General features: G+C 43.4%; 2 protein-coding genes across 2 annotated transcripts in view; one reads left to right on the forward strand and one right to left on the reverse strand.

The window, feature by feature from the left end:
* Positions 1-50,482: 50,482 nt before the first annotated feature.
* Positions 50,483-192,898, reverse strand: LOC148830774 (Fc receptor-like protein 5). The gene is made up of 15 exons (XM_088919975.1): positions 192,842-192,898; positions 168,901-168,908; positions 168,422-168,705; positions 168,025-168,321; positions 165,296-165,523; positions 164,136-164,432; positions 163,509-163,806; positions 114,059-114,067; positions 57,266-57,549; positions 56,869-57,165; positions 54,140-54,367; positions 53,118-53,276; positions 52,486-52,608; positions 50,966-51,082; positions 50,483-50,568 (listed from the first exon to the last, which is right to left on the reverse strand). The coding sequence occupies exons 1-15, from the start codon at positions 192,896-192,898 to the stop codon at positions 50,483-50,485; spliced, it is 2,772 nt and encodes a 923-aa protein (XP_088776101.1).
* Positions 192,899-287,835: 94,937 nt separating this feature from the next.
* LOC148830775 (uncharacterized) overlaps positions 287,836-288,358 on the forward strand; it is a 3,508-nt gene continuing 2,985 nt past the window's right edge. The window contains exon 1 of the mRNA XM_088919976.1: positions 287,836-288,358. This exon is cut by the window's right edge and continues 390 nt beyond it. Coding sequence (XP_088776102.1) covers positions 287,836-288,358 — 523 coding nt within the window.

Raw genomic sequence — 288,358 nt, forward strand, 5'->3', positions numbered from 1 at the left:
GAGCTCCACCATACCACTGCTACTCACAAGGTCAGGTCACGAGGAGTGGTGAAACAGCCCTACACATACTATGTCAAGAGACATTGTACAGCGTGTACTATTGTGTTGTAGTACATGAATATAATTATATCGTTATTAATTTCTTTAGATACGCGATTCCATGTTATATTCCTTATTAATCAAATTCTAAAAGTATGCTTGTTTGCTCCGGTATCGAGCGTATTTGCAGAAAAGCTTAAAACTACCACTTTTTATACACACATTATTTCACATGTTAGTTAAAGACTTCGATGCTTAAAATGTTTAGGGAGAAATGGAATACTGGTGTGTATTTTTTCTTTAAAGTACCGAGACCAGCCATATACAGTTTACATACTGTAATACTGTATGTTTATGTTCCAAAATTAATATCGCTTATGGTCTTCACACGCATTATGCTCCTATTCTTTTTATGCTCAGCTACTAAGATTTCCCTTCAGTGGTAAAATTCCATATAAATATTCAATACTTAAACGGGCACAGTAAAGACATTAAATATACATATACATACTGTATACAGTACAGTTTGCATACAGTAATATGTTTATGTTCCTAAATCAATCTCTTTTATGAGCATGTGAAAGGCATGGTGAATCGGAGAATCTCAAAAATTACTGTACTTTGCATGATTGGAAACAAATGCGTGATTGGATCAACGAAATGCTGTGGTGTTACTTTTACAACGACGGTCAATGAAAAAAAGAATGTGGACCAGGGCAATACTTTGAGTTTACAGCTTGTCCAATTTCATTCATTATAACATGCGGTATCATGCGGTACTATGCGAGAATATACGGTATTAATATGGTAACTTGCGTTACACCGCGAGAAGCACACCGCAAAATAATGCGGTATCGCCCGCTTGTTTTGAATGGTTGCCTCTGTATATCCCTGCTAATGATGATGACCATGGTAACCTCACCCTCGCAATACACCGGCTGAAAGAACTTAAGAACAGGGTAAATCAAGAACAGGGCATTGGCAATGAGTTCCCCCTCTTTTCATGGTTAAAATCATTTTTTGGGTCATGGGGACTGTTTTTCTTAAAGCTATTCATGCCTGTTGTAGTGTTTTTGTTGTTGTGCTGTTGTCTGACTTGTATTATTCCTATGCTTCGATCTATGGTAGTGAAAATGTTTACGCATCAATATGCACTGCTCAGAACAGACTCCGAGGAGCCCTGGGACCCACCAGGTGTCACGAACAGTACTTTCCGGGCCCTATGCGGACGACGCGATCCAGAATAGTGAAGACACAAGGGGAAAAATGGTCATGCAGGAAAAGGGTCTGGAGACGGGGGGGCGTATCCATGCAGTGCAGGTGTCCAGGGGAAGTGAATCCAGGCGAACAATCCATATAGGAAATCCAAACGGGAAATCAGAAACAAGGGCTGAAGTCCATAGCCAGGTGATCCACCCGTCGGGGGGGGGTTGGAACAGGAACCGGGTCGGAACCGGCGAGGGGAACCAGGAACTAGGAACAGAAAGTTAAAAGCATAACGGAGCCAGACGCAGCAAGACCCCGGGCTCTCATGATGTGGAAATCAATGAGGAACCAGGAGTGCGGTCCGCGTCTGGCTTTTAAGGGGGAGCGGGATTAGGGACCAGGTGCAGACAATGGGGCAGAACAAGGAAGGGCTGGAGCGCCCTTAAGAGGAGGGGTTAGCGATCGTGACACCAGGTGACCCCTATGAGGACTCTGTGGTATGAACACATTTAAGGATAAAAAGGAGGGAATGTAATGGAAAGTTACTGAGAAAAAGTAACCTAAAAATGTTGTTTACATACAGAGCTGTGCTGCAGAAGCAGCTGGATACTTAGAACAAAGTGTGATAGCACCCAACTTGTCAAGGGCATGGGATGTTTTAATACTGTTCATCTCGGCTACTTGAAGAAGGGAGTATGAGAAACTATCTGAATAACTGCTCTTCTTTGCTTAAAGCAAAAACCTATAAGGAATGGAAAATGACTGCTTTGCCTGTCCTTGAAGTGTTGCATCAGCTTAAAAAAGATATAGAACAAGGGCTCTCCCTGCTTGCTTTTGAATCAGCTTTCACTTCTCTGCACAGACGGGTGATGGCTTTTCCCATATTGCAATATGAATAAAGACCTTACTGAGTGAATGAGAATACCTCTCCTGGCTCTTCTTCGATAAAATTCCACGACACATCTCAAAGAACAACTGAATCTCTACCAAGGGTGATTGTGTCCTTCCTCTTAATGTCTAAAAGAAAAGGTTAAAATTCATTGAAGCAAAATGCAACAACCCAAAATGTTGGGGAGGTCTTTTCCACAGTTATTTCATATGACAGTGCTTGGAGTAAAACTACATGACCATGGTGAAGAAGTAAAAACACTTTACCTTGTTCCTCCTGACTGATGTCCTTATGCGTGTTTTGCACAGTTGAGCGTTTTGTGTCTTGTCATCTGTGTAGGCAACAGCCCTCTTCCCTGGGATAGAACTAGATGATATTTAGACACGTTAATTTGACTTCTCCATTGCTCACATTGATGTGGATATGATTGTAATGCTCTGTTTTGTGGGCTTCCCAAGAAAACAATAAATCCCTTACTACTTGTTCAAAATGCAGTAGCACAGATCCTAACAAATACAAGAAAGAGAATATCACTCCTGTTTTGAAAAAACCTTCACTGGTCACCTGTATTATCTAGGATAAATTTGAAAGTTCTTTTACTTGTTTTTAAAGCTCTAAATGGCCTAGCGCCTATGTACCTTACTGAATGTCTGTCTTCATATGTTCGTATACGTAACCTGAGATCTGCACATACTGGCCTACTGCAAATACCACATGTGAAATACAGAAAGAGTGGAGAGGCTGCTTTTTGTTTTTATGCTTCAAAATTATGAAACTCACTACCACTTTTTATGAGGCAGTCAAGCTCGGTACATTGTTTTAAAAAACATTTGAAAATATATATATATTTTAATTTAGCTTTTAGTTAAAGTGGTTCTATGTTCTTTCTATTTATGTTTCTTTTTTTAGCCTCTTACTCCCAGTGACACATTTAGCCAATGTCCGCCTGTAATTTCCTCCCCTTAAACAATTTGTTATATCGCTGCAGCAGAACATAGCAGGAGCCTGATTCAGGTCTTAAATTGAAGCTAACCCCCTTGGCTTTGAGTGTGAACAGTCAAATGTCTTATGTTTCTTAATGTGTCTACTCAGCAGACGAACATATGACCCCCCCCCCCCCCCAAAAAAAAAAAAGCAGGAGAAAATGTTTTTTTGGTCTTCAGAGGTCAGATTTTTCAACCATATGTCAAAGGCCTGGGAATGATTTGAAAACCTTGTTCTAGGTGACTGCTAGCTTGGATAAAACTCTGGGACAAATTGATCAATTAGAAAAAATTCTACATCATGTTTTGTGAAGACTGGACCTGGAATGAAATTTCACGCCTATAATAAAAAAACATAAAAATATTGAAAATAATAAGAATAAAAACCATTGCAATTGCTATAAAAACCTTTAGACACTGCTAGAGAGCCTTTATCTGCTGTTATGCAATGAAAAAAAACCTCAGAGTTGCCTTCTGGTGTGAAAAAAAGGAGCACTGATAAGAAACTGATCAAAAAACTGATTGATTACCCCTTCTGAGTCAATGATTGACAGCTAAAAGGCAGGCGGGATATAGCCTGAGGCTTCTAGAGGAAGTCTTACCCCCTAAGGGCTCTGAATGGCTGAAAATACAATGAATGACGGCACTTTTTATCAATCAGATCGCTTTGTTTCTGGCGCTCTTGTTTTAGACATTTAGTACAAAGTCAATGACGTTCAATAGCCTCCAGGTCTGAGCTGCTGTGGATATATGTTATGCTTCAGAATAAGGTAAAAACATGGGTTATATATTTTTTTTTTGCTGGTTTTGATTGCGTTATCGATGCATATTGGAAGTTTGGAAGTGCATCATCAGATAAAAAGTGACTTTGTGATCGATTGTCTTTTAAACGTCTTTTAAACGTGTTATTTTTAACACGTTTTTTTTTAAAGCTCTGGTTGTTTTTTTTCGATTGATAACATGGTTTTGTTGGTAAAAAACGATGAAAAATGACGAAGGAATCAAAGGTAGATCTTGATTTCCACCGCGGACGTGCGTGACCGCACTGAGGAGAGCACACGTGTGGCCTTATGGACCTTCTCATGCAATTTCCAAAAGTGGTTTTGTGAAAAACAATTTTGACACTTTTTGATTAATAAACGGTTTTGTGTAAAGGTTTTGTGGTTTTGGTGATATAAAATAATGAAGTGAGATGGTACTTTTGAGGCAGGTTTTTCCAGAAAAGGGGAGACCGGCGTGGTCGTCGGTGACCACGATCCGGACTAAGAGGCTGATTAGTTCTTTTTTATTTTTCTTATATTACGAGTTTCCTCGTTTGTATTTATTTATTTAATTGACATTTCTGTTGCTTTACTGTGTTGCTGTGTTTTCCTTTACAACTGAAAGTATATCTCTTAATTTTAATATTTTCTTTTTACGCTTGGTTTGTAAAGCACTTGGAGCTGCTATTTGTATGAAAGGTGCTCTATAAATAAAGTTTTTTATTATTATTATTATATTTCTGCTGGGAGCCGCACTTCAAGTACCGCACCTTCTTCCACGTGCAGCCAGGTGTGTTGAGCCGTGGTTATATGATGTCATCTTTTATTTTATTATTTTATTTTTGTGAACTTCCCCCAAATTAGTTCCGTTTTTCTGTATGGAGGTGGCTGTGCGACAGCCCTTGGGGTGTGTTGGTGGCGGGGCGCCAGTGAAGGTGCCCCTGGGGTCACAGGCGGCTCGTTTCTCTGGGGAGCCCTCAGACGCGCTGTGGCCGCCAGGCGGGTGAGACGCCATCACTGTCTCTCTTCAGTGAGCTCCTGCCACTTGACTTGAATCCGTTTATTTTCTGTTTGAGCTGCTGACGAGTGCGGTGTGATGTAGTGGCGCGCTGTGCTGCCCTGATTGTCTCTTGCTGGAGGGGAGAGTCGGGGTGTCTGGTCTGAGGGCCTGTGGCGAGATGACCACGTGCCGGAGTGGAGCGAGTGTGGGGCGACACGTGCTCCTGCAGGTGAGCGTGCCAGCGGCATTTTTTATTTTATTTTTATTACAGATTCGTGTGGCGACATTATATATATTATTTCTGTAAATAGTACAGTTGTGTGCCAGATGAATCGCGGTGATGCAGGAAGGTGGTGTTTAATGCCTCACACGGTGTTGACCCACATGTTGTGTTTTGCTGAGCAGGAGAGAGAGAGAAATTCAGCGCGTGTGACGCCAACGGGTTTCTGATCTAGAGGCTCTGTCAGCCGCTGTGTTATAATTGTTTTCTTTCTTATTTAATATTGTAGGTGTGTCGATTTTATTAACCAAATGTTAACGTACAACACGGGAAAAGTTGCATTGTAGAGTAAGATAACGGATATCGGCTTGTATCGCGGAGAGGACGTATAATGTGCTGAAAGATGGGAAGAGAAAGGGGCGATTTCTGCACGCATTCTAATCATTGTGATTGATTTGATATTGATCTGATATGTGTGGTCATGTGAATGTACATAGATGGTGGGTATGATGTTAATAATATATGATATTATATAATTACACTTATATATGTAATCTATTACTTTTATATATCGTATATCATTCTTTATATTTTATATATGGTGTATCCTTCTAGATATTATTATTCTGTTTCCCTAAAGCATCGTAGCGCTAAGAACACCGTAAACTCGCTCTTAAGATCGATCGTTAATTGACGAGTGTTTCCCAAAACCCATCGTAACTGAAGTAGCACGTTAAATCCTTCGTCATCTACGTGCTCCCCGACCCGCTCGTTCATCACTAAGTGCTTCTTAAACTGGCCGCCTCCTGCCCACCCTGAGCGCCAGAGATCGCCAGACAGAGCACAGTCACTGCACGGCTTGGGAATCCTCTGGAAATAGAGGATACTACGAGTTTATATGAAGGATTTTGATATTTTGTTGTACTATGTAAGAGGAAATTCGAAAAAAGAATATTTATACAGTGATGAATTTATTAGTCATCTTGGGTATATTTCATATTTCTAAGTCAAATGTTTTAATAATACTCCCTCTTTTAGTACTTTTGAGGTGGGGTATAAATTGTATTTAAATTCCATAAAGAACGTGAAAAATGCCAAAGCAAGGAAAACATTGATATATGTAAAAATATAACTTGGTTACATAAATATTTACCTCATTACCGCTGGCAGTTAATTGTTTTTCGTTCTTTTTATGTTTTCTTTCTTTTATCTGTATTTTCTCCTCTACTTGTGTTTGTTTGGGAGCTGCCAGGGCACATGCCCAGAGAACCCCAATCTGTTAGAATACACTTAATTAAAAAGAAAGACTAAGTTTTGTACTTGACTAGATGATATTATTTTCTGGATGAAATGCAGCAATGCATTATTGAAGTGAAATCATTGGGCCTGACATGTATTTCTAATGTAGCGCCACGCAGGGCGCTTTAGCCATGCGCACGCAAGGCGGGCTGAGAACAGCACCTGGGGACTACCGGACTGTATAGCCGGACGGAGGCTGGGATACAGTCTCTTCCCTTCGTGTGTGTGTGTGTGTGTGTGTTAGTGTAGGTGCAGCGCTGGAACCCCTGTCCCTGTGTGTGTACCTTTCCCGATTCGAGTTAATAAATGTGTTGTTCAGCCCCATTCCCTGAGTCCAACGCCTGCTCCATTCCCTACCGAAACCCGTGGTCGATACAATATTTAAAGTTCCAATACCGTTTTATGTTCTGTTACGATTGTTGACGGTAAAGCTTAGACCTACTTGTTTTGAAATTTGATTATAGGTCCTGTATTTGTTGAGTGACACATGCCAAGCTTAGCAGTTAATTTTTCCATTGAGTTCCAATACACCCAATAACTATAAATAACAATTTTTTCTCATGAAACACTGTGATTCTTAACAATGGCAGCGCGCCAAAAAATATTGCTTTAAATCAAAGACGTTGTGCGGGACGCATACACTGTCCACGCAGTTAATCTTGGTTTTCTTTTACGGCATGTCAGTCATTTCTTTTCTTTTCTCTTAGAACCAATAAGGGTCTCATTTTGTGCCTATCTATACGCTTTCACTTAAATGGATGTCAAGTTGACTTCATATTCCTTTTCACAACTTTATTTCATCCCACTGAAAGACCAAAACCGACACCATATAATGAAAGAATTGTCAATCGATTGTTTTTCAATCGACTTGTGATGCTTTTTGCTGAGCGACTTCAGGGGCGGGGTTAACAAAAAAGTACTTTATACTCGCTCGTGAAATGACCGATTAAGAGGGGTTTGAGGAAACGCACGAAAAAGTAGCTCGTACGTTACATATGTACATCGTAAAGGTGCTCGTTAGTCTCTAAGATGAATCGTTTTCGGGAAACTCACCCCTGTTCTTTATCCTTCTGCTCCCACTATGTTTAGTACCACCATCTACTGTCTCTTCTACTGTAACAGTGTATTGTCATCATGCATATCTTGTATTATTTATTGTTGTTGGTTTTGTCATTCTGTAAAGAAGCCACCTTTCAAGGCGCTATATAAATTAATGTTTATTATTATTATTTACTTTTTTTAAAGTTGCACATTCTGACGCCATGAGATTTTTAGATTTTGAGATTCTCATAGTTTTGGCTTCTGCAACAAACAGTAACAATGTCCTTGAATGGTTCTGCAAAAGTTTAGCTGTATCTTTAAAGCCATCCTCATCTTTATCAGGTACAAAGAAAAGAAGGTAGGCCGGCTTCTGTTTGGAATGTTCTCTATTACATAGCTGAAATTGAAGCAGTCAGGCTGCAATAATAGTTTCAAACCTATGGCAGCTTAGCCTGCACCAAAGGACTCTTAATACAATATCACTTCATCGTTAAATCTGGCGAAGAGTCTAGTAGAGGTGGCCTCTTTTACCCCTGTTCCAAAAAATTGGAAAACTACCTTCAGAATACACTGACAATGACCATCTACTGTCTCCTCTGTGTATTGTCATCATGCATATCTTGTGTATTATTTATTGTTGTTGGTTTTGTCATTCTGTAAAGAAGCCACCTTTCAAGGCGCTATATCAAATCATGTTTGTTATTATTATTGACATTTTTCATCGTTAAATCTGGCGAAGAGTCTTAAGAGCATATCAAAGAACATGTTGCTCTTACCTTTCCATTCTAAGAAATGCCCTCAGCTCGGATTGCAGAGATTGACCTCTCTGTCTCAAATTCTGAGAAACGGACACGATTGAAAAATGACTATTTATTAAGATTCACATAACATCACCAGTCAACATTTGCCACTTGACATCAATAGAAACCATAGAGTACATGACATTTCCAATCAGTTTTCTTTCAAGGTACAATACCAATCACCTTGCCAGAAAAGTTATACTGCGGTAGATAAATATTACAAATGTCAGATACACGCAGAGTTGTTTGGATTACTATGAAAAGATTGGCAAAATATATTTCTGTTCATTATATTTCTGGGAATGACAGAGCTAAAGAGAAAAAAATGCTAACCTTTATCTCTGCAGACAGGATCGCAAGGGATTCCATTATACTGGGTTCCTATATAACAAATAATACATTATTCCAAAAACATGATATTTCTCTGTAAATTGGCAGCATGATTGTTTATCATTACAATTTTAGTTAGCTTTAATTTTGTAAACCCCAAGTAAACATAGTTTGTGCCTTTCTCCGAACTTTTTTGCATTTCAATTCAGTTGTTTGTAAGCTTATTTTACAGTTGCTGGGTTCCCGAAGTTCCTGAACTGTGCAGTATTTCTTTTGGGTTTGGTGCGAATCATATTCTAACGGTTGGGGGAAAAAAGCACAGGTACCATCCCACCATTAAACCCTGAAACTTACCTTAGCCGATTCTTCAACTAAACCAGTGAAATGGAAATCTAAGAAGTGAATTGATTCTTAAAATGTAGAGAGCTTTGCAAAAAATATATTGGTGCTTTTGGAAAATATATAACTGATATGTCAACAAAGTACACTGTTAAGGTTACTTTAGAAGACAATGTACCAAAACAATATATGCTGTCTGGGTCATTAGTTACCCGAAAGTAATTGATAAGCTTTGAAAACAAATCTAGTGGTGCTTCTTCTTTCGTTTTTATGATGTAATCTGTTTTGTCTTAGGGAAAGGGGAAGTGTTAGAAGGGACAAAGTGCTGAGCTTCCTCTTACAGCGCAACATCTAATAAAAACCCTGTACTGCTTGTAACAAATTGAGTCTCTGATGCACTTTGCAGAGTGACAACAGGGCTCCCAATATTGCAATATTGAAATAAAGACCTTACTCAGGTGAGAACTCTCTCTTGTGGCTTCCTTGATAGTTATATTTCCATGACACCAGACATGTTAACTAAATGTTACAGTATGTTTCAAAGTGTGTGTATTAACAAACACAACTGAGGTTCTGTTGTCTCCTTGGAGACACTTGGAACTGCTGGCAAAGGTTCCTTCAGTCCTATGAGAAATATTTAATAATTGAACTAAAGTGTGTTTCCGATACAGGAGCATATGTCTGTCAGGGCTGAAGGCTGGTGCCTATTGGAGAGGCCCTGCATGAGAACCCCTGGCTGCAGTTCCACATCCCCCTGAAAGTAAAGAGAGCCATAAGCACGGAGCTGAGGACACTGCTCCAGGACATGCTGGCTGTCGATCCTGACCAGCGACCAGAAGCCATCCAGCTGGAGGAGCAAGTCAGGCAAGCCATGGCATGAGAGAAAACATTTTTGTAGTGACTGATAGCAAGATGTCCGTGACCAAGGTCAATTCCTCTGAGTGATGTCTGATTTCATTTTTATATCCCGAAAGGCCACTGCCTTTGTGCTGTAGATTTCTGATTTATACGGGCATTTCTATTTACAACTTTTACTTTTCTGTGGGTCCAATGAAAATACATTTTTAAACTTATTCTTTGTTACAGTTTTCGAAAGTTTAAAGACATTCACTGAGTTGACGATAAAGGAAAAGTTTCATCTTTCACCTCTTCGAAGGTAGGCCGGTCAGAGGTATATGTGTCTACATGTCTTCATTCTCCACGTTTGTAACTATGGAGATTTTGTATTGTGTGCTTTTGCTCTGTTCTGCTTTATTGAAAGAAATCAGATGCTCTTCCTGAAGTCTGAATTTTTGGTGGGGGATTTAAAAATTTTTCAAATGTATTTGAACATTTTTAACTGTTTCAAAACACTTTAAGGTATAATACCATTCATCTTGCCAGAAAATATATACTCCAGTAGATTAAACGTAGAAATGTCAGATGCATGTAGAGTTTGTTTATACAGATGCAGCCATTCAGAGTTCGCGGTACAAACCCGTACCGCAGGCATCTACACGTGCGCCACCGCGCCCTACCTCGGTACGTGATTGGCTGGCCAAAATGACCGACAGGGGCACTCGTGGTGCGTTGGTCGGTCGTGGAAAGATCTAATCATTTAATGTATTTACTGTGCATGTTTTAATCCGCTTAGTATTGAATATTTATATGGAATTGTACCACTGTAGGGAAATTTTAGTAGCTGAGCATAAAAAGAATAGGAGCATAACGCATGTGAAGGTCATAAACGATATTAATTTTGGAACATAAACATATTATGTAAACTGTATATGGCTGGTCTCGGTACTTTAAAGAAAAATACACAGCAGTCTTCCATTTCTCCCTAAACATTTTAAGCATCAAAGTTTTCTAAAACGGTCCCCAAATATGCGATTGCTGTATAGAATGAATTTTAATTTGAAAAAAACTCTTTAACACGAAAATTAAGCTGTTTACGTTCCTCCGCCTGAGAATATAGTCCCTCGTTGCTACGCAACGCAGAAACACAGCCACAAGTAACTAGCAAAGAGAGGACATTAGCTAGCCAATATGATAAAGGAATAAATGACTTTTTTTGTTTATTTCTTTAGCACATTTATTTGAACATTTCCATCGATTGTACAAGCACTGAAAAACTGTCCAATCCCTAGTTCGTCAGGCATTTTCTTTTACCATAACAGACATAAAAACTCCCTTGCTTTTAACAGAGCGTTTCATAATTTCTAACAACGAAAATGATTTACACTGCGACACTTATCTTTCAAGGAGAGCTCCAAATATCACAAGGATCATCAAGAGTGCAACAGACAGCAGAAAAAGATAATGAGATACATGAGAATCCAAGGTTTTTTATCTACGCTAAGACGTAGTCTTAAAGATTTCTTTATCAAACAGTGAAGTCAAAATTCCGGGGTGTGCGTATATTAGAGAATATAGCACTTCTTCGAATGTGTGTCAGCCAATCAGATTTCAGGACCGGAATTATTGGTTTTATAATAGGGAATATAGTATGGAATCACGTATCTAAAGAAATGAATAATGATATTAATAAGGATCTAAATATCTAAAAATATGTCTCTATATAGCAGGTAGTATTACTGTATTCCACTTTCTTTGTAAACACGGAAAAACAGATTCACAACGCGAAGCTGTGTCACTCTTCTGGGTAAAAAAAAACAGTTTGAACACCCTGTTTTTAATAAGCTGCTGAGTAAAGAACAGGAATGTTCCTGCTGTCAGTCTTTACCGAAGATATCACTAATAGTATTAAAAATGAATGACCTTGGACAAGCTGTAAACTCAAAGTATTACCCCGGTCCACATGCTTTGTAATCGTCTTTGTAAACTAAAAGACTTTATTTTGTGACGATATAAAGTTTTCACGAAGCCTCCTCGGGTTGTGAGAACACGTGCTTTGTGTATACAGCACATTGTGAATGTTTTCCCAGCCTTCACTTTGTTGTTTTTATGCCATTTTCTGACCACGCACGCATATTCTTATGTCCATATCTTCGCAAGGGAATCAGTGCGAATTGTACTACTAATTAAATGACCGCGGGCACTTTCCACCCCCTCTACATTCTCTGAGTAGAATAGGCTAACCTTCTAATGAAAGACAGTCCACCCTCCCCCACGGACAGGAAAAGTGCCCGCAGGCAGGCAGTATGGTCAGTAACAGTGAACAGTTTTAACTGCACTGCATCCGAGAGAATACCAGAGCGCATTTGTTTTCCTCCCTGGCGGAAACGAGCTTCCATAAGAATCAGTATAGCTTCTGGGAAATACATTTTTCCTGCATTAAAGTTGAACTCGTTCAGAGCGCCGTACATTACAAACTCCAAGTGTTTCATTTTGAGCTGAAGACCCTCACACCTGAAGAAGGATTCACAGCCGAAACGTAGCAGGCTGATGCGGCTGACACTCCTCCATACACTCAAGTGAAAATTTAATAACGCCAATGTAAACATCGTATTTACAATTTGTTGCTAATAAAAATGTTAAGTTCTCTAAAGCTTTCTCAGTCGAGTATGATAATTTACCTAGGGAGCTGTATAAGCATGTGTAGGCAGCAAAAGATCAGCTAAAGTGGGAAGAAAACGCTTTCAGAGAAAATGTTTCAGGTTTCAAGAACACAGATCCCCAATGCAATTTCAACCAAACCTGTCCCCACACACCCTGTCCCCACTGCGATTAGAATATACACAAAGCACTGAAATCTTTCGAGTAGATGATCAGGTGTTTCGCAGACGTAGGCATAGTACGTAATTCAGGCTTTGTGAACTCACACCTGGGATTCGATTAATTAGGGTTATTTATTATTAGAGTTCATAAAGCCTGAATTCCGTCCCATGCCTACGTCTGCGAAACACCTTTGCCAGTTAATGCTACAGTACTTCACTTTCTCGGGCGTGATTTTTTGAGGCAAAAACCAGGCTAACAGGCTTGTTTTGTGATCTTCCTAAGATTGTTAAGCGCGGTGTCAAAATGTTTTTATATAAAAGGATTCATATGAAAGGCAGTGACGTCACCGTCCTGAGGCGTGTGTGGTAGATCTGTGATGTGGTTGAGTGTGAATTGTGGTGAGCCTCTGATTGGGGAAAAAAAGACCATGTTCAAAAATTCCTAAAAAGAGAATTAAAGTTTCACACAACAAGGCATGACTGTGAAAGGTCAATAGGCCTGCCTAGTGTGCACAACACGGTGCAGTGTGCTGGCAGCTGTGTGGTGTGACGCAATGGTAGCTTGGGATGGTGAGGTGCGCTAGCAGCTGTGTGACGCAGTGGTGGCCTGGTACGGTGAGGTGCGCTGGCAGCTGTGTGACGCAGTGGTGGCCTGGTACGGTGAGGTGCACTGGCAGCTGTGTGGTGTGACGCAGTGGTGGCCTGGCACGGTGAGGTGCGCTGGCAGCTGTGTGACGCAGTGGTGGCCTGGTACGGTGAGGTGCACTGGCAGCTGTGTGATGTGACGCAGTGGTGGCCTGGCACGGTGAGGTGCGCAGACAGCTGTGTGGTGTGACGCAGTGGTGGCCTGGCACGGTGAGGTGTGCTTGCAGCTGTGTGGTGTGACGCAGTGTTTGGTGGATACGGTGAGGTGCGCTGGCAGCTGTGTGACGCAGTGGTGGACTGACACGGTGAGGTGCGCTGGCAGCTGTGTGACTCAGTGGTGGCTTGGCACAGTGAGGTGCGCTGGCAGATATGTGATGCACTGGTGGCCGGGCACAGTGAGTTGCACTGGAAGCTGTGTGGTGTGACGCAGTGGTGGCCTGGGATGGTGAGGTGCACTGGCAGCTGTGTGACGCAGTGGTGCGTGGGCACGGTGAGGTGCGCTGGCAGCTATCTGATGCAGTGGTGGCCGGGCACGGTGAGGTGCGCTGGCAGCTGTGTGACGCAGTGGTGGCCGGGCACGGTGAGGTGCGCTGGCAGCTGTGTGACGCAGTGGTTGCCTGGCATGGTGAGGTGCGCTGGCAGCTGTGTGACGCACTGTTGTCTGGCACGGTGAGGTTCGCTGGCAGCTGTGTGACGCAGTGTTGGCCTGGCATGGTGAGGTGCGCTGACAGCTGTGTGACGCATTGGTGGCCTTCCATGGTGAGGTGCACTGGGAGCTGTGTGGTGTGACGCAGTGGTGGCCGGGCACGGTGAGGTGCGCTGGCAGCTGTGTGACGCAGTGGTGGCCTGGCATGGTGAGGTGCACTGGCAGCTGTGTGACGCATTGGTGGCCTGGCATGGTGAGGTGCACTGGGAGCTGTGTGGTGTGACGCAGTGGTGGCCGGGCACGGTGAGCTACGCTGGCAGCTGTGTGACGCAGTGGTTGCCTGGCACGGTGAGGTGCGCTAGCACCTGTGTGGTGTGACGCAGTGTTGGCCGGGCACGGTGAGCTGCGCTGGCAGCTCTGTGACGCAGTGGTTGCCTGGCACGGTGAGGTGCGCTGGCAGCTGTGTGACGCAGTGGTTGCCTGGCACAGTGAGGTGCGCTGGCAGCTGTGTGACGCACTGTTGTCTGCGATGGTGAGGTTCGCTGGCAGTTGTGTGGTGTGACGCAGTGGTGGCCTGGCATGGTGAGGTGCGCTGGCAGTTGTATGGTGTGACGCAGTGGTGGCCTGGCACGGTGAGGTGCGCTGGTAGCTGTGTGAAGCAGTGGTGGCCTGGCACGGTGAGGTGCGCTGGCAGCTGTGTGATGCAGTGGTGGCCTGGCACGGTGAGGTGTGCTGGCAGCTGTGTGACGCAGTGGTGGCCTGGCACCGTGAGGTGCGCTGGCAGTTGTGTGGTGTTACTCAGTGGTGGCCTGGCACGGTTAGGTGCACTGGCAGCTGTGTGATGCAGTGGTGGCCTGGCACGGTGAGGTGCGCTGGCAGCTGTGTAGTGTGACTCAGTGGTGGCTTGGCCCGGTGAGGTGCGCTGACAGCTGTGTGACGCAGTGGTGCGTGGGCACAGTGGGGTGCACTGGCAGCTGTGTGGTGTGACGTAGTGGTGGCCTGGCATGGTGAGGTGCGCTGGCAGCTGTGTGACGCATTGGTGGCCGGGCACGGTGAGGTGCACTGGGAGCTGTGTGATGCAGTGGTGGCCTGGCACGGTGAGGTGCGCTGGCAGCTATGTGGTGTGACGCAGTGGTGGACTGGCACCGTGAGTTGCGCTGGCAGCTGTGTGACGCAGTTGTGGCCTGGCACGGTGAGGTGCGCTGGCAGCTATGTGGTGTGATGCAGTGGTGGACTGGCACCGTGAGTTGCGCTGGCAGCTTTGTGACACAAAAGTGGCCGGGCACGGTGAGGTGCGCTAGCAGCTGTGTGGTGTGACGCAGTGGTGGCCGAGCACGGTGAGCTGCGCTGGCAGCTCTGTGACGCAGTGGTTGCCTGGCACGGTGAGGTGCGCTGGCAGCTGTGTGATGCAGTGGTTGCCTGGCACAGTGAGGTGCGCTGGCAGCTGTGTGACGCACTGTTGTCTGGCATGGTGAGGTTCGCTGGCAGTTGTGTGGTGTTACGCAGTGGTGGCCTGGCATGGTGAGGTGCGCTGGCAGCTGTGTGGTGTGACTCAGTGGTTGCCTGGCATGGTTAGGTGTACTGGCAGCTGTGTGACGCAGTGGTGGCCTGGCACGGTGAGGTGCGCTTACAGCTATGTGACACAGTGTTGGCCTGGCACGGTGAGGTGCGCTGGCAGTTGTGTGGTGTGACTCAGTGGTTGCCTGGCATGGTTAGGTGTACTGGCAGCTGTGTGACGCAGTGGTGGCCTGGCACGGTGAGGTGCACTGGCAGATGTGTGGTGTGACGCATTGGTGGCTTGGCACGGTGAGGTGCGCTGACAGCTGTGTGACGCAGTGGTTAGTGGGCACAGTGGGGTGCACTGGCAGCTGTGTGGTGTGACTAAGTGGTGGCCTGGCATGGTGAGGTGCGCTGGCAGTTGTGTGACTCAGTGGTGGCTTGGCACGGTGAGGTGCGCTGGCAGCTGTGTGGTGTGACGCAGTGGTGGACTGGCACGGTGAGTTGCGCTGGCAGCTGTGTGACGCAGTGGTGGCCTGGCACGGTGAGGTGCGCTAGCAGATGTGTGGTTTGATGCAGTGTTGGCCTTCCACGGTGAGGTGCACTGGCAGCTGTGTGACGCAGTGGTGGCCTGGCACGGTGAGGTGCGCTGGAAGCTGTATGACGAAGTGGTGGCCGGGGACAGTGAGTTGCACTGGAAGCTGTGTGGTGTGACGCAGTGGTGGCGTGGGATGGTGAGGTGCACTGGCAACTGTGTGACGCAGTGGTGCGTGGGCACGGTGAGGTGCGCTGGCAGCTATCTGATGCAGTGGAGGCCGGGTATGGTGAGGTGCACTGGCAGCTGTGTGGTGTGACGCAGTGGTGGACTGGCACGGTGAGGTGCACTGGCAGCTGTGTGGTGTGACGCAGTGGTGGACTGGCACGGTGAGTTGCGCTGGCAGCTGTGTGACGCAGTGGTGGCCTGGCACGGTGAGGTGCGCTAGCAGCTGTGTGGTGTGACGCAGTGTTCGCCTTGCACGGTGAGGTGCACTGGCAGCTGTGTGACGCAGTTGTGGCCTGGCACGGTGAGGTGTCCTGGTAGCTGTGTGACACAGTGGTGGCCTGGCACGGTGAGGTGCGCTGGAAGCTCTGTGACGCAGTGGTGGCCTGGCACAGTGACGTTCACTGGCAGGTGTTTGGTGTGACGCAGTGGTGGCCTGGTATGGTGAGTTGCGCTGGCAGCTGTGTGGCGCAGTGGTGGCCTGGCACGGTGAGGTGCAATCGCAGCTGTGTGACGCACTATTGTCTGGCATGGTGAGGTTCGCTGGCAGTTGTGTGGTGTTACGCAGTGGTGGCCTGACATGGTGAGGTGCTCTGGCAGCTGTGTGGTGCGACGCAGTGGTGGCCTGGCACGGTGAGGTGCGCTTGCAGCTGTGTGATGCAGTGGTGGACTGGCACGGTGAGGTGCACTGGCAGCTGTGTGGTGTGACGCAGTGGTGGACTGGCACGGTGAGGTGCACTGGCAGCTGTGTGACGCAGTGGTGGCGTGGTACGGTGAGGTGCGCTAGCAGCTGTGTGGTGAGACGCAGTGTTGGCCTTGCACGGTGAGGTGCACTGGCAGCTGTGTGACGCAGTGGTTGCCGGGCACGGTGAGGTGCGCTAGCAGCTGTGTGGTGTGACGCAGTGGTGGGTGGGCACAGTGAGGTGTGCTGGTAGCTGTGTGACGCAGTGATGGCCTGGCACGGTGAGGTGCGCTGGCAGCTGTATGGTGTGACGCAGTGGTGGCCAGTCACGGTGAGGTTCGCTGGCAGCTGTGTGACGCAGTGGTGGCCGGGCACGGTGAGGTGCACTGGCAGCTGTGTGACGCAGTGGTTCCCTGGCATGGTGAGGTGCACTGGCAGCTGTGTGACGCAGTTGTGGCCTGGCACGGTGAGGTGTCCTGGTAGCTGTGTGACACAGTGGTGGCCTGGCACGGTGAGGTGCGCTGGAAGCTCTGTGATGCAGTGGTGGCCTGGCACAGTGACGTTCACTGGGAGGTGTTTGGTGTGACGCAGTGGTGGCCTGGTATGGTGAGTTGCGCTGGCAGCTGTGTGGCGCAGTGGTGGCCTGGCACGGTGAGGTGCAATCGCAGCTGTGTGACGCACTGTTCTCTGGCATGGTGAGGTTCGCTGGCAGTTGTGTGGTGTTACGCAGTGGTGGACTGGCATGGTGAGGTGCTCTGACAGCTGTGTGGTGCGACGCAGTGGTGGCCTGGCACGTTGAGGTGCGCTTGCAGCTGTGTAGTGTGACTCAGTGGTGGCTTGGCCCGGTGAGGTGCGCTGACAGCTGTGTGACGCAGTGGCGCGTGGGCACAGTGGGGTGCACTGGCAGCTGTGTGGTGTGACGTAGTGGTGGCCTGGCATGGTGAGGTGCGCTGGCAGCTGTGTGACGCATTGGTGGCCGGGCACGGTGAGGTGCACTGGGAGCTGTGTGATGCAGTGGTGGCCTGGCACGGTGAGGTGCACTGGCAGCTATGTGGTGTGACGCAGTGGTGGACTGGCACCGTGAGTTGCGCTGGCAGCTGTGTGACGCAGTTGTGGCCTGGCACGGTGAGGTGCGCTGGCAGCTATGTGGTGTGATGCAGTGGTGGACTGGCACCGTGAGTTGCGCTGGCAGCTGTGTGACACAGTAGTGGCCGGGAACGGTGAGGTGCGCTAGCAGCTGTGTGGTGTGACGCAGTGGTGGCCTTCCACGGTGAGCTGCGCTGGCAGCTCTGTGACGCAGTGGTTGCCTGGCACGGTGAGGTGCGCTGGCAGCTGTGTGACGCAGTGGTTGCCTGGCACAGTGAGGTGCGCTGGCAGCTGTGTGACGCACTGTTGTCTGGCATGGTGAGGTTCGCTGGCAGTTGTGTGGTGTGACGCAGTGGTGGCCTGGCATGGTGAGGTGCGCTGGCAGCTGTGTGGTGTGACTCAGTGGTTGCCTGGCATGGTTAGGTGCACTGGCAGCTGTGTGACGCAGTGGTGGCCTGGCACGGTGAGGTGCGCTTACAGCTATGTGACACAGTGTTGGCCTGGCACAGTGAGGTGCGCTGGCAGTTGTGTGGTGTGACTCAGTGGTTGCCTGGCATGGTTAGGTGTACTGGCAGCTGTGTGACGCAGTGGTGGCCTGGCACGGTGAGGTGCACTGGCAGATGTGTGGTGTGACGCATTGGTGGCTTGGCACGGTGAGGTGCGCTGACAGCTGTGTGACGCAGTGGTTAGTGGGCACAGTGGGGTGCACTGGCAGCTGTGTGGTGTGACTAAGTGGTGGCCTGGCATGGTGAGGTGCGCTGGCAGCTGTGTGACGCATTGGTGGCCTGGCACGATGAGGTGCGCTGGCAGCTGTGTGACTCAGTGGTGCCTTGGCACGGTGAGGTGCGCTGGCAGCTGTGTGGTGTGACGCAGTGGTGGACTGGCACGGTGAGTTGCGCTGGCAGCTGTGTGACGCAGTGGTGGCCTGGCACGGTGAGGTGCGCTAGCAGCTGTGTGGTTTGACGCAGTGTTGGCTTTCCACGGTGAGGTGGACTGGCAGCTGTGTGACGCAGTGGTGGCCTGGCACGGTGAGGTGCGCTGGAAGCTGTATGACGAAGTGGTGGCCGGGGACAGTGAGTTGCACTGGAAGCTGTGTGGTGTGACGCAGTGGTGGCGTGGGATGGTGAGGTGCACTGGCAACTGTGTGACGCAGTGGTGCGTGGGCACGGTGAGGTGCGCTGGCAACTATCTGATGCAGTGGAGGCCGGGTATGGTGAGGTGCACTGGCAGCTGTGTGGTGTGACGCAGTGGTGGACTGGCACGGTGAGGTGCACTGGCAGCTGTGTGGTGTGACGCAGTGGTGGACTGGCACGGTGAGTTGCGCTGGCAGCTGTGTGACGCAGTGGTGGCCTGGCACGGTGAGGTGCGCTAGCAGCTGTGTGGTGTGACGCAGAGTTCGCCTTGCACGGTGTGGTGCACTGGCAGCTGTGTGACGCAGTTGTGGCCTGGCACGGTGAGGTGTCCTGGTAGCTGTGTGACACAGTGGTGGCCTGGCACGGTGAGGTGCGCTGGAAGCTCTGTGACGCAGTGGTGGCCTGGCACAGTGACGTTCACTGGCAGGTGTTTGGTGTGACGCAGTGGTGGCCTGGTATGGTGAGTTGCGCTGGCAGCTGTGTGGCGCAGTGGTGGCCTGGCACGGTGAGGTGCAATCGCAGCTGTGTGATGCACTATTGTCTGGCATGGTGAGGTTCGCTGGCAGTTCTGTGGTGTTACGCAGTGGTTGCCTGGCGTGGTTAGGTGCACTGGCAGCTGTGTGACGCAGTGGTGGCCTGGCACAGTGAGGTGCACTGGCAGATGTGTGGTGGGACGCATTGGTGGCTTGGCACGGTGAGGTGTGCTGACAGCTGTGTGACGCAGTGGTGAGTGGGCACAGTGGGGTGCAATGGCAGCTGTGTGGTGTGACTAAGTGGTGGCGTGGCATTGTGAGGTGCGCTGGCAGCTGTGTGACGCAGTGGTTGCCTGGCATGGTTAGGTGCACTGGCAGCTGTGTGACGCTTTGGTGGCTTGGCACGGTGAGGTGCGCTGACAGCTGTGTGACGCAGTGTTGAGTAGGCACAGTGGGGTGCACTGGCAGCTGTGTGATGTGACATAGTGGTGGCCTGGCATGGTGAGGTGCGCTGGCAGCTGTGTGACGCATTGGTGGCCTGGCACGGTGAGGTGCGCTGGCAGCTGTGTGACTCAGTGGTGGCTTGGCACGGTGAGGTGCGCTCGCAGATATGTGATGCACTGGTGGCCGGGCACAGTGAGTTGCACTGGAAGCTGAGTGGTGTGACGCTGTGGTGGCCTGGGATGGTGAGGTGCACTGGCAGCTGTGTGACGCAGTGGTGGCCGGGTACGGTGAGGTGCACTGGCAGCTGTGTGGTGTGACGCAGTGGTGGACTGGCACGGTGAGGTGCACTGGCAGCTGTGTGGTGTGACGCAGTGGAGGACTGGCACGGTGAGGTGCACTGGCAGATATGTGGTGTGACGCAGTGTTGGCCTGGCACGGTGAGGTGCACTGGCAGCTGTGTGACGCAGTGGTGCGTAGGCACGGTGAGGTGCGCTAGCAGCTGTGTGGTGTGACGCAGTGTTGGCCTGGCACGGTGAGGTGCACTGGCAGCTGTGTGATGCAGTGGTGCGTAGGCACGGTGAGGTGCGCTGGCAGCTATTTGATGCAGTGGTGGCCTGACACGGTGAGGTGCGCTGGCAGCTGTGTGACTCAGTGGTGGCTTGGCACGGTGAGGTGCGCTGGCAGTTGTGTGGTGTGACGCAATGGTGCGTAGGCACGGTGAGGGGCGCTGGCAGCTATCTGATGCAGTGGTGGCCGGGTACGGTGAGGTGCACTGGCAGCTGTGTGGTGTGACGCAGTGGTGGCCTGGCACGGTGAGGTGCACTGGCAGCTGTGTGGTGTGACGCAGTGGTGGACTGGCACGGTGAGGTGCACTGGCAGATATGTGGTGTGACGCAGTGTTGGCCTGGCACGGTGAGGTGCACTGGCAGCTGTGTGACGCAGTGGTGCGTAGGCACGGTGAGGTGCGCTAGCAGCTGTGTGGTGTGACGCAGTGTTGGCCTGGCACGGTGAGGTGCACTGGCAGCTGTGTGATGCAGTGGTGCGTAGGCACGGTGAGGTGCGCTGGCAGCTATTTGATGCAGTGGTGGCCTGACACGGTGAGGTGCGCTGGCAGCTGTGTGACTCAGTGGTGGCTTGGCACGGTGAGGTGCGCTGGCAGTTGTGTGGTGTGACGCAGTGGTGCGTAGGCACGGTGAGGGGCGCTAGCAGCTATCTGATGCAGTGGTGGCCGGGTACGGTGAGGTGCACTGGCAGCTGTGTGGTGTGACGCAGTGGTGGCCTGGCACGGTGAGGTGCGCTGGCAGCTGTGTGACGCAGTGGTGGCCTGGCACAGTGAGGTGCGCTGGTAGCTGTGTGGTGTGACGCAGTGGTGGCCTGGCACGGTGAGGTGCGCTGGCAGCTGTGTGGTGTGAAGCAGTGGTGGCTTAGCACGGTGAGGTGCGCTGGCAGCTGTGTGACGCAGTGGTGGCCTGGCACGGTGAGGTGCGCTAGCAGCTGTGTGGTGTGACGCAGTGGTGGCCTGGGATGAAGAGGTGTGCTGGCAGCTGTTTGACGCAGTGGTGGCCTGGCATGGTGAGGTGCGCTAGCAGCTGTGTGGTGTGACGCAGTGTTGGCCGGGCACGGTGAGCTGCGCTGGCAGCTCTGTGACGCAGTGGTGGCCTGGCACGCTGAGGTGCGCTGGCAGCTGTGTGACGCAGTGATGACCTGAAACGGTGAGGTGCGCTGGCAGCTGTATGGTGTGACGCAGTGGTGGCCAGGCACGGTGAGGTGCTCTGGCAGCTGTGTGACGCAGTGGTGGCCGGGCACGGTGAGGTGCGCTGGCAGCTGTGTGACGCAGTGGTTTCCTGGCATGGTGAGGTGCGCTGACAGCTGTGTGACACACTGTTGTCTGGCACGGTGAGGTTCGCTGGAAGCTGTGTGACGCAGTGTTGGCCTGGCATGGTGAGGTGCGCTGACAGCTGTGTGACGCAGTGGTGGGTGGGCACGGTGATGTGCGCTGGCAGCTGTGTGACGCAGTGGTGGCCTGGCACGGTGAGGTGCGCTGGCAGCTGTGTTGTGTGACGCAGTGGTGGCCTGGCATGGTGAGGTACACTGGCAGCTGTGTGACGCATTGGTGGCCTGGCATGGTGAGGTGCACTGGGAGCTGTGTGGTGTGACGCAGTGGTGGCCGGGCACGGTGAGCTACGCTGGCAGCTGTGTGACGCAGTGGTTGCCTGGCACGGTGAGGTGCGCTAGCAGCTGTGTGGTGTGACGCAGTGGTGGCCTGGGATGAAGAGGTGTGCTGGCAGCTGTTTGACGCAGTGGTGGCCTGGAACGGTGAGGTGCGCTAGCAGCTGTGTGGTGTGATGCAGTGTTGGCCGGGCACGGTGAGCTGCGCTGGCAGCTCTGTGATGCAGTGGTTGCCTGGCACGGTGAGGTGCGCTGGCAGCTGTGTGACGCAGTGGTTGCCTGGCACAGTGAGGTGCGCTGGCAGCTGTGTGGTGTGACTCAGTGGTGGCTTGGTATGGTGAGGTGCGCTGACAGCTTTATGACGCAGTGGTGTGTGGGCACAGTGGGGTGCACTGGCAGCTGTGTGGTGTGACGTAGTGGTGGCCTGGCATGGTGAGGTGCGCTGGCAGCTGTGTGACGCATTGGTGGCCGGGCACGGTGAGGTGCGCTGGTAGCTGTGTGATGCAGTGGTGGCCTGGCACAGTGAGGTGCGCTGGCAGCTGTGTGACGCACTGTTGTCTGGCATGGTGAGGTTCGCTGGCAGTTGTGTGGTGTGACGCAGTGGTGGCCTGGCATGGTGAGGGGCGCTGGCAGCTGTGTGGTGTGACGCAGTGGTGGCCTGGCACGGTGAGGTGCGCTGGCAGCTGTGTGGTGTGACGCAGTGGTGGCCTGGCACGGTGAGGTGCGCTTACAGCTATGTGACGCAGTGTTGGCCTGGCACGGTGAGGTGCGCTGGCAGTTGTGTGGTGTGACTCAGTGGTTGCCTGGCGTGGTTAGGTGCACTGGCAGCTGTGTGACGCAGTGGTGGCCTGGCACGGTGAGGTGCACTGGCAGATGTGTGGTGGGACGCATTGGTGGCTTGGCACGGTGAGGTGTGCTGACAGCTGTGTGACGCAGTGGTGAGTGGGCACAGTGGGGTGCAATGGCAGCTGTGTGGTGTGACTAAGTGGTGGCCTGGCATTGTGAGGTGCGCTGGCAGCTGTGTGACACATTGGTGGCCTGGCACGGTGAGGTGCGCTGGCAGCTGTGTGACTCAGTGGTGGCTTGGCACGGTGAGGTGCACTGGCAGATATGTGATGCACTGGTGGCCGGGCACAGTGAGTTGCACTGGCAGCTGTGTGGTATGACGCAGTGGTGGACTGGCACGGTGAGTTGCGCTGGCAGCTGTGTGACGCAGTGGTGGCCTGGCACGGTGAGGTGCGCTGGAAGCTGTGTGACGAAGTGGTGGCCGGGCACAGTGAGTTGCACTGGAAGCTGTGTGGTGTGACGCAGTGGTGGCCTGGGATGGTGAGGTGCACTGGCAGCTGTGTGACGCAGTGGTGCGTGGGCACGGTGAAGTGCACTGGCAGCTATCTGATGCAGTGGTGGCCGGGTACGGTGAGGTGCACTGGCAGCTATGTGGTGTGACGCAGTGTTGGCCGGGCACAGTGAGTTGCACTGGAAGCTGTGTGGTGTGACGCTGTGGTGGCCTGGGATGGTGAGGTGCACTGGCAGCTGTGTGACGCAGTGGTGGCCGGGTACGGTGAGGTGCACTGGCAGCTGTGTGGTGTGACGCAGTGGTGGACTGGCACGGTGAGGTGCACTGGCAGCTGTGTGGTGTGACGCAGTGGTGGACTGGCACGGTGAGGTGCACTGGCAGATATGTGGTGTGACGCAGTGTTGGCCTGGCACGGTGAGGTGCACTGGCAGCTGTGTGACGCAGTGGTGCGTACGCACGGTGAGGTGCGCTAGCAGCTGTGTGGTGTGACGCAGTGTTGGCCTGGCACGGTGAGGTGCACTGGCAGCTGTGTGATGCAGTGGTGCGTAGGCACGGTGAGGTGCGCTGGCAGCTATTTGATGCAGTGGTGGCCTGACACGGTGAGGTGCGCTGGCAGCTGTGTGACTCAGTGGTGGCTTGGCACGGTGAGGTGCGCTGGCAGTTGTGTGGTGTGACGCAGTGGTGCGTAGGCACGGTGAGGGGCGCTGGCAGCTATCTGATGCAGTGGTGGCCTGGTACGGTGAGGTGCACTGGCAGCTGTGTGGTGTGACGCAGTGGTGGCCTGGCACGGTGAGGTGCGCTGGCAGCTGTGTGACGCAGTGGTGGCCTGGCACAGTGAGGTGCGCTGGTAGCTGTGTGGTGTGAAGCAGTGGTGGCCTGGCACGGTGAGGTGCGCTGGCATCTGTGTGGTGTGAAGCAGTGGTGGCTTAGCACGGTGAGGTGCGCTGGCAGCTGTGTGACGCAGTGGTGGCCTGGCACGGTGAGGTGCGCTAGCAGCTGTGTGGTGTGACGCAGTGGTGGCCTGGGATGAAGAGGTGTGCTGGCAGCTGTTTGACGCAGTGGTGGCCTGGCATGGTGAGGTGCGCTAGCAGCTGTGTGGTGTGACGCAGTGTTGGCCGGGCACGGTGAGCTGCGCTGGCAGCTCTGTGACGCAGTGGTGGCCTGGCACGCTGAGGTGCGCTGGCAGCTGTGTGACGCAGTGATGACCTGAAACGGTGAGGTGCGCTGGCAGCTGTATGGTGTGACGCAGTGGTGGCCAGGCACGGTGAGGTGCTCTGGCAGCTGTGTGACGCAGTGGTGGCCGGGCACGGTGAGGTGCGCTGGCAGCTGTGTGACGCAGTGGTTGCCTGGCATGGTGAGGTGCGCTGGCAGCTGTGTGACGCACTGTTGTCTGGCACGGTGAGGTTCGCTGGAAGCTGTGTGACGCAGTGTTGGCCTGGCATGGTGAGGTGCGCTGACAGCTGTGTGACGCAGTGGTGGGTGGGCACGGTGATGTGCGCTGGCAGCTGTGTGACGCAGTGGTGGCCTGGCACGGTGAGGTGCGCTGGCAGCTGTGTTGTGTGACGCAGTGGTGGCCTGGCATGGTGAGGTACACTGGCAGCTGTGTGACGCATTGGTGGCCTGGCATGGTGAGGTGCACTGGGAGCTGTGTGGTGTGACGCAGTGGTGGCCGGGCACGGTGAGCTACGCTGGCAGCTGTGTGACGCAGTGGTTGCCTGGCACGGTGAGGTGCGCTAGCAGCTGTGTGGTGTGACGCAGTGGTGGCCTGGGATGAAGAGGTGTGCTGGCAGCTCTGTGATGCAGTGGTTGCCTGGCACGGTGAGGTGCGCTGGCAGCTGTGTGACGCAGTGGTTGCCTGGCACAGTGAGGTGCGCTGGCAGCTGTGTGGTGTGACTCAGTGGTGGCTTGGTATGGTGAGGTGCGCTGACAGCTTTATGACGCAGTGGTGTGTGGGCACAGTGGGGTGCACTGGCAGCTGTGTGGTGTGACGTAGTGGTGGCCTGGCATGGTGAGCACAGTGTCACACCACACAGTGAGGTGCGCTGGCAGCTGTGTGACGCACTGTTGTCTGGCATGGTGAGGTTCGCTGGCAGTTGTGTGGTGTGACGCAGTGGTGGCCTGGCATGGTGAGGGGCGCTGGCAGCTGTGTGGTGTGACGCAGTGGTGGCCTGGCACAGTGAGGTGCGCTGGCAGCTGTGTGGTGTGACGCAGTGGTGGCCTGGCACGGTGAGGTGCGCTTACAGCTATGTGACGCAGTGTTGGCCTGGCACGGTGAGGTGCGCTGGCAGTTGTGTGGTGTGACTCAGTGGTTGCCTGGCGTGGTTAGGTGCACTGGCAGCTGTGTGACGCAGTGGTGGCCTGGCACGGTGAGGTGCACTGGCAGATGCGTGGGCACAGTGGGGTGCACTGGCAGCTGTGTGGTCTGACGTAGTGGTGGCCTGGCATGGTGAGGTGCACTGGGAGCTGTGTGGTGTGACGCAGTGGTGGCCGGGCACGGTGAGCTACGCTGGCAGCTGTGTGACGCAGTGGTTGCCTGGCACGGTGAGGTGCGCTAGCAGCTGTGTGGTGTGACGCAGTGGTGGCCTGGGATGAAGAGGTGTGCTGGCAGCTGTTTGACGCAGTGGTGGCCTGGAACGGTGAGGTGCGCTAGCAGCTGTGTGGTGTGATGCAGTGTTGGCCGGGCACGGTGAGCTGCGCTGGCAGCTGTGTGGTGTGACGTAGTGGTGGCCTGGCATAGTGAGGTGCGCTGGCAGCTGTGTGGTGTGACGCAGTGGTGGCCTGGCACGGTGAGGTGCGCTTGCAGCTCTGTGACGCAGTGTTGGCCTGGCACGGTGAGGTTCGCTGGCAGTTTTGTGGTGTGAATCAGTGGTGGCCTGGCACGGTGAGGTGTGCTGGCAGCTGTGTGGTGTGACTCAGTGGTGGCTTGGTATGGTGAGGTGCGCTGACAGCTTTATGACGCAGTGGTGTGTGGGCACAGTGGGGTGCACTGGCAGCTGTGTGACGCAGTGGTGGCCGGGTACGGTGAGGTGCACTGGCAGCTGTGTGGTGTGACGCAGTGGTGGACTGGCACGGTGAGGTGCACTGGCAGCTGTGTGGTGTGACGCAGTGGTGGACTGGCACGGTGAGGTGCACTGGCAGATATGTGGTGTGACGCAGTGTTGGCCTGGCACGGTGAGGTGCACTGGCAGCTGTGTGAAGCAGTGGTGCGTAGGCACGGTGAGGTGCGCTGGCAGCTATTTGATGCAGTGGTGGCCTGACACGGTGAGGTGCGCTGGCAGCTGTGTGACTCAGTGGTGGCTTGGCACGGTGAGGTGCGCTGGCAGTTGTGTGGTGTGACGCAGTGGTGCGTAGGCACGGTGAGGGGCGCTGGCAGCTATCTGATGCAGTGGTGGCCGGGTACGGTGAGGTGCACTGGCAGCTGTGTGGTGTGACTCAGTGGTGGCCTGGCACGGTGAGGTGCGCTGGCAGCTGTGTGACGCAGTGGTGGCCTGGCACAGTGAGGTGCGCTGGTAGCTGTGTGGTGTGACGCAGTGGTGGACTGGCACGGTGAGGTGCGCTGGCAGCTGTGTGGTGTGAAGCAGTGGTGGCTTAGCACGGTGAGGTGCGCTGGCAGCTGTGTGACGCAGTGGTGGCCTGGCACAGTGAGGTGCGCTGGTAGCTGTGTGGTGTGACGCAGTGGTGGCCTGGAACGGTGAGGTGCGCTGGCAGCTGTGTGACGCAGTGTTGGGTGGACACAACAAGTGATTATATGACGATCTGTCAAAGTTCAATGAAATACAATATGCTGGACAGTATGCTTCTCAATGCGCTTTACAGGATAACAACAATAACAACAGCAATTTACAAGTTTTGGGAGGAAGAATATTATCAATATTAATAAACTTTGTTTTATATAGCGCCTTTAAAGGTGGCTTCTCAAAGCGTTTTACAGGATAACAACCGATGAAACAACAGTGGCTGGGGGTTGAAAATACCTGTGAAACCGGTTTGTTTGCAAACAATGTAGGCAAAGAGACTCAGATAGTAGCAATAGCAAAATAGCAATATTATGGACACTCAGTTGACTTTTTAAAAAAAAAACGTTTTGTTGACAGCTTGACAAGTTCATCAGTGAAAAGACCACTTGCATTTTTCCTCCCCCCTACATTCTCAGAGCAGAATAGAATTTAATTTTAGCACAATTTATTACAGTGCTAAATTTAATATTATTTATTACTAATAGTTTATGCTAACACCTAACTTTCTTAACGCGAGAAGTACTACTGTAAGTACCTACTGTACTGTACTTAAGTACTACCATAAGTAGTACTGCTGTAAGCAAAAAAAAGGAGGAGTGGTGAAACAGCCCTACACATACAGTATCAGTATCAACAGACATTGTATCAGTATCAGTTCTTGCTTTGTGCTGGGTTTAGCAGTTTTCTGAACATAGTCTTTCAGCGAATGCCATACCATCTCTATTGGATTTAAATCTGGGGATTCGGCTGGAGTTTTCACGCAGTTCACTCCTTCTGCTATAAGCCTCGCCCTTGCTGCTGTGTGTTTCGGATCATTGTCTTGAAAGAGACGGTGCCTTGATCCAAAGTGCTCCGTGATATATGGGTCGGGATGCTGTGTGACCACGACTTCCTCGAAGAATGCACGATCCATAATTCCTTCGAAATAAATTATTTTTCAAGCAATGTAATGCAAGATGCTTTCTAACGTTGGGCAATGTGTTTTTTCTCGAAATTTTATTTCGAGAGACTGGATAAGTAATTCAAGTGTTTTTTAACTTCCTGAAAAACAAGTAATAATTTAACAATACATGTAAATGTTTTATGATATATTGCTGTTGTGAATGTCTGTGGAGTGTATCTTATTAGCTTGTCCTGACTGGTGGAGCTCATCCAGCTGTGTCTGGATATCTTGGTCAAATATTTGGCTAGTGTGTATTGTCTGTTTAGGGTTCTGTAGCATTCCACACGGTTGGGCAGCTTGTTCCCCCCTCCCGCCCCTCTCTGTGTACAGTAGAGCCTGCTGTCCTGGCTGGTGGAGCTCATCCAGCTGTGTAAAGCCAACATTAAAGCCAATACTTTAATATTGTTTTCTGTATGTTTATCAATAGTGGGTACTGGCCTAATTCGGCCCTGCACCCGTTGTTAGGTGTTTTTCTCTGCACACGGAGGATGTTTCTACAGATCTCCATGTGCAAAGTTTCTGTGGGGTGTTTGTCCCATTGAGTGTACTCCTGGTCTGTGAGGGGACCCCACACTTCACTGCCGTATAGGGCAATAGGTTGGACTACACTTTCAAATATTTGGAGCCAGATTCTTGTTGGTGGATTGATGTTGAAGAGCCTTCTTCTTATTGCGTAGAAAGCCCTGAGTGCCTTCTCCCTCAGTGCCTTCACTGCCAGGTCAAAACTTCCAGATGGGCTGATGGTACAGTATATGTGATACAGTATGTGATATGCCGAGATATGTGTAGCTGGACTAGTGCTCCAATGTGTTGTTGTTAAGTGTGAATTTGTACCTGTTTCCCTGAGGTCTGGCTGTTTTCTGGAAAACCATAACTCTGGTCTTGTCCAGATTGGCTGTCATCGCCCAGGTCTGACAGTGCTGCTCCAGCAGTGCCGGGTTCTGCTGCTGCGCCTGTTCTGTGGGCAACAGCAGGACCAGGTCATCTGCATAGAGCAGGAACTTGATTTCTGTGTCATGTAGTGTGAGATCAGGAGCCGCAGAGTGTTCCAACATTCCTCCTAATTCGTTGATATAGATATTAAACTGTGTTGGGCTCAGGCTGCAGGTCTGCAGGCCTGGGCTCAAGCTGCAGCCCTGTCTCACCCCACGGCCCCACGGCCAGTGGTGGTGATGTAATTAATAAATCTTTAATAACCAGCGAAATCCAGGAAACACTCAATGTCCTCTTTGAACTTTGGAAGGGCAACACAGAAAGCCTTAAAACCTGTTAAGTTCCCTAAAGCTTTCTCAGTCAGGTATGTTGTGAATGTTGTGTGAAAGGTCTTGGTCTCCATACCGTACTATAGTCGCTGTAGTGCAGGCTTGCAGTTTTTTTTTTGTGATGGGAGCTCACCCAATCCCTTGGTGTATCTATGCTATATTCTCATGTTCGGTTAGAATGTGTTCATTGTCTTCCAATGAAAGACAGGTTCCTTTCACCGAAGTCGGGAGGGGCGGGAGGGGGGAACAAGCTGCCAGCCGTGTGGTTGAAGCTGATACCCTGGATTCTCTCCAGACACAGCTGTATGAGCTCCACCAGCCTATTTACACCAGAACTATTTACTTGGAAAACGGGCGATCTCCCCAGACTGTCCACCCGTTTCACTGTTACCTGGATACCTCTTTATTTAGAAGTCACTCTCCCCCCTGCCTGACTTCTTTTAATCCTTCTGTGCCCGGATTGCAGCGGTTAAGAAAAAAAGAGAAATTTCACCAGAGCCTCTTCTCTTCTTGTGTCTAATTTTTAGTTTAGAAGGGTTCAAGCAGGATTTTAGATGACGGCGGCGACCTTAATCAAGCCCAAATCCTAATTGAACCCATTCAGAGCCTACATTACATTTTAGCGTTTCATTCTGAGCAGAAGACCCTCACACCTGAAGAAGGCTTGCGTTTTCTCTCTTCTCTTTTAAGCGTGTGTACAATGCTGTAATACAATTTAAAATAATTAAAAGTTTAAACAGTATAAACTAAACTCCATTAATATAAGTATCGAGTGGTATTAAATAAACACAGCTTTTTAGTATAGATTACACTTTTCTAAAATGTATTTAAAAAATAAAAACGATTACAATCTAATCTTTCCACGTTTGATCCCAAAATCACAAGAAAAATAAATCTAAACGGGGAGAAAGCTATGCTGAAAGTTTATTAAGATACTTAGAAGACAAAGATAACAATTTACGTTACATTTGTCTGATTGTGATTAAAAAAATACATATAATTAAACACGCGTTTGCGATTTAAATCAAAACGCGATTTAAATCAATATAAATGTTTATATTGTAACGCATACTGTACAGCCTCCATTTCTCTATAAAAATTTAAAAGATCGTTTGCGCAGCCTAAGAGGGGGGGTCTACTCTCAGTGACAGCTTACAATCCTCCATACACTCAAGTGAAAAATTAATAATGCCAATGTAAATGTATTTACAATTTGTTGATAATAGAAATGTAAAGTTCTCTAAATCTTTGTGATAGTTTACCCAGGCAGCAAAAGATCAGCTACACTGGGAAGATGCGACACCGAAGATATGATTAATAACCTTTTAAATCTGAAGGGAGATCTAAAGTGATCCCCCCCCCCCCACACACACGATAGAAGCAGGAAGCAGAAGCAGGGACCGTTGTCAGAAGTAAAGAAGGTGACTATTCATTGTAATAAAAAATGACTTAAATTCGAACATGTTGTGATATTTAGAAATATAAAAAGTCAATGAATTGTCCATAATATTGCTATTTTATTTTTTTAAAGAAATGTTTGTTAAAAGAAAAGTCGTGGCAGCGGCTGGATTTGAACACCCAACCTGTGGTTCAGAAGTCAGGCACATAGACCACAGTATCACCCGCTAGGTCACATGAGGAGTGGTGAAACAGCCCTACACATACAGTATCAACAGACATTGTACAGCGTGTACTATTGTGTTGCAGTATATGAATATAATTATATCGTTATTAATTTCTTTAGATACACGATTCCATATTATATTCACAGAAAAGCTTAAAACTCCCACTTTTTATACCCGCTATTTCACGTTAGTTAAAGACTTGGATGCTTAAAATGTTTAGGGAGAAATGGATTTGCACAAAACCCAAAAGAAATACAGTTCAGGACTTTCATGAATCTAGTTAAAACAACTTTAAAGTGAGCTGACCAATAACTACAGTAAATTGAGTTTTTAAAAAAGTAAAACCACTATACCGAAACTGAAGTAAGTTAAGAAAAAGGTACACCGCGTTTTTCTTTTAAAAAAAATTAAAGGTAACGAAAAATATATTGATAAAGATGGATGTTGCCAATTTACAGGGAAATATAATACCTTTAGCACAATGTATCATGTTTTTATAGGAACCCAATATCACGGAATCACTTCCTGCATGTGATCCTTCCTGCATTCTCAGAAATATAATAAAAGAAAATATATTTTTTACCTCTACATACAGATGCAGCCATTCAAAGTGCGCGGCACAAACACGTACCGCGCGCATTTGGCTACGTCATCGCGCGTCATACCGCGGTACGTGATTGGTTGACCGACAGGGGCACTCGTGGTGCATTGGTCGGTCGTAGAAAGATTTAAATGTCTTTACTGTGCCCGTTTTAGTATTGAATATTTATATGGAATTTTACCACTGAAGAGAAATCTTAGTAGCTGAGCATAAAAAGAATAGGAGCGTAATGCGTGTGAAGGCCATAAACGATATTAATTTTGGAACATAAACATACAGTATTACAGTATATGGCTGGTCTTGGTACTTTAAAGAAAAAATACACACCAGTATTCCATTTCTCCCTAAACATTTTAAGCATCGAAGTCTTTAACTAAAGAGATACCGGAGTCAACAATCATACTTTTAGAATTTGATTAATAGGGAATATAATATGGAATCGCGTATCTAAAGAATTTAATAACGATATGATTATATTCGTGTACTGCGACAGGGCTGTGTAGGGCTGTTTCGCCTCCCTCTTTATGCGACTTCCCCTGTAGCCTACTGGTCTACATGCCCGATTACCACCTCCCAGGTTGTGTGTTCAACTCCAGCTGGTGCTGGACTTTTCTTTTAACAAACATTTCTTCGAAAAAATAGAACAGCGATATTATGGACAATCAATTGACTTTTAGATTTCAAAATATCACAACATGATCGATTCTAAGTCATTTTTGATAACAATGAATAGTCACCTTCTTCCCTTCTGACAACGGTCCCTGCTTCTGCTTCCTGCTTCTATTGTGTGTGTGTGTGTGTAATAGAGTAAATTTTTATAGAGAAATGGAGGCTGGACAGTATGCGATACAATATAAACATTTATATTGATTTAAATCGTGTTTTGATTTAAATCGCAAACGCGTGTTTAATTATATGTGTTTTTTTAATCATAATCAGGCTAATGCAACATAAATTGATACAGTATCTCTGTCTTATTTTTAGTAAATAAAGTGCATTTTTGCACACTATATGTGCAAACGTTTTATGATATGTCGCTGTTGTGAATGTCTGTGGACATGTGCTGGCTGGACAGGAGGCTCCACTGTACACAGAGAGCTTAGAAGACAAAGATATCAATTTAATTTAGTCAAAAATTTATATATCACCTTTAAAAGTGGAATCTCAAAGCAAAGTAAATACCCAACACTGATTGAACCCATCTGCCATGCTAATAAAACACCTTGAATTGAATTGAATTGAATTGAGGGAAAGAGGGGGGGAGGGCGCGCGGCAAATAAGATACACTCCACAGGCATCCACAACAGCAACATATGAAACGTTTGCACATATAGTTAAGTTATTACTTGGTTTTCAAAGTCGGGAGACATTAGAGGCTTGCCACACCCGGACTGTTAAACCAACGCATTAGCACGTCAAAGCCCATTGAAGACCCGGGAGCAATAATTGTTTTGTCCCATGATTTACTGATCTGCATTAATTATGGAAATCGAGTTCCTGCTCTGTGCAGACGACCTGGTCCCGCTGTCGCCCACAACGTTTTAAACGAATAAGTAATTAGATTGCTCATAAACCTAATCACTTGCTTTTTCTTTTTATTTAGGCTCAGATTTCAACTATAGATCGTATTATTAATAACCATAATAACAACCAACCAACAAAAACAACCATATAAACATAATACCAACCAAAAACATAGATAACAACCACAATACAAAATCAAATATATCAAACCATTATACTCTCGCAAATTCCTCCAATTATCATAATCCCGCCCCTTATGCAAAACCAAACCCTCCTCCCATCCCAGTTTATCCTCTTTATCATAAACAAAATCCACCTCAATTTTCAACATAAAGCATTACTGCTTACTGGGTTTTTGAGGGGGGGGGGGGAGGTGTCTTTCGCTGGAAATCTCGCCTTCTTCTACTTTACGAGTACAACCCCCTCTCTGCAGGAGTGCTGGCTGTGACGAATTAAACCGGTTTCACAGGTATTTTCAAAGTAGGAAGTACAGTGTTAACTGGTAGCTGGGCTCCTCAATTAAATCGCTTTAACATGCTAATGCGTTGGTGTAACAGTCCGGGAGTGGCAAGCTTCTAATGTCAACTCGACTCGATTGGAAGACAATGAACGTATTTTAGCCCTAAATGAATTAATAGCAAACATGGTTTACATAAAATACATTTTTCCAAGAAAGTTTATAATAATGCGATCTATAGTTGAAATCTGAGCCTAAATATAAAGGAAAAGCATTTTCAGAGAGCAATCACGCTGTGTTTTTGTAGAAAAAGCGATTAGGTTTATGAGCAATCTAATTACCTATTCGCCTAAAACGCTATATAAAATAAAGTTTATTTAGAGATGAATGATCAGTGTCGCAGTTTAAATAATTTTCGTAGGAGGGCTTGGACAGATTCCAAGTGCATTTTTGCAATTTACGTTGTAATACAGTTTAGAATACAGTTAGTCTAAGCTTTATCAGCTTTATTTATGGGTTGCAATTTAGAAAAAGTCAAAAACCGCACTCAAAATGCAATTTAGAGCTTTCTGGCAAGGGGAGACACCCAAATTATAATGTAACATGCCACTGTTTGTGCATGAACAAAGTTATACTGCAATTTTCCTTAGATACGCAATTAAAAAAAATAAATTTTTTGAATCCCCGGCGGAACACACTCCATAAGAATCAGCGCTTTTATACAGTATATCGCCTTTAAACACATATATTTAAACACGCGTTTACGATTTAAATCAAAACGCGATTCAAATCAATATAAATGTTTATTTTGTAACGCATAGGTGACTATTCATTGTTATTAAAAAGACTTAAATTCGATCATGTTGTGATATTTAGAAATATAAATTTGTTTGGTGCGAGTGAGGTTTTATTTAATCTCTGACCAAGGGAAACATTTCATTTTTTCAAAGAAATGTTTGTTAAAATATAAAGCCATACAGTAGTTCCATGGGATTCAATCACAGACCATGTGACATGGGAGTCAGGAAACTAACACACAGCACCACCAGATTTGATAACGCTATAAAAATGCTATAAAATAATGTGACTAGGCACAGAACAAGTTTACAGCACAGTACAATAATAAATGCTGACCATGACTTTAGAAGCATAAATTACCTTACACTCAATTTAAACACAAGCTGTCTTTAGCCCTCTAAGCTGGTTCATACAGAAATGTAGAGATCCAGGCTCAGAACGCACAGCTTCATTAGCGAATACATATGCAGGACAACTAGAGAAGACGTTTTACAGAGGATGGATTTTTAGAAACATCCCATCAGTGACATCACTGAGGTCAACTCCTACTGTAGGTAACTGTCGTGTGGATAGTTTCACAAGAATCAGACAAAGGTTTAAGCATTGCTTGTTCTAGATAAAACTGCAAAAAAAAACAACAACCCATAATGTACTTCTTTGCGGCTCTGTTTGCCCAAATCATATATTCACAACGTGAAATTAGAAAATAATATTACGTAACCAAAATCCGCAATATGGAAACAGAACCTGTGTAATTGTTGACAGATGATTTTCTCGTAACATTTTTACAAGACAAACTACAACATTTAAAAAATGACTTGTATGTACTTGATATCTCTAATCAATCCACGGCGATATAGTTAAAGCAGTCCCCGCACAAAACGAAACTAAAACGCCCTGGGCATACCGTTTCGCGCTTCTTATCAGTTGCTCAAAAGTAATTTGACCGTATGAAATGCATAATATAAACCTAGAAACATATACAGTACGTGAGCAGTATTTACGTAGTATCAGTGTCAAGACATACCTCTCAAATACTGTAAATCAAGTTGAAAATATCTCAAGACCGATTCTGGTCATAATGAAACCATGTTTCGTGTATGTTTTCTTTAAAGTACCGAGACCAGCCATATACTGTATGTTTATGTTCCAAAATTAATATCGTTTATGGCCTTCACACGCGTTGCAGTATGCTCCTATTCTTTTTATGCTCAGGCACTAAGATTTCCCTTCAGTGGTAAAATTCCATATAAATATTCAATACTTAAACGGGCACAGTTAAGACATTAAATATACATATACATACTGTATACAGTACAGTTTGCATACGGTAATATGTTTATGTTCCCTTAATCAATCTCTTTTATGAGCATGTGAAAGGAATGGTGAATCGATTCTCAAAAATTACTGTACTTTGCATGATTGGAAACAAATGCGTGATTGCGAAATGCTGTGGTGTTACTTTTACAAAGACGGTCAATGAAAAAAATAATGTGGACCAGGGCAATACTTTGAGTTTACAGCTTGTAAAAGGTCATTTATTATTAATACTATTAGTAATCTCTTTGTTAAAGACTTTGATGGCTACAGCTCAAACATGAGAGGTTGAGCTTTATTAGCTCCACCTTGCGGAAATTCCGGATACTATTATTTTGCTAGCGGTATTTACCGGTAACTCGCGGTAGACTGCGTACAGCGTACCGGAAAATAATGCGGTATCGCCCGCGCATTTTGAATGGCTGCATCTGTACCCCCTTGAACTTTGTTCAGTTTGTTGCGCCAGTGCCTGAGTTTCATGCACTTAAATGAGGACTTCTTTCTCACACCACATATTTTATGATTTTAATGGGAAAAAATGAAACCTTACAATTGTATACATTTTCACCCACGTGTTCATATTTGGTAGAAGCCCTTTTCACAGCAATTTCAGCTGTGAGTCTGTTGGTATAGGGCTCCACCACCTCTGCACCCCCAAGAATTGACAATATTTGAGAATTTGAGAAGCCTGTCTGGTTTAGCTGAAGAATCAGCTAAGGTAAGTTTCAGCGTTTCATTTGGCTGTGTATACCTTTTACTTTTTAACTTTTTTTTTGAACATACTAAACTTAATTGTTATCATACTCTTTTTCAAATACCTATTAGAATATGATTTGCACAAAACCCAAAAGAAATACAGTTCAGGACTTTCATGAATCTAGTTAAAGCAATTTTAAAGTGAGCTGACCAATAACTACTGTAAATCTATAGAACAAAAACAAACAGTGAAACTAAAACACAGATCTCTTAGCTTCCTATTGCATGAAGCAGATGACTGAATGACCAAGCCTAACTAGTAGCCAGAACCCCAGTTAACCCTCCGTAACACAAAGTTTAACTACACGACAGGAACTCTTTCGCACTGAGTGAAAATCATAAATGGATCCATAACTTTACATCATTTTACTATGTTGTGCCAATACCTGCATTTACATTTAGAACTAATGATGTCATAGAACACGTACCAGCATCACAGGAGTTCCAAGTGTCTCCAAGGAGACAACAGAACCTCAGTTGTGTTTAATATACACACTTTGAAACATACTGTAAAACTTAGTTAACATGTCTGGTTTCGTTGAAGAATCGGCTAAGGTAAGTTTCAGGGTTTAATGGTGCGATGGTACCTGTGCTTTTTTCCCCCAACCGTTAGAATATGATTCGCACCAAACCCAAAAGAAATACTGCACAGTTCAGGAACTTCATGAATCTAGCAACTGTAAAATAAGCTTACAAACAACTGAATTGAAATGCAAAAAAGTTCAGAGAAAGGCACAAACTATGTTTACTTGGGGTTTACAAAATTAAAGCTAACTCAAATTGTAATGATAAACATTCATGCTGCCAATTTACAGAGAAATATCTTGTTTTTGGAATAATGTATTATTTGTTATATAGGAACCCAGTATAATGGAATCCCTTGCGATCCTGTCTGCAGAGATAAAGGTTAGCATTTTTTTCTCTTTTGCTCTGTCATTCCCAGAAATATAATGAACAGAAATATATTTTGCCAATCTTTTCATAGTAATCCAAACAACTCTGCGTGTATCTGACATTTGTAATATTTATCTACCGCAGTATAACTTTTCTGGCAAGGTGATTGGTATTGTACCTTGAAAGAAAACTGATTGGAAATGTCATGTACTCTATGGTTTCTATTGATGTCAAGGGGCAAATGTTGACTGGGGATGTTATGTGAATCTTAAGAAATGGTCATTTTTCAATCGTGTCTATGTTTCTCAGAATTTGAGACAGAGAGGTCAATCTCTGCAATCCGAGCTGAGGGCATTTCTTGGAATGGAAAGGTAAGAGCAACGTGTTCTTTGATATTCTCTTAAGACTCTTCGCCAGATTTAACGATGAAAAATGTCAATAATAATAACAAACATTATTTGATATAGCGCCTTGAAAGGTGGCTTCTTTACAGAATGACAAAACCAACAACAATAAATAATACACAAGATATGCATGATGACAATACACAGAGGAGACAGTAGATGGTCATTGTCAGTGTATTCTGAAGGTAGTTTTCCAATTTTTTGGAACAGGTGTAAAAGAGGCCACCTCTACTAGAATCTTTGTCCTAACCAAAAGTGTAACAAAGTATAATAATAATAATAATAATAATAATAATAAACTTTATTTATAGAGCACCTTTCATACAAATAGTGCTTTGGTGCTTTACAAACCAAGCGAAAAAAGAAAATATTAAAATTAAGAGATATACTTTCAGTTGTAAAGGAAAACACAGCAATACAGTAAAGCAACAAAAATGTCAATTAAATAAATACTTAAAAATTAGGAAAGTCGTAATAAAATAAGAACAATTCAAGAGAACTAAAAAAGAAACCGAAATAGAAAGAACCACTTTAACTAAAAGCAAAATTAAAAAAATATACTTTCAAATGTTTTTTAAAACAATGTACCGAGCTTGACTGCCTCATAAAAAGTGGTAGTGAGTTTCATCATTTAGAAGCATAAAAACAAAAAGCAGCCTCTCCACTCTTTCTGTATTTCACATGTGGTATTTGCAGTAGGCCAGTATGTGCAGATCTCAGCTCACGTATAGGAAGATATGAAGACAGACATTCAGTAAGGTACAGACGTGCTAGGTCGTTTAAAGCTTTAAAAACAAGTAAGCGAACTTTCAGATTGATCCTAGATAATACAGGTGACCAGTGAAGGTTTTTCAAAACAGGATTGATATTCTCTTTCTTGTATTTGTTAGGATCTGTGCTACTGCATTTTGAACAAGTAGTAAGGGATTTATTGTTTTCTTGGGAAGCCCACAAAACAGAGCATTAGAATCATATCCACATCAATGTGAGCAATGGAGAAGTCAAATTAACGTGTCTAAATATCATCTAGTTCTATCCCAGGGAAGAGGGCTGTTGCCTACACAGATGACAAGACACAAAACGCTCAACTGTGCAAAACACGCATAAGGACATCAGTCAGGAGGAACAAGGTAAAGTGTTTTTACTTCTTCACCATGGTCATGTACTTTCACTCCAAGCACTGTCATATGAAATAACTGTGGAAACCACCTCCCCAACATTTTGGGTTGTTGCATTTTGCTTCAATGAATTTTAACCTTTTCTTTTAGACATTAAGAGGAAGGACACATTCACCCTTGGTAGAGATTCAGTTGTTCTTTGAGATGTCAAGGTGAGAATTAACCACTTCAGGTATAAGTCAATCCACATGACTGAAAAAGGGGCAATGAACAGGATATGGGGCTTCTTCTAGTTGTAAAGTATAATCATCATCATTAAATAATCTAAGACTACTGAAGTATAAGCTGTGTCCCTGACTGAATAATTAGCAAACTCATCTTTGTAGAGTGCAGCTACTGTGTTTTCAGTGGCTTTTCCTTAAAACAACTGTATTTCCACATTCTGAATATGGAGTGAGATAATGTAGAGAATGTTGGACTTGTAATAACTAATTGAAGAATAATAATAAAAATAATAATAATAATAATAATAATAAAAATCAATTAAAGTGCTTAAAAGTATCAACAAATGCCTTCAAAGTACTTGACATGTACTTTGCTTTCGAAAGTGAAATATAATTCATGCTTACGTAAGATTTCTCTTGACTTCTCAGGAGTCTACTAACTCCAAGGACAAGTAACATCACAAACCATTATTTAAGTGCTGATGTTGGAGCTGCAATACTACTACCAATTCAAAAAATGATACAGGTAACACTGCTTTCAGATTTCTAAGAATTGCTCAAATAGTATGTTTACAGATCATTCAGTCTCATAAAGAAAATAAGTTGAGAATATGACAAGTTCCTACCATCTCAAACACTGCCAATCTAGAAGAAAAAGGAAGTACTTGAACGCCTACTGTAATCAAACTCAAACCAGAACATATCAGTGACAATGAAATGTAGTCATAATATTTCCTCTACCCATTCAAGTCCCAAAAAGGACCGAGGAACTTACCGGAGGCGATCCCTGGATTTCAAACAGAGCACAATGTAGCCAATGTAGGGGAGAAGATCACAGAGAGCTCTTCTCAGATTGCTCAGAGTCAGCCCCAGGACCCTGTCCTGACTGAAGGAGACAAAGTGGTCAAACAGGTAGGTAGAAATGAGCAAGGAACAGAGGGTATGGTTATTCTTGCATTGTTTTGTTCGTCTGTCAAAGAAAAGAGTGATTCTGAGTTTTGTCAATGTTCATCTTTATTTTAGGAGAAGAAGAAACGGTGGTATCACACTTTGCTCAAGTGTATGATACCATGTGTGTACAGCAGACATCACCAAAGGAACAGGAGACACCTGAGTAGAGAACAAGAATATGAAAAGACTGATGGAAAAAAAGCACCAGGAGAAATCCATTGAATATGCACAATCTCGTACAGTATTTCAATGAAAAGTTTCACTGTTGTTTTTAGCGTGGTCGTATTGTATACATTTAAAACAATGTGTCTTGTTTAATGCACAATTTCATTTCCTTTAGTAAAAAGTGTTGTTTACTGTAGTCCTAGCATGAATGCAATTGTTAGAAAAAACTTGAATGTAAACCTGAATGTTTCATACAATATGGGTTTTTGTTAACCCACACACCTAAGTGAAATGTTTGATTACGTTTACAAGACATAACACATACTTCAGTTGAGTGTGAAAGGGAACAACAGAGAAAGTCACAAACAAAACATTTTTGAAGGACTTTAGAAATGAAAAAAAATAAAGAATTTTTCAACAAGATGTCTTTCTATAGCGAGTTTCATTTGAGATAGTCTTTTCTTAGAAGTGCAAGAGTGGTATTCCCTACAACTTATTCCCCAATTTTATCATTCTCAGAAATTAGGAGACAGAAACCACACCTACTGTAATATTAGACCTTGTAACAAGGGAACTAGGTTTCAGTGGCTTAAAAGGTGCATAAAGAGGCTCATGTATAATGACCTCTAGTGTCCCACAGGTTTCCCAAATCATTTCTTCAAGTATGGAAAAAGAGGAAATAAAGTGTCTACAGAAAGCGTATACCCCCTTGAACTTTGTTCAGTTTGTTGCGCCAGTGCCTGAGTTTCATGCACTTAAATGAGGACTTCTTTCTCACACCACATATTTTATGATTTTAATAGGAAAAAATGAAACCTTTGAATTGTATACATTTTCACCCACGTGTTCATATTTGATAGAAGCCCTTTTCACAGCAATTTCAGCTGTGAGTCTGTTGGTATAGGGCTCCACCACCTCTGCACCCCCAAGAATTGACAATATTTGAGAATTTGAGAAGCCTGTCTGGTTTAGCTGAAGAATCAGCTGAGGTAAGTTTCAGCGTTTCATTTGGCTGTGTATATGTTTTACTTTTTAAATGTGAATATACTAAACCTAATTGATATACTCTTTTTCAAATACCTATTAGAATGTGATTTGCACAAAACCCAAAAGAAATACAGTTCAGAACTTTCATGAATCTAGTTAAAACAACTTTAAAGTGAGCTGACCAATAACTACAGTAAATTGAGTTTTTAAAAAAGTAAAACCACTATACAGAAACTGAAGTAAGTTAAGAAAGAGGTACACTGCGTTTTTCTTTTCAAAAAAATTAAAGGTAACGAAAAATATATTGATAAAGAAGGATGTTGCCAATTTACAGGGAAATATAATACCTTTAGCACAATGTATCATGTTTTTATAGGAACCGAATATCATGGAATCACTTCCTACATGTGATCCTTCCTGCTTTCTCAGAAAGATAAGAACTTGCGGGTGGTACTGTGGTCTACGTGCCCAACTTCTGAACCACAGGTTGGGTGTTCAAATCCAGCTGGCGCCATGACTTTTCTTCTAACAAACATTTCTTTAAAAAAATAAAATAGCAATATTATGGACAATTCATTGACTTTTTATATTTCTAAATATCACAACATGTTCGAATTTAAGTCATTTTTTATTACAATGAATAGTCACCTTCTTTACTTCTGACAACGGTCCCTGCTTCTGCTTCCTGCTTCTATCGTGTGGGGGGGGGGGGATCCCTTTAGATCTCCCTTCAGATTTAAAAGGTTATTAATCATATCTTCGGTGTCGCATCTTCCCAGTGTAGCTGATCTTTTGCTGCCTGGGTAAACTATCACAAAGCTTTAGAGAACTTTAAATTTCTATTATCAACAAATTGTAAATACGACGTTTACATTGGCATTATTAATTTTTCACTTGAGTGTATGGAGGATTGTCAGCTGTCACTGAGAGTAGACCCCCCCTCTTAGGCTGCGCAAACGATCTTTTAAATTTTTATAGAGAAATGGAGGCTGTACAGTATGCGTTACAATATAAACATTTATATTGATTTAAATCGCGTTTTGATTTAAATCGCAAACGCGTGTTTAATTATATGTATTTTTTTATTCACAATCAGACAAATGTAACGTAAATTGTTATCTTTGTCTTCTAAGTATCTTAATAAACTTTCAGCATAGCTTTCTCCCCGTTTAGATTTATTTTTCTTGTGATTTTGGGATCAAACGTGGAAAGATTAGATTGTAATCGTTTTTATTTTTTAAATACATTTTAGAAAAGTGTAATCTATACTAAAAAGCTGTGTTTATTTAATACCACTCGATACTTATATTAATGGAGTTTAGTTTATACTGTTTAAACTTTTAATTATTTTAAATTGTATTACAGCATTGTACACATGCTTAAAAGAGAAGAGAGAAAACGCAAGCCTTCTTCAGGTGTGAGGGTCTTCTGCTCAGAATGAAACGCTAAAATGTAATGTAGGCTCTGAATGGGTTCAATTAGGATTTGGGCTTGATTAAGGTCGCTGCCTTTCATCTAAAATCCTGCTTGAATTCTTCTAAACTAAAAATTAGACACAAGAAGAGAAGAGGCTCTGGTGAAATTTCTCTTTTTTTCTTGGAAAAACATGTTAACCGCTGCAATCCGGGCACAGAAGGATTAAAAGAAGTCAGACAGGCAAGGGGGAGAGTGAGTTCTAAATAATGAGGTATCCAGGTAACAGTGAAACGGGTGGACAGTCTGGGGAGATCGCCCGTTTTCCAAGTAAATAGTTCTGGTGTAAATAGGCTGGTGGAGCTCATACAGCTGTGTCTGCAGAGAATCCAGGGTATCAGCTTCAACCACATGGCTGGGCAGCTTGTTCCCCCCTCCCGCCCCTCCCGACTCCAGTGAAAGGAACCTGTCTTTCATTGGAAGACAATGAACACATTCTAACCGTACATGAGAATATAGCATAGATACACCAAGGGATTGGGTGAGCTCCCATCACAAAAAAAAAACTGCGAGCCTGCACTACAGCGACCATAGTACGGTATGGAGACCAAGACCTTTCACACAACATTCACAACATACCTGACTGAGAAAGCTTTAGGGAACTTAACAAGTTTTAAGGCTTTCTGTGTTGCCCTTCCAAAGTTCAAAGAGGACATTGAGTGTTTCCTGGATTTCGCTGGTTATTAAAGATTTATTAATTACATCACCACCACTGGCCGTGGGGCCGTGGGGTGAGACAGGGCTGCAGCTTGAGCCCAGGCCTGCAGACCTGCAGCCTGAGCCCAACACAGTTTAATATCTATATCAACAAATTAGCAGGGATGTTGGAACACTCTGCGGCTCCTGGTCTCACACTACACGACACAGAAATCAAGTTCCTGCTCTATGCAGATGACCTGGTCCTGCTGTTGCCCACAGAACAGGGGCAGCAGCAGAACCTGGCACTGCTGGAGCAGCACTGTCAGACCTGGGCGCTGACAGCCAATCTGGACAAGACCAGAGTTATGGTTTTCCAGAAAGAAGCCAGACCTCAGGGAAACAGGTACAAATTCACACTTAACAACAACACATTGGAGCACTAGTCCAGCTACACATATCTCGGCATATCACATACTGTATCACATATACTGTACCATCAGCCCATCTGGAAGTTTTGACCTGGCAGTGAAGACACTGAGGGAGAAGGCACTCGGGGCTTTCTACGCAATAAGAAGAAGGCTCTTCAACATCAATCCACCAACAAGAATCTAGCTCCAAATATTTGAAAGTGTAGTCCAACCCATTGCCCTATACGGCAGTGAAGTGTGGGGTCCCCTCACAGACCAGGAGTACACTCAATGGGACAAACACCCCACAGAAACTCTGCACATGGAGATCTGTAGAAACATCCTCCGTGTGCAGAGAAAAACACCTAACAATGGCTGCAGGGCCGAATTAGGCCAGTACCCACTATTGATAAACATACAGAAAACAATATTAAAGTATTGGCTTTAATGTTGGCTTCAATATTAGCCAGACACAGCTGGATGAGCTCCACCAGCCAGGACAGCAGGCTCTACTGTACACAGAGAGGGGCGTGAGGGGGGAACAAGCTGCCCAGCCGTGTGGAATGCTACAGAACCCTAAACAGACAATACACACTAGCCAAATATTTGACCAAGATATCCAGACACAGCTGGAGGAGCTCCACCAGCCAGGACAGGAGGCTCTACTGTACACAGAGAGGGGCGGGAGGGGGGAACAAGCTGCCCAGCCGTGTGGAATGTTACAGAACCCTAAACAGACAATACACACTAGCCAAATATTTGACCAAGATATCCAGACACAGCTGGATGAGCTCCACCAGTCAGGACAAGCTAATAAGATACACTCCACAGACATTCACAACAGCAATATATCATAAAACATTTACATGAATTGTTAAATTATTACTTGTTTTTTAGGAAGTTAAAAAACACTTGAATTACTTATCCAGTCTCTCGAAATAAAATTTTGAGAAAAAACACATTGCCCAACTTTAGAAAGCATCTTGCATTACATTGCTTGAAAAATAATTTATTTAGAAGGAATTATGGATCGTGCATTCTTCGAGGAAGTCGTGGTCACACAGCATGCCGACCCATATATCACGGAGCACTTTGGATCAAGGCACCGTCTCTTTCAAGACAACGATCCGAAACACACAGCAGCAAGGGCGAGGCTTATAGCAGAAGGAGTGAACTGGGTGAAAACTTCAGCCGAATCCCCAGATTTAAATCCAATAGAGATGGTATGGCATTCGCTGAAAGACTATGTTCAGAAAACTGCTAAACCCAGCACAAAGCAAGAACTGATACTGATACAATGTCTGTTGATACTGATACTGTATGTGTAGGGCTGTTTCACCACTCCACCTTTTTTTTGCTTACAGCAGTACTACTTACGGTAGTACTTAAGTACAGTACAGTAGGTGCTTACAGTAGTAATTCTCGCGTTAAGAAAGTTAGGTGTTAGCATAAACTATTAGTAATAAATAATATTAAATTTAGCACTGTAATGAATTGTGCTAAAATTAAATTCTATTCTGCTCTGAGAATGTAGGGGGGAGGAAAAATGCAAGTGGTCTTTTCACTGATGAACTTGTCAAGCTGTCAACAAAACGTTTTTTTTTTAAAAAGTCAACTGTGTCCATAATATTGCTATTTTGCTATTGCTACTATCTGAGCCTACATTTTTTGCAAACAATCCGGTTTAACAGGTATTTTCAACCCCCAGCCACTGTTGTTTCATCAGTTGTTACCCTGTAAAACGCTTTGAGAAGCCACCTTTAAAGGCGCTATATAAAATAAAGTTTATTATTATTATTAATATTGATAATATTCTTCCTCCCAAAACTTGTAAATTGCTGTTGTTATTGTTGTTGTTATCCTGTAAAGCGCTTTGAGAAGCATACTGTCCAGCATATTGTATTTCATTGAACTTTGACAGATCGTCATATAATCATTTGTTGCCAGAATATCCCCCCCTGCATCACACAGCTGCCAGCGCACCTCACCGTGTCCACCCAACACTGCGTCACACAGCTGCCAGCGCACCTCACTGTGCCAGGCCACCACTGCATCACACAGCTGCCAGCGCACCTCACCGTACCAGGCCACCACTGCGTCACACAGCTGCAAGCGCACCTCACCGTGCCAGGCCACCACTGCGTCACACCACACAGCTACTAACGCACCTCACTGTGCCAGGCCACCACTGCGTCACACAGCTGCCAGCGCACCTCACCGTGCCAGGCCACCACTGCTTCACAAAACACAGCTACCAGCGCACCTCACCGTGCCAGGCCATCACTGTGACACACAACACAGCTGCCAGTGCACCTCACCGTGTCAGCCGACCACTGCGTCACACAGCTGCCAGCGCACCTCACCGTGCCCACCCACCACTGCGTCACACAGCTACCAGCGCACCTCACCATCCCAGGCCACCACTGCGTCACACCACACAGCTGCCAGTGCACCTCACCGTGCCAGGCCACCACTGCGTCACACAGCTGCCAGCGCACCTCACCGTGCCAGGCCACCACTGCGTCACACCACACAGCTGCAAGTGCACCTCACCGTGCCAGGCCACCACTGCGTCACACAGCTGCCAGCGCACCTCACCGTGCCCACCCACCACTGCGTCACGCAGCTGCCAGCGCACCTCACCGTGCCAGGCCACCACTGCGTTACACCACACAGCTGCCAGCGCAGCTCACCGTGCCAGACCACCACTGTTTCACACCACACAGCTGCTAGCGCACCTCACTATGCCAGGCCACCACTGCATCAAACAGCTGCCAGCGCACCTTACCGTGTCCACCCAACACTACGTCACACAGCTGCCAGCGCAGCTCACCGTGCCAGGCCACCACTGCGTCACACAGCTGCCAGCGCACCTCACCATTGCAGGCCACCACTGCGTCACACAGCTGCCAGCGCACCTCACCGTGCCAGGCCACCACTGCGTCACACCACACAGCTGCCAGCGCAGCTCACCGTACCAGGCCACCACTGCGTCACACCACACAACTACCAGAGCACCTAACCGTGCCCGGCCACCACTGAGTCACACCACACAGTTGCCAGTGCACCTCACCGTGCCAGGCCACCACTGCATCACACAGCTGCCAGCGCACCTCACCGTAACAGGCCACCACTGCGTCACACAGCTGCTAATGCACCTCACCATGCCAGGCCACCACTGCGTCGCACATGGCAGGCCACCACTGCGTCACACCACACAGCTGCAAGCGTACCTCACCGTGCCAGGCCACCACTGCGTCACACCACACAGCTGCAAGCGTACCTCACCGTGCCAGGCCACCACTGCGTCACACAGCTGCCAGCGCACCTCACCATGCCCACCCACCACTGCGTCACACAGCTGCAAGCGCACCTCACTGTGCCAGGCCACCACTGTGTCACACAGATGCCAGCGCACCTCACCGTGCCCACCCACCACTGCGTCACACATGCCAGGCCACCACTGCGTCACACCACACAGCTGCAAGCGTACCTCACCGTGCCAGGCCACCACTGCGTCACACAGCTGCCAGCGCACCTCACCGTGCCCACCCACCACTGCGTCACACATGCCAGGCCACCACTGCGTCACACCACACAGCTGCCAGCGCAGCTCACCGTGCCAGGCCACCACTGCGTCACACAGCTGCCAGCGCACCTCACCGTGCCCACCCACCACTGCGTCACACATGCCAGACCACCACTGCGTCACACCACACAGCTGCCAGCGCAGCTCACCGTGCCAGGCCACCACTGCGTCACACCACACAGCTGCTAGCGCACCTCACCGTGCCAGGCCACCACTGCGTCACAGCACACAGCTGCCAGCGCTACTCACTGTGCCAGGCCACCACTGCATCACTCAGCTGCCAGCGCACCTCACCGTACCAGGCCACCACTGTGTCACACAGCTGCCAGCGAACCTCACCGTGCCAGGCCACCACTGCGTCACAGCACACAGCTACCAGCGCACCTCACTGTGCCAGGCCACCACTGCTTCACAGCTGCCAGCGCACCTCACCGTGCCAGGCTACCACTGCGTCACACCAGACAGCTGCCAGTGCACCTCACCGTGCCAGGCCACCACTGCTTCACACAGCTGGTTATTAATCATATCTTCGGTGTCGCATCTTACCAGTGCAGCTGATCTTTTGCTGCCTGGGTGGGTCAAGTATCACAAAGCTTTAGAGAACCTAACATTTCTATTATCAACAAATTGTAAATTTGTAATAGATTAAATTTTTATAGAGAAATGGAGGCTGGACAGTATGCATTACAATATAAACATTTATATTGATTTAAATCGCGTTTTGATTTAAATCGCAAACGCGTGTTTAATTATATGTGTTTTTTTTAATCATAATCAGACAAATGCAACATAAATTGATACAGTATCTTTGTCTTCTAAGTATCTTAATAAACTTTCAGCATAGCTTTCTCCCCGTTTAGATTTATTTTTCTTGGGATTTTGGGATCAAACGTGGAAGGATTAGATTGTAATCGTTTTTATTTTTCAAATACGTTTTAGAAAAGTGTAATCTATACCTGCCCAGACTGTACGCCCGCTTCACTGTGGGAAAGCCGCGCTGGTCGGCGGCCTTCCTAAACTCCGCCCTGACCACTTTCACTCCTGTCCTGCTCTTCCCCGCGTCACTTTCACTCCTGTCCTGCTCTTCCTCTTCCATGCTCATAAATCTCTTTTATGAGCATGTGAAAGGCATGGTGAATCGATTCTCAAAAATTACTGTACTTTGCATGATTGGAAACAAATGTGTGATTGCGAAATGCTGTGGTGTTACTTTTACAAAGACGGTCAATGAAAAAAATAATGTGGACCAGGGCAATACTTTGAGTTTACAGCTTGTCCAAGGTCATTCATTATTAATACTATTAGTAATATCTTCGTTAAAGACTTTGATGGCGACAGCTCAAACATGAGAGGTTGAGCTTTATTAGCTCCACCTTGCGGAAATTCCGGATACTATTATTTTTCTTGCGGTATTATAGGAGAATTTACGGTAACTAGCGGTATTTACCGGTAACTCGCGGTAGACTGCGTAAAGCGCACCGCAAAATACCCACTGGGGCACCCCCGAATAATATATAACAACTTTGGAGATTTAAAACGGTATTTCGGTTTAGCGAAGGTGAAAGTTTACCCACCCAGACGTTTGTACTTTCCAGTTCTTCCAACCAAAATTGACAAAAAACTGTTTTTCACACTGTGTCGTACGTGTGCTGAAACAAAACAGACCACTCCCTGCGAGCACAGTGATGAAGATCGCGCCTTGACTGGTGTCTGGTGCACCCCTGAATTACAGATGGCCTTAGATCTGGGGTATAGAGTGTGTAAAATTTACGAAATTTGGCATTTCGAAAAGGCCTCACATGATGTTTTTTCCGACTACATCAAACTGCATCTGAAAGGGAAACAGGAAGCTTCGGGGTTTCCAGAGTGGTGTACAGATGTCGCGAAACAACAAAGATATATCAGCGAATATTATAAAAAAGAGGGTGTCCGGCTGGACCCCGGCAACATTAAAAAGAATCCGGCCAAAAGACAGCTTTCAAAAATTGCCTTGAACAGTTTGTGGGGGAAGTATGGGCAAAGAGACAATTTACCACAGACCACCATTGTGAGAAACCCCGATGAATTGTTCAGGTACTTATTTATGCCATATCATGAGGTGTCAGCCTGCGAGTTTATCGATGAAAACACAGCCTGTGTTACGTGGAAACACACTAAACACCACTATACAGGCCATTCAAACACTAACATTTTCATCGCTAGCTTTACAACCGCCTATGCCCGCTTGGAGTTATACAATCTGCAAAATACTTTGCAAGGCCGCTGTCTGTACCACGACACAGATTCTGTTATCTTTGTGAGCCGGGAGGGTGAGTGGAATCCGGGGCTGGGTGACTATTTGGGTGAGCTGACCAGCGAAATCGCTGCTGGACAACACATCACCGAGTTTGTGTCAACAGGACCCAAGTCGTACGGGTACAAGCTGTCTGGCGGGAAAGCCTGTTTAAAGGTGAAAGGCATTACGCTCAATGTGAACAATTGTGAAAAAGTTAACTTTGAGAGTCTGCGGGACTTGGTTTTTGACTATGGCGTTAACCCTTATGCAGAGTGCCGGGAATTTAAACACATTTCTATTCAACAGCCGATGATCATGCGTGTTAAAAAGGATTGGCGCATTGAGACCCGGACCTTAAAGAAAACCCAGAAGGTGGTGTACGACAAGTGGGTGCTGCAAGAAAATTTGTCATTGTTGCCCTATGGATATTAACACGATGGATCATCACGCTACTTTATATAAATGACAAACTATTTGTTTAAAGATTGATAAAAAAAAAGCATGTGCTATAGCTTTGAAGCTATAGGCTTTGAAATAAAAAAAGATACTTTAAAAAATTAGAAATGGTTTAATTTCAATTAAAAATGACAGCTTTCTACTCAAACCATTTTTAAAAGACATACAGTATTACACATCAATAGGAGGCCATGATTGGTAAGGGCCAATGGGAACTTTGGCCAGGATGCCGGGGTATATTAACTCATATTAACTTAACATTAATATTAACTCTGTCATTTAGTTTAATAGTGGTGATGATTTCAGTGGGTAAAACCAGTGTGACAGAGAATAGAAATCCTATGAGTAAAATTTACAGTTACACTTTACACAGTAATAAGCAAACCTAAAATCTAAATATGAGTGCTAAATAATAAAGCCTTTGTCTAGTGGAAAATGTGAAACATGCACTATTATTTAATTCCATTGAGTGCTGAGGGGTTTCAGGATTTCAGCCATTGCTGTTGTGGGTTTGAAGCACTGGAGACATTCAACTTGTCCAAATCAAAGCTGTCTTCATATATTGCACCTTTAAAATAACAAAAAAAAGTCAGTCACATGCAAAAATAGGTTTAAGCACTTAGCACACAATGCAGCCTTTATGAAAGTCATGCATTATTGAAATCAGTTTGATTAAGATCTACCAGTGAGCAATCTTAACTGTTAGATACATTTTTGCTGTAAATAATCTAATGAATGACATTCTAGAGAAATTATAAAACTAAAAGGGACTATGTGAAAATAGTTTTTATAATGATAAATAGTAAATAGTCTGGAATTGTTTTACTTAAATTCATGGCAGTTATCACAATGATAGTGCTTACTACAGTAGGTCACTTTGATCTCACTCGGTCAAAGCATCATATCACCCAGCTTGTCTTCTACCAGTAAAATGAATGTCGTAACCATGGTCTAGCACATCTTACCATTCCTCACAGCCTGCTTCACTCTTCTCCAGAACACATCACTCACAATGACAGACAAGAAGATGAACACTCCCACACTCATACAGATCCTGATCAGGTTTTCCACAGCAGAAGAAACTGAGACACAAGAACCAAACACTGGGGTCAGAGAGTTGTAGCTGGTATTTATCCTGATCATCTACAGGTTACTTTGTTACCTGAATTCTGTTAACAGTCTCAGTTATTAAGTAAGATTAAAATTCAAAAGAACATCTCCAAAAACAATTTTATTATTTTATTAGGTGAATAATTTTGAGTTTACTGACAGTTTCTTCTTGTTTTAATGTAACATGTACATGTATGCAGTATTTTATGAAGAACATTTGTATGCAATATGAGTCTTTTAAAAGCATTTAAAAATGTACCATTTACAGTTGCAGCTACTCAGAACACGTATTAACGATCATTGCTGCATCAGAGATATTAAATATGACGTGGCATACTTACAGTAGCTATGTTGTTTTGGCACTTGTGGTGCATTAGATGCTAGTGAAATGATTGTTTTATTTACTCTGTTTTCTTACTGTACATCTTTAAAATCACCTTCTTCATAAACATTTTCTGCATCAAAGTCTTTAACTTGATCACTTACTATTATTATTTTGGAAAAGTTTTGAAGTGCTCGTTGTAACTATAAAAAGTTTATATACTTCATAAAAAGCTATAATGTTTTAAACTTTTCTATGAATACTTGCTGTCATAATTGTAAAAAAGTTGTAGTACATTTTGAAATCCACTTACTAGGGAATTGAACATCATTAACAAATATTAATTCAAGGATCTAAATATAATATTTATATAATTTATATACAGTACCTGGAAGTGGTACCGTATTCCACTATCTGGAAACATATGCATCAATTCTTTTGACTCGTCATTTTGACGTGTTCTTTTTAACTACATTTTGCTATTGTTACTGTTGTAATGGACAATAAAACACACATAAACCACTGAAACAAAAATGAACAAATGAGACTGGGCTGGGACTCCCTACAGAGTGAGAACTGCAAAAAAGTGTAGATTAAAGGAGCTATATTCACAAGCCTGCTAGTTTACAATGTAATAGGGCCGCTTCACTTCCTGGATGTTCTATTGCCTCGTTCTGAATCACAGAAAAGGATGGCAATATGTCACTGCGCATACCTGGCAATTTCTGGAGGATTTACAAGTTACTGTAAACATTTTACTTTTATTGTGGTGTTAAATGCATTCATCAATGCTGATTCTTTCTAACCCCGAAATATAAAAATAGCACTGCAGTTCCTCTTTAAAGGTGTGATTATCTTTAACCACCGATTAATAAAATAACACTGCTTAAGGTGACTTTCATTTTAGAACCCTACCTGACATGTGCAATACCAAAGAATTGCTGTAGTCAGAATAATAGACCACTCTTCCCCTTCTAGCTCGACACCAATACTCTCCACGGTGGGACAGAGCAGCAGAGCTGATGATGTAACTAGACCCATTAGTCCTGGTACTGTCAGTGTCAGTGTTGGCCAGGGTTGCTCCCTGTGTGTCTTTATACCAGAGATACTTCCAACCAACAGAATCTCCCCCAACTTCACAGTTCAGGGTGACTCTGTCTCCTGTGTATATCTGTCCTCTTGTGGGGAACACAGTCAGAACAGGCTTTGGCCATATTCCTTACAGAAGAGAAATGAATAAGATCAGACTTTGTACAATCAATACCTATATGCAAAAACAAATTCACATCTTCTAGCATAATCCTCTGAGGTACTTTATTGCACTTCTACAGGAATATTATTATTGTATATTCAAAGTGTCAAAGTGTGATTAATCATTTTTTTAAATTGAAACCCTATATTTGTGTCTCACTAGGTTAAAATAATCCATAACAACAGTTAAATTGTAGTTTTATTGAACACTGTAATTAGATGCAAGATCCATTATATAGATCATATCTTCAGTATATACTGTACTGTTTAATTTTCAGGACAAATGAAATACTTACCGGATACCTTCAGTATAACAGGATTGCTGACATTAGAATCATATAGTTTATTATGGGCATTTTCTCCTCTGCAGGTATATTCTCCATTACGTAACTGAGCAGCAGAGAGGATTGTGTATGTGTTTAAATTTCTGCTACTGGAGTTAACTTTCTCTGCTGGAAGCTCCTGTCCATCCTTGTACCATTTATAGTTCCACCAAGCAGAGTCCATCTCAATCTCACACCTCAGAGTCACACTTTCTGTGGTGAATATCTCTGTCCATCCAGACTCCAAGGTCAGTACAGCCTGTGGTTGAGCTGCAGAATAGACAAGTTTGAATAGGGGGTAGAATTAATAATATGAGGTATGCAAATAGTATGAATCTAAGAATTAATATGGGGGAAAAATAAATAAAGCAGTTGTGTGCTAAAATTATGTTTACTAAAAAAGATACTAAAATGATCAATCATTTTACTATTTCAATCTCTTACCTATGAGTTCTAATTTCAGAGAATCACTGCGATCAGTGTAATAGAACACACTTCCCCTTCTAGCTCGACACCAGTACTCTCCACTGTGGGACACAGCAGCAGAGCTAATTGTGTAACTGGACCCATCAGTCCTACTGCTGTCAGTGTTGAGTAGGGCTTCTCCCTGTGTGTCTTTATACCAGAGATACTTCCAACCAACAGATCCACCCCCAACTCCACAGCTCAGGGTGACTCTGTCTCCTGTGTATATCTGTCGTCTTGTGGGGAACACAGTCAGAACAGGCTTTGGCCATTTTCCTGATGGAAGAGTGTTGAAGATGTTCAGGCCTTGTCAGTACCACCAAAAACCTATGTGCAAAATCAATTTCACAGCTTGTGGCATAAGCCTCTGAGATCCTAAATTGTACATCTACTACATAATTATTGCATGAATGCAGGAATATTATTACATTCTAAGTAGGGGTGATCGAATTGATAACTAATACTTGTGTCTGGGTCTCAAATAGTTAAAAATTGGCCTTTATTTATAACATTTAATCACATTTTTTCTAAAGTAACAATCAATTATTTGAATAATCTCCGCAGTATCAATATATATGTTTGATTTTCAAAAGAATACAAATACTTACCAGATACCTTCAGTTTAACAGGATTGCTGATGTTAGAATAAAATAGTTTATTATGGTCACTTTCCCCTCTGCAGGTATATTCTCCATTATGTAACTGAGCAGCAGATAGGATTGTGTATGTGTCTCCATTTCTCCTACTGGAGTCTACTGGAAGTTCCTGTCCATTTTTGTACCATTTATAACTCCACTCAGCAGAGCCCATCTCAATCTCACACCTCAGAGTCACACTTTCTGTAGTGAATATCTCTGCCCATCCAGACTCCAGGGTTAGTGCTGCCTGTGGTCGAGCTGCACATAAACCAAGATTGAACAGAGGGTAGAAAAGACCATGAAAATAAGAGATATAATTTATAATTGAACAAATTATATTTAATTCAGTTTCTTACCTATTATTTCTATTTGCAGAGAATCACTGCGATCAGTATAATAGACCACACTTCCCCTTCTAGCTCGACACCAATACTCTCCACTGTGGGACAGAGCAGCAGACCTGATGGTGTAACTAGACCCATCAGTCCTGCTACTGTCAGTGTTGAGCAGGGCTGCTTCCTGTATGTCTTTAGTGTTTTAACATTTAGAAGAGAAATTGAGTTTTAAACAAAAGATGAAAGTCAAAAGTCCACTCTGAAAACAATCTATTTGCCCAAGTTGTCATTAACACTTTCCTGCTGACTCCAGTTATTCATGCTGCTCTAATGTAAAGTTACTGTGCCCCTATGGTCATCTTGCACCCAGTCCTCTATCTATTTGTTGTATCTATCATCGATTCTTTATTTATTTCTCTTGCTGTCCTCTAAGCTTGCTGTCTCTTTCTCTCAAAGTGCTCACTGCTCATTTCTCATTTCACTGCTAGTGAGATAGAAGATTGCAATAATAATAAACCTGATATCATAGATTAGATTGGATGTACAGTAGACTCATCTGCAAAAGATAGTGAAGGAGTATGGAGTCAGTTTATGTGAGTTTGAAGAACCAACTATTCAATGTCAAGCCAACTAAATATGTTTAGTCACAACATTTGTTCTTTTTCTTTTGCTGAAAAAATAGAAGTCTGGTCCTTCTCTTATCTCCAATTTAATGAATCTCAAATCTTCATGAATTTCAGGGGCTGTTCTCTGTCCCTTCCTCTTTCTCTTCTCCACTTGCTCCCTTGCTTGGTCCTTTGCTACTACCACAGCTGCACTGGTCTGTGTTACCTCAAATGTACAGCTAAAGGTTAACTTTCATCTCTATCACATTTCTTATTATCTCTTTTCATTGTCTTTCCTGGCAACTGATATTCACTTAACCTCCTCCGTGAGCCAAACACAGTGTCCATCTGCCTCCATTTTCAGCTATCTCTTCCCCAGGTGCCCATACTACAGTGTAGCCCAGAAAGTGGTGATAACCAGTTCCCTTTCCTTCTTTCCACCCTGCAAGTGTTTGTGCCTGACTTTCTCCCCTTCCTCAGTCCCTTGCAGACTATGTGTCAAAATGTCTGGTGTTGCTTGCTATCAGCACAGTCCTACTGTCCTACTGTATGTCAACCTACTCCTGAAATTCTAATTATAAATTTTATTTATAAAACTCAATTTCAGCATGGTCACTGTCTTCTGCAACTACTGTATGATTCTGTGAATGAAAACGTGAATTATGGTTTTCATTTGATACCCTTCTTCCCCCTGGCTCAAACAGTGTTCTCCAGAATAGCTGTCCAAAATTATCTCTCTCTACTCAGTTTAGAAATACTACTGAAACGTCCCTTGAACCATCATTTCCCTATTATGTGTTTGCTTTGATAACCTTCATTCAAATTTATCTATAGTTTTCTGAACTTAAGAATTTTGCAATTCAAGACAATTCAAGCCATGCCTCTGCTCTGTGTTAATGAGTTTGAATGAACTACTGAAAAGGTGATTGGACTGAAAAAAAGCAATCATGGTTAATCCAATTTGAAATTCCACAGGACATAGATCTCTTTTAACTTTTCATTTTGTATTTTTGTGTATTTAAGACAGGACGAAGATTTTATGTTGCATGTGAATTCTGTGTGAAGATTTGTCACATCACAAACAGCATATTAAAGCCTAAGAAATTCTTCATAGAAGAATAGGAAGTATTATTCCTGGTCTTTGCGGTTTGTAAAAAAAAAGGCAGGATAAAGGGAGGAATAAAGGAAATTGAGAAGAAACTTGATTTAATGTTTAAATCTGTGGAGGGTACAGATAAGGCAGCCTTGTGAACTCCTATAGTCTCAGTAGCAAAACATGGATATACAGTAGTGTCACACTTGGAAACTGAAATGGAATTTATTTAAGATGAGGAATAGGAAACAAATTTTACTGAAACAGTTGTGGATGCCAAGAGCAAGCTTCCCATTCAGGTGGTTGATGCCCAATATCTGATCCCCCTGAACATTGTTTTATGTTCATTTTCCACAACTTCCTTCCACTACTAGGGCAGAAAGATGTTTTCTTTATTACAATTTTATATGTTCTTTAAGGTAGAACTGCATTGTTTTGATTACATTTGAAGGTGGAGTGAATTGTAAATGCATCAGCATGATGTAAGACCTCCAGGTGTATGCGGACATGGTAATTGTTATGTAATATTTTTTTACTTGAATTATCCATTGTAATTTACATATACAACAGATAAAATTGAAGGTATCAATCATTTTTTTCTTTGCTTTTGTTTTTTTTTCATATATAAATTTATGGACAGCTCAAATACTAAAGCACTGACAGATGTTAAACTTAACATAGTTATTTCATCAGATGGTACATTAAGTACTCATGTAAGTTACTAACCTGAAACACTCAAAATAAGAAAACCAGGATGTGTTTGAAATATTGGTTTGTTTCCCCGTTCAGCTTGACACCAGTACTGTCCACTATCAGACACTGTTGCAGGACTGAGGGTGTAATTTTTCTGATCTTCAGCACTGGATCTAAAGAGCCTCTCTAGTCTTCCCTTGGTGATTCTAGCCCAGGAATATCTCCAGCCACCTGATGCCCCCTTCACCACACAGCTGAGGGTGACTCTCTCTCCTGAGAAAACCACTGAATCCGGGGGGTCTATGGTCACTACAGCAGGTGTCTGGCCCTCTGAAACAGATCAGAAATGTATAATTTGCTAAACATACACCATGCACCTCTTACACAAATGATTAAGTAAAACATTTAAACAGATATGAAAATAACTAACCAATTACTGTCAGCGTGAGAAAGTCACTGTCACTCTGATCAGTTCCTCTCTCAGCTTGACACCAATATTGTCCACTGTCAGACACTGACACAGCTGTTAGGATGTACTGGGAACCATATTTTCCACTGGAGCTCCTGAGTGTCACTATTCTCCCCTGCTTCTCTAGGGCCCAGTAATATTTCCAGCCACCAGATCCTCTAACCTCACAGTTGAGGGTGACTGTCTCTCCTACAAACACCTCTGTCCATGGAGGGTCTGCAGTTACCACAGCTTGAGGCCTGGACCTTGGAATACAGACAGTGGTTAGGGTGAAGCAACAGACTGGTGTTCAAACTTGAAGAGTGCCTAGTAACCAACTTGTTGTTTCACAACCAACTGTTGTAATTTCACAAATTCATACTTTTGTTATGATGAATTAATAATCCATCAATTAACTTACAGAATGCTACATTTTCCTGGTAAGATTTGAGGAAACTCACAGTCTATCCTGGAAGCATAGACCACAAGGCAGTACCACACCATAAATGGGTTGCCAGTGGCATACATACAGTAAAGTGAAAATGTAAGGAAACTCCCATAAGATTTATGGTTTAACATATTAAGACCAGTTCTACTACTAGACAAAAACTAACCTCATTTGATAAATAGCACACAAAACGTCTATTGTGTCATTATTTATAAAAAACATCAGCCTGCATTCAATATCTTTGTATGAAAAGTAAGTGCATCATAAATTCTACCATCTTATCATCTTAAATAGGTAGGTAGATAGAATCAGGAGCACCAAAACATGAACAAATGATACGTTGATCATCAAGAAGTGATCCCACCTGTGTATAAAATCAGAAACTTTGGAAATTTGGTCTTAAGCGTTCGGTTTTGTGGTAACACATCATGCCCTGATCAAAATAAATCTATGACAGTCTTAGAGAAAGAATTGGTGCTGCTTATCAGTCTGGGAAGGGTTACAAAACCAGTAAAAACCAGTTTCATAGTCCATCATTCCATGGTAAGAAAGATAATCTACAAATGGAGAAAATTCAAGATTGTGCCCAACTTACCCAGGAATGGCTGTCCTACCAAATTATCTCCAAGATCTGAGCATAAGATGTTCCTAGAATTCTTCAAGAACCCCAATGTTGCATTCAGGGTTCTCTTGCTATGATAAATGTCAGTCCACCAGCAGGAAAAAAATGAATAAGAATGACTTTCATGGAAGGATAGCCAGGAGGAAACCCCTGCTTTCAAAGAAAAATATACACTTAAAGTACTTTTGCAAAAGTTTTAGGATAATTTTGGTTTCGGATGTCTTTCTGCAATAGGATTTCTGAACCCCCTCTTTGAGAATGCAGACGGAAATTATCCTGAATTCACAACAGTATTCCACTTTCTTCATAAGCATTTTATGCAGCAAAGTTTTTAACTTAGTCACTTACAATGGTTATTTTGGAAAAGTTCTGACATGCTCGTTATGACTATCTTAAGGTTATATACTTTATAAAAAGTTATAATGTTTTAACCTTTTCTATGAATATTTGCTGTCATTATTGCAGTAAAAACTGTTACTAAAAGTCGTCAAGTACTGTTGCAATTTACTGTTACATTTTCTGATTGTTACAGTAAATTGATGCCAGTTTTTTATTTGTGTCTGGTTTTACACATTTGACATAAAAATATAGAAAGCACAGAGTATCAAAACACCTAGAAATCAAAGACAATACAAAACTCTGGCTTAACAGTATGTGGCTAAAATATATTGTATGTCTCTCTTCCTTGTTATTTAATGATTGCTGTAGGATGATTCCTGAATGCCATAGCTGTACATTGCAAATTGTTCTGCTGCTGAGCTTTTCTCTTACTTGTCTGCTGGCAGGAGAAGAATAGTCCTTTCAGAACTGAAAGAAGAAAAAAGAATATAGTGAGAGTGTGTATGTCTGTGTGTGCCCTGCAATTGCTTGATGTCCCATTCAAGGTGTATCCTGCATTGTGCCCATTGCTTGTCCAGTTCCCTTTCAACCCTGAATTAGAATTGGTTAGAAAATGGATGGGGACCACCACCATCAATGTGCAGCATAGTGCACCAGTACATTCACCACACACCAGCTATCTGTTTGGAGGGGAGGAGCACAGAGTAATGAAGCCAATTCATAGATGGAGATTAATAGGAGGCCATGACTGGTAAAGACCAGTGGGAAATGTGGCCAGGATACCCCTACTCTTTTCGAGAAACGCCTTGGGATTTTCAATGACCACAGAGAGTCAGGACCTCAGTTGTATGTTTCATCTGAAGGACAGCACCTTTTTATAGTATAGTGTCCCAATCACTATATTGGGGCATTAGGACCCACGCAGACCGCAGGGTGGGTGCCCCCTGCTGGCCTCACAAACACCTCTTCCAGCAGCAACCCAGTTTTTCCCAGGAGGTCTCCCATCCAGGTATTGACCCGGCTCACACCTGCTTACCTTTAATGTGTTGCCAGTTGTGAGTTGCAGGGTGATATGGCTGCTGGCTGCAATCATCAATGGGCTAACCACTTTACTATAGCTTGTGCCATATCTTTCACTGACTTCAAGTGTCATTTTTTTTTCAGCTGACGAGAACCAGGTGGCCATAGTACACAGTATATTCTATTTAAATTTTCCCTCACAATCATAATTGTTTCTCAGTAGAAACGGCAAATTATAGCATATTAAATTTAAAATGTTTAAGTCACTGCAGATAATATTAAAGAGGAAGACCAGAGAGTTAATTTAATATTTATATTAAAAATCAATATATTTTAGGGAAATTTCCATACACTGAGATTTTTTAATTTACTGTATATCCTTATTAGTCTGATATAGAGACAAATTTATTTTGTGTAACTTGTCCAGCTGAGTTAATGGCATCTGAAGGAGTGGCACGAAAAGAGTTTATCAATGAAGCCAGCTTTTGTTAGCACTTTGTAAATGTGTAGACCCACTTGCCAATTTTCACCAATGCACAGGGGACTGGATAAGATGGTTGATTGGGATAAGGAAAATGAATTATAGGAATAAATAAAATAAATAAAGACTTGTAAGGGTTAATAGTGGAATCAAGCTTGAAGTAATAAAAAATAATGCTTTGACCTATTCTATTTTGCTTCTTTTGAGGTAGAAAGTGATTTTATTGTGAGAACCAATGGAAAAATCCAATAAGGGATGAAAATGATGGTGGAAGGGTTGGCTGGCGCCAGTGAATTCTACCCAGAGAAAACAATCCAAAGAAGGCCACAAAAAATAATGCTTTGAGGGTCAAGGTGACAACAGGAGACGAGATGTCATTTTGGAGTAGGGAATTAAAACAGGATTTAAAGATTTCACCTTTAATTGGAAGGTGATTAGATGTTAGTGAAAATAATCAAAAGTAAGACAATCTTAGTGGGTCAGACATGGGAAAGGAAATATGGAAGTTACAGTAAAAGTCTTGAAATTAATAATTATTAATTAGTTTCTATTGAGAAGAAAACAAATGTTGCTTACAAACTGAGCTGTATAACATACACAATATCAATATGAATCACACAATTAGCGAATAACTACTAAATGAGCTTTATGGCCCACTTGGCCTCCACATCTTTGTAACTATTCTTATTATTTTATATTTAGATGAGAATCATTTTCCGTGTTTTGGTATTTATTCAATAATGATAGAAATTTATAGTCAGGCACACTAAGAAACTCAATAAACACATTTTGCTTCTTTGTTATTTCAAAATGACTTTTAAAGAAATAAAATGACTTTACATAGACCTTTTAGAGTATATGAACAGGAAGGAACAGTAAATTTGCCCAGAGAGGTATGTTGGTCCGCATAGACATTTTACTTTCCTTTGATTACCGCATTTTAAGGACTTCAATAATATTAAACATAAGTTACAGTAATAATATTAATAAAACAGCGGAAAACAACATGAGTATTTCGACTGAAACATTTATAATAAAATAAAAATAGTGTTAATAAAATTCTATTTGGGAGATAAAACATCTGGAGTACTTACATATTGCCATGAAGATTTCATACCGTTGCATTGTGTTTTTCAAGATCTACAGGAGTGACCACTGAAATTCAGAGAAGCTCACCTGCATTTCCTTAGATGACAGCTGAAGACTTCATTTAAGCTAAACAAAAAAAGTGCTGACGACACTATTGTGGGTTATGTGTGAAGTTCGTGCAACATATAACCACTCTTACAAGGCACTACACACTGCAATTCAAACTCTGATGTAGAAAGATGCAGACAGGTGATAATATTGTTCATTTTCTGAGCTCTGTAGGATTACATGAAGTCACAGTGTAGTTTGGCTACACTAATTGATTTCCTACGGGAAAGGCCATTTCCAGACAACATACATTATAGTGCATTTTTTCTGTAATGCTCTACACCCGTACATTTACAATCAGTACTTTTGTGAGGGTATGTACCCCCATGATGGTTGAGGGGGACAGTCTCACCGAAAAAAATTGCCTCTTTGTCCTACTGGAGGAAACCTCCCAAAAATTGTATTTTCAAATATTATAATAGAAATTGTGATTTCAATGAAAAATTGGAAAATTTGAGGAAATAAATATACAACACAAGAAACACCTGATTTTGGGTTTTCCTTTTGTTTAAAAAATAATCAAAAAAATTAACAGAAAAACATGATATCAAGTACAGTATGTTCCCAATGGCAATTCACAAATCAAGATTTACAGTTCATCGTCTTCAGTGTTTTACCTTTTGGTCTACAAGGAATTTGAAACAAGTACAGTATATGTACAACTGTTGTTTCCTCTCAAATTATTATATTTAGGATTTTACAGTAAATTCCTTATTCTCCTGTGTGGAAGATACCACTTAGTTTGGCATAGTGGGGCTGTAGTGCTATTGTAACAACCTGTAAAGTTTCATATGAATAATGTAAATACTTAACATTCACTATAAATCACAATGTGTCTGAGTGTCTTGAAAATAGACATGTTGAACACTCCAGGTATGCGATGAAATTTTCAGAATACATTGTGACATTGTTGGGGTGGCTACCTAAAAAGAAACTGCAGCAAGAAGTGTGCAAGATCTAGTAAAATATATATATATATATCTTGGCCATGCCTTGAACAGGGAGACGCCTTGTTTTATTTTTATGTAAAATCTTCAAGGGCATGTACTAATTCATCACAAAATTTAGACCATCTTTCTCAGTTACCATCCGTCACCAGTTACCAGTTACCGTCAGCATGCATAGGCTGCAAAGGAACAAGTAATAGGTTTATTCCATGCTGAAAAGAGAAGAAAGAAAACACAACGCTTTGGCCTTGGAGCCTTCTTCAGGTGTGTGAACCTGAAGAAAGCTCCACGGCCGAAATGTTGTGTTTTCTTTCCTCTCTTTTCAGCATGTTTAGTATACCTGTATACTGTATTGTGATGCCATACAGGACAGCACACACTAGGGGTACTGATTCAGGCAGGTTCATGTCAACAGATGCACCCTGTCAGGGATCCATACACCACCCTGAGTATGATATGGCTCCTCGTCATATTCTTTATATGCTTCTGTCCAAATTACCATGACTGCCTCTGAGGTCATTCTGCTCATCCACTGCCAATGTCCTAAGCCCTTAATTTGCAGACTCAGAGCACCAGCATGTGTTCATCCACCTTGCCCTCTTTTGGTCAAGCCCATTTGGCTGTAACCATTTTCCTACATTTTTTACCTTACAAATGGTCCAATATAGCAACAACCAAATCTGATACCATTCTGGAGCCTCCTGCTCCTCTATCTGTAACTCTCTCTCTTAGGACACTGTTCCTCGGTATTACTCTCACACAAAAAAAAGTTACTGGCTCAGTTGTATTTCGTCAGTCCTCCCTTTGACTTTGTGTTGGCCTACAGTACATCTGCTAGTCCTCAACCAGTGCCAGCAGGTAGCATGTCATACAATACATATGTCATACATTACATACTAATACATTACTTGCAACTATTGGTACATTGGTATTCTGCTAGTTTGCTTCTCACACATCTAATAGCTGTTGACACCTCAACCGCTCAACACAAATCTGTGTCCTTTAGGAGTTGCTAGCACATCTCCCTTGTGCTCGACCAATGCTGCCTTCACCACAACACTGTGTACTGTACATATTCTACACTGCAACCAGAGACCAGCAACTAGATAGCTGCTCCACCACTCTGGACTTCAAGTATAAACCTAGGTCCCTCAGGGCATTCTCATGCTCTTTGGACCTCACATGTTGCCAGAAAGCCACAGATTAGATAGACCCTCTTCCTATATCTTTCCATACAGAGCTGGGCTCCCATCGGACATACACCAGCTCTCTGGTCTTAACTCACTTACCCACACAGAGTCTCTCTACTCACTTTTAATCAGCGCACCATGCTTTCATTCACTTTGGCATGACAGAAAGATGAGTGGCCCTGTAGTCGTCAGACAGCTCAATCTGTGCAAGCACTGTTTTTAAAGTTTAAAACAGTTTAAAGTTTTAAGTTTAGAACTCTATAACTAAAATCCCATTGTTATACTGTAGGGTCCGAACTCCGTGGTACTGTAGGTGTAAGGGGTACAGTAGATAGATAACGTCTGAGTTATGGTATGGTAATGCCGAATTTCCAGTTCTTTCATTTGCTGCAGTACAGCATGAGACTGGAAGCTTTCAGTCAGGAATGAAGGGAGGAACAGTTGGTAAGTCACATTTTATGTTTAAATAAACAGAGATAACGAAGCGACTAAGACTATCCAGACTCTCCTCTTCTTTATTACAGTTACTGCAATCCCTTGTTTGTATTCACACACAGGCACTGGCATGTGTATGGCATGCTAAGGTATTCACTATTTTAAGAGATGTGTATGCTATTGAGCATGAACCAGAGAATATGTACACCATACTGCCCTCTTTAGCCACAATGGATCTCCACAGTACACAGTGATAGGAGCTTCATATTGTTTTCTCTGACAATAACATTCCACATATAGTACCTACCAGATTATACATACCCCCCCCCCCAAAAAAAAAGGAATTAAAACAACATATAGAAGATTGGGCTACAGATTGGATAATGTGCCTTTTTTTTTAAAAGTCTAACAATGTTAAACCGTAATCATAATATCACTGTACAGAGAAAAAATAACATTTGTCATAAATGTATCCTACAAAACAAATGTTACATTTATTCACATCTCTTTTATTCATCAGTATTTATTTTAATAAAATGTTTTAAAAAAACAAATGTACAATAACTGTTCTTTGGAAATACAATGGAATCCCCCCAAATGATATAGAGGACTCAAGGTTTACTGTTTCCTGCAATCTGCAATACACAGTGACATCTGGATATTGTCACGCCCGACATCCCTCCCTAGAGGACGCTCCACTGCTCCCATTATTGTCCGTGTGATTAAGCTCTCCAGGTGTACCCTTTTAGCATTATTATTTAAAGATCGGCACCTCCAGTCCTCGGGGCTCATCATTAGGGTAAGATGTCGCGAGGCCTGCCTAGCACCAGGAAACCCTACGTCCGTCTCCTGAGGGCATAGGCCTCATCCCCGACACCTCCCGCTTCCTGAGCCCGGGGTCTGGAGGATCTCGCCCCGTCACCCTTGGACCCCCATGTTTTGTTTGTCCATGTGCTCCCCCCTCCCGGGGATTTTAACTTTGTCGCGTCCCAGGATGGATTCCTTGTTGATGGACTCTCGGACTGTGCTTTGACCTGCCCTTGGACCCGTTTGGATTTGGATGCCATTTTGTCTTCCCCGTTCACTGTCTCACGGATTGTCACTATTATTTTGTGCACTATTAAACCCCTGTGTGTTCCCTTTTACCACGCCTCCTGTTTTCTCCAGCTCTTACCGCATCGCATAGGGTCTTCTACAAGATCTGACACGGATTTCAGTCCGTGTTCGTGACAGATATACTTGCATATATCCATACAGTATCTGTAGTTTCGTTGAAAATGTTTCTTCAAAGTCTTTTGAATACGATACACAAATAGATCACTCTCAAACTTGCCAAACATAATTTCAATGACAAGTTTAAAAATATGTCATGGTTAGATTAATTGAAATTTTAAATTTCCAGACTTGGTCGTTGGGCTTATGTTTGGCATAAAAATGATTAAACTCATGTTGAGAAAACAGTCATGCCCACTGTGTAATATTGTCTCAATTATATTTAAAATTGTTTTGCAAAATAGATGCACATTTTTAATTCTAAAAGATAACATATTGCCAAGACATCTGGTTCTTTCTACCAAAAAGCTCTAACTTGGCCAAGAACGGACACTCCAGCTTGATAATTATCCAAAATATATGCCCAAATCGTCGAAGAATGTTTAGCTGTACACAAAATAATTGCTATTGACACTGCCATCATTATCTGGAGAGCTCAGTCCAATTGAACATTTTTTATTCTCACACAAAATAACTTGATAGAAACCAAATGGTGTGAAAGAGTAATTCTATATAGAAGAAAGGTAGTACATTTCTCTTCTGAAGTACAGTACCAGGTCCTCATAACACACTTCAAAAAGAGTCTATTCAAAGTAATGCCAGAGGAGTTATAGACTACTAACTACTGTATATTAGTGTGGATAAATGTGATCCTCATGTTTTATGGACTTTAATTATTTATGTTAAATATTACTTTGTTCTGTGCAATGCTTTTAAGATTTCTATATCTTATTATTTTTAAGAAAGTATTATTTGTTTTCGCAATTTCTTATTTTGCAAACTCAGAAATACATTTATATGGGATTTTTGTCAGTGATCTATGATGTCCTACGCACTATGTGATATTTGCTTTGTCATCTTTGCCACAATGTTTCATCTGTTACAGTTTGAATAACCCATAATGAAAAGAAGGATTTTTGTTATTATTTAAGATTTTCATTAAAAGTTATTTAATGTTAGCTAGCATTGGGTTATTTGTAAAGTAAAAACTTGTGTAGTCTCAGAATTTACTTGAGCAGAGTTTACTGAATCAAGACTGCTGGCACCACAGTCTTTATTACATTTGGAGATTTGGTATGCTCAGGACTCACAAGCCATCTTATTTAGAGGGAAGTCAATAACACCTAAAGACAGGGAAAAAAGCTGCTCAACAAAAATATTTCTATGTAGTTGTGAGCACAGTGTTGAGAGTTCTAAGAGCCTTTTCTGTTAGCATTCTAATTTACCAGCAGACTGTAGGCTGAAAACCATTCTCATTTGATAACATCACAGTTACTGTAAGCTTCTGCATGTCTATATTTGCCTTTAAAACCAGAATAGAAGAGCATCAGTCAAACCCAAGGGTCACCACTTTTGTGGTTTCATTTGGTACTGTATACATTCTTTAGTCCCAGAATTGTTTGATAAACTGCAAACCTGAAAGCTGTCTGTTAGGGTTTGTAATCAAAATTGAGCCAAGATCTTTTCAGGGAAACAATAATGCATTTAGTCTTGAAAGGGTGCTCTGAGCAACAAAGTCAAAGAACCTTCACAAAGTATTGGAGTGCAAAGTATTCTTGTATTTGTGATCATAAGATTATGAAAGAGAAGGTTAAAGACGATTATGAAAGACAAGTACAGTATACAGTGATACATTTTATTTTGGGGTAATTATATTCATACATTTAGTACAGTATATACTTTGTTATTTGGTTATATCTCCCTTTAAAAAACTCAATTTACAATGTTAATGTTCAGACTTCTTAATACATTAAAACAACGTTCATGCTTGTGTGAAAATGTCTTCAATTTACACTAAGTTTAAAAACATTGATGAGTAAAACTCATAGAAGCTCACTCTCATCTTCTCAGGAAAAAGTCTATCTCATACCTCATCTGAAGGTTTCTGAGAGGTTCTTACGGCAGGATCAGTACTGTCATTATAGATATAATAAAATGTGAAATTTAGACACAATTATTTTGCTGTTGGTACTCTGTTTTTGTAAAGAAGCAAATATCTTGGCATATCCAAAATATTTTAAAAATACCTCAATTAAATGTATGAAGAAATCATCTGGAAAGTATAATACCAGTGTCATACAGTATATCTTTTTTAAGGGCATATACTGTATATTCTTGTTATTGTCCTGTCAGACTGGCTGCAGGTTTATTCCTGGCTGTGCCTGCCAGCAAATGCTTATTAGTAATATAAATAGTATTTTGTAAATCAGAATGAAAGATAAAAAGTATTAAATACAGAAAAGAAGCACTCGGATCATGCTGGTCCTAATGGGTTGGCTGGCTCAGCAGCCCCCAGGGCATGAAAACACCCTGACTCACTGATAGTTGCTCGAGAGGTGCTGCCTCATGACTGGGAGCTGGATCCTCAGGGGTAGATAAGGAAGAGGAAGACTTCCATGATTTACTGAGAGTCACTTGAGAGGTGCTGACTCATAACTGGCCTCGGACCTCTGAATACAAAGGAGGAGGTAGACCCCTAACTTGCTGAAAGTTGCTTTTTAAGGCACTGCCTCGTGACTGGGCACAAATCCCTCAAGGGGGAAAAAGAAAGAACCCCATGAAAGAAAGTACCCCTTGACCGGAGGAATAATTCTCAGAGCAGCTGCCCCAGGGGTGGAGAATGAAGAGAAAGAATTGAATTGACTCTTGAGAAAGAAGTGAAGTCCCCAGACACACCAAGAACCACTTTGGGAGCTGCTGTCTTGTGTACCTTACCCTTAGGGAACCGAGAGGAGGAGAATTAGTAGGTTAGAACTGCTTAGAACAGTGTGAGAACCTCTCCAGGAGGGGTCAAGGTGGTGCTGCTGACCTGAGATTGGAGAAGTGAGATTAACTTCAGAGGGAACCTGGATGCAAAAGCAATATGAAAGAAAGAGTAGGAGGAGGGAGGTGAAGGGAACCCACAACTTTAGACATGAGTGTTATAGTTGATAGCATATGAGGAAAGATGTGAAAACGGGTTTAAATTAAATCCTTTTCTGTATGAGGTTTAGACTTCTAAACAACAAGCTGGAATTTATGGCAGGAAAGGGGGTTAACTGATAAGGATTCCAGATGCAAGCTAGGAGCCCGCTGGGGATGTAATCTTAAACTGACCATTTGGCCAGGGTCTCTTAACTGGCCAAATACCATGACCCCTCTTTACCATAATAACAAGTGACGTCAGAAGCGGAAAGAAAATACTATATAAACTAAAAGTTTGTACCGGCACATTGAACAATATTTCGGTTTTGTTGTTTCTTGCGGGAAACAAGACTTTGGCTTTATTGTTCCTTGCATGCAATAAACTCATCTGTTTAGCTTCATCTCGGGATCCAGAACCTTATTTTTTCTGTTACAACAATTCAAAAATTGAATAATAGAGGAAGAGGAGCGCCCCCCAGCTTATCACCCCAAACCTTTTCCTGTCAATTTTCATTGTAATGCGACAGGGCATTGGGTGGGGTAACAATGACATTTCAATAGGCTGGATTTAGAAAACTAAGTACACAATCAGGCCCTTTAATGAGGAAACCTCTATTTATTTAGCAGTAGCATTTTAGCCTGCACCAAACCATGTATTGCATTTAAATGCAATATTAGCACATTTAAAATGTAATAAGTATTAAACTCAATGTTATCTTGTTTAAAAGCACTATTACCTTGTTCTAATGCATTTTTTTTTCTTCATGGCAGGCTTCCATAGATTAATCTAAGCAGCATCTCTTCATGCTCTTTGAGAGAGCTAGAGAATCCAGACAGGACTGAACTCACATATTCTCCCAACACTCAATAACCAACGGAAATCTGTAAATCTTTAGAATACAAAGTATTATTGTCTTTCATGCTTCCCCTTTGTCCATCAGATTTCCCATTATTTTAATAATCAACCATTCCCACCTATTGTTTCTTTTATTTTCCTAACAGACAAGAAAGATTTCACAGTATAAACATCACTGGACAAAATTAAGTTCTTCTTGCTCCAATGCAGCCTGTAAATGGAAGTACTGTAGTTTTCAGCTGTAGCCTGTTGATCTAAATCTTCACATCAAGCTAGAATCTGAATATTTTTTTTCTTTCAAACATTCTAATGGGTAATAGGTTAGAAAATGTTTGGTGTGCAAAAAGAAAAAATAGAAATTATAGATTGATCACATTCTCTACCATATACTGTAGGAATATTAACATCTTCACATTCATCATGTTTATATTAATGTTTTAATTCTCCATATTTCTGCTCATGTGTAAGTTAGTGGTTTAGGTTGTTCTGTGAGAAACAGAATGAAGATTAAGTGGGTAACTGTACACCTGAAACTGTCCTATGTCCTAAATTTGGTTCTGCTTTTTCAGCCCTGAGCGGCTTGACCAGTACATGTACGTCACTAACTGCAGACTGGTGTTACAGTGTATTCTTAGTGTCTGAGCTAAATTGATTTTGTAATTAGTTCTTCTGTGTAATTTCTTTATGTACATTGTAATTTAAGTCACACCTCTAATAAAGCAAATTGCATATATCTCAACTGTATCTTTATTTTCCAAAAAAGTTACCACCTTACAGTAAACTCACAACTGACCAGGATGTAGGCATGTACAATATCAAATCTGTGTTTTTGCTTATAAATGATCAAATTCATTTTCTTTAGCAGTAATTAATCAAGATGTTGAAATGTGTATTTGAGAGTGCACACACTGTACTGAAAAAATCAGCCAAAAAAGTCAATGAACTAAATAAATTCATCAACTGAAAAAACTTCTCATTTACAGCCAACATTATTAGTAGGATCACAGCACTGTAGCAGAAAATACTGTAAATAATGCATTCAGAGTCTTGACAGGGTGCTCTGAGCAACAATGTCAAAACACCTTCACAAAGTATTGGAGTGCAAAGTATACTTGTATTTGTGATCATGAGATTATGAAAGAGAAGGTAAAATAAGATGAAAGACAAGTACAGTATACAGTGATACATTTTATTTGGGGGTAATAATATTCATACATTTAGCATATACTTTGTTATTTGGTTATATCTCCCTTTAAAAAACTCCATTTACAAATGTTAATGTTCAGACTTCTTAATACATTAAATCAACTTTCATGCTTGTGTGAAAATGTCTTCAATTTACACTAAGTTTAAAGACATTGATGAGTAAAACTCATAGAAGCTCACTCTCATCTTCTCAGGAAAAAGTCAATAGACTTCAGCAGGGTCCGCTTGTCGGCACGCCCGTCTCTATTTGGTGGTTTGAACCAAATCTTTGAGCTGACATTGCCATTAAATGTGACCGAGAATACTCCAACCGGCGCGTCGCTCCGCCTGCCGTCGGGGGGAGGAGAACAAAGTAATGTAGCCAATTCATAGAGGGGGATTATTAGGAGGCATGGGAAATTTGGCCAGGACGCCGGGGTTACACCCCTACTCTTTTCAAGAAACACCCAGGGATTTTTAATGACCACAGAGAGTCAGAACCTCAGTTTTACGTCTCATCCGAAAGACGGCGCTTGTTTACAGTATAGTGTCCCCGTCACTCTACTGGGGCATTAGGACCCACATGGACCGCAGGGTGAGTGCCCCCTGCTGGCCTCACTAACACCTCTTCCAGCAGCAACCTTAGTTTTTCTCAGGAGGTCTCCCATACAGGTACTGACCAGGCTCACACCTGCTGAGCTTCAGTGGGTTGCCAATTGTAAGTTGCAGGGAGACATGGCTGCTGGCGCATGAAAGCATGATACCAATCCGGCTTTGAAAATAATCACTGGTCTCATGGCAACAGGGTTACAGGTCCTCACAGTGTATGCGTTTGTGATGTCATTGAATCCAATTATCACAGCTAGTAGAGCCTCAAAACATCACAGTCTTACCAATGAGTTGTAACGATTGTCACTCCTCCTCTTAAGGGCACTCCAGCCCTTCCTCGTTCTGTCCCATTACCCACACCTGTTCTTTATTCCAGCCCCTCTTCTGTTCCACCTTATAAGCCAGATGCAGACGTCATCCGGGGCTTCTCATTGATTTCCGCATCGTGAGAGCCCGGGTCCTGCTGGGTCTGGCTCCGTTATGTTTTTAACCTTCAGTTCCTGATTCCCCTCCCTTTGCCGGTCCCGACCCGGTTCATGGTTTTAACCCCCGAATGGATTGCCTGGTTAAGGACTCTTGCTTTTGTGTTGGATTCCCCGTTTGGACTTTACATGGGTTGTTTGCATCGGCCACACCTCCCCGGACCACCAGCACTCCCCGGACACGCCCCCTGTCTCCAGACCCTTTTCCTGCATGACCATTTTTCCCCTTGTGTCTTCACAATTCTGGATCGTGTCGTCCGCATAGAGCCCGGAAAGAACCGGATCGTGACATGAGTCCTGCAGTGGTGATTAGACTCAAGCAACCTTGCTTTAAGTGTCTCCTTGGGACAAGTTCTCTAGTGGGAAGTTCTGATTACAGAAGCTCCCACCAGAGGTTTATAGGAGGAGAATCAGCAGAAATTTGTAACGCACAGTTCTTTCCGGACCCTATGCGGACGACACAGTCCGACGGAGTGGGGGAACACTAGGGAAAAGTCATGCAGGAAAACGGGGCTGAAGACAAGGGGGCGTGTCCAAGGTGCGCTGGTGCACGGGGAAGGCGTGGCGTGGCCGAGGCGAACAATCCCAAAGAGTAATCCATAGAGTATCCAAAACATGAAGGTAAGTCCAAAACCAGGAGATCCATCAGAGGAAGGAATTAAAAACCACGAAGACCGGGTCGGAACCGGCGGACGGGGAACAGGAACGGGAACCGAGGTTAAAACCTTAACGGGACCAGGCGCCTCCTGGTCCCTGACTCGCACGATATGGAAATCAGATGCAGAGCCCGGATGAGCGTCAGCGCCTGGCTTTTAAGGTGGGCTGGGAATAGGGAACAGGTGCAGAGAATAAAGTCTTAGTGAAAGGGCTGGAGCACCCTTAAGGAGGGGGGACTATAGTCGTGACAGTACGCCCCTCCTTTTCAGGGCGGCTCCGAAGCCCTAAGAAAAAAAAAGGGGAGAAAAAAAAAAACTGATGGAATCCAGGCTGCCAGGGTGCCGTCCGCGGGGTCCAGGTGTTGGCTCTGCATTCTGTAACGCACAGTTCTTTCCGGACCCTATGCGGACGACACAGTCCGACGGAGTGGGGGAACACTAGGGAAAAGTCATGCAGGAAAACGGGGCTGAAGACAAGGGGGCGTGTCCAAGGTGCGCTGGTGCACGGGGAAGGCGTGGCGTGGCCGAGGCGAACAATCCCAAAGAGTAATCCATAGAGTATCCAAAACATGAAGGTAAGTCCAAAACCAGGAGATCCATCAGAGGAAGGAATTAAAAACCACGAAGACCGGGTCGGAACCGGCGGACGGGGAACAGGAACGGGAACCGAGGTTAAAACCTTAACGGGACCAGGCGCCTCCTGGTCCCTGACTCGCACGATATGGAAATCAGATGCAGAGCCCGGATGAGCGTCAGCGCCTGGCTTTTAAGGTGGGCTGGGAATAGGGAACAGGTGCAGAGAATAAAGTCTTAGTGAAAGGGCTGGAGCACCCTTAAGGAGGGGGGACTATAGTCGTGACAAAATTGGGTTCATCCATGGTTTTCAATACATCTTGAAACTACCAGTGGTGACACCCATACTCTGCCACTGCACTCTCCTGTGCTGAAGTACCTGTAGAACCATATACAGTATTTCATCCTCATGTTCAGACGATCTGTGAAAGCAATACAAAAGACAAATAGAATTTTATGATATATACTGTAGATATTATAATATAATTCAATTCAAGGGATGTTATGTTAAAAGTTTACTTTACACATTTAAAACACTATGCAGTTATGAGAAAAATGTTATGAATTGATTAACATTAATTGCTCCTAAAAAGTGTGATCTGGTCTTATCTACAGAAATAACAATAGATAAACACAGTCTGATTGAACAAATAACACACACAATTGTACTTTTTCATATCTGAATTTGTATATACTGTTTTAACATTCACTGTCTATGCAGGGAAACATTCGTGAACCTTCATATTTAGTATCAGCTGGAATCTCCTTTAGCAGCAATGACCTCGACCAAACATTTCCAGTAGCTGCTGATCAGTCCTTCACATTGGTCTGTTGGTATTTTGGCCAATTCATCTTTACAGAACTGTATCAGTTCATTTATATTTTGGGGATGTGTTACATGAACGGCTTGCTTCAGATCATGCCACAGAATTTTAATTGCGTTAATGTCAGGGCTCTGTCTTTCACTTCCAAAATGTGATATTTCCTCTGTTTAAGCCATTCTATTGTAGATTTACTCCTGGTTTTAGGATCTGTCATGCTGCATGACCTACCTTCTTCAGCTTAAGATCAATGACGGATACCTTGACATTCTCCTGTGCAATTTGGAATTCATTGTTCAATGATTTGATTGCAAGCCATCCAGCCCAGAGATGGAAAAGCAGCCCCAAACCATGATGCTCCCTCCAACACGCTTTACGTTTGAGATGAGGTTTTCCTGTTGGTATAGTGTTTTGTTTCCTCCATACATAATGTTGTGTATTTATGCCAAAATGTTCCACTTTTGTTTCGTCTGTCCACAGAACATTGTTCCCAGTAGAACATCTGGTGGTCTTTGGCAAACTTGAGACGGACCACAATATTTTTTTTCTGATAGCAGTGTTTTCCTCCATGGTATCCACCCATGAAGTTATCTTATCTTTTCTTATTCTGGACTCATGAACATTACCCAGTGCAAGAAATACCTACAGATCCTTAGGTCTGAACCTTAGGTTACCCTAGGGTCCTTTGTCACCTCCTTGAGCACTGTATAGCTCACCCTTGCAATGATTTCTGTTTTTGACCACTCCTTGGGAGCTTAGCAATGGTGCTGATTTTGTGGATTGATGGGAATGTGTTTCTAACCCTTTCCAGGATTATAAGTATCAACTCTTATTTTGTGGTCCTCTGAAACCTCTTTCGATCAGGGCATGATTCACTGGCAAATCTGTATTGTAAAGAGAGACTCTGTTGCTAATCACACTTGATAGGTTATTTAATGGTCAGGGCACCTCAAGCACCCACCTGAATGTCATCTAATTGATTAGTTGTCTAAGACTCCAATTATCCCCTTTAATAGAGGTAATTATCTTAAAGGTTCACATACTACACTTTTTCCAGTATAAACAGCAAATATAAACAATGTGTTCAATATAGACAAGAAAAAAAACAAATGTTCATGTGTTATTTGTTTAATCAGATAATGTAATTAATAATGTTTAACTATTATGACAGAGATGAAGATCATATCACACTTAAGCAGCAATTAATGCAAGAATACAGATGATTCCAAAGGGTTCACAAACTTTTTCTTACAACTGTACATGATTTTGAATTAGAATATAATTGTGGTCAACAGGTTACAAGAAAGTTGATTCTGTTCTGTAATCAGTTTATATATGTGCAACTAGACACAGTACATTTCTGAGCTCAAGACATTGAGGGGGCAAATTACAGTATAAAAGTATTCATTATCCACAAAGGAATTGATGAAGTCTTCAGAATTAACCGGGGACCCAATAATACAAATGGAAACTATATGGGACTTCTTTTAAAAACGAGAACAGTAGGCACTTCAAAAAGGTTTGGGGAGTATAGAACATGGTGCCCAGTCATGTTGTTTAAAACAGACACCTGTGGTTTTCATCAAGAAATAAAACAATCTAGTTGGCATGAATGGTCCATTCTTGTTTTTAACTGTTCTTGTGCTCATACTGTACATAACTCTATACAGGTTTTGACCTTTATATTGGTCCTCTTAGATTTTATTTTATTTTTATTTATTTAATTTCTTCATGGTTGCAGGTCCTCCTAAATCTGTGCTGACTCTGGAGCTTGGATGGATGGAGGTATTTATCACGGAAAGTGTGACTATGAGGTGTGACATTCAATTGGGCTCTAAGTGGATCTATGAATGGTACAGAGATGGAGAGGAGCTTCTTGTAGACAGAGCCAGTTCCAACAGCATCAATGGAAACAGATACACAATCCTGTCTACTGCTCAGTCAGACAGGGGGAACTATGCCTGCAGAGGTCATCGCAGCAGAAAATCAGTTTACTCTGCAACTAGCAATGCTGTTACACTGCAGTTGACTTGTAAGTGTTTTTTTTTAACTTTGCTTCATTTTATCAGTGATTCAGTTCACCTCAAGAAAGGGAGTGAATTCTCATTTTCTTCATTTTGTTTTCTATGACATTCTCCAGATTCAAAAGTTTCTTCATGTTTTTCCATTAAATAAAAAATGAAGCGATGATTTATTTCTCCAACAAAAACAGTTCAGAGAATGCATTTCTATACCTCAGTGTTCCCCTATTTTTAACCTGAAATAAATTGAAAGACCATAACATCTTTCTCAATTTTGTTCTTATAAAAACATAATGATCAATAATAGAAGGGTTGACATTGGTTACTTTGAATCAATTGCAATGAACTTGTGGATTTATTACAGAGCTGTGTGCTATGTAGAACGCTAACTAGTACTGTACAATTTTGGGATCATGTCTAGAATCATGCTCGATTGCAATGAAAAAAAAACTGCAGGATAAAATTCTTCAGTTGATTGTATTCTAGTACGGTACTAAAGATTAACCATTTTTGTTGTTCTACCATGCAGGAATTGCAGGTTACTCTGATCAGCAGCAAACTGCCTTTTGCTGTTATACAGTACCTATGTATACTTTTTCTTAACATTTTTTTGTTTGTTTTGTCATGTGTTGTATGTTGCACCGCTTGCTGCTTAATTGCCCTCCTGGGGTGAATAAAGTTTATATCGGATCCGATTGAAACAGTATATTTGAATTTTAACTGATTTTTACAATAGATGTCCAAAAGTTGTATTATATAGAATTTTAAGAAGCGTAAAATAATTATGATGTAACAATACCATTTCAGTATTAAGCTGCCACTATATTTGGAACTTCTCGTGTGTTCAGCTTTTCTGCCTAGAAAGGTGCTGATTTGTTTTTCAATTTCAACAGTTTGAAAGTTTGAAGATTGAATTTCAGTAGTTTGTTGCAATTAGAAATTACCTAGCTTACTAGTTTGTGATAGGTCCAAAATATCCTGCTTTAAGTTGTTTTAATGTTCTTTTGTAGTATTTTTGGTTAGGAGGGAAAAGAATACTGTGCTGTGAAAAAAAAAGCTTTTGAAATTAATAAGTTAAAATCAAATTTTTCCTTTTCAATTCCATGCAAGTTATGCAGCTGTGGAAAGCAAATGGAGACAGTTGTTTCTTCTTCAGATATTTACAAAAAGACATACATAAATTGTTTGAAAACACCCCCAAAAGATTGTGCACAGCTAAATATTTATATTTCCTCATAAAATGTGTTATTGTATGAATGGGCTGACATAGCCTTGTTATATACTGTGTGGGCTTTTACTTTTTACTTTTACTTTGCTAATTTAGGAGATAATCACCTGTAATATAAAATAAAACAATTATTTTCACTTTTGTTTGAGAGACACCTACTGTACAGTATATTTACACATTTATTGCTTGAGGCCAACTACGTGGTGGTCTTTAGTAGCAGACCCATAATCATACCCTGCTAGTAAACATTTATAGGTAATTTCATGTGCAGAATCTTTCTTATCATCTCATACTATTATGTAGTGAGAATGTATTTATTAGAACATGACTTAGTATTAATTCATCTTTTTTCCCATTGATTGAAGTGTATCCATGAATAACTTCTTTGCCTTCTCATTGGCGCTAATTGATTTAATGAGGCACATACTGTATAGGAGCTCTAAATCTTATGTCTGCCTCCATGTTCATTAAATATATTTTCCCTAGAACTATACTAAATCTGCATTTTAAGTTTAAAAGTCAAATCTCAATTTAAGTTGAAATGTCAAGGTATTAAATAAAATTTCAGCATTATAAGTTTAACATTTTATTCAGTTTTAATGCATATTTTTAGAGCCCTTCCATTGAGAAATGAGAACCTAATTATAAAAAATAATAATTCCTTATACTTTTGTATAATTTTGAAATTTGGCCAGGATGTCAGGGTAACACCCCTACTCTTTTCAAAAAATACCCTGGGACTTTTAATAACCACGGAGAGTCAGGACCCCATCACCATACTGGGTCATTAGGATCCACACAGACTGCAGGGTGAGCACCCCCTACTAGCCCTGCTGACACCTCTTTCAGCAACAATTTTAGCTTTTCCAGGAGGTCTCCCATCCAGGTGCTAGCCAGGCTCACACCTGCTGAGCTTCACTGGGTTGTCAGTTGTGAGTTTGTAAGACAATATAACAGCTGGCAACTAAGATAACCTAAAATGAAAAGTTACAGTACCTGAGCATGGAACTGTTATAGGATGTTTTACCATTATATAAATCCCATGTGTACTTGTCTTGTCTAAAATCTATACTCACTCTTACACAGCTTTTCTAACCCTTCAATATTCACAGCTATACCTAAACCTGTGCTAAGCCTTGAGACTGCATGGACAGAATTCTACACTGGAGAAATAATTTTTCTAAAATGTTGTATTAACTCTACTGAGTGGACCTATGACTGGTACAGAGATGGACAGAAGCTTGCTGTAGACAAATCTGATTTCAACAGCAATAAAGGAAACAGATACACAATCCCTTTTGCATCTCAATCAAATAAGGGGAGCTATACCTGTAGAGGTCAACACAATAGACGTTCACTTCATTCTGAAACCAGCAATGCTGTTACACTGGAGGTATCTGGTAAGTATTTTCTGATACAAATTCATGTTAGCTGTGATCCTGACCTCAATAATTTAAAGTCTCAGCATCCTCAGTCATCTTTTGAAACATTTTATTTCAGAGTATATTTGAAAGAACTTTCCTTTTCCTTGCTTCAGTTTTATATTTCTGTCAGAGATGGATAATGTTAACAATATAGCACATGGTAACAAAAGTCTTCCTGGGCTAAGTAAAATCCCCTGTTCTGTCAAGAAATCTGTTTCTAATTCCTAAGGCAGTGGTTCCCAGCCCTGATTCTGGTGACCCACAGACCTGTTGGTTTCTGTTCCAGCTGAGCATTCAGTTACACAATTAAACCCTTCACAGACTTATTGATAAGATTGATGTTGAAGCTTTAACCATTGTATTTTCAAAGTGAAATAAAATACCAAATGAGTGACTAGAAACCAATATTGCAATAATCCTTAGCAATGTCTTAGGTCAATTAAGGCTTCAATGATCTAATTCAGGTGGAATAAAAACAGCAAGTGTGTGGACCACCAAGACAAGGATTGGGAACCCCTGACCTAAAGACTTTTTTTCCTTCTGTGCTATTTCCTAAATTTCTTTTTGCAACATTTAGGTTGTTGGAAGCTAATTACCTACTTGTACCTCAATAGGTAAGCACAAATCATATCTCTTGAAATCTGTTTAGCAAGGTTGTCTTGCAGGTTTGAGCTAAAACCTACACCTGCAGACTGTCTTTGGACTATTTATGTATTCTGTGATTGACCTAGACTCACACTATGCATTGAATTTACCAAATTGAACAATGGTAATCTGGTCAAACATTTCTTTTCCATTCTGCTGAGCAAGGATGTATCCTTGATACTGCTTTTTGACTTGATTCCACTCGCAAATGTTGGAGATTCACCAACTACAGGAGCTTCCATTTACAACAGCTTAGAAAAAGACTGTTTTCTAGCACCTTTGAATGACATTAGAGACATGGAAGTCTCTAGCTAATCTAGTAAATCTTAGGAACATAAGACTAAAAATGTTCTCTGATCTGCACACGATTGCAGAACTCTCCCACATATATTATCTGCACTCTTTCTTACATGAATTCTCCTAAACTGCCTACATAAATCTGAGCTGTTGATTTTAATCAACTTTTTGGACATTAGGAATTCAGCACTATTAACTAAAATGGTTATAGGTTTTATTCAAAATGGGTGTAAAACATGTTAAAATCATTTGCCAACTGTTGCCCTATCTATACCATTTTAACACAGGTACCATATTACCATAACCTTTACCTGAGAGATATAGTGTGCTGCAGTATTGGCCATGGATTTAATACCCTGCCACGCCATCCCTGTTTCACCCATTGTCACAGTATTCTCTATATTTTTATCTGTACTGATCCTTAGCTTTCCTGATCTGATCTTCTTTTTCACCTCTTTTTGCACAGCACTCATGAGCTCTATGAAACCTTAAGAAAAAAGTTTCATTTTAAGTAGTTGTTCGAAATTTTTGGTTAGAGAGAGAGACTGTTCTTTATTACCCCCTGAGGGGCACGTTGTTTTACAGCAGCAGTGTAGGTGTACAGATGGACAGAAAAACCTACAGGAAAACCAATATACACACTGTACATATTTCCATAGAAGGTCAAGTGTTAAATAATGACATGGCTACAGGTATGAATGAGAACGTAAATTTGTTGGTTTTGGAGGTGGGGAGTTGGTATCTGCGTTCTGATAGGAGTTAGAACTGGAAATTATTAAACAAGGGGTGTGAAGGATCATCACAAATGGATTTTGCTTTATGCAAAACATGTGAATGATAGATGGAGGAGAGGGCTGGAAGATCAGCACCAATGACCTTCTGACATACTTTCACAAGGCTTTCCAGTTTGTTCTTGCTTCTCAGATTCAGGTTGTCAAACCAGCAGATCAGGGTAGAAGTTAGAACAGATTCAAGCAAGGACTGATAGAACAAAATCAACAATGAATCATTGAACTTAAAATACTTAAGCTTCCTTAAGAAAAACAGACGCTGTTGACCTTTTCTGGGGATCAGGTCAGTATTTGCTTCGAAATTAAGCTTGGAGTCCAGAACAGTCCAGAAGTACTTACATTGTTCTACTAGCTCCACCAAAACTCCCCCGATGCAGGTTAGGATGGGAGTGTGGGTGTTTTTCCTGAAGTCAGTTATCATGTCTTTGGTCTTAGCTTGAGGAAGTTTTGTTCATACCAGGTGGCAAACTCATTAATGATTGGTCTGTGGGACAACTCATTTGCTTGTAACAGGCTAACAATGACAGAGTTGTCTGCAAGTTTGATTATGTTTCTTGAGTGGTGATAGCTCTAGCAAGCGTTTGTCTATAGCACAAAGAGTAAGGGAGATAATACACATATTTGGGGGGATCCAATAGAGGAATGCTTTTTGTTGGATAAAACATGAGTGTCTCTCACCCTCTGAGTTCTGTCTGATAGGAAATCAGTAATCCCGCTGACAAGATTGAAGACCAAAGTTTGATAATAGCTTATTTGCCGGTAGGTGAGGCTGTTTACAATTAAATGCCGAGGAGAAATTCACAAACAGCAGTCTAGCATGGGTCTTGTTTCCATCAAGGTGTTGGAGGACAAGATTGAGAAGGCATGCTGTAGCATCTTCTACCTTCTACCCCCCTACCTGCCCTGTAAGTGAATTGTAATCTAGCTAAAGTAAAATCTAGCTGATCCTTTACTTTGGCTACAATCTCATTTTTCACAATCTGATCAAAACTTTTCATAACCAGAGAGGTCAGGACTACTGGTTTGTAATCATTGAGTGAACTGGGAGATTTTGTTTTGTTACCAGTTTCTCATCCGGCCCCTTTAAGAAGATCTTTCCAAAATACCTGACCATTCACCTGTCTCATTTATTCCTCACATTCTCTGCCTTTCTCTGTTTTAGGAAGTCTTAGTCATTATCCTTTTGCTCAGTATTTTTGGCATTTCTCTCCAAGTACTCAGCTCTTATCCTCGTTTTGTCTCGTTTCCCCTGGCTTTCAGATTGCTGTTCACCTTGGACCTTGATTCTTGGATTTAGGTTTTCGGCTTGCTGTTTTGATTTTTTTTGCTTTATTGGTATACGGGCTCTTCGACTTTCTGTCTCCCTGGTTTATGACTTTGTTTCGTATTTTGGTACATACTCTGGTGTTTTGAACTTTTGGACTGGTTTCTGGTTTACGGCATTAGAACACGGTTTCACTACTCTGCCCAGAATCCTTCAGGATCTACCTGGCTATGCTAACAGATTTGACTTTAGGTAGTGAAACAACAACTGATTCTTTCCACACTTTAGGAACCATTTGTTGGGTTAATGACATTTGGAAAATAAAAGAAAAGATGCCACACAGCTGTCTAACACATCTTTTCAATACTCTTCCCCCAACCGAATCAGGACCCGGAATCTTCCTCTCCTTAATCTGACTGAACCATTTACAGACCTTAGACTCATCAATTCTAAATGGGCAATCAGAGATCCTAACTCTGAATGCACTAATTTCATCCGAAAAATACTATTTTTCAAACCAAAGACAAAATTATTTCAGATCACTGGCAATGTCGGCGTCTGATTTACCAGATGTATTAATACTGCTGCTTCCATTCTTGTGCATTCCCACCAAAGACCTAATACCCTCCAATGCAGAGCATGAGATACCCCGGCACATTGCTTCCTCCACTTTATCCTTATGCCTACGTTTAGCCTTCTTAACCTCTCTTTTGTGTTTCCTTAAACATAACAGCATCACTTTGATGGAAAATATTTTTTTTTCAGATCAAGAGCTGACTTGAGAGACTTGGTCACCCAGGGCTTATTCTTAGGATATACGTTGCAAGATTTCAGAGGTATAACAGTATTTTCACAAAAAAAGAAACATAACTGGTGATTACATCTGTCAGTTCATCGAGATCAGTGTCCCAGTTTGTGCACTCGTAGCAATCCTGCAGTCGCTGTATGGAGTCCTCGGTCTAGACCGGCACCACTCTTCGTTCGGTTTTACCTCTCTTCACGGCCGTTTTATAGATCGGAATCGAATGCACAGCGTTGTGATCCGATGATCCCGATGGTGTTTTGACATCGAATTTGTAAGCTCCTTTAACTAATCTGTAACACAGGTCCAATACCCTATTATGCCTTGTAGGGCAGGTAACATATTGATGGAAATTGGTAAGTGATTTCTGCAGGGAGCAGTGGTTGAAATCTCCCATGATGAAATTAGGAGCGTCGGGGAAGTTGTTTTGAAAGTGTTGAACAGTCCGTGCAATTCGCTCTGCTGCCCTGATTGCATTGGCTGAAAGATTGGCCTAAGATGTACTGTGTTGTGATTGAAGTTGCCCAGTGGAGGTCTTGCAAGGGATGAGTAGGCATTTGGAATTGTCATACAGCAAAATCAATAATTTTGTTCATCCATGTTAAGCAGATCACATATTGATTATATCTACAAAGTCTGTGTTTAAGTGTGCAAATGTTAAAAGTTCCCAAAATAAATGTAGTAGCATTGGGGGATGCAGCATCCAGCATCCAGTTTCTGGACAGCATCAAAAATGGCTTCATATGGTATTCCCACATTAGTTTGATGATGTATTTAAACAAACGTTGTTAAAATTCATATTCTGTGTAAAACTGCAAATCTCTTGAGGAAATTTGGCAATTTAAAATATTTGAGGATAGAAACAGATTACACTTTCACATTAAGAGGAATTCAGTACTATATTTCAATCTAATGCTGCCATCATACAGCACATTCCAGCCATTAATAATGAGAGCCAGGTAGTCCACAGAAAACAGTAACAGCAAAGTAATTACCTTAATGAGTTTCATCATATCTTCATCCTGATCATCCTGCACCTGTAGATCCTTCATCGTACAAGCATCAGACAATCAAAAGTTGTAATAATCAAAAGATATGAAAAAAGTAATGAAACAAACCAACATGGATAGAAATGCACCATCAGTCACTACAGAGCTAATTTTATGGACAGATGTACTGGGTGTATTACCTCCTACATGGTGTGTCAGCAGTCATCATGCTGGGGCACTCTTTTTGGAGTTCATGCTGTCACTACAGAGCTAATTTTATGGACAGATGTACTGGGTGTATTACCTCCTACATGGTGTGTCAGCAGTCATCATGCTGGCCAAGATGCAAGAATGTTATCTACAGGTGCTCTTAGAAAAGCAATCTAGTTTTCCTTTGAGATCACTTTTGTCCAAACACACATTTGTTATAAACACATGATTGCAACTCATATTCTAATTCTGATATATTTGTCTGCTAGAAATACTGCCAAAGCCCAATATATTACAAGATCCTCCCAGTGAGCTGATATACACAGAAGATACAGTCACCCTGGGATGTGGATTTGGAGGACATTCTACTGGCTGGAAGTATCTCTGGCATAAAGACACACAGGCATTATCTGACACTCACAGTGTGAGCACTGATGGGTCCTGTTACAAAATCAGCTCTGCTGCTCTGTCCGACAGTGGAGAGTACAGGTGTCGAGCTTTAAGGGGAAAAGTGGAGTTTTACTCTCTGCACAGTGACCCTCTGAAATTAGAAATCAGAGGTAAGATGTACAATTCATAATATATGATTTTACCAATGTCTTTATTTGTTTGTTTGTTTTGTAAATACAACACCACAACTCATGCTTTTTAATGACATTTTCTACCAATCTATTCAATATTTTATGCAGCCCGAGCAAAAGCGGCACTCACCTTGGAGTCGGGATGGACAGAGATATTCATGACAGAAAGAGTGACTCTGAGGTGTGAGATTCAGGGGGACTCTACTGAGTGGATCTATACATGGTACAGAAATGGACAAGAGTTACCTAGAAACAAGACTGCGTCCAGTAGGGGAAATGAAGACACATACACAATCCTCTCTGCTGAGCAGTCCCACAGTAGGGAATATATCTGTAAAGTAAAAAGTAATAAGAATTCCTTTTTTTTCAACAATAGCAATTCTGTCACACTGAAGGTGTCTGGTAAGTATTCTGTAATTTAACTTAATTTAACTTTGACCTTTTTACTATCAACAAAGGTGATGGTGAGCTTTTCAGACTTTTCAGCTTTTCAGCACTTGCTTAACTTTCTCTAATCTCGATATTGTAACGAACAGTTCTTTCCAGACCCTATGCGGACGACACAATCCGTGAAGGAGTGAGAACACACAGGGAAAAAAGGCACGCAGGAAGCAGGGATGAAAACGGGGGGGCGTGTCCATGAAGTGCTGGTGGTCGGGGGAGGTGTGGCCGAGGCAAACGATCCAAAACTGAGTCCAATGCAAAATCCAGGAAAAGTCAAAGGTCCAAAACCGGGAAGTCCATCCAAGACTGATGGTTAAAAACGGGAACTGGGTCAGAACCGGCAGGGGGAAACTTAAAACCATAACGGAGCCAGGCGATTAAAGGTCCCGGGCTCACACGATATGGGAATCAGTGCAGAGCCCTGAACTGAGTGGGTGTCTGGCTTTTAAGGGAGACAGAGGCTGGAACAAGGGGCAGGTGCACAAAATCAAGTCCGAAGTGAAAGAGCCGGAGCGCCCTTAAGGAGGAGGGACTACAGTCGTGACAGATATTTGTATGGGGACATGAGAATATACAAAAGATAATAAAAGATAGGATATCAATCAGCCTCATCTTACATTTTTTTTTTATCAGAGTCCAAGCTAAGTGTTAGAAACTTTTTGTATTTTATTTAATGAAACTTTGATTTCCTTTATAAAGAATCTTCAGGTTGAAGACATTTTTTTCATGTTAGTAGCATATTCTTTTTTAGAATAGATAGATAGGGTCTTATTCCACTTAGAGAGGAAGAGAGATTTAGCTCTGGGTTGTATTTTGTGTGAGTTAGAATGTAGTTACTGTATATTTCTTTTGTTGGCCTATTTGTCATACGGTAGGATTTCTGAGAACTGAGTTAGCAGTCTGGGTTTTTCTGGTTGTCAGGAGGTTGGCCTGTGAAATGCCTTGTTTGTAAATAGGGTAACTTGCACGATGTGCAGTGTTATTTTAGTCACCAGTTTTTGTAAGGATACCATATGTTTTCAATCTATCCAGGCTTTGGAAAAAGATGTTCAAGTAGGTAGCTGCATCAGCATGTGTAGGCTGCAAAGGAACAGGTAAAGGTTTATTCCGTGCTGAAAGGAAAATAAATGAGACAAAACATTTTTGCTGTGGAGCCATCTTCATTGTGTGTCTCTTTGCCTTTCAGCATGGACTAAACCTTTACCTGTGCCTATGGAAAAAGTCAATGCAATAAGTAGAAATAGCTGTCATTCAGAAAAGAATACAGTTTAGGGACTGTTTTAGACAAGTAGGGTTCTTAGCTGTTCTGTTTTTTTCTGCCAATAAATTGAAGATAACAAAGCCTCTTGTCAATTAGTTATAAATTCACAACAGAAGCCACATTCTCCGGATCCATTTTGAGCCCAGAGGAAAAGGTGTGTCCTACTACTTCTCTCTGATGAAATTCACGCTTCTAGATGGTTATCAAGAAGCTGAAGGAGGAAGAGTCGGACACGATGGATGTGTTCAAGAAGACCATGAGAGAAAATGAGAAAGTCATCGAGATAGATCACTAGGAATTTGTCCCACATCTGTAGATGCTGCTCCTATTAAGTGAAAGAGTTGAAATATCTGTACCAAAGGATGTTAGATGAATAACCTATTTCCTTATGTATCACTGGACAAATACCATTAGGTATTGGTTTTTAGCTCCATTATCTACATACAGAACCTCAGTGTCAATTATGTTAAAATTTGTTATACCACTAAAACATATTCTATAGCATAGGCATGTTATTGACATTTTCTATTATAAAAACCTGTGTGAAATATTTATTTAGCATGTTTACTTTATCATTTTCCATTTTCAATCCTCTCTCATCTTTTTTAAAATATTTATTCTGCCTTTACAGTTATTTTGTTGTTGTGGCACTGGAATATAATAATTTGACACGATATTCTTTTGTCTCCTTAAGGTCTATTGTTATATCTTGTATCACCTCTACCTTAAATCAGTACACTTCTATCTCTGTATTTTAGGGCCTTGAACATTCTGTAAAGCACATTTATTTTTGTATTTTACTCCTATAATCTCCATTGAAATTTGAAACATTTAGGTCATAGACATTAATGTGGGTAGATGTGAAGACATGGAGTTCATTGTTGAATATAACTTGGATTTTATTATTTTAAGGATAAATTAGCAGATACTGTAGTTGCTCCTGTGAAGGATACTTAAACTGGAATTAATAACATTGTTTCAGAGTTAATGGAGACATGTCACCTGATTTACCTTATTTTTTTCAGAAAAAAAGCCAAAGCCAATCCTGACCCAGGACCCCCCTATTAGAAAGATATACACAGGAGACAGAGTTGCACTCAGCTGTGGGTTTCTGGAAAATTCTACTGGATGGGAGTACCTCTGGTACAAAGAACCAGTTCAGAACAACACTGAGAGCAACAGGACTGTTGGCTCTAATTACACCATTGATTCTGCTGTTGTATCTAACAGTGGAGAGTACAGGTGTCAAGCCAGAAGGGGGACTGTGCCCTTTCATTCTCAAAGAAGTGACACTCTTACATTAAATATAACAGGTATTCTACTAAATTACATCTTTTAAATCTTGAGTTCAGCTCAGTAAAGCAGCATATAAAGAATTTCATTATACATTATTCCTTTTTAACTTAGATATTTTTTCTGTTTTTGCATTTGTCATGTTTTTATAGTTGAGGCTCGACCTCAGGCTGTCATCACCCTGGAGACTGCATGGACAAAGATTTTCATTACAAACAATATAGTGCTGAGGTGTGAGGTTCAGGCCAGCTCTATTGAGTGGAACTACACATGGTACAGAGATGGAAGTATGAGTGATCTGAGCAGTAGAAATGGAGACAGATACACAGTTATATCTGACAATGAATTGTACAAAAGTGCCTATACTTGCAGAGGAGAAAGGATCACAGAGCCTTTTTACTCTGTTACCAGTGATTCGTTTGTACCACAAGACATCCGTGAGTTACATCAGTCTTATTCAGTTCATTTTCAGTTGTAATTTTTATTTTATAACAACTTTCTAAATAATGTCCATGAGAAATGCAAGAATGTTTACAGAATATTATAGAAGAAGCAAATCAATAGCACTGGTGTTTTTAGACACATTATAACAATAAAACGTACTGTAAGCACAACCTATGCAGCATGGTGGGTAGCTGTTACAAAAGGCTCTGCAGTTCGTGTCGGGTGTTATATTAGACCCTATGCGAATCGGTAAGAGCTAAAGGAGACAGGAGGCAGAGTACGGGAAGGGGTACACAGGGGTTTATTGATGCAGTAAAGTAACAGTGATAGTTTGTGAGACAGTGAACAGGGAATCAAAGAGAGGCATCCATATCCGAGCAGGTCCAAGGCAGGTCAGGGCACAGTCCATGAGTCCATTAACAGTAGATCCATCCTGGGATGCAACAAGGTTAAAATCCCCGGGAAGGGGGAAAACACGAACACACGAAAAACATGGAGATCCTGGGATGAGGGGGCGAGGTCCTCCAGACCCCAGGCTCAGAAAATGGTTGCACACGTTGCCAGATTTATGAAGTGTGCATGCTATTGTTGTCTCATGCACAGTTTCTCCCATCTCTGTCATGGAGGACTGTAACTCCTTTAGAGTTGTCGTAGGCCTCTTGGTGGCCTCCATTACTACGGCTCTTCTTGTCTGGACACTCAGTTTTGGAGGACAACCAATTCTGGGCAGATTCACAGTTGTTCCATGTTTTCTGACTTTTTTAATGATGGACTTCACTGCACTTCAGGGTATATTCAGTGCCTTGGAAATGTTCTTATATCTTGTACTGACTGGTATTTTTCAATTGTCTCATATCTGCTTGGAATGTTCCTTGGTCTTCATGGTGTAGTGTTTCCTTGTAAATGCACTAACTAAGTGGGGAAGCTCCCAAACACATGTGTATTTATTCTGAAATCATATGAAACACCTTAACTGCACACAGGTGGACTCCAGTCAAGTAACTATGTGACTTGGAGGAGATTTTCTGTTTTTTATTTTCAATTAATTTAGTAAAATGTTTGGATTTGTTTTCACTTTGACATTATAGAGTACTTTGTGTTGATGAGTGGCAAACATTTTCAGTTAAATACATCAGGGTTCCATGCTGTAACAATAAAATGTGAAAATGTCCAAGGGGGGTGAATATTTTTGCAAGGCACTGTAATTCTAATGTACATGATGGGACAGACAAAAGGGGAATTCCTTGAGTATTGATCTGAAAGTTCATCTGAAGGTTGGACTATGATTAGCCACATACTGTAGGTGTATGACTGGAAAATGTACAGGGCCTTGCAAACATATTCACCTACTTCCAAATGACATTTTATTGAATTACAAATGATACTGTATATAGACATTTTTGTAAATAGAAAATTTCACAATGTGAAAAATCACAAAGAAAACACAAAAAATAAAACAACAATCAACATACTTTTTCACCCTTTAGAGTCAGTATTTGGTGGAAATACTTTAGAACAGTAATTAGTCTATGTCAACTTCTCACACCAGGATGGAGCAATTGTCAAACCGTTCATTTTTAACTTGGTTGAGGATGGTAAATAATTATTATTTCTTCTCTGTTCCCGCAGTACACAAGTGGATATGTGTCTTGGGCATTTCTGGTTTTCTAATTCTGCTTATCCTCCTCATAATCGTCGTTGTGCTTTGCAGGAGATCTCGGAAACCGGGTGAGAATGTCTTTGGGATATTCACATAGTCGTATCAAATTCAGGATATTTTTCAATCAGATTCAAGTCAGCACCTTTACTGGTCCAATCAAATACATTTTACTTCTTCTTGTTAGTTAATCCAGAGTAGCCTTGATTTAGATTATTGTCCTGCTGAAAGATAAATTCCTGAATTAGTTTCGTTTTTTTGAGAACTGAAACAGAGTTTTCTCTAAGATTTGCCTGTATGTTGCTCCATTCAATACATGCTTGGTCTCCATGTTGTTTTTTTTGTTTCGTGCGGTGCTCCTCTTCTTATTTCGGTGCCAGAATGAGATGACCTTGTGGTACTTTAGCGGCACAATATGAGATTTGGAACCATGATGAAAAGTTGTGAGGGAATCGTGTAATTAGTAACCCCCAGCGATTCCTGGTTGTATAATTTGACACCCTCTAGGACAGAAAAGGCAGGGAGATTAAGCAACTGCAGTCGTTAAATTTGACATGCTCTCCAACTAGAAGTTGTGTCAAGTCATATAGTGTGACGCCGGTTTAAAACTGTAACAGTCTCAATGTTAATCTGCAAGAAAAATATAAATAATAATGGAAGCTTTACATTTACATTTAAAAATACCAACCATTCCTTACTCTTATCAGTAACAATTTAAATTTTAAATTAAAAATAAATAAACCAATTTTGATTCTGCAATTAAGTCTATGTATTTTGAACAAGCCCAGTAGTCTTACTTTCCAGGAGCTGTTGGAACCTTGACATTGACAATTATGAAATGAGTAGAACATCCAATAGCAGACAAAAGTATGATCTCCACGAAATTCCTCACATTCTTTTTCATGAAGGCGGAGGCTTTATGTTTTGGTAATTACCATATGGCTACACAAATCTGTCACATAAATTTAGAAACACAGTCCCATAAGTGTAAAATGCTTGAATCAGACTGTTTTTACAAATAATACATATGGTTTAATTTAAAACAGCGATTACTTAGCAATGCATTCCAAAATCAGAGTAAGTCAATAAACAAAGCATGGTAAGGTAAGCATGGTATTGGTAAACAAAACAAGACAAGCAAGAATGTATCTTGATTTTTCATACATTTCGGGTGAAGATTTCAGGATAACAGAAAGCACATTGTGAAATCTGATGCAACATCTTCATTGAAATGAAACTTGTAATAAGGGCGCGATAGTTGTGAGGAGACTTTACATGGCTGAAGAGTCTAGAGATACAGTATATAAAAGAGTTAATCAAGACATAAGGACATAAATCATTGTCATAAGGATAATGGATGAATTAGGCAAATGTGGGTATTTCGGTTAAGTACACATATTTGCATGAGTAAGTCAACGAACAGAGCACAACATTCTGCTGGAGTTGAAGTTCATTAGTCAGCTTTCTTAAATAAATGTTGAACAAGACACAAGGAGATCCGTTACCATCAGAGATCTGTTGATATAACAAGAGATAGGGACATCTGGTTAAGAACGCACTGTAAGAGAGAGAATAGACAGAATGCTCACATCACTACTAGCTGCCAGGAGTGTCAATCACATTTTAATTTCTTTAGATTGCAGTAGCAGAAGGTACCTGGAGAGCAGTCTGTAACAGTAATGGCAGGCTGGAAAAAAGGGACGAGTAAAGGTTTGGGTAGCTATAGTGGTTGAGTTCAGATCTGACTCATGGGGAAAAAGAAGGCTCTCAGGTTGATGCTGTCCTACAGCCACTACGTTAGGTGCGTTCATTGTCATCAGTGAGAAGAATAAAATACAGTAGTATCAGACCCAGCTGTTGCTGTTTGCAGATGTTGGAAAGGTAATGGTAAGGTAAGAGCATTCAGGCCAATCGAATCAACAAAGTAGTGGTTACACTGCTACTACAGAGGGATGGAAACAGGGTTCTCTCACCCCAAAATGGAACATGCTTTTTCCAGTTTACTTCATGGTATTCTCAATTTAAAACCTGAAGGAGTTTGTACTCATCAGGGCAAAGGAACTCAGGGTGTTGAGATAGAGAGACAGTTTTCCATCAAATACTACACAGTATATGCAGGAGATAGCTGCTTATGATCCAACGAGGAAGTCACCCATCTCATGAGGTTCAGGCAGGGGATAAGTCCTTGGGTTCCCCAAGAGGGTAAAATGGGAGAACTCCCTTTATGTGTTAAATAAGTAGAACTAATGCTCTAGTTTCAGCAGGGAGTTGAGATAGTGGTAGGATCGACGGACACCAAGAAAGTACAAGTAAGAGAGCTTGATACAGGAATCAGTGACAATTCAGGGATCTTAAAGAGTAAATGCTCAGGTACAGCAAGTGGGGTTAATAAGAAATCGTCACAGCTGTATTAGTTACAACACTCAATATCCTAACCTCAGGAGGTAGCTGAGAATTTTCTCCTGAAGGGAAAAACGTACATCAAATAGTCCCAGAGCAGATTATGTGTAATAAGAGTGCTAGATTCTCTGTCTATAGGAGACAAAAAAGTTATAGTTGAAATAAAAAGCACAGAAGGACTATGGAAAGCTCAAGATGTCACTGAGGGGTGGGTGTCTGGGCCTGGAGTAAGCATGATCTGGAAAAAGAGTAGTCATCTCCTCAGAGACAGGTACAACGGGTCCATAGAAAGAAACCCAGCTGCATCTCAGCAAAATTCACAGAACTGATGCAAAGCTGGCAGTTACTGACCAGGCGTTGATGAAAAGTCTGTTGTCATGATAATGAGGCTGTTGATGAGCAGCTGCAAATCTACAAGCTAAAATAATTTTTTATTTGCCAGGGATTTGGCAAAATTCTTTGCTCTGCAAACCTGATCCTGGAGATATCATCTGTTTCAAGAGATCGGGAATTCCTTAAATGTTTTGGTGAATTAAACAATTAATCTGTTCAATAAAACCAATTTGAGGGGTTAAAGCCACATATTGTTATCCCAGATCGCCTCTACATTATTTAATTGCTAATTGATAGATTATTTAATTGATTTGATAGATAAGGGTTCTTCAGGATCAGGGTTGTAGAACCCTGCTATAGATGGATTTCTTTCTTCTTGTACTGCAGGGAAAGGGATAGAGTGCATAGCATTAAGGATACATTAAAGAAATTTACATCTGAGTAACACTTCAGTGCATATGGAAATAATTTACTGTCATAATGTGAGAAAAGGCAAATAATGTTTAAGAGTACTTGAATACTTGTCATTAAAATGGGATCTAGTGAAGACTCGCTGCCTGCTATTCTCTATTTAAAGTGAGATTCACTGTCAGTGGGAGATAAACGCCAAAAAAGGAGATACCCATTAATTTGTCTTTCTTTTTACCAGGTAAGTTAGCTGAGTCTGATGGATTTTATGAAAGCATTGACCCTCTCACTGAAAGCCACAGTAAGTCTAAACATTCTGCTGTTGTTTGTAAACCAAAGTATGCAAAATCACATCCCTAGATATTTTATGTCTTTGTGTGGAAAAATTTATGATTTTCAAAAAGTCGTATTGTGTGAATTTATTACAGGGTTTATCTATGCTTCCATGTGTTTCAGTTATAGTAATTAAAGTGTAAATAGTTGGTTAGTGATTCACTAGTATGAAACCTCTTTGAAAATTGCGTAGTATGTAACATTGGTATACTGTAATTTCCAGTATCACAGTTCTAATTGTTGTGAGAATTCTGCTACAAAATCCTAATACTCCTCACTTATATATGTATACTGTATATATGTAATTATATTCAATATTTTGCCAATACAATAACACACAGTATATCTTCAATAATATATACACTGTATCCAGTAAACATCTCACAAAGTAATACCATTTGAAATGCATTAAATGATTTTTTCATAGGTTGGCTTTTATATCTACTGTACCTACAGTATGTTCTTCTGCTTCCCCCTTGTGTGAAACTCCCCTGTGTTTTCAGGTATAAGTAATTCAGGACTGACTAATAAAGTAGTTTTTTACGCTGTTACCAATTTGAAGCTAAAAAATCAGGGTAAGTATTTGTTGGTATCTTTCTCTCTTTTCATGCCTGAAATGTTTGATTATCATAGTATAATAACCATTGCATTCATCCTACACTCTGCTTTTATTATTTTCTTATTAACTTTTTAATTTTTGTCCCCTTATACATAATTTACAGTCAATAGTATGTGCTAAGCCTGAGTAATATAAAAGTCAAAAGGACCTGTGAATAGAAATCAAAGATGAAGTGCAGTCTGCAAGCGCAGATTAACTTCTCATCAATATGTGAAGTGTGAACAAGTGCAAAGGCACTTCTATATATTGAGATTTTGATACCATCATGTACGGTACAGCCTCCTAGCCCTACAGTATAGTACATCTCTTATTCATACAGTATACTGTATCTGATTATGTCTTCATGTTCTATGTTTTGAGTATAATGCTATATTTTTTTAAAATTATATGCAGAAGTTTGCTAGGAAATTCCCACATATTATCAAAAGTTCGTCATTAACAAGGTACAGTTGTACTAAAAAAGCCATACTTTGTTTCAAATAGTTAGATTCCAGAAGTATTATCAGATATGAAGCAAAGACACCCTCAGTTTTTATGTGCGACTGGTATCACTATAAACTAAAGCGTTATTCATTGGTTTATATGATGGAGCTCTTACATATTCAGTATATTTCTTACAACGCAATACAATTTAAAAACAATTTAGATTATTTTTTTCATGTGCTGTGTCTCTACCTGTGTCTTCCTGCCCCCCTCCTTGTGTGTAACATCTCTGTGTATTCAGGTCCTCAAAATTCAAGAGTGACTAATCAAGCTGATTTTGAACAATTACCAATCTGAACCTTAAAAAATAATCAAGGTAAGTATATTTTATTATCTGTTTTTTCATGACTGAAATGTTTCATTACCATTGTTTATTTTTTTCCTTACATTCATCCTACTAGCTCTTTTATTCTTAAGCCTAACTCTTTAAGTACAGCCACAGCCAACAAGGTGTGCTAACCCTGAGTAATATAAAAGTCAAAAAGACTGTGTTGCTGGTGACCTGTACTGGCAATAGAAATCAAATATGAAATGCAGTCTGAAAGTACAGGTGATCCTAAAAGAAAGGAACTGAATCACCTTATGCCTGAAGGAAGATCTTTACACTCAGTTTAGATGCCCTTATGTACTGTATAGCTTCCTAGCCCTATCTCTCTTATATACATGTTCTTGCATGCATATAGAGCTATTAAATTAGATTACTTTCTCAAGCTGTTGTGCAATATTTTACTCTTTTGTAACCAACCCAACTCATTTATAAAACCAATGTCCTGTTTTGACCTACAGTATATGTATGGTAAATTATTACATTTATTTTGTTTTATTTAGGTCATTTCCCAAATAAACATTTACTTATATTAACTTAAGAAAGACTTAGAAAGGTGTAACACAAAATACAATTATACAATACAAATCCTCTTAAGCGTTATCTTAACACATAGCTTGAACAGCCATATTGACTCGACCCTATTTTCCACCAAAAATACTTTACAAATGATAGCAAAACAATGTTAACGAGTATCAGATTTGTATTAAATATTAAACAAAAAGTCAGCAGAGGTGCAGACCAGGGAGATGTCTAAAATCCCTGATTACCTAGAAAACCCAGGATTCAGTATTGTTTCCTCTGCATAGATCCAGACTGTCTTGAGTTTTGGCTTGTTCGACGTATTTTCCTCCTTGTCCTGATTCCTTCACTAGTTAGCTTATTCCTGTTTTTTTCTCTTTTCTCTTATAGCATCTTGTATTTTCCTTGTTTTTTTTGTTCCCTGCTCCTGGTGTTTTGTTTTATTCTCCTTGAATTACTTACAGTACCTGGTTTTGGACTTCAGCCTGTTTCAAGATTTCAGTTGCAGATTGTGTTTTATAGTTGTCTTTTGAATTTCTTCAAACTATTGGAATCTGCACAGGGCCCACTCCTTGTTATTCTGAGCTGTCTAGATGGCCATTATACTTGGGCAGCCTTAGCAGCATATATGGACACGCCCTTATACCTTTTTTGGAGATTGTTTTTCTGCACACTCATTCTACTACACTCTACACATATTCTCCTCTGAGAGTGCTGAAGTCTTCAGAGCCCTTGACAAGGTAACTTGTAATGTGGCACACACATGTTGAAACCTTTGGGAGCCTTGCTCACAGACTCAAGGACCCAGATTCTCCAATTCGCCCATATCCTTGTCCTCTCCCAAGAGATCATTACTAGGTCCCTCATCTAGTCTAGTCCTTCATTTGCAGTTTCAATGAGCTTCACCTTTAACTCCCGCTCATTCCTTCTGGGGAGTAGCAGTGGAAAGCACTTGACTCAGTCTCAGTCAATTTCATTTGTCCGGACCCACTTTACAGCCTTCATTACCTTACCGAAGGGCCAACATGGAAGTGACTGAGGTTGCAACTCTTTCAGGGCCTTCCCTGTACCTCGATAACTCTCCTAGTCTAAGGCTCCTGATCCTGCTCTTGCTCTCAGATGATTCAGCTCTCAATGTTGGAGCCTCCTGCTCCCTTTCTATAACAGCTACTAGTTTCCATTACCACTGATCTACTCTCAGACTTCCAGGACCACCTCCAGCTGCTGACATCTACTCTCGATGCCACCAGGCTTGGACACTCACACTCTACTCACAATTGAGTCTTCAGCATCATACTGGTACACTCAAGACTCTCTTTGACACTAAGTCTCCAGCATCTCTCTCTCATGCCGAGACTCTATACACACTCTGCTACCTCTCCCATGCCTCTCTGTTGTGTCTCATGTCATACACACTTCTGATGTATCTTCTCCTGTGCCCAGCCCCCACTGCTAACTTACACTATTGGGAGCTTCCCTCACTGTTTTCTCACTCTCATACTATAAGAGCTTCTCTCACTTCATCACAGAGTCTCCCAGTCAGCTGTAAAAGAGGTTAGTAGCTAGATAAGCCCTTTCCGTTACTCTACACTACAATGTCCTCCAGAGTAAGGTCTTTTCTATTGCACTCTACTCTCTGTCTTCTCTCACTAACACAACAACTGACACAACTCTCACAAATATACACTTACTCTCACACAGCTGACTGATTGGCCAGACCTGTTCTTCCTCTCAAACAGGCTGTCATCTCTTTAAATCTGTTGATCTTACTCTCTGGACAATTCCCTCTAGAAGTGTCTTGTAACCACCCCTTCAAGGGTCCCCTATATGGCTCTTCTCCCTTTACCAAACCATACAGTGCTTCTTTACAATCTCCTCCAAGATTGCTGCCCTTATTCTGCCCCCTAACCAGGGTATACAGCTCCAGCTGACAGATATTTGCAATAGCAGCATCGCACACTTGCTTCTAACTGGCAGATAAGTAGTGAACGGTTCAGCTCACTTACTACTGAGCTTCAGGACATGGGAGACCTGATATTGTGTCTGCTCTCACCTGCAGCTACTGTAGCTCAGGAGTGATGTCCTGGCGTGGTCTCCCCTGAGGAAACTACTCCACCTTCGCTCTGTCACAACTGTACAGTACCTCATTATTATCCCAACTCAGCTCAGCTGTGCTTACCTAAGTAATCACCTAGGTACCTAGGCGTCCCCTTCTCAATGAGGGCTCCACCCCCTAAAAAGGTCACACCTGGATGGGATTAGTTTAGTGTGTCAGTTCTCTACTTTGGTATATATTATTTTAACTTCACATTCCTGATATTAATGTTAATCATTCAGTCAACCTGTTGCATTTTTAGTTTTTGTATTTTAGTTATTCTAAGAATTTTTATACTCCTTTTCTTCCCAAACAGAAAGTGCTATACTGTGACTTAATAATGGAAAACAGTGATTTTAACAATGGCAATCATCCCACTGAATAAGATGCACTTCAGCAAAGGAATAACCTTAATTTCATGTAAAATATAACCAGTGTAGTGTTTGTTTCATTTACAAGTAATATTGTGTGTAAATTGACCTAAATAAATGAAGGTAACTTTGATTATACACCTCTATGTTAATAGACAATGGAATTCCAGTAACCTACTCAAAATAAAGTGATAAAATTTCACTTTAGTTGAATTGTAAAAAGGGCAAATTATAAGACTAATTAAAACATCATTAATGGCATTAATGGCATACTGTAAAAGCTTGTCTAAATCACTCAAAGAGATATGCAACCAAATACTGACGTTTTGGCTAAGTATGCTAGGTAAATGTGTTGCGGTACTTACAGTAACTTTGAATCATTGAGTTGAACTCCAAGCATGCATGGAATCACCCAAAAATGACAAATATTGCACTTATTTGCATTACTACAAATACAAAATTGCTTGACTGAAAAAATAAGTTTTGACATGCTGTTTCTAAATGACTATTTGCACGGCACGTGACCTTCTTGTTTTGCTTAGTACAGTATATAATGAGTACATAAGAAAATAAAAAACAGGATACAGTGTCTATATAAATAATATTGTTAATGACAATATGAAACCTGTGTAATTAAGAATAGAGATTCAACTTTTGTTGTGACAAATGCATTGCAGAATTGCCAGATTTCTTGACTGTTCAATTGTATTGAAATACTGTAGGATTACTTAAAATAATAGACTATCTTTTGATAGTCTTTTGAAGCTAAGAATACTTTACACAAAAAGGTGAAGCCTGGGATACCTCTGATGTATACTTGGAGGATTTTTAAATTGTTCTTATTGGAAAAAATACAACTAGAATTCATTAAGCAACCTGGACAAATGTGCTTTATATTTGGAAAATCTGTTTTTTTCAAAATTCTCTTGACCTGTTGATCTCATACAGTACCTGTTATTGCATTAACTTACCTTTTATGCTTATGTTATAAGACCTTAATAAAAATTGAAATCAATAAACTTTTTCCATGATTATTTCTCCTTGTTTCAAAATAAAACATCACTGTCTAAAATATTTTTTATTAAAAAAATAGTAATCAGGTGGGTGGCATAGTGGTTAATGTTGCTGCCCTGGCTTCAGTTGCTGGGGTGGGGTCTGTACCGAATTTATGTTCTCCCTTTGTTCGCATGGGTTTCCTTCAGGTGCTCCAATTTCCTCCCACAGTCTAAACATTTACTGGTAACTTCTGGGAAGATTGTCCCTGACATGGACTGGTGTCCCTGCCTTGCACACATTGTGTTTGCTGGGATAGACTCCTGCTCCTTCATGATCTTGTATTCAGTAAAGTGGTTAGAAAATGGATGGATAGATTGTAAGGAAGTTAGTATTTATGTAAATGGATTATTAAGTTATGAACTGACAACAGCAGCTGCAAAAAGCTGTTTCACCCTCATAGATAGATCACTTTATTGACCATGTACAATTTCTTGTATTAGGAATTTGTCTTTTCACATACCCCAACTTGCTCACCATGAGACACACAGACAGGGAGAGAGGCTTGGGGGCAGAGCATAGGGTCAGCCATTTATGTGGCACCCCTGGAGCAGCTGGGGTTAAAGGCCTTGCTCAGGGGCCCAATGGAGTAAGATTCCTCTGCCAGCCACGGGATACAAAACGGCAGCCTTCCAGCCACAGGTGCAGATCCTTAGCCACAGAGCCACCACACCACCTGCCTTTTAAGAGCATAGCCTTTTAAGAGCTATAGTTAGAGCCATATAGTTTAAAATAGCTATGGTCTGAGCCATTAAACAGGCTTATATATAGTTACATATTGGATGAACATCCCTTCTTCCTTATCTACATGTCTTCACAGTGTCAGGACAAGCCTTGCATGAGAGCTTTCTAGAGGCCCAAAGCTTCTCTGAGGCTCAGTTCAGAATTTGTGCTTATGTGTTCTCCTCTGCGTTACTCCTCTCAACATTTCTCTCAAGCTACATTGCATCTTCCTGAAGATTACTGCTTTCAGTAACTATAAAGTTATGTATTTTATGTTCGTTTCTATTACTCACTCTTACCCCAGTGTCCTGGTCAAATTTCCCATAGGCTTTGCCAATCATGGCCTCCCAATAAACCCTAATAATCTGTTCTCCTCCCCACTTGATAGCTGGTGTGTGGTGAGTGTTGTGGCACACGATGGCTTCTGTTGCATCATCCAGGTGGATGCTGCACTTTGGTGGTGGTGATGGAGGGGAGTCCCTATTACCTGTAAAGCACTTTGAGAGGAGTTTCCAGAAAAGTGCTACAGTATATAAATGTAAGGATTTTTATTATTATTGTGTTGACCATACAATAATACTAGCAGCTTAGTCCTCTGTGTAAAGCTCTAGGAATGCAAAAAGACACATAAGAAACAGGTCCTGAGTCTTTAAAACAACCTAGTGCCTTAAAAGTCCATGCTTTTACTTTTAATGATAAATGGCAGCCACCGGAATTTATATATAGACACAGAAACCATTACATCTGTAAGATGATCCTAGCTGCAGGACATGATCAGTCATCCAAACAATGACCAACCAAAGAGGAACCTACTGAGTGGAGTAGGAAACAATCAATCACCAGCCTTGATTACTGCAATTTAAAAGTTTTAAAAGGCCATTACATTACTCTCCTTCTCTGCTATATCATTCAATAATACTCTTCATGGTTTGCTATGCATCTTTTGGGATTGTGTTAATATATTTTATATTTGTATAATTTTAATCTATGTGCAGCAGACTGCTTGTTATCCTGTCCAATTAATTCCCAATATCCATAACACACTCTTGCAATTTGCTATTACAATTTGTAATTAAATCAATGCATTATACCACTACAATAGTAAATAAAGTACCATGTAAGACCTTTGACAATAAAGGTTTTCAATCATTTCAAATCATTTCAAATCATTTCAAATTCTAAACAACCCTGACAGCTAAAGCAATACTAAAAACAAATTTCTACCAAAACATATATAGCCTTTTCATTCTTCCTTAAATTAATTATATAGACTGCATATAAATAAAATGTACCGATAAGGTGACCAAATGTGTTTATTGCTCAATTATAACACCCCACTATTTCTAAATCTTAGCAGTTGTAGGAGCTCAGGTGGAATTAGGCACAACCTTTCCTTGTTTACAACACTGTTGTAAATGAAGGCTTACAACAGGAAGGTTTATTTTAAACCTAAAGGTCCTGACTTTATTTTAATGAAAAAAACAAAATTATAAAATCAATTATATTTGAAAGGGTGGCTGCTACTAGCCCCCAACCTTCTACCACCTTCTATACTGTGCTTCTGAAACAACTTTATAGACATGTACCAACTGTAAGACAAAAATGTACAGTCCATATTTCAAGCACTGGTGACATACTGTATGTACACACATGTACTGCATATTTACAAAACAAGTCACAACTGCTACTAAGTTTATTTGTATTTAATCTGGGGTTTTTCTCTTCCCTGAGCTTAAAATGAGCTAATGAAGAATGCCATCACATGATCAGGGAATTAAAGACCTCTACAGTCTCGTGCACTCATGGTACAAGGAACACTGAATGTCTGCCATGTCTAACTTACTTACTAGCAGTTGGTAAGACCCTAATACAAAATTATATACTCTGCCCTAATTCAGTATATTCTATACTGTATTCCATACTAATCATCTGTCCTAATACAAAATTATATATTCTGCCCTAATACAGTATATTCTATATTCTATATTCTATATATTCTATATTCTATACTGTATTCTATACTAATCATCGGCCCTAATACAAAATTCTATACTGTCCTAATGTGGACTGGTCAGCAGCTTTGTGGAGTGGTGTGGGGAGAACCACGTGCAATTGAATGTGGCAAAGACGAAGGAGCTGGTGATAGATTTCAGGAGGAAGAGGGTCCAACCTTCTCCTGTCTACATCCATGAGAGTGGCGTGGAGATGGTGGACTCGTACAAGTACCTGGGAGTGCACATCGATGATAGACTGGAATGGTCTAAGAACACAGAGGTCATCTACAAGAAGGGTCAGAACCGACTTTACTTCTTGAGGAGGCTCAGGCCCTTCAATGTGTGTAGTAAGATCCTCCATACAGTGTGTTCTATCAGTCGGTTGTGGCGAGCGCCATTTTCTACACAGTGGTGTGCTGGCACTCTGGGATTAGAGCAGGGAATGCTAACAGGCTGAACAAGCTCTGTCATTAGGTCTGACCTCGATCCCCTGGTGGTAGTGGCTGAGAGGAGAATGGTGTCAAAATTAATGGCCATCATGGACAACGTCTCCCATCCCCTCTATGACATGCTTGTGAGACTGAAGAGCACATTCAGCAATAGGCTGATCCAACCACGGTGTGACAGGGAGCGCTACAGATGGTCATTCTTGCCTTCTACCATAAGACTGTACAACTCATCCATTGTATGTCTGGGCAGGGGCAACATTGACATAACTGTTTTTTGTGCAATATATGCTAGGCTCTACTGTACACAGAGAGGGGCGGGAGTGGGAGCTGCCCAGCCGTGGGGTTGAAGCTGATACCCTGGATCCTCTCCAGACACAGCTGTATGAGCTCCACGAGTCAGGACAGGAGGAACTACTGTACACAGAGAGGGGCAGGAGGGGGGAACAAGCTGCCCAGCCATGTGGTTGAAGCTGATACCCTGGATTCTCCCCAGACACAGCTGTATGAGCTCCACCATACCACTGCTACTCACAAGGTCAGGTCACGAGGAGTGGTGAAACAGCCCTACACATACTATGTCAAGAGACATTGTACAGCGTGTACTATTGTGTTGTAGTACATGAATATAATTATATCGTTATTAATTTCTTTAGATACGCGATTCCATGTTATATTCCTTATTAATCAAATTCTAAAAGTATGCTTGTTTGCTCCGGTATCGAGCGTATTTGCAGAAAAGCTTAAAACTACCACTTTTTATACACACATTATTTCACATGTTAGTTAAAGACTTCGATGCTTAAAATGTTTAGGGAGAAATGGAATACTGGTGTGTATTTTTTCTTTAAAGTACCGAGACCAGCCATATACAGTTTACATACTGTAATACTGTATGTTTATGTTCCAAAATTAATATCGCTTATGGTCTTCACACGCATTATGCTCCTATTCTTTTTATGCTCAGCTACTAAGATTTCCCTTCAGTGGTAAAATTCCATATAAATATTCAATACTTAAACGGGCACAGTAAAGACATTAAATATACATATACATACTGTATACAGTACAGTTTGCATACAGTAATATGTTTATGTTCCTAAATCAATCTCTTTTATGAGCATGTGAAAGGCATGGTGAATCGGAGAATCTCAAAAATTACTGTACTTTGCATGATTGGAAACAAATGCGTGATTGGATCAACGAAATGCTGTGGTGTTACTTTTACAACGACGGTCAATGAAAAAAAGAATGTGGACCAGGGCAATACTTTGAGTTTACAGCTTGTCCAATTTCATTCATTATAACATGCGGTATCATGCGGTACTATGCGAGAATATACGGTATTAATATGGTAACTTGCGTTACACCGCGAGAAGCACACCGCAAAATAATGCGGTATCGCCCGCTTGTTTTGAATGGTTGCCTCTGTATATCCCTGCTAATGATGATGACCATGGTAACCTCACCCTCGCAATACACCGGCTGAAAGAACTTAAGAACAGGGTAAATCAAGAACAGGGCATTGGCAATGAGTTCCCCCTCTTTTCATGGTTAAAATCATTTTTTGGGTCATGGGGACTGTTTTTCTTAAAGCTATTCATGCCTGTTGTAGTGTTTTTGTTGTTGTGCTGTTGTCTGACTTGTATTATTCCTATGCTTCGATCTATGGTAGTGAAAATGTTTACGCATCAATATGCACTGCTCAGAACAGACTCCGAGGAGCCCTGGGACCCACCAGGTGTCACGAACAGTACTTTCCGGGCCCTATGCGGACGACGCGATCCAGAATAGTGAAGACACAAGGGGAAAAATGGTCATGCAGGAAAAGGGTCTGGAGACGGGGGGGCGTATCCATGCAGTGCAGGTGTCCAGGGGAAGTGAATCCAGGCGAACAATCCATATAGGAAATCCAAACGGGAAATCAGAAACAAGGGCTGAAGTCCATAGCCAGGTGATCCACCCGTCGGGGGGGGGTTGGAACAGGAACCGGGTCGGAACCGGCGAGGGGAACCAGGAACTAGGAACAGAAAGTTAAAAGCATAACGGAGCCAGACGCAGCAAGACCCCGGGCTCTCATGATGTGGAAATCAATGAGGAACCAGGAGTGCGGTCCGCGTCTGGCTTTTAAGGGGGAGCGGGATTAGGGACCAGGTGCAGACAATGGGGCAGAACAAGGAAGGGCTGGAGCGCCCTTAAGAGGAGGGGTTAGCGATCGTGACACCAGGTGACCCCTATGAGGACTCTGTGGTATGAACACATTTAAGGATAAAAAGGAGGGAATGTAATGGAAAGTTACTGAGAAAAAGTAACCTAAAAATGTTGTTTACATACAGAGCTGTGCTGCAGAAGCAGCTGGATACTTAGAACAAAGTGTGATAGCACCCAACTTGTCAAGGGCATGGGATGTTTTAATACTGTTCATCTCGGCTACTTGAAGAAGGGAGTATGAGAAACTATCTGAATAACTGCTCTTCTTTGCTTAAAGCAAAAACCTATAAGGAATGGAAAATGACTGCTTTGCCTGTCCTTGAAGTGTTGCATCAGCTTAAAAAAGATATAGAACAAGGGCTCTCCCTGCTTGCTTTTGAATCAGCTTTCACTTCTCTGCACAGACGGGTGATGGCTTTTCCCATATTGCAATATGAATAAAGACCTTACTGAGTGAATGAGAATACCTCTCCTGGCTCTTCTTCGATAAAATTCCACGACACATCTCAAAGAACAACTGAATCTCTACCAAGGGTGATTGTGTCCTTCCTCTTAATGTCTAAAAGAAAAGGTTAAAATTCATTGAAGCAAAATGCAACAACCCAAAATGTTGGGGAGGTCTTTTCCACAGTTATTTCATATGACAGTGCTTGGAGTAAAACTACATGACCATGGTGAAGAAGTAAAAACACTTTACCTTGTTCCTCCTGACTGATGTCCTTATGCGTGTTTTGCACAGTTGAGCGTTTTGTGTCTTGTCATCTGTGTAGGCAACAGCCCTCTTCCCTGGGATAGAACTAGATGATATTTAGACACGTTAATTTGACTTCTCCATTGCTCACATTGATGTGGATATGATTGTAATGCTCTGTTTTGTGGGCTTCCCAAGAAAACAATAAATCCCTTACTACTTGTTCAAAATGCAGTAGCACAGATCCTAACAAATACAAGAAAGAGAATATCACTCCTGTTTTGAAAAAACCTTCACTGGTCACCTGTATTATCTAGGATAAATTTGAAAGTTCTTTTACTTGTTTTTAAAGCTCTAAATGGCCTAGCGCCTATGTACCTTACTGAATGTCTGTCTTCATATGTTCGTATACGTAACCTGAGATCTGCACATACTGGCCTACTGCAAATACCACATGTGAAATACAGAAAGAGTGGAGAGGCTGCTTTTTGTTTTTATGCTTCAAAATTATGAAACTCACTACCACTTTTTATGAGGCAGTCAAGCTCGGTACATTGTTTTAAAAAACATTTGAAAATATATATATATTTTAATTTAGCTTTTAGTTAAAGTGGTTCTATGTTCTTTCTATTTATGTTTCTTTTTTTAGCCTCTTACTCCCAGTGACACATTTAGCCAATGTCCGCCTGTAATTTCCTCCCCTTAAACAATTTGTTATATCGCTGCAGCAGAACATAGCAGGAGCCTGATTCAGGTCTTAAATTGAAGCTAACCCCCTTGGCTTTGAGTGTGAACAGTCAAATGTCTTATGTTTCTTAATGTGTCTACTCAGCAGACGAACATATGACCCCCCCCCCCCCCCCAAAAAAAAAAAGCAGGAGAAAATGTTTTTTTGGTCTTCAGAGGTCAGATTTTTCAACCATATGTCAAAGGCCTGGGAATGATTTGAAAACCTTGTTCTAGGTGACTGCTAGCTTGGATAAAACTCTGGGACAAATTGATCAATTAGAAAAAATTCTACATCATGTTTTGTGAAGACTGGACCTGGAATGAAATTTCACGCCTATAATAAAAAAACATAAAAATATTGAAAATAATAAGAATAAAAACCATTGCAATTGCTATAAAAACCTTTAGACACTGCTAGAGAGCCTTTATCTGCTGTTATGCAATGAAAAAAAACCTCAGAGTTGCCTTCTGGTGTGAAAAAAAGGAGCACTGATAAGAAACTGATCAAAAAACTGATTGATTACCCCTTCTGAGTCAATGATTGACAGCTAAAAGGCAGGCGGGATATAGCCTGAGGCTTCTAGAGGAAGTCTTACCCCCTAAGGGCTCTGAATGGCTGAAAATACAATGAATGACGGCACTTTTTATCAATCAGATCGCTTTGTTTCTGGCGCTCTTGTTTTAGACATTTAGTACAAAGTCAATGACGTTCAATAGCCTCCAGGTCTGAGCTGCTGTGGATATATGTTATGCTTCAGAATAAGGTAAAAACATGGGTTATATATTTTTTTTTTGCTGGTTTTGATTGCGTTATCGATGCATATTGGAAGTTTGGAAGTGCATCATCAGATAAAAAGTGACTTTGTGATCGATTGTCTTTTAAACGTCTTTTAAACGTGTTATTTTTAACACGTTTTTTTTTAAAGCTCTGGTTGTTTTTTTTCGATTGATAACATGGTTTTGTTGGTAAAAAACGATGAAAAATGACGAAGGAATCAAAGGTAGATCTTGATTTCCACCGCGGACGTGCGTGACCGCACTGAGGAGAGCACACGTGTGGCCTTATGGACCTTCTCATGCAATTTCCAAAAGTGGTTTTGTGAAAAACAATTTTGACACTTTTTGATTAATAAACGGTTTTGTGTAAAGGTTTTGTGGTTTTGGTGATATAAAATAATGAAGTGAGATGGTACTTTTGAGGCAGGTTTTTCCAGAAAAGGGGAGACCGGCGTGGTCGTCGGTGACCACGATCCGGACTAAGAGGCTGATTAGTTCTTTTTTATTTTTCTTATATTACGAGTTTCCTCGTTTGTATTTATTTATTTAATTGACATTTCTGTTGCTTTACTGTGTTGCTGTGTTTTCCTTTACAACTGAAAGTATATCTCTTAATTTTAATATTTTCTTTTTACGCTTGGTTTGTAAAGCACTTGGAGCTGCTATTTGTATGAAAGGTGCTCTATAAATAAAGTTTTTTATTATTATTATTATATTTCTGCTGGGAGCCGCACTTCAAGTACCGCACCTTCTTCCACGTGCAGCCAGGTGTGTTGAGCCGTGGTTATATGATGTCATCTTTTATTTTATTATTTTATTTTTGTGAACTTCCCCCAAATTAGTTCCGTTTTTCTGTATGGAGGTGGCTGTGCGACAGCCCTTGGGGTGTGTTGGTGGCGGGGCGCCAGTGAAGGTGCCCCTGGGGTCACAGGCGGCTCGTTTCTCTGGGGAGCCCTCAGACGCGCTGTGGCCGCCAGGCGGGTGAGACGCCATCACTGTCTCTCTTCAGTGAGCTCCTGCCACTTGACTTGAATCCGTTTATTTTCTGTTTGAGCTGCTGACGAGTGCGGTGTGATGTAGTGGCGCGCTGTGCTGCCCTGATTGTCTCTTGCTGGAGGGGAGAGTCGGGGTGTCTGGTCTGAGGGCCTGTGGCGAGATGACCACGTGCCGGAGTGGAGCGAGTGTGGGGCGACACGTGCTCCTGCAGGTGAGCGTGCCAGCGGCATTTTTTATTTTATTTTTATTACAGATTCGTGTGGCGACATTATATATATTATTTCTGTAAATAGTACAGTTGTGTGCCAGATGAATCGCGGTGATGCAGGAAGGTGGTGTTTAATGCCTCACACGGTGTTGACCCACATGTTGTGTTTTGCTGAGCAGGAGAGAGAGAGAAATTCAGCGCGTGTGACGCCAACGGGTTTCTGATCTAGAGGCTCTGTCAGCCGCTGTGTTATAATTGTTTTCTTTCTTATTTAATATTGTAGGTGTGTCGATTTTATTAACCAAATGTTAACGTACAACACGGGAAAAGTTGCATTGTAGAGTAAGATAACGGATATCGGCTTGTATCGCGGAGAGGACGTATAATGTGCTGAAAGATGGGAAGAGAAAGGGGCGATTTCTGCACGCATTCTAATCATTGTGATTGATTTGATATTGATCTGATATGTGTGGTCATGTGAATGTACATAGATGGTGGGTATGATGTTAATAATATATGATATTATATAATTACACTTATATATGTAATCTATTACTTTTATATATCGTATATCATTCTTTATATTTTATATATGGTGTATCCTTCTAGATATTATTATTCTGTTTCCCTAAAGCATCGTAGCGCTAAGAACACCGTAAACTCGCTCTTAAGATCGATCGTTAATTGACGAGTGTTTCCCAAAACCCATCGTAACTGAAGTAGCACGTTAAATCCTTCGTCATCTACGTGCTCCCCGACCCGCTCGTTCATCACTAAGTGCTTCTTAAACTGGCCGCCTCCTGCCCACCCTGAGCGCCAGAGATCGCCAGACAGAGCACAGTCACTGCACGGCTTGGGAATCCTCTGGAAATAGAGGATACTACGAGTTTATATGAAGGATTTTGATATTTTGTTGTACTATGTAAGAGGAAATTCGAAAAAAGAATATTTATACAGTGATGAATTTATTAGTCATCTTGGGTATATTTCATATTTCTAAGTCAAATGTTTTAATAATACTCCCTCTTTTAGTACTTTTGAGGTGGGGTATAAATTGTATTTAAATTCCATAAAGAACGTGAAAAATGCCAAAGCAAGGAAAACATTGATATATGTAAAAATATAACTTGGTTACATAAATATTTACCTCATTACCGCTGGCAGTTAATTGTTTTTCGTTCTTTTTATGTTTTCTTTCTTTTATCTGTATTTTCTCCTCTACTTGTGTTTGTTTGGGAGCTGCCAGGGCACATGCCCAGAGAACCCCAATCTGTTAGAATACACTTAATTAAAAAGAAAGACTAAGTTTTGTACTTGACTAGATGATATTATTTTCTGGATGAAATGCAGCAATGCATTATTGAAGTGAAATCATTGGGCCTGACATGTATTTCTAATGTAGCGCCACGCAGGGCGCTTTAGCCATGCGCACGCAAGGCGGGCTGAGAACAGCACCTGGGGACTACCGGACTGTATAGCCGGACGGAGGCTGGGATACAGTCTCTTCCCTTCGTGTGTGTGTGTGTGTGTGTGTTAGTGTAGGTGCAGCGCTGGAACCCCTGTCCCTGTGTGTGTACCTTTCCCGATTCGAGTTAATAAATGTGTTGTTCAGCCCCATTCCCTGAGTCCAACGCCTGCTCCATTCCCTACCGAAACCCGTGGTCGATACAATATTTAAAGTTCCAATACCGTTTTATGTTCTGTTACGATTGTTGACGGTAAAGCTTAGACCTACTTGTTTTGAAATTTGATTATAGGTCCTGTATTTGTTGAGTGACACATGCCAAGCTTAGCAGTTAATTTTTCCATTGAGTTCCAATACACCCAATAACTATAAATAACAATTTTTTCTCATGAAACACTGTGATTCTTAACAATGGCAGCGCGCCAAAAAATATTGCTTTAAATCAAAGACGTTGTGCGGGACGCATACACTGTCCACGCAGTTAATCTTGGTTTTCTTTTACGGCATGTCAGTCATTTCTTTTCTTTTCTCTTAGAACCAATAAGGGTCTCATTTTGTGCCTATCTATACGCTTTCACTTAAATGGATGTCAAGTTGACTTCATATTCCTTTTCACAACTTTATTTCATCCCACTGAAAGACCAAAACCGACACCATATAATGAAAGAATTGTCAATCGATTGTTTTTCAATCGACTTGTGATGCTTTTTGCTGAGCGACTTCAGGGGCGGGGTTAACAAAAAAGTACTTTATACTCGCTCGTGAAATGACCGATTAAGAGGGGTTTGAGGAAACGCACGAAAAAGTAGCTCGTACGTTACATATGTACATCGTAAAGGTGCTCGTTAGTCTCTAAGATGAATCGTTTTCGGGAAACTCACCCCTGTTCTTTATCCTTCTGCTCCCACTATGTTTAGTACCACCATCTACTGTCTCTTCTACTGTAACAGTGTATTGTCATCATGCATATCTTGTATTATTTATTGTTGTTGGTTTTGTCATTCTGTAAAGAAGCCACCTTTCAAGGCGCTATATAAATTAATGTTTATTATTATTATTTACTTTTTTTAAAGTTGCACATTCTGACGCCATGAGATTTTTAGATTTTGAGATTCTCATAGTTTTGGCTTCTGCAACAAACAGTAACAATGTCCTTGAATGGTTCTGCAAAAGTTTAGCTGTATCTTTAAAGCCATCCTCATCTTTATCAGGTACAAAGAAAAGAAGGTAGGCCGGCTTCTGTTTGGAATGTTCTCTATTACATAGCTGAAATTGAAGCAGTCAGGCTGCAATAATAGTTTCAAACCTATGGCAGCTTAGCCTGCACCAAAGGACTCTTAATACAATATCACTTCATCGTTAAATCTGGCGAAGAGTCTAGTAGAGGTGGCCTCTTTTACCCCTGTTCCAAAAAATTGGAAAACTACCTTCAGAATACACTGACAATGACCATCTACTGTCTCCTCTGTGTATTGTCATCATGCATATCTTGTGTATTATTTATTGTTGTTGGTTTTGTCATTCTGTAAAGAAGCCACCTTTCAAGGCGCTATATCAAATCATGTTTGTTATTATTATTGACATTTTTCATCGTTAAATCTGGCGAAGAGTCTTAAGAGCATATCAAAGAACATGTTGCTCTTACCTTTCCATTCTAAGAAATGCCCTCAGCTCGGATTGCAGAGATTGACCTCTCTGTCTCAAATTCTGAGAAACGGACACGATTGAAAAATGACTATTTATTAAGATTCACATAACATCACCAGTCAACATTTGCCACTTGACATCAATAGAAACCATAGAGTACATGACATTTCCAATCAGTTTTCTTTCAAGGTACAATACCAATCACCTTGCCAGAAAAGTTATACTGCGGTAGATAAATATTACAAATGTCAGATACACGCAGAGTTGTTTGGATTACTATGAAAAGATTGGCAAAATATATTTCTGTTCATTATATTTCTGGGAATGACAGAGCTAAAGAGAAAAAAATGCTAACCTTTATCTCTGCAGACAGGATCGCAAGGGATTCCATTATACTGGGTTCCTATATAACAAATAATACATTATTCCAAAAACATGATATTTCTCTGTAAATTGGCAGCATGATTGTTTATCATTACAATTTTAGTTAGCTTTAATTTTGTAAACCCCAAGTAAACATAGTTTGTGCCTTTCTCCGAACTTTTTTGCATTTCAATTCAGTTGTTTGTAAGCTTATTTTACAGTTGCTGGGTTCCCGAAGTTCCTGAACTGTGCAGTATTTCTTTTGGGTTTGGTGCGAATCATATTCTAACGGTTGGGGGAAAAAAGCACAGGTACCATCCCACCATTAAACCCTGAAACTTACCTTAGCCGATTCTTCAACTAAACCAGTGAAATGGAAATCTAAGAAGTGAATTGATTCTTAAAATGTAGAGAGCTTTGCAAAAAATATATTGGTGCTTTTGGAAAATATATAACTGATATGTCAACAAAGTACACTGTTAAGGTTACTTTAGAAGACAATGTACCAAAACAATATATGCTGTCTGGGTCATTAGTTACCCGAAAGTAATTGATAAGCTTTGAAAACAAATCTAGTGGTGCTTCTTCTTTCGTTTTTATGATGTAATCTGTTTTGTCTTAGGGAAAGGGGAAGTGTTAGAAGGGACAAAGTGCTGAGCTTCCTCTTACAGCGCAACATCTAATAAAAACCCTGTACTGCTTGTAACAAATTGAGTCTCTGATGCACTTTGCAGAGTGACAACAGGGCTCCCAATATTGCAATATTGAAATAAAGACCTTACTCAGGTGAGAACTCTCTCTTGTGGCTTCCTTGATAGTTATATTTCCATGACACCAGACATGTTAACTAAATGTTACAGTATGTTTCAAAGTGTGTGTATTAACAAACACAACTGAGGTTCTGTTGTCTCCTTGGAGACACTTGGAACTGCTGGCAAAGGTTCCTTCAGTCCTATGAGAAATATTTAATAATTGAACTAAAGTGTGTTTCCGATACAGGAGCATATGTCTGTCAGGGCTGAAGGCTGGTGCCTATTGGAGAGGCCCTGCATGAGAACCCCTGGCTGCAGTTCCACATCCCCCTGAAAGTAAAGAGAGCCATAAGCACGGAGCTGAGGACACTGCTCCAGGACATGCTGGCTGTCGATCCTGACCAGCGACCAGAAGCCATCCAGCTGGAGGAGCAAGTCAGGCAAGCCATGGCATGAGAGAAAACATTTTTGTAGTGACTGATAGCAAGATGTCCGTGACCAAGGTCAATTCCTCTGAGTGATGTCTGATTTCATTTTTATATCCCGAAAGGCCACTGCCTTTGTGCTGTAGATTTCTGATTTATACGGGCATTTCTATTTACAACTTTTACTTTTCTGTGGGTCCAATGAAAATACATTTTTAAACTTATTCTTTGTTACAGTTTTCGAAAGTTTAAAGACATTCACTGAGTTGACGATAAAGGAAAAGTTTCATCTTTCACCTCTTCGAAGGTAGGCCGGTCAGAGGTATATGTGTCTACATGTCTTCATTCTCCACGTTTGTAACTATGGAGATTTTGTATTGTGTGCTTTTGCTCTGTTCTGCTTTATTGAAAGAAATCAGATGCTCTTCCTGAAGTCTGAATTTTTGGTGGGGGATTTAAAAATTTTTCAAATGTATTTGAACATTTTTAACTGTTTCAAAACACTTTAAGGTATAATACCATTCATCTTGCCAGAAAATATATACTCCAGTAGATTAAACGTAGAAATGTCAGATGCATGTAGAGTTTGTTTATACAGATGCAGCCATTCAGAGTTCGCGGTACAAACCCGTACCGCAGGCATCTACACGTGCGCCACCGCGCCCTACCTCGGTACGTGATTGGCTGGCCAAAATGACCGACAGGGGCACTCGTGGTGCGTTGGTCGGTCGTGGAAAGATCTAATCATTTAATGTATTTACTGTGCATGTTTTAATCCGCTTAGTATTGAATATTTATATGGAATTGTACCACTGTAGGGAAATTTTAGTAGCTGAGCATAAAAAGAATAGGAGCATAACGCATGTGAAGGTCATAAACGATATTAATTTTGGAACATAAACATATTATGTAAACTGTATATGGCTGGTCTCGGTACTTTAAAGAAAAATACACAGCAGTCTTCCATTTCTCCCTAAACATTTTAAGCATCAAAGTTTTCTAAAACGGTCCCCAAATATGCGATTGCTGTATAGAATGAATTTTAATTTGAAAAAAACTCTTTAACACGAAAATTAAGCTGTTTACGTTCCTCCGCCTGAGAATATAGTCCCTCGTTGCTACGCAACGCAGAAACACAGCCACAAGTAACTAGCAAAGAGAGGACATTAGCTAGCCAATATGATAAAGGAATAAATGACTTTTTTTGTTTATTTCTTTAGCACATTTATTTGAACATTTCCATCGATTGTACAAGCACTGAAAAACTGTCCAATCCCTAGTTCGTCAGGCATTTTCTTTTACCATAACAGACATAAAAACTCCCTTGCTTTTAACAGAGCGTTTCATAATTTCTAACAACGAAAATGATTTACACTGCGACACTTATCTTTCAAGGAGAGCTCCAAATATCACAAGGATCATCAAGAGTGCAACAGACAGCAGAAAAAGATAATGAGATACATGAGAATCCAAGGTTTTTTATCTACGCTAAGACGTAGTCTTAAAGATTTCTTTATCAAACAGTGAAGTCAAAATTCCGGGGTGTGCGTATATTAGAGAATATAGCACTTCTTCGAATGTGTGTCAGCCAATCAGATTTCAGGACCGGAATTATTGGTTTTATAATAGGGAATATAGTATGGAATCACGTATCTAAAGAAATGAATAATGATATTAATAAGGATCTAAATATCTAAAAATATGTCTCTATATAGCAGGTAGTATTACTGTATTCCACTTTCTTTGTAAACACGGAAAAACAGATTCACAACGCGAAGCTGTGTCACTCTTCTGGGTAAAAAAAAACAGTTTGAACACCCTGTTTTTAATAAGCTGCTGAGTAAAGAACAGGAATGTTCCTGCTGTCAGTCTTTACCGAAGATATCACTAATAGTATTAAAAATGAATGACCTTGGACAAGCTGTAAACTCAAAGTATTACCCCGGTCCACATGCTTTGTAATCGTCTTTGTAAACTAAAAGACTTTATTTTGTGACGATATAAAGTTTTCACGAAGCCTCCTCGGGTTGTGAGAACACGTGCTTTGTGTATACAGCACATTGTGAATGTTTTCCCAGCCTTCACTTTGTTGTTTTTATGCCATTTTCTGACCACGCACGCATATTCTTATGTCCATATCTTCGCAAGGGAATCAGTGCGAATTGTACTACTAATTAAATGACCGCGGGCACTTTCCACCCCCTCTACATTCTCTGAGTAGAATAGGCTAACCTTCTAATGAAAGACAGTCCACCCTCCCCCACGGACAGGAAAAGTGCCCGCAGGCAGGCAGTATGGTCAGTAACAGTGAACAGTTTTAACTGCACTGCATCCGAGAGAATACCAGAGCGCATTTGTTTTCCTCCCTGGCGGAAACGAGCTTCCATAAGAATCAGTATAGCTTCTGGGAAATACATTTTTCCTGCATTAAAGTTGAACTCGTTCAGAGCGCCGTACATTACAAACTCCAAGTGTTTCATTTTGAGCTGAAGACCCTCACACCTGAAGAAGGATTCACAGCCGAAACGTAGCAGGCTGATGCGGCTGACACTCCTCCATACACTCAAGTGAAAATTTAATAACGCCAATGTAAACATCGTATTTACAATTTGTTGCTAATAAAAATGTTAAGTTCTCTAAAGCTTTCTCAGTCGAGTATGATAATTTACCTAGGGAGCTGTATAAGCATGTGTAGGCAGCAAAAGATCAGCTAAAGTGGGAAGAAAACGCTTTCAGAGAAAATGTTTCAGGTTTCAAGAACACAGATCCCCAATGCAATTTCAACCAAACCTGTCCCCACACACCCTGTCCCCACTGCGATTAGAATATACACAAAGCACTGAAATCTTTCGAGTAGATGATCAGGTGTTTCGCAGACGTAGGCATAGTACGTAATTCAGGCTTTGTGAACTCACACCTGGGATTCGATTAATTAGGGTTATTTATTATTAGAGTTCATAAAGCCTGAATTCCGTCCCATGCCTACGTCTGCGAAACACCTTTGCCAGTTAATGCTACAGTACTTCACTTTCTCGGGCGTGATTTTTTGAGGCAAAAACCAGGCTAACAGGCTTGTTTTGTGATCTTCCTAAGATTGTTAAGCGCGGTGTCAAAATGTTTTTATATAAAAGGATTCATATGAAAGGCAGTGACGTCACCGTCCTGAGGCGTGTGTGGTAGATCTGTGATGTGGTTGAGTGTGAATTGTGGTGAGCCTCTGATTGGGGAAAAAAAGACCATGTTCAAAAATTCCTAAAAAGAGAATTAAAGTTTCACACAACAAGGCATGACTGTGAAAGGTCAATAGGCCTGCCTAGTGTGCACAACACGGTGCAGTGTGCTGGCAGCTGTGTGGTGTGACGCAATGGTAGCTTGGGATGGTGAGGTGCGCTAGCAGCTGTGTGACGCAGTGGTGGCCTGGTACGGTGAGGTGCGCTGGCAGCTGTGTGACGCAGTGGTGGCCTGGTACGGTGAGGTGCACTGGCAGCTGTGTGGTGTGACGCAGTGGTGGCCTGGCACGGTGAGGTGCGCTGGCAGCTGTGTGACGCAGTGGTGGCCTGGTACGGTGAGGTGCACTGGCAGCTGTGTGATGTGACGCAGTGGTGGCCTGGCACGGTGAGGTGCGCAGACAGCTGTGTGGTGTGACGCAGTGGTGGCCTGGCACGGTGAGGTGTGCTTGCAGCTGTGTGGTGTGACGCAGTGTTTGGTGGATACGGTGAGGTGCGCTGGCAGCTGTGTGACGCAGTGGTGGACTGACACGGTGAGGTGCGCTGGCAGCTGTGTGACTCAGTGGTGGCTTGGCACAGTGAGGTGCGCTGGCAGATATGTGATGCACTGGTGGCCGGGCACAGTGAGTTGCACTGGAAGCTGTGTGGTGTGACGCAGTGGTGGCCTGGGATGGTGAGGTGCACTGGCAGCTGTGTGACGCAGTGGTGCGTGGGCACGGTGAGGTGCGCTGGCAGCTATCTGATGCAGTGGTGGCCGGGCACGGTGAGGTGCGCTGGCAGCTGTGTGACGCAGTGGTGGCCGGGCACGGTGAGGTGCGCTGGCAGCTGTGTGACGCAGTGGTTGCCTGGCATGGTGAGGTGCGCTGGCAGCTGTGTGACGCACTGTTGTCTGGCACGGTGAGGTTCGCTGGCAGCTGTGTGACGCAGTGTTGGCCTGGCATGGTGAGGTGCGCTGACAGCTGTGTGACGCATTGGTGGCCTTCCATGGTAAGGTGCACTGGGAGCTGTGTGGTGTGACGCAGTGGTGGCCGGGCACGGTGAGGTGCGCTGGCAGCTGTGTGACGCAGTGGTGGCCTGGCATGGTGAGGTGCACTGGCAGCTGTGTGACGCATTGGTGGCCTGGCATGGTGAGGTGCACTGGGAGCTGTGTGGTGTGACGCAGTGGTGGCCGGGCACGGTGAGCTACGCTGGCAGCTGTGTGACGCAGTGGTTGCCTGGCACGGTGAGGTGCGCTAGCACCTGTGTGGTGTGACGCAGTGTTGGCCGGGCACGGTGAGCTGCGCTGGCAGCTCTGTGACGCAGTGGTTGCCTGGCACGGTGAGGTGCGCTGGCAGCTGTGTGACGCAGTGGTTGCCTGGCACAGTGAGGTGCGCTGGCAGCTGTGTGACGCACTGTTGTCTGCGATGGTGAGGTTCGCTGGCAGTTGTGTGGTGTGACGCAGTGGTGGCCTGGCATGGTGAGGTGCGCTGGCAGTTGTATGGTGTGACGCAGTGGTGGCCTGGCACGGTGAGGTGCGCTGGTAGCTGTGTGAAGCAGTGGTGGCCTGGCACGGTGAGGTGCGCTGGCAGCTGTGTGATGCAGTGGTGGCCTGGCACGGTGAGGTGTGCTGGCAGCTGTGTGACGCAGTGGTGGCCTGGCACCGTGAGGTGCGCTGGCAGTTGTGTGGTGTTACTCAGTGGTGGCCTGGCACGGTTAGGTGCACTGGCAGCTGTGTGATGCAGTGGTGGCCTGGCACGGTGAGGTGCGCTGGCAGCTGTGTGGTGTGACTCAGTGGTTGCCTGGCATGGTGAGGTGCGCTGGCAGCTGTGTGGTGTGACTCAGTGGTTGCCTGGCATGGTTAGGTGTACTGGCAGCTGTGTGACGCAGTGGTGGCCTGGCACGGTGAGGTGCGCTTACAGCTATGTGACACAGTGTTGGCCTGGCACGGTGAGGTGCGCTGGCAGTTGTGTGGTGTGACTCAGTGGTTGCCTGGCATGGTTAGGTGTACTGGCAGCTGTGTGACGCAGTGGTGGCCTGGCACGGTGAGGTGCACTGGCAGATGTGTGGTGTGACGCATTGGTGGCTTGGCACGGTGAGGTGCGCTGACAGCTGTGTGACGCAGTGGTTAGTGGGCACAGTGGGGTGCACTGGCAGCTGTGTGGTGTGACTAAGTGGTGGCCTGGCATGGTGAGGTGCGCTGGCAGTTGTGTGACTCAGTGGTGGCTTGGCACGGTGAGGTGCGCTGGCAGCTGTGTGGTGTGACGCAGTGGTGGACTGGCACGGTGAGTTGCGCTGGCAGCTGTGTGACGCAGTGGTGGCCTGGCACGGTGAGGTGCGCTAGCAGATGTGTGGTTTGATGCAGTGTTGGCCTTCCACGGTGAGGTGCACTGGCAGCTGTGTGACGCAGTGGTGGCCTGGCACGGTGAGGTGCGCTGGAAGCTGTATGACGAAGTGGTGGCCGGGGACAGTGAGTTGCACTGGAAGCTGTGTGGTGTGACGCAGTGGTGGCGTGGGATGGTGAGGTGCACTGGCAACTGTGTGACGCAGTGGTGCGTGGGCACGGTGAGGTGCGCTGGCAGCTATCTGATGCAGTGGAGGCCGGGTATGGTGAGGTGCACTGGCAGCTGTGTGGTGTGACGCAGTGGTGGACTGGCACGGTGAGGTGCACTGGCAGCTGTGTGGTGTGACGCAGTGGTGGACTGGCACGGTGAGTTGCGCTGGCAGCTGTGTGACGCAGTGGTGGCCTGGCACGGTGAGGTGCGCTAGCAGCTGTGTGGTGTGACGCAGTGTTCGCCTTGCACGGTGAGGTGCACTGGCAGCTGTGTGACGCAGTTGTGGCCTGGCACGGTGAGGTGTCCTGGTAGCTGTGTGACACAGTGGTGGCCTGGCACGGTGAGGTGCGCTGGAAGCTCTGTGACGCAGTGGTGGCCTGGCACAGTGACGTTCACTGGCAGGTGTTTGGTGTGACGCAGTGGTGGCCTGGTATGGTGAGTTGCGCTGGCAGCTGTGTGGCGCAGTGGTGGCCTGGCACGGTGAGGTGCAATCGCAGCTGTGTGACGCACTATTGTCTGGCATGGTGAGGTTCGCTGGCAGTTGTGTGGTGTTACGCAGTGGTGGCCTGACATGGTGAGGTGCTCTGGCAGCTGTGTGGTGCGACGCAGTGGTGGCCTGGCACGGTGAGGTGCGCTTGCAGCTGTGTGATGCAGTGGTGGACTGGCACGGTGAGGTGCACTGGCAGCTGTGTGGTGTGACGCAGTGGTGGACTGGCACGGTGAGGTGCACTGGCAGCTGTGTGACGCAGTGGTGGCGTGGTACGGTGAGGTGCGCTAGCAGCTGTGTGGTGAGACGCAGTGTTGGCCTTGCACGGTGAGGTGCACTGGCAGCTGTGTGACGCAGTGGTTGCCGGGCACGGTGAGGTGCGCTAGCAGCTGTGTGGTGTGACGCAGTGGTGGGTGGGCACAGTGAGGTGTGCTGGTAGCTGTGTGACGCAGTGATGGCCTGGCACGGTGAGGTGCGCTGGCAGCTGTATGGTGTGACGCAGTGGTGGCCAGTCACGGTGAGGTTCGCTGGCAGCTGTGTGACGCAGTGGTGGCCGGGCACGGTGAGGTGCACTGGCAGCTGTGTGACGCAGTGGTTCCCTGGCATGGTGAGGTGCACTGGCAGCTGTGTGACGCAGTTGTGGCCTGGCACGGTGAGGTGTCCTGGTAGCTGTGTGACACAGTGGTGGCCTGGCACGGTGAGGTGCGCTGGAAGCTCTGTGATGCAGTGGTGGCCTGGCACAGTGACGTTCACTGGCAGGTGTTTGGTGTGACGCAGTGGTGGCCTGGTATGGTGAGTTGCGCTGGCAGCTGTGTGGCGCAGTGGTGGCCTGGCACGGTGAGGTGCAATCGCAGCTGTGTGACGCACTGTTGTCTGGCATGGTGAGGTTCGCTGGCAGTTGTGTGGTGTTACGCAGTGGTGGACTGGCATGGTGAGGTGCTCTGGCAGCTGTGTGGTGCGACGCAGTGGTGGCCTGGCACGTTGAGGTGCGCTTGCAGCTGTGTAGTGTGACTCAGTGGTGGCTTGGCCCGGTGAGGTGCGCTGACAGCTGTGTGACGCAGTGGCGCGTGGGCACAGTGGGGTGCACTGGCAGCTGTGTGGTGTGACGTAGTGGTGGCCTGGCATGGTGAGGTGCGCTGGCAGCTGTGTGACGCATTGGTGGCCGGGCACGGTGAGGTGCACTGGGAGCTGTGTGATGCAGTGGTGGCCTGGCACGGTGAGGTGCACTGGCAGCTATGTGGTGTGACGCAGTGGTGGACTGGCACCGTGAGTTGCGCTGGCAGCTGTGTGACGCAGTTGTGGCCTGGCACGGTGAGGTGCGCTGGCAGCTATGTGGTGTGATGCAGTGGTGGACTGGCACCGTGAGTTGCGCTGGCAGCTGTGTGACACAGTAGTGGCCGGGAACGGTGAGGTGCGCTAGCAGCTGTGTGGTGTGACGCAGTGGTGGCCTTCCACGGTGAGCTGCGCTGGCAGCTCTGTGACGCAGTGGTTGCCTGGCACGGTGAGGTGCGCTGGCAGCTGTGTGACGCAGTGGTTGCCTGGCACAGTGAGGTGCGCTGGCAGCTGTGTGACGCACTGTTGTCTGGCATGGTGAGGTTCGCTGGCAGTTGTGTGGTGTGACGCAGTGGTGGCCTGGCATGGTGAGGTGCGCTGGCAGCTGTGTGGTGTGACTCAGTGGTTGCCTGGCATGGTTAGGTGCACTGGCAGCTGTGTGACGCAGTGGTGGCCTGGCACGGTGAGGTGCGCTTACAGCTATGTGACACAGTGTTGGCCTGGCACAGTGAGGTGCGCTGGCAGTTGTGTGGTGTGACTCAGTGGTTGCCTGGCATGGTTAGGTGTACTGGCAGCTGTGTGACGCAGTGGTGGCCTGGCACGGTGAGGTGCACTGGCAGATGTGTGGTGTGACGCATTGGTGGCTTGGCACGGTGAGGTGCGCTGACAGCTGTGTGACGCAGTGGTTAGTGGGCACAGTGGGGTGCACTGGCAGCTGTGTGGTGTGACTAAGTGGTGGCCTGGCATGGTGAGGTGCGCTGGCAGCTGTGTGACGCATTGGTGGCCTGGCACGATGAGGTGCGCTGGCAGCTGTGTGACTCAGTGGTGCCTTGGCACGGTGAGGTGCGCTGGCAGCTGTGTGGTGTGACGCAGTGGTGGACTGGCACGGTGAGTTGCGCTGGCAGCTGTGTGACGCAGTGGTGGCCTGGCACGGTGAGGTGCGCTAGCAGCTGTGTGGTTTGACGCAGTGTTGGCTTTCCACGGTGAGGTGGACTGGCAGCTGTGTGACGCAGTGGTGGCCTGGCACGGTGAGGTGCGCTGGAAGCTGTATGACGAAGTGGTGGCCGGGGACAGTGAGTTGCACTGGAAGCTGTGTGGTGTGACGCAGTGGTGGCGTGGGATGGTGAGGTGCACTGGCAACTGTGTGACGCAGTGGTGCGTGGGCACGGTGAGGTGCGCTGGCAGCTATCTGATGCAGTGGAGGCCGGGTATGGTGAGGTGAACTGGCAGCTGTGTGGTGTGACGCAGTGGTGGACTGGCACGGTGAGGTGCACTGGCAGCTGTGTGGTGTGACGCAGTGGTGGACTGGCACGGTGAGTTGCGCTGGCAGCTGTGTGACGCAGTGGTGGCCTGGCACGGTGAGGTGCGCTAGCAGCTGTGTGGTGTGACGCAGAGTTCGCCTTGCACGGTGTGGTGCACTGGCAGCTGTGTGACGCAGTTGTGGCCTGGCACGGTGAGGTGTCCTGGTAGCTGTGTGACACAGTGGTGGCCTGGCACGGTGAGGTGCGCTGGAAGCTCTGTGACGCAGTGGTGGCCTGGCACAGTGACGTTCACTGGCAGGTGTTTGGTGTGACGCAGTGGTGGCCTGGTATGGTGAGTTGCGCTGGCAGCTGTGTGGCGCAGTGGTGGCCTGGCACGGTGAGGTGCAATCGCAGCTGTGTGATGCACTATTGTCTGGCATGGTGAGGTTCGCTGGCAGTTCTGTGGTGTTACGCAGTGGTTGCCTGGCGTGGTTAGGTGCACTGGCAGCTGTGTGACGCAGTGGTGGCCTGGCACGGTGAGGTGCACTGGCAGATGTGTGGTGGGACGCATTGGTGGCTTGGCACGGTGAGGTGTGCTGACAGCTGTGTGACGCAGTGGTGAGTGGGCACAGTGGGGTGCAATGGCAGCTGTGTGGTGTGACTAAGTGGTGGCGTGGCATTGTGAGGTGCGCTGGCAGCTGTGTGACGCAGTGGTTGCCTGGCATGGTTAGGTGCACTGGCAGCTGTGTGACGCTTTGGTGGCTTGGCACGGTGAGGTGCGCTGACAGCTGTGTGACGCAGTGTTGAGTAGGCACAGTGGGGTGCACTGGCAGCTGTGTGATGTGACATAGTGGTGGCCTGGCATGGTGAGGTGCGCTGGCAGCTGTGTGACGCATTGGTGGCCTGGCACGGTGAGGTGCGCTGGCAGCTGTGTGACTCAGTGGTGGCTTGGCACGGTGAGGTGCGCTCGCAGATATGTGATGCACTGGTGGCCGGGCACAGTGAGTTGCACTGGAAGCTGAGTGGTGTGACGCTGTGGTGGCCTGGGATGGTGAGGTGCACTGGCAGCTGTGTGACGCAGTGGTGGCCGGGTACGGTGAGGTGCACTGGCAGCTGTGTGGTGTGACGCAGTGGTGGACTGGCACGGTGAGGTGCACTGGCAGCTGTGTGGTGTGACGCAGTGGAGGACTGGCACGGTGAGGTGCACTGGCAGATATGTGGTGTGACGCAGTGTTGGCCTGGCACGGTGAGGTGCACTGGCAGCTGTGTGACGCAGTGGTGCGTAGGCACGGTGAGGTGCGCTAGCAGCTGTGTGGTGTGACGCAGTGTTGGCCTGGCACGGTGAGGTGCACTGGCAGCTGTGTGATGCAGTGGTGCGTAGGCACGGTGAGGTGCGCTGGCAGCTATTTGATGCAGTGGTGGCCTGACACGGTGAGGTGCGCTGGCAGCTGTGTGACTCAGTGGTGGCTTGGCACGGTGAGGTGCGCTGGCAGTTGTGTGGTGTGACGCAATGGTGCGTAGGCACGGTGAGGGGCGCTGGCAGCTATCTGATGCAGTGGTGGCCGGGTACGGTGAGGTGCACTGGCAGCTGTGTGGTGTGACGCAGTGGTGGCCTGGCACGGTGAGGTGCACTGGCAGCTGTGTGGTGTGACGCAGTGGTGGACTGGCACGGTGAGGTGCACTGGCAGATATGTGGTGTGACGCAGTGTTGGCCTGGCACGGTGAGGTGCACTGGCAGCTGTGTGACGCAGTGGTGCGTAGGCACGGTGAGGTGCGCTAGCAGCTGTGTGGTGTGACGCAGTGTTGGCCTGGCACGGTGAGGTGCACTGGCAGCTGTGTGATGCAGTGGTGCGTAGGCACGGTGAGGTGCGCTGGCAGCTATTTGATGCAGTGGTGGCCTGACACGGTGAGGTGCGCTGGCAGCTGTGTGACTCAGTGGTGGCTTGGCACGGTGAGGTGCGCTGGCAGTTGTGTGGTGTGACGCAGTGGTGCGTAGGCACGGTGAGGGGCGCTAGCAGCTATCTGATGCAGTGGTGGCCGGGTACGGTGAGGTGCACTGGCAGCTGTGTGGTGTGACGCAGTGGTGGCCTGGCACGGTGAGGTGCGCTGGCAGCTGTGTGACGCAGTGGTGGCCTGGCACAGTGAGGTGCGCTGGTAGCTGTGTGGTGTGACGCAGTGGTGGCCTGGCACGGTGAGGTGCGCTGGCAGCTGTGTGGTGTGAAGCAGTGGTGGCTTAGCACGGTGAGGTGCGCTGGCAGCTGTGTGACGCAGTGGTGGCCTGGCACGGTGAGGTGCGCTAGCAGCTGTGTGGTGTGACGCAGTGGTGGCCTGGGATGAAGAGGTGTGCTGGCAGCTGTTTGACGCAGTGGTGGCCTGGCATGGTGAGGTGCGCTAGCAGCTGTGTGGTGTGACGCAGTGTTGGCCGGGCACGGTGAGCTGCGCTGGCAGCTCTGTGACGCAGTGGTGGCCTGGCACGCTGAGGTGCGCTGGCAGCTGTGTGACGCAGTGATGACCTGAAACGGTGAGGTGCGCTGGCAGCTGTATGGTGTGACGCAGTGGTGGCCAGGCACGGTGAGGTGCTCTGGCAGCTGTGTGACGCAGTGGTGGCCGGGCACGGTGAGGTGCGCTGGCAGCTGTGTGACGCAGTGGTTTCCTGGCATGGTGAGGTGCGCTGACAGCTGTGTGACACACTGTTGTCTGGCACGGTGAGGTTCGCTGGAAGCTGTGTGACGCAGTGTTGGCCTGGCATGGTGAGGTGCGCTGACAGCTGTGTGACGCAGTGGTGGGTGGGCACGGTGATGTGCGCTGGCAGCTGTGTGACGCAGTGGTGGCCTGGCACGGTGAGGTGCGCTGGCAGCTGTGTTGTGTGACGCAGTGGTGGCCTGGCATGGTGAGGTACACTGGCAGCTGTGTGACGCATTGGTGGCCTGGCATGGTGAGGTGCACTGGGAGCTGTGTGGTGTGACGCAGTGGTGGCCGGGCACGGTGAGCTACGCTGGCAGCTGTGTGACGCAGTGGTTGCCTGGCACGGTGAGGTGCGCTAGCAGCTGTGTGGTGTGACGCAGTGGTGGCCTGGGATGAAGAGGTGTGCTGGCAGCTGTTTGACGCAGTGGTGGCCTGGAACGGTGAGGTGCGCTAGCAGCTGTGTGGTGTGATGCAGTGTTGGCCGGGCACGGTGAGCTGCGCTGGCAGCTCTGTGATGCAGTGGTTGCCTGGCACGGTGAGGTGCGCTGGCAGCTGTGTGACGCAGTGGTTGCCTGGCACAGTGAGGTGCGCTGGCAGCTGTGTGGTGTGACTCAGTGGTGGCTTGGTATGGTGAGGTGCGCTGACAGCTTTATGACGCAGTGGTGTGTGGGCACAGTGGGGTGCACTGGCAGCTGTGTGGTGTGACGTAGTGGTGGCCTGGCATGGTGAGGTGCGCTGGCAGCTGTGTGACGCATTGGTGGCCGGGCACGGTGAGGTGCGCTGGTAGCTGTGTGATGCAGTGGTGGCCTGGCACAGTGAGGTGCGCTGGCAGCTGTGTGACGCACTGTTGTCTGGCATGGTGAGGTTCGCTGGCAGTTGTGTGGTGTGACGCAGTGGTGGCCTGGCATGGTGAGGTGCGCTGGCAGTTGTGTGGTGTGACTCAGTGGTTGCCTGGCATGGTTAGGTGTACTGGCAGCTGTGTGACGCAGTGGTGGCCTGGCACGGTGAGGTGCACTGGCAGATGTGTGGTGTGACGCATTGGTGGCTTGGCACGGTGAGGTGCGCTGACAGCTGTGTGACGCAGTGGTTAGTGGGCACAGTGGGGTGCACTGGCAGCTGTGTGGTGTGACTAAGTGGTGGCCTGGCATGGTGAGGTGCGCTGGCAGCTGTGTGACGCATTGGTGGCCTGGCACGATGAGGTGCGCTGGCAGCTGTGTGACTCAGTGGTGCCTTGGCACGGTGAGGTGCGCTGGCAGCTGTGTGGTGTGACGCAGTGGTGGACTGGCACGGTGAGTTGCGCTGGCAGCTGTGTGACGCAGTGGTGGCCTGGCACGGTGAGGTGCGCTAGCAGCTGTGTGGTTTGACGCAGTGTTGGCTTTCCACGGTGAGGTGGACTGGCAGCTGTGTGACGCAGTGGTGGCCTGGCACGGTGAGGTGCGCTGGAAGCTGTATGACGAAGTGGTGGCCGGGGACAGTGAGTTGCACTGGAAGCTGTGTGGTGTGACGCAGTGGTGGCGTGGGATGGTGAGGTGCACTGGCAACTGTGTGACGCAGTGGTGCGTGGGCACGGTGAGGTGCGCTGGCAGCTATCTGATGCAGTGGAGGCCGGGTATGGTGAGGTGCACTGGCAGCTGTGTGGTGTGACGCAGTGGTGGACTGGCACGGTGAGGTGCACTGGCAGCTGTGTGGTGTGACGCAGTGGTGGACTGGCACGGTGAGTTGCGCTGGCAGCTGTGTGACGCAGTGGTGGCCTGGCACGGTGAGGTGCGCTAGCAGCTGTGTGGTGTGACGCAGAGTTCGCCTTGCACGGTGTGGTGCACTGGCAGCTGTGTGACGCAGTTGTGGCCTGGCACGGTGAGGTGTCCTGGTAGCTGTGTGACACAGTGGTGGCCTGGCACGGTGAGGTGCGCTGGAAGCTCTGTGACGCAGTGGTGGCCTGGCACAGTGACGTTCACTGGCAGGTGTTTGGTGTGACGCAGTGGTGGCCTGGTATGGTGAGTTGCGCTGGCAGCTGTGTGGCGCAGTGGTGGCCTGGCACGGTGAGGTGCAATCGCAGCTGTGTGATGCACTATTGTCTGGCATGGTGAGGTTCGCTGGCAGTTCTGTGGTGTTACGCAGTGGTTGCCTGGCGTGGTTAGGTGCACTGGCAGCTGTGTGACGCAGTGGTGGCCTGGCACGGTGAGGTGCACTGGCAGATGTGTGGTGGGACGCATTGGTGGCTTGGCACGGTGAGGTGTGCTGACAGCTGTGTGACGCAGTGGTGAGTGGGCACAGTGGGGTGCAATGGCAGCTGTGTGGTGTGACTAAGTGGTGGCGTGGCATTGTGAGGTGCGCTGGCAGCTGTGTGACGCAGTGGTTGCCTGGCATGGTTAGGTGCACTGGCAGCTGTGTGACGCTTTGGTGGCTTGGCACGGTGAGGTGCGCTGACAGCTGTGTGACGCAGTGTTGAGTAGGCACAGTGGGGTGCACTGGCAGCTGTGTGATGTGACATAGTGGTGGCCTGGCATGGTGAGGTGCGCTGGCAGCTGTGTGACGCATTGGTGGCCTGGCACGGTGAGGTGCGCTGGCAGCTGTGTGACTCAGTGGTGGCTTGGCACGGTGAGGTGCGCTCGCAGATATGTGATGCACTGGTGGCCGGGCACAGTGAGTTGCACTGGAAGCTGAGTGGTGTGACGCTGTGGTGGCCTGGGATGGTGAGGTGCACTGGCAGCTGTGTGACGCAGTGGTGGCCGGGTACGGTGAGGTGCACTGGCAGCTGTGTGGTGTGACGCAGTGGTGGACTGGCACGGTGAGGTGCACTGGCAGCTGTGTGGTGTGACGCAGTGGAGGACTGGCACGGTGAGGTGCACTGGCAGATATGTGGTGTGACGCAGTGTTGGCCTGGCACGGTGAGGTGCACTGGCAGCTGTGTGACGCAGTGGTGCGTAGGCACGGTGAGGTGCGCTAGCAGCTGTGTGGTGTGACGCAGTGTTGGCCTGGCACGGTGAGGTGCACTGGCAGCTGTGTGATGCAGTGGTGCGTAGGCACGGTGAGGTGCGCTGGCAGCTATTTGATGCAGTGGTGGCCTGACACGGTGAGGTGCGCTGGCAGCTGTGTGACTCAGTGGTGGCTTGGCACGGTGAGGTGCGCTGGCAGTTGTGTGGTGTGACGCAATGGTGCGTAGGCACGGTGAGGGGCGCTGGCAGCTATCTGATGCAGTGGTGGCCGGGTACGGTGAGGTGCACTGGCAGCTGTGTGGTGTGACGCAGTGGTGGCCTGGCACGGTGAGGTGCACTGGCAGCTGTGTGGTGTGACGCAGTGGTGGACTGGCACGGTGAGGTGCACTGGCAGATATGTGGTGTGACGCAGTGTTGGCCTGGCACGGTGAGGTGCACTGGCAGCTGTGTGACGCAGTGGTGCGTAGGCACGGTGAGGTGCGCTAGCAGCTGTGTGGTGTGACGCAGTGTTGGCCTGGCACGGTGAGGTGCACTGGCAGCTGTGTGATGCAGTGGTGCGTAGGCACGGTGAGGTGCGCTGGCAGCTATTTGATGCAGTGGTGGCCTGACACGGTGAGGTGCGCTGGCAGCTGTGTGACTCAGTGGTGGCTTGGCACGGTGAGGTGCGCTGGCAGTTGTGTGGTGTGACGCAGTGGTGCGTAGGCACGGTGAGGGGCGCTAGCAGCTATCTGATGCAGTGGTGGCCGGGTACGGTGAGGTGCACTGGCAGCTGTGTGGTGTGACGCAGTGGTGGCCTGGCACGGTGAGGTGCGCTGGCAGCTGTGTGACGCAGTGGTGGCCTGGCACAGTGAGGTGCGCTGGTAGCTGTGTGGTGTGACGCAGTGGTGGCCTGGCACGGTGAGGTGCGCTGGCAGCTGTGTGGTGTGAAGCAGTGGTGGCTTAGCACGGTGAGGTGCGCTGGCAGCTGTGTGACGCAGTGGTGGCCTGGCACGGTGAGGTGCGCTAGCAGCTGTGTGGTGTGACGCAGTGGTGGCCTGGGATGAAGAGGTGTGCTGGCAGCTGTTTGACGCAGTGGTGGCCTGGCATGGTGAGGTGCGCTAGCAGCTGTGTGGTGTGACGCAGTGTTGGCCGGGCACGGTGAGCTGCGCTGGCAGCTCTGTGACGCAGTGGTGGCCTGGCACGCTGAGGTGCGCTGGCAGCTGTGTGACGCAGTGATGACCTGAAACGGTGAGGTGCGCTGGCAGCTGTATGGTGTGACGCAGTGGTGGCCAGGCACGGTGAGGTGCTCTGGCAGCTGTGTGACGCAGTGGTGGCCGGGCACGGTGAGGTGCGCTGGCAGCTGTGTGACGCAGTGGTTTCCTGGCATGGTGAGGTGCGCTGACAGCTGTGTGACACACTGTTGTCTGGCACGGTGAGGTTCGCTGGAAGCTGTGTGACGCAGTGTTGGCCTGGCATGGTGAGGTGCGCTGACAGCTGTGTGACGCAGTGGTGGGTGGGCACGGTGATGTGCGCTGGCAGCTGTGTGACGCAGTGGTGGCCTGGCACGGTGAGGTGCGCTGGCAGCTGTGTTGTGTGACGCAGTGGTGGCCTGGCATGGTGAGGTACACTGGCAGCTGTGTGACGCATTGGTGGCCTGGCATGGTGAGGTGCACTGGGAGCTGTGTGGTGTGACGCAGTGGTGGCCGGGCACGGTGAGCTACGCTGGCAGCTGTGTGACGCAGTGGTTGCCTGGCACGGTGAGGTGCGCTAGCAGCTGTGTGGTGTGACGCAGTGGTGGCCTGGGATGAAGAGGTGTGCTGGCAGCTGTTTGACGCAGTGGTGGCCTGGAACGGTGAGGTGCGCTAGCAGCTGTGTGGTGTGATGCAGTGTTGGCCGGGCACGGTGAGCTGCGCTGGCAGCTCTGTGATGCAGTGGTTGCCTGGCACGGTGAGGTGCGCTGGCAGCTGTGTGACGCAGTGGTTGCCTGGCACAGTGAGGTGCGCTGGCAGCTGTGTGGTGTGACTCAGTGGTGGCTTGGTATGGTGAGGTGCGCTGACAGCTTTATGACGCAGTGGTGTGTGGGCACAGTGGGGTGCACTGGCAGCTGTGTGGTGTGACGTAGTGGTGGCCTGGCATGGTGAGGTGCGCTGGCAGCTGTGTGACGCATTGGTGGCCGGGCACGGTGAGGTGCGCTGGTAGCTGTGTGATGCAGTGGTGGCCTGGCACAGTGAGGTGCGCTGGCAGCTGTGTGACGCACTGTTGTCTGGCATGGTGAGGTTCGCTGGCAGTTGTGTGGTGTGACGCAGTGGTGGCCTGGCATGGTGAGGGGCGCTGGCAGCTGTGTGGTGTGACGCAGTGGTGGCCTGGCACGGTGAGGTGCGCTGGCAGCTGTGTGGTGTGACGCAGTGGTGGCCTGGCACGGTGAGGTGCGCTTACAGCTATGTGACGCAGTGTTGGCCTGGCACGGTGAGGTGCGCTGGCAGTTGTGTGGTGTGACTCAGTGGTTGCCTGGCGTGGTTAGGTGCACTGGCAGCTGTGTGACGCAGTGGTGGCCTGGCACGGTGAGGTGCACTGGCAGATGTGTGGTGGGACGCATTGGTGGCTTGGCACGGTGAGGTGTGCTGACAGCTGTGTGACGCAGTGGTGAGTGGGCACAGTGGGGTGCAATGGCAGCTGTGTGGTGTGACTAAGTGGTGGCCTGGCATTGTGAGGTGCGCTGGCAGCTGTGTGACGCATTGGTGGCCTGGCACGGTGAGGTGCGCTGGCAGCTGTGTGACTCAGTGGTGGCTTGGCACGGTGAGGTGCACTGGCAGATATGTGATGCACTGGTGGCCGGGCACAGTGAGTTGCACTGGCAGCTGTGTGGTATGACGCAGTGGTGGACTGGCACGGTGAGTTGCGCTGGCAGCTGTGTGACGCAGTGGTGGCCTGGCACGGTGAGGTGCGCTGGAAGCTGTGTGACGAAGTGGTGGCCGGGCACAGTGAGTTGCACTGGAAGCTGTGTGGTGTGACGCAGTGGTGGCCTGGGATGGTGAGGTGCACTGGCAGCTGTGTGACGCAGTGGTGCGTGGGCACGGTGAAGTGCACTGGCAGCTATCTGATGCAGTGGTGGCCGGGTACGGTGAGGTGCACTGGCAGCTATGTGGTGTGACGCAGTGTTGGCCGGGCACAGTGAGTTGCACTGGAAGCTGTGTGGTGTGACGCTGTGGTGGCCTGGGATGGTGAGGTGCACTGGCAGCTGTGTGACGCAGTGGTGGCCGGGTACGGTGAGGTGCACTGGCAGCTGTGTGGTGTGACGCAGTGGTGGACTGGCACGGTGAGGTGCACTGGCAGCTGTGTGGTGTGACGCAGTGGTGGACTGGCACGGTGAGGTGCACTGGCAGATATGTGGTGTGACGCAGTGTTGGCCTGGCACGGTGAGGTGCACTGGCAGCTGTGTGACGCAGTGGTGCGTACGCACGGTGAGGTGCGCTAGCAGCTGTGTGGTGTGACGCAGTGTTGGCCTGGCACGGTGAGGTGCACTGGCAGCTGTGTGATGCAGTGGTGCGTAGGCACGGTGAGGTGCGCTGGCAGCTATTTGATGCAGTGGTGGCCTGACACGGTGAGGTGCGCTGGCAGCTGTGTGACTCAGTGGTGGCTTGGCACGGTGAGGTGCGCTGGCAGTTGTGTGGTGTGACGCAGTGGTGCGTAGGCACGGTGAGGGGCGCTGGCAGCTATCTGATGCAGTGGTGGCCTGGTACGGTGAGGTGCACTGGCAGCTGTGTGGTGTGACGCAGTGGTGGCCTGGCACGGTGAGGTGCGCTGGCAGCTGTGTGACGCAGTGGTGGCCTGGCACAGTGAGGTGCGCTGGTAGCTGTGTGGTGTGAAGCAGTGGTGGCCTGGCACGGTGAGGTGCGCTGGCATCTGTGTGGTGTGAAGCAGTGGTGGCTTAGCACGGTGAGGTGCGCTGGCAGCTGTGTGACGCAGTGGTGGCCTGGCACGGTGAGGTGCGCTAGCAGCTGTGTGGTGTGACGCAGTGGTGGCCTGGGATGAAGAGGTGTGCTGGCAGCTGTTTGACGCAGTGGTGGCCTGGCATGGTGAGGTGCGCTAGCAGCTGTGTGGTGTGACGCAGTGTTGGCCGGGCACGGTGAGCTGCGCTGGCAGCTCTGTGACGCAGTGGTGGCCTGGCACGCTGAGGTGCGCTGGCAGCTGTGTGACGCAGTGATGACCTGAAACGGTGAGGTGCGCTGGCAGCTGTATGGTGTGACGCAGTGGTGGCCAGGCACGGTGAGGTGCTCTGGCAGCTGTGTGACGCAGTGGTGGCCGGGCACGGTGAGGTGCGCTGGCAGCTGTGTGACGCAGTGGTTGCCTGGCATGGTGAGGTGCGCTGGCAGCTGTGTGACGCACTGTTGTCTGGCACGGTGAGGTTCGCTGGAAGCTGTGTGACGCAGTGTTGGCCTGGCATGGTGAGGTGCGCTGACAGCTGTGTGACGCAGTGGTGGGTGGGCACGGTGATGTGCGCTGGCAGCTGTGTGACGCAGTGGTGGCCTGGCACGGTGAGGTGCGCTGGCAGCTGTGTTGTGTGACGCAGTGGTGGCCTGGCATGGTGAGGTACACTGGCAGCTGTGTGACGCATTGGTGGCCTGGCATGGTGAGGTGCACTGGGAGCTGTGTGGTGTGACGCAGTGGTGGCCGGGCACGGTGAGCTACGCTGGCAGCTGTGTGACGCAGTGGTTGCCTGGCACGGTGAGGTGCGCTAGCAGCTGTGTGGTGTGACGCAGTGGTGGCCTGGGATGAAGAGGTGTGCTGGCAGCTCTGTGATGCAGTGGTTGCCTGGCACGGTGAGGTGCGCTGGCAGCTGTGTGACGCAGTGGTTGCCTGGCACAGTGAGGTGCGCTGGCAGCTGTGTGGTGTGACTCAGTGGTGGCTTGGTATGGTGAGGTGCGCTGACAGCTTTATGACGCAGTGGTGTGTGGGCACAGTGGGGTGCACTGGCAGCTGTGTGGTGTGACGTAGTGGTGGCCTGGCATGGTGAGCACAGTGTCACACCACACAGTGAGGTGCGCTGGCAGCTGTGTGACGCACTGTTGTCTGGCATGGTGAGGTTCGCTGGCAGTTGTGTGGTGTGACGCAGTGGTGGCCTGGCATGGTGAGGGGCGCTGGCAGCTGTGTGGTGTGACGCAGTGGTGGCCTGGCACAGTGAGGTGCGCTGGCAGCTGTGTGGTGTGACGCAGTGGTGGCCTGGCACGGTGAGGTGCGCTTACAGCTATGTGACGCAGTGTTGGCCTGGCACGGTGAGGTGCGCTGGCAGTTGTGTGGTGTGACTCAGTGGTTGCCTGGCGTGGTTAGGTGCACTGGCAGCTGTGTGACGCAGTGGTGGCCTGGCACGGTGAGGTGCACTGGCAGATGCGTGGGCACAGTGGGGTGCACTGGCAGCTGTGTGGTCTGACGTAGTGGTGGCCTGGCATGGTGAGGTGCACTGGGAGCTGTGTGGTGTGACGCAGTGGTGGCCGGGCACGGTGAGCTACGCTGGCAGCTGTGTGACGCAGTGGTTGCCTGGCACGGTGAGGTGCGCTAGCAGCTGTGTGGTGTGACGCAGTGGTGGCCTGGGATGAAGAGGTGTGCTGGCAGCTGTTTGACGCAGTGGTGGCCTGGAACGGTGAGGTGCGCTAGCAGCTGTGTGGTGTGATGCAGTGTTGGCCGGGCACGGTGAGCTGCGCTGGCAGCTGTGTGGTGTGACGTAGTGGTGGCCTGGCATAGTGAGGTGCGCTGGCAGCTGTGTGGTGTGACGCAGTGGTGGCTTAGCACGGTGAGGTGCGCTGGCAGCTGTGTGACGCAGTGGTGGCCTGGCACGGTGAGGTGCGCTAGCAGCTGTGTGGTGTGACGCAGTGGTGGCCTGGGATGAAGAGGTGTGCTGGCAGCTGTTTGACGCAGTGGTGGCCTGGCATGGTGAGGTGCGCTAGCAGCTGTGTGGTGTGACGCAGTGTTGGCCGGGCACGGTGAGCTGCGCTGGCAGCTCTGTGACGCAGTGGTGGCCTGGCACGCTGAGGTGCGCTGGCAGCTGTGTGACGCAGTGATGACCTGAAACGGTGAGGTGCGCTGGCAGCTGTATGGTGTGACGCAGTGGTGGCCAGGCACGGTGAGGTGCTCTGGCAGCTGTGTGACGCAGTGGTGGCCGGGCACGGTGAGGTGCGCTGGCAGCTGTGTGACGCAGTGGTTTCCTGGCATGGTGAGGTGCGCTGACAGCTGTGTGACACACTGTTGTCTGGCACGGTGAGGTTCGCTGGAAGCTGTGTGACGCAGTGTTGGCCTGGCATGGTGAGGTGCGCTGACAGCTGTGTGACGCAGTGGTGGGTGGGCACGGTGATGTGCGCTGGCAGCTGTGTGACGCAGTGGTGGCCTGGCACGGTGAGGTGCGCTGGCAGCTGTGTTGTGTGACGCAGTGGTGGCCTGGCATGGTGAGGTACACTGGCAGCTGTGTGACGCATTGGTGGCCTGGCATGGTGAGGTGCACTGGGAGCTGTGTGGTGTGACGCAGTGGTGGCCGGGCACGGTGAGCTACGCTGGCAGCTGTGTGACGCAGTGGTTGCCTGGCACGGTGAGGTGCGCTAGCAGCTGTGTGGTGTGACGCAGTGGTGGCCTGGGATGAAGAGGTGTGCTGGCAGCTGTTTGACGCAGTGGTGGCCTGGAACGGTGAGGTGCGCTAGCAGCTGTGTGGTGTGATGCAGTGTTGGCCGGGCACGGTGAGCTGCGCTGGCAGCTCTGTGATGCAGTGGTTGCCTGGCACGGTGAGGTGCGCTGGCAGCTGTGTGACGCAGTGGTTGCCTGGCACAGTGAGGTGCGCTGGCAGCTGTGTGGTGTGACTCAGTGGTGGCTTGGTATGGTGAGGTGCGCTGACAGCTTTATGACGCAGTGGTGTGTGGGCACAGTGGGGTGCACTGGCAGCTGTGTGGTGTGACGTAGTGGTGGCCTGGCATGGTGAGGTGCGCTGGCAGCTGTGTGACGCATTGGTGGCCGGGCACGGTGAGGTGCGCTGGTAGCTGTGTGATGCAGTGGTGGCCTGGCACAGTGAGGTGCGCTGGCAGCTGTGTGACGCACTGTTGTCTGGCATGGTGAGGTTCGCTGGCAGTTGTGTGGTGTGACGCAGTGGTGGCCTGGCATGGTGAGGGGCGCTGGCAGCTGTGTGGTGTGACGCAGTGGTGGCCTGGCACGGTGAGGTGCGCTGGCAGCTGTGTGGTGTGACGCAGTGGTGGCCTGGCACGGTGAGGTGCGCTTACAGCTATGTGACGCAGTGTTGGCCTGGCACGGTGAGGTGCGCTGGCAGTTGTGTGGTGTGACTCAGTGGTTGCCTGGCGTGGTTAGGTGCACTGGCAGCTGTGTGACGCAGTGGTGGCCTGGCACGGTGAGGTGCACTGGCAGATGTGTGGTGGGACGCATTGGTGGCTTGGCACGGTGAGGTGTGCTGACAGCTGTGTGACGCAGTGGTGAGTGGGCACAGTGGGGTGCAATGGCAGCTGTGTGGTGTGACTAAGTGGTGGCCTGGCATTGTGAGGTGCGCTGGCAGCTGTGTGACGCATTGGTGGCCTGGCACGGTGAGGTGCGCTGGCAGCTGTGTGACTCAGTGGTGGCTTGGCACGGTGAGGTGCACTGGCAGATATGTGATGCACTGGTGGCCGGGCACAGTGAGTTGCACTGGCAGCTGTGTGGTATGACGCAGTGGTGGACTGGCACGGTGAGTTGCGCTGGCAGCTGTGTGACGCAGTGGTGGCCTGGCACGGTGAGGTGCGCTGGAAGCTGTGTGACGAAGTGGTGGCCGGGCACAGTGAGTTGCACTGGAAGCTGTGTGGTGTGACGCAGTGGTGGCCTGGGATGGTGAGGTGCACTGGCAGCTGTGTGACGCAGTGGTGCGTGGGCACGGTGAAGTGCACTGGCAGCTATCTGATGCAGTGGTGGCCGGGTACGGTGAGGTGCACTGGCAGCTATGTGGTGTGACGCAGTGTTGGCCGGGCACAGTGAGTTGCACTGGAAGCTGTGTGGTGTGACGCTGTGGTGGCCTGGGATGGTGAGGTGCACTGGCAGCTGTGTGACGCAGTGGTGGCCGGGTACGGTGAGGTGCACTGGCAGCTGTGTGGTGTGACGCAGTGGTGGACTGGCACGGTGAGGTGCACTGGCAGCTGTGTGGTGTGACGCAGTGGTGGACTGGCACGGTGAGGTGCACTGGCAGATATGTGGTGTGACGCAGTGTTGGCCTGGCACGGTGAGGTGCACTGGCAGCTGTGTGACGCAGTGGTGCGTACGCACGGTGAGGTGCGCTAGCAGCTGTGTGGTGTGACGCAGTGTTGGCCTGGCACGGTGAGGTGCACTGGCAGCTGTGTGATGCAGTGGTGCGTAGGCACGGTGAGGTGCGCTGGCAGCTATTTGATGCAGTGGTGGCCTGACACGGTGAGGTGCGCTGGCAGCTGTGTGACTCAGTGGTGGCTTGGCACGGTGAGGTGCGCTGGCAGTTGTGTGGTGTGACGCAGTGGTGCGTAGGCACGGTGAGGGGCGCTGGCAGCTATCTGATGCAGTGGTGGCCTGGTACGGTGAGGTGCACTGGCAGCTGTGTGGTGTGACGCAGTGGTGGCCTGGCACGGTGAGGTGCGCTGGCAGCTGTGTGACGCAGTGGTGGCCTGGCACAGTGAGGTGCGCTGGTAGCTGTGTGGTGTGAAGCAGTGGTGGCCTGGCACGGTGAGGTGCGCTGGCATCTGTGTGGTGTGAAGCAGTGGTGGCTTAGCACGGTGAGGTGCGCTGGCAGCTGTGTGACGCAGTGGTGGCCTGGCACGGTGAGGTGCGCTAGCAGCTGTGTGGTGTGACGCAGTGGTGGCCTGGGATGAAGAGGTGTGCTGGCAGCTGTTTGACGCAGTGGTGGCCTGGCATGGTGAGGTGCGCTAGCAGCTGTGTGGTGTGACGCAGTGTTGGCCGGGCACGGTGAGCTGCGCTGGCAGCTCTGTGACGCAGTGGTGGCCTGGCACGCTGAGGTGCGCTGGCAGCTGTGTGACGCAGTGATGACCTGAAACGGTGAGGTGCGCTGGCAGCTGTATGGTGTGACGCAGTGGTGGCCAGGCACGGTGAGGTGCTCTGGCAGCTGTGTGACGCAGTGGTGGCCGGGCACGGTGAGGTGCGCTGGCAGCTGTGTGACGCAGTGGTTGCCTGGCATGGTGAGGTGCGCTGGCAGCTGTGTGACGCACTGTTGTCTGGCACGGTGAGGTTCGCTGGAAGCTGTGTGACGCAGTGTTGGCCTGGCATGGTGAGGTGCGCTGACAGCTGTGTGACGCAGTGGTGGGTGGGCACGGTGATGTGCGCTGGCAGCTGTGTGACGCAGTGGTGGCCTGGCACGGTGAGGTGCGCTGGCAGCTGTGTTGTGTGACGCAGTGGTGGCCTGGCATGGTGAGGTACACTGGCAGCTGTGTGACGCATTGGTGGCCTGGCATGGTGAGGTGCACTGGGAGCTGTGTGGTGTGACGCAGTGGTGGCCGGGCACGGTGAGCTACGCTGGCAGCTGTGTGACGCAGTGGTTGCCTGGCACGGTGAGGTGCGCTAGCAGCTGTGTGGTGTGACGCAGTGGTGGCCTGGGATGAAGAGGTGTGCTGGCAGCTCTGTGATGCAGTGGTTGCCTGGCACGGTGAGGTGCGCTGGCAGCTGTGTGACGCAGTGGTTGCCTGGCACAGTGAGGTGCGCTGGCAGCTGTGTGGTGTGACTCAGTGGTGGCTTGGTATGGTGAGGTGCGCTGACAGCTTTATGACGCAGTGGTGTGTGGGCACAGTGGGGTGCACTGGCAGCTGTGTGGTGTGACGTAGTGGTGGCCTGGCATGGTGAGCACAGTGTCACACCACACAGTGAGGTGCGCTGGCAGCTGTGTGACGCACTGTTGTCTGGCATGGTGAGGTTCGCTGGCAGTTGTGTGGTGTGACGCAGTGGTGGCCTGGCATGGTGAGGGGCGCTGGCAGCTGTGTGGTGTGACGCAGTGGTGGCCTGGCACAGTGAGGTGCGCTGGCAGCTGTGTGGTGTGACGCAGTGGTGGCCTGGCACGGTGAGGTGCGCTTACAGCTATGTGACGCAGTGTTGGCCTGGCACGGTGAGGTGCGCTGGCAGTTGTGTGGTGTGACTCAGTGGTTGCCTGGCGTGGTTAGGTGCACTGGCAGCTGTGTGACGCAGTGGTGGCCTGGCACGGTGAGGTGCACTGGCAGATGCGTGGGCACAGTGGGGTGCACTGGCAGCTGTGTGGTCTGACGTAGTGGTGGCCTGGCATGGTGAGGTGCACTGGGAGCTGTGTGGTGTGACGCAGTGGTGGCCGGGCACGGTGAGCTACGCTGGCAGCTGTGTGACGCAGTGGTTGCCTGGCACGGTGAGGTGCGCTAGCAGCTGTGTGGTGTGACGCAGTGGTGGCCTGGGATGAAGAGGTGTGCTGGCAGCTGTTTGACGCAGTGGTGGCCTGGAACGGTGAGGTGCGCTAGCAGCTGTGTGGTGTGATGCAGTGTTGGCCGGGCACGGTGAGCTGCGCTGGCAGCTGTGTGGTGTGACGTAGTGGTGGCCTGGCATAGTGAGGTGCGCTGGCAGCTGTGTGGTGTGACGCAGTGGTGGCCTGGCACGGTGAGGTGCGCTTGCAGCTCTGTGACGCAGTGTTGGCCTGGCACGGTGAGGTGCGCTGGCAGTTTTGTGGTGTGAATCAGTGGTGGCCTGGCACGGTGAGGTGTGCTGGCAGCTGTGTGGTGTGACTCAGTGGTGGCTTGGTATGGTGAGGTGCGCTGACAGCTTTATGACGCAGTGGTGTGTGGGCACAGTGGGGTGCACTGGCAGCTGTGTGGTGTGACGTAGTGGTGGCCTGGCATGGTGAGGTGCGCTGGCAGCTGTGTGACGCATTGGGGGCCGGGCACGGTGAGGTGCGCTGGTAGCTGTGTGATGCAGTGGTGGCTTGGCACAGTGAGGTGCGCTGGCAGCTGTGTGACGCACTGTTATCTGGCATGGTGAGGTTCGCTGGCAGTTGTGTGGTGTGACGCAGTGGTGGCCTGGCATGGTGAGGGGCGCTGGCAGCTGTGTGGTGTGACGCATTGGTGGCCGGGCACGGTGAGGTGCGCTGGTAGCTGTGTGATGCAGTGGTGGCCTGGCACGGTGAGGTGCGCTTACAGCTATGTGACGCAGTGTTGGCCTGGCACGGTGAGGTGCGCTGGCAGTTGTGTGGTGTGACTCAGTGGTTGCCTGGCGTGGTTAGGTGCACTGGCAGCTGTGTGACGCAGTCGTGGCCTGGCACGGTGAGGTGCACTGGCAGATGTGTGGTGGAACGCATTGGTGGCTTGGCACGGTGAGGTGTGCTGACAGCTGTGTGACGCAGTGGTGAGTGGGCACAGTGGGGTGCAATGGCAGCTGTGTGGTGTGACTAAGTGGTGGCCTGGCATTGTGAGGTGCGCTGGCAGCTGTGTGACGCATTGGTGGCCTGGCACGGTGAGGTGCGCTGGCAGCTGTGTGACTCAGTGGTGGCTTGGCACGGTGAGGTGCACTGGCAGATATGTGATGCACTGGTGGCCGGGCACAGTGAGTTGCACTGGCAGCTGTGTGGTATGACGCAGTGGTGGACTGGCACGGTGAGTTGCGCTGGGAGCTGTGTGACGCAGTGGTGGCCTGGCACGGTGAGGTGCGCTGGAAGCTGTGTGACGAAGTGGTGGCCGGGCACAGTGAGTTGCACTGGAAGCTGTGTGGTGTGACGCAGTGGTGGCCTGGGATGGTGAGGTGCACTGGCAGCTGTGTGACGCAGTGGTGCGTGGGCACGGTGAGGTGCACTGGCAGCTATCTGATGCAGTGGTGGCCGGGTACGGTGAGGTGCACTGGCAGCTGTGTGGTGTGACGCAGTGTTGGCCTGGCACGGTGAGGTGCGCTGGCAGTTTTGTGGTGTGACTCAGTGGTTGCCTGGCATGGTTAGGTGCACTGGCAGCTGTGTGACGCTTTGGTGGCTTGGCACGGTGAGGTGCGCTGACAGCTGTGTGACGCAGTGTTGAGTGGGCACAGTGGGGTGCACTGGCAGCTGTGTGGTGTGACATAGTGGTGGCCTGGCATGGTGAGGTGCGCTGGCAGCTGTGTGACGCATTGGTGGCCTGGCACGGTGAGGTGCGCTGGCAGCTGTGTGACTCAGTGGTGGCTTGGCACGGTGAGGTGCGCTCGCAGATATGTGATGCACTGGTGGCCGGGCACAGTGAGTTGCACTGGAAGCTGTGTGGTGTGACGCTGTGGTGGCCTGGGATGGTGAGGTGCACTGGCAGCTGTGTGACGCAGTGGTGGCCGGGTACGGTGAGGTGCACTGGCAGCTGTGTGGTGTGACGCAGTGGTGGACTGGCACGGTGAGGTGCACTGGCAGCTGTGTGGTGTGACGCAGTGGTGGACTGGCACGGTGAGGTGCACTGGCAGATATGTGGTGTGACGCAGTGTTGGCCTGGCACGGTGAGGTGCACTGGCAGCTGTGTGAAGCAGTGGTGCGTAGGCACGGTGAGGTGCGCTGGCAGCTATTTGATGCAGTGGTGGCCTGACACGGTGAGGTGCGCTGGCAGCTGTGTGACTCAGTGGTGGCTTGGCACGGTGAGGTGCGCTGGCAGTTGTGTGGTGTGACGCAGTGGTGCGTAGGCACGGTGAGGGGCGCTGGCAGCTATCTGATGCAGTGGTGGCCGGGTACGGTGAGGTGCACTGGCAGCTGTGTGGTGTGACTCAGTGGTGGCCTGGCACGGTGAGGTGCGCTGGCAGCTGTGTGACGCAGTGGTGGCCTGGCACAGTGAGGTGCGCTGGTAGCTGTGTGGTGTGACGCAGTGGTGGACTGGCACGGTGAGGTGCGCTGGCAGCTGTGTGGTGTGAAGCAGTGGTGGCTTAGCACGGTGAGGTGCGCTGGCAGCTGTGTGACGCAGTGGTGGCCTGGCACAGTGAGGTGCGCTGGTAGCTGTGTGGTGTGACGCAGTGGTGGCCTGGAACGGTGAGGTGCGCTGGCAGCTGTGTGACGCAGTGTTGGGTGGACACAACAAGTGATTATATGACGATCTGTCAAAGTTCAATGAAATACAATATGCTGGACAGTATGCTTCTCAATGCGCTTTACAGGATAACAACAATAACAACAGCAATTTACAAGTTTTGGGAGGAAGAATATTATCAATATTAATAAACTTTGTTTTATATAGCGCCTTTAAAGGTGGCTTCTCAAAGCGTTTTACAGGATAACAACCGATGAAACAACAGTGGCTGGGGGTTGAAAATACCTGTGAAACCGGTTTGTTTGCAAACAATGTAGGCAAAGAGACTCAGATAGTAGCAATAGCAAAATAGCAATATTATGGACACTCAGTTGACTTTTTAAAAAAAAAACGTTTTGTTGACAGCTTGACAAGTTCATCAGTGAAAAGACCACTTGCATTTTTCCTCCCCCCTACATTCTCAGAGCAGAATAGAATTTAATTTTAGCACAATTTATTACAGTGCTAAATTTAATATTATTTATTACTAATAGTTTATGCTAACACCTAACTTTCTTAACGCGAGAAGTACTACTGTAAGTACCTACTGTACTGTACTTAAGTACTACCGTAAGTAGTACTGCTGTAAGCAAAAAAAAGGAGGAGTGGTGAAACAGCCCTACACATACAGTATCAGTATCAACAGACATTGTATCAGTATCAGTTCTTGCTTTGTGCTGGGTTTAGCAGTTTTCTGAACATAGTCTTTCAGCGAATGCCATACCATCTCTATTGGATTTAAATCTGGGGATTCGGCTGGAGTTTTCACGCAGTTCACTCCTTCTGCTATAAGCCTCGCCCTTGCTGCTGTGTGTTTCGGATCATTGTCTTGAAAGAGACGGTGCCTTGATCCAAAGTGCTCCGTGATATATGGGTCGGGATGCTGTGTGACCACGACTTCCTCGAAGAATGCACGATCCATAATTCCTTCGAAATAAATTATTTTTCAAGCAATGTAATGCAAGATGCTTTCTAACGTTGGGCAATGTGTTTTTTCTCGAAATTTTATTTCGAGAGACTGGATAAGTAATTCAAGTGTTTTTTAACTTCCTGAAAAACAAGTAATAATTTAACAATACATGTAAATGTTTTATGATATATTGCTGTTGTGAATGTCTGTGGAGTGTATCTTATTAGCTTGTCCTGACTGGTGGAGCTCATCCAGCTGTGTCTGGATATCTTGGTCAAATATTTGGCTAGTGTGTATTGTCTGTTTAGGGTTCTGTAGCATTCCACACGGTTGGGCAGCTTGTTCCCCCCTCCCGCCCCTCTCTGTGTACAGTAGAGCCTGCTGTCCTGGCTGGTGGAGCTCATCCAGCTGTGTAAAGCCAACATTAAAGCCAATACTTTAATATTGTTTTCTGTATGTTTATCAATAGTGGGTACTGGCCTAATTCGGCCCTGCACCCGTTGTTAGGTGTTTTTCTCTGCACACGGAGGATGTTTCTACAGATCTCCATGTGCAAAGTTTCTGTGGGGTGTTTGTCCCATTGAGTGTACTCCTGGTCTGTGAGGGGACCCCACACTTCACTGCCGTATAGGGCAATAGGTTGGACTACACTTTCAAATATTTGGAGCCAGATTCTTGTTGGTGGATTGATGTTGAAGAGCCTTCTTCTTATTGCGTAGAAAGCCCTGAGTGCCTTCTCCCTCAGTGCCTTCACTGCCAGGTCAAAACTTCCAGATGGGCTGATGGTACAGTATATGTGATACAGTATGTGATATGCCGAGATATGTGTAGCTGGACTAGTGCTCCAATGTGTTGTTGTTAAGTGTGAATTTGTACCTGTTTCCCTGAGGTCTGGCTGTTTTCTGGAAAACCATAACTCTGGTCTTGTCCAGATTGGCTGTCATCGCCCAGGTCTGACAGTGCTGCTCCAGCAGTGCCGGGTTCTGCTGCTGCGCCTGTTCTGTGGGCAACAGCAGGACCAGGTCATCTGCATAGAGCAGGAACTTGATTTCTGTGTCATGTAGTGTGAGATCAGGAGCCGCAGAGTGTTCCAACATTCCTCCTAATTCGTTGATATAGATATTAAACTGTGTTGGGCTCAGGCTGCAGGTCTGCAGGCCTGGGCTCAAGCTGCAGCCCTGTCTCACCCCACGGCCCCACGGCCAGTGGTGGTGATGTAATTAATAAATCTTTAATAACCAGCGAAATCCAGGAAACACTCAATGTCCTCTTTGAACTTTGGAAGGGCAACACAGAAAGCCTTAAAACCTGTTAAGTTCCCTAAAGCTTTCTCAGTCAGGTATGTTGTGAATGTTGTGTGAAAGGTCTTGGTCTCCATACCGTACTATAGTCGCTGTAGTGCAGGCTTGCAGTTTTTTTTTTGTGATGGGAGCTCACCCAATCCCTTGGTGTATCTATGCTATATTCTCATGTTCGGTTAGAATGTGTTCATTGTCTTCCAATGAAAGACAGGTTCCTTTCACCGAAGTCGGGAGGGGCGGGAGGGGGGAACAAGCTGCCAGCCGTGTGGTTGAAGCTGATACCCTGGATTCTCTCCAGACACAGCTGTATGAGCTCCACCAGCCTATTTACACCAGAACTATTTACTTGGAAAACGGGCGATCTCCCCAGACTGTCCACCCGTTTCACTGTTACCTGGATACCTCTTTATTTAGAAGTCACTCTCCCCCCTGCCTGACTTCTTTTAATCCTTCTGTGCCCGGATTGCAGCGGTTAAGAAAAAAAGAGAAATTTCACCAGAGCCTCTTCTCTTCTTGTGTCTAATTTTTAGTTTAGAAGGGTTCAAGCAGGATTTTAGATGACGGCGGCGACCTTAATCAAGCCCAAATCCTAATTGAACCCATTCAGAGCCTACATTACATTTTAGCGTTTCATTCTGAGCAGAAGACCCTCACACCTGAAGAAGGCTTGCGTTTTCTCTCTTCTCTTTTAAGCGTGTGTACAATGCTGTAATACAATTTAAAATAATTAAAAGTTTAAACAGTATAAACTAAACTCCATTAATATAAGTATCGAGTGGTATTAAATAAACACAGCTTTTTAGTATAGATTACACTTTTCTAAAATGTATTTAAAAAATAAAAACGATTACAATCTAATCTTTCCACGTTTGATCCCAAAATCACAAGAAAAATAAATCTAAACGGGGAGAAAGCTATGCTGAAAGTTTATTAAGATACTTAGAAGACAAAGATAACAATTTACGTTACATTTGTCTGATTGTGATTAAAAAAATACATATAATTAAACACGCGTTTGCGATTTAAATCAAAACGCGATTTAAATCAATATAAATGTTTATATTGTAACGCATACTGTACAGCCTCCATTTCTCTATAAAAATTTAAAAGATCGTTTGCGCAGCCTAAGAGGGGGGGTCTACTCTCAGTGACAGCTTACAATCCTCCATACACTCAAGTGAAAAATTAATAATGCCAATGTAAATGTATTTACAATTTGTTGATAATAGAAATGTAAAGTTCTCTAAATCTTTGTGATAGTTTACCCAGGCAGCAAAAGATCAGCTACACTGGGAAGATGCGACACCGAAGATATGATTAATAACCTTTTAAATCTGAAGGGAGATCTAAAGTGATCCCCCCCCCCCCACACACACGATAGAAGCAGGAAGCAGAAGCAGGGACCGTTGTCAGAAGTAAAGAAGGTGACTATTCATTGTAATAAAAAATGACTTAAATTTGAACATGTTGTGATATTTAGAAATATAAAAAGTCAATGAATTGTCCATAATATTGCTATTTTATTTTTTTAAAGAAATGTTTGTTAAAAGAAAAGTCGTGGCAGCGGCTGGATTTGAACACCCAACCTGTGGTTCAGAAGTCAGGCACATAGACCACAGTATCACCCGCTAGGTCACATGAGGAGTGGTGAAACAGCCCTACACATACAGTATCAACAGACATTGTACAGCGTGTACTATTGTGTTGCAGTATATGAATATAATTATATCGTTATTAATTTCTTTAGATACACGATTCCATATTATATTCACAGAAAAGCTTAAAACTCCCACTTTTTATACCCGCTATTTCACGTTAGTTAAAGACTTGGATGCTTAAAATGTTTAGGGAGAAATGGATTTGCACAAAACCCAAAAGAAATACAGTTCAGGACTTTCATGAATCTAGTTAAAACAACTTTAAAGTGAGCTGACCAATAACTACAGTAAATTGAGTTTTTAAAAAAGTAAAACCACTATACCGAAACTGAAGTAAGTTAAGAAAAAGGTACACCGCGTTTTTCTTTTAAAAAAAATTAAAGGTAACGAAAAATATATTGATAAAGATGGATGTTGCCAATTTACAGGGAAATATAATACCTTTAGCACAATGTATCATGTTTTTATAGGAACCCAATATCACGGAATCACTTCCTGCATGTGATCCTTCCTGCATTCTCAGAAATATAATAAAAGAAAATATATTTTTTACCTCTACATACAGATGCAGCCATTCAAAGTGCGCGGCACAAACACGTACCGCGCGCATTTGGCTACGTCATCGCGCGTCATACCGCGGTACGTGATTGGTTGACCGACAGGGGCACTCGTGGTGCATTGGTCGGTCGTAGAAAGATTTAAATGTCTTTACTGTGCCCGTTTTAGTATTGAATATTTATATGGAATTTTACCACTGAAGAGAAATCTTAGTAGCTGAGCATAAAAAGAATAGGAGCGTAACGCGTGTGAAGGCCATAAACGATATTAATTTTGGAACATAAACATACAGTATTACAGTATATGGCTGGTCTTGGTACTTTAAAGAAAAAATACACACCAGTATTCCATTTCTCCCTAAACATTTTAAGCATCGAAGTCTTTAACTAAAGAGATACCGGAGTCAACAATCATACTTTTAGAATTTGATTAATAGGGAATATAATATGGAATCGCGTATCTAAAGAATTTAATAACGATATGATTATATTCGTGTACTGCGACAGGGCTGTGTAGGGCTGTTTCGCCTCCCTCTTTATGCGACTTCCCCTGTAGCCTACTGGTCTACATGCCCGATTACCACCTCCCAGGTTGTGTGTTCAACTCCAGCTGGTGCTGGACTTTTCTTTTAACAAACATTTCTTCGAAAAAATAGAACAGCGATATTATGGACAATCAATTGACTTTTAGATTTCAAAATATCACAACATGATCGATTCTAAGTCATTTTTGATAACAATGAATAGTCACCTTCTTCCCTTCTGACAACGGTCCCTGCTTCTGCTTCCTGCTTCTATTGTGTGTGTGTGTGTGTGTAATAGAGTAAATTTTTATAGAGAAATGGAGGCTGGACAGTATGCGATACAATATAAACATTTATATTGATTTAAATCGTGTTTTGATTTAAATCGCAAACGCGTGTTTAATTATATGTGTTTTTTTAATCATAATCAGGCTAATGCAACATAAATTGATACAGTATCTCTGTCTTATTTTTAGTAAATAAAGTGCATTTTTGCACACTATATGTGCAAACGTTTTATGATATGTCGCTGTTGTGAATGTCTGTGGACATGTGCTGGCTGGACAGGAGGCTCCACTGTACACAGAGAGCTTAGAAGACAAAGATATCAATTTAATTTAGTCAAAAATTTATATATCACCTTTAAAAGTGGAATCTCAAAGCAAAGTAAATACCCAACACTGATTGAACCCATCTGCCATGCTAATAAAACACCTTGAATTGAATTGAATTGAATTGAGGGAAAGAGGGGGGGAGGGCGCGCGGCAAATAAGATACACTCCACAGGCATCCACAACAGCAACATATGAAACGTTTGCACATATAGTTAAGTTATTACTTGGTTTTCAAAGTCGGGAGACATTAGAGGCTTGCCACACCCGGACTGTTAAACCAACGCATTAGCACGTCAAAGCCCATTGAAGACCCGGGAGCAATAATTGTTTTGTCCCATGATTTACTGATCTGCATTAATTATGGAAATCGAGTTCCTGCTCTGTGCAGACGACCTGGTCCCGCTGTCGCCCACAACGTTTTAAACGAATAAGTAATTAGATTGCTCATAAACCTAATCACTTGCTTTTTCTTTTTATTTAGGCTCAGATTTCAACTATAGATCGTATTATTAATAACCATAATAACAACCAACCAACAAAAACAACCATATAAACATAATACCAACCAAAAACATAGATAACAACCACAATACAAAATCAAATATATCAAACCATTATACTCTCGCAAATTCCTCCAATTATCATAATCCCGCCCCTTATGCAAAACCAAACCCTCCTCCCATCCCAGTTTATCCTCTTTATCATAAACAAAATCCACCTCAATTTTCAACATAAAGCATTACTGCTTACTGGGTTTTTGAGGGGGGGGGGGGAGGTGTCTTTCGCTGGAAATCTCGCCTTCTTCTACTTTACGAGTACAACCCCCTCTCTGCAGGAGTGCTGGCTGTGACGAATTAAACCGGTTTCACAGGTATTTTCAAAGTAGGAAGTACAGTGTTAACTGGTAGCTGGGCTCCTCAATTAAATCGCTTTAACATGCTAATGCGTTGGTGTAACAGTCCGGGAGTGGCAAGCTTCTAATGTCAACTCGACTCGATTGGAAGACAATGAACGTATTTTAGCCCTAAATGAATTAATAGCAAACATGGTTTACATAAAATACATTTTTCCAAGAAAGTTTATAATAATGCGATCTATAGTTGAAATCTGAGCCTAAATATAAAGGAAAAGCATTTTCAGAGAGCAATCACGCTGTGTTTTTGTAGAAAAAGCGATTAGGTTTATGAGCAATCTAATTACCTATTCGCCTAAAACGCTATATAAAATAAAGTTTATTTAGAGATGAATGATCAGTGTCGCAGTTTAAATAATTTTCGTAGGAGGGCTTGGACAGATTCCAAGTGCATTTTTGCAATTTACGTTGTAATACAGTTTAGAATACAGTTAGTCTAAGCTTTATCAGCTTTATTTATGGGTTGCAATTTAGAAAAAGTCAAAAACCGCACTCAAAATGCAATTTAGAGCTTTCTGGCAAGGGGAGACACCCAAATTATAATGTAACATGCCACTGTTTGTGCATGAACAAAGTTATACTGCAATTTTCCTTAGATACGCGATTAAAAAAAATAAATTTTTTGAATCCCCGGCGGAACACACTCCATAAGAATCAGCGCTTTTATACAGTATATCGCCTTTAAACACATATATTTAAACACGCGTTTACGATTTAAATCAAAACGCGATTCAAATCAATATAAATGTTTATTTTGTAACGCATAGGTGACTATTCATTGTTATTAAAAAGACTTAAATTCGATCATGTTGTGATATTTAGAAATATAAATTTGTTTGGTGCGAGTGAGGTTTTATTTAATCTCTGACCAAGGGAAACATTTCATTTTTTCAAAGAAATGTTTGTTAAAATATAAAGCCATACAGTAGTTCCATGGGATTCAATCACAGACCATGTGACATGGGAGTCAGGAAACTAACACACAGCACCACCAGATTTGATAACGCTATAAAAATGCTATAAAATAATGTGACTAGGCACAGAACAAGTTTACAGCACAGTACAATAATAAATGCTGACCATGACTTTAGAAGCATAAATTACCTTACACTCAATTTAAACACAAGCTGTCTTTAGCCCTCTAAGCTGGTTCATACAGAAATGTAGAGATCCAGGCTCAGAACGCACAGCTTCATTAGCGAATACATATGCAGGACAACTAGAGAAGACGTTTTACAGAGGATGGATTTTTAGAAACATCCCATCAGTGACATCACTGAGGTCAACTCCTACTGTAGGTAACTGTCGTGTGGATAGTTTCACAAGAATCAGACAAAGGTTTAAGCATTGCTTGTTCTAGATAAAACTGCAAAAAAAAACAACAACCCATAATGTACTTCTTTGCGGCTCTGTTTGCCCAAATCATATATTCACAACGTGAAATTAGAAAATAATATTACGTAACCAAAATCCGCAATATGGAAACAGAACCTGTGTAATTGTTGACAGATGATTTTCTCGTAACATTTTTACAAGACAAACTACAACATTTAAAAAATGACTTGTATGTACTTGATATCTCTAATCAATCCACGGCGATATAGTTAAAGCAGTCCCCGCACAAAACGAAACTAAAACGCCCTGGGCATACCGTTTCGCGCTTCTTATCAGTTGCTCAAAAGTAATTTGACCGTATGAAATGCATAATATAAACCTAGAAACATATACAGTACGTGAGCAGTATTTACGTAGTATCAGTGTCAAGACATACCTCTCAAATACTGTAAATCAAGTTGAAAATATCTCAAGACCGATTCTGGTCATAATGAAACCATGTTTCGTGTATGTTTTCTTTAAAGTACCGAGACCAGCCATATACTGTATGTTTATGTTCCAAAATTAATATCGTTTATGGCCTTCACACGCGTTGCAGTATGCTCCTATTCTTTTTATGCTCAGGCACTAAGATTTCCCTTCAGTGGTAAAATTCCATATAAATATTCAATACTTAAACGGGCACAGTTAAGACATTAAATATACATATACATACTGTATACAGTACAGTTTGCATACGGTAATATGTTTATGTTCCCTTAATCAATCTCTTTTATGAGCATGTGAAAGGAATGGTGAATCGATTCTCAAAAATTACTGTACTTTGCATGATTGGAAACAAATGCGTGATTGCGAAATGCTGTGGTGTTACTTTTACAAAGACGGTCAATGAAAAAAATAATGTGGACCAGGGCAATACTTTGAGTTTACAGCTTGTAAAAGGTCATTTATTATTAATACTATTAGTAATCTCTTTGTTAAAGACTTTGATGGCTACAGCTCAAACATGAGAGGTTGAGCTTTATTAGCTCCACCTTGCGGAAATTCCGGATACTATTATTTTGCTAGCGGTATTTACCGGTAACTCGCGGTAGACTGCGTACAGCGTACCGGAAAATAATGCGGTATCGCCCGCGCATTTTGAATGGCTGCATCTGTACCCCCTTGAACTTTGTTCAGTTTGTTGCGCCAGTGCCTGAGTTTCATGCACTTAAATGAGGACTTCTTTCTCACACCACATATTTTATGATTTTAATGGGAAAAAATGAAACCTTACAATTGTATACATTTTCACCCACGTGTTCATATTTGGTAGAAGCCCTTTTCACAGCAATTTCAGCTGTGAGTCTGTTGGTATAGGGCTCCACCACCTCTGCACCCCCAAGAATTGACAATATTTGAGAATTTGAGAAGCCTGTCTGGTTTAGCTGAAGAATCAGCTAAGGTAAGTTTCAGCGTTTCATTTGGCTGTGTATACCTTTTACTTTTTAACTTTTTTTTTGAACATACTAAACTTAATTGTTATCATACTCTTTTTCAAATACCTATTAGAATATGATTTGCACAAAACCCAAAAGAAATACAGTTCAGGACTTTCATGAATCTAGTTAAAGCAATTTTAAAGTGAGCTGACCAATAACTACTGTAAATCTATAGAACAAAAACAAACAGTGAAACTAAAACACAGATCTCTTAGCTTCCTATTGCATGAAGCAGATGACTGAATGACCAAGCCTAACTAGTAGCCAGAACCCCAGTTAACCCTCCGTAACACAAAGTTTAACTACACGACAGGAACTCTTTCGCACTGAGTGAAAATCATAAATGGATCCATAACTTTACATCATTTTACTATGTTGTGCCAATACCTGCATTTACATTTAGAACTAATGATGTCATAGAACACGTACCAGCATCACAGGAGTTCCAAGTGTCTCCAAGGAGACAACAGAACCTCAGTTGTGTTTAATATACACACTTTGAAACATACTGTAAAACTTAGTTAACATGTCTGGTTTCGTTGAAGAATCGGCTAAGGTAAGTTTCAGGGTTTAATGGTGCGATGGTACCTGTGCTTTTTTCCCCCAACCGTTAGAATATGATTCGCACCAAACCCAAAAGAAATACTGCACAGTTCAGGAACTTCATGAATCTAGCAACTGTAAAATAAGCTTACAAACAACTGAATTGAAATGCAAAAAAGTTCAGAGAAAGGCACAAACTATGTTTACTTGGGGTTTACAAAATTAAAGCTAACTCAAATTGTAATGATAAACATTCATGCTGCCAATTTACAGAGAAATATCTTGTTTTTGGAATAATGTATTATTTGTTATATAGGAACCCAGTATAATGGAATCCCTTGCGATCCTGTCTGCAGAGATAAAGGTTAGCATTTTTTTCTCTTTTGCTCTGTCATTCCCAGAAATATAATGAACAGAAATATATTTTGCCAATCTTTTCATAGTAATCCAAACAACTCTGCGTGTATCTGACATTTGTAATATTTATCTACCGCAGTATAACTTTTCTGGCAAGGTGATTGGTATTGTACCTTGAAAGAAAACTGATTGGAAATGTCATGTACTCTATGGTTTCTATTGATGTCAAGGGGCAAATGTTGACTGGGGATGTTATGTGAATCTTAAGAAATGGTCATTTTTCAATCGTGTCTATGTTTCTCAGAATTTGAGACAGAGAGGTCAATCTCTGCAATCCGAGCTGAGGGCATTTCTTGGAATGGAAAGGTAAGAGCAACGTGTTCTTTGATATTCTCTTAAGACTCTTCGCCAGATTTAACGATGAAAAATGTCAATAATAATAACAAACATTATTTGATATAGCGCCTTGAAAGGTGGCTTCTTTACAGAATGACAAAACCAACAACAATAAATAATACACAAGATATGCATGATGACAATACACAGAGGAGACAGTAGATGGTCATTGTCAGTGTATTCTGAAGGTAGTTTTCCAATTTTTTGGAACAGGTGTAAAAGAGGCCACCTCTACTAGAATCTTTGTCCTAACCAAAAGTGTAACAAAGTATAATAATAATAATAATAATAATAATAATAAACTTTATTTATAGAGCACCTTTCATACAAATAGTGCTTTGGTGCTTTACAAACCAAGCGAAAAAAGAAAATATTAAAATTAAGAGATATACTTTCAGTTGTAAAGGAAAACACAGCAATACAGTAAAGCAACAAAAATGTCAATTAAATAAATACTTAAAAATTAGGAAAGTCGTAATAAAATAAGAACAATTCAAGAGAACTAAAAAAGAAACCGAAATAGAAAGAACCACTTTAACTAAAAGCAAAATTAAAAAAATATACTTTCAAATGTTTTTTAAAACAATGTACCGAGCTTGACTGCCTCATAAAAAGTGGTAGTGAGTTTCATCATTTAGAAGCATAAAAACAAAAAGCAGCCTCTCCACTCTTTCTGTATTTCACATGTGGTATTTGCAGTAGGCCAGTATGTGCAGATCTCAGCTCACGTATAGGAAGATATGAAGACAGACATTCAGTAAGGTACAGACGTGCTAGGTCGTTTAAAGCTTTAAAAACAAGTAAGCGAACTTTCAGATTGATCCTAGATAATACAGGTGACCAGTGAAGGTTTTTCAAAACAGGATTGATATTCTCTTTCTTGTATTTGTTAGGATCTGTGCTACTGCATTTTGAACAAGTAGTAAGGGATTTATTGTTTTCTTGGGAAGCCCACAAAACAGAGCATTAGAATCATATCCACATCAATGTGAGCAATGGAGAAGTCAAATTAACGTGTCTAAATATCATCTAGTTCTATCCCAGGGAAGAGGGCTGTTGCCTACACAGATGACAAGACACAAAACGCTCAACTGTGCAAAACACGCATAAGGACATCAGTCAGGAGGAACAAGGTAAAGTGTTTTTACTTCTTCACCATGGTCATGTACTTTCACTCCAAGCACTGTCATATGAAATAACTGTGGAAACCACCTCCCCAACATTTTGGGTTGTTGCATTTTGCTTCAATGAATTTTAACCTTTTCTTTTAGACATTAAGAGGAAGGACACATTCACCCTTGGTAGAGATTCAGTTGTTCTTTGAGATGTCAAGGTGAGAATTAACCACTTCAGGTATAAGTCAATCCACATGACTGAAAAAGGGGCAATGAACAGGATATGGGGCTTCTTCTAGTTGTAAAGTATAATCATCATCATTAAATAATCTAAGACTACTGAAGTATAAGCTGTGTCCCTGACTGAATAATTAGCAAACTCATCTTTGTAGAGTGCAGCTACTGTGTTTTCAGTGGCTTTTCCTTAAAACAACTGTATTTCCACATTCTGAATATGGAGTGAGATAATGTAGAGAATGTTGGACTTGTAATAACTAATTGAAGAATAATAATAAAAATAATAATAATAATAATAATAATAAAAATCAATTAAAGTGCTTAAAAGTATCAACAAATGCCTTCAAAGTACTTGACATGTACTTTGCTTTCGAAAGTGAAATATAATTCATGCTTACGTAAGATTTCTCTTGACTTCTCAGGAGTCTACTAACTCCAAGGACAAGTAACATCACAAACCATTATTTAAGTGCTGATGTTGGAGCTGCAATACTACTACCAATTCAAAAAATGATACAGGTAACACTGCTTTCAGATTTCTAAGAATTGCTCAAATAGTATGTTTACAGATCATTCAGTCTCATAAAGAAAATAAGTTGAGAATATGACAAGTTCCTACCATCTCAAACACTGCCAATCTAGAAGAAAAAGGAAGTACTTGAACGCCTACTGTAATCAAACTCAAACCAGAACATATCAGTGACAATGAAATGTAGTCATAATATTTCCTCTACCCATTCAAGTCCCAAAAAGGACCGAGGAACTTACCGGAGGCGATCCCTGGATTTCAAACAGAGCACAATGTAGCCAATGTAGGGGAGAAGATCACAGAGAGCTCTTCTCAGATTGCTCAGAGTCAGCCCCAGGACCCTGTCCTGACTGAAGGAGACAAAGTGGTCAAACAGGTAGGTAGAAATGAGCAAGGAACAGAGGGTATGGTTATTCTTGCATTGTTTTGTTCGTCTGTCAAAGAAAAGAGTGATTCTGAGTTTTGTCAATGTTCATCTTTATTTTAGGAGAAGAAGAAACGGTGGTATCACACTTTGCTCAAGTGTATGATACCATGTGTGTACAGCAGACATCACCAAAGGAACAGGAGACACCTGAGTAGAGAACAAGAATATGAAAAGACTGATGGAAAAAAAGCACCAGGAGAAATCCATTGAATATGCACAATCTCGTACAGTATTTCAATGAAAAGTTTCACTGTTGTTTTTAGCGTGGTCGTATTGTATACATTTAAAACAATGTGTCTTGTTTAATGCACAATTTCATTTCCTTTAGTAAAAAGTGTTGTTTACTGTAGTCCTAGCATGAATGCAATTGTTAGAAAAAACTTGAATGTAAACCTGAATGTTTCATACAATATGGGTTTTTGTTAACCCACACACCTAAGTGAAATGTTTGATTACGTTTACAAGACATAACACATAGTTCAGTTGAGTGTGAAAGGGAACAACAGAGAAAGTCACAAACAAAACATTTTTGAAGGACTTTAGAAATGAAAAAAAATAAAGAATTTTTCAACAAGATGTCTTTCTATAGCGAGTTTCATTTGAGATAGTCTTTTCTTAGAAGTGCAAGAGTGGTATTCCCTACAACTTATTCCCCAATTTTATCATTCTCAGAAATTAGGAGACAGAAACCACACCTACTGTAATATTAGACCTTGTAACAAGGGAACTAGGTTTCAGTGGCTTAAAAGGTGCATAAAGAGGCTCATGTATAATGACCTCTAGTGTCCCACAGGTTTCCCAAATCATTTCTTCAAGTATGGAAAAAGAGGAAATAAAGTGTCTACAGAAAGCGTATACCCCCTTGAACTTTGTTCAGTTTGTTGCGCCAGTGCCTGAGTTTCATGCACTTAAATGAGGACTTCTTTCTCACACCACATATTTTATGATTTTAATAGGAAAAAATGAAACCTTTGAATTGTATACATTTTCACCCACGTGTTCATATTTGATAGAAGCCCTTTTCACAGCAATTTCAGCTGTGAGTCTGTTGGTATAGGGCTCCACCACCTCTGCACCCCCAAGAATTGACAATATTTGAGAATTTGAGAAGCCTGTCTGGTTTAGCTGAAGAATCAGCTGAGGTAAGTTTCAGCGTTTCATTTGGCTGTGTATATGTTTTACTTTTTAAATGTGAATATACTAAACCTAATTGATATACTCTTTTTCAAATACCTATTAGAATGTGATTTGCACAAAACCCAAAAGAAATACAGTTCAGAACTTTCATGAATCTAGTTAAAACAACTTTAAAGTGAGCTGACCAATAACTACAGTAAATTGAGTTTTTAAAAAAGTAAAACCACTATACAGAAACTGAAGTAAGTTAAGAAAGAGGTACACTGCGTTTTTCTTTTCAAAAAAATTAAAGGTAACGAAAAATATATTGATAAAGAAGGATGTTGCCAATTTACAGGGAAATATAATACCTTTAGCACAATGTATCATGTTTTTATAGGAACCGAATATCATGGAATCACTTCCTACATGTGATCCTTCCTGCTTTCTCAGAAAGATAAGAACTTGCGGGTGGTACTGTGGTCTACGTGCCCAACTTCTGAACCACAGGTTGGGTGTTCAAATCCAGCTGGCGCCATGACTTTTCTTCTAACAAACATTTCTTTAAAAAAATAAAATAGCAATATTATGGACAATTCATTGACTTTTTATATTTCTAAATATCACAACATGTTCGAATTTAAGTCATTTTTTATTACAATGAATAGTCACCTTCTTTACTTCTGACAACGGTCCCTGCTTCTGCTTCCTGCTTCTATCGTGTGGGGGGGGGGGATCCCTTTAGATCTCCCTTCAGATTTAAAAGGTTATTAATCATATCTTCGGTGTCGCATCTTCCCAGTGTAGCTGATCTTTTGCTGCCTGGGTAAACTATCACAAAGCTTTAGAGAACTTTAAATTTCTATTATCAACAAATTGTAAATACGACGTTTACATTGGCATTATTAATTTTTCACTTGAGTGTATGGAGGATTGTCAGCTGTCACTGAGAGTAGACCCCCCCTCTTAGGCTGCGCAAACGATCTTTTAAATTTTTATAGAGAAATGGAGGCTGTACAGTATGCGTTACAATATAAACATTTATATTGATTTAAATCGCGTTTTGATTTAAATCGCAAACGCGTGTTTAATTATATGTATTTTTTTATTCACAATCAGACAAATGTAACGTAAATTGTTATCTTTGTCTTCTAAGTATCTTAATAAACTTTCAGCATAGCTTTCTCCCCGTTTAGATTTATTTTTCTTGTGATTTTGGGATCAAACGTGGAAAGATTAGATTGTAATCGTTTTTATTTTTTAAATACATTTTAGAAAAGTGTAATCTATACTAAAAAGCTGTGTTTATTTAATACCACTCGATACTTATATTAATGGAGTTTAGTTTATACTGTTTAAACTTTTAATTATTTTAAATTGTATTACAGCATTGTACACATGCTTAAAAGAGAAGAGAGAAAACGCAAGCCTTCTTCAGGTGTGAGGGTCTTCTGCTCAGAATGAAACGCTAAAATGTAATGTAGGCTCTGAATGGGTTCAATTAGGATTTGGGCTTGATTAAGGTCGCTGCCTTTCATCTAAAATCCTGCTTGAATTCTTCTAAACTAAAAATTAGACACAAGAAGAGAAGAGGCTCTGGTGAAATTTCTCTTTTTTTCTTGGAAAAACATGTTAACCGCTGCAATCCGGGCACAGAAGGATTAAAAGAAGTCAGACAGGCAAGGGGGAGAGTGAGTTCTAAATAATGAGGTATCCAGGTAACAGTGAAACGGGTGGACAGTCTGGGGAGATCGCCCGTTTTCCAAGTAAATAGTTCTGGTGTAAATAGGCTGGTGGAGCTCATACAGCTGTGTCTGCAGAGAATCCAGGGTATCAGCTTCAACCACATGGCTGGGCAGCTTGTTCCCCCCTCCCGCCCCTCCCGACTCCGGTGAAAGGAACCTGTCTTTCATTGGAAGACAATGAACACATTCTAACCGTACATGAGAATATAGCATAGATACACCAAGGGATTGGGTGAGCTCCCATCACAAAAAAAAAACTGCGAGCCTGCACTACAGCGACCATAGTACGGTATGGAGACCAAGACCTTTCACACAACATTCACAACATACCTGACTGAGAAAGCTTTAGGGAACTTAACAAGTTTTAAGGCTTTCTGTGTTGCCCTTCCAAAGTTCAAAGAGGACATTGAGTGTTTCCTGGATTTCGCTGGTTATTAAAGATTTATTAATTACATCACCACCACTGGCCGTGGGGCCGTGGGGTGAGACAGGGCTGCAGCTTGAGCCCAGGCCTGCAGACCTGCAGCCTGAGCCCAACACAGTTTAATATCTATATCAACAAATTAGCAGGAATGTTGGAACACTCTGCGGCTCCTGGTCTCACACTACACGACACAGAAATCAAGTTCCTGCTCTATGCAGATGACCTGGTCCTGCTGTTGCCCACAGAACAGGGGCAGCAGCAGAACCTGGCACTGCTGGAGCAGCACTGTCAGACCTGGGCGCTGACAGCCAATCTGGACAAGACCAGAGTTATGGTTTTCCAGAAAGAAGCCAGACCTCAGGGAAACAGGTACAAATTCACACTTAACAACAACACATTGGAGCACTAGTCCAGCTACACATATCTCGGCATATCACATACTGTATCACATATACTGTACCATCAGCCCATCTGGAAGTTTTGACCTGGCAGTGAAGACACTGAGGGAGAAGGCACTCGGGGCTTTCTACGCAATAAGAAGAAGGCTCTTCAACATCAATCCACCAACAAGAATCTAGCTCCAAATATTTGAAAGTGTAGTCCAACCCATTGCCCTATACGGCAGTGAAGTGTGGGGTCCCCTCACAGACCAGGAGTACACTCAATGGGACAAACACCCCACAGAAACTCTGCACATGGAGATCTGTAGAAACATCCTCCGTGTGCAGAGAAAAACACCTAACAATGGCTGCAGGGCCGAATTAGGCCAGTACCCACTATTGATAAACATACAGAAAACAATATTAAAGTATTGGCTTTAATGTTGGCTTCAATATTAGCCAGACACAGCTGGATGAGCTCCACCAGCCAGGACAGCAGGCTCTACTGTACACAGAGAGGGGCGTGAGGGGGGAACAAGCTGCCCAGCCGTGTGGAATGCTACAGAACCCTAAACAGACAATACACACTAGCCAAATATTTGACCAAGATATCCAGACACAGCTGGAGGAGCTCCACCAGCCAGGACAGGAGGCTCTACTGTACACAGAGAGGGGCGGGAGGGGGGAACAAGCTGCCCAGCCGTGTGGAATGTTACAGAACCCTAAACAGACAATACACACTAGCCAAATATTTGACCAAGATATCCAGACACAGCTGGATGAGCTCCACCAGTCAGGACAAGCTAATAAGATACACTCCACAGACATTCACAACAGCAATATATCATAAAACATTTACATGAATTGTTAAATTATTACTTGTTTTTTAGGAAGTTAAAAAACACTTGAATTACTTATCCAGTCTCTCGAAATAAAATTTTGAGAAAAAACACATTGCCCAACTTTAGAAAGCATCTTGCATTACATTGCTTGAAAAATAATTTATTTAGAAGGAATTATGGATCGTGCATTCTTCGAGGAAGTCGTGGTCACACAGCATGCCGACCCATATATCACGGAGCACTTTGGATCAAGGCACCGTCTCTTTCAAGACAACGATCCGAAACACACAGCAGCAAGGGCGAGGCTTATAGCAGAAGGAGTGAACTGGGTGAAAACTTCAGCCGAATCCCCAGATTTAAATCCAATAGAGATGGTATGGCATTCGCTGAAAGACTATGTTCAGAAAACTGCTAAACCCAGCACAAAGCAAGAACTGATACTGATACAATGTCTGTTGATACTGATACTGTATGTGTAGGGCTGTTTCACCACTCCACCTTTTTTTTGCTTACAGCAGTACTACTTACGGTAGTACTTAAGTACAGTACAGTAGGTGCTTACAGTAGTAATTCTCGCGTTAAGAAAGTTAGGTGTTAGCATAAACTATTAGTAATAAATAATATTAAATTTAGCACTGTAATGAATTGTGCTAAAATTAAATTCTATTCTGCTCTGAGAATGTAGGGGGGAGGAAAAATGCAAGTGGTCTTTTCACTGATGAACTTGTCAAGCTGTCAACAAAACGTTTTTTTTTAAAAAGTCAACTGTGTCCATAATATTGCTATTTTGCTATTGCTACTATCTGAGCCTACATTTTTTGCAAACAATCCGGTTTAACAGGTATTTTCAACCCCCAGCCACTGTTGTTTCATCAGTTGTTACCCTGTAAAACGCTTTGAGAAGCCACCTTTAAAGGCGCTATATAAAATAAAGTTTATTATTATTATTAATATTGATAATATTCTTCCTCCCAAAACTTGTAAATTGCTGTTGTTATTGTTGTTGTTATCCTGTAAAGCGCTTTGAGAAGCATACTGTCCAGCATATTGTATTTCATTGAACTTTGACAGATCGTCATATAATCATTTGTTGCCAGAATATCCCCCCCTGCATCACACAGCTGCCAGCGCACCTCACCGTGTCCACCCAACACTGCGTCACACAGCTGCCAGCGCACCTCACTGTGCCAGGCCACCACTGCATCACACAGCTGCCAGCGCACCTCACCGTACCAGGCCACCACTGCGTCACACAGCTGCAAGCGCACCTCACCGTGCCAGGCCACCACTGCGTCACACCACACAGCTACTAACGCACCTCACTGTGCCAGGCCACCACTGCGTCACACAGCTGCCAGCGCACCTCACCGTGCCAGGCCACCACTGCTTCACAAAACACAGCTACCAGCGCACCTCACCGTGCCAGGCCATCACTGTGACACACAACACAGCTGCCAGTGCACCTCACCGTGTCAGCCGACCACTGCGTCACACAGCTGCCAGCGCACCTCACCGTGCCCACCCACCACTGCGTCACACAGCTACCAGCGCACCTCACCATCCCAGGCCACCACTGCGTCACACCACACAGCTGCCAGTGCACCTCACCGTGCCAGGCCACCACTGCGTCACACAGCTGCCAGCGCACCTCACCGTGCCAGGCCACCACTGCGTCACACCACACAGCTGCAAGTGCACCTCACCGTGCCAGGCCACCACTGCGTCACACAGCTGCCAGCGCACCTCACCGTGCCCACCCACCACTGCGTCACGCAGCTGCCAGCGCACCTCACCGTGCCAGGCCACCACTGCGTTACACCACACAGCTGCCAGCGCAGCTCACCGTGCCAGACCACCACTGTTTCACACCACACAGCTGCTAGCGCACCTCACTATGCCAGGCCACCACTGCATCAAACAGCTGCCAGCGCACCTTACCGTGTCCACCCAACACTACGTCACACAGCTGCCAGCGCAGCTCACCGTGCCAGGCCACCACTGCGTCACACAGCTGCCAGCGCACCTCACCATTGCAGGCCACCACTGCGTCACACAGCTGCCAGCGCACCTCACCGTGCCAGGCCACCACTGCGTCACACCACACAGCTGCCAGCGCAGCTCACCGTACCAGGCCACCACTGCGTCACACCACACAACTACCAGAGCACCTAACCGTGCCCGGCCACCACTGAGTCACACCACACAGTTGCCAGTGCACCTCACCGTGCCAGGCCACCACTGCATCACACAGCTGCCAGCGCACCTCACCGTAACAGGCCACCACTGCGTCACACAGCTGCTAATGCACCTCACCATGCCAGGCCACCACTGCGTCGCACATGGCAGGCCACCACTGCGTCACACCACACAGCTGCAAGCGTACCTCACCGTGCCAGGCCACCACTGCGTCACACCACACAGCTGCAAGCGTACCTCACCGTGCCAGGCCACCACTGCGTCACACAGCTGCCAGCGCACCTCACCATGCCCACCCACCACTGCGTCACACAGCTGCAAGCGCACCTCACTGTGCCAGGCCACCACTGTGTCACACAGATGCCAGCGCACCTCACCGTGCCCACCCACCACTGCGTCACACATGCCAGGCCACCACTGCGTCACACCACACAGCTGCAAGCGTACCTCACCGTGCCAGGCCACCACTGCGTCACACAGCTGCCAGCGCACCTCACCGTGCCCACCCACCACTGCGTCACACATGCCAGACCACCACTGCGTCACACCACACAGCTGCCAGCGCAGCTCACCGTGCCAGGCCACCACTGCGTCACACCACACAGCTGCTAGCGCACCTCACCGTGCCAGGCCACCACTGCGTCACAGCACACAGCTGCCAGCGCTACTCACTGTGCCAGGCCACCACTGCATCACTCAGCTGCCAGCGCACCTCACCGTACCAGGCCACCACTGTGTCACACAGCTGCCAGCGAACCTCACCGTGCCAGGCCACCACTGCGTCACAGCACACAGCTACCAGCGCACCTCACTGTGCCAGGCCACCACTGCTTCACAGCTGCCAGCGCACCTCACCGTGCCAGGCTACCACTGCGTCACACCAGACAGCTGCCAGTGCACCTCACCGTGCCAGGCCACCACTGCTTCACACAGCTGGTTATTAATCATATCTTCGGTGTCGCATCTTACCAGTGCAGCTGATCTTTTGCTGCCTGGGTGGGTCAAGTATCACAAAGCTTTAGAGAACCTAACATTTCTATTATCAACAAATTGTAAATTTGTAATAGATTAAATTTTTATAGAGAAATGGAGGCTGGACAGTATGCATTACAATATAAACATTTATATTGATTTAAATCGCGTTTTGATTTAAATCGCAAACGCGTGTTTAATTATATGTGTTTTTTTTAATCATAATCAGACAAATGCAACATAAATTGATACAGTATCTTTGTCTTCTAAGTATCTTAATAAACTTTCAGCATAGCTTTCTCCCCGTTTAGATTTATTTTTCTTGGGATTTTGGGATCAAACGTGGAAGGATTAGATTGTAATCGTTTTTATTTTTCAAATACGTTTTAGAAAAGTGTAATCTATACCTGCCCAGACTGTACGCCCGCTTCACTGTGGGAAAGCCGCGCTGGTCGGCGGCCTTCCTAAACTCCGCCCTGACCACTTTCACTCCTGTCCTGCTCTTCCCCGCGTCACTTTCACTCCTGTCCTGCTCTTCCTCTTCCATGCTCATAAATCTCTTTTATGAGCATGTGAAAGGCATGGTGAATCGATTCTCAAAAATTACTGTACTTTGCATGATTGGAAACAAATGTGTGATTGCGAAATGCTGTGGTGTTACTTTTACAAAGACGGTCAATGAAAAAAATAATGTGGACCAGGGCAATACTTTGAGTTTACAGCTTGTCCAAGGTCATTCATTATTAATACTATTAGTAATATCTTCGTTAAAGACTTTGATGGCGACAGCTCAAACATGAGAGGTTGAGCTTTATTAGCTCCACCTTGCGGAAATTCCGGATACTATTATTTTTCTTGCGGTATTATAGGAGAATTTACGGTAACTAGCGGTATTTACCGGTAACTCGCGGTAGACTGCGTAAAGCGCACCGCAAAATACCCACTGGGGCACCCCCGAATAATATATAACAACTTTGGAGATTTAAAACGGTATTTCGGTTTAGCGAAGGTGAAAGTTTACCCACCCAGACGTTTGTACTTTCCAGTTCTTCCAACCAAAATTGACAAAAAACTGTTTTTCACACTGTGTCGTACGTGTGCTGAAACAAAACAGACCACTCCCTGCGAGCACAGTGATGAAGATCGCGCCTTGACTGGTGTCTGGTGCACCCCTGAATTACAGATGGCCTTAGATCTGGGGTATAGAGTGTGTAAAATTTACGAAATTTGGCATTTCGAAAAGGCCTCACATGATGTTTTTTCCGACTACATCAAACTGCATCTGAAAGGGAAACAGGAAGCTTCGGGGTTTCCAGAGTGGTGTACAGATGTCGCGAAACAACAAAGATATATCAGCGAATATTATAAAAAAGAGGGTGTCCGGCTGGACCCCGGCAACATTAAAAAGAATCCGGCCAAAAGACAGCTTTCAAAAATTGCCTTGAACAGTTTGTGGGGGAAGTATGGGCAAAGAGACAATTTACCACAGACCACCATTGTGAGAAACCCCGATGAATTGTTCAGGTACTTATTTATGCCATATCATGAGGTGTCAGCCTGCGAGTTTATCGATGAAAACACAGCCTGTGTTACGTGGAAACACACTAAACACCACTATACAGGCCATTCAAACACTAACATTTTCATCGCTAGCTTTACAACCGCCTATGCCCGCTTGGAGTTATACAATCTGCAAAATACTTTGCAAGGCCGCTGTCTGTACCACGACACAGATTCTGTTATCTTTGTGAGCCGGGAGGGTGAGTGGAATCCGGGGCTGGGTGACTATTTGGGTGAGCTGACCAGCGAAATCGCTGCTGGACAACACATCACCGAGTTTGTGTCAACAGGACCCAAGTCGTACGGGTACAAGCTGTCTGGCGGGAAAGCCTGTTTAAAGGTGAAAGGCATTACGCTCAATGTGAACAATTGTGAAAAAGTTAACTTTGAGAGTCTGCGGGACTTGGTTTTTGACTATGGCGTTAACCCTTATGCAGAGTGCCGGGAATTTAAACACATTTCTATTCAACAGCCGATGATCATGCGTGTTAAAAAGGATTGGCGCATTGAGACCCGGACCTTAAAGAAAACCCAGAAGGTGGTGTACGACAAGTGGGTGCTGCAAGAAAATTTGTCATTGTTGCCCTATGGATATTAACACGATGGATCATCACGCTACTTTATATAAATGACAAACTATTTGTTTAAAGATTGATAAAAAAAAAGCATGTGCTATAGCTTTGAAGCTATAGGCTTTGAAATAAAAAAAGATACTTTAAAAAATTAGAAATGGTTTAATTTCAATTAAAAATGACAGCTTTCTACTCAAACCATTTTTAAAAGACATACAGTATTACACATCAATAGGAGGCCATGATTGGTAAGGGCCAATGGGAACTTTGGCCAGGATGCCGGGGTATATTAACTCATATTAACTTAACATTAATATTAACTCTGTCATTTAGTTTAATAGTGGTGATGATTTCAGTGGGTAAAACCAGTGTGACAGAGAATAGAAATCCTATGAGTAAAATTTACAGTTACACTTTACACAGTAATAAGCAAACCTAAAATCTAAATATGAGTGCTAAATAATAAAGCCTTTGTCTAGTGGAAAATGTGAAACATGCACTATTATTTAATTCCATTGAGTGCTGAGGGGTTTCAGGATTTCAGCCATTGCTGTTGTGGGTTTGAAGCACTGGAGACATTCAACTTGTCCAAATCAAAGCTGTCTTCATATATTGCACCTTTAAAATAACAAAAAAAAGTCAGTCACATGCAAAAATAGGTTTAAGCACTTAGCACACAATGCAGCCTTTATGAAAGTCATGCATTATTGAAATCAGTTTGATTAAGATCTACCAGTGAGCAATCTTAACTGTTAGATACATTTTTGCTGTAAATAATCTAATGAATGACATTCTAGAGAAATTATAAAACTAAAAGGGACTATGTGAAAATAGTTTTTATAATGATAAATAGTAAATAGTCTGGAATTGTTTTACTTAAATTCATGGCAGTTATCACAATGATAGTGCTTACTACAGTAGGTCACTTTGATCTCACTCGGTCAAAGCATCATATCACCCAGCTTGTCTTCTACCAGTAAAATGAATGTCGTAACCATGGTCTAGCACATCTTACCATTCCTCACAGCCTGCTTCACTCTTCTCCAGAACACATCACTCACAATGACAGACAAGAAGATGAACACTCCCACACTCATACAGATCCTGATCAGGTTTTCCACAGCAGAAGAAACTGAGACACAAGAACCAAACACTGGGGTCAGAGAGTTGTAGCTGGTATTTATCCTGATCATCTACAGGTTACTTTGTTACCTGAATTCTGTTAACAGTCTCAGTTATTAAGTAAGATTAAAATTCAAAAGAACATCTCCAAAAACAATTTTATTATTTTATTAGGTGAATAATTTTGAGTTTACTGACAGTTTCTTCTTGTTTTAATGTAACATGTACATGTATGCAGTATTTTATGAAGAACATTTGTATGCAATATGAGTCTTTTAAAAGCATTTAAAAATGTACCATTTACAGTTGCAGCTACTCAGAACACGTATTAACGATCATTGCTGCATCAGAGATATTAAATATGACGTGGCATACTTACAGTAGCTATGTTGTTTTGGCACTTGTGGTGCATTAGATGCTAGTGAAATGATTGTTTTATTTACTCTGTTTTCTTACTGTACATCTTTAAAATCACCTTCTTCATAAACATTTTCTGCATCAAAGTCTTTAACTTGATCACTTACTATTATTATTTTGGAAAAGTTTTGAAGTGCTCGTTGTAACTATAAAAAGTTTATATACTTCATAAAAAGCTATAATGTTTTAAACTTTTCTATGAATACTTGCTGTCATAATTGTAAAAAAGTTGTAGTACATTTTGAAATCCACTTACTAGGGAATTGAACATCATTAACAAATATTAATTCAAGGATCTAAATATAATATTTATATAATTTATATACAGTACCTGGAAGTGGTACCGTATTCCACTATCTGGAAACATATGCATCAATTCTTTTGACTCGTCATTTTGACGTGTTCTTTTTAACTACATTTTGCTATTGTTACTGTTGTAATGGACAATAAAACACACATAAACCACTGAAACAAAAATGAACAAATGAGACTGGGCTGGGACTCCCTACAGAGTGAGAACTGCAAAAAAGTGTAGATTAAAGGAGCTATATTCACAAGCCTGCTAGTTTACAATGTAATAGGGCCGCTTCACTTCCTGGATGTTCTATTGCCTCGTTCTGAATCACAGAAAAGGATGGCAATATGTCACTGCGCATACCTGGCAATTTCTGGAGGATTTACAAGTTACTGTAAACATTTTACTTTTATTGTGGTGTTAAATGCATTCATCAATGCTGATTCTTTCTAACCCCGAAATATAAAAATAGCACTGCAGTTCCTCTTTAAAGGTGTGATTATCTTTAACCACCGATTAATAAAATAACACTGCTTAAGGTGACTTTCATTTTAGAACCCTACCTGACATGTGCAATACCAAAGAATTGCTGTAGTCAGAATAATAGACCACTCTTCCCCTTCTAGCTCGACACCAATACTCTCCACGGTGGGACAGAGCAGCAGAGCTGATGATGTAACTAGACCCATTAGTCCTGGTACTGTCAGTGTCAGTGTTGGCCAGGGTTGCTCCCTGTGTGTCTTTATACCAGAGATACTTCCAACCAACAGAATCTCCCCCAACTTCACAGTTCAGGGTGACTCTGTCTCCTGTGTATATCTGTCCTCTTGTGGGGAACACAGTCAGAACAGGCTTTGGCCATATTCCTTACAGAAGAGAAATGAATAAGATCAGACTTTGTACAATCAATACCTATATGCAAAAACAAATTCACATCTTCTAGCATAATCCTCTGAGGTACTTTATTGCACTTCTACAGGAATATTATTATTGTATATTCAAAGTGTCAAAGTGTGATTAATCATTTTTTTAAATTGAAACCCTATATTTGTGTCTCACTAGGTTAAAATAATCCATAACAACAGTTAAATTGTAGTTTTATTGAACACTGTAATTAGATGCAAGATCCATTATATAGATCATATCTTCAGTATATACTGTACTGTTTAATTTTCAGGACAAATGAAATACTTACCGGATACCTTCAGTATAACAGGATTGCTGACATTAGAATCATATAGTTTATTATGGGCATTTTCTCCTCTGCAGGTATATTCTCCATTACGTAACTGAGCAGCAGAGAGGATTGTGTATGTGTTTAAATTTCTGCTACTGGAGTTAACTTTCTCTGCTGGAAGCTCCTGTCCATCCTTGTACCATTTATAGTTCCACCAAGCAGAGTCCATCTCAATCTCACACCTCAGAGTCACACTTTCTGTGGTGAATATCTCTGTCCATCCAGACTCCAAGGTCAGTACAGCCTGTGGTTGAGCTGCAGAATAGACAAGTTTGAATAGGGGGTAGAATTAATAATATGAGGTATGCAAATAGTATGAATCTAAGAATTAATATGGGGGAAAAATAAATAAAGCAGTTGTGTGCTAAAATTATGTTTACTAAAAAAGATACTAAAATGATCAATCATTTTACTATTTCAATCTCTTACCTATGAGTTCTAATTTCAGAGAATCACTGCGATCAGTGTAATAGAACACACTTCCCCTTCTAGCTCGACACCAGTACTCTCCACTGTGGGACACAGCAGCAGAGCTAATTGTGTAACTGGACCCATCAGTCCTACTGCTGTCAGTGTTGAGTAGGGCTTCTCCCTGTGTGTCTTTATACCAGAGATACTTCCAACCAACAGATCCACCCCCAACTCCACAGCTCAGGGTGACTCTGTCTCCTGTGCATATCTGTCGTCTTGTGGGGAACACAGTCAGAACAGGCTTTGGCCATTTTCCTGATGGAAGAGTGTTGAAGATGTTCAGGCCTTGTCAGTACCACCAAAAACCTATGTGCAAAATCAATTTCACAGCTTGTGGCATAAGCCTCTGAGATCCTAAATTGTACATCTACTACATAATTATTGCATGAATGCAGGAATATTATTACATTCTAAGTAGGGGTGATCGAATTGATAACTAATACTTGTGTCTGGGTCTCAAATAGTTAAAAATTGGCCTTTATTTATAACATTTAATCACATTTTTTCTAAAGTAACAATCAATTATTTGAATAATCTCCGCAGTATCAATATATATGTTTGATTTTCAAAAGAATACAAATACTTACCAGATACCTTCAGTTTAACAGGATTGCTGATGTTAGAATAAAATAGTTTATTATGGTCACTTTCCCCTCTGCAGGTATATTCTCCATTATGTAACTGAGCAGCAGATAGGATTGTGTATGTGTCTCCATTTCTCCTACTGGAGTCTACTGGAAGTTCCTGTCCATTTTTGTACCATTTATAACTCCACTCAGCAGAGCCCATCTCAATCTCACACCTCAGAGTCACACTTTCTGTAGTGAATATCTCTGCCCATCCAGACTCCAGGGTTAGTGCTGCCTGTGGTCGAGCTGCACATAAACCAAGATTGAACAGAGGGTAGAAAAGACCATGAAAATAAGAGATATAATTTATAATTGAACAAATTATATTTAATTCAGTTTCTTACCTATTATTTCTATTTGCAGAGAATCACTGCGATCAGTATAATAGACCACACTTCCCCTTCTAGCTCGACACCAATACTCTCCACTGTGGGACAGAGCAGCAGACCTGATGGTGTAACTAGACCCATCAGTCCTGCTACTGTCAGTGTTGAGCAGGGCTGCTTCCTGTATGTCTTTAGTGTTTTAACATTTAGAAGAGAAATTGAGTTTTAAACAAAAGATGAAAGTCAAAAGTCCACTCTGAAAACAATCTATTTGCCCAAGTTGTCATTAACACTTTCCTGCTGACTCCAGTTATTCATGCTGCTCTAATGTAAAGTTACTGTGCCCCTATGGTCATCTTGCACCCAGTCCTCTATCTATTTGTTGTATCTATCATCGATTCTTTATTTATTTCTCTTGCTGTCCTCTAAGCTTGCTGTCTCTTTCTCTCAAAGTGCTCACTGCTCATTTCTCATTTCACTGCTAGTGAGATAGAAGATTGCAATAATAATAAACCTGATATCATAGATTAGATTGGATGTACAGTAGACTCATCTGCAAAAGATAGTGAAGGAGTATGGAGTCAGTTTATGTGAGTTTGAAGAACCAACTATTCAATGTCAAGCCAACTAAATATGTTTAGTCACAACATTTGTTCTTTTTCTTTTGCTGAAAAAATAGAAGTCTGGTCCTTCTCTTATCTCCAATTTAATGAATCTCAAATCTTCATGAATTTCAGGGGCTGTTCTCTGTCCCTTCCTCTTTCTCTTCTCCACTTGCTCCCTTGCTTGGTCCTTTGCTACTACCACAGCTGCACTGGTCTGTGTTACCTCAAATGTACAGCTAAAGGTTAACTTTCATCTCTATCACATTTCTTATTATCTCTTTTCATTGTCTTTCCTGGCAACTGATATTCACTTAACCTCCTCCGTGAGCCAAACACAGTGTCCATCTGCCTCCATTTTCAGCTATCTCTTCCCCAGGTGCCCATACTACAGTGTAGCCCAGAAAGTGGTGATAACCAGTTCCCTTTCCTTCTTTCCACCCTGCAAGTGTTTGTGCCTGACTTTCTCCCCTTCCTCAGTCCCTTGCAGACTATGTGTCAAAATGTCTGGTGTTGCTTGCTATCAGCACAGTCCTACTGTCCTACTGTATGTCAACCTACTCCTGAAATTCTAATTATAAATTTTATTTATAAAACTCAATTTCAGCATGGTCACTGTCTTCTGCAACTACTGTATGATTCTGTGAATGAAAACGTGAATTATGGTTTTCATTTGATACCCTTCTTCCCCCTGGCTCAAACAGTGTTCTCCAGAATAGCTGTCCAAAATTATCTCTCTCTACTCAGTTTAGAAATACTACTGAAACGTCCCTTGAACCATCATTTCCCTATTATGTGTTTGCTTTGATAACCTTCATTCAAATTTATCTATAGTTTTCTGAACTTAAGAATTTTGCAATTCAAGACAATTCAAGCCATGCCTCTGCTCTGTGTTAATGAGTTTGAATGAACTACTGAAAAGGTGATTGGACTGAAAAAAAGCAATCATGGTTAATCCAATTTGAAATTCCACAGGACATAGATCTCTTTTAACTTTTCATTTTGTATTTTTGTGTATTTAAGACAGGACGAAGATTTTATGTTGCATGTGAATTCTGTGTGAAGATTTGTCACATCACAAACAGCATATTAAAGCCTAAGAAATTCTTCATAGAAGAATAGGAAGTATTATTCCTGGTCTTTGCGGTTTGTAAAAAAAAAGGCAGGATAAAGGGAGGAATAAAGGAAATTGAGAAGAAACTTGATTTAATGTTTAAATCTGTGGAGGGTACAGATAAGGCAGCCTTGTGAACTCCTATAGTCTCAGTAGCAAAACATGGATATACAGTAGTGTCACACTTGGAAACTGAAATGGAATTTATTTAAGATGAGGAATAGGAAACAAATTTTACTGAAACAGTTGTGGATGCCAAGAGCAAGCTTCCCATTCAGGTGGTTGATGCCCAATATCTGATCCCCCTGAACATTGTTTTATGTTCATTTTCCACAACTTCCTTCCACTACTAGGGCAGAAAGATGTTTTCTTTATTACAATTTTATATGTTCTTTAAGGTAGAACTGCATTGTTTTGATTACATTTGAAGGTGGAGTGAATTGTAAATGCATCAGCATGATGTAAGACCTCCAGGTGTATGCGGACATGGTAATTGTTATGTAATATTTTTTTACTTGAATTATCCATTGTAATTTACATATACAACAGATAAAATTGAAGGTATCAATCATTTTTTTCTTTGCTTTTGTTTTTTTTTCATATATAAATTTATGGACAGCTCAAATACTAAAGCACTGACAGATGTTAAACTTAACATAGTTATTTCATCAGATGGTACATTAAGTACTCATGTAAGTTACTAACCTGAAACACTCAAAATAAGAAAACCAGGATGTGTTTGAAATATTGGTTTGTTTCCCCGTTCAGCTTGACACCAGTACTGTCCACTATCAGACACTGTTGCAGGACTGAGGGTGTAATTTTTCTGATCTTCAGCACTGGATCTAAAGAGCCTCTCTAGTCTTCCCTTGGTGATTCTAGCCCAGGAATATCTCCAGCCACCTGATGCCCCCTTCACCACACAGCTGAGGGTGACTCTCTCTCCTGAGAAAACCACTGAATCCGGGGGGTCTATGGTCACTACAGCAGGTGTCTGGCCCTCTGAAACAGATCAGAAATGTATAATTTGCTAAACATACACCATGCACCTCTTACACAAATGATTAAGTAAAACATTTAAACAGATATGAAAATAACTAACCAATTACTGTCAGCGTGAGAAAGTCACTGTCACTCTGATCAGTTCCTCTCTCAGCTTGACACCAATATTGTCCACTGTCAGACACTGACACAGCTGTTAGGATGTACTGGGAACCATATTTTCCACTGGAGCTCCTGAGTGTCACTATTCTCCCCTGCTTCTCTAGGGCCCAGTAATATTTCCAGCCACCAGATCCTCTAACCTCACAGTTGAGGGTGACTGTCTCTCCTACAAACACCTCTGTCCATGGAGGGTCTGCAGTTACCACAGCTTGAGGCCTGGACCTTGGAATACAGACAGTGGTTAGGGTGAAGCAACAGACTGGTGTTCAAACTTGAAGAGTGCCTAGTAACCAACTTGTTGTTTCACAACCAACTGTTGTAATTTCACAAATTCATACTTTTGTTATGATGAATTAATAATCCATCAATTAACTTACAGAATGCTACATTTTCCTGGTAAGATTTGAGGAAACTCACAGTCTATCCTGGAAGCATAGACCACAAGGCAGTACCACACCATAAATGGGTTGCCAGTGGCATACATACAGTAAAGTGAAAATGTAAGGAAACTCCCATAAGATTTATGGTTTAACATATTAAGACCAGTTCTACTACTAGACAAAAACTAACCTCATTTGATAAATAGCACACAAAACGTCTATTGTGTCATTATTTATAAAAAACATCAGCCTGCATTCAATATCTTTGTATGAAAAGTAAGTGCATCATAAATTCTACCATCTTATCATCTTAAATAGGTAGGTAGATAGAATCAGGAGCACCAAAACATGAACAAATGATACGTTGATCATCAAGAAGTGATCCCACCTGTGTATAAAATCAGAAACTTTGGAAATTTGGTCTTAAGCGTTCGGTTTTGTGGTAACACATCATGCCCTGATCAAAATAAATCTATGACAGTCTTAGAGAAAGAATTGGTGCTGCTTATCAGTCTGGGAAGGGTTACAAAACCAGTAAAAACCAGTTTCATAGTCCATCATTCCATGGTAAGAAAGATAATCTACAAATGGAGAAAATTCAAGATTGTGCCCAACTTACCCAGGAATGGCTGTCCTACCAAATTATCTCCAAGATCTGAGCATAAGATGTTCCTAGAATTCTTCAAGAACCCCAATGTTGCATTCAGGGTTCTCTTGCTATGATAAATGTCAGTCCACCAGCAGGAAAAAAATGAATAAGAATGACTTTCATGGAAGGATAGCCAGGAGGAAACCCCTGCTTTCAAAGAAAAATATACACTTAAAGTACTTTTGCAAAAGTTTTAGGATAATTTTGGTTTCGGATGTCTTTCTGCAATAGGATTTCTGAACCCCCTCTTTGAGAATGCAGACGGAAATTATCCTGAATTCACAACAGTATTCCACTTTCTTCATAAGCATTTTATGCAGCAAAGTTTTTAACTTAGTCACTTACAATGGTTATTTTGGAAAAGTTCTGACATGCTCGTTATGACTATCTTAAGGTTATATACTTTATAAAAAGTTATAATGTTTTAACCTTTTCTATGAATATTTGCTGTCATTATTGCAGTAAAAACTGTTACTAAAAGTCGTCAAGTACTGTTGCAATTTACTGTTACATTTTCTGATTGTTACAGTAAATTGATGCCAGTTTTTTATTTGTGTCTGGTTTTACACATTTGACATAAAAATATAGAAAGCACAGAGTATCAAAACACCTAGAAATCAAAGACAATACAAAACTCTGGCTTAACAGTATGTGGCTAAAATATATTGTATGTCTCTCTTCCTTGTTATTTAATGATTGCTGTAGGATGATTCCTGAATGCCATAGCTGTACATTGCAAATTGTTCTGCTGCTGAGCTTTTCTCTTACTTGTCTGCTGGCAGGAGAAGAATAGTCCTTTCAGAACTGAAAGAAGAAAAAAGAATATAGTGAGAGTGTGTATGTCTGTGTGTGCCCTGCAATTGCTTGATGTCCCATTCAAGGTGTATCCTGCATTGTGCCCATTGCTTGTCCAGTTCCCTTTCAACCCTGAATTAGAATTGGTTAGAAAATGGATGGGGACCACCACCATCAATGTGCAGCATAGTGCACCAGTACATTCACCACACACCAGCTATCTGTTTGGAGGGGAGGAGCACAGAGTAATGAAGCCAATTCATAGATGGAGATTAATAGGAGGCCATGACTGGTAAAGACCAGTGGGAAATGTGGCCAGGATACCCCTACTCTTTTCGAGAAACGCCTTGGGATTTTCAATGACCACAGAGAGTCAGGACCTCAGTTGTATGTTTCATCTGAAGGACAGCACCTTTTTATAGTATAGTGTCCCAATCACTATATTGGGGCATTAGGACCCACGCAGACCGCAGGGTGGGTGCCCCCTGCTGGCCTCACAAACACCTCTTCCAGCAGCAACCCAGTTTTTCCCAGGAGGTCTCCCATCCAGGTATTGACCCGGCTCACACCTGCTTACCTTTAATGTGTTGCCAGTTGTGAGTTGCAGGGTGATATGGCTGCTGGCTGCAATCATCAATGGGTTAACCACTTTACTATAGCTTGTGCCATATCTTTCACTGACTTCAAGTGTCATTTTTTTTTCAGCTGACGAGAACCAGGTGGCCATAGTACACAGTATATTCTATTTAAATTTTCCCTCACAATCATAATTGTTTCTCAGTAGAAACGGCAAATTATAGCATATTAAATTTAAAATGTTTAAGTCACTGCAGATAATATTAAAGAGGAAGACCAGAGAGTTAATTTAATATTTATATTAAAAATCAATATATTTTAGGGAAATTTCCATACACTGAGATTTTTTAATTTACTGTATATCCTTATTAGTCTGATATAGAGACAAATTTATTTTGTGTAACTTGTCCAGCTGAGTTAATGGCATCTGAAGGAGTGGCACGAAAAGAGTTTATCAATGAAGCCAGCTTTTGTTAGCACTTTGTAAATGTGTAGACCCACTTGCCAATTTTCACCAATGCACAGGGGACTGGATAAGATGGTTGATTGGGATAAGGAAAATGAATTATAGGAATAAATAAAATAAATAAAGACTTGTAAGGGTTAATAGTGGAATCAAGCTTGAAGTAATAAAAAATAATGCTTTGACCTATTCTATTTTGCTTCTTTTGAGGTAGAAAGTGATTTTATTGTGAGAACCAATGGAAAAATCCAATAAGGGATGAAAATGATGGTGGAAGGGTTGGCTGGCGCCAGTGAATTCTACCCAGAGAAAACAATCCAAAGAAGGCCACAAAAAATAATGCTTTGAGGGTCAAGGTGACAACAGGAGACGAGATGTCATTTTGGAGTAGGGAATTAAAACAGGATTTAAAGATTTCACCTTTAATTGGAAGGTGATTAGATGTTAGTGAAAATAATCAAAAGTAAGACAATCTTAGTGGGTCAGACATGGGAAAGGAAATATGGAAGTTACAGTAAAAGTCTTGAAATTAATAATTATTAATTAGTTTCTATTGAGAAGAAAACAAATGTTGCTTACAAACTGAGCTGTATAACATACACAATATCAATATGAATCACACAATTAGCGAATAACTACTAAATGAGCTTTATGGCCCACTTGGCCTCCACATCTTTGTAACTATTCTTATTATTTTATATTTAGATGAGAATCATTTTCCGTGTTTTGGTATTTATTCAATAATGATAGAAATTTATAGTCAGGCACACTAAGAAACTCAATAAACACATTTTGCTTCTTTGTTATTTCAAAATGACTTTTAAAGAAATAAAATGACTTTACATAGACCTTTTAGAGTATATGAACAGGAAGGAACAGTAAATTTGCCCAGAGAGGTATGTTGGTCCGCATAGACATTTTACTTTCCTTTGATTACCGCATTTTAAGGACTTCAATAATATTAAACATAAGTTACAGTAATAATATTAATAAAACAGCGGAAAACAACATGAGTATTTCGACTGAAACATTTATAATAAAATAAAAATAGTGTTAATAAAATTCTATTTGGGAGATAAAACATCTGGAGTACTTACATATTGCCATGAAGATTTCATACCGTTGCATTGTGTTTTTCAAGATCTACAGGAGTGACCACTGAAATTCAGAGAAGCTCACCTGCATTTCCTTAGATGACAGCTGAAGACTTCATTTAAGCTAAACAAAAAAAGTGCTGACGACACTATTGTGGGTTATGTGTGAAGTTCGTGCAACATATAACCACTCTTACAAGGCACTACACACTGCAATTCAAACTCTGATGTAGAAAGATGCAGACAGGTGATAATATTGTTCATTTTCTGAGCTCTGTAGGATTACATGAAGTCACAGTGTAGTTTGGCTACACTAATTGATTTCCTACGGGAAAGGCCATTTCCAGACAACATACATTATAGTGCATTTTTTCTGTAATGCTCTACACCCGTACATTTACAATCAGTACTTTTGTGAGGGTATGTACCCCCATGATGGTTGAGGGGGACAGTCTCACCGAAAAAAATTGCCTCTTTGTCCTACTGGAGGAAACCTCCCAAAAATTGTATTTTCAAATATTATAATAGAAATTGTGATTTCAATGAAAAATTGGAAAATTTGAGGAAATAAATATACAACACAAGAAACACCTGATTTTGGGTTTTCCTTTTGTTTAAAAAATAATCAAAAAAATTAACAGAAAAACATGATATCAAGTACAGTATGTTCCCAATGGCAATTCACAAATCAAGATTTACAGTTCATCGTCTTCAGTGTTTTACCTTTTGGTCTACAAGGAATTTGAAACAAGTACAGTATATGTACAACTGTTGTTTCCTCTCAAATTATTATATTTAGGATTTTACAGTAAATTCCTTATTCTCCTGTGTGGAAGATACCACTTAGTTTGGCATAGTGGGGCTGTAGTGCTATTGTAACAACCTGTAAAGTTTCATATGAATAATGTAAATACTTAACATTCACTATAAATCACAATGTGTCTGAGTGTCTTGAAAATAGACATGTTGAACACTCCAGGTATGCGATGAAATTTTCAGAATACATTGTGACATTGTTGGGGTGGCTACCTAAAAAGAAACTGCAGCAAGAAGTGTGCAAGATCTAGTAAAATATATATATATATCTTGGCCATGCCTTGAACAGGGAGACGCCTTGTTTTATTTTTATGTAAAATCTTCAAGGGCATGTACTAATTCATCACAAAATTTAGACCATCTTTCTCAGTTACCATCCGTCACCAGTTACCAGTTACCGTCAGCATGCATAGGCTGCAAAGGAACAAGTAATAGGTTTATTCCATGCTGAAAAGAGAAGAAAGAAAACACAACGCTTTGGCCTTGGAGCCTTCTTCAGGTGTGTGAACCTGAAGAAAGCTCCACGGCCGAAATGTTGTGTTTTCTTTCCTCTCTTTTCAGCATGTTTAGTATACCTGTATACTGTATTGTGATGCCATACAGGACAGCACACACTAGGGGTACTGATTCAGGCAGGTTCATGTCAACAGATGCACCCTGTCAGGGATCCATACACCACCCTGAGTATGATATGGCTCCTCATCATATTCTTTATATGCTTCTGTCCAAATTACCATGACTGCCTCTGAGGTCATTCTGCTCATCCACTGCCAATGTCCTAAGCCCTTAATTTGCAGACTCAGAGCACCAGCATGTGTTCATCCACCTTGCCCTCTTTTGGTCAAGCCCATTTGGCTGTAACCATTTTCCTACATTTTTTACCTTACAAATGGTCCAATATAGCAACAACCAAATCTGATACCATTCTGGAGCCTCCTGCTCCTCTATCTGTAACTCTCTCTCTTAGGACACTGTTCCTCGGTATTACTCTCACACAAAAAAAAGTTACTGGCTCAGTTGTATTTCGTCAGTCCTCCCTTTGACTTTGTGTTGGCCTACAGTACATCTGCTAGTCCTCAACCAGTGCCAGCAGGTAGCATGTCATACAATACATATGTCATACATTACATACTAATACATTACTTGCAACTATTGGTACATTGGTATTCTGCTAGTTTGCTTCTCACACATCTAATAGCTGTTGACACCTCAACCGCTCAACACAAATCTGTGTCCTTTAGGAGTTGCTAGCACATCTCCCTTGTGCTCGACCAATGCTGCCTTCACCACAACACTGTGTACTGTACATATTCTACACTGCAACCAGAGACCAGCAACTAGATAGCTGCTCCACCACTCTGGACTTCAAGTATAAACCTAGGTCCCTCAGGGCATTCTCATGCTCTTTGGACCTCACATGTTGCCAGAAAGCCACAGATTAGATAGACCCTCTTCCTATATCTTTCCATACAGAGCTGGGCTCCCATCGGACATACACCAGCTCTCTGGTCTTAACTCACTTACCCACACAGAGTCTCTCTACTCACTTTTAATCAGCGCACCATGCTTTCATTCACTTTGGCATGACAGAAAGATGAGTGGCCCTGTAGTCGTCAGACAGCTCAATCTGTGCAAGCACTGTTTTTAAAGTTTAAAACAGTTTAAAGTTTTAAGTTTAGAACTCTATAACTAAAATCCCATTGTTATACTGTAGGGTCCGAACTCCGTGGTACTGTAGGTGTAAGGGGTACAGTAGATAGATAACGTCTGAGTTATGGTATGGTAATGCCGAATTTCCAGTTCTTTCATTTGCTGCAGTACAGCATGAGACTGGAAGCTTTCAGTCAGGAATGAAGGGAGGAACAGTTGGTAAGTCACATTTTATGTTTAAATAAACAGAGATAACGAAGCGACTAAGACTATCCAGACTCTCCTCTTCTTTATTACAGTTACTGCAATCCCTTGTTTGTATTCACACACAGGCACTGGCATGTGTATGGCATGCTAAGGTATTCACTATTTTAAGAGATGTGTATGCTATTGAGCATGAACCAGAGAATATGTACACCATACTGCCCTCTTTAGCCACAATGGATCTCCACAGTACACAGTGATAGGAGCTTCATATTGTTTTCTCTGACAATAACATTCCACATATAGTACCTACCAGATTATACATACCCCCCCCCCCAAAAAAAAAGGAATTAAAACAACATATAGAAGATTGGGCTACAGATTGGATAATGTGCCTTTTTTTTTAAAAGTCTAACAATGTTAAACCGTAATCATAATATCACTGTACAGAGAAAAAATAACATTTGTCATAAATGTATCCTACAAAACAAATGTTACATTTATTCACATCTCTTTTATTCATCAGTATTTATTTTAATAAAATGTTTTAAAAAAACAAATGTACAATAACTGTTCTTTGGAAATACAATGGAATCCCCCCAAATGATATAGAGGACTCAAGGTTTACTGTTTCCTGCAATCTGCAATACACAGTGACATCTGGATATTGTCACGCCCGACATCCCTCCCTAGAGGACGCTCCACTGCTCCCATTATTGTCCGTGTGATTAAGCTCTCCAGGTGTACCCTTTTAGCATTATTATTTAAAGATCGGCACCTCCAGTCCTCGGGGCTCATCATTAGGGTAAGATGTCGCGAGGCCTGCCTAGCACCAGGAAACCCTACGTCCGTCTCCTGAGGGCATAGGCCTCATCCCCGACACCTCCCGCTTCCTGAGCCCGGGGTCTGGAGGATCTCGCCCCGTCACCCTTGGACCCCCATGTTTTGTTTGTCCATGTGCTCCCCCCTCCCGGGGATTTTAACTTTGTCGCGTCCCAGGATGGATTCCTTGTTGATGGACTCTCGGACTGTGCTTTGACCTGCCCTTGGACCCGTTTGGATTTGGATGCCATTTTGTCTTCCCCGTTCACTGTCTCACGGATTGTCACTATTATTTTGTGCACTATTAAACCCCTGTGTGTTCCCTTTTACCACGCCTCCTGTTTTCTCCAGCTCTTACCGCATCGCATAGGGTCTTCTACAAGATCTGACACGGATTTCAGTCCGTGTTCGTGACAGATATACTTGCATATATCCATACAGTATCTGTAGTTTCGTTGAAAATGTTTCTTCAAAGTCTTTTGAATACGATACACAAATAGATCACTCTCAAACTTGCCAAACATAATTTCAATGACAAGTTTAAAAATATGTCATGGTTAGATTAATTGAAATTTTAAATTTCCAGACTTGGTCGTTGGGCTTATGTTTGGCATAAAAATGATTAAACTCATGTTGAGAAAACAGTCATGCCCACTGTGTAATATTGTCTCAATTATATTTAAAATTGTTTTGCAAAATAGATGCACATTTTTAATTCTAAAAGATAACATATTGCCAAGACATCTGGTTCTTTCTACCAAAAAGCTCTAACTTGGCCAAGAACGGACACTCCAGCTTGATAATTATCCAAAATATATGCCCAAATCGTCGAAGAATGTTTAGCTGTACACAAAATAATTGCTATTGACACTGCCATCATTATCTGGAGAGCTCAGTCCAATTGAACATTTTTTATTCTCACACAAAATAACTTGATAGAAACCAAATGGTGTGAAAGAGTAATTCTATATAGAAGAAAGGTAGTACATTTCTCTTCTGAAGTACAGTACCAGGTCCTCATAACACACTTCAAAAAGAGTCTATTCAAAGTAATGCCAGAGGAGTTATAGACTACTAACTACTGTATATTAGTGTGGATAAATGTGATCCTCATGTTTTATGGACTTTAATTATTTATGTTAAATATTACTTTGTTCTGTGCAATGCTTTTAAGATTTCTATATCTTATTATTTTTAAGAAAGTATTATTTGTTTTCGCAATTTCTTATTTTGCAAACTCAGAAATACATTTATATGGGATTTTTGTCAGTGATCTATGATGTCCTACGCACTATGTGATATTTGCTTTGTCATCTTTGCCACAATGTTTCATCTGTTACAGTTTGAATAACCCATAATGAAAAGAAGGATTTTTGTTATTATTTAAGATTTTCATTAAAAGTTATTTAATGTTAGCTAGCATTGGGTTATTTGTAAAGTAAAAACTTGTGTAGTCTCAGAATTTACTTGAGCAGAGTTTACTGAATCAAGACTGCTGGCACCACAGTCTTTATTACATTTGGAGATTTGGTATGCTCAGGACTCACAAGCCATCTTATTTAGAGGGAAGTCAATAACACCTAAAGACAGGGAAAAAAGCTGCTCAACAAAAATATTTCTATGTAGTTGTGAGCACAGTGTTGAGAGTTCTAAGAGCCTTTTCTGTTAGCATTCTAATTTACCAGCAGACTGTAGGCTGAAAACCATTCTCATTTGATAACATCACAGTTACTGTAAGCTTCTGCATGTCTATATTTGCCTTTAAAACCAGAATAGAAGAGCATCAGTCAAACCCAAGGGTCACCACTTTTGTGGTTTCATTTGGTACTGTATACATTCTTTAGTCCCAGAATTGTTTGATAAACTGCAAACCTGAAAGCTGTCTGTTAGGGTTTGTAATCAAAATTGAGCCAAGATCTTTTCAGGGAAACAATAATGCATTTAGTCTTGAAAGGGTGCTCTGAGCAACAAAGTCAAAGAACCTTCACAAAGTATTGGAGTGCAAAGTATTCTTGTATTTGTGATCATAAGATTATGAAAGAGAAGGTTAAAGACGATTATGAAAGACAAGTACAGTATACAGTGATACATTTTATTTTGGGGTAATTATATTCATACATTTAGTACAGTATATACTTTGTTATTTGGTTATATCTCCCTTTAAAAAACTCAATTTACAATGTTAATGTTCAGACTTCTTAATACATTAAAACAACGTTCATGCTTGTGTGAAAATGTCTTCAATTTACACTAAGTTTAAAAACATTGATGAGTAAAACTCATAGAAGCTCACTCTCATCTTCTCAGGAAAAAGTCTATCTCATACCTCATCTGAAGGTTTCTGAGAGGTTCTTACGGCAGGATCAGTACTGTCATTATAGATATAATAAAATGTGAAATTTAGACACAATTATTTTGCTGTTGGTACTCTGTTTTTGTAAAGAAGCAAATATCTTGGCATATCCAAAATATTTTAAAAATACCTCAATTAAATGTATGAAGAAATCATCTGGAAAGTATAATACCAGTGTCATACAGTATATCTTTTTTAAGGGCATATACTGTATATTCTTGTTATTGTCCTGTCAGACTGGCTGCAGGTTTATTCCTGGCTGTGCCTGCCAGCAAATGCTTATTAGTAATATAAATAGTATTTTGTAAATCAGAATGAAAGATAAAAAGTATTAAATACAGAAAAGAAGCACTCGGATCATGCTGGTCCTAATGGGTTGGCTGGCTCAGCAGCCCCCAGGGCATGAAAACACCCTGACTCACTGATAGTTGCTTGAGAGGTGCTGCCTCATGACTGGGAGCTGGATCCTCAGGGGTAGATAAGGAAGAGGAAGACTTCCATGATTTACTGAGAGTCACTTGAGAGGTGCTGACTCATAACTGGCCTCGGACCTCTGAATACAAAGGAGGAGGTAGACCCCTAACTTGCTGAAAGTTGCTTTTTAAGGCACTGCCTCGTGACTGGGCACAAATCCCTCAAGGGGGAAAAAGAAAGAACCCCATGAAAGAAAGTACCCCTTGACCGGAGGAATAATTCTCAGAGCAGCTGCCCCAGGGGTGGAGAATGAAGAGAAAGAATTGAATTGACTCTTGAGAAAGAAGTGAAGTCCCCAGACACACCAAGAACCACTTTGGGAGCTGCTGTCTTGTGTACCTTACCCTTAGGGAACCGAGAGGAGGAGAATTAGTAGGTTAGAACTGCTTAGAACAGTGTGAGAACCTCTCCAGGAGGGGTCAAGGTGGTGCTGCTGACCTGAGATTGGAGAAGTGAGATTAACTTCAGAGGGAACCTGGATGCAAAAGCAATATGAAAGAAAGAGTAGGAGGAGGGAGGTGAAGGGAACCCACAACTTTAGACATGAGTGTTATAGTTGATAGCATATGAGGAAAGATGTGAAAACGGGTTTAAATTAAATCCTTTTCTGTATGAGGTTTAGACTTCTAAACAACAAGCTGGAATTTATGGCAGGAAAGGGGGTTAACTGATAAGGATTCCAGATGCAAGCTAGGAGCCCGCTGGGGATGTAATCTTAAACTGACCATTTGGCCAGGGTCTCTTAACTGGCCAAATACCATGACCCCTCTTTACCATAATAACAAGTGACGTCAGAAGCGGAAAGAAAATACTATATAAACTAAAAGTTTGTACCGGCACATTGAACAATATTTCGGTTTTGTTGTTTCTTGCGGGAAACAAGACTTTGGCTTTATTGTTCCTTGCATGCAATAAACTCATCTGTTTAGCTTCATCTCGGGATCCAGAACCTTATTTTTTCTGTTACAACAATTCAAAAATTGAATAATAGAGGAAGAGGAGCGCCCCCCAGCTTATCACCCCAAACCTTTTCCTGTCAATTTTCATTGTAATGCGACAGGGCATTGGGTGGGGTAACAATGACATTTCAATAGGCTGGATTTAGAAAACTAAGTACACAATCAGGCCCTTTAATGAGGAAACCTCTATTTATTTAGCAGTAGCATTTTAGCCTGCACCAAACCATGTATTGCATTTAAATGCAATATTAGCACATTTAAAATGTAATAAGTATTAAACTCAATGTTATCTTGTTTAAAAGCACTATTACCTTGTTCTAATGCATTTTTTTTTCTTCATGGCAGGCTTCCATAGATTAATCTAAGCAGCATCTCTTCATGCTCTTTGAGAGAGCTAGAGAATCCAGACAGGACTGAACTCACATATTCTCCCAACACTCAATAACCAACGGAAATCTGTAAATCTTTAGAATACAAAGTATTATTGTCTTTCATGCTTCCCCTTTGTCCATCAGATTTCCCATTATTTTAATAATCAACCATTCCCACCTATTGTTTCTTTTATTTTCCTAACAGACAAGAAAGATTTCACAGTATAAACATCACTGGACAAAATTAAGTTCTTCTTGCTCCAATGCAGCCTGTAAATGGAAGTACTGTAGTTTTCAGCTGTAGCCTGTTGATCTAAATCTTCACATCAAGCTAGAATCTGAATATTTTTTTTCTTTCAAACATTCTAATGGGTAATAGGTTAGAAAATGTTTGGTGTGCAAAAAGAAAAAATAGAAATTATAGATTGATCACATTCTCTACCATATACTGTAGGAATATTAACATCTTCACATTCATCATGTTTATATTAATGTTTTAATTCTCCATATTTCTGCTCATGTGTAAGTTAGTGGTTTAGGTTGTTCTGTGAGAAACAGAATGAAGATTAAGTGGGTAACTGTACACCTGAAACTGTCCTATGTCCTAAATTTGGTTCTGCTTTTTCAGCCCTGAGCGGCTTGACCAGTACATGTACGTCACTAACTGCAGACTGGTGTTACAGTGTATTCTTAGTGTCTGAGCTAAATTGATTTTGTAATTAGTTCTTCTGTGTAATTTCTTTATGTACATTGTAATTTAAGTCACACCTCTAATAAAGCAAATTGCATATATCTCAACTGTATCTTTATTTTCCAAAAAAGTTACCACCTTACAGTAAACTCACAACTGACCAGGATGTAGGCATGTACAATATCAAATCTGTGTTTTTGCTTATAAATGATCAAATTCATTTTCTTTAGCAGTAATTAATCAAGATGTTGAAATGTGTATTTGAGAGTGCACACACTGTACTGAAAAAATCAGCCAAAAAAGTCAATGAACTAAATAAATTCATCAACTGAAAAAACTTCTCATTTACAGCCAACATTATTAGTAGGATCACAGCACTGTAGCAGAAAATACTGTAAATAATGCATTCAGAGTCTTGACAGGGTGCTCTGAGCAACAATGTCAAAACACCTTCACAAAGTATTGGAGTGCAAAGTATACTTGTATTTGTGATCATGAGATTATGAAAGAGAAGGTAAAATAAGATGAAAGACAAGTACAGTATACAGTGATACATTTTATTTGGGGGTAATAATATTCATACATTTAGCATATACTTTGTTATTTGGTTATATCTCCCTTTAAAAAACTCCATTTACAAATGTTAATATTCAGACTTCTTAATACATTAAATCAACTTTCATGCTTGTGTGAAAATGTCTTCAATTTACACTAAGTTTAAAGACATTGATGAGTAAAACTCATAGAAGCTCACTCTCATCTTCTCAGGAAAAAGTCAATAGACTTCAGCAGGGTCCGCTTGTCGGCACGCCCGTCTCTATTTGGTGGTTTGAACCAAATCTTTGAGCTGACATTGCCATTAAATGTGACCGAGAATACTCCAACCGGCGCGTCGCTCCGCCTGCCGTCGGGGGGAGGAGAACAAAGTAATGTAGCCAATTCATAGAGGGGGATTATTAGGAGGCATGGGAAATTTGGCCAGGACGCCGGGGTTACACCCCTACTCTTTTCAAGAAACACCCAGGGATTTTTAATGACCACAGAGAGTCAGAACCTCAGTTTTACGTCTCATCCGAAAGACGGCGCTTGTTTACAGTATAGTGTCCCCGTCACTCTACTGGGGCATTAGGACCCACATGGACCGCAGGGTGAGTGCCCCCTGCTGGCCTCACTAACACCTCTTCCAGCAGCAACCTTAGTTTTTCTCAGGAGGTCTCCCATACAGGTACTGACCAGGCTCACACCTGCTGAGCTTCAGTGGGTTGCCAATTGTAAGTTGCAGGGAGACATGGCTGCTGGCGCATGAAAGCATGATACCAATCCGGCTTTGAAAATAATCACTGGTCTCATGGCAACAGGGTTACAGGTCCTCACAGTGTATGCGTTTGTGATGTCATTGAATCCAATTATCACAGCTAGTAGAGCCTCAAAACATCACAGTCTTACCAATGAGTTGTAACGATTGTCACTCCTCCTCTTAAGGGCACTCCAGCCCTTCCTCGTTCTGTCCCATTACCCACACCTGTTCTTTATTCCAGCCCCTCTTCTGTTCCACCTTATAAGCCAGATGCAGACGTCATCCGGGGCTTCTCATTGATTTCCGCATCGTGAGAGCCCGGGTCCTGCTGGGTCTGGCTCCGTTATGTTTTTAACCTTCAGTTCCTGATTCCCCTCCCTTTGCCGGTCCCGACCCGGTTCATGGTTTTAACCCCCGAATGGATTGCCTGGTTAAGGACTCTTGCTTTTGTGTTGGATTCCCCGTTTGGACTTTACATGGGTTGTTTGCATCGGCCACACCTCCCCGGACCACCAGCACTCCCCGGACACGCCCCCTGTCTCCAGACCCTTTTCCTGCATGACCATTTTTCCCCTTGTGTCTTCACAATTCTGGATCGTGTCGTCCGCATAGAGCCCGGAAAGAACCGGATCGTGACATGAGTCCTGCAGTGGTGATTAGACTCAAGCAACCTTGCTTTAAGTGTCTCCTTGGGACAAGTTCTCTAGTGGGAAGTTCTGATTACAGAAGCTCCCACCAGAGGTTTATAGGAGGAGAATCAGCAGAAATTGGGTTCATCCATGGTTTTCAATACATCTTGAAACTACCAGTGGTGACACCCATACTCTGCCACTGCACTCTCCTGTGCTGAAGTACCTGTAGAACCATATACAGTATTTCATCCTCATGTTCAGACGATCTGTGAAAGCAATACAAAAGACAAATAGAATTTTATGATATATACTGTAGATATTATAATATAATTCAATTCAAGGGATGTTATGTTAAAAGTTTACTTTACACATTTAAAACACTATGCAGTTATGAGAAAAATGTTATGAATTGATTAACATTAATTGCTCCTAAAAAGTGTGATCTGGTCTTATCTACAGAAATAACAATAGATAAACACAGTCTGATTGAACAAATAACACACACAATTGTACTTTTTCATATCTGAATTTGTATATACTGTTTTAACATTCACTGTCTATGCAGGGAAACATTCGTGAACCTTCATATTTAGTATCAGCTGGAATCTCCTTTAGCAGCAATGACCTCGACCAAACATTTCCAGTAGCTGCTGATCAGTCCTTCACATTGGTCTGTTGGTATTTTGGCCAATTCATCTTTACAGAACTGTATCAGTTCATTTATATTTTGGGGATGTGTTACATGAACGGCTTGCTTCAGATCATGCCACAGAATTTTAATTGCGTTAATGTCAGGGCTCTGTCTTTCACTTCCAAAATGTGATATTTCCTCTGTTTAAGCCATTCTATTGTAGATTTACTCCTGGTTTTAGGATCTGTCATGCTGCATGACCTACCTTCTTCAGCTTAAGATCAATGACGGATACCTTGACATTCTCCTGTGCAATTTGGAATTCATTGTTCAATGATTTGATTGCAAGCCATCCAGCCCAGAGATGGAAAAGCAGCCCCAAACCATGATGCTCCCTCCAACACGCTTTACGTTTGAGATGAGGTTTTCCTGTTGGTATAGTGTTTTGTTTCCTCCATACATAATGTTGTGTATTTATGCCAAAATGTTCCACTTTTGTTTCGTCTGTCCACAGAACATTGTTCCCAGTAGAACATCTGGTGGTCTTTGGCAAACTTGAGACGGACCACAATATTTTTTTTCTGATAGCAGTGTTTTCCTCCATGGTATCCACCCATGAAGTTATCTTATCTTTTCTTATTCTGGACTCATGAACATTACCCAGTGCAAGAAATACCTACAGATCCTTAGGTCTGAACCTTAGGTTACCCTAGGGTCCTTTGTCACCTCCTTGAGCACTGTATAGCTCACCCTTGCAATGATTTCTGTTTTTGACCACTCCTTGGGAGCTTAGCAATGGTGCTGATTTTGTGGATTGATGGGAATGTGTTTCTAACCCTTTCCAGGATTATAAGTATCAACTCTTATTTTGTGGTCCTCTGAAACCTCTTTCGATCAGGGCATGATTCACTGGCAAATCTGTATTGTAAAGAGAGACTCTGTTGCTAATCACACTTGATAGGTTATTTAATGGTCAGGGCACCTCAAGCACCCACCTGAATGTCATCTAATTGATTAGTTGTCTAAGACTCCAATTATCCCCTTTAATAGAGGTAATTATCTTAAAGGTTCACATACTACACTTTTTCCAGTATAAACAGCAAATATAAACAATGTGTTCAATATAGACAAGAAAAAAAACAAATGTTCATGTGTTATTTGTTTAATCAGATAATGTAATTAATAATGTTTAACTATTATGACAGAGATGAAGATCATATCACACTTAAGCAGCAATTAATGCAAGAATACAGATGATTCCAAAGGGTTCACAAACTTTTTCTTACAACTGTACATGATTTTGAATTAGAATATAATTGTGGTCAACAGGTTACAAGAAAGTTGATTCTGTTCTGTAATCAGTTTATATATGTGCAACTAGACACAGTACATTTCTGAGCTCAAGACATTGAGGGGGCAAATTACAGTATAAAAGTATTCATTATCCACAAAGGAATTGATGAAGTCTTCAGAATTAACCGGGGACCCAATAATACAAATGGAAACTATATGGGACTTCTTTTAAAAACGAGAACAGTAGGCACTTCAAAAAGGTTTGGGGAGTATAGAACATGGTGCCCAGTCATGTTGTTTAAAACAGACACCTGTGGTTTTCATCAAGAAATAAAACAATCTAGTTGGCATGAATGGTCCATTCTTGTTTTTAACTGTTCTTGTGCTCATACTGTACATAACTCTATACAGGTTTTGACCTTTATATTGGTCCTCTTAGATTTTATTTTATTTTTATTTATTTAATTTCTTCATGGTTGCAGGTCCTCCTAAATCTGTGCTGACTCTGGAGCTTGGATGGATGGAGGTATTTATCACGGAAAGTGTGACTATGAGGTGTGACATTCAATTGGGCTCTAAGTGGATCTATGAATGGTACAGAGATGGAGAGGAGCTTCTTGTAGACAGAGCCAGTTCCAACAGCATCAATGGAAACAGATACACAATCCTGTCTACTGCTCAGTCAGACAGGGGGAACTATGCCTGCAGAGGTCATCGCAGCAGAAAATCAGTTTACTCTGCAACTAGCAATGCTGTTACACTGCAGTTGACTTGTAAGTGTTTTTTTTTAACTTTGCTTCATTTTATCAGTGATTCAGTTCACCTCAAGAAAGGGAGTGAATTCTCATTTTCTTCATTTTGTTTTCTATGACATTCTCCAGATTCAAAAGTTTCTTCATGTTTTTCCATTAAATAAAAAATGAAGCGATGATTTATTTCTCCAACAAAAACAGTTCAGAGAATGCATTTCTATACCTCAGTGTTCCCCTATTTTTAACCTGAAATAAATTGAAAGACCATAACATCTTTCTCAATTTTGTTCTTATAAAAACATAATGATCAATAATAGAAGGGTTGACATTGGTTACTTTGAATCAATTGCAATGAACTTGTGGATTTATTACAGAGCTGTGTGCTATGTAGAACGCTAACTAGTACTGTACAATTTTGGGATCATGTCTAGAATCATGCTCGATTGCAATGAAAAAAAAACTGCAGGATAAAATTCTTCAGTTGATTGTATTCTAGTACGGTACTAAAGATTAACCATTTTTGTTGTTCTACCATGCAGGAATTGCAGGTTACTCTGATCAGCAGCAAACTGCCTTTTGCTGTTATACAGTACCTATGTATACTTTTTCTTAACATTTTTTTGTTTGTTTTGTCATGTGTTGTATGTTGCACCGCTTGCTGCTTAATTGCCCTCCTGGGGTGAATAAAGTTTATATCGGATCCGATTGAAACAGTATATTTGAATTTTAACTGATTTTTACAATAGATGTCCAAAAGTTGTATTATATAGAATTTTAAGAAGCGTAAAATAATTATGATGTAACAATACCATTTCAGTATTAAGCTGCCACTATATTTGGAACTTCTCGTGTGTTCAGTTTTTCTGCCTAGAAAGGTGCTGATTTGTTTTTCAATTTCAACAGTTTGAAAGTTTGAAGATTGAATTTCAGTAGTTTGTTGCAATTAGAAATTACCTAGCTTACTAGTTTGTGATAGGTCCAAAATATCCTGCTTTAAGTTGTTTTAATGTTCTTTTGTAGTATTTTTGGTTAGGAGGGAAAAGAATACTGTGCTGTGAAAAAAAAAGCTTTTGAAATTAATAAGTTAAAATCAAATTTTTCCTTTTCAATTCCATGCAAGTTATGCAGCTGTGGAAAGCAAATGGAGACAGTTGTTTCTTCTTCAGATATTTACAAAAAGACATACATAAATTGTTTGAAAACACCCCCAAAAGATTGTGCACAGCTAAATATTTATATTTCCTCATAAAATGTGTTATTGTATGAATGGGCTGACATAGCCTTGTTATATACTGTGTGGGCTTTTACTTTTTACTTTTACTTTGCTAATTTAGGAGATAATCACCTGTAATATAAAATAAAACAATTATTTTCACTTTTGTTTGAGAGACACCTACTGTACAGTATATTTACACATTTATTGCTTGAGGCCAACTACGTGGTGGTCTTTAGTAGCAGACCCATAATCATACCCTGCTAGTAAACATTTATAGGTAATTTCATGTGCAGAATCTTTCTTATCATCTCATACTATTATGTAGTGAGAATGTATTTATTAGAACATGACTTAGTATTAATTCATCTTTTTTCCCATTGATTGAAGTGTATCCATGAATAACTTCTTTGCCTTCTCATTGGCGCTAATTGATTTAATGAGGCACATACTGTATAGGAGCTCTAAATCTTATGTCTGCCTCCATGTTCATTAAATATATTTTCCCTAGAACTATACTAAATCTGCATTTTAAGTTTAAAAGTCAAATCTCAATTTAAGTTGAAATGTCAAGGTATTAAATAAAATTTCAGCATTATAAGTTTAACATTTTATTCAGTTTTAATGCATATTTTTAGAGCCCTTCCATTGAGAAATGAGAACCTAATTATAAAAAATAATAATTCCTTATACTTTTGTATAATTTTGAAATTTGGCCAGGATGTCAGGGTAACACCCCTACTCTTTTCAAAAAATACCCTGGGACTTTTAATAACCACGGAGAGTCAGGACCCCATCACCATACTGGGTCATTAGGATCCACACAGACTGCAGGGTGAGCACCCCCTACTAGCCCTGCTGACACCTCTTTCAGCAACAATTTTAGCTTTTCCAGGAGGTCTCCCATCCAGGTGCTAGCCAGGCTCACACCTGCTGAGCTTCACTGGGTTGTCAGTTGTGAGTTTGTAAGACAATATAACAGCTGGCAACTAAGATAACCTAAAATGAAAAGTTACAGTACCTGAGCATGGAACTGTTATAGGATGTTTTACCATTATATAAATCCCATGTGTACTTGTCTTGTCTAAAATCTATACTCACTCTTACACAGCTTTTCTAACCCTTCAATATTCACAGCTATACCTAAACCTGTGCTAAGCCTTGAGACTGCATGGACAGAATTCTACACTGGAGAAATAATTTTTCTAAAATGTTGTATTAACTCTACTGAGTGGACCTATGACTGGTACAGAGATGGACAGAAGCTTGCTGTAGACAAATCTGATTTCAACAGCAATAAAGGAAACAGATACACAATCCCTTTTGCATCTCAATCAAATAAGGGGAGCTATACCTGTAGAGGTCAACACAATAGACGTTCACTTCATTCTGAAACCAGCAATGCTGTTACACTGGAGGTATCTGGTAAGTATTTTCTGATACAAATTCATGTTAGCTGTGATCCTGACCTCAATAATTTAAAGTCTCAGCATCCTCAGTCATCTTTTGAAACATTTTATTTCAGAGTATATTTGAAAGAACTTTCCTTTTCCTTGCTTCAGTTTTATATTTCTGTCAGAGATGGATAATGTTAACAATATAGCACATGGTAACAAAAGTCTTCCTGGGCTAAGTAAAATCCCCTGTTCTGTCAAGAAATCTGTTTCTAATTCCTAAGGCAGTGGTTCCCAGCCCTGATTCTGGTGACCCACAGACCTGTTGGTTTCTGTTCCAGCTGAGCATTCAGTTACACAATTAAACCCTTCACAGACTTATTGATAAGATTGATGTTGAAGCTTTAACCATTGTATTTTCAAAGTGAAATAAAATACCAAATGAGTGACTAGAAACCAATATTGCAATAATCCTTAGCAATGTCTTAGGTCAATTAAGGCTTCAATGATCTAATTCAGGTGGAATAAAAACAGCAAGTGTGTGGACCACCAAGACAAGGATTGGGAACCCCTGACCTAAAGACTTTTTTTCCTTCTGTGCTATTTCCTAAATTTCTTTTTGCAACATTTAGGTTGTTGGAAGCTAATTACCTACTTGTACCTCAATAGGTAAGCACAAATCATATCTCTTGAAATCTGTTTAGCAAGGTTGTCTTGCAGGTTTGAGCTAAAACCTACACCTGCAGACTGTCTTTGGACTATTTATGTATTCTGTGATTGACCTAGACTCACACTATGCATTGAATTTACCAAATTGAACAATGGTAATCTGGTCAAACATTTCTTTTCCATTCTGCTGAGCAAGGATGTATCCTTGATACTGCTTTTTGACTTGATTCCACTCGCAAATGTTGGAGATTCACCAACTACAGGAGCTTCCATTTACAACAGCTTAGAAAAAGACTGTTTTCTAGCACCTTTGAATGACATTAGAGACATGGAAGTCTCTAGCTAATCTAGTAAATCTTAGGAACATAAGACTAAAAATGTTCTCTGATCTGCACACGATTGCAGAACTCTCCCACATATATTATCTGCACTCTTTCTTACATGAATTCTCCTAAACTGCCTACATAAATCTGAGCTGTTGATTTTAATCAACTTTTTGGACATTAGGAATTCAGCACTATTAACTAAAATGGTTATAGGTTTTATTCAAAATGGGTGTAAAACATGTTAAAATCATTTGCCAACTGTTGCCCTATCTATACCATTTTAACACAGGTACCATATTACCATAACCTTTACCTGAGAGATATAGTGTGCTGCAGTATTGGCCATGGATTTAATACCCTGCCACGCCATCCCTGTTTCACCCATTGTCACAGTATTCTCTATATTTTTATCTGTACTGATCCTTAGCTTTCCTGATCTGATCTTCTTTTTCACCTCTTTTTGCACAGCACTCATGAGCTCTATGAAACCTTAAGAAAAAAGTTTCATTTTAAGTAGTTGTTCGAAATTTTTGGTTAGAGAGAGAGACTGTTCTTTATTACCCCCTGAGGGGCACGTTGTTTTACAGCAGCAGTGTAGGTGTACAGATGGACAGAAAAACCTACAGGAAAACCAATATACACACTGTACATATTTCCATAGAAGGTCAAGTGTTAAATAATGACATGGCTACAGGTATGAATGAGAACGTAAATTTGTTGGTTTTGGAGGTGGGGAGTTGGTATCTGCGTTCTGATAGGAGTTAGAACTGGAAATTATTAAACAAGGGGTGTGAAGGATCATCACAAATGGATTTTGCTTTATGCAAAACATGTGAATGATAGATGGAGGAGAGGGCTGGAAGATCAGCACCAATGACCTTCTGACATACTTTCACAAGGCTTTCCAGTTTGTTCTTGCTTCTCAGATTCAGGTTGTCAAACCAGCAGATCAGGGTAGAAGTTAGAACAGATTCAAGCAAGGACTGATAGAACAAAATCAACAATGAATCATTGAACTTAAAATACTTAAGCTTCCTTAAGAAAAACAGACGCTGTTGACCTTTTCTGGGGATCAGGTCAGTATTTGCTTCGAAATTAAGCTTGGAGTCCAGAACAGTCCAGAAGTACTTACATTGTTCTACTAGCTCCACCAAAACTCCCCCGATGCAGGTTAGGATGGGAGTGTGGGTGTTTTTCCTGAAGTCAGTTATCATGTCTTTGGTCTTAGCTTGAGGAAGTTTTGTTCATACCAGGTGGCAAACTCATTAATGATTGGTCTGTGGGACAACTCATTTGCTTGTAACAGGCTAACAATGACAGAGTTGTCTGCAAGTTTGATTATGTTTCTTGAGTGGTGATAGCTCTAGCAAGCGTTTGTCTATAGCACAAAGAGTAAGGGAGATAATACACATATTTGGGGGGATCCAATAGAGGAATGCTTTTTGTTGGATAAAACATGAGTGTCTCTCACCCTCTGAGTTCTGTCTGATAGGAAATCAGTAATCCCGCTGACAAGATTGAAGACCAAAGTTTGATAATAGCTTATTTGCCGGTAGGTGAGGCTGTTTACAATTAAATGCCGAGGAGAAATTCACAAACAGCAGTCTAGCATGGGTCTTGTTTCCATCAAGGTGTTGGAGGACAAGATTGAGAAGGCATGCTGTAGCATCTTCTACCTTCTACCCCCCTACCTGCCCTGTAAGTGAATTGTAATCTAGCTAAAGTAAAATCTAGCTGATCCTTTACTTTGGCTACAATCTCATTTTTCACAATCTGATCAAAACTTTTCATAACCAGAGAGGTCAGGACTACTGGTTTGTAATCATTGAGTGAACTGGGAGATTTTGTTTTGTTACCAGTTTCTCATCCGGCCCCTTTAAGAAGATCTTTCCAAAATACCTGACCATTCACCTGTCTCATTTATTCCTCACATTCTCTGCCTTTCTCTGTTTTAGGAAGTCTTAGTCATTATCCTTTTGCTCAGTATTTTTGGCATTTCTCTCCAAGTACTCAGCTCTTATCCTCGTTTTGTCTCGTTTCCCCTGGCTTTCAGATTGCTGTTCACCTTGGACCTTGATTCTTGGATTTAGGTTTTCGGCTTGCTGTTTTGATTTTTTTTGCTTTATTGGTATACGGGCTCTTCGACTTTCTGTCTCCCTGGTTTATGACTTTGTTTCGTATTTTGGTACATACTCTGGTGTTTTGAACTTTTGGACTGGTTTCTGGTTTACGGCATTAGAACACGGTTTCACTACTCTGCCCAGAATCCTTCAGGATCTACCTGGCTATGCTAACAGATTTGACTTTAGGTAGTGAAACAACAACTGATTCTTTCCACACTTTAGGAACCATTTGTTGGGTTAATGACATTTGGAAAATAAAAGAAAAGATGCCACACAGCTGTCTAACACATCTTTTCAATACTCTTCCCCCAACCGAATCAGGACCCGGAATCTTCCTCTCCTTAATCTGACTGAACCATTTACAGACCTTAGACTCATCAATTCTAAATGGGCAATCAGAGATCCTAACTCTGAATGCACTAATTTCATCCGAAAAATACTATTTTTCAAACCAAAGACAAAATTATTTCAGATCACTGGCAATGTCGGCGTCTGATTTACCAGATGTATTAATACTGCTGCTTCCATTCTTGTGCATTCCCACCAAAGACCTAATACCCTCCAATGCAGAGCATGAGATACCCCGGCACATTGCTTCCTCCACTTTATCCTTATGCCTACGTTTAGCCTTCTTAACCTCTCTTTTGTGTTTCCTTAAACATAACAGCATCACTTTGATGGAAAATATTTTTTTTTCAGATCAAGAGCTGACTTGAGAGACTTGGTCACCCAGGGCTTATTCTTAGGATATACGTTGCAAGATTTCAGAGGTATAACAGTATTTTCACAAAAAAAGAAACATAACTGGTGATTACATCTGTCAGTTCATCGAGATCAGTGTCCCAGTTTGTGCACTCGTAGCAATCCTGCAGTCGCTGTATGGAGTCCTCGGTCTAGACCGGCACCACTCTTCGTTCGGTTTTACCTCTCTTCACGGCCGTTTTATAGATCGGAATCGAATGCACAGCGTTGTGATCCGATGATCCCGATGGTGTTTTGACATCGAATTTGTAAGCTCCTTTAACTAATCTGTAACACAGGTCCAATACCCTATTATGCCTTGTAGGGCAGGTAACATATTGATGGAAATTGGTAAGTGATTTCTGCAGGGAGCAGTGGTTGAAATCTCCCATGATGAAATTAGGAGCGTCGGGGAAGTTGTTTTGAAAGTGTTGAACAGTCCGTGCAATTCGCTCTGCTGCCCTGATTGCATTGGCTGAAAGATTGGCCTAAGATGTACTGTGTTGTGATTGAAGTTGCCCAGTGGAGGTCTTGCAAGGGATGAGTAGGCATTTGGAATTGTCATACAGCAAAATCAATAATTTTGTTCATCCATGTTAAGCAGATCACATATTGATTATATCTACAAAGTCTGTGTTTAAGTGTGCAAATGTTAAAAGTTCCCAAAATAAATGTAGTAGCATTGGGGGATGCAGCATCCAGCATCCAGTTTCTGGACAGCATCAAAAATGGCTTCATATGGTATTCCCACATTAGTTTGATGATGTATTTAAACAAACGTTGTTAAAATTCATATTCTGTGTAAAACTGCAAATCTCTTGAGGAAATTTGGCAATTTAAAATATTTGAGGATAGAAACAGATTACACTTTCACATTAAGAGGAATTCAGTACTATATTTCAATCTAATGCTGCCATCATACAGCACATTCCAGCCATTAATAATGAGAGCCAGGTAGTCCACAGAAAACAGTAACAGCAAAGTAATTACCTTAATGAGTTTCATCATATCTTCATCCTGATCATCCTGCACCTGTAGATCCTTCATCGTACAAGCATCAGACAATCAAAAGTTGTAATAATCAAAAGATATGAAAAAAGTAATGAAACAAACCAACATGGATAGAAATGCACCATCAGTCACTACAGAGCTAATTTTATGGACAGATGTACTGGGTGTATTACCTCCTACATGGTGTGTCAGCAGTCATCATGCTGGGGCACTCTTTTTGGAGTTCATGCTGTCACTACAGAGCTAATTTTATGGACAGATGTACTGGGTGTATTACCTCCTACATGGTGTGTCAGCAGTCATCATGCTGGCCAAGATGCAAGAATGTTATCTACAGGTGCTCTTAGAAAAGCAATCTAGTTTTCCTTTGAGATCACTTTTGTCCAAACACACATTTGTTATAAACACATGATTGCAACTCATATTCTAATTCTGATATATTTGTCTGCTAGAAATACTGCCAAAGCCCAATATATTACAAGATCCTCCCAGTGAGCTGATATACACAGAAGATACAGTCACCCTGGGATGTGGATTTGGAGGACATTCTACTGGCTGGAAGTATCTCTGGCATAAAGACACACAGGCATTATCTGACACTCACAGTGTGAGCACTGATGGGTCCTGTTACAAAATCAGCTCTGCTGCTCTGTCCGACAGTGGAGAGTACAGGTGTCGAGCTTTAAGGGGAAAAGTGGAGTTTTACTCTCTGCACAGTGACCCTCTGAAATTAGAAATCAGAGGTAAGATGTACAATTCATAATATATGATTTTACCAATGTCTTTATTTGTTTGTTTGTTTTGTAAATACAACACCACAACTCATGCTTTTTAATGACATTTTCTACCAATCTATTCAATATTTTATGCAGCCCGAGCAAAAGCGGCACTCACCTTGGAGTCGGGATGGACAGAGATATTCATGACAGAAAGAGTGACTCTGAGGTGTGAGATTCAGGGGGACTCTACTGAGTGGATCTATACATGGTACAGAAATGGACAAGAGTTACCTAGAAACAAGACTGCGTCCAGTAGGGGAAATGAAGACACATACACAATCCTCTCTGCTGAGCAGTCCCACAGTAGGGAATATATCTGTAAAGTAAAAAGTAATAAGAATTCCTTTTTTTTCAACAATAGCAATTCTGTCACACTGAAGGTGTCTGGTAAGTATTCTGTAATTTAACTTAATTTAACTTTGACCTTTTTACTATCAACAAAGGTGATGGTGAGCTTTTCAGACTTTTCAGCTTTTCAGCACTTGCTTAACTTTCTCTAATCTCGATATTGTAACGAACAGTTCTTTCCAGACCCTATGCGGACGACACAATCCGTGAAGGAGTGAGAACACACAGGGAAAAAAGGCACGCAGGAAGCAGGGATGAAAACGGGGGGGCGTGTCCATGAAGTGCTGGTGGTCGGGGGAGGTGTGGCCGAGGCAAACGATCCAAAACTGAGTCCAATGCAAAATCCAGGAAAAGTCAAAGGTCCAAAACCGGGAAGTCCATCCAAGACTGATGGTTAAAAACGGGAACTGGGTCAGAACCGGCAGGGGGAAACTTAAAACCATAACGGAGCCAGGCGATTAAAGGTCCCGGGCTCACACGATATGGGAATCAGTGCAGAGCCCTGAACTGAGTGGGTGTCTGGCTTTTAAGGGAGACAGAGGCTGGAACAAGGGGCAGGTGCACAAAATCAAGTCCGAAGTGAAAGAGCCGGAGCGCCCTTAAGGAGGAGGGACTACAGTCGTGACAGATATTTGTATGGGGACATGAGAATATACAAAAGATAATAAAAGATAGGATATCAATCAGCCTCATCTTACATTTTTTTTTTATCAGAGTCCAAGCTAAGTGTTAGAAACTTTTTGTATTTTATTTAATGAAACTTTGATTTCCTTTATAAAGAATCTTCAGGTTGAAGACATTTTTTTCATGTTAGTAGCATATTCTTTTTTAGAATAGATAGATAGGGTCTTATTCCACTTAGAGAGGAAGAGAGATTTAGCTCTGGGTTGTATTTTGTGTGAGTTAGAATGTAGTTACTGTATATTTCTTTTGTTGGCCTATTTGTCATACGGTAGGATTTCTGAGAACTGAGTTAGCAGTCTGGGTTTTTCTGGTTGTCAGGAGGTTGGCCTGTGAAATGCCTTGTTTGTAAATAGGGTAACTTGCACGATGTGCAGTGTTATTTTAGTCACCAGTTTTTGTAAGGATACCATATGTTTTCAATCTATCCAGGCTTTGGAAAAAGATGTTCAAGTAGGTAGCTGCATCAGCATGTGTAGGCTGCAAAGGAACAGGTAAAGGTTTATTCCGTGCTGAAAGGAAAATAAATGAGACAAAACATTTTTGCTGTGGAGCCATCTTCATTGTGTGTCTCTTTGCCTTTCAGCATGGACTAAACCTTTACCTGTGCCTATGGAAAAAGTCAATGCAATAAGTAGAAATAGCTGTCATTCAGAAAAGAATACAGTTTAGGGACTGTTTTAGACAAGTAGGGTTCTTAGCTGTTCTGTTTTTTTCTGCCAATAAATTGAAGATAACAAAGCCTCTTGTCAATTAGTTATAAATTCACAACAGAAGCCACATTCTCCGGATCCATTTTGAGCCCAGAGGAAAAGGTGTGTCCTACTACTTCTCTCTGATGAAATTCACGCTTCTAGATGGTTATCAAGAAGCTGAAGGAGGAAGAGTCGGACACGATGGATGTGTTCAAGAAGACCATGAGAGAAAATGAGAAAGTCATCGAGATAGATCACTAGGAATTTGTCCCACATCTGTAGATGCTGCTCCTATTAAGTGAAAGAGTTGAAATATCTGTACCAAAGGATGTTAGATGAATAACCTATTTCCTTATGTATCACTGGACAAATACCATTAGGTATTGGTTTTTAGCTCCATTATCTACATACAGAACCTCAGTGTCAATTATGTTAAAATTTGTTATACCACTAAAACATATTCTATAGCATAGGCATGTTATTGACATTTTCTATTATAAAAACCTGTGTGAAATATTTATTTAGCATGTTTACTTTATCATTTTCCATTTTCAATCCTCTCTCATCTTTTTTAAAATATTTATTCTGCCTTTACAGTTATTTTGTTGTTGTGGCACTGGAATATAATAATTTGACACGATATTCTTTTGTCTCCTTAAGGTCTATTGTTATATCTTGTATCACCTCTACCTTAAATCAGTACACTTCTATCTCTGTATTTTAGGGCCTTGAACATTCTGTAAAGCACATTTATTTTTGTATTTTACTCCTATAATCTCCATTGAAATTTGAAACATTTAGGTCATAGACATTAATGTGGGTAGATGTGAAGACATGGAGTTCATTGTTGAATATAACTTGGATTTTATTATTTTAAGGATAAATTAGCAGATACTGTAGTTGCTCCTGTGAAGGATACTTAAACTGGAATTAATAACATTGTTTCAGAGTTAATGGAGACATGTCACCTGATTTACCTTATTTTTTTCAGAAAAAAAGCCAAAGCCAATCCTGACCCAGGACCCCCCTATTAGAAAGATATACACAGGAGACAGAGTTGCACTCAGCTGTGGGTTTCTGGAAAATTCTACTGGATGGGAGTACCTCTGGTACAAAGAACCAGTTCAGAACAACACTGAGAGCAACAGGACTGTTGGCTCTAATTACACCATTGATTCTGCTGTTGTATCTAACAGTGGAGAGTACAGGTGTCAAGCCAGAAGGGGGACTGTGCCCTTTCATTCTCAAAGAAGTGACACTCTTACATTAAATATAACAGGTATTCTACTAAATTACATCTTTTAAATCTTGAGTTCAGCTCAGTAAAGCAGCATATAAAGAATTTCATTATACATTATTCCTTTTTAACTTAGATATTTTTTCTGTTTTTGCATTTGTCATGTTTTTATAGTTGAGGCTCGACCTCAGGCTGTCATCACCCTGGAGACTGCATGGACAAAGATTTTCATTACAAACAATATAGTGCTGAGGTGTGAGGTTCAGGCCAGCTCTATTGAGTGGAACTACACATGGTACAGAGATGGAAGTATGAGTGATCTGAGCAGTAGAAATGGAGACAGATACACAGTTATATCTGACAATGAATTGTACAAAAGTGCCTATACTTGCAGAGGAGAAAGGATCACAGAGCCTTTTTACTCTGTTACCAGTGATTCGTTTGTACCACAAGACATCCGTGAGTTACATCAGTCTTATTCAGTTCATTTTCAGTTGTAATTTTTATTTTATAACAACTTTCTAAATAATGTCCATGAGAAATGCAAGAATGTTTACAGAATATTATAGAAGAAGCAAATCAATAGCACTGGTGTTTTTAGACACATTATAACAATAAAACGTACTGTAAGCACAACCTATGCAGCATGGTGGGTAGCTGTTACAAAAGGCTCTGCAGTTCGTGTCGGGTGTTATATTAGACCCTATGCGAATCGGTAAGAGCTAAAGGAGACAGGAGGCAGAGTACGGGAAGGGGTACACAGGGGTTTATTGATGCAGTAAAGTAACAGTGATAGTTTGTGAGACAGTGAACAGGGAATCAAAGAGAGGCATCCATATCCGAGCAGGTCCAAGGCAGGTCAGGGCACAGTCCATGAGTCCATTAACAGTAGATCCATCCTGGGATGCAACAAGGTTAAAATCCCCGGGAAGGGGGAAAACACGAACACACGAAAAACATGGAGATCCTGGGATGAGGGGGCGAGGTCCTCCAGACCCCAGGCTCAGAAAATGGTTGCACACGTTGCCAGATTTATGAAGTGTGCATGCTATTGTTGTCTCATGCACAGTTTCTCCCATCTCTGTCATGGAGGACTGTAACTCCTTTAGAGTTGTCGTAGGCCTCTTGGTGGCCTCCATTACTACGGCTCTTCTTGTCTGGACACTCAGTTTTGGAGGACAACCAATTCTGGGCAGATTCACAGTTGTTCCATGTTTTCTGACTTTTTTAATGATGGACTTCACTGCACTTCAGGGTATATTCAGTGCCTTGGAAATGTTCTTATATCTTGTACTGACTGGTATTTTTCAATTGTCTCATATCTGCTTGGAATGTTCCTTGGTCTTCATGGTGTAGTGTTTCCTTGTAAATGCACTAACTAAGTGGGGAAGCTCCCAAACACATGTGTATTTATTCTGAAATCATATGAAACACCTTAACTGCACACAGGTGGACTCCAGTCAAGTAACTATGTGACTTGGAGGAGATTTTCTGTTTTTTATTTTCAATTAATTTAGTAAAATGTTTGGATTTGTTTTCACTTTGACATTATAGAGTACTTTGTGTTGATGAGTGGCAAACATTTTCAGTTAAATACATCAGGGTTCCATGCTGTAACAATAAAATGTGAAAATGTCCAAGGGGGGTGAATATTTTTGCAAGGCACTGTAATTCTAATGTACATGATGGGACAGACAAAAGGGGAATTCCTTGAGTATTGATCTGAAAGTTCATCTGAAGGTTGGACTATGATTAGCCACATACTGTAGGTGTATGACTGGAAAATGTACAGGGCCTTGCAAACATATTCACCTACTTCCAAATGACATTTTATTGAATTACAAATGATACTGTATATAGACATTTTTGTAAATAGAAAATTTCACAATGTGAAAAATCACAAAGAAAACACAAAAAATAAAACAACAATCAACATACTTTTTCACCCTTTAGAGTCAGTATTTGGTGGAAATACTTTAGAACAGTAATTAGTCTATGTCAACTTCTCACACCAGGATGGAGCAATTGTCAAACCGTTCATTTTTAACTTGGTTGAGGATGGTAAATAATTATTATTTCTTCTCTGTTCCCGCAGTACACAAGTGGATATGTGTCTTGGGCATTTCTGGTTTTCTAATTCTGCTTATCCTCCTCATAATCGTCGTTGTGCTTTGCAGGAGATCTCGGAAACCGGGTGAGAATGTCTTTGGGATATTCACATAGTCGTATCAAATTCAGGATATTTTTCAATCAGATTCAAGTCAGCACCTTTACTGGTCCAATCAAATACATTTTACTTCTTCTTGTTAGTTAATCCAGAGTAGCCTTGATTTAGATTATTGTCCTGCTGAAAGATAAATTCCTGAATTAGTTTCGTTTTTTTGAGAACTGAAACAGAGTTTTCTCTAAGATTTGCCTGTATGTTGCTCCATTCAATACATGCTTGGTCTCCATGTTGTTTTTTTTGTTTCGTGCGGTGCTCCTCTTCTTATTTCGGTGCCAGAATGAGATGACCTTGTGGTACTTTAGCGGCACAATATGAGATTTGGAACCATGATGAAAAGTTGTGAGGGAATCGTGTAATTAGTAACCCCCAGCGATTCCTGGTTGTATAATTTGACACCCTCTAGGACAGAAAAGGCAGGGAGATTAAGCAACTGCAGTCGTTAAATTTGACATGCTCTCCAACTAGAAGTTGTGTCAAGTCATATAGTGTGACGCCGGTTTAAAACTGTAACAGTCTCAATGTTAATCTGCAAGAAAAATATAAATAATAATGGAAGCTTTACATTTACATTTAAAAATACCAACCATTCCTTACTCTTATCAGTAACAATTTAAATTTTAAATTAAAAATAAATAAACCAATTTTGATTCTGCAATTAAGTCTATGTATTTTGAACAAGCCCAGTAGTCTTACTTTCCAGGAGCTGTTGGAACCTTGACATTGACAATTATGAAATGAGTAGAACATCCAATAGCAGACAAAAGTATGATCTCCACGAAATTCCTCACATTCTTTTTCATGAAGGCGGAGGCTTTATGTTTTGGTAATTACCATATGGCTACACAAATCTGTCACATAAATTTAGAAACACAGTCCCATAAGTGTAAAATGCTTGAATCAGACTGTTTTTACAAATAATACATATGGTTTAATTTAAAACAGCGATTACTTAGCAATGCATTCCAAAATCAGAGTAAGTCAATAAACAAAGCATGGTAAGGTAAGCATGGTATTGGTAAACAAAACAAGACAAGCAAGAATGTATCTTGATTTTTCATACATTTCGGGTGAAGATTTCAGGATAACAGAAAGCACATTGTGAAATCTGATGCAACATCTTCATTGAAATGAAACTTGTAATAAGGGCGCGATAGTTGTGAGGAGACTTTACATGGCTGAAGAGTCTAGAGATACAGTATATAAAAGAGTTAATCAAGACATAAGGACATAAATCATTGTCATAAGGATAATGGATGAATTAGGCAAATGTGGGTATTTCGGTTAAGTACACATATTTGCATGAGTAAGTCAACGAACAGAGCACAACATTCTGCTGGAGTTGAAGTTCATTAGTCAGCTTTCTTAAATAAATGTTGAACAAGACACAAGGAGATCCGTTACCATCAGAGATCTGTTGATATAACAAGAGATAGGGACATCTGGTTAAGAACGCACTGTAAGAGAGAGAATAGACAGAATGCTCACATCACTACTAGCTGCCAGGAGTGTCAATCACATTTTAATTTCTTTAGATTGCAGTAGCAGAAGGTACCTGGAGAGCAGTCTGTAACAGTAATGGCAGGCTGGAAAAAAGGGACGAGTAAAGGTTTGGGTAGCTATAGTGGTTGAGTTCAGATCTGACTCATGGGGAAAAAGAAGGCTCTCAGGTTGATGCTGTCCTACAGCCACTACGTTAGGTGCGTTCATTGTCATCAGTGAGAAGAATAAAATACAGTAGTATCAGACCCAGCTGTTGCTGTTTGCAGATGTTGGAAAGGTAATGGTAAGGTAAGAGCATTCAGGCCAATCGAATCAACAAAGTAGTGGTTACACTGCTACTACAGAGGGATGGAAACAGGGTTCTCTCACCCCAAAATGGAACATGCTTTTTCCAGTTTACTTCATGGTATTCTCAATTTAAAACCTGAAGGAGTTTGTACTCATCAGGGCAAAGGAACTCAGGGTGTTGAGATAGAGAGACAGTTTTCCATCAAATACTACACAGTATATGCAGGAGATAGCTGCTTATGATCCAACGAGGAAGTCACCCATCTCATGAGGTTCAGGCAGGGGATAAGTCCTTGGGTTCCCCAAGAGGGTAAAATGGGAGAACTCCCTTTATGTGTTAAATAAGTAGAACTAATGCTCTAGTTTCAGCAGGGAGTTGAGATAGTGGTAGGATCGACGGACACCAAGAAAGTACAAGTAAGAGAGCTTGATACAGGAATCAGTGACAATTCAGGGATCTTAAAGAGTAAATGCTCAGGTACAGCAAGTGGGGTTAATAAGAAATCGTCACAGCTGTATTAGTTACAACACTCAATATCCTAACCTCAGGAGGTAGCTGAGAATTTTCTCCTGAAGGGAAAAACGTACATCAAATAGTCCCAGAGCAGATTATGTGTAATAAGAGTGCTAGATTCTCTGTCTATAGGAGACAAAAAAGTTATAGTTGAAATAAAAAGCACAGAAGGACTATGGAAAGCTCAAGATGTCACTGAGGGGTGGGTGTCTGGGCCTGGAGTAAGCATGATCTGGAAAAAGAGTAGTCATCTCCTCAGAGACAGGTACAACGGGTCCATAGAAAGAAACCCAGCTGCATCTCAGCAAAATTCACAGAACTGATGCAAAGCTGGCAGTTACTGACCAGGCGTTGATGAAAAGTCTGTTGTCATGATAATGAGGCTGTTGATGAGCAGCTGCAAATCTACAAGCTAAAATAATTTTTTATTTGCCAGGGATTTGGCAAAATTCTTTGCTCTGCAAACCTGATCCTGGAGATATCATCTGTTTCAAGAGATCGGGAATTCCTTAAATGTTTTGGTGAATTAAACAATTAATCTGTTCAATAAAACCAATTTGAGGGGTTAAAGCCACATATTGTTATCCCAGATCGCCTCTACATTATTTAATTGCTAATTGATAGATTATTTAATTGATTTGATAGATAAGGGTTCTTCAGGATCAGGGTTGTAGAACCCTGCTATAGATGGATTTCTTTCTTCTTGTACTGCAGGGAAAGGGATAGAGTGCATAGCATTAAGGATACATTAAAGAAATTTACATCTGAGTAACACTTCAGTGCATATGGAAATAATTTACTGTCATAATGTGAGAAAAGGCAAATAATGTTTAAGAGTACTTGAATACTTGTCATTAAAATGGGATCTAGTGAAGACTCGCTGCCTGCTATTCTCTATTTAAAGTGAGATTCACTGTCAGTGGGAGATAAACGCCAAAAAAGGAGATACCCATTAATTTGTCTTTCTTTTTACCAGGTAAGTTAGCTGAGTCTGATGGATTTTATGAAAGCATTGACCCTCTCACTGAAAGCCACAGTAAGTCTAAACATTCTGCTGTTGTTTGTAAACCAAAGTATGCAAAATCACATCCCTAGATATTTTATGTCTTTGTGTGGAAAAATTTATGATTTTCAAAAAGTCGTATTGTGTGAATTTATTACAGGGTTTATCTATGCTTCCATGTGTTTCAGTTATAGTAATTAAAGTGTAAATAGTTGGTTAGTGATTCACTAGTATGAAACCTCTTTGAAAATTGCGTAGTATGTAACATTGGTATACTGTAATTTCCAGTATCACAGTTCTAATTGTTGTGAGAATTCTGCTACAAAATCCTAATACTCCTCACTTATATATGTATACTGTATATATGTAATTATATTCAATATTTTGCCAATACAATAACACACAGTATATCTTCAATAATATATACACTGTATCCAGTAAACATCTCACAAAGTAATACCATTTGAAATGCATTAAATGATTTTTTCATAGGTTGGCTTTTATATCTACTGTACCTACAGTATGTTCTTCTGCTTCCCCCTTGTGTGAAACTCCCCTGTGTTTTCAGGTATAAGTAATTCAGGACTGACTAATAAAGTAGTTTTTTACGCTGTTACCAATTTGAAGCTAAAAAATCAGGGTAAGTATTTGTTGGTATCTTTCTCTCTTTTCATGCCTGAAATGTTTGATTATCATAGTATAATAACCATTGCATTCATCCTACACTCTGCTTTTATTATTTTCTTATTAACTTTTTAATTTTTGTCCCCTTATACATAATTTACAGTCAATAGTATGTGCTAAGCCTGAGTAATATAAAAGTCAAAAGGACCTGTGAATAGAAATCAAAGATGAAGTGCAGTCTGCAAGCGCAGATTAACTTCTCATCAATATGTGAAGTGTGAACAAGTGCAAAGGCACTTCTATATATTGAGATTTTGATACCATCATGTACGGTACAGCCTCCTAGCCCTACAGTATAGTACATCTCTTATTCATACAGTATACTGTATCTGATTATGTCTTCATGTTCTATGTTTTGAGTATAATGCTATATTTTTTTAAAATTATATGCAGAAGTTTGCTAGGAAATTCCCACATATTATCAAAAGTTCGTCATTAACAAGGTACAGTTGTACTAAAAAAGCCATACTTTGTTTCAAATAGTTAGATTCCAGAAGTATTATCAGATATGAAGCAAAGACACCCTCAGTTTTTATGTGCGACTGGTATCACTATAAACTAAAGCGTTATTCATTGGTTTATATGATGGAGCTCTTACATATTCAGTATATTTCTTACAACGCAATACAATTTAAAAACAATTTAGATTATTTTTTTCATGTGCTGTGTCTCTACCTGTGTCTTCCTGCCCCCCTCCTTGTGTGTAACATCTCTGTGTATTCAGGTCCTCAAAATTCAAGAGTGACTAATCAAGCTGATTTTGAACAATTACCAATCTGAACCTTAAAAAATAATCAAGGTAAGTATATTTTATTATCTGTTTTTTCATGACTGAAATGTTTCATTACCATTGTTTATTTTTTTCCTTACATTCATCCTACTAGCTCTTTTATTCTTAAGCCTAACTCTTTAAGTACAGCCACAGCCAACAAGGTGTGCTAACCCTGAGTAATATAAAAGTCAAAAAGACTGTGTTGCTGGTGACCTGTACTGGCAATAGAAATCAAATATGAAATGCAGTCTGAAAGTACAGGTGATCCTAAAAGAAAGGAACTGAATCACCTTATGCCTGAAGGAAGATCTTTACACTCAGTTTAGATGCCCTTATGTACTGTATAGCTTCCTAGCCCTATCTCTCTTATATACATGTTCTTGCATGCATATAGAGCTATTAAATTAGATTACTTTCTCAAGCTGTTGTGCAATATTTTACTCTTTTGTAACCAACCCAACTCATTTATAAAACCAATGTCCTGTTTTGACCTACAGTATATGTATGGTAAATTATTACATTTATTTTGTTTTATTTAGGTCATTTCCCAAATAAACATTTACTTATATTAACTTAAGAAAGACTTAGAAAGGTGTAACACAAAATACAATTATACAATACAAATCCTCTTAAGCGTTATCTTAACACATAGCTTGAACAGCCATATTGACTCGACCCTATTTTCCACCAAAAATACTTTACAAATGATAGCAAAACAATGTTAACGAGTATCAGATTTGTATTAAATATTAAACAAAAAGTCAGCAGAGGTGCAGACCAGGGAGATGTCTAAAATCCCTGATTACCTAGAAAACCCAGGATTCAGTATTGTTTCCTCTGCATAGATCCAGACTGTCTTGAGTTTTGGCTTGTTCGACGTATTTTCCTCCTTGTCCTGATTCCTTCACTAGTTAGCTTATTCCTGTTTTTTTCTCTTTTCTCTTATAGCATCTTGTATTTTCCTTGTTTTTTTTGTTCCCTGCTCCTGGTGTTTTGTTTTATTCTCCTTGAATTACTTACAGTACCTGGTTTTGGACTTCAGCCTGTTTCAAGATTTCAGTTGCAGATTGTGTTTTATAGTTGTCTTTTGAATTTCTTCAAACTATTGGAATCTGCACAGGGCCCACTCCTTGTTATTCTGAGCTGTCTAGATGGCCATTATACTTGGGCAGCCTTAGCAGCATATATGGACACGCCCTTATACCTTTTTTGGAGATTGTTTTTCTGCACACTCATTCTACTACACTCTACACATATTCTCCTCTGAGAGTGCTGAAGTCTTCAGAGCCCTTGACAAGGTAACTTGTAATGTGGCACACACATGTTGAAACCTTTGGGAGCCTTGCTCACAGACTCAAGGACCCAGATTCTCCAATTCGCCCATATCCTTGTCCTCTCCCAAGAGATCATTACTAGGTCCCTCATCTAGTCTAGTCCTTCATTTGCAGTTTCAATGAGCTTCACCTTTAACTCCCGCTCATTCCTTCTGGGGAGTAGCAGTGGAAAGCACTTGACTCAGTCTCAGTCAATTTCATTTGTCCGGACCCACTTTACAGCCTTCATTACCTTACCGAAGGGCCAACATGGAAGTGACTGAGGTTGCAACTCTTTCAGGGCCTTCCCTGTACCTCGATAACTCTCCTAGTCTAAGGCTCCTGATCCTGCTCTTGCTCTCAGATGATTCAGCTCTCAATGTTGGAGCCTCCTGCTCCCTTTCTATAACAGCTACTAGTTTCCATTACCACTGATCTACTCTCAGACTTCCAGGACCACCTCCAGCTGCTGACATCTACTCTCGATGCCACCAGGCTTGGACACTCACACTCTACTCACAATTGAGTCTTCAGCATCATACTGGTACACTCAAGACTCTCTTTGACACTAAGTCTCCAGCATCTCTCTCTCATGCCGAGACTCTATACACACTCTGCTACCTCTCCCATGCCTCTCTGTTGTGTCTCATGTCATACACACTTCTGATGTATCTTCTCCTGTGCCCAGCCCCCACTGCTAACTTACACTATTGGGAGCTTCCCTCACTGTTTTCTCACTCTCATACTATAAGAGCTTCTCTCACTTCATCACAGAGTCTCCCAGTCAGCTGTAAAAGAGGTTAGTAGCTAGATAAGCCCTTTCCGTTACTCTACACTACAATGTCCTCCAGAGTAAGGTCTTTTCTATTGCACTCTACTCTCTGTCTTCTCTCACTAACACAACAACTGACACAACTCTCACAAATATACACTTACTCTCACACAGCTGACTGATTGGCCAGACCTGTTCTTCCTCTCAAACAGGCTGTCATCTCTTTAAATCTGTTGATCTTACTCTCTGGACAATTCCCTCTAGAAGTGTCTTGTAACCACCCCTTCAAGGGTCCCCTATATGGCTCTTCTCCCTTTACCAAACCATACAGTGCTTCTTTACAATCTCCTCCAAGATTGCTGCCCTTATTCTGCCCCCTAACCAGGGTATACAGCTCCAGCTGACAGATATTTGCAATAGCAGCATCGCACACTTGCTTCTAACTGGCAGATAAGTAGTGAACGGTTCAGCTCACTTACTACTGAGCTTCAGGACATGGGAGACCTGATATTGTGTCTGCTCTCACCTGCAGCTACTGTAGCTCAGGAGTGATGTCCTGGCGTGGTCTCCCCTGAGGAAACTACTCCACCTTCGCTCTGTCACAACTGTACAGTACCTCATTATTATCCCAACTCAGCTCAGCTGTGCTTACCTAAGTAATCACCTAGGTACCTAGGCGTCCCCTTCTCAATGAGGGCTCCACCCCCTAAAAAGGTCACACCTGGATGGGATTAGTTTAGTGTGTCAGTTCTCTACTTTGGTATATATTATTTTAACTTCACATTCCTGATATTAATGTTAATCATTCAGTCAACCTGTTGCATTTTTAGTTTTTGTATTTTAGTTATTCTAAGAATTTTTATACTCCTTTTCTTCCCAAACAGAAAGTGCTATACTGTGACTTAATAATGGAAAACAGTGATTTTAACAATGGCAATCATCCCACTGAATAAGATGCACTTCAGCAAAGGAATAACCTTAATTTCATGTAAAATATAACCAGTGTAGTGTTTGTTTCATTTACAAGTAATATTGTGTGTAAATTGACCTAAATAAATGAAGGTAACTTTGATTATACACCTCTATGTTAATAGACAATGGAATTCCAGTAACCTACTCAAAATAAAGTGATAAAATTTCACTTTAGTTGAATTGTAAAAAGGGCAAATTATAAGACTAATTAAAACATCATTAATGGCATTAATGGCATACTGTAAAAGCTTGTCTAAATCACTCAAAGAGATATGCAACCAAATACTGACGTTTTGGCTAAGTATGCTAGGTAAATGTGTTGCGGTACTTACAGTAACTTTGAATCATTGAGTTGAACTCCAAGCATGCATGGAATCACCCAAAAATGACAAATATTGCACTTATTTGCATTACTACAAATACAAAATTGCTTGACTGAAAAAATAAGTTTTGACATGCTGTTTCTAAATGACTATTTGCACGGCACGTGACCTTCTTTTTTTGCTTAGTACAGTATATAATGAGTACATAAGAAAATAAAAAACAGGATACAGTGTCTATATAAATAATATTGTTAATGACAATATGAAACCTGTGTAATTAAGAATAGAGATTCAACTTTTGTTGTGACAAATGCATTGCAGAATTGCCAGATTTCTTGACTGTTCAATTGTATTGAAATACTGTAGGATTACTTAAAATAATAGACTATCTTTTGATAGTCTTTTGAAGCTAAGAATACTTTACACAAAAAGGTGAAGCCTGGGATACCTCTGATGTATACTTGGAGGATTTTTAAATTGTTCTTATTGGAAAAAATACAACTAGAATTCATTAAGCAACCTGGACAAATGTGCTTTATATTTGGAAAATCTGTTTTTTTCAAAATTCTCTTGACCTGTTGATCTCATACAGTACCTGTTATTGCATTAACTTACCTTTTATGCTTATGTTATAAGACCTTAATAAAAATTGAAATCAATAAACTTTTTCCATGATTATTTCTCCTTGTTTCAAAATAAAACATCACTGTCTAAAATATTTTTTATTAAAAAAATAGTAATCAGGTGGGTGGCATAGTGGTTAATGTTGCTGCCCTGGCTTCAGTTGCTGGGGTGGGGTCTGTACCGAATTTATGTTCTCCCTTTGTTCGCATGGGTTTCCTTCAGGTGCTCCAATTTCCTCCCACAGTCTAAACATTTACTGGTAACTTCTGGGAAGATTGTCCCTGACATGGACTGGTGTCCCTGCCTTGCACACATTGTGTTTGCTGGGATAGACTCCTGCTCCTTCATGATCTTGTATTCAGTAAAGTGGTTAGAAAATGGATGGATAGATTGTAAGGAAGTTAGTATTTATGTAAATGGATTATTAAGTTATGAACTGACAACAGCAGCTGCAAAAAGCTGTTTCACCCTCATAGATAGATCACTTTATTGACCATGTACAATTTCTTGTATTAGGAATTTGTCTTTTCACATACCCCAACTTGCTCACCATGAGACACACAGACAGGGAGAGAGGCTTGGGGGCAGAGCATAGGGTCAGCCATTTATGTGGCACCCCTGGAGCAGCTGGGGTTAAAGGCCTTGCTCAGGGGCCCAATGGAGTAAGATTCCTCTGCCAGCCACGGGATACAAAACGGCAGCCTTCCAGCCACAGGTGCAGATCCTTAGCCACAGAGCCACCACACCACCTGCCTTTTAAGAGCATAGCCTTTTAAGAGCTATAGTTAGAGCCATATAGTTTAAAATAGCTATGGTCTGAGCCATTAAACAGGCTTATATATAGTTACATATTGGATGAACATCCCTTCTTCCTTATCTACATGTCTTCACAGTGTCAGGACAAGCCTTGCATGAGAGCTTTCTAGAGGCCCAAAGCTTCTCTGAGGCTCAGTTCAGAATTTGTGCTTATGTGTTCTCCTCTGCGTTACTCCTCTCAACATTTCTCTCAAGCTACATTGCATCTTCCTGAAGATTACTGCTTTCAGTAACTATAAAGTTATGTATTTTATGTTCGTTTCTATTACTCACTCTTACCCCAGTGTCCTGGTCAAATTTCCCATAGGCTTTGCCAATCATGGCCTCCCAATAAACCCTAATAATCTGTTCTCCTCCCCACTTGATAGCTGGTGTGTGGTGAGTGTTGTGGCACACGATGGCTTCTGTTGCATCATCCAGGTGGATGCTGCACTTTGGTGGTGGTGATGGAGGGGAGTCCCTATTACCTGTAAAGCACTTTGAGAGGAGTTTCCAGAAAAGTGCTACAGTATATAAATGTAAGGATTTTTATTATTATTGTGTTGACCATACAATAATACTAGCAGCTTAGTCCTCTGTGTAAAGCTCTAGGAATGCAAAAAGACACATAAGAAACAGGTCCTGAGTCTTTAAAACAACCTAGTGCCTTAAAAGTCCATGCTTTTACTTTTAATGATAAATGGCAGCCACCGGAATTTATATATAGACACAGAAACCATTACATCTGTAAGATGATCCTAGCTGCAGGACATGATCAGTCATCCAAACAATGACCAACCAAAGAGGAACCTACTGAGTGGAGTAGGAAACAATCAATCACCAGCCTTGATTACTGCAATTTAAAAGTTTTAAAAGGCCATTACATTACTCACCTTCTCTGCTATATCATTCAATAATACTCTTCATGGTTTGCTATGCATCTTTTGGGATTGTGTTAATATATTTTATATTTGTATAATTTTAATCTATGTGCAGCAGACTGCTTGTTATCCTGTCCAATTAATTCCCAATATCCATAACACACTCTTGCAATTTGCTATTACAATTTGTAATTAAATCAATGCATTATACCACTACAATAGTAAATAAAGTACCATGTAAGACCTTTGACAATAAAGGTTTTCAATCATTTCAAATCATTTCAAATCATTTCAAATTCTAAACAACCCTGACAGCTAAAGCAATACTAAAAACAAATTTCTACCAAAACATATATAGCCTTTTCATTCTTCCTTAAATTAATTATATAGACTGCATATAAATAAAATGTACCGATAAGGTGACCAAATGTGTTTATTGCTCAATTATAACACCCCACTATTTCTAAATCTTAGCAGTTGTAGGAGCTCAGGTGGAATTAGGCACAACCTTTCCTTGTTTACAACACTGTTGTAAATGAAGGCTTACAACAGGAAGGTTTATTCTAAACCTAAAGGTCCTGACTTTATTTTAATGAAAAAAACAAAATGATAAAATCAATTATATTTGAAAGGGTGGCTGCTACTAGCCCCCAACCTTCTACCACCTTCTATACTGTGCTTCTGAAACAACTTTATAGACATGTACCAACTGTAAGACAAAAATGTACAGTCCATATTTCAAGCACTGGTGACATACTGTATGTACACACATGTACTGCATATTTACAAAACAAGTCACAACTGCTACTAAGTTTATTTGTATTTAATCTGGGGTTTTTCTCTTCCCTGAGCTTAAAATGAGCTAATGAAGAATGCCATCACATGATCAGGGAATTAAAGACCTCTACAGTCTCGTGCACTCATGGTACAAGGAACACTGAATGTCTGCCATGTCTAACTTACTTACTAGCAGTTGGTAAGACCCTAATACAAAATTATATACTCTGCCCTAATTCAGTATATTCTATACTGTATTCCATACTAATCATCTGTCCTAATACAAAATTATATATTCTGCCCTAATACAGTATATTCTATATTCTATATATTCTATACTATACTATTCTATACTATACAGTATATTCTATATTCTATATTCTATATATTCTATATTCTATACTGTATTCTATACTAATCATCGGCCCTAATACAAAATTCTATACTGTCCTAATGTGGACTGGTCAGCAGCTTTGTGGAGTGGTGTGGGGAGAACCACGTGCAATTGAATGTGGCAAAGACGAAGGAGCTGGTGATAGATTTCAGGAGGAAGAGGGTCCAACCTTCTCCTGTCTACATCCATGAGAGTGGCGTGGAGATGGTGGACTCGTACAAGTACCTGGGAGTGCACATCGATGATAGACTGGAATGGTCTAAGAACACAGAGGTCATCTACAAGAAGGGTCAGAACCGACTTTACTTCTTGAGGAGGCTCAGGCCCTTCAATGTGTGTAGTAAGATCCTCCATACAGTGTGTTCTATCAGTCGGTTGTGGCGAGCGCCATTTTCTACACAGTGGTGTGCTGGCACTCTGGGATTAGAGCAGGGAATGCTAACAGGCTGAACAAGCTCTGTCATTAGGTCTGACCTCGATCCCCTGGTGGTAGTGGCTGAGAGGAGAATGGTGTCAAAATTAATGGCCATCATGGACAACGTCTCCCATCCCCTCTATGACATGCTTGTGAGACTGAAGAGCACATTCAGCAATAGGCTGATCCAACCACGGTGTGACAGGGAGCGCTACAGATGGTCATTCTTGCCTTCTACCATAAGACTGTACAACTCATCCATTGTATGTCTGGGCAGGGGCAACATTGACATAACTGTTTTTTGTGCAATATATGCTAGGCTCTACTGTACACAGAGAGGGGCGGGAGTGGGAGCTGCCCAGCCGTGGGGTTGAAGCTGATACCCTGGATCCTCTCCAGACACAGCTGTATGAGCTCCACGAGTCAGGACAGGAGGAACTACTGTACACAGAGAGGGGCAGGAGGGGGGAACAAGCTGCCCAGCCATGTGGTTGAAGCTGATACCCTGGATTCTCCCCAGACACAGCTGTATGAGCTCCACCATACCACTGCTACTCACAAGGTCAGGTCACGAGGAGTGGTGAAACAGCCCTACACATACTATGTCAAGAGACATTGTACAGCGTGTACTATTGTGTTGTAGTACATGAATATAATTATATCGTTATTAATTTCTTTAGATACGCGATTCCATGTTATATTCCTTATTAATCAAATTCTAAAAGTATGCTTGTTTGCTCCGGTATCGAGCGTATTTGCAGAAAAGCTTAAAACTACCACTTTTTATACACACATTATTTCACATGTTAGTTAAAGACTTCGATGCTTAAAATGTTTAGGGAGAAATGGAATACTGGTGTGTATTTTTTCTTTAAAGTACCGAGACCAGCCATATACAGTTTACATACTGTAATACTGTATGTTTATGTTCCAAAATTAATATCGCTTATGGTCTTCACACGCATTATGCTCCTATTCTTTTTATGCTCAGCTACTAAGATTTCCCTTCAGTGGTAAAATTCCATATAAATATTCAATACTTAAACGGGCACAGTAAAGACATTAAATATACATATACATACTGTATACAGTACAGTTTGCATACAGTAATATGTTTATGTTCCTAAATCAATCTCTTTTATGAGCATGTGAAAGGCATGGTGAATCGGAGAATCTCAAAAATTACTGTACTTTGCATGATTGGAAACAAATGCGTGATTGGATCAACGAAATGCTGTGGTGTTACTTTTACAACGACGGTCAATGAAAAAAAGAATGTGGACCAGGGCAATACTTTGAGTTTACAGCTTGTCCAATTTCATTCATTATAACATGCGGTATCATGCGGTACTATGCGAGAATATACGGTATTAATATGGTAACTTGCGTTACACCGCGAGAAGCACACCGCAAAATAATGCAGTATCGCCCGCTTGTTTTGAATGGTTGCCTCTGTATATCCCTGCTAATGATGATGACCATGGTAACCTCACCCTCGCAATACACCGGCTGAAAGAACTTAAGAACAGGGTAAATCAAGAACAGGGCATTGGCAATGAGTTCCCCCTCTTTTCATGGTTAAAATCATTTTTTGGGTCATGGGGACTGTTTTTCTTAAAGCTATTCATGCCTGTTGTAGTGTTTTTGTTGTTGTGCTGTTGTCTGACTTGTATTATTCCTATGCTTCGATCTATGGTAGTGAAAATGTTTACGCATCAATATGCACTGCTCAGAACAGACTCCGAGGAGCCCTGGGACCCACCAGGTGTCACGAACAGTACTTTCCGGGCCCTATGCGGACGACGCGATCCAGAATAGTGAAGACACAAGGGGAAAAATGGTCATGCAGGAAAAGGGTCTGGAGACGGGGGGGCGTATCCATGCAGTGCAGGTGTCCAGGGGAAGTGAATCCAGGCGAACAATCCATATAGGAAATCCAAACGGGAAATCAGAAACAAGGGCTGAAGTCCATAGCCAGGTGATCCACCCGTCGGGGGGGGGTTGGAACAGGAACCGGGTCGGAACCGGCGAGGGGAACCAGGAACTAGGAACAGAAAGTTAAAAGCATAACGGAGCCAGACGCAGCAAGACCCCGGGCTCTCATGATGTGGAAATCAATGAGGAACCAGGAGTGCGGTCCGCGTCTGGCTTTTAAGGGGGAGCGGGATTAGGGACCAGGTGCAGACAATGGGGCAGAACAAGGAAGGGCTGGAGCGCCCTTAAGAGGAGGGGTTAGCGATCGTGACACCAGGTGACCCCTATGAGGACTCTGTGGTATGAACACATTTAAGGATAAAAAGGAGGGAATGTAATGGAAAGTTACTGAGAAAAAGTAACCTAAAAATGTTGTTTACATACAGAGCTGTGCTGCAGAAGCAGCTGGATACTTAGAACAAAGTGTGATAGCACCCAACTTGTCAAGGGCATGGGATGTTTTAATACTGTTCATCTCGGCTACTTGAAGAAGGGAGTATGAGAAACTATCTGAATAACTGCTCTTCTTTGCTTAAAGCAAAAACCTATAAGGAATGGAAAATGACTGCTTTGCCTGTCCTTGAAGTGTTGCATCAGCTTAAAAAAGATATAGAACAAGGGCTCTCCCTGCTTGCTTTTGAATCAGCTTTCACTTCTCTGCACAGACGGGTGATGGCTTTTCCCATATTGCAATATGAATAAAGACCTTACTGAGTGAATGAGAATACCTCTCCTGGCTCTTCTTCGATAAAATTCCACGACACATCTCAAAGAACAACTGAATCTCTACCAAGGGTGAATGTGTCCTTCCTCTTAATGTCTAAAAGAAAAGGTTAAAATTCATTGAAGCAAAATGCAACAACCCAAAATGTTGGGGAGGTCTTTTCCACAGTTATTTCATATGACAGTGCTTGGAGTGAAACTACATGACCATGGTGAAGAAGTAAAAACACTTTACCTTGTTCCCCTGACTGATGTCCTTATGCGTGTTTTGCACAGTTGAGCGTTTTGTGTCTTGTCATCTGTGTAGGCAACAGCCCTCTTCCCTGGGATAGAACTAGATGATATTTAGACACGTTAATTTGACTTCTCCATTGCTCACATTGATGTGGATATGATTGTAATGCTCTGTTTTGTGGGCTTCCCAAGAAAACAATAAATCCCTTACTACTTGTTCAAAATGCAGTAGCACAGATCCTAACAAATACAAGAAAGAGAATATCACTCCTGTTTTGAAAAAACCTTCACTGGTCACCTGTATTATCTAGGATAAATTTGAAAGTTCTTTTACTTGTTTTTAAAGCTCTAAATGGCCTAGCGCCTATGTACCTTACTGAATGTCTGTCTTCATATGTTCGTATACGTGACCTGAGATCTGCACATACTGGCCTACTGCAAATACCACATGTGAAATACAGAAAGAGTGGAGAGGCTGCTTTTTGTTTTTATGCTTCAAAATTATGAAACTCACTACCACTTTTTATGAGGCAGTCAAGCTCGGTACATTGTTTTAAAAAACATTTGAAAATATATATATATTTTAATTTAGCTTTTAGTTAAAGTGGTTCTTTGTTCTTTCTATTTATGTTTCTTTTTTTAGCCTCTTACTCCCAGTGACACATTTAGCCAATGTCCGCCTGGAATTTCCTCCCCTTAAACAATTTGTTATATCGCTGCAGCAGAACATAGCAGGAGCCTGATTCAGGTCTTAAATTGAAGCTAACCCCCTTGGCTTTGAGTGTGAACAGTCAAATGTCTTATATTTCTTAATGTGTCTACTCAGCAGACGAACATATGACCCCCCCCCCCCCAAAAAAAAAGCAGGTGAAAATGTTTTTTTGGTCTTCAGAGGTCAGATTTTTCAACTATATGTCAAAGGCCTGGGAATGATTTGAAAACCTTGTTCTAGGTGACTACTAGCTTTGATAAAACTCTGGGACAAATTGATCAATTAGAAAAAATTCTACATCATGTTTTGTGAAGACTGGACCTGGAATGAAATTTCACGCCTATAATAAAAAAACATAAAAATATTGAAAATAATAAGAATAAAAACCATTGCAATTGCTATAAAAACCTTTAGACACTGCTAGAGAGCCTTTATCTGCTGTTATGCAATGAAAAAAACCTCAGAGTTGCCTTCTGGTGTGAAAAAAAGGAGCACTGATAAGAAACTGATCAAAAAACTGATTGATTACCCCTTCTGAGTCAATGATTGACAGCTAAAAGGCAGGCGGGATATAACCTGAGGCTTCTAGAGGAAGTCTTACCCCCTAAGGGCTCTGAATGGCTGAAAATACAATGAATGACGGCACTTTTTACCAATCAGATCGCTTTGTTTCTGGCGCTCTTGTTTTAGACATTTAGTACAAAGTCAATGACGTTCAATAGCCTCCAGGTCTGAGCTGCTGTGGATATATGTTATGCTTCAGAATAAGGTAAAAACATGGGTTATATATATTTTTTTTGCTGGTTTTGATTGCGTTATCGATGCATATTGGACGTTTGGAAGTGCATCATCAGATAAAAAGTGACTTTGTGATCGATTGTCTTCGTTTTATTTTTAACACGTTTTTTTTTAAAGCTCTGGTTGTTTTTTTCGATTGATAACATGGTTTTGTTGGTAAAAAACAATGAAAAATGATGAAGGAATCAAAGGTAGATCTTGATTTCCACCGCGGACGTGCGTGACCGCGCTGAGGAGAGCACACGTGTGGCCTTATGGACCTTCTCATGCAATTTCCAAAAGTGGTTTTGTGAAAAACAATTTTGACACTTTTTGATTAATAAACGGTTTTGTGTAAAGGTTTTGTGGTTTTGGTGATATAAAATAATGAAGTGAGATGGTACTTTTGAGGCAGGTTTTTCCAGAAAAGGGGAGACCGGCGTGGTCGTCGGTGACCACGATCCGGACTAAGAGGCTGATTAGTTCTTTTTTATTTTTATTTTATTACGAGTTTCCTCATTTGTATTTATTTATTTAATTGACATTTCTGTTGCTTTACTGTGTTGCTGTGTTTTCCTTTACAACTGAAAGTATATCTCTTAATTTTAATATTTTCTTTTTACGCTTCATTTGTAAAGCACTTGGAGCTGCTATTTGTATGAAAGGTGCTCTATAAATAAAGTTTTTTATTATTATTATTATTATATTTCTGCTGAGAGCCGCACTTCAAGTACCGCACCTTCTTCCACATGCAGCCAGGTGTGTTGAGCCGTGGTTATATGATGTCATCTTTTATTTTATTATTTTATTTTTGTGAACTTCCCCCAAATTAGTTCCGTTTTTCTGTATGGAGGTGGCTGTGCGACAGCCCTTGGGGTGTGTTGGTGGCGGGGCGCCAGTGAAGGTGCCCCTGGGGTCACAGGCGGCTCGTTTCTCTGGGGAGCCCTCAGACGCGCTGTGGCCGCCAGGCGGGTGAGACGCCATCACTGTCTCTCTTCAGCGAGCTCCTGCCACTTGACTTGAATCCGTTTATTTTCTGTTTGAGCTGCTGACGAGTGCGGTGTGATGTAGTGGCGCGCTGTGCTGCCCTGATGGTCTCTTGCTGGAGGGGAGAGTCGGGGTGTCTGGTCTGAGGGCCTGTGGCGAGATGACCACGTGCCGGAGTGGAGCGAGTGTGGGGCGACACGTGCTCCTGCAGGTGAGCGTGCCAGCGGCATTTTTTATTTTATTTTTATTAAAGATTCGTGTGGCGACATTATCTATATTATTTCTGTAAATAGTACAGTTGTGTGCCAGATGAATCGCGGTGATGCAGGAAGGTGGTGTTTAATGCCTCACACGGTGTTGACCCACATGTTGTGTTTTGCTGAGCAGGAGAGAGAGAGACATTCAGCGCGTGTGCCGCCAACGGGTTTCTGATCTAGAGGCTCTGTCAGCCGTTGTGTTATAATTGTTTTCTTTCTTATTTAATATTGTAGGTGTGTCGATTTTATTAACCAAATGTTAACGTACAACACGGGAAAAGTTGCATTGTAGAGTAAGATAACGGATATCGGCTTGTATCGCGGAGAGGACGTATAATGTGCTGAAAGATGGGGAGAGAAAGGGGCGATTTCTGCGCGCATTCTAATCATTGTGATTGATTTGATATTGATCTGATATGTGTGGTCATGTGAATGTACATAGATGGTGGGTATGATGTTAATAATATATGATATTATATAATTACACTTATTTATGTAATCTATTACTTTTATATATCGTATATCATTCTTTATATTTTATATATGGTATATCCTTCTAGATATTATTATTCTGTTTCCCTAAAGCATCGTAGCGCTAAGAACACCGTAAACTCGCTCTTAAGATCGATCGTTAATTGACGAGTGTTTCCCAAAACCAATCGTAACTGAAGTAGCACGTTAAATCCTTCGTCATCTACGTGCTCCCCGACCCGCTCGTTCATCACTAAGTGCTTCTTAAACTGGCCGCCTCCTGCCCACCCTGAGCGCCAGAGATCGCCAGACAGAGCACAGTCACTGCACGGCATGGGAGTCCTCTGGAAATAGAGGATACTCCGAGTTTATATGAAGGATTTTGATATTTTGTTGTACTATGTAAGAGGAAATTCGAAAAAATATTTATACAGTGATGAATTTATTAGTCATCTTGGGTATATTTCATATTTCTAAGTCAAATGTTTTAATAATACTCCCTCTTTTAGTACTTTTGAGGTGGGGTATAAATTGTATTTAAATTCCATAAAGAACGTGAAAAATGCCAAAGCAAGGAAAACATTGATATATGTAAAAATATAACTTGGTTACATAAATATTTACCTCATTACCGCTGGCAGTTAATTGTTTTTCGTTCTTTTTATGTTTTCTTTCTTTTGTCTGTATTTTCTCCTCTACTTGTGTTTGTTTGGGAGCTGCCTGGGCACATGCCCAGAGAACCCCAATCTGTTAGAATACACTTAATTAAAAAGAAAGGCTAAGTTTTGTACTTGACTAGATGATATTATTTTCTGGATGAAATGCAGCAATGCATTATTGAAGTGAAATCATTGGGCCTGACATGTATTTCTAATGTAGCGCCACGCAGGGCGCTTTAGCCATGCGCACGCAAGGCGGGCTGAGAACAGCACCTGGGGACTACCGGACTGTATAGCCGGACGGAGGCTGGGATACAGTCTCTTCCCTTCGTGTGTGTGTGTGTGTGTGTGTGTTAGTGTAGGTGCAGCGCTGGAACCCCTGTCCCTGTGTGTGTACCTTTCCCGATTCGAGTTAATAAATGTGTTGTTCAGCCCCATTCCCTGAGTCCAACGCCTGCTCCATTCCCTACCGAAACCCGCGGTCGATACAATATTTAAAGTTCCAGTACCGTTTTATCTTCTGTTACGATTGTTGACGGTAAAGCTTAGACCTACTTGTTTTGAAATTTGATTATAGGTCCTGTATTTGTTGAGTGACACATGCCAAGCTTAGTAGTTAATTTTTCCATTGAGTTCCAATACACCCAATAACTATAAATAACAGTTTTTTCTCATGAAACACTGTGATTCTTAACAATGGCAGCGCGCCAAAAAATATTGCTTTAAATCAAAGACGTTGTGCGGGACGCATACACTGTCCACGCAGTTAATCTTGGTTTTCTTTTACGGCATGTCAGTCATTTCTTTTCTTTTCTCTTAGAACCAATAAGGGTCCCATTTTGTGCCTATCTATACGCTTTCACTTAAATGGATGTCAAGTTGACTTCATATTCCTTTTCACAACTTTATTTCATCCCACTGAAAGACCAAAACCGACACCATATAATGAAAGAATTGTCAATCGATTGTTTTTCAATCGACTTGTGATGCTTTTTGCTGAGCGACTTCAGGGGCGGGGTTAACAAAGAAGTACTTTATACTCGCTCGTGAAATGACCGATTAAGAGGGGTTTGAGGAAACGCACGAAAAAGTAGCTCGTACGTTACATATGTACATCGTAAAGGTGCTCGTTAGTCTCTAAGATGAATCGTTTTCAGGAAACTCACCCCTGTTCTTTATCCTTCTGCTCCCACTATGTTTAGTACCACCATCTACTGTCTCTTCTACTGTAACAGTGTATTGTCATCATGCATATCTTGTATTATTTATTGTTGTTGGTTTTGTCATTCTGTAAAGAAGCCACCTTTCAAGGCGCTATATAAATTAATGTTTATTATTATTATTTACTTTTTTTAAAGTTGCACATTCTGACGCCATGAGATTTTTAGATTTTGAGATTCTCATAGTTTTGGCTTCTGCAACAAACAGTAACAATGTCCTTGAATGGTTCTGCAAAAGTTAAGCTGTATCTTTAAAGCCATCCTCATCTTTATCAGGTACAAAGAAAAGAAGGTAGGCCGGCTTCTGTTTGGAATGTTCTCTATTACATAGCTGAAATTGAAGCAGTCAGGCTGCAATAATAGTTTCAAACCTATGGCTGCTTAGCCTGCACCAAAGGCCTCTTAATACAATATCACTTCATCGTTAAATCTGGCGAAGAGTCTAGTAGAGGTGGCCTCTTTTACCCCTGTTCCAAAAAATTGGAAAACTACCTTCAGAATACACTGACAATGACCATCTACTGTCTCCTCTGTGTATTGTCATCATGCATATCTTGTGTATTATTTATTGTTGTTGGTTTTGTCATTCTGTAAAGAAGCCACCTTTCAAGGCGCTATATCAAATCATGTTTGTTATTATTATTGACATTTTTCATCGTTAAATCTGGCGAAGAGTCTTAAGAGAATATCAAAGAACTCGTTGCTCTTACCTTTCCATTCCAAGAAATGCCCTCAGCTCGGATTGCAGAGATTGACCTCTCTGTCTCAAATTCTGAGAAACATAGACACGATTGAAAAATGAGCATTTCTTAAGATTCACATAACATCACCAGTCAACATTTGCCACTTGACATCAATAGAAATCATAGAGTACATGACATTTCCAATCAGTTTTCTTTCAAGGTACAATACCAATCACCTTGCCAGAAAAGTTATACTGCGGTAGATAAATATTACAAATGTCAGATACACGCAGAGTTGTTTGGATTACTATGAAAAGATTGGCAAAATATATTTCTGTTCATTATATTTCTGGGAATGACAGAGCTAAAGAGAAAAAAATGCTAACCTTTATCTCTGCAGACAGGATCGCAAGGGATTCCATTATACTGGGTTCCTATATAACAAATAATACATTATTCCAAAAACATGATATTTCTCTGTAAATTGGCAGCATGATTGTTTATCATTACAATTTGAGTTAGCTTTAATTTTGTAAACCCCAAGTAAACATAGTTTGTGCCTTTCTCCGAACTTTTTTGCATTTCAATTCAGTTGTTTGTAAGCTTATTTTACAGTTGCTAGGTTCCTGAAGTTCCTGAACTGTGCAGTATTTCTTTTGGGTTTGGTGCGAATCATATTCTAACGGTTGGGGGAAAAAAGCACAGGTACCATCCCACCATTAAACCCTGAAACTTACCTTAGCCGATTCTTCAACTAAACCAGTGAAATGGAAATCTAAGAAGTGAATTGATTTTTAAAATGTAGAGAGCTTTGCAAAAAATATATTGGTGCTTTTGGAAAATATATAACTGATATGTCAACAAAGTACACTGTTAAGGTTACTTTAGAAGACAGTGTACCAAAACAATATATGCTGTCTGGGTCATTAGTTAGCCGAAAGTAATTGAAAAGCTTTGAAAACAAATCTAGTGGTGCTTCTTCTTTCGTTTTTATGATGTAATCTGTTTTGTCTTAGGGAAAGGGGAAGTGTTAGAAGGGACAAAGTGCTGAGCTTCCTCTTACAGCGCAACATCTTATAAAAACCCTGTACTGCTTGTAACAAATTGAGTCTCTGATGCACTTTGCAGAGTGACAACAGGGCTCCCAATATTGCAATATTGAAATAAAGACCTTACTCAGGTGAGAACTCTCTCTTGATAGGCTTCCTTGATAGTTATATTTCCATGACACCAGACATGTTAACTAAATGTTACAGTATGTTTCAAAGTGTGTGTATTAACAAACACAACTGAGGTTCTGTTGTCTCCTTGGAGACACTTGGAACTGCTGGCAAAGGTTCCTTCAGTCCTATGAGAAATATTTAATAATTGAACTAAAGTGTGTTTCCGATACAGGAGCATATGTCTGTCAGGGCTGAAGGCTGGTGCCTATTGGAGAGGCCCTGCATGAGAACCCCTGGCTGCAGTTCCACATCCCCCTGAAAGTAAAGAGAGCCATAAGCACGGAGCTGAGGACACTGCTCCAGGACATGCTGGCTGTTGATCCTGACCAGCGACCAGAAGCCATCCAGCTGGAGAAGCAAGTCAGGCAAGCCATGGCATGAGAGAAAACATTTTTGTAGTGACTGACAGCAAGATGTCTGTGACCAAGGTCAATTCCTCTGAGTGATGTCTGATTTCATTTTTATATCCCGAAAGGCCACTGCCTTTGTGCTGTAGATTTCTGATTTATACGGGCATTTCTATTTACAACTTTTACTTTTCTGTGGGTCCAATGAAAATACATTTTTAAACTTATTCTTTGTTACAGTTTTCGAAAGTTTAAAGACATTCACTGAGTTGACGATAAAGGAAAAGTTTCATCTTTCACCTCTTCGAAGGTAGGCCGGTCAGAGGTATATGTGTCTACATGTCTTCATTCTCCACGTTAGTAACTATGGAGATTTTGTATTGTGTGCTTTTGCTCTGTTCTGCTTTATTGAAAGAAATCAGATGCTCTTCCTGAAGTCTGAATTTTTGGTGGGGGATTTAAAAATTTTTCAAATGTATTTGAACATTTTTAACTGTTTCAAAACACTTTAAGGTATAATACCATTCATCTTGCCAGAAAATATATACTCGAGTAGATTAAACGTAGAAATGTCAGATGCATGTAGAGTTTGTTTATACAGATGCAGCCATTCAGAGTTCGCGGTACAAACCCGTACCGCAGGCATCTACACGTGCGCCACCGCGCCCTACCGCGGTACGTGATTGGCTGGCCAAAATGACCGACAGGGGCACTCGTAGTGCGTTGGTCGGTCGTGGAAAGATCTAATCAATTAATGTATTTACTGTGCATGTTTTAATCCGCTTAGTATTGAATATTTATATGGAATTGTACCACTGTAGGGAAATTTTAGTAGCTGAGCATAAAAAGAATAGGAGCATAACGCATGTGAAGGTCATAAACGATATTAATTTTGGAACATAAACATATTATGTAAACTGTATATGGCTGGTCTCGGTACTTTAAAGAAAAATACACAGCAGTCTTCCATTTCTCCCTAAACATTTTAAGCATCAAAGTTTTCTAAAACGGTCCCCAAATATGCGATTGCTGTATAGAATGAATTTTAATTTTAAAAAAACTCTTTAACACGAAAATTAAGCTGTTTACGTTCCTCCGCCTGAGAATATAGTCCCTCGTTGCTACGCAACGCAGAAACACAGCCACAAGTAACTAGCAAAGAGAGGACATTAGCTAGCCAATATGATAAAGGAATAAATGACTTTTTTTGTTTATTTCTTTAGCACATTTATTTGAACATTTCCATCGATTGTACAAGCACTGAAAAACTGTCCAATCCCTAGTTCGTCAGGCATTTTCTTTTACCATAACAGACATAAAAACTCCCTTGCTTTTAACAGAGCGTTTCATAATTTCTAACAACGAAAATGATTTACACTGCGACACTTATCTTTCAAGGAGAGCTCCAAATATCACAAGGATCATCAAGAGTGCAACAGACAGCAGAAAAAGATAATCAGATACATGAGAATCCAAGGTTTTTTATCTACGCTAAGACGTAGTCTTAAAGATTTCTTTATCAAACAGTGAAGTCAAAATTCCGGGGTGTGCGTATATTAGAGAATATAGCACTTCTTCAAATGTGTGTCAGCCAATCAGATTTCAGGACCGGAATTATTGGTTTTATAATAGGGAATATAGTATGGAATCACGTTGTAACGACCAGTTCTTTCCGGACCCTATGCGGACGACACAGTCCGACGGAGTGGGGAAACACTAGGGAAACGTCATGCAGGAAAACGGGGCTGAAGACAGGGGGGCGTGTCCAAGGTGCGCTGGTGCACGGGGGAGGTGTGGCCGAGGCGAACAATCCGAGAGAGTAGTCCTTAGGGAATATCCAAAACACAAGGGTAAGTCCAAAACCAGAAGATCCATCAGAAGAAAGAATTAAAACCACGAAGGCCGGGTCGGAACCGGCGGACGGGGAACAGGAACGGGAACAGAGGTTAAAACCTTAACGGGACCAGGCGCTTCCAGGTCCCGGACTCGCACGATATGGAAATCAGATGCAGAGCCCGGAAGAGCGTCAGCGCCTGGCTTTTAAGGTGGGCTGGGAATGGGAAACAGGTGCAGAGAATAAAGTCTTGAGTGAAAGGGCTGGAGCACCCTTTAGGAGGGGGGACTATAATCGTGACACACGTATCTAAAGAAATGAATAATGATATTAATAAGGATCTAAATATCTAAAAATATGTCTCTATATAGCAGGTAGTATTACTGTATTCCACTTTCTTTGTAAACACGGAAAAACAGATTCACAACGCGAAGCTGTGTCACTCTTCTGGGTAAAAAAAACGGTTTGAACACCCTGTTTTTAATAAGCTGCTGAGTAAAGAACAGGAATGTTCCTGCTGTCAGTCTTTACCGAAGATATCACTAATAGTATTAAAAATGAATGACCTTGGACAAGCTGTAAACTCAAAGTATTACCCCGGTCCACATGCTTTGTAATCGTCTTTGTAAACTAAAAGACTTTATTTTGTGACGATATAAAGTTTTCACGAAGCCTCCTCGGGTTGTGAGAACATGTGCTTTGTGTATACAGCACATTGTGAATGTTTTCCCAGCCTTCACTTTGTCGTTTTTATGCCATTTTCTGACCACGCACGCATATTCTTATGTCCATATCTTCGCAAGGGAATCAGTGCGAATTGTACTACTAATTAAATGACCGCGGGCACTTTCCACCCCCTCTACATTCTCTGAGTAGAATAGGCTAACCTTCTAATGAAAGACAGTCCACCCTCCCCCACGGACAGGAAAAGTGCCCGCAGGCAGGCAGTACGGTCAGTAACAGTGAACAGTTTTAACTGCACTGCATCCGAGAGAATACCAGAGCGCATTTGTTTTCCTCCCTGGCGGAAACAAGCTTCCATAAGAATCAGTATAGCTTCTGGGAAATACATTTTTCCCGCATTAAAGTTGAACTCGTTCAGACCGCCGTACATTACAAACTCCAAGTGTTTCATTTTGAGCTGAAGACCCTCACACCTGAAGAAGGATTCACAGCCGAAACGTAGCAGGCTGACGCGGCTGACACTCCTCCATACACTCAAGTGAAAATTTAATAACGCCAATGTAAACATCGTATTTACAATTTGTTGCTAATAAAAATGTTAAGTTCTCTAAAGCTTTCTCAGTCGAGTATGATAATTTACCCAGGGAGCTGTATAAGCATGTGTAGGCAGCAAAAGATCAGCTAAAGTGGGAAGAAAACGCTTTCAGAGAAAATGTTTCAGGTTTCAAGAACACAGATCCCCAATGCAATTTCAACCAAACCTGTCCCCACACACCCTGTCCCCACTGCGATTAGAATATACACAAAGCACTGAAATCTTTCGAGTAGATGATCAGGTGTTTCGCAGACGTAGGCATAGTACGTAATTCAGGCTTTGTGAACTCACACCAGGGATTCGATTAATTAGGGTTATTTATTATTAGAGTTCATAAAGCCTGAATTCCGTCCCATGCCTACGTCTGCGAAACACCTTTGCCAGTTAATGCTACAGTACTTCACTTTCTCGGGCGTGATTTTTTGAGGCAAAAACCAGGCTAACAGGCTTGTTTTGTGATCTTCCTAAGATTGTTAAGCGCGGTGTCAAAATGTTTCCATATGAAAGGATTCATATGAAAGGCAGTGACGTCACCGTCCTGAGGCGTGTGTGGTAGATCTGTGATGTGGTTGAGTGTGAATTGTGGTGAGCCTCTGATTGGGGAAAAAAAGACCATGTTCAAAAATTCCTAAAAAGAGAATTAAAGTTTCACACAACAAGGCATGACTGTGAAAGGTCAATAGGCCTGCCTAGTGTGCACAACACGGTGCAGTGTGCTGGTAGCTGTGTGGTGTGACGCAGTGGTGGCTTGGGATGGTGAGGTGCGCTAGCAGCTGTGTGACGCAGTGGTGGCCTGGCACGGTGAGGTGCGCTGGCAGCTGTGTGACGCAGTGGTGGCCTGGTACGGTGAGGTGCACTGGCAGCTGTGTGGTGTGACGCAGTGGTGGCCTGGCACGGTGAGGTGCGCTGGCAGCTGTGTGACGCAGTGGTGGCCTGGTACGGTGAGGTGCGCAGGCAGCTGTGTGACGCAGTGGTGGCCTGGTACGGTGAGGTGCGCAGGCAGCTGTGTGGTGTGACGCAGTGGTGGCCTGGCATGGTGAGGTGTGCTTGCAACTGTGTGGTGTGATGCAGTGGTGGCCGGGCACGGTGAGCTGCGCTGAAAGCTGTGTGCTGCAGTGTTGGGTGGATACGGTGAGGTGCGCTGGCAGCTGTGTGACGCAGTGGTGGCCTGACACGGTGAGGTGCGCTGGCAGCTGTGTGACTCAGTGGTGGCTTGGCACAGTGAGGTGCGCTGGCAGATATGTGATGCACTGGTGGCCGGGCACAGTGAGTTGCACTGGAAGCTGTGTGGTGTGACGCAGTGGTGGCCTGGGATGGTGAGGTGCACTGGCAGCTGTGTGACGCAGTGGTGCGTGGGCACGGTGAGGTGCGCTGGCAGCTATCTGATGCAGTGGTGGCCGGGTACGGTGAGGTGCACTGGCAGCTGTGTGGTGTGACGCAGTGCTGGACTGGCAGGGTGAGGTGCACTGGCAGCTGTGTGACGCAGTGGTGGCCTGGCAAGGTGAGGTGCGGCGGCAGCTGTGTGACGCAGTGGTGGCCTGGGACGGTGAGGTGCCCTACCCGCTGTGTGGTGTGACGCAGTGGTAGCCGGGTACGGTGAGGTGCGCTGGCAGCTGTGTGGTGTGACGCAGTGGTGGCCTGGCACGGTGAGGTGCGCTGGCAGGTGTGTGCTGTGACGCAGTGGTGGCCTGGCACGGTGAGGTGCGCTGGAAGCTGTGTGATGCAGTGGTGGCCTGGCACAGTGACGTTCACTGGCAGCTGTTTGGTGTGACGCAGTGGTGGCCTGGTATGGTGAGTTGCGCTGGCAGCTGTGTGGCGCAGTGGTGGCCTGGCACGGTGAGGTGAAATCGCAGCTGTGTGGTGTGACGCAGTGGTGGCCTGGTACGGTGAGGTGCGCTGGCAGCTGTGTGACGCAGTGGTTGCCGGGCACGGTGAGGTGCGCTAGCAGCTGTGTGGTGTGACACAGTGGTGGCCTGGCACGGTGAGGTGCGATGGCAGCTGTGTGGTGTGACTCAGTGGTGACCGGGTACGGTGAGGTGCGTTGGCAGCTGTGTGACGCAGGGGTGGCCTGGCACGGTGAGGTGCGCTAGGAGCTGTGTGGTGTGACGCAGTGGTGGCCAGGCACGCTGAGGTGCGCTGGCAGCTGTGTGACGCAGTGGAGGCATGGCACGGTGAGGTGCGCTGGCAGCTGTGTGGTGTGACGCAGTGGTGGGTGGGCACGGTGAGGTGCGCTGGCAGCTGTGTGACACAGTGGTGGGTGGGCACGGTGAGGTGCGCTGGAAGCTGTGTGACGCAGTGGTGGCCTGGCACGGTGAGGTGTGCTTGCAGCTGTGTGGTGTGAAGCAGTGGTGGCCGGGCACGGTGAGCTGCGCTGACAGCTGTGTGCTGCAGTGTTGGGTGGATACGGTGAGGTGCGCTGGCAGCTGTGTGACGCAGTGGTGGCCTGACACGGTGAGGTGCGCTGGCAGCTGTGTGACTCAGTGGTGGCTTGGCACAGTGAGGTGCGCTGGCAGATATGTGATGCACTGGTGGCCGGGCACAGTGAGTTGCACTGGAAGCTGTGTGGTGTGACGCAGTGGTGGCCTGGGATGGTGAGGTGCACTGGCAGCTGTGTGACACAGTGGTGCGTGGGCACGGTGAGCTACGCTGGCAGCTGTGTGATGCAGTGGTTGCCTGGCACGGTGAGGTGCGCTAGCAGCTGTGTGGTGTGACGCAGTGGTGGCCGGGCACGGTGAGCTGCGCTGGCAGCTCTGTGACGCAGTGGTTGCCTGGCACGGTGAGGTGTGCTAGCAGCTGTGTGGTGTGACGCAGTGTTGGCCGGGCACGATGAGCTGCGCTGGCAGCTCTGTGACGCAGTGGTTGCCTGGCACGGTGAGGTGCGCTGGCAGCTGTGTGACGCAGTGGTTGCCTTTCACAGTGAGGTGCGCTGGCAACTGTGTTACGCACTGTTGTCTGGGATGGTGAGGTTCGCTGGCAGTTGTGTGGTGTGACGCAGTGGTGGCCTGGCATGGTGAGGTGCGCTGGCAGCTGTGTGGTGTGACGTAGTGGTTGCCTGGCACGGTGAGGTGCGCTTGCAGCTGTGTGACGCAGTGTTGGCCTGGCACGGTGAGGTGCGCTGGCAGCTGTGTGAAGCAGTGGTGGCCTGGCACGGTGAGGTGTGCTGGCATCTGTATGGTGTGACGCAGTGGTGGCCGGGCACGGTGAGGTGCGCTGGCAGTTGTGTGGTGTGACTCAGTGGTGGCCTGGCACGGTTAGGTGCACTGGCAGCTGTGTGACGCAGTGGTGGCCTGGCACGGTGAGGTGCACTGGCAGCTGTGTGACGCAGTGGTGAGTGGGCACAGTGTTGTGCACTGGCAGCTGTGTGGTGTGACGTAGTGGTTGCCTGGCATGGTGAGGTGCGCTGGCAGCTGTGTGATGCATTGGTGGCCAGTCACGGTGAGGTGCGCTGGCAGCTGTGTGACTCAGTGGTGGCTTGGCACGGTGAGGTGCGCTGGCAGATATGTGATGCACTGGTGGCCGGGCACAGTGAGTTGCACTGGAACCTGTGTGGTGTGACGCAGTGGTGGCCTGGGATGGTGAGTTGCACTGGAAGCTGTGTGACGCAGTGGTGCGTGGGCACGGTGAGGTGCGCTGGCAGCTGTGTGGTGTGACGCAGTGTTGGACTGGCACCGTGAGTTGCGCTGGCAGCTGTTTGACACAGTAGTGGCCTGGCACGGTGAGGTGCGCTAGCAGCTGTGTGGTGTGACACAGTGGTGGCCGAGCATGGTGAGCTGCGCTGGCAGCTCTCTGACGCAGTGGTTGCCTGGCACGGTGAGGTGCGCTGGCAGCTGTGTGATGCAGTGGTTGCCTGGCACAGTGAGGTGCGCTGGCAGCTGTGTGACGCACTGTTGTCTGGCATGGTGAGGTTCGCTGGCAGTTGTGTGGTGTGACGCAATGGTGGCCTGGCATGGTGAGGTGCGCTGGCAGCTGTGTGGTGTGACGCAGTGGTGGCCTGGCACGGTGAGGTGCGCTTGCAGCTGTGTGACGCAGTGGTGGCCTGGGATGGTGAGTTGCACTGGCAGCTGTGTGACGCAGTGGTCCGTGGGCACGGTAAGGTGCGCTGGCAGCTATCTGATGCAGTGGTGGCCGGGCACGGTGAGGTGCACTGGTAGCTGTGTGGTGTGACGCAGTGGTGGACTGGCATGGTGAGGTGCACTGGCAGCTGTGTGGTGTGACGCAGTGGTGGACTGGCACGGTGAGTTGCGCTGGCAGCTGTGTGATGCAGTGGTGGCCTGGCACGGTGAGTTGCGCTGGCAGCTGTGTGATGCAGTGGTGGCCTGGCACGGTGAGGTGCACTGGCAGCTGTGTGGTGTGACGCAGTGGTGGCCTGGTACGGTGAGGTGCACTGGCAGGTGTGTGGTGTGACGCAGTTGTGGCCTGGAACAGTGAGGTGCGCTGGCAGCTGTGTGACGCAGTGTTGGGTGGATACGGTGAGGTGCGCTGGCAGCTGTGTGACGCAGTGGTGGCCTGGGTTGGTGAGGTGCACTGGCAGCTGTAGGGTGTGACGCAGTGGTGGCCTTGCACGGTGAGGTGCACTGGCAGCTGTGTGACGCAGTTGAACTTGAACTTGAACTTGAACTTGAATGAATTTGAACTTTATTGCCATATGTAACAGGTACTGGTACAATGGAATTCTTACTTACAGAAAGTCTCTCGATTGTAAAAGAAGTGTAAAAAACAAGACAAAATGCAAACAGTGCATCAAGACAATGTACAAACAAATAATAGACAATGTGCAAGTAAACATGTAGACAGTTTGAATGTAAACAATACAGACGTGTAAACAATGACTGGAGATGTGCAATAGATAAGAAATGATAAAGAGGTAGATGGTGATGGTGTAGGTGTGGTCCGAGGGGGATGGCTAAATGTGTTCGCCAGTCTCACTGCTTGTGGATAGAAGCTATTGAAGAATCTAGTGGTAATTGTCCGTATGCTCTTATATCTCTTCCCTGAGGGCAGTGGGGTGAAGAGCTCATGCCCGGGGTGGTGACTGTCCTCTGTGATGGCCAGAATTCTATCCCGGCAGCGGACCTCATAGAGCTGTTTAATCTCAGTGAGACCGCAGCCGATGATCTTCTGGGCCATATTGACCATTCTCTGCAGTGCCTTTCTTTTTCGCGAAGAGGTGTTGCCATACCACACGGTGATCCTGTTGGTGAGGACGCTCTCGATGGTGCAGCGGTAGAAGTTCACCAACACATGTATTGGCATCCCCCATCGCTTGAGGCACCTCAAGAAATAAAGGCGCTGCTGAGCCTTCTTCATGATAGAGTCAGTGTTCACAGTCCAGGTTAGATCTTTAGAGATGTGAATTCCCAAAAACCTAAAGCTGGTGACTGTTGTGGCCTGGCACGGTGAGGTGCGCTGGAAGCTGTGTGACGCAGTGGTGGCCTGGCACGGTGAGGTGCGGCGGCAGCTGTGTGACGCAGTGGTGGCCTGGGACGGTGAGGTGCCCTACCAGCTGTGTGGTGTGACGCAGTGGTAGCCGGGTACGGTGAGGTGCGCTGGTAGCTGTGTGGTGTGACGCAGTGGTGGCCTGGCACGGTGAGGTGCGCTGGCAGCTGTGTGCTGTGACGCAGTGGTGGCCTGGCACGGTGAGGTGCGCTGGCAGCTGTGTGACGCAGTGGTGGCCTGGCACAGTGACGTTCACTGGCAGCTGTGTGGTTTGACGCAGTGGTGGCCTGGCATGGTGAGTTGCGCTGGCAGCTGTGTGACGCAGTGGAGGCCTGGCACGGTGAGGTGCGCTGGCAGCTGTGTGACGCAGTGGTTGCCGGGCACGGTGAGGTGCGCTAGCAGCTGTGTGGTGTGACGCAGTGGTGGGTGGGCACAGTGAGGTGTGCTGCTAGCTGTGTGACGCAGTGGTGGCCTGGCACGGTGAGGTGCGCTGGCAGCTGTGTGACGCAGTGGTTGCCGGGCACGGTGAGGTGCGCTAGCAGCTGTGTGGTGTGACGCAGTGGTGGGTGGGCACAGAGAGGTGCGCTGGCAGCTGTGTGACGCAGTGGTTGCCGGGCACGGTGAGGTGCGCTAGCAGCTGTGTGGTGTGACGCAGTGGTGGGTGGGCACAGAGAGGTGTGCTGGCAGCTGTGTGACGCATTGGTGGCCTGGCACGGTGAGGTGCACTGGGAGCTGTGTGGTGTGACGCAGTGGTGGCCGGGCACGGTGAGCTACGCTGGCAGCTGTGTGACGCAGTGGTTGCCTGGCACGGTGAGGTGCGCTAGCAGCTGTGTGGTGTGACGCAGTGGTGGCCTGGGATGGAAAGGTGTGCTGGCAGCTGTTTGACGCAGTGGTGGCCTGGCACGGTGAGGTGCGCTAGCAGCTCTGTGGTGTGACGCAGTGTTGGCCGGGCACGGTGAGCTGCGCTGGCAGCTCTGTGACGCAGTGGTTGCCTGGCACGGTGAGGTGCGCTGGCAGCTGTGTGACGCAGTGGTTGCCTGGCACAGTGAGGTGCTCTGGCAGCTGTGTGACGCACTGTTGTCTGCGATGGTGAGGTTCGCTGGCAGTTGTGTGGTGTGATGCAGTGGTGGCCTGGCATGGTGAGGTGCGCTGGCAGCTGTGTGGTGTGACGCAGTGGTGGCCTGGCATGGTGAGGTGCGCTGGCAGCTGTGTGGTGTGACGCAGTGGTGGCCTGGCATGGTGAGGTGCGCTTGCAGCTGTGTGACGCATTGGTGGCCTGGCATGGTGAGGTGCACTGGGAGCTGTGTGGTGTGACGCAGTGGTGGCCGGGCACGGTGAGCTACGCTGGCAGCTGTGTGACGCAGTGGTTGCCTGGCACGGTGAGGTGCGCTAGCAGCTGTGTGGTGTGACGCAGTGGTGGCCTGGGATGGAGAGGTGTGCTGGCAGCTGTTTGATGCAGTGGTGGCCTGGCACGGTGAGGTGCGCTAGCAGCTGTGTGGTGTGACGCAGTGTTGGCCGGGCACGGTGAGCTGCGCTGGCAGCTCTGTGACGCAGTGGTTGCCTGGCACGGTGAGGTGCGCTGGCAGCTGTGTGACGCAGTGGTTGCCGGGCACGGTGAGGTGCGCTAGCAGCTGTGTGGTGTGACGCAGTGGTGGGTGGGCACAGTGAGGTGTGCTGCTAGCTGTGTGACGCAGTGGTGGCCTGGCACGGTGATGTGCGCTGGCAGCTGTGTGACGCAGTGGTTGCCGGGCACGGTGAGGTGCGCTAGCAGCTGTGTGGTGTGACGCAGTGGTGGGTGGGCACAGAGAGGTGCGCTGGCAGCTGTGTGACGCAGTGGTTGCCGGGCACGGTGAGGTGCGCTAGCAGCTGTGTGGTGTGACGCAGTGGTGGGTGGGCACAGAGAGGTGTGCTGGCAGCTGTGTGACGCATTGGTGGCCTGGCACGGTGAGGTGCACTGGGAGCTGTGTGGTGTGACGCAGTGGTGGCCGGGCACGGTGAGCTACGCTGGCAGCTGTGTGACGCAGTGGTTGCCTGGCACGGTGAGGTGCGCTAGCAGCTGTGTGGTGTGACGCAGTGGTGGCCTGGGATGGAAAGGTGTGCTGGCAGCTGTTTGACGCAGTGGTGGCCTGGCACGGTGAGGTGCGCTAGCAGCTGTGTGGTGTGACGCAGTGTTGGCCGGGCACGGTGAGCTGCGCTGGCAGCTCTGTGACGCAGTGGTTGCCTGGCACGGTGAGGTGCGCTGGCAGCTGTGTGACGCAGTGGTTGCCTGGCACAGTGAGGTGCTCTGGCAGCTGTGTGACGCACTGTTGTCTGCGATGGTGAGGTTCGCTGGCAGTTGTGTGGTGTGACGCAGTGGTGGCCTGGCATGGTGAGGTGCGCTGGCAGCTGTGTGGTGTGACGCAGTGGTGGCCTGGCATGGTGAGGTGCGCTGGCAGCTGTGTGACGCATTGGTGGCCTGGCATGGTGAGGTGCACTGGGAGCTGTGTGGTGTGACGCAGTGGTGGCCGGGCACGGTGAGCTACGCTGGCAGCTGTGTGACGCAGTGGTTGCCTGGCACGGTGAGGTGCGCTAGCAGCTGTGTGGTGTGACGCAGTGGTGGCCTGGGATGGAGAGGTGTGCTGGCAGCTGTTTGATGCAGTGGTGGCCTGGCACGGTGAGGTGCGCTAGCAGCTGTGTGGTGTGACGCAGTGTTGGCCGGGCACGGTGAGCTGCGCTGGCAGCTCTGTGACGCAGTGGTTGCCTGGCACGGTGAGGTGCGCTGGCAGCTGTGTGACGCAGTGGTTGCCTGGCACAGTGAGGTGCGCTGGCAGCTGTGTGACGCACTGTTGTCTGCGATGGTGAGGTTCGCTGGCAGTTGTGTGGTGTGACGCAGTGGTGGCCGGGCATGGTGAGGTGCGCTGGCAGCTGTGTGGTGTGACGCAGTGGTGGCCTGGCATGGTGAGGTGCGCTTGCAGCTGTGTGACGCAGTGTTGGCCTGGCACGGTGAGGTGCGCTGGCAGTTGTGTGAAGCAGTGGTGGCCTGACACGGTGAGGTGCGCTGGCAGCTGTGTGATGCAGTGGTGGCCTGGCACGGTGAGGTGTGCTGGCAGCTGTGTGACGCAGTGGTGGCCTGGCACCGTGAGGTGCGCTGGCAGTTGTGTGGTGTTACTCAGTGGTGGCCGGACACGGTTAGGTGCACTGGCAGCTGTGTGACGCAGTGGTGGCCTGGCACGGTGAGGTGCGCTGGCAGCTGTGTAGTGTGACTCAGTGGTGGCTTGGCCTGGTGAGGTGCGCTGACAGCTGTGTGACGCAGTGGTGCGTGGGCACAGTGGGGTGCACTGGCAGCTGTGTGGTGTGACGTAGTGGTGGCCTGGCACGGTGAGGTGCGCTTGCAGCTGTGTGACGCAGTGTTGGCCTGGCACGGTGAGGTGCGCTGGCAGTTTTGTGGTGTGAATCAGTGGTGGCCTGGCACGGTGAGGTGCGCTGGCAGCTGTGTGGTGTGACTCAGTGGTGGCTTGGTATGGTGAGGTGCGCTGACAGCTGTATGACGCAGTGGTGCGTGGGCACAGTGGGGTGCACTGGCAGCTGTGTGGTGTGACGTAGTGGTGGCCTGGCATGGTGAGGTGCGCTGGCAGCTGTGTGACGCATTGGTGGCCGGGCACGGTGAGGTGCGCTAGTAGCTGTGTGATGCAGTGGTGGCCTGGCACGGTGAGGTGCGCTGGCAGCTGTGTGACGCAGTGGTTGCCTGGCACGGTGAGGTGCGCTGGCAGCTGTGTGACGCAGTGGTTGCCTGGCACAGTGAGGCGCGCTGGCAGCTGTGTGACGCACTGTTGTCTGGTATGGTGAGGTTCGCTGGAAGCTGTGTGACGCAGTGTTGGCCTGGCATGGTGAGGTGCGCTGACAGCTGTGTGACGCAGTGGTGGGTGGGCACGGTGATGTGCGCTGGCAGCTGTGTGACGCAGTGGTGGCCTGGCACGGTGAGGTGCGCTGGCAGCTGTGTTGTGTGACGCAGTGGTGGCCTGGCATGGTGAGGTACACTGGCAGCTGTGTGACGCATTGGTGGCCTGGCATGGTGAGGTGCACTGGGAGCTGTGTGGTGTGACGCAGTGGTGGCCGGGCACAGTGAGCTACGCTGGCAGCTGTGTGACGCAGTGGTTGCCTGGCACGGTGAGGTGCGCTAGCAGCTGTGTGGTGTGACGCAGTGGTGGCCTGGGATGAAGAGGTGTGCTGGCAGCTGTTTGACGCAGTGGTGGCCTGGCACGGTGAGGTGCGCTAGCAGCTGTGTGCTGTGACGCAGTGTTGGCCGGGCACGGTTAGCTGCACTGGCAGCTCTGTGACGCTGTGGTTGCCTGGCACGGTGAGGTGCGCTGGCACCTGTGTGACGCAGTGGTTGCCTGGCACAGTGAGGTGCGCTGGCAGCTGTGTGACGCACTGTTGTCTGCGATGGTGAGGTTCGCTGGCAGTTGTGTGGTGTGACGCAGTGGTGGCCTGGCATGGTGAGGTGCGCTGGCAGCTGTGTGGTGTGATGCAGTGGTGGCCTGGCACGGTGAGGTGCGCTTGCAGCTGTGTGACGCAGTGTTGGCCTTGCACGGTGAGGTGCGCTGGCAGCTGTGTGAAGCAGTGGTGGCCTGGCACGGTGAGGTGCGCTGGCAGCTGTGTGATGCAGTGGTGGCCTGGCACGGTGAGGTGTGCTGGCAGCTGTGTGACGCAGTGGTGGCCTGGCACCGTGAGGTGCGCTGGCAGTTGTGTGGTGTTACTCAGTGGTGGCCTGGCACGGTTAGGTGCACTGGCAGCTGTGTGACGCAGTGGTGGCCTGGCACGGTGAGGTGCGCTGGCAGCTGTGTAGTGTGACTCAGTGGTGGCTTGGCCCGGTGAGGTGCGCTGACAGCTGTGTGACGCAGTGGTGCGTGGGCACAGTGGGGTGCACTGGCAGCTGTGTGGTGTGACGTAGTGGTGGCCTGGCATAGTGAGGTGTGCTGGCAGCTGTGTGGTGTGACGCAGTGGTGGCCTGGCACGGTGAGGTGCGCTTGCAGCTGTGTGACGCAGTGTTGGCCTGGCACAGTGAGGTGCGCTGGCAGTTTTGTGGTGTGAATCAGTGGTGGCCTGGTACTGTGAGGTGCGCTGGCAGCTGTGTGGTGTGACTCAGTGGTGGCTTGGTATGGTGAGGTGCGCTGACAGCTGTGTGACGCAGTGGTGCGTGGGCACAGTGGGGTGCACTGGCAGGTGTGACGTAGTGGTGGCCTGGCATGGTGAGGTGCGCTGGCAGCTGTGTGACGCATTGGTGGCCGGGCACGGTGAGGTGCGCTGGTAGCTGTGTGATGCAGTGGTGGCCTGGCACGGTGAGGTGCGCTGGCAGTTTTGTGGTGTGAATCAGTGGTGGCCTGGCACGGTGAGGTGCGCTGGCAGCTGTGTGGTGTGACTTAGTGGTGGCCTGGCACGGTTAGGTGCACTGGCAGCTGTGTGACGCAGTGGTGGCCTGGCACGGTGAGGTGCGCTGGCAGCTATGTGGTGTGACGCAGTGGTGGACTGGCACCGTGAGTTGCGCTGGCAGCTGTGTGACACAGTAGTGGCCGGGCACGGTGAGGTGCGCTAGCAGCTGTGTGGTGTGATGCAGTGGTGGCCGAGCACGGTGAGCTGCGCTGGCAGCTCTGTGACGCAGTGGTTGCCTGGCACGGTGAGGTGCGCTGGCAGCTGTGTGACGCAGTGGTTGCCTGGCACAGTGAGGTGCGCTGGCAGCTGTGTGACGCACTGTTGTCTGGCATGTTGAGGTTCGCTGGCAGTTGTGTGGTGTGACGCAGTGGTGGCCTGGCATGGTGAGGTGCGCTGGCAGCTGTGTGGTGTGACGCAGTGGTGGCCTGGCACGGTGAGGTGCGCTTACAGCTATGTGACGCAGTGTTGGCCTGGCACGGTGAGGTGCACTGGCAGTTGTGTGGTGTGACTCAGTGGTTGCCTGGCATGGTTAGGTGCACTGCCAGCTGTGTGACGCAGTGGTGGCCTGGCACGGTGAGGTGCACTGGCAGATGTGTGGTGTGACACATTGGTGGCTTGGCACGGTGAGGCGCGCTGACAGTTGTGTGACGCAGTGGTGAGTGGGCACAGTGGGGTGCACTGGCAGCTGTGTGGTGTGACTAAGTGGTGGCCTGGCATGGTGAGGTGCGCTGGCAGCTGTGTGACGCATTGGTGGCCTGGCACGGTGAGGTGCGCTGGCAGCTGTGTGATGCACTGGTGGCCGGGCACAGTGAGTTGCACTGGCAGCTGTGTGGTGTGACGCAGTGGTGGACTGGCACGGTGAGTTGCGCTGGCAGCTGTGTGACGCAGTGGTGGCCTGGCATGGTGAGGTGCGCTAGCAGCTGTGTGGTGTGACGCAGTGTTGGCCTTGCACGGTGAGGTGCACTGGCAGCTGTGTGACGAAGTGGTGGCCGGGCACAGTGAGTTGCACTGGAAGCTGTGTGGTGTGACGCAGTGGTGGCCTGGGATGGTGAGGTGCACTGGCAACTGTGTGACGCAGTGGTGCGTGGGCACGGTGTGGTGCGCTGGCAGCTATCTGATGCAGTGGTGGCCGGCAATGGTGAGGTGCACTGGCAGCTGTGTGGTGTGACGCAGTGGTGGACTGGCACGGTGAGGTGCACTGGCAGCTGTGTGGTGTGACGCAGTGGTGGACTGGCACGGTGAGTTGCGCTGGCAGCTGTGTGACGCAGTGGTGGCCTGGCACGGTGAGGTGCGCTAGCAGCTGTGTGGTGAGACGCAGTGGTGGCCGAGCACGGTGAGCTGCGCTGGCAGCTCTGTGATGCAGTGGTTGCCTGGCACGGTGAGGTGCGCTAGCAGCTGTGTGACGCAGTGGTTGCGTGGCACAGTGAGGTGCGCTGGCAGCTGTGTGACGCACTGTTGTCTGGCATGGTGAGGTTCGCTGGCAGTTGTGTGGTGTTACGCAGTGGTGGCCTGGCATGGTGAGGTGCGCTGGCAGCTGTGTGGTGTGACGCAGTGGTGGCCTGGCACGGTGAGGTGCGCTTGCAGCTGTGTGACGCAGTGTTGGTCTGGCACGGTGAGGTGCGCTGGCAGTTGTGTGGTGTGACTCAGTGGTGACCTGGCATGGTTAGGTGCACTGTCAGCTGTGTGACGCAGTGGTGGCCGGGCACGGTGAGGTGCGCTGGCAGATATGTGATGCACTGGTGGCCGGGCACAGTGAGTTGCACTGGAAGCTGTGTGGTGTGACGCAGTGGTGGCCTGGGATGGTGAGGTGCACTGGCAGCTGTGTGACGCAGTGGTGCGTGGGCACGGTGAGGTGCACTGGCAGCTGTGTGGTGTGACGCAGTGTTGGCCTGGCACGGTGAGGTGCGCTGGCAGTTGTGTGGTGTGACTCAGTGGTTGCCTGGCATGGTTAGGTGCACTGGCAGCTGTGTGACGCATTGGTGGCTTGGCACGGTGAGGTGCGCTGACAGCTGTGTGATGCAGTGTTGAGTGGGCACAGTGGGGTGCACTGGCAGCTGTGTGGTGTGACATAGTGGTGGCCTGGCATGGTGAGGTGCGCTGGCAGCTGTGTGACGCATTGGTGGCCTGGCACGGTGAGGTGCACTGGCAGCTGTGTGGTGTGACGCAGTGGTGGACTGGCACGGTGAGGTGCACTGGCAGCTGTGTGGTGTGACGCAGTGGTGGACTGGCACGGTGAGTTGCGCTGGCAGCTGTGTGACGCAGTGGTGGCCTGGCACGGTGAGGTGCACTGGCAGCTGTGTGACGCAGTGGTGCGTAGGCACGGTGAGGTGCGCTGGCAGCTATTTGATGCAGTGGTGGCCTGACACGGTGAGGTGCGCTGGCAGCTGTGTGACTCACTGGTGGCTTGGCACGGTGAGGTACGCTGGCAGTTGTGTGGTGTGACGCAGTGGTGCGTGGGCACGGTGAGGTGCGCTGGCAGCTATCTGATGCAGTGGTGGCCGGGTACGGTGAGGTGCACTGGCAGCTGTGTGGTGTGACGCAGTGGTGGCCTGGCACGGTGAGGTGCGCTGGCAGCTGTGTGACGCAGTGGGGGCCTGGCACAGTGAGGTGCGCTGGCAGCTGTGTGGTGTGAAGCAGTGGTGGCCTAGCAAGGTGAGGTGCGCTGGCAGCTGTGTGACGCAGTGGTGGCCTGGCACAGTGAGGTGCGCTGGTAGCTGTGTGGTGTGACGCAGTGGTGGCCTGGAACGGTGAGGTGCGCTGGCAGCTGTGTGACGCAGTGTTGGGTGGACACAACAAGTGATTATATGACGATCTGTCAAAGTTCAATGAAATACAATATGCTGGACAGTATGCTTCTCAATGCGCTTTACAGGATAACAACAATAACAACAGCAATTTACAAGTTTTGGGAGGAAGAATATTATCAATATTAATAAACTTTGTTTTATATAGCGCCTTTAAAGGTGGCTTCTCAAAGCGTTTTACAGGATAACAACTGATGAAACAACAGTGGCTGGGGGTTGAAAATACCTGTGAAACCGGTTTGTTTGCAAACAATGTAGGCAAAGAGACTCAGATAGTAGCAATAGCAAAATAGCAATATTATGGACACTCAGTTGACTTTTTTAAAAAAAAAACATTTTGTTGACAGCTTGACAAGTTCATCAGTGAATAGAGCACTTGCATTTTTCCTCCCCCCTACATTCTCAGAGCAGAATAGAATTAATTAATTTTAGCACAATTTATTACAGTGCTAAATTTAATATTATTTATTACCAATAGTTTATGCTAACACCTAACTTTCTTAACGCGAGAAGTACTACTGTAAGTACCTACTGTACTGTACTTAAGTACTACCGTAAGTAGTACTGCTGTAAGCAAAAAAAAGGAGGAGTGGTGAAACAGCCCTACACATACAGTATCAGTATCAACAGACATTGTATCAGTATCAGTTCTTGCTTTGTGCTGGGTTTAGCAGTTTTCTGAACATAGTCTTTCAGCGAATGCCATACCATCTCTATTGGATTTAAATCTGGGGATTCGGCTGGAGTTTTCACGCAGTTCACTCCTTCTGTTATAAGCCTCGCCCTTGCTGCTGTGTGTTTCGGATCATTGTCTTGAAAGAGACGGTGCCTTGATCCAAAGTGCTCCGTGATATATGGGTCGGGATGCTGTGTGACCACGACTTCCTCGAAGAATGCACGATCCATAATTCCTTCGAAATAAATTATTTTTCAACCAATGTAATGCAAGATGCTTTCTAACGTTGGGCAATGTGTTTTTTCTCGAAATTTTATTTCGAGAGACTGGATAAGTAATTCAAGTGTTTTTTAACTTCCTGAAAAACAAGTAATAATTTAACAATACATGTAAATGTTTTATGATATATTGCTGTTGTGAATGTCTGTGGAGTGTATCTTATTAGCTTGTCCTGACTGGTGGAGCTCATCCAGCTGTGTCTGGATATCTTGGTCAAATATTTGGCTAGTGTGTATTGTCTGTTTAGGGTTCTGTAGCATTCCACACGGTTGGGCAGCTTGTTCCCCCCTCCCGCCCCTCTCTGTGTACAGTAGAGCCTGCTGTCCTGGCTGGTGGAGCTCATCCAGCTGTGTAAAGCCAACATTAAAGCCAATACTTTAATATTGTTTTCTGTATGTTTATTAATAGTGGGTACTGGCCTAATTCGGCCCTGCAGCCGTTGTTAGGTGTTTTTCTCTGCACACGGAGGATGTTTCTACAGATCTCCATGTGCAAAGTTTCTGTGGGGTGTTTGTCCCATTGAGTGTGCTCCTGGTCTGTGAGGGGACCCCACACTTCACTGCCGTATAGGGCAATGGGTTGGACTACACTTTCAAATATTTGGAGCCAGATTCTTGTTGGTGGATTGATGTTGAAGAGCCTTCTTCTTATTGCGTAGAAAGCCCTGAGTGCCTTCTTCCTCAGTGCCTTCACTGCCAGGTCAAAACTTCCAGATGGGCTGATGGTACAGTATATGTGATACAGTATGTGATATGCCGAGATATGTGTAGCTGGACTAGTGCTCCAATGTGTTGTTGTTAAGTGTGAATTTGTACCTGTTTCCCTGAGGTCTGGCTGTTTTCTGGAAAACCATAACTCTGGTCTTGTCCAGATTGGCTGTCAGCGCCCAGGTCTGACAGTGCTGCTCCAGCAGTGCCGGGTTCTGCTGCTGCCCCTGTTCTGTGGGCAACAGCAGGACCAGGTCATCTGCATAGAGCAGGAACTTGATTTCTGTGTCATGTAGTGTGAGACCAGGAGCCGCAGAGTGTTCCAACATTCCTGCTAATTCGTTGATATAGATATTAAACTGTGTTGGGCTCAGGCTGCAGGTCTGCAGGCCTGGGCTCAAGCTGCAGTCCTGTCTCACCCCACGGCCCCACAGCCAGTGGTGGTGATGTAATTAATAAATCTTTAATAACCAGCGAAATCCAGGAAACACTCAATGTCCTCTTTGAACTTTGGAAGGGCAACACAGAAAGACTTAAAACTTCTTAAGTTCCCTAAAGCTTTCTCAGTCAGGTATGTTGTGAATGTTGTGTGAAAGGTCTTGGTCTCCATACCGTACTATAGTCGCTGTAGTGTAGGCTTGCAGTTTTTTTTTTGTGATGGGAGCTCACCCAATCCCTTGGTGTATCTATACTATATTCTCATGTATGGTTAGAATGTGTTCATTGTCTTCCAATGAAAGACAGGTTCCTTTCACCAAAGTCGGGAGGGGCGGGAGGGGGGAACAAGCTGCCCAGCCGTGTGGTTGAAGCTGATACCCTGGATTCTCTCCAGACACAGCTGTATGAGCTCCACCAGCCTATTTACACCAGAACTATTTACTTGGAAAACGGGCGATCTCCCCAGACTGTCCACCCGTTTCACTGTTACCTGGATACCTCTTTATTTAGAACTCACTCTCCCCCCTGCCTGTCTGACTTCTTTTAATCCTTCTGTGCCCGGATTGCAGCGGTTAAGATGTTTTTCCAAGAAAAAAAGAGAAATTTCACCAGAGCCTCTTCTCTTCTTGTGTCTAATTTTTAGTTTAGAAGGATTCAAGCAAGATTTTAGATGAAAGGCAGCGACCTTAATCAAGCCCAAATCATAATTGAATCCATTCAGAGCCTACATTACATTTTAGCGTTTCATTCTGAGCAGAAGACCCTCACACCGTAAGAAGGCTTGCGTTTTCTCTCTTCTCTTTTAAGCGTGTACAATGCTGTAATACAATTTAAAATAATTAAAAGTTTAAACAGTATAAACTAAACTCCATTAATATAAGTATCGAGTGGTATTAAATAAACACAGCTTTTTAGTATAGATTACACTTTTCTAAAATGTATTTAAAAAATAAAAACGATTACAATCTAATCTTTCCACGTTTGATCCCAAAATCCCAAGAAAAATAAATCTAAATGGGGAGAAAGCTATGCTGAAAGTTCATTAAGATTCTTAGAAGACAAAGATAACAATTTACGTTACATTTGTCTGATTGTGAATAAAAAAAATACATATAATTAAACGCGTTTGCGATTTAAATCAAAACGCGATTTAAATCAATATAAATGTTTATATTGTAACGCATACTGTACAGCCTACATTTCTCTATAAAAATTTAAAAGATCGTTTGCGCAGCCTAAGAGGGGGGGTCTACTCTCAGTGACAGCTGACAATCCTCCATACACTCAAGTGAAAAATTAATAATGCCAATGTAAACGTCATATTTACAATTTGTTGATAATAGAAATGTAAAGTTCTCTAAAGCTTTGTGATAGTTTACCCAGGCAGCAAAAGATCAGCTACACTGGGAAGATGCGACACCGAAGATATGATCAATAACCTTTTAAATCTGAAGGGAGATCTAAAGGGATCCCCCCCCACACACGATAGAAGCAGGAAGCAGAAGCAGGAACCTTGTCAGAAGTAAAGAAGGTGACTATTCATTGTAATAAAAAATGACTTAAATTCGAACATGTTGTGATATTTAGAAATATAAAAAGTCAATGAATTGTCCATAATATTGCTATTTTATTTTTTTAAAGAAATGTTTGTTAAAAGAAAAGTCGTGGCACCGGCTGGATTTGAATACCCAACCTGTGGTTCAGAAGTCGGGCACGTAGACCACAGTATCACCCGCAAGGTCACATGAGGAGTGGTGAAACAGCCCTACACATACAGTATCAACAGACATTCTACAGCGTGTACTATTGTGTTGCAGTATATGAATATAATGATATCGTTAATAATTTCTTTAGATACACGATTCCATATTATATTCACAGAAAAGCTTAAAACTCCCACTTTTTATACACGCTATTTCACATCTTAGTTAAAGACTTGGATGCTTAAAATGTTTAGGGAGAAATGGAATACTGGTGTGTATTTTTTCTTTAAATTACCGAGACCAGCCATATACTGTAATACTGTATGTTTATGTTCCAAAATTAATATCGTTTATGGCGTTCACACGCGTTACGCTCCTATTCTTTTTATGCTCAGCTACTAAGATTTCCCTTCAGTGGTAAAATTCCATATAAATATTCAATTCTAAAACGGGCACAGTAAAGACATTTAAATTTTTCTACGACCGACCAATGCACCACGAGTGCCCCTGTCGGTCAACCAATCACGTACCGCGGTATGACGTGCGATGACGTAGCCAAATGCGTGCGGTACGTGTTTGTGCCGCGCACTTTGAATGGCTGCATCTGTATGTAGAGGTAAAAAATATATTTTCTTTTATTATATTTCTGAGAATGCAGGAAGGATCACATGCAGGAAGTGATTCCATGATATTTGGTTCCTATAAAAACATGATACATTGTGCTAAAGGTATTCTATTTCCCTGTAAATTGGCAACATCCTTCTTTATCAATGTATTTTTCATTACCTTTAATTTTTTTGAAAAGAAAAACACGGTGTACCTTTTTCTTAACTAACTTCAGTTTCTGTATAGTGGTTTTACTTTTTTAAAAACTCAATTTACTGTAGTTATTGGTCAGCTCACTTTAAAGTTGTTTTAACTAGATTCATGAAAGTCCTGAACTGTATTTCTTTTGGGTTTTGTGCAAATCATATTCTAATAGGTATTTGAAAAAGAGTATATCGTAACAATTAAGTTTAGTATACTCACATTTAAAAAGTAAAACATATACACAGCCAAATGAAACGCTGAAACTTACCTTAGCTGATTCTTCAGCTAAACCAGACAGACTTCTCAAATTCTCAAATATTGTCAAATCTTGGGGGTGCAGAGGTGGTGGAGCCCTATACCAACAGACTCACAGCTGAACTTGCTGTGAAAAGGGCTTCTACCAAATATGAACACGTGGGTGAAAATGTATACAATTCTAAGGTTTCATTTCTTCCCATTAAAAGTGGTATAAAATATGTGGTGTGAGAAAGAAGTCCTCATTTAAGTGCATGAAACTCAGGCACTGGCGCAACAAACTGAACAAAGTTCAAGGGGGTATACGCTTTCTGTAGACACTTTATTTCCTCTTTTTCCATACTTGAAGAAATGATTTGGGAAACCTGTGGGACACTGGAGGTCATTATACATAAGCCTCTTTATGCACCTTTTAAGCCACTGAAACCTAGTTCCCTTGTTACAAGGTCTAATATTACAGTAGGTGTGGTTTCCGTCTCCTAATTTCTGAGAATGATAAAATTGGGGAATACGTTGTAGGGAATACCACTCTTGCACTTCTAAGAAAAGACTATCTCAAATGAAACTCGCTATAGAAAGACATCTTGTTGAAAAATTCATTATTTTTTTCATTTCTAAAGTCCTTCAAAAATGTTTTGTTTGTGACTTTCTCTGTTGTTCCCTTTCACACTCAACTGAACTATGTGTTATGTCTTGTAAACGTAATCAAACATTTCACTTAGGTGTGTGGGTTAACAAAAACCCATATTGTATGAAACATTCAGTTTTACATTCAAGTTTTTTCTAACAATTGCATTCATGCTAGGACTACAGTAAACAACAGTTTTTAGTAAACTAAATGAAATAGTTCATTAAACAAGACACATTGTTTTAAATGTATGCAATACGACCACACTAAAAACAACAGTGAAACTTTTCATTGAAATACTGTACGAGATTGTGCATATTCAATGGATTTCTCCTGGTGCTTTTTTTCCATCAGTCTTTTATATTCTTGTTCTCTACTCAGGTGTCTCCTGTTCCTTTGGTGATGTCTGCTGTACACACATGGTATCATACACTTGAGCAAAGTGTGATACCACCGTTTCTTCTTCTCCTAAAATAAAGATGAACATTGACAAAACTCAGAAGCACTCTTTTCTTTGACAGACGAACAAAACAATGCAAGAATAACCATACTCTCTGTTCCTTACTCATTTCTACCTACCTGTTTGACCACTTTGTCTCCTTCAGTCAGGACAGGGTCCTGGGGCTGACTCTGAGCAATCTGAGAAGAGCTCTCTGTGATCTTCTCCCCTACATTGGCTACATTGTGCTCTGTTTGAAATCCAGGGATCGCCTCCGGTAAGTTCCTCGGTCCTTTTTGGGACTTGAATGGGTAGAGGAAATATTGTGACTACATTTCATTGTCATGCACTGATATGTTCTGGTTTGAGTTTAATTACAGTAGGCGTTCAAGTACTTCCTTTTTATTCTAGATTGGCAGTGTTTGAGATGGTAGGAACTTGTCATATTCTCAACTTATTTTCTTTATGAGACTGAATGCTCTGTAAACATACTATTTTAGCAATTCTTAGAAATCTGAAAGCAGTGTTACCTGTATCATTTTTTGTCTTGGTAGTAGTATTGCAGCTCCAACATCAGCACTTAAATAATGGTTTGTGATGTTACTTGTCCTTGGAGTTAGTAGACTCCTGAGAAGTCAAGAGAAATCTTACGTAAGCGTGAATTATATTTCACTTTCGAAAGTAAAGTACATGTCAAGTACTTTGAAGGCATTTGTTGATACTTTTTAGCACTTTCATTGATTATTATTATTATTATTCAATTAATTATTACAAGTCCAACATTCTCTACATTATCACACTCCATATTCAGAATGTGGGAATACAGTTGTTTTAAGGAAATGCCACTGAATATATAGTAGCTGCACTCTACAAAGATGAGTTTGCTAATTATTCAGTCAGGGACACAGCTTATACTTCAGTAGTCTTAGATCATTTAATGATGATGATTATACTTTATAACTAGAAGTAGCCCCATATCCTGTTCATTGCCCCTTTTTCAGTCATGTGGATTGACTTATACCTGAAGTGGTTAATTCTCACCTTGACATCTCAAAGAACAACTGAATCTCTACCAAGGGTGAATGTGTCCTTCCTCTTAATGTCTAAAAGAAAAGGTTAAAATTCATTGAAGCAAAATGCAACAACCCAAAATGTTGGGGAGGTGGTTTCCACAGTTATTTCATATGACAGTGCTTGGAGTGAAAGTACATGACCATGGTGAAGAAGTAAAAACACTTTACCTTGTTCCTCCTGACTGATGTCCTTATGCGTGTTTTGCACAGTTGAGCGTTTTGTGTCTTGTCATCTGTGTAGGCAACAGCCCTCTTCCCTGGGATAGAACTAGATGATATTTAGACACGTTAATTTGACTTCTCCATTGCTCACATTGATGTGGATATGATTATAATGCTCTGTTTTGTGGGCTTCCCAAGAAAACAATAAATCCCTTACTACTTGTTCAAAATGCAGTAGCACAGATCCTAACAAATACAAGAAAGAGAATATCATTCCTGTTTTGAAAAACCTTCACTGGTCACCTGTATTATCTAGGATCAATCTGAAAGTTCGCTTACTTGTTTTTAAAGCTTTAAACGACCTAGCACGTCTGTACCCTACTGAATGTCTGTCTTCATATGTTCCTATACGTGACCTGAGATCTGCACATACTGGCCTACTGCAAATACCACATGTGAAATACAGAAAGAGTGGAGAGGCTGCTTTTTGTTTTTATGCTTCTAAATGATGAAACTCACTACCATTTTTTATGAGGCAGTCAAGCTCGGTACATTGTTTTAAAAAACATTTGAAAAGATATTTTTTTAATTTTGCTTTTAGTTAAAGTGGTTCTTTGTTCTTTCTATTTCGGTTTCTTTTTTTAGTTGTCTTTAATTGTTCTTATTTTATTACGACTTTCCTAATTTTTATGTATTTATTTAATTGACATTTATGTTGCTTTACTGTATTGCTGTGTTTTCCTTTACAACTGAAAGTATATCTCTTAATTTTAATATTTTCTTTTTACGCTTGGTTTGTAAAGCACCAAAGCACTATTTGTATGGAAGGTGCTCTATAAATAAAGTTTATTATTATTATACTTTGTTACACTTTTGGTTAGGACAGAGATTCTAGTAGAGGTGGCCTCTTTTACCCCTGTTCCAAAAAAAGGGAAAACTACCTTCAGAATACACTGAAAATGACCATCTACTGTCTCCTCTGTGTATTGTCATCATGCATATCTTGTGTATTATTTATTGTTGTTGGTTTTGTCATTCTGTAAAGAAGCCACCTTTCAAGGCGCTATATCAAATCATGTTTGTTATTATTATTGACATTTTTCATTGTGAAATCTGGAGAAGAGTCTTAAGAGAATATCAAAGAACACGTTGCTCTTACCTTTCCATTCCAAGAAATGCCCTCAGCTCGGATTGCAGAGATTGACCTCTCTGTCTCAAATTCTGAGAAACATAGACACGATTGAAAAATGAGCATTTCTTAAGATTCACATAACATCACCAGTCAACATTTGCCACTTGACATGAATAGAAACCATAGAGTACATGACATTTCCAATCAGTTTTCTTTCAAGGTACAATACCAATCACCTTGCCAGAAAAGTTATACTGCGGTAGATAAATATTACAAATGTCAGATACACGCAGAGTTGTTTGGATTACTATGAAAAGATTGGCAAAATATATTTCTGTTCATTATATTTCTGGGAATGACAGAGCTAAAGAGAAAAAATGCTAACCTTTATCTCTGCAGACAGGATCGCAAGGGATTCCATTATACTGGGTTCCTATATAACAAATAATACATTATTCCAAAAACATGATAGTTCTCTGTAAATTGGCAGCATGATTGTTTATCATTACAATTTGAGTTAGCTTTAATTTTGTAAACCCCAAGTAAACATAGTTTGTGCCTTTCTCTGAACTTTTCTGCATTTCAATTCAGTTGTTTGTAAGCTTATTTTACAGTTGCTAGGTTCATGAAGTTCCTGAACTGTGCAGTATTTCTTATGGGTTTGGTTCGAATCATATTCTAACGGTTGGGGGAAAAAAGCACAGGTACCATCCCACCATTAAACCCTGAAACTTACCTTAGCCGATTCTTCAACTAAACCAGACATGTTAACTGAGTGTTACAGTATGTTTCAAAGTGTGTATATTAAACACAACTGAGGTTCTGTTGTCTCCTTGGAGACACTTGGAACTCCTGTGATGCTGGTCCGTGTTCTATGACATCATTAGTTCTAAATGTAAATGCAGGTATTGGCACAACATAGTAAAATGATGTAAAGTTATGGATCCATTTATGATTTTCACTCAGTGCGAAAGAGTTCCTGTCGTGTAGTTAAACTTTGTGTTACGGAGGGTTAACTGGGGTTCTGGCTACTAGTTAGGCTTGGTCATTCAGTCATCTGCTTCATGCAATAGGAAGCTAAGAGATCTGTGTTTTAGTTTTACTGTTTGTTTTTGTTCTATAGATTTACAGTAGTTATTGGTCAGCTCACTTTAAAATTGCTTTAACTAGATTCATGAAAGTCCTGAACTGTATTTCTTTTGGGTTTTGTGCAAATCATATTCTAATAGGTATTTGAAAAAGAGTATATGACAACAATTAAGTTTAGTATATTCCAAAAAAAAGTTAAAAAGTAAAAGGTATACACAGCCAAATGAAACGCTGAAACTTACCTTAGCTGATTCTTCAGCTAAACCAGACAGACTTCTCAAATTCTCAAATATTGTCAAATCTTGGGGGTGCAGAGGTGGTGGAGCCCTATACCAACAGACTCACAGCTGAAATTGCTGTGAAAAGGGCTTCTACCAAGTATTAACACGTGGGTGAAAATGTATACAATTCTAAGGTTTCATTTTTTCCCATTAAAAGTGGTATAAAATATGTGGTGTGAGAAAGAAGTCCTCATTTAAGTGCATGAAACTCAGGCACTGGCGCAACAAACTGAACAAAGTTCAAGGGGGTATACACTTTCTGTAGACACTTTATTTCCTCTTTTTCCATACTTGAAGAAATGATTTGGGAAACCTGTGGGACACTGGAGGTCATTATACATGAGCCTCTTTATGCACCTTTTAAGATATATAGATACTTTATTGATCCCGTGAGGGAAATTGCAGTGCAACAGCAGCTTAACACACACAACACAGCCACAGTGTAATGAATTATATAATAATAGTACAATACATACAATACAATACAAGAGTTACTCACAGTCCGGACACATAAGATCAAACTAGAACAGAACAGTACACAAAAATCGTATCACACATATGAATATAAATATAGATGTAGCTATAGATATAAATATAAATGTATTGCACAGGTCCCTGGCATATATTGCACAAAAAGTGGTTGTAAACGGGAAATAGAAAAAGAAAAAGAAAGAGAACAGATCTAGCAGTAGATGTGTAGATGTGTTTAGTCTAGAAACAGGTCACTGTCGATATTGCCTCTGCCAAGACGCAAAGTGGATGCGTTGTACAGTCTTATGGCAGACAGCAAGAATGACCTCCTGTAGCGCTCCCTGTCGCACCGTGGATGAATCAGTCTATTGCTGAACGTGCTCTTCATTCCTACAAGCCTGTCATAGAGGGGATGGGAGAAGTTGTCCATGATGGCCTCTAGTTTGGACATCATTCTCCTCTCAGCCACTACCTCCAAGGAGTCCAGGTCAGACCCAATGACAGAGCTTGCTCTCCTGATGAGCTTGTTCAGCCTTTTGGAATCTACTGCTCTAATCCCGGAGCCCCAGCACACCACTGCGTAGAAAATGGCACTCGCTACCACCGACTGATAGAACATGTGTAGCATCTTACTACACACATTGAAGGACCTGAGCCTCCTCAAGAAGTAAAGTCGGCTCTGTCCCTTCTTATAGATGGCCTCGATGTTCTTAGACCATTCTAGTCTATCGTCGATGTGCACTCCCAGGTACTTGTACGAGTCCCCCATCTCCACGCCACTCCCATGGATGTAGACAGGAGTAGGTTTGACCTTTTTCCTCCTGAAATCTACCACCAGTTCCTTTGTCTTTGTAACATTCAGTTCCAAGTGGTTCACCCCACACCACTCCACAAAGCTGCTGACCAGTCCTCTGTACTCCTCCTCCTGCTCACCCTTGATACATCCCACAATTGCAGAGTCATCTGAGAACTTCTGCAGGTGGCATGACTTTGAGTTGTACTTAAAGTCCGAAGTATAGAGGGTGAAGAGGAATGGAGAAAGAACTGTCCCTTGAGGTGCCCCTGTGTTACTCACTACCTGTTCAGACACACAGTTCTGAAGTCTCACAGACTGTGGTCTGCCTGTCAGGTAGTCAGTGATCCACGAGGTCGTGGAGGTATCTACTTGCATCTCCTCCAGCTTCCTCCTTAGAAGTAAGGGCTGGATGGTATTGAAGGCACTGGAGAAGTCGAAAAACATGATCCTTACAGTGTTGCCAGCCCTGTCCAGGTGTGAGTAGGCCCTTTGCAGCATGTAGATGATCGCATCCTCCACACCAACACTGGGCTGGTAGGCAAACTGTAGGGTGTCCAGTGATGAGCTGACCAGGGGTCTCAGGTGGGATAAGACCAGCCTCTCCAGTGTCTTCATGATGTGAGAAGTCAGTGCAACTGGTCTGTAGTCGTTGAGGACAGAGGGGCGCCATTTCTTTGGTACCGGGACCAGGCATGATGTCTTCCAGAGCACCGGGACTCTCTCCAAGCGCAGGCTCAGGTTGAACAGTCGCTGGAGCACTCCGCTCAGCTGATCAGCACAGGCCCTCAGAACTCTGGGACAGATGTTATCTGGTCCTGTGGCCTTACCCTCGTGCAGCCTCTTCAGCTCCTTCTTCACCTGGTCAGCTGTGATGGTCAGCCTGGCCTGGGGGATGGTGCTCATAGTGCTTTCAGTGCTGCAGGTGTTAATGGCGGAGGTGTTGGAGAGTGGCAGCTGTGGGGGATGGGTGGGTGAGTAGCCGTCGGGGGTTGTAGCTGTAGGCGGCCATGTTTGTGGGGGGATGGAGGAGGTGTTGGGCAGTCGCAGCTGTGAAGGGTTAGGGAGCGTGTGGCTGTGGGGGGATGGGTGTTGCGCCACAGAGGACCCAGAATCAAACCTGTTAAAGAACTGGTTCAACTCGTTGGCCATCTCCAGGTTCCCTTCTGTTGCACCCCCAGCCTGTTTGAAGCCAGTGATCTCTCTCATGCTGCTCCATACATCTCTCACCCTGTTCCTTTGCAGCTTGCCCTCTACCTTCCTCCTGTAGGCATCCTTGCTCTCTCTTAACTTCTGCTTTAGCTCCCTCTGTACACGCTTGACCTCTTCCTTATCTCCCCTCCTAAAGGCTCTCTTCTTGTCATTCAGAAGAGCCTTCAGGTCGCTGGTGATCCAGGGTTTGTTATTGGAAAAGCAGTGTACGTCTTTGGTGGGGATGGTGTTGTCTACGCAGAAGTTAATATAGTCAGTGACACAGTCCACCATGCTGTCTATGTCGTCCCCATGTGGTTCGCACAGCACATCCCAGTCGGTGGCCTCCAAAGCACCACGTAGATCCTCCATAGCCTCCTGAGACCATCTCCTCACAGTCCTCATGGTCACAGGTTGGCGCTGGACAATAGGCGTGTATAGTGGTGTAAGCAAGACAAGGTTGTGATCTGATCTGCCAAGAGGGGGAAGGACTGTGGAACTATATGCATCCTAAAGCCACTGAAACCTAGTTCCCTTGTTACAAGGTCTAATATTACAGTAGGAGTGGTTTCCGTCTCCTAATTTCTGAGAATGATAAAATTGGGGAATAAGTTGTAGGGAATACCACTCTTGCACTTCTAAGAAAAGACTATCTCAAATGAAACTCACTATAGAAAGACATCTTGTTGAAAAATTCTTTATTTTTTTTAGTTTCTAAAGTCCTTCAAAAATGTTTTGTTTGTGACTTTCTCTGTTGTTCCCTTTCACACTCAACTGAACTATGTGTTATGTCTTGTAAACGTAATCAAACATTTCACTTAGGTGTGTGGGTTAACAAAAACCCATATTGTATGAAACATTCAGTTTTACATTCAAGTTTTTTCAAACAATTGCATTCATGCTAGGACTACAGTAAACAACACTTTTTACTAAAGTAAATGAAATAGTTAATTAAACAAGACACATTGTTTTAAATGTATGCAATACGACCACACTAAAAACAACAGTGAAACTTTTCATTGAAATACTGTACGAGATTGTGCATATTCAATGGATTTCTCCTGGTGCTTTTTTTCCATCAGTCTTTTCATATTCTTGTTCTCTACTCAGGTGTCTCCTGTTCCTTTGGTGATGTCTGCTGTACACACATGGTATCATACACTTGAGCAAATTGTGATACCACCGTTTCTTCTTCTCCTAAAATAAAGATGAACATTGACAAAACTCAGAAGCACTCTTTTCTTTGACAGACGAACAAAACAATGCAAGAATAACCATACTCTCTGTTCCTTGCTCATTTCTACCTACCTGTTTGACCACTTTGTCTCCTTCAGTCAGGACAGGGTCCTGGGGCTGACTCTGAGCAATCTGAGAAGAGCTCTCTGTGATCTTCTCCCCTACATTGGCTACATTGTGCTCTGTTTGAAATCCAGGGATCGCCTCCAGTAAGTTCCTCGGTCCTTTTTGGGACTTGAATGGGTAGAGGAAATATTGTGACTACATTTCATTGTCATGCACTGATATGTTCTGGTTTGAGTTTAATTACAGTAGGCGTTCAAGTACTTCCTTTTTATTCTAGATTGGCAGTGTTTGAGATGGTAGGAACTTGTCATATTCTCAACTTATTTTCTTTATGAGACTGAGTGCTCTGTAAACATACTATTTTAGCAATTCTTAGAAATCTGAAAGCAGTGTTACCTGTATCATTTTTTGTCTTGGTAGTAGTATTGCAGCTCCAACATCAGCACTTAAATAATGGTTTGTGATGTTACTTGTCCTTGGAGTTAGTAGACTCCTGAGAAGTCAAGAGAAATCTTACGTAAGCATGAATTATACTTCACTTTCGAAAGCAAAGTACACGTCAAGTACTTTGAAGGCATTTGTTGATACTTTTAAGCACTTTCATTGATTATTATTATTATTATTCAATTAGTTATTACAAGTCCAACATTCTCTACATTATCACACTCCATATTCAGAATGTGGGAATACAGTTCTTTTAAGGAAATGCCACTGAAAATATAGTAGCTGCACTCTACAAAGATGAGTTTGCTAATTATTCAGTCAGGGACACAGCTTATACTTCAGTAGTCTTAGATCATTTAATGATGATGATTATACTTTATAACTAGAAGAAGCCCCATATCCTGTTCATCGCCCCTTTTTCAGTCATGTGGATTGACTTATACCTGAAGTGGTTAATTCTCACCTTGACATCACAAAGAACAACTGAATCTCTACCAAGGGTGAATGTGTCCTTCCTCTTAATGTCTAAAAGAAAAGGTTAAAATTCATTGAAGCAAAATGCAACAACCCAAAATGTTGGGGAGGTCGTTTCCACAGTTATTTCATATGACAGTGCTTGGAGTGAAAGTACATGACCATGGTGAAGAAGTAAAAACACTTTACCTTGTTCCTCCTGACTGATGTCCTTATGCGTGTTATGCACAGTTGAGCGTTTTGTGTCTTGTCATCTGTGTAGGCAACAGCCCTCTTCCCTGGGATAGAACTAGATGATATTTAGACACGTTAATTTGACTTCTCCATTGCTCACATTGATGTGGATATGATTGTAATGCTCTGTTTTGTGGGCTTCCCAAGAAAACAATAAATCCCTTACTACTTGTTCAAAATGCAGTAGCACAGATCCTAACAAATACAAGAAAGAGAATATCATTCCTGTTTTGAAAAACCTTCACTGGTCACCTGTATTATCTAGGATCAATCTGAAAGTACGCTTACTTGTTTTTAAAGCTTTAAACGACCTAGCACGTCTGTACCGTACTGAATGTCTGTCTTCATATGTTCCTATACGTGACCTGAGATCTGCACATACTGGCCTACTGCAAATACCACATGTGAAATACAGAAAGAGTGGAGAGGCTGCTTTTTGTTTTTATGCTTCTAAATGATGAAACTCACTACCACTTTTTATGAGGCAGTCAAGCTCGGTACATTGTTTTAAAAAACATTTGAAAATATATTTTTTTAATTTTGCTTTTAGTTAAAGTGGTTCTTTGTTCTTTCTATTTCGGTTTCTTTTTTTAGTTGTCTTTAATTGTTCTTATTTTATTACGACTTTCCTAATTTTTATGTATTTATTTAATTGACATTTATGTTGCTTTACTGTATTGCTGTGTTTTCCTTTACAACTGAAAGTATATCTCTTAATTTTAATATTTTCTTTTTACGCTTGGTTTGTAAAGCACCAAAACACTATTTGTATGGAAGGTGCTCTATAAATAAAGTTTATTATTATTATACTTTGTTACACTTTTGGTTAGGACAGAGATTCTAGTAGAGGTGGCCTCTTTTACCCCAGTTCCAAAAAAAGGGAAAACTACCTTCAGAATACACTGAAAATGACCATCTACTGTCTCCTCTGTGTATTGTCATCATGCATATCTTGTGTATTATTTATTGTTGTTGGTTTTGTCATTCTGTAAAGAAGCCACCTTTCAAGGCGCTATATCAAATCATGTTTGTTATTATTATTGACATTTTTCATTGTGAAATCTGGAGAAGAGTCTTAAGAGAATATCAAAGAACACGTTGCTCTTACCTTTCCATTCCAAGAAATGCCCTCAGCTCGGATTGCAGAGATTGACCTCTCTCTCTCAAATTCTGAGAAACATAGACACGATTGAAAAATGAGCATTTCTTAAGATTCACATAACATCACCAGTCAACATTTGCCACTTGACATCAATAGAAACCATAGAGTACATGACATTTCCAATCAGTTTTCTTTCAAGGTACAATACCAATCACCTTGCCAGAAAAGTTATACTGCGGTAGATAAATATTACAAATGTCAGATACACGCAGAGTTGTTTGGATTACTATGAAAAGATTGGCAAAATATATTTCTGTTCATTATATTTCTGGGAATGACAGAGCTAAAGAGAAAAAATGCTAACCTTTATCTCTGCAGACAGGATCGCAAGGGATTCCATTATACTGGGTTCCTATATAACAAATAATACATTATTCCAAAAACATGATATTTCTCTGTAAATTGGCAGCATGATTGTTTATCATTACAATTTGAGTTATGGGTTTGGTTCGAATCATATTCTAACGGTTGGGGGAAAAAAGCACAGGTACCATCCCACCATTAAACCCTGAAACTTACCTTAGCCGATTCTTCAACTAAACCAGACATGTTAACTGAGTGTTACAGTATGTTTCAAAGTGTGTATATTAAACACAACTGAGGTTCTGTTGTCTCCTTGGAGACACTTGGAACTCCTGTGATGCTGGTCCGTGTTCTATGACATCATTAGTTCTAAATGTAAATGCAGGTATTGGCACAACATAGTAAAATGATGTAAAGTTATGGATCCATTTATGATTTTCACTCAGTGCGAAAGAGTTCCTGTTGTGTAGTTAAACTTTGTGTTACGGAGGGTTAACTGGGGTTCTGGCTACTAGTTAGGCTTGGTCATTCAGTCATCTGCTTCATGCAATAGGAAGCTAAGAGATCTGTGTTTTAGTTTTACTGTTTGTTTTTGTTCTATAGATTTACAGTAGTTATTGGTCAGCTCACTTTAAAATTGCTTTAACTAGATTCATGAAAGTCCTGAACTGTATTTCTTTTGGGTTTTGTGCAAATCATATTCTAATAGGTATTTGAAAAAGAGTATATGACAACAATTAAGTTTAGTATATTCCAAAAAAAAGTTAAAAAGTAAAAGGTATACACAGCCAAATGAAACGCTGAAACTTACCTTAGCTGATTCTTCAGCTAAACCAGACAGACTTCTCAAATTCTCAAATATTGTCAAATCTTGGGGGTGCAGAGGTGGTGGAGCCCTATACCAACAGACTCACAGCTGAAATTGCTGTGAAAAGGGCTTCTACCAAGTATTAACACGTGGGTGAAAATGTATACAATTCTAAGGTTTCATTTTTTCCCATTAAAAGTGGTATAAAATATGTGGTGTGAGAAAGAAGTCCTCATTTAAGTGCATGAAACTCAGGCACTGGCGCAACAAACTGAACAAAGTTCAAGGGGGTATACACTTTCTGTAGACACTTTATTTCCTCTTTTTCCATACTTGAAGAAATGATTTGGGAAACCTGTGGGACACTGGAGGTCATTATACATGAGCCTCTTTATGCACCTTTTAAGATATATAGATACTTTATTGATCCCGTGAGGGAAATTGCAGTGCAACAGCAGCTTAACACACACAACACAGCCACAGTGTAATGAATTATATAATAATAGTACAATACATACAATACAATACAAGAGTTACTCACAGTCCGGACACATAAGATCAAACTAGAACAGAACAGTACACAAAAATCGTATCACACATATGAATATAAATATAGATGTAGCTATAGATATAAATATAAATGTATTGCACAGGTCCCTGGCATATATTGCACAAAAAGTGGTTGTAAACGGGAAATAGAAAAAGAAAAAGAAAGAGAACAGATCTAGCAGTAGATGTGTAGATGTGTTTAGTCTAGAAACAGGTCACTGTCGATATTGCCTCTGCCAAGACGCAAAGTGGATGCGTTGTACAGTCTTATGGCAGACAGCAAGAATGACCTCCTGTAGCGCTCCCTGTCGCACCGTGGATGAATCAGTCTATTGCTGAACGTGCTCTTCATTCCTACAAGCCTGTCATAGAGGGGATGGGAGAAGTTGTCCATGATGGCCTCTAGTTTGGACATCATTCTCCTCTCAGCCACTACCTCCAAGGAGTCCAGGTCAGACCCAATGACAGAGCTTGCTCTCCTGATGAGCTTGTTCAGCCTTTTGGAATCTACTGCTCTAATCCCGGAGCCCCAGCACACCACTGCGTAGAAAATGGCACTCGCTACCACCGACTGATAGAACATGTGTAGCATCTTACTACACACATTGAAGGACCTGAGCCTCCTCAAGAAGTAAAGTCGGCTCTGTCCCTTCTTATAGATGGCCTCGATGTTCTTAGACCATTCTAGTCTATCGTCGATGTGCACTCCCAGGTACTTGTACGAGTCCCCCATCTCCACGCCACTCCCATGGATGTAGACAGGAGTAGGTTTGACCTTTTTCCTCCTGAAATCTACCACCAGTTCCTTTGTCTTTGTAACATTCAGTTCCAAGTGGTTCACCCCACACCACTCCACAAAGCTGCTGACCAGTCCTCTGTACTCCTCCTCCTGCTCACCCTTGATACATCCCACAATTGCAGAGTCATCTGAGAACTTCTGCAGGTGGCATGACTTTGAGTTGTACTTAAAGTCCGAAGTATAGAGGGTGAAGAGGAATGGAGAAAGAACTGTCCCTTGAGGTGCCCCTGTGTTACTCACTACCTGTTCAGACACACAGTTCTGAAGTCTCACAGACTGTGGTCTGCCTGTCAGGTAGTCAGTGATCCACGAGGTCGTGGAGGTATCTACTTGCATCTCCTCCAGCTTCCTCCTTAGAAGTAAGGGCTGGATGGTATTGAAGGCACTGGAGAAGTCGAAAAACATGATCCTTACAGTGTTGCCAGCCCTGTCCAGGTGTGAGTAGGCCCTTTGCAGCATGTAGATGATCGCATCCTCCACACCAACACTGGGCTGGTAGGCAAACTGTAGGGTGTCCAGTGATGAGCTGACCAGGGGTCTCAGGTGGGATAAGACCAGCCTCTCCAGTGTCTTCATGATGTGAGAAGTCAGTGCAACTGGTCTGTAGTCGTTGAGGACAGAGGGGCGCCATTTCTTTGGTACCGGGACCAGGCATGATGTCTTCCAGAGCACCGGGACTCTCTCCAAGCGCAGGCTCAGGTTGAACAGTCGCTGGAGCACTCCGCTCAGCTGATCAGCACAGGCCCTCAGAACTCTGGGACAGATGTTATCTGGTCCTGTGGCCTTACCCTCGTGCAGCCTCTTCAGCTCCTTCTTCACCTGGTCAGCTGTGATGGTCAGCCTGGCCTGGGGGATGGTGCTCATAGTGCTTTCAGTGCTGCAGGTGTTAATGGCGGAGGTGTTGGAGAGTGGCAGCTGTGGGGGATGGGTGGGTGAGTAGCCGTCGGGGGTTGTAGCTGTAGGCGGCCATGTTTGTGGGGGGATGGAGGAGGTGTTGGGCAGTCGCAGCTGTGAAGGGTTAGGGAGCGTGTGGCTGTGGGGGGATGGGTGTTGCGCCACAGAGGACCCAGAATCAAACCTGTTAAAGAACTGGTTCAACTCGTTGGCCATCTCCAGGTTCCCTTCTGTTGCACCCCCAGCCTGTTTGAAGCCAGTGATCTCTCTCATGCTGCTCCATACATCTCTCACCCTGTTCCTTTGCAGCTTGCCCTCTACCTTCCTCCTGTAGGCATCCTTGCTCTCTCTTAACTTCTGCTTTAGCTCCCTCTGTACACGCTTGACCTCTTCCTTATCTCCCCTCCTAAAGGCTCTCTTCTTGTCATTCAGAAGAGCCTTCAGGTCGCTGGTGATCCAGGGTTTGTTATTGGAAAAGCAGTGTACGTCTTTGGTGGGGATGGTGTTGTCTACGCAGAAGTTAATATAGTCAGTGACACAGTCCACCATGCTGTCTATGTCGTCCCCATGTGGTTCGCACAGCACATCCCAGTCGGTGGCCTCCAAAGCACCACGTAGATCCTCCATAGCCTCCTGAGACCATCTCCTCACAGTCCTCATGGTCACAGGCTGGCGCTGGACAATAGGCTTCCTCTTCACAGGCAGCTGATAACAACCCGGTTATTGATGTCATTAACAACATTAATCCCAAACAGAGCTGTTGGACTCCCCCCTCTGGCTGTTTTCCACCAGTTGATTATTTCATCAACCAATGCACTAATCAAGCTCCCAAGGCACTCTCTATACCGAGTAAACATAGGTCTAACCTCACCCAAGGAGAAAATCAGGCGCTCCAGTCTCTCCGCAACAGGGATGATATCGTCATCAAACCAGCGGACAAAGGAGGCGCTGTTGTGGTGTGGCGTAAGGATCTATATATCTTTGAAGCCTCTAGACAACTAACTGACACTTCTGCGTACCTCCCTCTCCAACAGGACCCTACCACTGACTACCAAAAGGAAGTGGTATCCACCATTTCTCTTCTTATCAGCAGTAATGAGCTCCCCCAGGAGGCAGACCGGCTCATCATGGAACATCCACAGGTATCTCAATTTTACCTCCTCCCCAAAATCCACAAACCGGACACCCCTGGACGCCCCATCGTATCAGCATGTAACTGTCCAACTACTTACATCTCAGCCTTTCTCGACAGCCTCATGAGACCGCTGGTTGAAGATCTTCCCTCATACATCAAAGACACCAACCACGCGCTCCAACTTTTTAATGATTTCCAATTTCAGGGTACCGAATGCTACATTTTTACCATGGACATCACATCTCTGTACGCCGTCATTCCCCATAATGACGGCCTTACAGCCCTCAAGCACACGCTGGACAAACGCACAGTGCTTGATCCACCCACCCACACCCTGGTACGCCTTGCAGAATTGGTCCTCACACTGAACGCATTCTCTTTCAATAATCTTTTTTACCAACAGGTCAGTGGAGTTGCCATGGGCACCAGAATGGGACCCAGCTATGCCAATATTTTTGTCGGCTGGGTAGAAGAATGCTTCTTCGCTTCCTACACTGGCTATGTCCCTGACCTCTACAAACGATATATTGATGACTGCGTCGGTGCCGCCACATGCTCCAACGATCAGCTTGAGTTCTTCCTGCACCATTTCACCAACTTCCACCCGTCCCTCAAATATACGGTTAACATATCTTCCACTACTCTTCCGTTTCTAGACATCAACTTCTCTATCAACTACCCCCGACTGTCCACTTCAGTTTATTACAAACCCACGGATTCACACAGCTACCTCCTGTACAGCTCATTTCACCCCAACCACACTAAAAACTCTTCCTTTTTCACAGTTCCTCAGGTTACGACGATTATGCAGCGACGACATCGACTTCGAGAACCAAGCCCTCGAAATGTACTCATTTTTCATCAACAGAGGATACCCCAGCAGTGTGATTGACAGGGCCCTTGCCCGAGCCAAAAACACCCCCCGGACCATCAACCCGATCAGGAACTCCCGCCGTAACAACCGCATTCCTTTGGTGCTTCCTTACCACCCTAACACACTTCCTATCCCCAGGACCATTAACCACAACTTTTCCATCCTACAGGATGATCCCTCCATTGGGGCCCTCTTTTCTGATCGCCCTATCATCTCATATCGCCGACCACCTAATCTGCGTAACCTCCTTGTTCACAGCTCCCTTGACCGCCCTAAACAACCATCCACACCTGGCACTTTTCCTTGCAACAGAACTCGCTGTATCACCTGCAAGTACACAGCCACCACCAGACTCATTCAAGGCCCCTCAGGACAATTCCGGATCACCCAGACAGCATCTTGTACCTCCAGCAACCTTATTTACTGTATCTCTTGCAGTAAATGCCCAGCCATCTACATTGGAGAAACAGGAAGGAGACTCGGAGACCGCTTCAGAGAACACGTCAGGGCTGTGAAGATTAAAGATCTCTCCAAGCCCATTGTTTCTCATTTCACCTCTGACGGCCACGACCACTCTAATCTCTCCGTCTGTGTTCTCAAAGACGGTTTTCCGAACTCATACATCAGAAAGACCACCGAAACTAAAATTATTCTGCAGCTAGGATCACACATTCTCCCTTCCCTTAACGACAGACTAATGTTCTTTTAAATTTTCTCCATTCATTGGAAGTTTCATTTCACACCTCTTTGCACCCATTCTGACTTCACACCTCTTGATTGGCCTCTCTTTCTGTCCCCTACTCCCGCCTCTCACTCCTCCTCCCTCCCAACCTTTGTTCTCCCGCTACTTTACCTTTGCCTACTGCCCTGTCTCTCTCACACCTGAAGAAGGCTCCACGGCCGAAACGTTGTGTTCTCTTTCTTCTTTTTTTCAGCATGGAATAAACCTATTACTTGTTCCAATAGGCGTGTATAGTGGTGTAAGCAAGACAAGGTTGTGATCTGATCTGCCAAGAGGGGGAAGGACTGTGGAACTATATGCATCCTTAAGCCACTGAAACCTAGTTCCCTTGTTACAAGGTCTAATATTACAGTAGGTGTGGTTTCCGTCTCCTAATTTCTGAGAATGATAAAATTGGGGAATAAGTTGTAGGGAATACCACTCTTGCACTTCTAAGAAAAGACTATCTCAAATGAAACTCGCTATAGAAAGACATCTTGTTGAAAAATTCTTTATTTTTTTTAGTTTCTAAAGTCCTTCAAAAATGTTTTGTTTGTGACTTTCTCTGTTGTTCCCTTTCACACTCAACTGAACTATGTGTTATGTCTTGTAAACGTAATCAAACATTTCACTTAGGTGTGTGGGTTAACAAAAACCCATATTGTATGAAACATTCAGTTTTACATTCAAGTTTTTTCAAACAATTGCATTCATGCTAGGACTACAGTAAACAACACTTTTTACTAAAGTAAATGAAATAGTTCATTAAACAAGACACATTGTTTTAAATGTATGCAATACGACCACACTAAAAACAACAGTGAAACTTTTCATTGAAATACTGTACGAGATTGTGCATATTCAATGGATTTCTCCTGGTGCTTTTTTTCCATCAGTCTTTTCATATTCTTGTTCTCTACTCAGGTGTCTCCTGTTCCTTTGGTGATGTCTGCTGTACACACATGGTATCATACACTTGAGCAAAGTGTGATACCACCGTTTCTTCTTCTCCTAAAATAAAGATGAACATTGACAAAACTCAGAAGCACTCTTTTCTTTGACAGACGAACAAAACAATGCAAGAATAACAATACTCTCTGTTCCTTGCTCATTTCTACCTACCTGTTTGACCACTTTGTCTCCTTCAGTCAGGACAGGGTCCTGGGGCTGACTCTGAGCAATCTGAGAAGAGCTCTCTGTGATCTTCTCCCCTACATTGGCTACATTGTGCTCTGTTTTAAATCCAGGGATCGCCTCCAGTAAGTTCCTCGGTCCTTTTTGGGACTTGAATGGGTAGAGGAAATATTGTGACTACATTTCATTGTCATGCACTGATATGTTCTGGTTTGAGTTTGATTACAGTAGGCGTTCAAGTACTTCCTTTTTATTCTAGATTGGCAGTGTTTGAGATGGTAGGAACTTGTCATTTTCTCAGCTTATTTTCTTTATGAGACTGAATGCTCTGTAAACATACTATTTTAGCAATTCTTAGAAATCTGAAAGCAGTGTTACCTGTATCATTTTTTGTCTTGGTAGTAGTATTGCAGCTCCAACATCAGCACTTAAATAATGGTTTGTGATGTTACTTGTCCTTGGAGTTAGTAGACTCCTGAGAAGTCAAGAGAAATCTTATGTAAGCATGAATTATATTTCACTTTCGAAAGCAAAGTACACGTCAAGTACTTTGAAGGCATTTGTTGATACTTTTAAGCACTTTCATTGATTATTATTATTATTATTCAATTAGTTATTACAAGTCCAACATTCTCTACATTATCACACTCCATATTCAGAATGTGGGAATACAGTTGTTTTAAGGAAATGCCACTGAATATATAGTAGCTGCACTCTACAAAGATGAGTTTGCTAATTATTCAGTCAGGGACACAGCTTATACTTCAGTAGTCTTAGATCATTTAATGATGATGATTATACTTTATAACTAGAAGAAGCCCCATATCCTGTTCATCGCCCCTTTTTCAGTCATGTGGATTGACTTATACCTGAAGTGGTTAATTCTCACTTTGACATCTCAAAGAACAACTGAATCTCTACCAAGGGTGAATGTGTCCTTCCTCTTAATGTCTAAAAGAAAAGGTTAAAATTCATTGAAGCAAAATGCAACAACCCAAAATGTTGGGGAGGTGGTTTCCACAGTTATTTCATATGACAGTGCTTGGAGTGAAAGTACATGACCATGGTGAAGAAGTAAAAACACTTTACCTTGTTCCTCCTGACTGATGTCCTTATGCGTGTTTTGCACAGTTGAGCGTTTTGTGTCTTGTCATCTGTGTAGGCAACAGCCCTCTTCCCTGGGATAGAGCTAGATGATATTTAGACACGTTAATTTGACTTCTCCATTGCTCACATTGATGTGGATATGATTGTAATGTTCTGTTTTGTGGGCTTCCCAAGAAAACAATAAATCCCTTAATACTTGTTCAAAATGCAGTAGCACAGATCCTAACAAATACAAGAAAGAGAATATCATTCCTGTTTTGAAAAACCTTCACTGGTCACCTGTATTATCTAGGATCAATCTGAAAGTTCGCTTACTTGTTTTTAAAGCTTTAAACGACCTAGCACGTCTGTACCTTACTGAATGTCTGTCTTCATATGTTCCTATACGTGACCTGAGATCTGCACATACTGGCCTACTGCAAATACCACATGTGAAATACAGAAAGAGTGGAGAGGCTGCTTTTTGTTTTTATGCTTCTAAATGATGAAACTCACTACCACTTTTTATGAGGCAGTCAAGCTCGGTACATTGTTTTAAAAACATTTGAAAATATATTTTTTTAATTTTGCTTTTAGTTAAAGTGGTTCTTTGTTCTTTCTATTTCGGTTTCTTTTTTTAGTTGTCTTTAATTGTTCTTATTTTATTACGACTTTCCTAATTTTTATGTATTTATTTAATTGACATTTATGTTGCTTTACTGTATTGCTGTGTTTTCCTTTACAACTGAAAGTATATCTCTTAATTTTAATATTTTCTTTTTACGCTTGGTTTGTAAAGCACCAAAGCACGATTTGTATGAAAGGTGCTCTATAAATAAAGTTTATTATTATTATTATTATACTTTGTTACACTTTTGGTTAGGACAGAGATTCTAGTAGAGGTGGCCTCTTTTACCCCTGTTCCAAAAAATTGGAAAACTACCTTCAGAATACACTGACAATGACCATCTACTGTCTCCTCTGTGTATTGTCATCATGCATATCTTGTGTATTATTTATTGTTGTTGGTTTTGTCATTCTGTAAAGAAGCCACCTTTCAAGGCGCTATATCAAATCATGTTTGTTATTATTATTGACATTTTTCATCGTTAAATCTGGCGAAGAGTCTTAAGAGAATATCAAAGAACACGTTGCTCTTACCTTTCCATTCCAAGAAATGCCCTCAGCTCGGATTGCAGAGATTGGCCTCTCTGTCTCAAATTCTGAGAAACATAGACACGATTGAAAAATGAGCATTTCTTAAGATTCACATAACATCACCAGTCAACATTTGCCACTTGACATCAATAGAAACCATAGAGTACATGACATTTCCAATCAGTTTTCTTTCAAGGTACAATACCAATCACCTTGCCAGAAAAGTTATACTGCGGTAGATAAATATTACAAATGTCAGATACACGCAGAGTTGTTTGGATTACTATGAAAAGATTGGCAAAATATATTTCTGTTCATTATATTTCTGGGAATGACAGAGCTAAAGAGAAAAAAATGCTAACCTTTATCTCTGCAGACAGGATTGCAAGGGATTCCATTATACTGGGTTCCTATATAACAAATAATACATTATTCCAAAAACATGATATTTCTCTGTAAATTGGCAGCATGATTGTTTATCATTACAATTTGAGTTAGCTTTAATTTTGTAAACCCCAAGTAAACATAGTTTGTGCCTTTCTCTGAACTTTTTTGCATTTCAATTCAGTTGTTTGTAAGCTTATTTTACAGTTGCTAGGTTCATGAAGTTCCTGAACTGTGCAGTATTTCTTTTGGGTTTGGTGCGAATCATATTCTAACGGTTGGGGGAAAAAAGCACAGGTACCATCCCACCATTAAACCCTGAAACTTACCTTAGCCGATTCTTCAACTAAACCAGACATGTTAACTAAGTGTTACAGTATGTTTCAAAGTGTGTATATTAAACACAACTGAGGTTCTGTTGTCTCCTTGGAGACACTTGGAACTCCTGTGATGCTGGTCCGTGTTCTATGACATCATTAGTTCTAAATGTAAATGCAGGTATTGGAACAACATAGTAAAATGATGTAAAGTTATGGATCCATTTATGATTTTCACTCAGTGCGAAAGAGTTCCTGTCGTGTAGTTAAACTTTGTGTTACGGAGGGTTAACTGGGGTTCTGGCTACTAGTTAGGCTTGGTCATTCAGTCATCTGCTTCATGCAATAGGAAGCTAAGAGATCTGTGTTTTAGTTTTACTGTTTGTTTTTGTTCTATAGATTTACAGTAGTTATTGGTCAGCTCACTTTAAAATTGCTTTAACTAGATTCATGAAAGTCCTGAACTGTATTTCTTTTGGGTTTTGTGCAAATCATATTCTAATAGGTATTTGAAAAAGAGTATATGATAACAATTAAGTTTAGTATATTCAAAAAAAAGTTAAAAAGTAAAAGGTATACACAGCCAAATGAAACGCTGAAACTTACCTTAGCTGATTCTTCAACTAAACCAGACAGACTTCTCAAATTCTCAAATATTGTCAAATCTTGGGGGTGCAGAGGTGGTGGAGCCCTATACCAACAGACTCACAGCTGAAATTGCTGTGAAAAGGACTTCTACCAAATATGAACACGTGGGTGAAAATGTATACAATTCTAAGGTTTCATTTTTTCCCATTAAAATCATAAAATATGTGGTGTGAGGAAGAAGTCCTCATTTAAGTGCATGAAACTCAGGCACTGGCGCAACAAACTGAACAAAGTTCAAGGGGGTATACGCTTTCTGTAGACACTTTATTTCCTCTTTTTCCATACTTGAAGAAATGATTTGGGAAACCTGTGGGACACTAGAGGTCATTATATATGAGCCTCTTTATGCACCTTTTAAGCCACTGAAACCTAGTTCCCTTGTTACAAGGTCTAATATTACAGTAGGTGTGGTTTCCGTCTCCTAATTTCTGAGAATGATAAAATTGGGGAATAAGTTGTAGGGAGTACCACTCTTGCACTTCTAAGAAAAGACTATCTCAAATGAAACTCGCTATAGAAAGACATCTTGTTGAAAAATTCTTTATTTTTTTTCATTTCTAATGTCCTTCAAAAATGTTTTGTTTGTGGCTTTCTCTGTTGTTCCCTTTCACACTCAACTGAACTATGTGTTATGTCTTGTAAACGTAATCAAACATTTCACTTAGGTGTGTGGGTTAACAAAAACCCATATTGTATGAAACATTCAGTTTTACATTCAAGTTTTTTCTAACAAATGCATTAGTGCTAGGACTACAGTAAACAACACTTTTTACTAAAGGAAATGAAATTGTTCATTAAACAAGACACATTGTTTTAAATGTATGCAATATGACCACACTAAAAGCAACAGTGAAACTTTTCATTGAAATACTGTACGAGATTGTGCATATTCAATGGATTTCTCCTGGTGCTTTTTTTCCATCAGTCTTTTCATATTCTTGTTCTCTACTCAGGTGTCTCCTGTTCCTTTGGTGATGTCTGCTGTACACACATGGTATCATACACTTGAGCAAAGTGTGATACCACCGTTTCTTCTTCTCCTAAAATAAAGATGAACATTGACAAAACTCAGAAGCACTGTTTTCTTTGACAGACGAACAAAACAATGCAAGAATAACCATAGTCTCTGTTCCTTACTCATTTCTACCTACCTGTTTGACCACTTTGTCTCCTTCAGTCAGGACAGGGTCCTGGGGCTGACTCTGAGCAATCTGAGAAGAGCTCTCTGTGATCTTCTCCCCTACATTGGCTACATTGTGCTCTGTTTTAAATCCAGGGATTGCCTCCAGTAAGTTCCTCGGTCCTTTTTGGGACTTGAATGGGTAGAGGAAATATTGTGACTACATTTCATTGTCATGCACTGATATGTTCTGGTTTGAGTTTGATTACAGTAGGCGTTCAAGTACTTCCTTTTTATTCTAGATTGGCAGTGTTTGAGATGGTAGGAACTTGTCATATTCTCAACTTATTTTCTTTATGAGACTGAATGCTCTGTAAACATACTATTTTAGCAATTCTTAGAAATCTGAAAGCAGTGTTACCTGTATCATTTTTTGTCTTGGTAGTAGTATTGCAGCTCCAACATCAGCACTTAAATAATGGTTTGTGATGTTACTTGTCCTTGGAGTTAGTAGACTCCTGAGAAGTCAAGAGAAATCTTACGTAAGCATGAATTATATTTCACTTTCGAAAGCAAAGTACACGTCAAGTACTTTGAAGGCATTTGTTGATACTTTTAAGCACTTTCATTGATTATTATTATTATTATTCAATTAGTTATTACAAGTCCAACATTCTCTACATTATCACACTCCATATTCAGAATGTGGGAATACAGTTGTTTTAAGGAAATGCCACTGAATATATAGTAGCTGCAGTCTAGAAAGATGAGTTTGCTAATTATTCAGTCAGGGACACAGCTTATACTTCAGTAGTCTTAGATCATTTAATGATGATGATTATACTTTATAACTAGAAGAAGCCCCATATCCTGTTCATCGCCCCTTTTTCAGTCATGTGGATTGACTTATACCTGAAGTGGTTAATTCTCACCTTGACATCTCAAAGAACAACTGAATCTCTACCAAGGGTGAATGTGTCCTTCCTCTTAATGTCTAAAAGAAAAGGTTAAAATTCATTGAAGCAAAATGCAACAACCCAAAATGTTGGGGAGGTGGTTTCCACAGTTATTTCATATGACAGTGCTTGGAGTGAAAGTACATGACCATGGTGAAGAAGTAAAAACACTTTACCTTGTTCCTCCTGACTGATGTCCTTATGCGTGTTTTGCACAGTTGAGCGTTTTGTGTCTTGTCATCTGTGTAGGCAACAGCCCTCTTCCCTGGGATAGAGCTAGATGATATTTAGACACGTTAATTTGACTTCTCCATTGCTCACATTGATGTGGATATGATTGTAATGTTCTGTTTTGTGGGCTTCCCAAGAAAACAATAAATCCCTTACTACTTGTTCAAAATGCAGTAGCACAGATCCTAACAAATACAAGAAAGAGAATATCATTCCTGTTTTGAAAAACCTTCACTGGTCACCTGTATTATCTAGGATCAATCTGAAAGTTCTTTTACTTGTTTTTAAAGCTTTAAACGACCTATCACGTCTGTACCTTACTGAATGTCTGTCTTCATATGTTCCTATACGTGACCTGAGATCTGCACATACTGGCCTACTGCAAATACCACATGTGAAATACAGAAAGAGTGGAGAGGCTGCTTTTTGTTTTTATGCTTCTAAATGATGAAACTCACTACCACTTTTTATGAGGCAGTCAAGCTCGGTACATTGTTTTAAAAACATTTGAAAATATATTTTTTTAATTTTGCTTTTAGTTAAAGTGGTTCTTTGTTCTTTCTATTTCGGTTTCTTTTTTTAGTTGTCTTTAATTGTTCTTATTTTATTACGACTTTCCTAATTTTTATGTATTTATTTAATTGACATTTATGTTGCTTTACTGTATTGCTGTGTTTTCCTTTACAACTGAAAGTATATCTCTTAATTTTAATATTTTCTTTTTACGCTTGGTTTGTAAAGCACCAAAGCACGATTTGTATGAAAGGTGCTCTATAAATAAAGTTTATTATTATTATTATTATTATTATACTTTGTTACACTTTTGGTTAGGACAGAGATTCTAGTAGAGGTGGCCTCTTTTACCCCTGTTCCAAAAAATTGGAAAACTACCTTCAGAATACACTGACAATGACCATCTACTGTCTCCTCTGTGTATTGTCATCATGCATATCTTGTGTATTATTTATTGTTGTTGGTTTTGTCATTCTGTAAAGAAGCCACCTTTCAAGGCGCTATATCAAATAATGTTTGTTATTATTATTGACATTTTTCATCGTTAAATCTGGCGAAGAGTCTTAAGAGAATATCAAAGAACACGTTGCTCTTACCTTTCCATTCCAAGAAATGCCCTCAGCTCGGATTGCAGAGATTGACCTCTCTGTCTCAAATTCTGAGAAACATAGACACGATTGAAAAATGAGCATTTCTTAAGATTCACATAACATCACCAGTCAACATTTGCCACTTGACATCAATAGAAACCATAGAGTACATGACATTTCCAATCAGTTTTCTTTCAAGGTACAATACCAATCACCTTGCCAGAAAAGTTATACTGCGGTAGATAAATATTACAAATGTCAGATACACGCAGAGTTGTTTGGATTACTATGAAAAGATTGGCAAAATATATTTCTGTTCATTATATTTCTGGGAATGACAGAGCTAAAGAGAAAAAAATGCTAACCTTTATCTCTGCAGACAGGATCGCAAGGGATTCCATTATACTGGGTTCCTATATAACAAATAATACATTATTCCAAAAACATGATATTTCTCTGTAAATTGGCAGCATGATTGTTTATCATTACAATTTGAGTTAGCTTTAATTTTGTAAACCCCAAGTAAACATAGTTTGTGCCTTTCTCTGAACTTTTTTGCATTTCAATTCAGTTGTTTGTAAGCTTATTTTACAGTTGCTAGGTTCATGAAGTTCCTGAACTGTGCAGTATTTCTTTTGGGTTTGGTGCGAATCATATTCTAACGGTTGGGGGAAAAAAGCACAGGTACCATCCCACCATTAAACCCTGAAACTTACCTTAGCCGATTCTTCAACGAAACCAGACATGTTAACTGAGTGTTACAGTATGTTTCAAAGTGTGTATATTAAACACAACTGAGGTTCTGTTGTCTCCTTGGAGACACTTGGAACTCCTGTGATGCTGGTCCGTGTTCTATGACATCATTAGTTCTAAATGTAAATGCAGGTATTGGCACAACATAGTAAAATGATGTAAAGTTATGGATCCATTTATGATTTTCACTCAGTGCGAAAGAGTTCCTGTCGTGTAGTTAAACTTTGTGTCATGGAGGGTTAACTGGGGTTCTGGCTACTAGTTAGGCTTGGTCATTCAGTCATCTGCTTCATGCAATAGGAAGCTAAGAGATCTGTGTTTTAGTTTTACTGTTTGTTTTTGTTCTATAGATTTACAGTAGTTATTGGTCAGCTCACTTTAAAATTGCTTGAACTGTCCTGAAGTGTATTTCGTTTGGGTTTTGTGCAAATCATATTCTAATAGGTATTTGAAAAAGAGTACAGATGCAGCCATTCAAAATGGGTGGGGTATTTCGCGGCATACCCCGGTGGGCGTGTCGCGGTATCACATAGTATCACGCAGTATCACGCGGTTAATCGCGTCATTTGACGTCATCCCGGAAAGTATCCGGCATCACCTTGTAAAACCGCCAGGGGGAGCTTAACCTCTCATGTACAGCATTTGAGCTTTTAAATTTGAACTGAGTATTACAATATGTTAATCATCAGTCATTAAAATGTTGGTATATTTTGTGAAACCAAGATTACTCAGTTGGACAAAAGTACACAACCTACCTTTATCAGAAATATTTATGCATCAAAGCCTTTACCGAAGATATTACTAATAGTATTAATAATGAATGACTTTGGACAAGCTGTATACTCAAAGTATCATTTCTTTAGCACATTTGTACAAGCATTTGGAATCTGTCCAAGCCCTACTTTGTCAGGCATTTTCTTTTACTTCAAAGGGCATAAAAACTCCCTTGCTTTTAACAGGGCGTTTCATCATTTCTAACTACGAAAATGATTTAAAATGCGACACTTATCATTCATCTAGAGCTCAAAATATCACAAGGATCCTCAAGAGCACAGCAAAGACTGTATTAAAAGATACTTGTATGAGATACATGAGAATCCAGGCTTTTTTATCAACGCTTTCTTTTCCGTATACCAGATATTATGGAACCACTTCAGAAGGGTGTCAGCCAGTCAGATTCCAGGAATCGGTACTTTAAAGGAAAAATACACACCAGTATTCCATTTCTCCCTAAACATTTTAAGCATCGAAGTATTTAACTAACATGTGAAATAGCATGTGAAAAAGTGTTAGTTTTAATCTTTTCTGCTAATATAATATGGAATCGCGTATCTAAAGAAATTAATAATGATATGATTATATTCGTGTACAGCGACAGGGCTGTGTAGGGCTGTTTCGCCTCTCTCTTCATGCGACTTCCCTTGTAGCCCACTGGTCTATGTGCCCGATTACCACACCACGGGTTGTGTGTTCAAATCCAGCTGGTGTTGGACTTTTCTTTTAACAAACATTTCTTCGAAAAAATAGAATAGCAATATTATGGACAATCAATTGACTTTTATATTTCAAAATATCACAAAATGATCGATTCATTTTGTGATAAGTCATTTTTGATAACAATGAATAGTCACCTTCTTCCCTTCTGACAACGGTCCCTGCTTCTGCTTCCTGCTTCTATTGTGTGTGTGGGGGGCGGGGGGGATCCCTTCAGATCTCCCTTCAGATTTAAAAGGTTATTAATCATATCTTCGGTGTCGCATCTTACCAGTGCAGCTGATCTTTTGCTGCCTGGGTGGGTCAGCTATCACAAAGCTTTAGAGAACCTAACATTTCTATTATCAACAAATTGTAAATTTGTAATAGAGTAAATTTTTATAGAGAAATGGAGGCTGGACAGTATGCGTTACAATATAAACATTTATATTGATTAAATCGTGTTTTGATTTAAATCGCAAACGCGTGTTTAATTATATGTGTTTTTTTAATCATAATCAGACTAATGCAACATTAATTCATACAGTATCTTTGTCTTCTAAGTATCTTAATAAACTTTCAGCATAGCTTTCTACCCGTTTAGATTTATTTTTCTTGGGATTTTGGGATCAAACGTGGAAGGATTAGATTGTAATCGTTTTTATTTTTCAAATACGTTTTAGAAAAGTGTAATCTATACCTGCCCAGACTGTACGCCTTCCTAAACCCCGCCCTGACCACTTTCACTCCTGTCCTGCTCTTCCCCGCGCACCCCAGCCGGGCGCTCTTCAGCCTCTGCCCGGGACGAATGTATATTTTGATATTTACACCCGGCGCGGCACCGAGGGAGCGTCTGCATTTATAACTTAGTTTTTAAAATTAGTCAAGCAATATGAAGCATCTCCTTTTACTTTTAAGTCCCTTAAAAACATTAAGCACAGCTTTCTCACCACTTAAGATTACTTTTTGATACCATCCTTACACAAAGCAGAAACGTCCTGTATTTTCCAATGACATACAGTACAAGTGGAAAGATTACAGATTTTAATCGTCTTTAATTGTGTTACGTTATACGTTTTAGGAACGTTTCATCTAAACAAACACCACAAAACTATTCTCGATTGTATTTCTGAATGTTATGTTACACCTACAGTAGTTCACTGCTTTAAATACATCGAATTAAGAAAGTTAGGTGTAGCACTTTAGATCTTTAGATCTGAACCAGGGAAAATCTGATCATGTTTCTCTATAACAATAATAAAAAACTTTATTTTACATATCACCTTTAAAAGTGGCATCTCAAAGCAATACAGTAGATGGAAAAACAGTTAAAAGGGACCAAAGTAAATACCAGACAAACGCAAACGCGTTTTTAATAAAATGCTTTTATTCATTCAGCAGAGAGAGAGGGAGACATCCAGCAGAGAGAGACACACACACCGGTTTCCACTGACAAAAAGTAATTGTTTTTTTTACATTTTTTTTACATGTTTTGTTTGTGGACAGACTGTCCACAAACGTGAGACTGTCTTTCTCAGACTCACATTCCCGAATGTCCCCCGCCCCGGTCAACAATCCTAGGAAGAACACGAAACAGCCTGTTAATAAAATTGTTACAATTTTGTTCGGTCAGTTCTTCCTCCCAGAATTTATAGATCGCATCGATCAGTTCCTGCTTTGTGACGGGCTTAGCAGTTTTCCAAATGTAGTCTTTCAACGAATGCCAAACCATCTCTATCGGATTTAGATCTGGGGATTCGGCTGGAGTTTTCACCCAGTTCACTCCTTCTGCTATAAGCCTCGCCCTTGCTGCTGTGTGTTTCGGATCGTTGTCTTGAAAGAGACAGTGCCTTGATCCAAACTGCTCCCTGATATATGGGGCGGCATGCTGTGTGACCACGACTTCCTCGAAGAATTCACGGTCCATAATTCCTTCGAAAATAAGAAGTGGTCCCGGGCCTCTTCTAGATATACCTCCCCAGACGTGAACCTTCAGTGGATGTTTGGCTTGTCCACATATCTCCCCTTTTTGCAAAATGCCATTGTTGAAAACTGTTCCAGAGCCACTGTTGTTTCATCGGTGAAAAGTACATCCTGAAATGCCTCCCCCTGTTCAATCCATTGGAGCGCTTGTTTGAGTCTTTCCTCTTTGTTTTTTACCCTTATCATGGGGCATGTGTTGGTTTTTCTGTATCTCCATCCAAGCCTCCTGCGCTCTCTTCTTATCGATGTCGGGCTAACGGTCGCACCGAGGTCAGCCCATAGCCGTCTTTGGACTTGCATCGCCGGTAGCTCATCATTTTCATCAGTCAGTTTGTCGATAGCTCGCACAATAGGACTTGAAAAAAAAGAGATCAACAGTTAGTTTTAAAAATAATGTGCGTAGTTGTATTTACATGCAAGAAAGGTATTTTTAGAAATGTATTTACCTTTGAATCGTCCTCGGTTTAGATTCTCTTTGCCTCCTCTCCCCTTTATAATGCCGTCTCACTGTGCTTTCAGAAACGAAGATGTCCATGGAAGCCAACTGCTGTCCAATGTCTCGTGTTGACTTCCCGTTTCTTTTCATCTTCATTATTTGGTGTGAGAGAGTCTTCGTGATTTTGGCCATTCTCCGTCTCCTTACCAAAGCGATACAGTGGTGCAGCTTGAATTCTGTACCTATATACTGTATGGTATGGTACAGATAAAACTTACACCATACCGATGAGCTAATACCAGGGAAAGACACTCCTATTTTATTTAAAACACAATACGCCAGGAAATGTGTCTGATGCATTAGCAAGTTAAAACAATTGGGTCGAAAACCTGGGAGTAACACCATTTCCTTTTTCTGATCACTCGCTTTCTGGATACACGTCTCACCTGTCCTGTTCTTTGTTTTCCTGGTTTGCTGATTATGCCTGCTGCGGTCCACTCCTACCCTCACACCTAAAGAAGACTATTTTAAATTTCTTGGCGCAGTTCATTGTGCAATTAACCCTTGTATGTGCTGTGCGCGCTCAAAATGCAATTTAAAAAAAGTCAAGAGGAGACACCCAAATCAATAATGTAACATGCCACTGTTTGTGCATGAACAGGGTTATACTGCTATTCCCTTTGATACCCGATTAAAAAAAAAAAAAAAATGTTTTGAATCCCCGGCGGAACCGGGCATCCATATGAATCAAGTAACAGGTTTATTCCATGCTGAAAAAAAGAAGAAAGAAAACACATTCCATAAGAATTGACTGAGCTCCGCTCTGTACCACGCAATGATCCCCCCAGAGTCTCAGCCCCGGGTTATTTGGGTTTTTTGACAGAGGGTAAAAAACTCTCTCTCTCGCTTGACCTCCCCCCCCCTGTGTATTGTCTGTTTTTTTGTGCTGTCCTTTGCCAAATAAGGCTCGCCAGCTAATGTGAATCGAAACCTGTCTTTCTAGCTTTTAAAGTCGTGCGATGTGTAAGCCACAATTCAAATAGAGAAAAAAGAGCTGACTGACAAGATTTAAGATGTGGCTGTCAATGTTGGATTAAAAAAAACACATTGCCCGACGTTTGTTGCATTGCTTGAAAAATAACTTTATTTCGATATTAACTTTATATCTCTGCTGAATGAATAAAAGCATTTTATTAAAAACGCGTTTGCGTTTGTCTGGTATTTACTTTGGTCCCTTTTAACTGTTTTTCCACTTACTGTATTGCTTTGAGATGCCACTTTTAAAGGTGATATGTAAAATAATGTTTTTTATTATTGTTATAGAGAAACATGATCAGATTTTCCCTGGTTCAGAAAAAAAGATCTAAAGTGCTACACCTAACTTTCTTAATTCGATGTATTTAAAGCAGTGAACTACTGTAGGTGTAACATACAATATAATTATATCTTATTAATTTCTTTAGATCCGCGATTCTTTTAATACAGTCTTTGCTGTGCTCTTGAGGGTCCTTGTGATATTTCGAGCTCTGGTTGAATGATAAGTTTCGCAGTTTAAAGTGTCGCAGTTTCAAAGTCAAAAACCGCACTCAAAATGCAATTTAGAGCTTTCTGGCAAGAGGAGACACCCAAATTAATAATGTAACATGCCACTGTTTGTGCATGAACAAAGTTATACTGAGATTTCCTTAGATACGCGATTAAAAAAAAAATTAAAAAAATTTTGAATCCCCGGCGGAACACATTCCATAAGAATCAGCGCTTTTACAGTATATATCGCCTTTAAAGGTGGCTTCTCAAAACGCTTTACAGGATAAAAACAACAAGAACAGCAACAACAACAATATTGTATTTCATTGCACTTTGAAAACCAAGTAATAACTTAACTATATGTGCAAACGTTTCATATGTTGCTGTTGTGAATGCCTGTGGAGTGTATCTTATTTGCCTTACGTCCTGGTTATCTCGCTCACCCTCCCCCCCTCTCTCCCTCAGTTCAATTCAATTCAAGGTGTTTTATTAGCATGACAGATGGGTACAATCAGTGTTGGGTATTTAATTTGCTTTGAGATTCCACTTTTAAAGGTGATATATAAAATTTTAACTAAAATAAATTGATATCTTTGTCTTCTAAGTATCTTAATAAACTTTCAGCATAGCTTTCTCCCCGTTTAGATTTATTTTTCTTAACTAGTATACTATAGATCTTTTTTTCTGAACCGGGGAAAATCTGATCATGTTTCTCTATAACAATAATAAAAAAACATTATTTTACATATCACCTTTATGTGATATCACCTTAAGGATGCGGAAAGAAATTTAAAATAGTCTTCTTTAGGTGTGAGGGTAGGAGTGGATCGCAGCAGGCATAATCGGCAAATTAGGAAAACAAAGAACAGGACAGGCGAGACGTTTATCCAGAGAGCGAGTGATCAGAAAAAGGAACAGCTGTTACACCCAGGTTTTACGTTCTCTGTCTGTTGAATGAATAAAAGCATGTTATTAAAAACGCGTTTGCGTTTGTCTGGGTATTTACTTTGTAATCTGTGGTTTACATCCACTGTATTGCTTTGAGATGCTTCTTTTAAAGGTGATATGTAAAATAAAGTTTTTTATTATTGTTATAGAGAAACATGATCAGATTTTCCCTGGTTCAGAAAAAAGACGATTAAAATCTGTAATCTTTCCACTTGTATGTCATCGGAAAATACAATCAGTTTCTGCTTTGTGTAAGGATGGTGTCAAAAAGTAATCTAAGTGGTGAGAAAGCTGTGCTCCTCAAAGCGCTTTACAGGATAAAAACAATAACAACAACAGTGGCTGGGCAAACAATTTTTTTTTATAGAAATACAAAATGAGATACTGTATAATGATGTGCATGAACAAAGTTATACTGCTATTTTCCTTAGATATGCGATTAAAAAAAATAAATTTTTTGAATCCCCGGCGGAACACATTCCATAGGAATCAGCGCTTTTATATATCGCCTTTAAACACATATATTTAAACACGCGTTTATGATTTAAATCAAAACGCGATTCAAATCAATATAAATGTTTATTTTGTAATGCATAGGTGACTATTCATTGTTATTAAAAAGACTTAAATTCGATCATGTTGTGATATTTAGAAATATAAATTTGTTTGGTGCGAATGAGGTTTTATTTAATCTCTGACCAAGGGAAACGTTTCATTTTTTCAAAGAAATGTTTGTTAAAAAAAGAAGTCATAGTTCCGGTGGGATGCAATCACAGACTGTGTGACATGGGAGTCAGGAACCTAACCCACAGCGCCACCGGTGCAGTCACATGCAGAGTGCTGAAAAAGCACTACAGAAACATTATACACAGAAGCATAAATTACCTTACACTCAATTTAAACACAAGCTGTCTTTAGCCCTCTAAGCTGGTTCATACACAAATGTAGAGAACCAGGCTCAGAACAAACAGGTTCATTAGCGAATACATATGCAGGACAACTGGAGAAGACGTTTTACAGTGGATGGATTTTTAGAAACATCCCATCAGTGACATCACTGAAGTCAACTCCTAGGTAACTGTCATGTGGATAGTTTCACAAGAATCAGACAAAGGTTTAAGCATCGCTTGTTCTAGATAAAACTGCAAAAAAAAAACAACAACCCATAATGTACTTCTTTCCGGCTCTGTTTGCCCAAATCATATATTCACAACGTGAAATTAGAAAATAATATTACGTAACCAAAATCCGCAATATGGAAACAGAACCTGTGTAATTGTTGACAGATGATGTACTCGTAACATTTTTACAAGACGAACTACAACATTTAAAAAATGACTTGTATGTACTTCATATCTCTAATCAATCCACGGCGATATAGTTAAAGCAGAGTCCCCTTACTGCATTAAAACAAAACAAAAACTAAAACGCCCTGGGCATACCGTTTCGCGCTTCTTATCAGTTGCTCAAAAGTAATTTGACCGTATGAAGTGCATAATATACACCTAGAAACATATACATGAGCAGTATTTACTGTACGTAGTATCGGTGTCAAGACATACCTCTCAAATACTGTAAATCAAGTTAAAAATATCTCAAGACCAATTCTGGTCATAATGAAACCATGTTTCGTGTATGTTTTCTTTAAAGTACCGAGACCAGCCATATACAGTATGTTTATGTTCCAAAATTAATATCGTTTATGGCCTTCACACGCGTTACAGTATGCTCCTATTCTTTTTATGCTCAGCTACTAAGATTTCCCTTCAGTGGTAAAATTCCATATAAATATTCAATACTACAACGGGCACAGTAAAGACGTTTACTGTAAATCTTTCTACGACACACCAACGGACCACGAGTGCCCCTGTCAGTCAACCAATCACGTACCGCAGTACTGCGCGTCATCGTGCGTCACAATGCGCGACACCGTAGCCAATTACCTCCGGTACGTGTCTGTACCGCTCACTTTGAATGGCTGCATCTGTATCTACCGCAGTATAACTTTTCTGGCAAGGTGATTGGTATTGTACCTTGAAAGAAAACAGATTGGAAATGTCATGTACTCTATGGTTTCTATTGATGGCAAGTGGCAAATGTTGACTGGTGATGTTATGTGAATCTTAAAAAATGCACATTTTTCAATCGTGTCTATGTTTCTCAGAATTTGAGACAGAGAGGTCAATCTCTGCAATCCGAGCTGAGAGCATTTCTTGGAATGGAAAGGTATGAGCAACGGGTTCTTTGATATTCTCTTAAGACTCTTCGCCAGATTTAACGATGAAAAATGTCAATAATAATAACAAACATTATTTGATATAGCGCCTTGAAAGGTGGCTTCTTTACAGAATGACAAAACCAACAACAATAAATAATACACAAGATATGCATGATGACAATACACAGAAGGAGGCAGTAGATGGTCATTGTCAGTGTATTCTGAAGGTAGTTTTCCAATTTCTTGGAACAGGGGTAAAAGAGGCCACCTCTACTAGAATCTTTGTCCTAACCAAAAGTGTAACAAAGTATAATAATAATAATAAAAATAATAATAATAATAAAAATAAACTTTATTTATAGAGCACCTTTCATACAAATTGTGCTTTGGTGCTTTATAAACCAAGCGTAAAAAGAAAATATTAAAATTAAGAGATATACTTTCAGTTGTAAAGGAAAACACAGCAATACAGTAAAGCAACATAAATGTCAATTAAATAAATACATAAAAATTAGGAAAGTCGTAATAAAATAAGAACAATTAAAGAGAACTAAAAAAAGAAACAGAAATAGAACGAACAAAGAAACACTTTAACTAAAAGCAAAATTAAAAAAATATATTTTCAAATGTTTTTTAAAACAATGTACCGAGCTTGACTGCCTCATAAAAAGTGGTAGTGAGTTTCATCATTTAGAAGCATAAAAACAAAAAGCAGCCTCTCCACTCTTTCTGTATTTCACATGTGGTATTTGCAGTAGGCCAGTATGTGCAGATCTTAGGTCACGTATACGAACATATGAAGACAGACATTCAGTACGGTACAGACGTGCTAGGTCGTTTAAAGCTTTAAAAACAAGTAAGCGAACTTTCAGATTGATCCTAGATAATACAGGTGACCAGTGAAGGTTTTTCAAAACAGGAATGATATTCTCTTTCTTGTATTTGTTAGGATCTGTGCTACTGCATTTTGAACAAGTAGTAAGGGATTTATTGTTTTCTTGGGAAGCCCACAAAACAGAGCATTACAATCATATCCACATCAATGTGAGCAATGGAGAAGTCACATGAACGTGTCTAAATATCATCTAGTTCTATCCCAGGGAAGAGGGCTGTTGCCTACACAGATGACAAGACACAAAACGCTCAACTGTGCAAAACACGCATAAGGACATCAGTCAGGAGGAACAAGGTAAAGTGTTTTTACTTCTTCACCATGGTCATGTACTTTCACTCCAAGCACTGTCATATGAAATAACTGTGGAAACCACCTCCCCAACATTTTGGGTTGTTGCATTTTGCTTCAATGAATTTTAACCTTTTCTTTTAGACATTAAGAGGAAGGACACATTCACCCTTGGTAGAGATTCAGTTGTTCTTTGAGATGTCAAGGTGAGAATTAACCACTTCAGGTATAAGTCAATCCACATGACTGAAAAAGGGGCGATGAACAGGATATGGGGCTTCTTCTAGTTATAAAGTATAATCATCATCATTAAATGATCTAAGACTATTGAAGTATAAGCTGTGTCCCTGACTGAATAATTAGCAAACTCATCTTTGTAGAGTGCAGCTACTATATATTCAGTGGCATTTCCTTAAAACAACTGTATTCCCACATTCTGAATATGGAGTGTGATAATGTAGAGAATGTTGGACTTGTAATAACTAATTGAATAATAATAATAATAATCAATGAAAGTGCTTAAAAGTATCAACAAATGCCTTCAAAGTACTTGACGTGTACTTTGCTTTCGAAAGTGAAATATAATTCATGCTTACGTAAGATTTCTCTTGACTTCTCAGGAGTCTACTAACTCCAAGGACAAGTAACATCACAAACCATTATTTAAGTGCTGATGTTGGAGCTGCAATACTACTACCAAGACAAAAAATGATACAGGTAACACTGCTTTCAGATTTCTAAGAATTGCTAAAATAGTATGTTTACAGAGCATTCAGTCTCATAAAGAAAATAAGTTGAGAATATGACAAGTTCCTACCATCTCAAACACTGTCAATCTAGAATAAAAAGGAAGTACTTAATTCCTACTGTAATCAAACTCAAACCAGAACATATCAGTGCATGACAATGAAATGTAGTCACAGTATTTCCTCTACCCATTCAAGTCCCAAAAAGGACCGAGGAACTTACCGGAGGCGATCCCTGGATTTCAAACAGAGCACAATGTAGCCAATGTAGGGGAGAAGATCACAGAGAGCTCTTCTCAGATTGCTCAGAGTCAGCCCCAGGACCCTGTCCTGACTGAAGGAGACAAAGTGGTCAAACAGGTAGGTAGAAATGAGCAAGGAACAGAGAGTATGGTTATTCTTGCATTGTTTTGTTCGTCTATCAAAGAAAAGAGTGCTTCTGAGTTTTGTCAATGTTCATCTTTATTTTAGGAGAAGAAGAAACGGTGGTATCACACTTTGCTCAAGTGTATGATACCATGTGTGTACAGCAGACATCACCAAAGGAACAGGAGACACCTGAGTAGAGAACAAGAATATGAAAAGACTGATGGAAGAAAAGCACCAGGAGAAATCCATTGAATATGCACAATCTCGTACAGTATTTCAATGAAAAGTTTCACTGTTGTTTTTAGTGTGGTCGTATTGCATACATTTAAAACAATGTGTCTTGTTTAATGAACTATTTCATTTCCTTTAGTAAAAAGTGTTGTTTACTGTAGTCCTAGCATGAATGCAATTGTTAGAAAAAACTTGAATGTAAAACTGAATGTTTCATACAATATGGGTTTTTGTTAACCCACACACCTAAGTGAAGTGTATGATTACGTTTACAAGACATAACACATAGTTCAGTTGAGTGTGAAAGGGAACAACAGAGAAAGTCACAAACAAAACATTTTTGAAGGACTTTAGAAACTAAAAAAAATAAAGAATTTTTCAACAAGATGTCTTTCTATAGCGAGTTTCATTTGAGATAGTCTTTTCTTAGAAGTGCAAGAGTGGTATTCCCTACAACTTATTGCCCAATTTTATCATTCTCAGAAATTAGGAGACGGAAACCACACCTACTGCAATATTAGACCTTGTAACAAGGGAACTAGGTTTCAGTGGCTTAAAAGGTGCATAAAGAGGCTCATGTATAATGACCTCCAGTGTCCCACAGGTTTCCCAAATCATTTCTTCAAGTATTGAAAAAGAGGAAATAAAGTGTCTACAGAAAGCGTATACCCCCTTGAACTTTGTTCAGTTTGTTGCGCCAGTGCCTGAGTTTCATGCACTTAAATGAGGACTTCTTTCTCACACCACATATTTTATACCACTTTTAATGGGAAGAAATGAAACCTTAGAATTGTATACATTTTCACCCACGTGTTCATATTTGGTAGAAACCCTTTTCACAGCAATTTCAGCTGTGAGTCTGTTGGTATAGGGCTCCACCACCTCTGCACCCCCAAGATTTGACAATATTTGAGAATTTGAGAAGTCTGTCTGGTTTAGCTGAAGAATCAGCTAAGGTAAGTTTCAGCATTTCATTTGGCTGTGTATACCTTTTACTTTTTAACTTTTTTTTTGAATATACTAAACTTAATTGTTATTATTACGACCCCAAGTGTCTAGGGGTAAAGGGGTGTAACATTTAGGATAATTCTTTTGGAAGCAGGGGTGTTTAGGTGAGGGACTAGGAAGCGTGATAAGAAGGGTAAGGAACTAGAGTGGTGCCAAAGGAAAGAAAATAACAAACAAAATGGAGCTGGCTAGGACAGTGAGGGAAAGCTAATCTGACTACAAAAGAAAACCCGAAACACACGGTCTTCGGCGTCTTCAACACTCTAGCTAACCTGCACTGACTACCCAAAACCATACAAGACAAATGGCACTCACCCGTACTAGTCTAGTGTACTAATACAAAATCAACTAAGTGTGTAAGTGTACCCAACAACCTAAACTAACCTTATATACAAAAGTTCACACAAAAATACAAGTGAACCAGGAAGACAAATAAGGGAAAACAAGAGTAATAAACAGGAGCAGGGTACAAAAGAACACAAAAGTTGAACATGTAACACTGGGGCAAGGTAATGACAAAACAAGGATGAACACACAACCAAACGAAAGTACAAAGAAACTAACGTAAAACCAACAAAACAACAAAGCCGAAGCTATACGAAAATACACACACACAAAGCAAAACAAACCAACAAACGAAGCCGAAGCAATAACCAGAAGCGAAGCGAAGCGAAGCGAAAACCAAAACCGAACGGGACCGAAGTCAAACGAAAGGCCTCTTCTTGCTGAAAACCTCCATGTTATATGCTGAATAAGATGTGTTCTGATTGGCTGAGAGCTAATTGATGATGACGTCATACTGAAAGTGTGGTGTAATGGTGGGCCAATGGGGAAGGGAGAACAATCAAGGGTCAACAGTGTGGACATAACAGAAAAAACACACACAGAACACACACTGGGACGTAACACCCCCACCCATAAAAACAAACATCTAATGTTAAGACAAAGCGAAAAAAAGAAATCAAATCTTCGTTAGATTCTAGAAAGGGCGTCAGCTAACACATTTTCTGCCCCTCTCTTGTGGAGAATTTCCAGATTATAGTTCTGGATAATCAATGACCAGCGTATCAGTCGCTGATTTTGATTATACATACGATGCAGAAACACCAAAGGGTTATGGTCAGTGTAAACACTTACAGGTAGGTGGCTAGAACCTACATAAACTTCAAAATATTGTAAAGCGAGTAGAAACGCCAAAGCTTCTTTCTCAATTGTCGAGTAATTTAACTGATGTTTATTAAACTTTTTTGAAAAGTAACACACTGGATGGTCCAATCCATTCTTATCCTCTTGTAACAATACTGCTCCTGCTCCCACAGCGCTTGCATCAACCTCCAATTTAAATGGCAAAGAGAAGTCAGGGGCAGCAAGTACAGGAGTACTACACAAAAGAGCTTTCACATTCTCAAATGCATGCTGACATTCTTCGGACCAGGTGAATGTTTTGTTCGGGCTAAGTAAACTCGTCAGTGGGTTCACTACAATTGAAAAGTTTTTACAAAAACTTCTATAATATCCAGCCATGCCTAAAAATCTACGAAGTTCTTTCCTTGTGGTAGGAACTGGGAACTCATTTATGGCGGATATCTTAGCTTCTATGGGTCGAACTTGAACTTGTCCGACCTCTTTTCCTAAGTAAGTCACAGTGGCTTTTCCGAAATCACATTTTGCAAGGTTGAGCGTTAGATTTGCCTTCTCTAGACGCTCAAACACCATTTTTAACAAGGCCACATGGCCCTTCCAGTCCATCGAATAAATAACTAAGTCATCAAGGTAAGCATTACAATTAGGTACTTCTGCTAAAACTATATTGACTAGCCTCTGGAAAGTGGCAGGTGCATTACGTAGTCCAAATGCCATGACCGTATATTGCAAGAATTTATCAGGAGTTACAAATGCTGAAATTTCAGAAGCCCGAGGAGTTAAAGGAACCTGCCAGTACCCTTTTAATAAATCTAGTTTAGTCACAAAACGAGCAGAACCTAAATTGTCTATATAATCATCCATTCTTGGCAAAGGAAACGAGTCAGGAACAGTGACTGCATTCAATCAAAGGTCAACAGTGTGGACATAACAGAAAAAACACACACAGAACACACACTGGGACGTAACAGTGATCATATACTCTTTTTCAAATACCTATTAGAATATGATTTGCACAAAACCCAAAAGAAATACAGTTCAGGAATTTCATGAATCTAGTTAAAGCAATTTTAAAGTGAGCTGACCAATAACTCCTGTAAATCTATAGAACAAAAACAAAGAGTAAAACTAAAACACAGATCTCTTAGCTTCCTATTGCATGAAGCAGATGACTGAATGACCAAGCCTAACTAGTAGCCAGAACCCCAGTTAACCCTCCGTAACACAAAGTTTAACTACACGACAGGAACTCTTTCGCACTGAGTGAAAATCATAAATGGATCCATAACTTTACATCATTTTACTATGTTGTGCCAATACCTGCATTTACATTTAGAACTAATGATGTCATAGAACACGGACCAGCATCACAGGAGTTCCAAGTGTCTCCAAGGAGACAACAGAACCTCAGTTGTGTTTAATATACACACTTTGAAACATACTGTAACACTCAGTTAACATGTCTGGTTTCGTTGAAGAATCAGCTAAGGTAAGTTTCAGGGTTTAATGGTGGGATGGTACCTGTGCTTTTTTCCCCCAACCGTTAGAATATGATTCGCACCAAACCCAAAAGAAATACTGCACAGTTCAGGAACTTCATGAACCTAGCAACTGTAAAATAAGCTTACAAACAACTGAATTGAAATGCAAAAAAGTTCAGAGAAAGGCACAAACTATGTTTACTTGGGGTTTACAAAATTAAAGCTAACTCAAATTGTAATGATAAACAATCATGCTGCCAATTTACAGAGAAATATCATGTTTTTGGAATAATGTATTATTTGTTATATAGGAACCCAGTATAATGGAATCCCTTGCGATCCTGTCTGCAGAGATAAAGGTTAGCATTTTTTTCTCTTTAGCTCTGTCATTCCCAGAAATATAATGAACAGAAATATATTTTGCCAATCTTTTCATAGTAATCCAAACAACTCTGCGTGTATCTGACATTTGTAATATTTATCTACCGCAGTATAACTTTTCTGGCAGGGTGATTGGTATTGTACCTTGAAAGAAAACTGATTGGAAATGTCATGTACTCTATGGTTTCTATTGATGTCAAGTGGCAAATGTTGACTGGTGATGTTATGTGAATCTTAAGAAATGCTCATTTTTAAATCGTGTCCGTTTCTCAGAATTTGAGACAGAGAGGCCAATCTCTGCAATCCGAGCTGAGGGCATTTCTTGGAATGGAAAGGTAAGAGCAACGTGTTCTTTGATATTCTCTTAAGACTCTTCGCCAGATTTAACGATGAAGTGATATTGTATTAAGAGGCCTTTGGTGTAGGCTAAGAAGCCATAGGTTTGAAAATATTACTGCAGCCTGACTGCTTCAATTTCAGCTATGTAGTAGAGAACATTCCAAACAGAAGCCGGCCTACCTTCTTTTCTTTGTACCTGATAAAGATGAGGATGGCTTTAAAGATACAGCTAAACTTTTGCAGAACCATTCAAGGACATTGTTACTGTTTGTTGTAGAAGCCAAAACTATGAGAATCTCAAAATCTCAAAATCTCATGGCGTCAGAATGTACAACTTTAAAAAAAAGTAAATAATAATAATAAACATTAATTTATATAGCGCCTTGAAAGGTGGCTTCTTTACAGAATGACAAAACCAACAACAATAAATAATACACAAGATATGCATGATGACAATACACAGTTACAGTAGAGGAGACAGTAGATGGTGGTACTAAATCAAGTGGGAGCAGAAGGATAAAGAACAGGGGTGAGTTTCCCGAAAACGATTAATCTTAGAGACTAACGAGCAAATTTACGATGTACGTATGTAACGTACTAGCTACTTTTTTGTGCGTTTCCCCAAACCCCTCTTAATCGGTCATTTCACGAGCAAGTATAAAGTACTTCTTTGTTAACCCCGCCCCTGAAGTCGCTCAGCAAAAAGCATCACAAGTCGATTGAAAAACAATCGATTGACAATTCTTTCATTATATGGTGTCGGTTTTGGTACTTCAGTGGGATGAAATAAAGTTGTGAAAAGGAATATGAAGTCAACTTGACATCCATTTAAGCGAAAGCATATAGATAGGCACAAAATGGAACCCTTATTGTTTCTAAGAGAAAAGAAATGACTGACTGAAGTGGGCAGTGTATGCGTCCCGCATGACGTCTTTGATTTAAAGCAATATTTTTTGGCGCGCTGCCATTGTTAAGAATCACAGTGTTTCAATCACTACTAAGCTTGGCATGTGTCACTCAACAAATTCAGGACCTATAATCAAATTTCAAAACAAGTAGGTCTAAGCTTTACCGTCAACAATCACGACAGAACATAAAACGGTATTGGAACTTTAAATATTGTATCGACCGCGGGTTTCGGTACGGAATGGAGCAGGCGTGGGACTCAGGGAATGGGGCTGAACAACACATTTATTAACTCGAATCGGGAAAGGTACACACACAGGGACAGGGGTTCCAGCGCTGCACCTACACTAACACACACACACACACACACACACACACACACACACACACACACACACACACACACACACACACACGAAGGGAAGAGACTGTATCCCAGCCTCCCTCCGGCTATACAGTCCGGTAGTCCCCAGGTGCTGTTCTCAGCCCGCCTTGCGTGCGCATGGCTAAAGCGCCCTGCATGGCGCTACATTAGAAATACATGTCAGGCCCAATGATTTCACTTCAATAATGCATTGCTGCATTTCATCCTGAAAATAATATCATCTAGTCAAGTATAAAACTTAGCCTTTCTTTTCAATTAAGTGTATTCTAACGGATTGGGGTTCTCTGGGAATGTGCCCTGGCAGCTCCCAAACAAATACAAGTAGAGGAGAAATTACAGATAAAAGAAAGAAAACATAAAAAGAACAAAAAACAATTAACTGCCAGCGGTAATGAGGTAAATATTTATGTAACCAAGTTATATTTTTACATATATCAATGTTTTCCTTGCTTTGGCATTTTTCACGTTCTTTATGGAATTTAATACAATCTAAACCCCACCTCAAAAGTACTAAAAGAGGGAGTATTATTAAACATTTGACTTAGGAATATGAAATATACCGAAGACGACTAATAAATTCATCACTGTATAAATAAATGTTCTTTTTTCGAATTTCCTCTTACATAGTACAACAAAATATCAAAATCCTTCATATAAACTCGGAGTATCCTCTATTTCCAGAGGACTCCCATGCCGTGCAGTGACTGTGCTCTGTCTGGCGATCTCTGGCGCTCAGGGTGGGCAGGAGGCGGCCAGTTTAAGAAGCACTTAGTGATGAACGAGCGGGTCGGGGAGCACGTAGATGACGAAGGATTTAACGTGCTACTTCAGTTCCGATGGGTTTTGGGAAAGACTCGTCAATTAACGATCGATCTCAAGAGCGAGTTTACGGTGTTCTTAGCGCTACGATGCTTTCGGGAAACTAATAATATCTAGAAGGATATACCATATATAAAAATATTGTAGCGTTTGTAAGTTCTTTTCAGAACAAGGACGAGTGGAGACGCAATTAACAAACAAGCATTAGCTTTATTCGTTTTCCCACCACACAAAACCAAACACAGGATCTACGCACACATGAGGAGACTGACGGAACACGTACACATATTTAGGGTGGTAATTACCTAACAACACACTACACTTTTACAGGACTACACAGGGCACTAGAATTACTAGGACATTATTTACACAGGTAGGGTCAGCCGCTGGTCATCGTGCTGACCCTCAGACTCTCCCCGGCTACCACTCCCAGCATGCCCAGTGGTACTACAAGCGCCTAGGGGCGCTTACTCCTCACCACCAGGCGAGGGCGTTACACTGCCCCCACCTGAAGCGTCTGGCGTCTCGCCGACGTCGAACACCCCCCTCAGGCTGTACTCGTATTCGGCCAACTGCTGCGGAACCCTGCGTGAGCGGCCGCTGTGCCGCGGAGACGGCTGGCGACCCACGGACGCCCCACTATCGGCCGGCTCCAGCCCCGGCTGCTCCTCTAGAGCCTCCCCACATGGCTCCTCCTCCCGGGCCCGGTAGGGGGCCAGGCGGTCTCGGTGCAGGACCACCACTCTCCCCCGTGTTCGCAACCGGACACGGTAGCAGACCTCGCCCACCACCCCGAGTACCTCAGCGGGCCCCTCCCACGACGGCGCCAGCTTAGGGCTGAGGCCTTTGCGGCGGCGCGGGTTGTACACCCAAACCGAGTCCCCGGGCTGGAAGGCAGGCCCCCTGCAGCGCAGGTCGTAGTACCGCTTCTGCCAGACCCCTGCTTGTATCAGGTGGGTCCGTGCAAAGCTGTGCACCCGCTGCATCCGCTGCCGCAGGTCCCACTCGTAGTCCGGTCCAGCCGGCGGTGCCGACCCGTCTCCGGGCGGCGGGCCGAAGACCAGGTCCACCGCTGTTCGCATTTCCCGGCCCAGCATGAGCGAGGCCGGGGTGCACCCGGTGGATTCCTGGACCGCGGTCCTGTACGCCCAGAGTGCAAGGGGGAGGTGGCGGTCCCAGTCCCGTTGGTGCCGGGACACCAGGGTGGCCAGCTGGGTGGCGAGCGTCCGATTAAACCGCTCCACCAACCCGTCGCTCTGGGGATGCAGCGGTGTGGTCCGCGTCTTAGTGATCCCCAGGCGCTGGCACACTCTGGCGAAGACCTGGGACTCGAAGTTACGCCCCTGGTCACTGTGTAACTCCTCCGGCACCCCCAGCCTGGCAAACATCCCCTCCAGCAGTGCATCGGCCACCGTGGGGAGGGCGTAGGCCTCCGGCCACTTCGTAAAATAATCCATGGCCACCAAGACGTAGCGGTTCCCGGCCTCGGTGCGCGGAAACGGGCCCAAAACGTCCACCCCCACCTGCTCCATAGGAGCCCCCACCTGGTGTTGTTGGAGGGGGGCCCGGGAGCGCTCGGGGGGACCCTTCTGCGCCACGCACACCGCACACGTTCGGCAGTACCGCTCCACGTCCCGGTGGCAAAGACCCCAATAAAAATGGCCTCGGAGACGCTGCAGGGTTTTTTTACCGCCGAAGTGCCCCACGCCCGGCTGGCCGTGCACCGCTCGGAGCACCGCCCCGCGGAGCGACCGAGGCACCACCAGCTGCCACCGTACCTCGCCACTGGAGGGTACCCGCCACCCCCGGCGCAGCACCCCGTCCTTTACCTCCAAGGCCTCCCACAGGGCGCAGAGGGCCTTGACGGACTTTGGGTGCGGGGCGAGCTCCTCTCGCGTAGGCCGCACTCTTGCTGCCCTCCAGCGGAGCACCGGCCCCACGTCAGGATCAGCTGCCTGACGCTGCGCCAGGTCTGGCAGGCTCACCCCCAGCGGCCCCTCCCGGGCCGTGGCCGCGGTGCTCACCCCCGCCACGGTGCGGACAGCCTCCTCACGCAGCTCCCGCCGGGCGCAGTGGTGGCAGTCCGCGGCCTAGCAGGGGCGCCGCGAGAGAGCATCAGCATTGAGATGGCGAGACCCCGCACGGTGCACGACAGTGAAGTCGTACTCCTGCAGGATCTCT

Source organism: Atractosteus spatula, chromosome 7 (genome assembly GCF_055471065.1).
Source record: "Atractosteus spatula isolate fAtrSpa1 chromosome 7, fAtrSpa1.hap1, whole genome shotgun sequence".
Taxonomy (NCBI): domain Eukaryota; kingdom Metazoa; phylum Chordata; class Actinopteri; order Semionotiformes; family Lepisosteidae; genus Atractosteus; species Atractosteus spatula.

Coding starts and splice junctions, on each gene's coding strand:
- LOC148830774 (XM_088919975.1), bottom strand. CDS start 192,898: ATGAAGGATCTACAGGTGCAGGATGATCAGGATGAAGATATGATGAAA. Junction 53,277..54,139: donor ATATACCTGCAGAGGGGAAA/GTGACCATAATA, acceptor TCTATTCTGCAG/CTCAACCACAGGCTGTACTG. Junction 50,569..50,965: donor GAAGCAGGCTGTGAGGAATG/GTAAGATGTGCT, acceptor GTTATTTTAAAG/GTGCAATATATGAAGACAGC.